This window comes from Heterodontus francisci, chromosome 10, assembly GCF_036365525.1.
Source record: "Heterodontus francisci isolate sHetFra1 chromosome 10, sHetFra1.hap1, whole genome shotgun sequence".
Taxonomy (NCBI): Eukaryota; Metazoa; Chordata; class Chondrichthyes; order Heterodontiformes; family Heterodontidae; genus Heterodontus; species Heterodontus francisci.
In genome coordinates, this window is record NC_090380.1 from 72,276,315 (window position 1) to 72,559,720 (window position 283,406).

The 283,406-nt window shown below is 43.2% G+C and overlaps 1 protein-coding gene across 1 annotated transcript; it reads left to right on the top strand.

The window, feature by feature from the left end:
- The first annotated feature begins 41,616 nt into the window (after positions 1-41,616).
- Positions 41,617-238,186, top strand: igsf3 (immunoglobulin superfamily, member 3). Its single transcript, XM_068040735.1, has 10 exons — positions 41,617-41,975; positions 127,701-128,078; positions 183,125-183,532; positions 185,078-185,467; positions 190,182-190,583; positions 192,092-192,493; positions 214,781-215,188; positions 224,838-225,248; positions 228,954-229,376; positions 237,067-238,186. The coding sequence occupies exons 1-10, from the start codon at positions 41,936-41,938 to the stop codon at positions 237,315-237,317; spliced, it is 3,513 nt and encodes a 1,170-aa protein (XP_067896836.1). The 5' UTR covers positions 41,617-41,935; the 3' UTR covers positions 237,318-238,186.
- Positions 238,187-283,406: the final 45,220 nt, after the last annotated feature.

Sequence of the window (283,406 nt, forward strand, 5' to 3'; positions counted from 1 at the left end):
TACTATGGCCAGTGCAGGAAAAGTTAATCGGATTCCTGTAGCTTATCAGGGTTTTGTGTTCGAAGGGAAAGTAACCCCATACCCCTCGCTTGGGGCAAGCAAGCCCATAGTAATTCTCAGGGATACAGGGGCCACCAGATCCCTTTTACTGGAAAAAGGCCTGACCTTTCCCCCAGAGAGTGCAGTGAACACCAGAATGGCGGTAAACGGTATTGGAGGGCCGTGGATGCCTGTACCTGTACAACGGGTGCACCTGGAGTGTGACCTAGTTTCGGGACCGGTGACCATAGGGATTGTCCCTAGTTTGCCTGTGGACGGGGTTGACCTGCTCCTAGGTAATGATCTGGCGGGGGTGAAGGTGGTTGCCGCCCCCAGTAGTGAAAGAAAGACTGCAGGAGGTCAGAGAGACAAGGCAGTGGCAGAAGATGGTCCCCTGCAGAGTCCCTGAATGTGTAGTGGATGATCAAACCAGCTTCCCCAGAGGAGAATGCATGGGCCTCTGCCCATCCGAGACTTTTTTTGGAAAGTTAGGAGACCCAGGGAATGATTTAAATGGATCTTCCCTAGATGAGTCTCAGCAAGCTGACCCACTGTTAAGAGAGTTAGCACAGGCTGCCCATTCTGAAAATGAAGCAGAGGGAGTCCCTGATTGCTACTATTTAAAAAATGAGGTACTGATGAGGAAATGGAGTCCTCCTCACAGACCTGAGGGCAAGGAGTGGGCAGTAATTCACCAGTTAGTGGTGCCACAGAGAAACCGGGGAAAAATATTAAGAAGGGCCCATGAGACTACAGTGGCTATACATGCCGGTATACGAAATACCAAAGCCTACATAAGACATGAGTTTGACTGGCCAAAACTCCACAAACATGTGGTGGAGTACTGCAGGAGTTGCCACATGTGCCAGCTTGAGGGGAAACCCCCAACCTACAGTGAAACCTGCACCCCCCTAAGTCCTGTACTGGTATTAGGAGGATCCTCCAGCACAGGGCTGGTGAACTGTACGGGACCCCCACCGTGAAGAAAAGGGGAAAGGCAGGTACATGGCTGGCCAAAGTTTAGAAAGGGAGGGGAAAAAAGTGACCAAGAGGGCAGGTTAAAGGAAGTCCGGGAAGAATCCCAGATGAAAACCCCTACTGTCCGGTCAACCAACCCCGAAAAATGTGAAGGTAGACCCCACATCCTCCTATGTAAATGCAGACTCTAGAAGCACCCCACCAGAGTTACTGACAACATTTACAGGAACCTGCAGAGACAAAGAGAGACCTGTAGGGGGGCACAGAAACCCTGAGGGTGATGCCTCACATAGTCGAAATGTCACAGGAGAGTGCAGTCATGTCTGCACAAATACCTGCTGGTAGGAGTGTCCCAGAGAACAAAGGGGAGAGTAACAAAGAATCCTGCCGCACAGTCAGAGGAAGTGGGAACTACACATCCCCTGAAGTCAAAAGTTTTTGTATGACTCAGAGAGTTTAGGATAGACCCACCCATACTAACTCTCCTGAGGAAAAAAAAGGGAAAATTAAAGCAGCACTGGCACCCGGAAAAAAACATTCTAATAGGCTTTAAGATTGATGAATGAATGGAAATGATTGAGAGAAATGCATTGTTTTTCTTTCTGCATCTTATATTTCTCTCAAACCTTGTAATGAAATGTGCCTTTTTTTCAAATCGCATTTCATTCCCCTGGGTGTGGAGGTGTCAGGCAAGCCCCTCACCTGCCAAGAATGAGGAAAATTAATTTTGCTACATGAACATTGATTTTGGACTGTTGGTGAAGAAAGAACTTGCTTAAAAAAAACAATTGGTGTCTTTGGCTGGAGAGACACATTAGCATATCAACAGACAGTACTTCAAAGGACAAAGGAGCTATTCCCTGCTCCAATTTAATCCACAGTGGACTTTTGAATACCAGATGCTGAAGGTGGAATGGCTAGCATTCCAGGTTAACTGCTAAAATGGCCGAATACACAAACAGACGTGGTCAGACCAGTTTGGGTCACATGACTGACTGTTGGAAATTTTTGAATTTGAACTTCCAACAAGGAATTTGAAATCAGAAAGCTGTTTGTTCCTGTACAGGAAAAGACCCCGCTCCTGTCTGCTCTCATTTCTTTCTCACAAGCTTCTGGACCCACTGAGGACACATGAACTTTAAGAGAGAAAAGTCTCCTACATCGAACAAGGTTTAAGAAGAATACTGCGTCCCAATGAAAAGCAAGACTACCTGCAACCAAGGACCCTACAGAGAGCTTGAAGCATAGTAAAAGAAAAACCCTCGTCAATACAACACAGTGAAAAACCCCTCTGCAATACAACACATCCATAGGACTAGATTTTATCAGGACCAGAACCAGATTTAAGGCACATCTGGGGCAGGTGCAGCTGGCTGCACATAATCCAGCAATGGCCAGCCAATTAAGCTCAATGAGGGGTGAGATCTGACCAATTGCACAGTGGGAATCGAGCCTGGAGATGGGCAGTGTGGCGTCACAGGTGCTGGCGCCCTTGTTAAACTTTTTAAGCCTTAAACATTTTTAACTCTGCAGTGGGAGAGGAGGTTATAGAAGATATTTAGAGATGGCTGAGACTAAACCCCAGTGGCCCCACGCTTCCCTGATGCCTCACTCCAGGTGCTTCAACAGGCTGCAAGGGAGGGGAAGGACATTCTATTCCCAAGGGATGGTTAGAGGAGACCTGGCAGCCTAACCAAACAGGCCTGCCTTCAGATAGCAAAGGAGGTCAGCAGCAGTGGGGTCATGTCAAGGACGTGAATCCAGTGCCACAAGTGGCTCATTGACATCATCAGGGTAGCAAAGTTGAGTACTTCTTACTGCCTTCATCCTCTTGAGTCTTATATCTGGAGAAGCAGGAGGATGCATTGGGAGGAGATAGATTAACCCCCAGGTGTGGGCAAAGGGTCAGGGGATGCAAGCTGACTGACAGTGGCATGGCAAAGTGGTCCTGAAAGGAAGCCCCTTGTCATGGCAAACCCTCGTAAGTTCCCTGGAAAAGAGCCGCATGCAGGAGGCATCTGTGTTCCTGTCTCTGTGGCAGCTGGACTACCACTAGCCTATGTCTTATGATTGTTATTGCTGGGAACTTCCTTCCCTCTGTCTGCAGGAGAAATTAGCACACAATCAGAGACAGCAGGCCAAGACTGGCGGTGGGTTGCCCATTCTCCATATCATAACCCCAATAGAAGAGGAGGAGGCCATGGAGCTGGCTGGATCTCCGGACTTAAAGGAGAGGCAGGGGCACCTTCTCAAGACAGTGAGTAAGGTTGCTGTAGGGTAGAAGGCTACATCTGCAGTGATGGAGCCATGTTGATCATCAGGCATCTGATACCCACAGGGGTCTGCAACATTGGGGTGTGTGCTATGGTGGGTGGGGAGGCCCTTGACCCTTCCATGTCTCTGTTCTCTCATGCAGGTCAAGCAGTGCCAAATCAGACAGCCTCCGAGACTGCGGGGGAGCCTGCCACCTCTGAGAGGGAGGAAGGAGTCTCAGAGGGTCCATCGTCACCTCAGAATCTCTCACCCTCCACCTGCGCAGATATTCACACCTGGGTGGGTTTGCACCCCCGGTTAGATCTGGGCACTGCAGGGCGTGAGAATCCCCTACACAGTCTCACTTAGGTTCGGAGCTGTACTCTAGACATAAAAGGAATGAGTGACTCAACACCAAATAATGTGTAAAATCAGTAATTTTATTGAGTAATTATTAAGTAATTATTAAACAATTATTAAGGGAGAAAAAAGGAAAGAAAGATAACTATTAAAAAGAAAGGAAGGAAAAGTGTATAGATAGACAAAAAAAACTTGCAGCACACTGCTATAACACAAAATTAGTCTGCTCGCGGCAGCTCCTTAAAATGGTACTGTTCCCCCTTGGTACATACATCACTAAGTCTCCGGAGAAACTTGCACGGGGGTGGACTCTCTGGTCAGTCACTCCGCCGACATCCCCTCCTCCATAGTCTTCAGTGGACGACTAGTCCACTCCGGCTGCAGCCTCAAACTTTAGATGCTGTGCCCCTTTAAGTCCAATTTCTGGCTCCATTCCAGCTCTCCGAGGCCTAACCTGCCATCAGATAGGTTATACTGTCCATCAGTTAAACTCCTTCTTCTGATACCACACTGTAGTGGACCACCCCATGTGCAAGGTTATCCACTGTCCTGGCTTGTAGTTCAAGCGTCATTGAATACCATAAGAACTGACTTCTGTTAAAAGAATAGGAAACAACTGTTATTTTCAAGAAAACAGTAGTAGTTTAGACAAAACAACAGCTGTGCATGGCCTACCCTGACCGGCATGGAAACAAAAGGAAAAAATCCTTGGGAAAAACAAGTTCATACTATTGATTGCCATCGATTACATAATTGATTAACTACTTAACTTGCTCAGAGTGCATTCACACACAGTTTTAAATCCATGTCTACAAAATAACCTTTAAAAATTCACTACAGGTTTTAATATAGTTTTTTTTAAAGGCAAAAGCAAGGCAGAAATAAAATGCAAAAACATTAAAAAAGTACAAAAAGTAGTGGCCTCAGGCCTACAGCACACAACCTGGTGAGCAGAGCACGTACGCACCCAAGCAGCAGACAGAGGCTGTGACAGCCCAGGCCTCTGAAATCGGAGAATTGTGGGAGGCCAGGTGCACACTGAGCCCCTGGTTCATGACATGCCTCTAGTGTCAGCAGCATGACGGGAAATGCTGCAGCTGCAGCGAGAGGTCCGGCAACATCTGGGGGAGATGATAGAGGCACGCATGCCCAAGCAAGAACAATGAAGGAGTCCATCCAGGCCTTGCGCTTGACATTGTCTCTGACTGGTGCACGAGTGGCCTCCTTTGTTGAGAGATTGGCAGCTCTGATGGACAGCCAAATCCAGCAGAGCACTCAGTGTTTCCAGAACATTGATGCAGATCTGCATACTCTCATCTTGGCCATGGGGGCAAGGCAGCAGTGGCGAGGTGAGAGGGGGAAGGGGACCTGGAGTCACTACCAGGTCCCCTGCACTTTCAGGTCAACAGGGAGGCAGGTCTGCCTTGCTAGGGAGGAGGAGCAGCTGTCTCCCACAGCTGGGGGCTCCTCTCAGGATGCTCCTGGTGTGGGCAGCTGCTCCTGTGCCTCTCTGCCAGTGTCGCCAGATCCTCCTTCCCTGTCAACAGAGGGTGGTACTGCTTCTGTGCAGGAGCCCTCAGCATGCTGTGGCCCTCCAGGCCTAAGGCATCCAGAGAATGACTGCCAAGGTTATCCCTAGCTAAGGGGCAGCAAGGTCAGCAGCCTGCCTCCACCTCAGCTGACAGTGCAGGGGGAGTCACTCCTATGCATCATGAGTTTCTTTGTTTTATCTTAAGCAACACAATGAGGTACATGGATTCCAGTTCCTTGAAAATCTCTAGAAGGTTTTTTAACAGCTAAACTAGTATATACAATATGGAGCAAACTATATACAGAACCTTTGTCTAGGGTGTTGCAGTGCAGAAAGACCATGGCTTCTCGTCACATTACTACATCCTGATACTTAGCTCATTAGCATACTGAGTTCTTAAAGGGACATCACTCTTAAAGCAATCATACAATATCCTATTTCTTTCCAAAGATAAGTCTTGTATGCTACGAGTAAAAACACATAAAATTGGATAATATCAAAATTAGTTATACGGGAATAGAGATGATAAAATTTACAGGTATAAAGATAGGGATTATGAAATTTATGAGTACAGAAGCTTAAGAGTCCATATATCGTTTTGGTGGTTTGACAACTCTTCCAGATCTTGCTATGGTATAACCTTCTGGGGATGTGGATTTCACCACTGGCTGTTTTTGGTTTGCAGACATGTTGTCACAGTGTTGGTTGTTGTTCTGTTGTTCCATCACACTCTCAACATCAGAGTGTGTTCTTTCGAGTCTGCTATGTGCAACTGGAGTACTGCACACTTCCCATAGTTGGCTTCAGTTCCTCCTCAACACTGCTCCATTAGATGTTGTAATCTCATAAGACCTAGGCTCACTACATACTTTGGATACCTCTGTGCGTAACCATGTTCTCATTGTGGGGTGTAAGACCCTGACCTTTTGTCCTACGTATAGTTGAGGTAGTTCCGCCCCTGCATGTCGGTCGTGCACCATCTTCATTCTCCCTTGTTTTTTGAGCAGTATCTCCTGCATCTCGGAGAATTTGGACAGATGATGGCTTGGCAGAATCATTCTCACTTGTCTGCCAAACATGTACTCTGCTGGTGATGGTAAGCCCATATCCATAGGGGTAGCTCTGAGGTGTAACATGGCAACACAAAAATCTTGTTCTGTTGTCCTAACTTCAGGATAAGTGATTTAACTGTGTGAGCCATTCGCTCGGCAAAACCATTAGATCCAGGGTAGTCTGGTGAGGACATCACATGTTTATGCCCCATTTGGCACACGTATCCCTGAAAGGTCTGCCCGTATACTGTGGCCTATTGTCAGAAATAATTTCTTCAGGTGCACCGAACAGACTGATTATGGCACTCAATGTGTCTGCGACAGCCATGCTTGAAGTGTCTTTTATCTGTCTGACAATTGGAAATTTGGAGAAATAATCAGTGACTAAGGTAAAGTCGTCTCCATTCACGGTAAATAGATCAGTGATGATTTTGGACCAAGGGACTGACAGAATCTCGTGAGGGTGTGGAGGTTCTTTACATTGTTGTGGCCAGTGGCTCTGGCATGCCTCACACATTCTCACTAACTTTTCGATGTCACCGTTGATCCCTGGCTAATAAACAGTGTCTCGTGCCAGTCATCTTGTTCGCTCTATACCCATATGGCCTTGGTGAAGTTGTGACATGGTGTCCTGTCGGAGAGCTTTGGGCACAATCACTTGTTTTCCATTGAAAGGTATGCCTCTCTAGATACCTAGTTCATTTCTATAAGGCCAAAAGCATCTGATAGTTTCTGGTAGCTCTTTTATCGTATCGAGCTAACCTTCTATGATGACTCTCACAGTGCCTTCAGTTGCAGGTCATTGGCTGTTTCTTATTGTAGTTGGTCATGTTTGTGCTGACCAAAATGCAATAAATTGATTTTGAGCACATCTTCCACCTCGATCTCCATGCTGTCTATTTGTAGATCCAGGGGAACTTTGTAATTCTTGCTTGGACTTGGACATCTGCTCAGCGTATCCAATCTGACCATTTTGGTACTCAGTTTGTAGCAGACGTCAAAGTCGTACCCCAGTACTTTTACTAAAAGTCATTGGAACCTTGTGATCCCAAACACCGGAGCAAGATTTCCACATCTATGTTTGAGTAATTGGATTATGCTAAGGATAAACATTTAGATCCGAATGCAATTGGTTTGCCATTCTGCAGGCTGTATGCACCTAGTCCTTTCTGTGAGACGTCAACTTCCAGGATTGTCTTCTTCCTTGGATCGTAGTACTGCAGGGTACAGGTTTCTGCTGACAATGCTTGTTTGAGGGACTCAGACATATGCTAATGGTCCTCCTGCCACACAAATGGCACGTCTTTCTGTAGGAGCTCTCTCAGTGATGATGCTTTGTCAAAAAAAAGTTGGAATGTATGCTGCCAAGAAATTAAAAAATCCAAAGCATTTCTGTAGATCCTTGTCTTGTGGAGTAGGCGTATACCTCACATCATCGACTTTACCTGGGTCAGGACAGATTCCGCAACCTGAATAGATGGAGCCAAAGAAGTTGATCTGACTTATGTTCACCTGGCAGTTCTTGCTGTTAAAAATGAGCCCTTCATGATGAACTACTGCCATTAGTGAATGAAGATTTCTATCATGCTCTTCTTTGGTTTTGCTCATTACTGGAATATCATCGGCAATGCATATACATCCAGGCACGTTTTCTATAATTCTATCCATATGCTGCTGAAACAGATCTTGACTGACAGATAAGCTGAAGCGTAGGCTCTGGAAGCAGCATCTTCCAAATGGTGTTCTGAAGGTGATGACTTCCTGACATTCCTTAGATAGCTGTACTGACCAATATCCATGTTTAGCATCCAACTTGGAGAAGGATTTGGCTCCTGTGAACTTGGAATTCAATTCCTCTAGTGTTGGAATCTTGTGAAGGCATCTTTTTAGGGAGAGGTTTAGAGACCTCAGATCTAGACATACCCTGATTGCACTATCTTTCTTCAGTACGCACGTAATTGAGCTGCACCAGTCTGTGTGATGATGTGTGCAAGGATGATGCAATTGCGTTCCATGTCATCTAACTCTCGCTTAAGCTTTTCTTGTTTGTGCACACTGCAATTTCTGGGAGGGTCGATTGACAGAATTGCATCCTCTCTCAGGTGCATTACGACATTGCCTTTGAAATCTCCTGTGGGGTCGAACCTGTCCGGGTACACTTGTTGTAGGTCATGCACTGACTCAATGTGGGTACCCTTGGTCTTTTCTGCTATAATGGGTACCTTGGTGATTTTGTGGATAGTCACAATGTTGAAGTCCTTACACACGGGTAGCTCTGCCACTGCTGGTCTGCTCATGTCTACCAGGTAAAATATTTGTGGTTCCCACGCTGACTTGTCATAACTGCACTGCATTGTTAGTGTGCCACTGCAAGGAATGGATAATTCATTGTATGCAGTTAACTTTGCAGCTGTCAGTTGTATCATTAATTTCCAACACTCCTAGTACATATCCTTCAGGATTTGGACTGATAGGATATTTGCACTAGCTCCCGTGTCAATCTTAGTCCTGAAAGTGTGTTTGCTAACTTTCTTTTGGCACATAATATTGATAGTAGCAAAAGCTTCCAGTTGTTTGACTTCATCAACATGATGTTTCAGGTTCACAATGTGAAACGCCTACTTGTCTTGTAGCTGAGAATCGCTCCACTCTGAGTCTTGTCTCAGGCCTGTTTCACTGTGGACTTGTGTATTGTCTTGCCTTTACACAGATCTCTGGCTCTCTCCTTTCTCTCTTTCAGCCTTTACCTGGTCTTAGCGTAATAGGGTTTAATTTTTAAACACACTGTGTTTTTCACTCTCCCTTGGTGTATTCTTTTGCACCACTTTTCAATTATAAGGCAAAGAAACCAACACAAACAGGTTTTCTTCGGTTTAAAGAAGGAAAATTGAAATATATTAAACTTGAACTTAAACTCTAATTCGGTTGCTACCTATGGATACAAGACGCGCCCACGTTAGCATGCATACACGATACACACATGAAAATAGACAGAAAAGAGCAGAAGAAAAATAAAGTGGAAAAGTTTGAGGCAATATCTGAAGAGTTTTTGTTACAGTTCTGCAAGCTCACTGCAGAATCATTGATTGTAGGTAAATCTTGTTTTTCATTGGGGCCCAGTATTCTTCTTAAATCTTGTTCACTATAGGAGACTTTTCTCTCTTGGGGTTCATGTATCTTCAGTGGATTCAGAGGCTTGTGAGAAAGAGATGGGAACAGATAGGAGCAAACAGACACTCTCAGTTCAAACTGTTTGTACAATTCAGAAAAACCCAGGTTGCCCAGCAGGTTAGCCGTGTGACTAACTAGTTTGACCACGTCTTGGATTGTATCACCTGAGCAGTCTCTGGAATACTCCTCTTACACACAATAACTGGTGATCAAGATCCATTGTGGGTTGAATATGTCAGGGAATGGTCCTTTGTCCTTCCAATCACGTCTGTTAATATGCAAATGTCTTTTTCAGCCACGGCTGATCCTTTCTTCACTCCAGTAACAGTTAAAAATCAATGTCAATAACAAAATTAATGTGCCTCATTCTTGGCAGGTGGGAGCCTAGCATGACAATGGCTTTCTAGTTCATGCTGGGAAATGTTATATCCAGACTTCTGCTGTTCTTTTGCTTTTAGCTCTATATTTAACTTTGTTCAGCACTGTGTGTGCCTTCAGCACTGTGTTTTCTATTTGTGGCTTAAAACCTGTTTTAAAACTTGTTTTATTTTCTCTGCACTGTTCCCCCTTTAAGAAATTCTGTTTTTAGTCTAGCTGCTTTGACAGAATGTAACAGATGCTTGACAGTGTTCTCAGTTTTTTCTCTTTCAGCACTTTGCTTGTATGTATACATAGCTGTTCGATAGGCATTTCCAGGGTTTTCCCCTTTGCTTTTTTTTGCTGGAGTTTATCTTCTTCATGCTTGACTGGTTTAATGATTTTTTTCAGCTTGACTGCTTTAATGGAGACTCTGCTTTGTTGAGGGTTTCTGCAGTTTTTTCACTATTGGACTTTTTAGTTTGCGCACTTTTCAGGGTTTTCCCCTTTTTTCTCTCTCGCTCAGACAGAGCCTTTAGAAAATGAATCTTTTAGAACACTTCAAAGGTTTTTTTTAAAACTGGGATATCTTGATTGTTGGCACAATGATACCCGATCGCCTGCTTGTCAGCCACGTTTCTGTTCTATGTAGCTTTTCTCAGCCTTCTCGGGTATGTAACTTTCTTTCATTCTTTTCAGGTACTTGTTTTAAAGTTTCTTCACTTGTTGCTTCAAATTTTCTCTTCTGTTTTCTGTACTGCTTTTCAATTTTGTTTGCTGTTTTACCCGTGGTCGTCAAGATTATATCTTATCTTTTCACCACTGCTGCCATCATGTCATGACTTTCTTTATGTTATCTTAAGCAACACAATGAGTTACGTGCATTCCAGTTCCTTGAAACCTAGAAGGTTTACTTACAGATAAACTAATACACACAATACAGAGCAAACTCTATACAGAATCTTTGTCCAGGGTGTTACAGTGCAGAGTGACTATGGCTTCCAGCTGCATCGCCACATCCTGGTACTTAGCTCATTAGCATACTGAGTTCTTAAAGGGACATCACTCTTAAAGCGATCATACAACAGCCACGACGTCATACTTCCTGTCAACATGTCCCATCCCGATTTTATGTTCCACCCCGCCCTCCGCCTCCATTCCTATTCCCTGAATCCACTTAAATTTTGGCCCACATTTTCCAGAATCATTGTCACTCTCTCAGTGCTACATAATATGGCAATGAAAAATGGATTGCTACTTCCAGCACTTGAAGGATATGGTGAAGTAGATGGTGGGCAAGGAGCTCCATTCCCACAGCTTCCCACAGTATGAGCAGTAATTTAAAGGTCTATGTAGTGATGAATGATACCAATCTGAAACTCCTTTAAGAATAATCTGTTAAGAGCGGAATTGAAGTTGTGGCAAGGTAGAAGTAATTTAAAAATGAGTTGGCTGTTTCATTGTGTTATGTTCTGATGTGTCCTACCACCTTCAGGACTATACATTGAAGTATGATCAATAAATATGCCTATCTAAAATTGATTGGTTAACACAAGATTTTGCAAGAAGCCAATCGATCAAGTGGTAATGTCTCATTGTTAAATTTGAAATGTTGAAATTTATATAAGTAAATAAACATTAATATTTAACAAATTATGAAGAATTGTTCTTATATATTGCTGGATTTTAACAGTTAACCAGTTATCAGTAGCATTTGCATCAATGAGCAGTCCTGAAATTGGAAGAAACAAATATTTCAACCTGTACCGGGGATATGTCACGGAAAAGCTGGATTCCTTTGCTGCTTTCTCTTAGGAGGTTAGGATATTTACTCTTGCAGAAAATTAAGTAAATGTGGCAAAGTTTAAAATGGACCAAATTCGCCTGTGGAAAGAATAATTGAAGCCAGTTTTTAACTCTGTGCAAGTAGGTGGGTTTTGAATAGGTTAAAATCAGGCCCATGAGTTTAATGGACCAAATGGCCTTTTATGTAGCATAATGTAACATTATGTTTTAGATTATTATTTTTATGGTGACTAATAATGGCATGAACATCTTGAAGACTATACTGGATGGCAATTGCAGCATTGTACATTGTTTTCAATATCCACTAAATTCTGCTGTCAGCTGCACACTTGGTAAACTGATGAATTCTAATCTTTGTGCTGCACCGTCACCTGTTTCTCCAACCTTTGCAAGTATTTTAAGAGATCAGAACCCTCAGTTTGTAGCAAGCTCAACAGAAGAACCCTAACATTGCATTATACAAGACGTTCAATTGAGGTGGAAGTTCATATATTTTATAATACAACAGCTGAATGAACAGGAACATGTGTTAATGCCCTTGACAATTAAATATGGCATCAATGTCAATGCATTATAAGCAAAATAGACAGAACTGGAGTAAGGCTGAATAAGCATTTTGAAGGAGGCATGTGCCAAGTGAATTCCAACTCTTCCTCCATTAGCCATGGTCTCTTTATAATACATGTACTGTAGTCAGTAACTCAAATGTACACAGAAAGAGAATTCATCAGACTGATCCCCAAGGAGATTGCAGTTGCTGCACAGCTTTTGGCAGATCAACTCCAAAGACATTTTGAGTCCATGCTCAAAGACAATAATTCTGTTTCTGTATCCTGTTTTGCCTTTCATAAAAAGACCTTTATTATCTCAGGGAATTTCCAGACACAGTACAAGGATAAAGTGTTGTTGGAGATGTGGGATATTCAAGGCCACTTCGTCATGTGCCATTTATCAGGAAGAACAGCAGACCTTTAGTAGCCATCACTTTGTTGTGGCATCAGCAGTTGCTAATAAATAAGATAGACAAGAGCCAATGGTCGTGAATTCCAATATGGCCCTGTTACGACCAGGTGAGAAGGGTCTAGGGGTTCCCTCTCAGCCTTTGCCTGGTTTAACCATAATAGGCTTTAATTTTAGAAACACAGTGTTTTTAGCTGCCCCTTAGTGAATCCTTGTTCACTGCTCCAATTGTAAGGCAAAGAAATCAAACAGGTTTCCTTAGATTTAACCAAGAAAGGTAGAAGTTTATTAATCTTAAACTCTAATCCGGTTAACAACTACGAATATGCAACATGACCACACTAGTATGTATACGCGATAAACACATGCAGATCTTCTTCTTTGGCCTCCTTATCTCGAGAGACAATGGGCAAGTGCCTGGAGGTGGTCAGTGGTATGTGGAGCAGCGCCTGGAGTGGCTATAAAGGCCAATTCTAGAGTGACAGGCTCTTCCACAGGTGCTGCAGAAAGATTTGTTTGTCGGGGCTGTTACACAGTTGGCTCTCCCCTTGCACTTCTTTCTTTTTTCCTGCCAACTGCTAAGTCTCTTCGAATCGCCACACTTTAGCCCCGCCTTTATGACTGCCTGCCAGCTCTGGTGAATGCTGGCAACTGACTCCCACGACTTGTGATCAATGTCACAGGACTTCATGTCGCGTTTGCAGACGTCTTTGAAGCGGAGACATGGACGGCCGATGGGTCTGATACCAGTGGTGAGCTCGCTGTCCAATGTGTCTTTGGGGATCCTGCCATCTTCCATGCGGCTCAAATGGCCAAGCCATCTCAAGCGCCGCTAACTCAGTAGTGTGTATAAGCTGGGGATGTTGGCCGCCTCAAGGACTTCTGTGTTGGAGATACGGTCCTGCCACCTGATGCCAAGTATTCTCCGGAGGCAGCGAAGATGGATTGAATTGAGACGTCGCTCTTGGCTGACATACGTTGTCCAGGCCTCGCTGCCATAGAGCAAGGTACTGAGGACACAGGCTTGATACACTCGGACTTTTGTGTTCCATGTCAGTGCGCCATTTTCCCACCCTCTCTTGGCCAGTCTGGACATAGCACTGGAAGCCTTTCCCATGCGCTTGTTGATTTCTGCATCCAGAGACAGGTTACTGGTGATAGTTGAGCCTTGGTAGGTGAACACTTGAACCACTTCCAGAGCGTGGTCGCCAATATTGATGGATGGAGCTTTTCTGACGTCCCACCCCATGATGTTCGTTTTCTTGAGGCTGATGGTTAGGCCAAATTCATTGCAGGCAGCCGCAAACCTGTCGATGAGACTCTGCAGGCACTCTTCAGTGTGAGATGTTAAAGCAGCATCGTCAGCAAAGAGGAGTTCCCTGATGAGGACTTTCCATACTTTGGACTTCGCTCTTAGACGGGCAACGTTGAACAACCTGTCCCCTGATCTTGTGTGGAGGAAAATTCCTTCTTCTGAAGACTTGAACACATGTGAAAGCAGCAGGGAGAAGAAAATCCCAAACAGTGTGGGTGCGAGAACACAGCCCTGTTTCACGCCACTCAGGATAGGAAAGGGGTCTGATGAGGTGCCGCCATGTTGTATTGTGCCTTTCATATTGTCATGGAATGAGGTGATGATACTTAGTAGCTTTGGTGGACATCCAATCTTTTCTAGTAGTCTGAAGAGACCACGTCTGCTGACGAGGTCAAAGGCTTTGGTGAGATCAATGAAAGCAATGTAGAGGGGCATCTGTTGTTTGCGGCATTTCTCCTGTATCTGGCGAAGGGAGAACAGCATGTCAACGGTCAATCTCTCTGCACGAAAGCCACACTGTCCCTCAGGGTAGATGCGCTTGGCCAGCTTCTGGAGCCTGTTTAGAGCGACTCGAGCAAAGACTTGCAGATAGAGACAGAAAAAGTAGAAGGAATAAAGGGGAAAAGTTTGAGGCAATATCTGGTAGTGAAAGTCCTTTAAGTTCAATGTGAAGCCTTTGGTTGCCGGTAAGTGTTGAAATTCATTGGGGCCCAGTTCACGCTTCAACTTGTTCCAATGTAGGAGTCTTTTCTCTCTTGAGGTTTACGTGTCTTCAGTGGGTCCAGTGGCTTGGGAGAAAGCAAGAGAGAGAGACAGCCAGGCGAGAGACTTGGTTGTTTCAGCTTCAGTTGCACACTGCCTCCTGGGTCTTTCTCTGTGGCACAATTCAAAAAGCCCCAGGTTGCCCAGCATGTTAGTCATGTGACTAGCTCCTTACTTGGAACAGTCCTGCGAGGTTTGTGGATTGGATTACCTTTTCACTCTCTGGAACGTGCTTCCTTACACTTTCAATATCTGGTGATCAAAATCCATTTGGGTTAATAGGAGCAGGGAATAGTCCTTTGTCTCCACAAGCAGCATCTCTTAGTATGCAAATGTCCTTCCAGCCCAATGTCTGGTGATCTTCAAACAAGTAATTTCTTCACTCCAGCAACAGTTTAAAATCAATGTTCATATGACAAAATTAATATGCCTCATTCTTGGCAGGTGGGGGTCTGCATGACAGGCCCTGATGTAGTCATTCCAAGATATCCAATCTAAGTGAACTGGGAATGATTAGTCTGTCATTATAAACTAGCAGATAGTCAATGATTGTGAAGTATTTCTATATTCGTAAAAAGTTTTCATTGTTTTCTCACTAGGGCGTTCTTGTGGCCACCCTTGTGTGCAATACTGCCTTATACGAATACATTCTTCATCACTTTTTTTGGGCGTGACGAATTTCTTGCAGTTTTTGTATACTTGCCAGCCATTGTTGTCGAACATATTGTGAAAATTCACATCCTGTTGTGTCGGATGGTCTATTGTCACTCTTGACAGCGCATTTACATCTTTCCCTGGACATATACAGTCTCATATGTATATATCATCAATCTTAAACGTAATCTTTGGATTCTTGGAGGCATTTTTGCAAACTCCTTTTCATCCAACAAAGTTACCAAAGGTTTATGGTCTGTCTCAATGACGACTCTCAATCCAGCGACATAATCAGAAAACTTCTCACATGCCCATATGACAGCAAGTGCTTCTTTTTCAATCATCGCATACCTTGTCTCTGTGTTGAACAAAGCTCTAGATGCATAGTATATCGGTCTGCGAGAACCATTAGTTGCTCCTGGAAAAGAACTGCCCCTAACTCCATGGAAGAGGCGTCTACAGCTATCATTGTTAGTAGTGTAGGATTATAATGTGCCAAGACGTCTGGTGATATGAGCATATCTTTAATCTTCCAGAATATTTGTTCTTGGTGTGAACTCCAACTTGATCTTTTTTGAGAAGTTGTCTTAGCGGTTCTGTTGCCTGTGTTAAATGAGGTAGAAATTTGGCTAATTGATTCACCATTCTGAGGAATCTTTGCAGCTGTTGAATGGAGTAGGAGTAGGGAATTCTGTAATGGCTCATTTCTTCTGTGGGTCTGGCATTATACCCTTACTACTTACTATGTGTCCCAAAAAACGAATTGATGTCTTGGAGAATTCACACTTCTTGTTCAGTGTTAGCCCTGCCTCTTGATGTTGTTGTAGATCGGCTTGAACTCTTTGGTCATGTTCCTCTACTGACTGCCCATGTATCAGGATGTCATCCATGTGACAAATAACTCCCTTGAGCCCTTGTAAGATGTTAGACTTAGACCTTTGGAAGATCTCTCGTGCGGAGGTTATTCCAGACAGATTGAAACAAGACCTCCCAAATGGTGTTATAAATGTGGTTAGCAATCTTGAGGTCGCATCTAAGGGTCCCTGCCAAAACCTACTAATGGCGTCAAGTTTGGTAAACATGATACTCTGAGACAATTTCGCCAAGCTGTCATCCACTGTGGTCAATTTCATGTGCCACTGCTTTGTTAAGCTGCGTTAAATCCACGCAGATACAAAGAGCACCATTTTGTTTTGGGACTGGAACCATTGCCAAACAACTCTCTACTGGTGTCGTAACAGGAAAAATTACTCCCATACTGGTCATCCCTTCCAGCTGATCTTGAACTTGGTTCATCAACGAGTGAGGTATCTTTCTGGCCTGGCATCTTCATTAAGTGTGATTCTATACTCTGTCTTGAGTCTTCCGCGAGCTTGAAAGCAACAGTTTACCTGTGGCTGTTTGACTTCATCAGTCTTCTTGATCAGATGCAGTTCTAAGCATGCTTTTCTGTTCAGGAGGGAAAATTCTTGGTTTTGCAAGGTTTCCATAATATATCCCTCTATATTGGAGAGTTGCTTGAAGCTTACCCTTTACTTTTAGTTGGGTCCTGCCTGGACCATGCAACTGTGTGTCTGCCAGTTTTAGGTATTGTCTCACCAAGCATGGCTCTTGGTCTGACAGAACTGTGACACTAGCACCTGTGTCCAATTTGATATTCACTAGGTGTCCATTTACATAAATGTACGACATCCAAAATCCTTGATTTGAATCATTAATTTCTCCTAGGAAATCTCCTGGTTCCTTTCCTGCTGGCAGTTGATGCACTTTATTCACCACTCTTTGTGTGATGGTACTTTGCTTTGTGACTTTGAGCAAAGAGGTCTTGCTCTGGCACATTTTCCCATAATTGCTTGTCTTATTAGTTGAAACATTCTGCTTTACTAGCAGGACATTGGTCCCATCTGTGGGTCTTCTTGGCTCCATAACACTGGCACAGTTTCCCGGTGTCATGCACCTTCTCACCTTTGTGTGTCTTCTTCTCAATAGATTGCCTCTCCGTCTTTGGCTTCAAGAATTGGATTTCGTCTAATCTAAGGTAGAGCATGGCTACCCAACCCAAACCCAATGGGACCCGACGTCGTGTGTTGGGTTTAGGTCGTGTCGGGTCACACTTCCGGGTCCGGCATTCAGGCTCGGGTCAGGTTGGACATACGCTATCACCACCTCCGGTACATGACTCCAATCTTAATGTACTTTTTAAACAACCTTTCAAGTCCAGTTACAGTTTTTGTTGCTTATCTGCACCCAAGCTTAAAAAGTGAAAAATGGAAGCTAGGTTAACTGAACATTTCGATGGTCGGGTTGGGTCGGGCACGGGAAAAAATGAAAGGACGCAGGCCGGGTCGGGCTCAGGTCGGATGTGGTTCTGTCGGGTTCAGGTCAGGTTTCATTTGCAGACCCGAACCGGCCTTTATTCCAAGGCTTCTCTTCAGGTTGCAGAACAGCTCAGTTCTGTCTTTGGACTTCCACCTGTCGTACGATCTGAATTGCCTTCTCAAGTGTAAGGTCATCTTCTGCCTGTAAGAGATCTAACAAAGACTCGTCAGCTATTCTGACAACTATTAAGGTCCCTTATTAGTTCCGCCTCTAATGCTCCATAGTCACATCCCTCTGCCAATCTGTACAGAACATTTATAAAAGAATTTACGGATTTGCCTACCTTTTGGACTCACTTGTTAAATTTTGCTCTTTCCAGAATTTTGTTACTGCATAAATTGAAATATTTGTTGAAGGCTTGTAGCACATCCTCGAATTTAGCAGCTGCCTCATACATCCCTTGCCTCACAATCACGTCATCACAATTGCACCCATAAAATATAAGAGGGTATTAACTTGTTCTGCTTCTGATTTAGAATGCAGCTGGGAAGCTGTCCCAAATCGTAGGAATCTTTTTCTCCATAAGGACCAACTTTGTACCTGATTGGGTCCTTCCTGATCATGGAAGCTTTCAGGCATTCTGAATTTTGAATGTAATTCTGTTTTCTTGGCTTTGTTGGGCTTTTTAGGGTGTTCCCCTTTCTTTTTAAAATGTTTTGGCTTTAATGGAGGTGTTCATGCTCTTTCTGGGGGTTTCCCATGCTTTCCGGAAGTTCCCACACTTTCTCTCCGTGGTGTGGCGGAGTAATGGCTGCTGACTCCACCCAACTCCCGACTCACCTGTTCACTTGAGATTGACCTCACTCCCCACTTTTTTCAACCTAGCGCACATTATTCACAATGGCCTCTTATAAAAACTCTCTCATCCGATCCTGGACTATTGCCCAGCACTGTGACTGAGAACCCGATCGCTAGACCTGGATGTTTCATTGCAGACCACCACGGCTGCTGTGATGCAGTCTGAATGTCTGCATGGCTGACTCACCAACTGTCCACGACTTCTTCGACTTCGTTCAGCTCAGGAGCTCGTTACAGTCCCCCAACAAGATCTGCTGTTCTCTTGGTGCTACTTCACGAGGTAACGTGTTCTCAGTACTTTCTGTTCATTTTAACCATTGCCACCATGTGACTGTTACATCATTATCACTAGTGGGAGGGGCTGCTCTCACTGTTTCCAACATTAACCCTTTCAAACCCTTATACTACATACAGTGTCATAGATTCAGACCCCTCCTCCTCCACTCACACCCCACCCAGCCCCTACAAATCTGTATCCAACAAAAGGGGCAGGAAAAAGAGATTGGAAGTATGAATTTGTCATGACTTAGTTGTAATCATAGGGCTTGGTATCTGTCTGGACACTGAGCTGACAGATTGGTCCAATCTTAGCAACAGGGTGATGTCATTTTCTGTGGAAAAACAAACTTGACGCTAGGCTGTCTCATGTGGTTCTATATAAATACACAGTGTTAGGAGACATTTCATCATCCAACAAAGTGCAGAAGTGTGCTGTGGACTGATATCAACACTACTAAACTTTTGCCTCTGTGTCTAATTGTTCACTGCGCCTTCTTTATGTTTGTACATTAAACTTTTACCATAATATACTCGCACATTAACACACTGTACACATCCTTTTGCTGTCACAACCCTAAGTGAAGGAATGAAAATTCTTGCAGAGCACTTCACAACAAATTATTTACTTTATGAAGACCAATGACTTGTTCTTAAATAGGCAGCCAAGTTGCATACTCTAATGTCCCACAAACAGCAACTGAGATGAATGACCATTTAACTGACAGATAAAATAGATAGAAAAGGCAGAATTGGAGTGAAGCTAATTAAACACTGCTGCATGTGACAAAGGAAATCTATAAGCATGTACGAAGGGATCAAGAGGGCACTTGACCCTGCCATCACCAAATTTGCTCCCCTGAAGTCGGCAGATGGTGAAGTACTCATCGACTGAAGTAAATAGATGTCCCACTGAGCTGCAGATTATTGTGATCTGTACTCCTGTAAGTCAGACATCTCCTAATCTGCACTTGACGTTCTCCCACAATGTCCTGTCATGGATGAGTTAGATGAAGAACCCTCATCACTGGAGCTTGAGATGGCCATAAACTGCCTAGCGAGCAGAAGCGCACTCGGCAAGGACAGAATCCCAGCTGAACTGCTCAAGCACGGAAAGTCCGATCTGTTGCCATACCTTTATCATCTTCTCCTTCTCTGCTGGAAAGTAGTGTTATGATCAGGTGAAGAGGGCTCGAAGGGCTCCCCTCTTTTCCCTCCCCTTGTTTGACCACAACAGGTTTATTTCTTTTTTTAAGTGGATATACTTGCCAATTCAGTGAGTGTTTAACTGTTTACGTGCCGGGATCATAAAAAGAACCAATCAGACACGTTTTCTCGAGTTTAACAAAGAACGAGGTTAACTTTATTGTACTTAAACTGTTCTAAGTAAAAATAATAAAATACACTCCAACTTTCTCACACATACACACACACAAATAGGTTACAGAGTGGGGAAGGATAGATTGATCGAATTAGAGTCCAGAGAAATAAAAGGGGTATGACTCAGCTGGCTTCAGGCTGACGGTGGTTGTGCGCCTTTCCTTTGGTAGTCCTGAAGCTTCCAGTTTGAAGATGTGGATGCTGATTTGGTGGTTCTCCAGGAGGCAGCAATGCTTACTTTGAGGAGATCTCTGTCTGTTTTTTTTCCGGAAACTTCTCTACTCTCAGTAGCTCCCCCCTCAGGCTTAAGTAATTAAGCACAGTGAGCATCGATTGGTGAACAGACTAACAAAATCAAACACAGATCAATTAAACCACTGAACATTACAGTCTGAAGCAGGAGATATGCCTCAGTGGTCACGGCCAGCAGGCAGAGTTCAAAGCTTCAAGGTTTGAGCAGTTCATCTCCACCAGTTTAATATTCAGGTTTCCAGCCGGTGGATTAAAAATCATCATTCAATCTAGCACGTTTTCGTGACCTTAGTCTCTGTTCCACATGAGATGCGTGACACCAAAATCATCACACTACACAAAAACAAAGGCGACAGAGGAGACTGCAACAACTACAGGGGCATCTCACTCCTTTGCTAGGTCATACTTAACTCCATTAAGTTGCAGACTGAGTGTACCTGGAAGCACAGTGCGGTTTCTGTGCCAACAGATCTACTGTGGACATGATCTTCTCCATATGTCAGCTTCAAGGTTAGTGTAGGGAATTGAGTATGTCCCTTTACCTTACTTTCACAGATCTCACTAAGGCATTTGACATAGACAGCAGAGCAGGGTTCTACAAGATTTTGGGAAACATTGGTTGTCTACCAAAGTTCCTCAGTCTCATTTGTTCGTTCCATTTCAACATGCACTGCACTGTACAGTTTGATGGCTCCACTTCTAACAATTTTGGAGTGAAGAATGGATTGAAACAGGGTTGTGCCCTGGCCCCCACTCTGTTTGGCAACTTCTTCTCCATGCTCCTGACCTTCACCTTTCCTGCAGATATGGAAGGAGTCTACTTGCACACGAGGTCAGATAGCAAGCTGTACAATCTATCAAAGCTGAAAGCGAAGGCGAAAACACATCATGTCCTGATCACAGAACTCCTCTACGCTGATGATACTGTGTTAGTCTCTCACATGGAAACTCAGCTACAAAGACTCATGAACTGTCTCTCCCATGCCTGTAACATGCTCTCCTTGACTATAAGCATCAAGAAAACTGTAGTCATGGGACAAGACCCCGAGGCATTGCTCACCTGGTCGTAACATTATTCTACATGTGTAACTTTAGCATGACCAGGTTGAAAAATTAACTACCACCACCACTGAGAATTCATGAGAGGCCCAACATTTTCTCACCACCTCAGAAACCACAAAGGGTACACAATGCAATAGCAGTGTTTACAAGCTTAAGCAAGTTGGTCACATTCATTTACAGATGAAATAATGTGCAGAAGCAAAAGTGCACAGCAAGATACCAATATGGTATAATAATCAAACTTATAAAGTATATGAATTTTTGGTAAACAAAAAAGGTCCAAGTCAGAAACCCTCTAGTTCTTTCAGTAAGTTTATAGCACAAGGCACAATGGTAGGATACTGAGAAGTGTGGAGGAACAGAGGGACCTTGGGGTGCATGTCCACAAATCCTTGAAGGTGACTGCGCAGGTAGATAAGATGGTCAAGAAGGCATTGGGGATATTTGTCTTTATTCACTAAGGCGTAGAACGTAAGAGCTGGGAGGTTATGCTGAAACTGTATAAAACACTAATTAGGCCATAGCTTTATTACTGCATGCCGTTCTGGACACCACACCATTAAAGGCCTGCTACCCGACCCGAACCCGACGGGACCCAACAACATGTGTTGGGTTCGGGTCGGGTAGCAGGTTGCACTTCCGGGTCCAGCATTCGGGCTTGGGTCGGGTCGGACACGCTCTATCACAGGTGAGTGGTTCCACTGTTAATTTAATTTTTGGCGTAGAAAAGTGGTTTTATTACAGTTATTTTAAGTTTGTGCAGATCAGCAGCAAAGTGAAAAACAGAAGGTAAGTTAACTGATGGTCGGGTCGGGTCGGGCGCAGGAAAAAATGGAAGGACTCAAGTCAGATCAAGCTCAGCTCGGATGTGGTTCTGTCGGGCTCGCATCGGGTTCTTTTGCAGACCCGAGCAGGCCTTTACACACTTTCGGAAAGATGTGATTGCAATAGAGAGGATACAGAAGAGATTTACAAGGATGTTGCATGGACTGGGAAATTTTAGTTACGAGGAAAGATTGTTTAGGCTAGAGTTATTTTCTTTGGAACAGAGGAAGCTGAGGGGAGACCTAATTGAACTGTATAAAACTTTGAGGGATCTAGAAAGAGTAATAGGAAGGTCCTATTCCCCTTGGTTGAGGGGTCCTTAACCAGGGAGCATAGATTTAGGACAAGAGGTAGAAGGTTTAGAGGGGATTCGAGGAGAGATTCCTTTCACTCAGAGGTTGGTAGGGATCTGAAACTCACTACCAGTAAGGGTGGTGGGAGAGAAACCCTCATAACATTTTAAAAGTATGCACTTGAATTACCGTACCCTATAAGGCGACGGACCATGAGCTGGAAAGTGGGATTAGGTTGGATGGCTACTTGTTGGCCAGTGCAAGCACGATGGGCTGAATGGCCTCCTTCCGTGCTGTAAATTTCTATAATTCACTAACAGAGATCATGGGAGGGGACCTCTTTTGCTGTTCATATTTATACACCAAATAAAGGCTTCACAACATTGAAGATGTGAAGAATAATGAGAGCGTATTTGGGTTATAAAATGTATTTTCCTTTGAAGATAAATAATTAATAGGCAATCAAAACGTAACCAATTTTTAACACTCCCATGTACAATGCATAAACTGTAACAGTGCTTTGTGGCTGAAATAGAATCAGCATGTTGTTACAACCTCAGTAGAGACTGCTAACATTAAAACAAGCAATATGAACTGCCCAGTGACCGATTTAAGAATTATACAAGATTTCACATTTTAAGACTTATAAAACAACTAAACTAAAAATCATCATTAACTAAACAGTACTTAGTAGGTAGCTAATACACTAAATTACAGAGAAAGGTATTTCGCATTAACTTATTAATACACTTAAAAACCCCACACCAAATTTATACATTACACAGTGTTCTCAGCAAAAAGATATCCTTGCAGTTAAAAGTCCCAACGTCCTCTCAGCTGCAATGGGTTGGATCTCCCATTGTCCTTCTCAAAGCCAACGTCCTTTTCACTCACTTCTTCCAAGCAAGTTCGATTGGACTTCCATTAATAACAAAATCTCTGGTGACCCCATTGGTCTTTTCTCTTTCACAAGCCTCGAGCCTTCGAACCGTTTTCAAATCTTTTGCTGTATCCGTAATCCGAAAGCTGTTGTTTCCCCAAAAACAGCCCACTGGTCACTTTCTCTCTCAAGGCTGCACAGTTGACTGCTGGTGTGTTTCTTCCTTTTCAGACCCCAGACCTGGGCAAACCTCTCAAATTTATCCAGATCAAAAGTCAATAGTCATTTGCCTTTGACAATTCTCAGAGACCATGGGCCGATCTTGTTTTCCTCCCGATATCGGGTTCTGTGGCGGGGGAGGGGGCCGGAAAATCAGAGTGGCAGCGGCCTGCCATGGAACCCAACGCCAGGATTACCGGGCCCAATCTTCCCGGTGGTGGGAAAGCCCTGTGAATGGCTCTGTGACAGGACCCGAGTTTGTATATTTAAATTACATATTTGCATTAATTTAAATGTAACCCGCAGCGATCTTACCTTCACTTCCCAATCTTCAGCGTGACATGTGGCACTCACATGCCTTCATTTTCCTGTCCAGGGAGACTTGGCACCATCGAGGTGGGGAAGCGATCAACTCTGCATTATGTGGTGCATAGTGGGGGAATGGGTCAACTCTGCATTATGTGGTGCATAGTGGGGGAAGGGGTCAACTCTGCATTATGTGGTGCATAGTGGGGGAAGGGGTCAACTCTGCATTATGTTGTGCTATTTGCAGGGCTGGCAGCCTTTCAAAATTGGTGGCAGCACCTGCTCCTTCAACAGGTGACACCATGACGTCATTGTTGAGGCCACCCCTGCCATGTGATTTGGGGGGGCAGCTGCTGTGCATATGCTAAGTAGCCACTGGACACAAGATCATGGCAGCGCGACGGCATGGGGCACATGTGTGGTACCCACCATTTTCTGCACCCACCGCTGCTCCCAGCAGCAGGAGAACAAGATCCAGCCCCATAAGTCTGATCATACACAAACCACCTGAGCCTTCTTTATTTCCAAGTATTAAAAACAGCAACTTAAATCTGCATTTTAGAGTCCCTGTCTCCCTGTTTACAATTTGTGAGTCTGTGAGAGTGAAACCCATTGTCCTTTAGGTGTTACAACCTTGCCCCGGCATTCAAATGGGTCTTTGATCTGGGTTCCTTGTTCTCATGTAAACCATGATCTCTGGCTTGTCTTTGGGCAAGATTTTGTATGTGGTCACATTTCCTCCAAATGTCCATTTTACACTGCTTTAATGATCAATTTTTAAAACATAACCATACTACAAAGTCCAGCATTCATAACAATATGAAATACCCTTTTTGTTATAATTTGGGAACAAAGACTTACAGGTTACAACCAGACACACTGGGCTAAACTTTATTCTGCCATTCTGCTTGAAATGGTGAGAAAATGGAGTGGTAATACCTACCACTGTCTCTTCTCCTCAACCTTGATTTCCCTCCCCGAGACTCCACTAGGACCACAGCTGGCTGCCACTTTCTGCCCACTGAACTTATATTGGCTGTTTTAATATAACCAATATGAAATAAGCATCACAGTGGACCAATTCTGAACTTGGATAAGTTTGCTTATCTCATAGCTAATATTTGAAGGGTAAAATATTTCAGTAATTGGAGAATGTTGCAGTCAAGTGAGGAGGCCTTCCCTCTTTTCCCTTTCCTTGTTAGACCACAACAGGTTTAATTCTTTCTTAAAGTGGATGTACTGGCCAATTCAGTAGGTGTTTGATTACTTACTTGCTATAATCATGACAAGAACCAATCGGACAGGTTTTCTTGAGTTAACAAAGAAAGAGGTTAACTTTATTGTACCTAAACCGAACTAATAAAATAATAAACAATACATAAACTTTCACTCTCACACACACACTAGCGGTTTACACTCACACAAATAGGTTACAGAGTGGTTAAAGGTAGATTGGTTGAGATTGATGTAAATAAAAAAGGTATACAGTCTGTGAAGTTTGGTGATTTGGCTGGCTTCTGGCTGAATTCAGTGGTCCTGAGGCTTTTAGTTTGAAGAGGTAGATGATTGGTTCAGTGGATTTCTTGGAGATAGCGATGCGGATTATTTCCTCCAACTGGGTTTCTGATTGTAGCTGGAGTATGCAAAGGTGGTCAGTCAACAAGCAGGATTTGAAAGCTTTCGAGTTGGAATGGAGAGAGAGAGGGACCCCCATTTAAGATCTTCTCATGTGAGAGTCCAGTTGCTTTTCCTCTGCTGCAGAGAAAACACCAGCTTAAATCACAGATGGGGAGGCTTGTCACATGACAGCCAGTCAAACATAGCAGTTAGCAGTACTTCTTCTTCTTCTTGCTAAAAGAAAGAGAACAGTTCCTTTAAACTTCCTGTGTTCTTGCTGGGAAATGCACAGACATTTCATCTCCCTTTCCATGGGGTTGCAAATTAGGTGATCATCTTAAGCTGAAAGGATGACTTTGCTGGCAGCTTGTCTTTTTAAAACATCTTTAAACAAAATATAAATTCTCCAGTCAATGGACCAAAGAAAATTATCATTCAACAAAATACATTGGCTTAGCAAGAAGTTCAGAAAATGCAAGGATAAAGTTTCAGAAAGTAGTGAGAAGTCAGAGCTGACTTCATCAGATGAACCATTTACTCAATTAATCACTATATACTTCCAAAGGTAGTAATCATCAAACCAGGTACTATACTATTAGGAAGAAATGCACAATTATACCAACATTCAAAATAATAATCACATAATTGTACTCCTAAGGGAATTGGGAGATGGCTAAATTTTCCAACTGTTGACTGTAAGTGGGCAGAAAATGTAGCCCCATTCTGTCTGGCAATGTGTCATACTTCATATTATATAAAGAAAATTACAAATATGGCAACACTCAAATACCATGACAAGTAAATTGTACTGAAGATGAAAACAGATCCTTACCACCATGTATTGCAATACAAATATAACAGCATAAATGTTCTGATAGAATCACCAGAAGGGTGGTGATGTCAGAAGTGTACAGCACTAACCCTGCATATATTTCTGAGGTTATTTGCATATTCTCAAGAAGCTTCTGGCATGGAAGATCTATGATCAGGAGTGCAGCCACCTTTGGGCAAGAAATCGCATGCTGCTGCAGAATTTAAAGACTTGCAGCATCTTAAAGGGGCAGAACAGTGCTTTGCAAGAACGTAGCTTCTTTTTGCAAATAGCTCTCCAAGCAGTTCAGCAGGACACAGAAAGCTCTATTTCTCTGATGAGGCTGTGAAAATTCACAGTGGAACACCACAGAAGCCTAGAAAATGTACCCAACAAGAATGCTATGGGCAACATAACGCATATCTAGATGCAATATAGGAAGGTGTTTAATGACCTTATCAAATCAGCTAAGGTAAGAGAACTCACTGCTGCCTTCCCTTAATTTAGTGTATTAAGCACCATTCATACTTAACAATTATGTGCCGTCACACACAGTCTTAAGTTACTTTCGGTCTTTGCTGTGAGTGTCCATTAAGTACAGGCTGCATATCAGCAACACATCCTTCCTCCGGAAGTGCTCCTTCATTTATATGGTTGCTTGCATTCAGACCAAAGTAATCATACCATTAAATGTGACTGCATGCTGACGTCTTATCTGATCATAATAATTGCAACCATTCACTTTGACTCTAATTACAGAAGAAGACATATCATAACAAAAGAGAAAAGACATGCAAGATGAGGAGTCCCTAACATTTATGCCCTTAACCTGCATGAAGAGGAAGCTCTGCAAGTCCTGGAGAGAGAGAGTAAGATGAAAATAAAAGGACTGGTACACGTGCTAATCATTTTCTTCTCTTTTTATATATATAAAAAAAACTTCTTCTCATAGAAATGGTATATGAAGGCTTCTCATAAGATATCTTTGTAAATCTGTTCCTCCTTTCCTTCTGTAGGTGTGCCAGCAGAAGCCAAACCAGACCCAGTGACACTGGACCAGCTGGCAATTCATTGTACATAATGTCACACATCCTATCCCTCTCAAGGACCAGCCCATCATGTAAAATTTAGATGGCAAGAGAGGGGGAATGTACTGGTTGAGACATACAGCAAAATTGATCAGGAACAGTTGGCGGTGGCAGAGGAGGAGCAATTATCTGTTCCTCAAGAGTCTTCATCATTGGCTTATTGTCTGTAAACTGCTGCACTAACACACCACCTCCTCACATTCCCACCACCCATTCACTTCCATCCCCTCCATTCCCTTATTATGCCACTGCATCCTTCTCCTCTTTACCCTCTGCTTTCTACTTGCTTCACTCATTCCATTTTGCCCGTCTCACTCTGATCCCATTCCCCTCATGCTGTATACTGTCATGCTCACCCAATCCCCTCATGCTTGATCTCATCATATTCCCTGTCCCTTCTACTTCCACTCCAACATATTTCCATAGCGCTATGACCAGGTGAGGAAGGGGTCTAGGGCTCCTCTCTCAGCCATTTCCTAGTTTGGCCATAACAGGGTTTAACTTTTAAAACAGTGTTTTTAGCTTCCCGTCAGTGAGTCCTTGCTCACTGCTCTCTAATTGTAATTGTAAAGAAATCAACCAGACAGATTTTCACAGATTTAAACAAGAAAGGTGTAAGTTTATTAACCTTAAAACGCTAACTCAGTTAAAACTACTAAGAATACATGATACAACCAAGCTAGCATGGATACGCGACAAACACTTACACACAAATAGATACAAAGGAGGAGAAAGAATTAAAGGGGGGAAGGTTTGAAGTAGTAGATGGAATTCAGTTACTTGTTTTGGGTAGGATGTAAAGTCTTTGATTTGAAGTAAAGTCTTGCCGTTCTTGTTGGGACCCAGTGCACACTTTCAAACTTGTTTAGCTGGTACCAGAAGGCTGCAGGGGACTTCTATCTTGAGGCTTAAGTTACTTCCGTGGGTCCCTGGAACTTTGTGTGTGTGAGAGAGAAAAAGAGCGAGAGAGAGAGAGACTTTGCTTCTCTTTGGTCTTCAAAAAGCAGTCTCTCTCCTTTCTGTGTCAGGCACAATTCAAAAAGCCCCGTCTTAACAGCAGGTCGGTCATGTGACCATCTGTTTGTTTGCAACAACAGCTTCTTGAGGGTTGATAGTTGCAAAGCTTTGCCGACACACTCAGTGGGGGAGTGGAGCTCTGGCTCTCACACATTCAATGACTCTCAATGTCTCTTGATCATCACGATTGATGAAACACATCTGGCTATTGAATCCGGGAGTACTTCCATTGTCTCGCTGGACAACTGTCTCTCAGAATGCAAATATGCAGCCATGTTTTCAGCCACTGCTCTGTGGTCTTTTTAACAAGTTATTTCAATGTCCAGTAAACATTCAAATTATGTTCCATATGATGAAATTAATATATTTCCATTTGGCACGTGTGGTTTCCGTCACACCTCCACATCCGGTCGAATGAAATGAGACATTATGGGGAGCATTTCATTATAAAATAGAAAGAAGAGAAAGTACAGGAAAACACACATGCAATTCTCTAATTCATTCTCATTCATTCAGAAATCTTAAGACTGTTACAGTCTGTCTTTCCTCTGTAGCAGTGCTGCTTTAAACTGCCCCTTTTCTTGTGGTGGGTTTGAGATAGTTGTGAGTTGCCCAAGGGATTTAAAGTTTCTTCGTTATCAGCCTGTAATATGTTGGGAATGGGCATCCCAATAAACATATGATTTTTGGGGAGGTTTGCAGTTTGCACATTTCCATGATGTCTAGGGTGATTTTGTTCCTGTTGAGGTCTGCAAGTGGGGGTGGTTAGATTAAATTCGCCATGGTTTGGAGTTCTGGTCATTGAGTCGGCAGTGGGTGTATCCACTCTGACTTCTCTTTCATTCTCTGATGAGTCATGCAAGCTCTTTTCACTTTAGGGTATTTTTGGTTCCCTTTTCTCCTGACTGTGGGGGTGGATTCTTTGCTAATCTTCCCTTTGTATTCTGGGACATTCCTGCTTGCAGGTATTTGTCCAAATTCTATTGTATACCCCTGTGGCACTTCGACGAGGTGAGTCATCATCCTCACAGTTTCTCTGCACTCTTGAGGACTCTATTTGTCCCTGCAGGTTTCTGTAAATGCTGTTAATAACCCTGGTGGGGTGCTTCTGGTGTCTGCATTTACATAGGAAAATGTAGGGTCTACTTTTTCCAACATTTCGGTTGACCGGATGGTAGGGGTTTCCATTTGGAAATCTTCCCAGACTTCCTTCAACCTGTCCTCTTTGACCCTTTTTTCCCTTTCCTGTCTAACTTTTTGCCAGCCCTGTGCCTGCCTGTCCCCTTTGTTCTCGGCAGGGGTCCCTCTGCTGGAGGGATTTCCCAAAAGTTGATACATGAATGAGGGGTGCATATTTCACTGCAGTTTGGGGGTTCCCCTCAACCTGGCACATGTGGCAACTCCTACATTACTCCACCACATCTTTGTGGAGTTTTGGCCAGTCAAACTGCTGCCTTATGCAGGCTTTGGTTTTTCGTATACCGACATGTACAGCAATTGTAATCTCATGGGCCATTCTTAATATTTCTCTCCGGTACCTCTGTGGCACCACTAACTGGTGAACTACTGTCCGCTCTTTGCTCTCAGGTCTCTGAGGAGAACTCCACTTCCTCATCAATACCTCATTCTTTAAATAGGAGCAATCAGGGACTCCCTCTGCTTCAATTTACATCTGGGCAGCTTGCGCTAACTCTCTCAATACTGGGTTGTCTCACTGAGCCTCAGCTAGGGAAGCTCCATTTAATCTATTCCCTGAGTCCTCTAACTTTCCAAAGAAAGTTTCAGACAGACAGACCACACGGTCATCTGCCTACAGTGCCAATTCAGTCTCCTTTGGGGAAGCTGGTTTGGTCATTACCCGATTCACTACATATTCAGGGAAACTGCAGGGGACCGTCTCCTGCCACTGACCTGTCTCTCTGACCTCCTGCGGTCTCTCTATCACTACTGGTGAAGTTACCACCTTCATCCCCGCCAGATCATTAACTAGGAGAAGGTCAACCCCTTCCACAGGCAAACTAGGGACAATCCCTACGGTCACCGGTCGCGAAGCTAGGTCACACTCCAAGTGCACCTGGCCTAAAGGTACAGGTATACACTGCTCTCCAATATCATTTACCACCATTCTAGTAGTTACTGCACTTTCTGGGGCAAAGGTCAGACCTTTTCCCAGTAAAAGGGATCTAGTGGCTCCTGTCTCTCTAAGGATTACTACGGGCTTGTTTGCCCCACTTGAGGGGTATGGAGTGACTCTCCCTTCAGATACAAAACCCTGATAGCCTTCAGGAATCCTATTAAATTTTCCTGCACCCACGCAGTATGTTTTCTGGGCCTTACTACAGCTGCAGTTAAAGCCACAGCTTGCTCAGCTGTGCTTTCCATCAGAGTCCTTTCTCCTTCACTGAGCGGGTGTGCCCTGATTAACACCACAGGCTTTCCCCGTAGTTTCCAGCAGTCAGCTCTTAGATGACCTGGTTTATTACAATGGAAGCACACAGGTCTCCGGGTCTCACTCCTACTTACAGCACTATCCTTTTTGGCTGGAGGAGGGCCCCCTGTGTTACCTGCTTTTCTTTCTCTGCCAGGACTGCTTGGGCTTCTATCACCTTCCGACCCTTTGTCCTCTTTGGATTTGTGGGGGTGACTAGGAAAGGTTTTCCCCTGGGGAACCAATCTATATATTAGAGCAAACTCATCTGCCAGAACTGCAGCTTGCCTCGCTCTATGTACTTTATTTTCCTCTACATGTTCCTCTTTATGGAGCGGGGGAGAACGTTTTTAAGTTCCTCTAACAAAATCACCTAAGGTTTTCATAGCTGGACTGCACTTTATGTCCCCTCAACCACTGGTCAAAAGCCAGCTGCTTTCTTTTTAGTTTTTTTTTAGTTTTTGAGATACAGCACTGAAACAGGCCCTTCGGCCCACCGAGTCTGTGCCGACCATCAACCACCCATTTATACTAATCCTACACTAATCCCATATTCCTACCACATCCCCACCTGTCCCTATTTTTCCCTACCACCTACCTATACTAGGGGCAATTTATAATGGCCAATTTACCTACCAACCTGCAAGTCTTTTGGCTTGTGGGAGGAAACCGGAGCACCCGGAAGAAACCCACGCAGACACAGGGAGAACTTGCAAACTCCACACAGGCAGTACCCAGAATTGAACCCGGGTCGCTGGAGCTGTGAGGCTGCGGTGCTAACCACTGCGCCACTGTGCCGCCCTCTCAAACTCCAAGTAAGTTTGATCAGCTTGCTTCCTGAGGGTTCGAAACTTCTGACAGTAGGCTTCTGGTACTAGCTCATATGCCCCGAAGATAGCATTTTTTGTCAGTTCATAATTTGGTGAACTCTCATCTGGCAACAGGGAATAAACCTCATGGGCTTTTCCAGTTAGCTTACTTTGCAACAGAAAGGTCCAACTCTCAGCTGGCCATTTTAACTGCCTTGCAAGTTTCTCAAAAAATACAAAAATGCTTCCACATCTCCCTCATTGAATTTTGGAATCAATTGGGAAAATTTTAAAAATTCCATGCGCAGCCCCGCACCACTTGTATTTTCCATGCTTTCACTGGGATTACTCTGTTGCCCCCTAGTTAACTCAAGCTGCCTCAGCTCTCTTTCCTCCCATTCCTTCTGGAAGTTTCGTTCTCTCTCACTATCTTTCAATTCAAGTTTCCTCTGTTCCAGTTGTATCTTTTCTAGCAATACTTGTCGGAGTCTATTTCTAACCCTGTCTCTGATTCTTCAGATTCAAGGGAAAAGTGGTTGGCCACTAGTCTTAGGAGTTTGGACTTCCTAGCCTTGGCATCCAAAGTGATCCCACACTGCTCAACTCCTCCATAGACAGTGCCTTTAACTTATCCCAAGATACTTCACCCTGGCCTGGGTAGTTACTGGCTTCAGTCACGCATATGTTAGTATTCTAGCACACACAACCACAAGAAAATCTGTATTGAAATCTTTTCTCTTTTTGATTGGGATGAATTTGACTTCCCACTTCCAATTTCTCGTTTGTCTGTGGGTCCAATCCTGGATGAGCCCCCAAATTTCTGTTATGACCAGGTGAGGAAGGGGTCTAGGGCTCCCCTCTCGGCCTTTTCTTGGTTTAGCCATAACAGGGTTTAACTTTTAAAACACAATGTTATTTAGCTTCCCCTAAGTGAGTCCTTGCTCACTGCTCTCTAATTGTAATTGTAAAGAAATCAACCAGACAGGTTTTCACAGATTTAAACAAGAAAGGTGTAAGTTTATTAACCTTAAAACTTTAACTCAGTTAAACTACTAAGAATACATGACGCAACTATGCTAGCATGCATACACGATAAACACATACACAAATAGATACAGAGGAGGAGAAAGAACTAAAAGGGGAAGGTTTGAAATAGTAGATGGAATTCAGTTACTGGTTTTGGGTTGGATGTAAATTCTTTGATTGAAGTTAAGTCTTGCAGTTTTCATTGGGGCCCAGTGCACACTTTCAAACTTGTTTAGCTGGTACCAGAAGGCTGCAGGGTCTTCTGCCTTGAGGCTTAAGTTACTTTTGTGGGTCCCTGGAACTTTGCGTGAGAGAGCAAGAGAGACCTTGCTTGCCTTTGGTCTTCAAAAAGCAGTCTATTCCTTTCTGTGTCAGGCACAGTTTAAAAAGCCTCAGTCTTACCAACAGATTGCTCATGTGACCATCTCTTTGTTTGCAACAGCAGCTTCTTGAGGGTTGATGGATTTCAAAGCTTTGCAGACACACTCAGTTGGTGGGGGGGGGGGGGGGGGGTGCAGTTCTGTCTCTTACACATTCAATGACTCTCAATGTCTTTTGATCATCACTATTGGCAAAACCCATTTGGCTAATAGAATCCGGGAGTACTTCCATTGTCTCTCTGGACAACTGTCTCTCTGAATGCAAATCTGCAGTCATGTTTTCAGCCACTGCTCTGTGGTCTTTTTAAACAAGTTATTTCAATGTCCAGTAAACATTCAAATAATGTTCCATATGACAAAATTAATATATTTCCATTTGGCAGGTGTGGTTTCCATCACAAAAGCATTCCTTTCACCTTACCCCGTCATTTGTACTGCTTCTCCATTCCCAATACTCAACCATCTTTCACCATCATTTCTTCAACTCCTCTAATGCAATATCTTCACCATCCCTTGTCCATACATTCCATTCCCCAATACACCAATCCTCCTCCCAATTACCTCACTGCAAGATAAAGAGAGACAAATACAGGGTGGCTCAGTTTTCTTCACCCAAAGATTCATCCAAGTAGGCATTTGTGGCAGAATCACAATTAACTTCATTCCTACTTATTACCATTGCAATAATTAAAAAACCTCAAACTCTTTGAAAGGCTAAAATAAATACCTAAATAACAAAAGGTATAATGAAGACAATTTCAGTAACTGGACTATCTTGAGTTATTTAGCTATTTATTTTATTACTGTGCATTTGTGTTTATTAGCTAAACACAACTTTAACAGATTTCTAAATGTTATGTAGCAAATTATTATGAAATTCAAAGCGATGAGTAGTAGCAGTATGAACAATGATGTACTAAACACTCCTGTAATATAAAGCATTAAAAGAAGAAAGAACATGCATTTGTATAGTACCTTTACAACCTAAGGACATCTCAAAATGAATCACAGCTAATGGGGTACTTTTGAAATGTACTGTAGGGAAATACAGCAACTGATTTCTGCACAACAAAGTCCCACAAATAGCATTGAGATAAATGATCCAGTTTCTCTGTTTTTGGTTAATGAATTAATACTAGCCTGAACACCTGCTTTTTTTAAAATAGTGCCATGGGTTTTACTGTACATACCTAGGAGGGTAGATGGAGCTGTGGTTTAATGTCCTGCTAAAAGATAGCACCTCCTATAGTGCAGTGCTCCCTCAGTATTCTATTGAAGAGTTAGCCTAGGTTATAAGCTGAAGTTTGTGGAGTGGGGCTTGAAACCAAGACTTTCAGATTAACACATAAGAGTGCTACCACTAAGCCAAGGCTGACGGTTTATTAGATAGCCTTCCTGTACTCGATATAGCCATTTTTCTCCTGTTTTTTCTCCTTCTCCTATAGCTGATGACTGATGTTGGGGTATGGTGCCAAGGGTACATGCAGACTTGTAATTCATCCAAACACCCATTCTTCTTTTTAATTGAAATGAACTTAAATTTAATTTAATAAATTTAAACAGTGAGTTTTTCAGCCAAGTCTAAGTCTGCCCTAACCTAAGGTATATTTTCCAGCAAGGATCAATGGGCAGCAATGAGGAAATTTAAACCACTCAGAGCATGGGGCACTGAAGCCACTTTTACTACCTCATCACCATCCTGAAATCAATTAATTCAATACTAAGATGGATTGATTCTAGGATCTTCACGATGTCGTATTCAGTTCCAAAGTCGGCAATGCTTTATATCAATTAAGCTATTGAAGGCTTTATAATGAAATGAAACAACATGTCACAGCAATAAAAAAAATATTGTAAGCATTAGAATATTAAGGGCATCAATTTTGGCAAAATTGAAAAATGGTATCAGATGCAAACAGTTATACATTGATTAATTATATGAACTTCATGTTGAATCTCAATCATCTAGTTGACAACATACATATAGCCTGGTAATAATTCTAAAAAATGCTTGTTAAGTGATACATAAATCTGTACAATATGTAAAAACCTGCAGGCTTCTCTCTAACATCTCAGTGATATTCAAAATGGATCGATAGGATTCATGTCCTACATTTATACTTGCTGTCAGCAAAGAACCATCTATTTTTAAAAATTTTGAAAGACTGACAATCTCTGTACGCCTCTGTCTCTGTCATTCTCTTTCTTCTGCTGCCTTTTGTCTTTGCTCTTTCAAGTCTGTATCTTTTTGCCCTGGACTGTTTTACTGAAGCATTTTCTTTATTCTATTTCCCTTTCTCTTTGTTTCAATTCTTTTGTTTGCTGCCCTGCTTAGGTAAAAGGACTCCTTAATTTCCAATCAGGTTCATTAGAAGTGATTGCAGTATTGCAATTAACATTGAAATTCATCTCAACCCATTTTTTGAGCCTCAAATAATATCAGATACCCAATTAAATATTCATATTATGAAGACACATTTCTTGTAAATGTGCATCCCAGTCAAAGCAGAAGTGGCAATTTCAGAGTGAAAATTCACACCTGTTTCTCTCAAGTTCTTAGAGCTGCAGAGCAGGAGTTCTGTATTAGAGATTATTTGAATCTGCCAAGAATTTAAAGTAGCCAGCCCAAAAATTCCCTGGATTGTGATTGTGAGGATTATTCTGGGATTGCGCCTGCTGGTATCCTCCATGATTGGCAACCCTCCCTCCCCACAACTCCGCCCTCCCCACCTCCCCCACATCAGAGTTCTCGGGTAAGAGGGAGAATATTTCATTTATATAAGACAAGCAGGCAGGCATATGCATCACTTCACTGGGCTCTCTGGTGCCCACTTGCCCATGACTGCAGTAACTGCAGTGCCTGTATTCTCTTCAGCAATGGAATTGAGTTCAGGCCCCTTCTCCCAACTCCTGCCATGGTCCCCATTAGCCCCTGGATCAAGACGGCTGATCTGTAAAACCCCTATGTCTCAGAGGCCATGTGAAGTCAGTGAAAATAAAAAGTTTTATTGTATTGCACAAAGTCAAATTCTAGACCAAAGAGATTACATTTTCCTAAACTGTCCTTATATCTTGGGCCTCTGGCTTTAGAGTTCAGCTTCATGGGCCTTCCCTGCCCCACTTCCAGGGCTTGAATATTTACCTTATAGCTCCATGACCAGAACCGAACACAGTATTCAAGCTGCAGCCTAACTAGAACACTAAGCCACTTCAGCATTATGGCATCTTGTGATGATGATCAGGAATATATTGTAGGCTGCCATACTATTTTTTATATTGTATATATCCCAGCAGGACAACTGGGTTGTTAATCCTGAGGTATGTTTTTTCCCAGCTAAGTAATATACGAATTTGAGTTTTGTTTTTTGCAGTGAGCATAAAGAATGTTGAAAAAAGCCTATTATGATAGTTAACAAATGATTCAGAAGCATATTGCAGGTAGGTTCTGATTGACTGTTCAGTTGTGCATTAGTTGTAAACCATATGGCCTCCAAAAATGCTTCTCCTAAATATCCTCCTTCCCCTAACTATTTAAGTTCCTTGGAAGCTGTCTTTTTTTTCAGAATTCAGAGGTGGTTCTACCAATATTTCAGGCATGTTCCCTCAATAACAAAAGCTTCTAGTTTAGATCCCCAAATTTGTTTTGATTTGGAAACTGCAGATGAAAACAATACTAATTTGGCATTTAACAGAGATTAAATCCTTCTTCATGTTGTATATTCTAAAATTGAATAAATTGTTGCAACCAATTCTTTCTAAATTATGATAAAAAATAGTCACTGTAGAATGCGGATGTGAAACACCAGAAAGGACCTTTGTTTCTTTGCTACACTGACACATGCCACAATTAAATTTGACATAGTTCACGGTTAAAAGCTCAACCATAATCTTCGATTATATTCATAATTTCAGGTTACTCCATCTTTTTAAACAACAGAAACAACAATTTGTATTCATAAAGTGGTTTTAAAATAGTAACCATTCCCAGATTCTTTACAAGAGAGAAAATAACAAATGTCATGTATTAGTAGAAAAACTAGGGGACGTTGTCAAAGACATGGTGAAAAAGAAAGGATTTTAGGAGGCTTTTAACAGTAATGGAGATAGCAAGGCAAAGCAATTTAGGGAGCAAGTTCAAGAGTGTAGGGCAAGATGGGGAAAGAGAGGGTTGGTAGAGTGGAGGGCTCACGTTGGATTGGAGAAAATTACTTGTGAGGAAACAGGAACTCATTATGGGTCTAAAACATGGGCACAAATATGTTATATTGAACAAGCAAAGTTATGTTTTCATATTCAGTGGGGACCTATAGGTATAATTGTCATGGTTGTATTTATCTGGCAGAATTAAACACAGGATAAATTAAAATAAATACATTTAATTCTGGATGAATACCAGAAATAAAAGGAGTAAAAATTATTTTAAGAACTGGAAGCCCATAAATTCTTTATCTGTGATCTATTTCATTAATGATGTTTCTGCATTTTCTACTATTGAAAACCACATATAATAGGATCCTATGACACGTGTGAGTTTTTGCATCAGAGGACCTATGTGAATTGTCAAATTATCATTGGAATTAAAGGGAAGTGAGTATGCAAAGAGCTTCCAGGCATTGTGAGTTAATTGTTTTGTGGTTATCCACATTTCCCACATCACTTACATTTATGCTGAATGGTAATATACTGAAATAAGGCAAGCAATGATCCTTTGGGCTTGGTATTGCACTGACCAGAATTAGTTTTAGATTAACATTTTCTAAACTTGAGTGATTCTACAGCTGAACACTGACTGGCTTGAATTAGGCTTTAGCCAAAATCAAGAATGATTTTGTCATAAATGATGAAATCCTCCTGCATGACTTAACTCTCATTGAAAAGAATTGATACACTTGATTCCAACAATTAAAATAGCAATTGCTGGGAAATTTCTTTAGATGTTTTTTTGTGTTGCAGTAGAATGTGGAACAATGAGGAATGGACTGTGCTTAGATATAGCAGCAGGGTGTCTTTTTCATCAGTTTCTAATTTCCTCCTCTTTCTCTCCCCTATCTTCAGTGACAACTTATGTTGGGTTATGGTTCCACATTTGCTGGTCACACTCTGGTACCTCACTTTAAATGTGATCCTAGTTGGTGAGCTGTAGCAAACTATTTACACTGCTGACTTTATAGCTCAGTGCATTCCTACTCCTCCCTGGCATTTTCACATGTGCATTTTCCAGCATTAGGAGTGGGTACACTTGCTGATTTTTCAGGGACAAAGTTGGTGCCTTAATGCTGCTCTGGCCAAACACTAATTACTTCTGGCCAAACACTAACTAGAGACCAAATCTCTGTCTTCTTCACTCTGTATGGATCAATGCCACTCAGTCTTTGGCAGAGCAGGAGTATCAAATGGGGAGCTACAGGTATCCAAATATGTATAGTATTGACCTCAAAGCTTGAATGTGTGATGGGAAGCATAAATGTCAGTTCAAGGTAGTTGAAGTCATTATTAAGGATTTTTTTTCTTCTTTCTCCTACAATTTTCTTCACTGCCAGACACCCTCTGGTTTAAATGACCACTAGTTATTTTTAAACCTTGTTATGTATAAACCTTGAGGTTGAGATTCACCTGACTACTCAATGCAGAGTGCGTCGTAGTCAAGCCCAAATTCATCCTCACCCCATATCCACACACCCGCACCTCTGCAGGGATTAATGGGAAAATGATCAGAAGCAAGACCCCTCTTTTGATTTTCCCTCACTAATGTAGGTGCACTAAGGTTAATTGTAACATCCTTAACTGCTACCCTAGCTGACTGCAGCTAATTCAGCGCACAGTAACCTGGTAATCAAACCTGCAAACTTCCTGATCTGTCTGGCTTTGGTACCCATTTGAGAAACCTACTCAGTCATGAAAGAAGCCTATACCAGTAGATATGTAATAGCTGATATACATTGAAGGTGCTACAAGTGCATGTAGTGTGCTGGGGTGCCTCAGTAGTATTTCTGCTTTTTAAGCTGCTTTGCAAGATTGTTAAAACTACAGAATGGCGGGCCTCATTCATATTGGGAATAATATGTAAATTACATGGAATCTACCAGATGATATTTTTATTTCCTTGGCAACCAGTGTTTTGCAATATTATTTGGTTTATGTTGCATTTTTCTGCTCAGCGAGGTGAAGGATGTTTCGTGCTAAGAGCAGAATACTTGGCTATTTTCCTCCCCTAATATTAGCATAAAATAAAAAAGGTCACTGAAGAGATGTAGGTAAACCTTCCTTCAATCTACCCAATACTGTGTCTTTAAAAAACATCTCCTACTGTCTCAATGTGAATTTCTGTTCTCCACATCACTGATACTGTAGCTTGTTAGAATAACATTGCTGAGTTAGGGCCATTTTTGCAAAGTTTACAGGAAGTTTATGCTGTGCATTTATGAGTGGTCGATGCTGGATCAAGGCAGCTGAAATGTATAGCTGTTGGAGACCACAGCTTTTCAGTCTGGGTTGGATTCAAGGTTTGCAGGGATGAAAGTGCCAACTTATTGTACTGCTCTGTCCCTTTGTGCAATTGTTCTCTAATTTTTCTCCTTTTCTCTCATTACAGCATCAGTTCACACAGGGGCAAGTTTCCACAGGTGCCAATTGCTGTGTTAACTTGTCCCAGTGGCCACTCATCATGTGCAAGCTAGCATTATGTGAATTAGCTGCCTGTTCAAGCAGTGAGGATATCGTGGATGAAACCATTCCTTTTCTCATTCAACAACTGCACATACGGCCTTTTCTGCAGAATTCTGGTTGAGGCCACTGACTTGTGATTAGCAATGGAGTCTTGACTGTTTTCTTAAATCCCCGGCATATATGGCTCAGTACCATACCACGTTGTACAGTTTCTCACCAAGCCAGCAGGAAGCTCTACTAATCTCTAAGGCTATGTAAAACAAGTGAAGGTAGACTGATAGCAATCTATCTATTCAGCTTAATTTTAAGCTGTTTTTGAAATATCTCTCCTACTGCTTTTTGGGTGATAGGCAGAAGATTTCAATGATCTGTCAGGAATATGTGTAAAATTTGAGACTAACAGAAAGAATGGATACTTTCACTTTCGGTGACCCATATACCCAATCCTTCCAGATACAAAAAAGCCACTTGTGCAAGCTGAGTGTGGAATGAGATCTTTAAATCAAGTTTTAGAAAAGTTCAACTGCAACTTACCCAATCAAATGACCTGAATACTACCCAAAACTTTCGATGACAGATAAATACAGAACATAAATCCCCTGAACGTTGGTTTAGTGGAGAATGTACAGATGGATATGCACCATAAAGTGATCGAGCTTTCTCCCCAGAGGACTAGCAGGGATCAATCAGGTGTACTCTTGCGATGCTGTTAATCTTTTGCCACATCCAAAACCAGACAGGGATAAGAATGGACATGGAGGGGATTGTGGTTTTCTTTGCTGCTGATGAAAGTTTGTCAAACACCTTTTAGTAACCTCCATAATGACTGTCTCCAAATCATGAGGTAGAAAAGTGAGAGAACAAAATGTACCATTTTTAAGTTGTAAAAAAAAAGACTGCTCAGTTTACATTTTAGAGATTTCCAGTTAGCCCGCTCAAAAACCAGATTGTCTCGTCCAAAACCAGAAGAATGACCTTACTTATTGCCCTCCACTCCCACCAAAATATGAGGGATCAATCCAGTAAACACACACCCACTGAAAAATGGTACATCATTTAAAAGGACTGACCTGGAGAAAATATATCCACACAAGGGACTTAGTTAGGAGTTCGGCAGTTTCGGGTATTATCCAAATTTGATTAAGATGTATTGGGAGTCAGGCCCTTCTACAGTTTTGTAAGTTATGGGAAAAATAAGAGTTAGGCAGAAGGGATCAATTCATCCGTCTCTCAACTAAGGCCGCATGTTCACTCGAAAACCATCAGTCTGTAATCCGCAGTACTTTCAGGATAGTAAGGTTTCACATGGTTTATTATTTTAACAGGTTTGAAACATAAGGACTAAATGAAATTCACATTTAATTCCGATTCAAGTAAGTAGTGCCAGCAAATGTGTTATCACTTTCTCAGTCTTTATTTTCATTTCCTTGTCCCTATTAGCAATCGGTTGCATTTTGAAAGCAGTACACAGCACATTGCATGACCCTGTCTATATTCCCTTTGTCAGTCTGTGCGTTTAGAAATCTGCTTCTCGCTCCCTTCTACCTTTCCCTTCGGGATTGTTTCACGGCTTCTCCATGACTCTTTGTTCTGTTTCTGTCCGTTCCCCCCTTACTCTCCTAACGTTCATCGATCTCTGATCCCTTTCTCTCTCCCATTTTCTTAAGGTTTGTTGCAGTCCACATTTCCACCCACTCTTTGACGTCAAGATCCAGCCCATTCTCCTCCACTGAGGCTGTGTAATTGGATCCTGATCTACCAGCTCCAGGGCGGATCCCATCATTCAAACCATTCCACTCCAGCCTATAGCTACAGTGCTTCTGTGTTCCCAGCCCAGCTCAGCAGCTGCTCGAATGAAGTGAGGAGCTGAGGGCTGGAAAGAAGGTGTGAGGAGCCCTGAACACACCTGGCTGCAACCTTGGCCAAATCCAGCCCTCACCTGGACAGCAGACCATCACTTACTGCAGAAACACTGGTGCTTAGCATCACCTACTTTCAACTCCCGCGATTTCCCTTTCTACACCACCAACGCACACCATGGAGGCACTCGAGGGTCAAGTCTGAAGCCGGAATCTTCGGTGATTTAGGATTAGAAGCAAAGAGCACTTGCGAGAGAGACCGAGCTGTAACCTGATTGTAAACAGAGGCTTTGCTTAAACAATTGAAAAGCAAACCTTCGGCAAAAATGAACTACCTTCCTATTCACTTGATCGTATTGTTACTGGGTGAGTTTTTAAAAATTAATAACGAGCTCTACGATTCAGCATTTTGAATTGTTCTTAATGTATCTGTAATAATGGTAGCGTGCTTTCATCAAAAAGTACATTTCTAACAGGATCCTAGTTTTCGGTTGACTATGATTTTTGCATTGTAAATCAAATATTCACTGTTAGCCAAACAAATCCTTTGGTGTACTTGTGGCATTATAGAAGCTCTGGATTGTACAAATCTCTTCTTTAAATCACATGTGTTTAGAAATTCAGAGAATCTCATAAATGCAGTCTCTGGTGAAATGTATACATTTTAAAAGTGCAAAGAGAAACTCAGCATTTTTCAATATCAGTTCACAATTGTGCTTTATTTTGAGTAGTATAAACTAACAATTTTGGACCTGAAAATAACAGTGAAGCCCACAAATAGACTCACTCTCTTCAACTAACATCACCTTTTTTTGTTCACTGACAGTCTAGAAGAACCTAGTGGGGTTCATGATCAATCAGTTATTGCTGGGTTTCAGTACTGAAAGCCCATGCTTGCTTACATGGTCGATCTGGATTGACTTCTGATCGTGTTGATCTTTTTTGAGTCCAAATGCCCTTTGCAGTGGAAGATTATTGAATTATGATCATTATTCTGATGGTTTTAGATTTCACTGCTGATGTACAACTTGTGATAATGCCACAGGCATAAGGTTGTTTGAATATCACTCCATGTGTAAAATTAGAATTGAGGGAACAGAGTAATTCCAGTCAATAGCATCTGGCCATTTATATACTTTGATCTGAATTTAGCTTGTATATTTTGAATTATGTACAGCTTAGGAAATAAGAATTCTTTGAATTGTTAGAAATTATATGATTTCTTTGTCACATTTTCCTTTTGATTAAAATCTGTGAATTCAGATCAGAGTGCACTTCCCACTCTGTGAAACAGCACGAAACTGAGTTGTGTCTCAAGGTACAATGATTCTGGAAGTGTAAAATGCACTCATTCAGAATGTCAATTTAAAAAAGTAAATATTTCTGCTTGAAGTGAGAAACGTCTATTGGGAATGGAACACTTGTGTTTTGCACCCAGCAATCACATCAAGCATTCCTGAGTTAGGCATATCATGGACTAGATGCAAAGTAAAGCACACCCGCTCCAATCATATGTCTTAACATCAATCTTAGAAAAACAAAGTCTATGTTAGCAATGTGAATTTTTCATATCCTACCGTAGTCCAAACGCTGAATTAAAATTTTTAACTGGTATGAACACACAAATAAAAGGATGACAACAAAAATGTAAAATCTGCTCCATCAAATCATAGTACACCCATGTATACCATACTCCTAACCATGGTACCTTAAGGAAGGGGCTGAAAAAGGGAAAACGAGCCTGTGACCGATTGAATAAAAACTCTTTAACTCGCTAAAGCAATTCAGGGAGATCATGGTGGCCCATGCACATCATAATTGCAATTAACTAGTAACATATCCCATAACTGGAAATTTAAATTGTGAAGTTCCCAGTTAAAGAATTGTAATGACTCCTTATCACATGTTACACTTCATCGCAGAGAGTAATGATTCTGCAAACTCTTTATCTATGAATATAATAGGCACTGGTTTTGTCCTATTTTTCCCATTTCATTTTAAGTAACCTATCTATCTGGACTGTACCCCTTTGCTTCATTTTAAAGACCTCTATCATCTCCTTTCCAAGCCTAGGTTTCTCCAAAGTAGTTAACCCTAATTCTTGGAGCCTGTTCTTTTTTAGCTAAGTGTTCGAAGGATGAGTGACATTCTGGTCACCCTCCTCTGCATCTTCTCCAGAGTTGCAATATCCTTCAGCATGTGCAGCAATCTAAACTGGACACAATATTTCATAACAGAGCCTTATAAAGCCCAAGTATGGTTCTTTCTGTTTTGTCTGCTCTGGTCCTAGAAATACAATCTAAATTCTATTTGCTTTCCAATGACCACTTCACACTGCTTCTACAAGCCTTTACATCCAACAATGGAAAAAAAACTGTCAGCAGGTAAAGGGCTAGAAATATGTCCAGGACAGTGGCATAAAACAGTGGTATCAGATTGACCACCTGTTATATGCAACACCTGATAATCAGTTCCATTGACTGCAATGGAATTGAATTTCAGGCACTGCGTATAGTGGGCGGCTGATCTGACACCACCCAAGACAACTTTCTAACCTAAGGACATTCAAAACTGAACATGAAAATGAAATGAGAGCAAGAATTATGAACTAAAGTAGTATTCATTGTCCCTTTTAGAACAGCTGGTGACATACATGCAAGTTGAATAGACACAATGCCATATTTACCGTTCTATCATAAAAGCTGCCAATACATGGGCAAAATTTCGATTTGACATGAATATATGATGCTCAGTTTGCTAGCCTGAGTGCACTGCTGTGCAGAGGGACTGGCCCAAGCATTTATGGATTATCACTTAAATTGTTTTTGCAGTAATTGCTATCTTGTTGAGGTGAGATTATTCAATTTGTTACAGACTACGGATTACGTAATTATGGTGGTCTTGTGGTGGGTGGCTGTCTATCTATTTGTCTGCCTATGCCTGCCTTCGGGAGGAGGGCTGTGAGCTTGATATTTTGCTAATCAGTAGAAAGATATGAATTTGACCCCTTTCAGTCTAGTGCTCCCAATCTAGAGACGCGATGGTTTTGGGCTGTCCATTGTATAATCTGAATGATTCTGAAGACCAACTTACAAAAGCCTCTGCAACAGTATTTTGTGCTTTCAGATATTAAGTTTTAAAGAAATATGAAGATAATATATGATCAAAGGAAGAAGTGTTTTCAATTTTGTTTTTTTGTTCAAATACAATGTTCTATATTAAGAAAGACTTGCAATTATGTAGCATCTCTCACATCCCCAGGGTGTGCCAAACTGCTTCACAGCCAATGGTGTATATTTGAGGTATAGTCACTTGTTATGTAGGATATTTGGAAATTTACAGACTTTTATTTTTACAAGTGAAAATGTAATGAAAATTACAAAAATAATTTGAGACTCTTGGTTAAAATTAGATAAACAATGATAAACCTGTGCTTGTGTGACACTGACACAGAGCCTTCATTTAAAGCTGTAGCAATTATAGCCACTTCATGACTTCAGCTGTATAATATTGTAAACAACTTTATGCTATATTATTCAGTAAACAAATCAACAGCATAGACTTTCCTCCCATTTACTGCTCTTAGTATGGAATTGTGGCCAGGAGAGGAAAATTGGGGAATTCTGTTACCCCACATGCCACTTCTGGGACCTTACTGCAGAAGTCATATTTAGGTGGGTGTAAACAAATCTGATGTTAATGAATAAAATCCATCTTCACATGCATTTTCTTTCATTACGCCTAAGCAATTATTACATTCCAGGATTCAAGGTTGCTGAGGAGGTGGATAATTTTTAAATTTACAAGTAGTGCAATTCATTGCACTTGACTGGTATACCAAATTTAAAATGTTTGAAAAAAGTGTCCACCTTCTTCAGTTACCCAGAGGCAGCTGTACATGGAAGTGGTAAAGGCTTGCATTGCAACGTACCTCGCTTCCCTCACTCCCAGGCAGATTCCCAGATTCAGCCAGAAATCCCACCATGAGCCCACCCTTAAATTGGTACTTAAATTGGTTCACCCAGAATAATCTACCCTGGTCAGCAACAGAGGCCACAGAGGCAAGTGCAAAATTCACCCTGTCATAGTTATTGTTACCAGGGAAGATGCCGACCTATTGACTAAATCGTGTTTCTGATGAAACCATGACAATAATGGAAAGAAAGGGCTCTGCAGATGAGCTTTTATTTACCATATAGTTACATGCAAGCCCACCTGCATGTACGATGATAAACCTTCACCATCCCCTCACACCTTCCAGGTGAAAGACCCGAATAAAACCTTTGGTCCGTGTTTAAGGCATAGGTCAACATTATAACAGTATAGCATTTTTACTGCTTTCAATGACTGAAGTCGCAATCATTTCCAACACCAGGGCATTCCAATTTGTTTTGGAAAACAACACTTCAGTCACAGTGGCTCCTCGGAATGTGGGAACTTTGATTTTAATTTGCAAGGTCGCTGTTCCATGCACTTTACAAAAACCATGGAGGTCGAGAGAAGGGAGTACAAAACAATCGATGAAAGGGGAACGGGAGACTGGGTACTGAAAGGATGGGAGTGGGAAACCCTCTGGAGAATGGAGACTAACAAGTTCTAAAAAGTCATCCCAGAGTGAGCTATGTATTGTTGATGGCATGAATGACTTATAAGAACCCATTCCCCTCAGTGTCAATTCACAAATGGTGACTTTAAATTCGAACAAAAGCAAAATACCACAGTTTGCTGGAAATCTGAAATAAAAATCAGAAGATGTTGGAAATATTCAGCAGGTCAGGTAGCATCTGTGGAGAGAGAAACAGAGTTAACAGATATGACCTTTCATCAGAATTGTGACTTTAAGTTTTTGATATATATATATATATGTATATATATAAAATATTTATTTGGATTTTTGGATTGCAATTCTCTATTTCTACAGTATGTTCTTGTGAAAAAATAAATTTCTGATGCAAGTAAAAATTTTCTTTGCTTTATATTTTCTTTTGCATTCTAAAAATTACCAATCACAATATTTCACAAAGATGTGAGATGTGACTTTGCCAACTATTCCTGTAACAGGGTGTGATGTACTGCCTTGCAAAGTGTTATGATTAGATTTCCTTGCATAATCTTGTTACACAGGCTGCACAACACCTATAGTGAGATAGGAATCTGCTAATGTTTCATCTACTTTGCTCTTGTTGGTTTCCTTCAAATAAGGAAGCTTGTAAGAAATTATCCAACTATCCAACCAGCCTGCCAACAGCAGTCTATCTAGAGCACAATTAACACCAGTGGGCTAGTATTGTAATATGCTGTGGCTTTTCAGAACATTCCCTTCTGGACCAGCATGAATTTATTCATTTCTCAAACTACCTATATTTGTGGCTTCTTTATTTATTTATTTAGAGATACAGCACTGAAACAGGCCCTTCAGCCCATCGAACCTGTGCCAACCAACAACCACCCATTTCTACTAATCCTACATTAATCCCATGTTCCCTACCACATCCCCATCATTCTCCTACCTACACTGGGGGCAATTTACAATGGCCAATTTACCTATCAACCTGCAAGTCTTTGGCTGTGGGAGGAAACCGGAGCACCTAGCGGAAACCCACGTAGTCACAGGGAGAACTTGCAAACTCCACACAGGCAATACCCAGAACTGAACCTGGGTCGCTGGAGCTGTGAGGCTGCAGTGCTAACCACTGCGCCACTGTGCCACCCTAAAGTGAGATTGTCAATTTATGTTCATTTATGCTTAGTTATATGATGTTGACTAGTACCAATGAGCAGCTGGGGTGATATTGCCCCAGTCTGTTTCTTAGAGGATCTTTATAGCCAGCAGAGTGAGCAGACTTTCATCGTATTATTCTAGACTGGATTTGAACTCTGCTTTGTGCCAGTTACCACTCTGTCCAGTTGCATTTTAGTTACATATGCAGCACCTACAAACATTACAGAAGATAATTACTGATAGAGCTGCCCGCTGTTGAAACCCAAGGGCTCAGTTTGTGCAGTAGTACAAAGAACAAACAAAGAACAAAGAAAATCACAGCACAGGAACAGGCCCTTCGGCCCTCCAAGCCTACGCCGATCCAAATCCTCTATCTAAACCTGTCGCCTATTTTCTAAGGGTCTGTATCTCTTTACTTCCTGCCCATTCATGTATCTGTCTAGATACATCTTAAAAGACGCTATCGTGCCCGCGTCTATCACCTCCACTGGCAACGCGTTCCAGGCACCCACCACCCTCTGCGTAAAGAACTTTCCACGCATATCCCCCCTAAACTTTTCCCCTTTCACTTTGAACTCGTGTCCCCTTGTAATTGAATCCCCCACTCTGGGAAAAAGCTTCTTGCTATCCACCCTGTCTATACCTCTCATGATTTTGTACACCTCAATCAGGTCCCCCCTCAACCTCCGTCTTGCTAATGAAAATAATCCTAATCTACTCAACCTCTCTTCATAGCTAGTGCCCTCCATACCAGGCAACATCCTGGTGAACCTCCTCTGCACCCTCTCCAAAGCATCCACATCCTTTTGGTAATGTGGCGACCAGAACTGCACGCAGTATTCCAAATGTGGCCGAACCAAAATCCTATACAACTGTAACATGACCTGCCAGCTCTTGTACTCAATACCCCGTCCGATGAAGGAAAGCATGCCGTATGCCTTCTTGACCACTCTATTGACCTGCGTTGCCACCTTCAGGGAACAATGGACCTGAACACCCAAATCTCTCTGTACATCAATTTTCCCCAGGACTTTTCCATTTACTGTATAGTTCACTCTTGAATTAGATCTTCCAAAATGCATCACCTCGCATTTGCCCTGATTGAACTCCATCTGCCATTTCTCTGCCCAACTCTCCAGTCTATCTATATTCTGCTGTATTCTCTGACAGTCCCCTTCACTATCTGCTACTCCACCAATCTTAGTGTCGTCTGCAAACTTGCTAATCAGACCACCTATACTTTCCTCCAAATCATTTATGTATATCACAAACAACAGTGGTCCCAGCACGGATCCCTGTGGAACACCACTGGTCACACGTCTCCATTTTGAGAAACTCCCTTCCACTTCTACTCTCTGTCTCCTGTTGCCCAGCCAGTTCTTTATCCATCTAGCTAGTACACCTTGGACCCCATGCGCCTTCACTTTCTCCATCAGCCTACCATAGGGAACCTCATCAAACGCCTTACTGAAGTCCATGTATACGACATCTACAGCCCTTCCCTCATCAACCAACTTTGTCACTTCCTCAAAGAATTCTATTAAATTGGTAAGACATGACCTTCCCTGCACAAAACCATGTTGCCTATCACTGATAAGCCCATTTTCTTCCAGATGGGAATAGATCCTATCCCTCAGTATCTTCTCCAGAAGCTTCCCTACCACTGACGTCAGGCTCACCGGTCTATAATTACCTGGATTACCCCTGCTATCCTTCTTAAACAAGGGGACAACATTAGCAATTCTCCAGTCCTCCGGGACCTCACCCGTGTTTAAGGAAGTTGCAAAGATATCTGTTAAGGCCCCAACTATTTCCTCTCTCGCTTCTCACAGTAACCTGGGATAGATCCCATCCGGACCTGGGGACTTGTCCACCTTAATGCCTTTTAGAATACCCAACACTTCCTCCCTCCTTATGCCGACTTGACCTAGAGTAATCAAACATCTATCCCTAACCTCAACATCCATCATGTCCCTCTCCTCAGTGAATACCGATGCAAAGTACTCGTTTAGAATCTCACCCATTTTCTCTGACTCCACGCATAACTTTCCTCCTTTGTCCTTGAGTGGGCCAATCCTTTCTCTAGCTACCCTCTTGCTCCTTATATATGAGTAAAAGGCTTTGGGATTTTCCTTAACCCTGTATTGATGGCGAGGCTGCCATTACTCCTGTGAAACTGATGGCACCTTCTGGTGTCCGCACGTGCGCAGTTAAATGTGTAAATTCAGAAGCTGCTGTCAGTGATTCTACACTTCCCTATAGGGTGCACTGCTGAAGTCCCTCCAGCCTCCAATCCATTAGAAATCACTGAACTGACATAAACTTGCCCTTTTACACTATTAGTTGCACAGTAAAATACTTTGAAAGAATTTTATTTTGTTCAATGAAGTGTAACTGGCTTTTTAACAGCATACTAAGTTCATAATTACTCCTGAACAGCCTCACTGTCGCTGAAAAAACTGCTTTTATATTTGTGGAATGTCAACTTTCTCCATTATGATAATTCACATTTAATTTTTTTAAACTTTGTTTGATATTTCAGCATCTACCGCAATCCCATGTGTATGTCCCAATCATTTATTTCACTTTCTGTAAAAAATTAAATTAAAAGTGAACAATTCAGCACATTTTAATTCCCAGTTTGCTGTCTGTGAGAATGCTTCAATCTGATTGGCTGCTTACCCTGCTAGATGACATCACTATTGCTGGACAGTTGGCAATCCCCTTGAATTGGTGCTAGATTCAACTGACATTGGGAAAGGGGAAATACATCTTTGTGGGAAGCTTATTTTGAGGTTAGTGGCGAGCGCTGTCTCTTCACTACTGACAGTGAAATTCAGGACAACTATTGCAACTCCTTTCACCTTCCTTCAGTGGTTCTATTTAACTGAGCCTGGATTATAGTGCTGAGCCTCAATGCAAGAAAATAAATAGCGTTGGCACAATATCTTCTTTTCAACCTGAGTAGTCGGGAGCTGCCATCAGGGTTCAAGATTTGCAACCTGCAGACCTCTGCCTAATTTGCTTTATAGTTCTCTGGTGAAAGTAAAACCAAATTAAAGATAATCTTGTCTCTATCATGATATGTTCTGGCTCCTTTTGGAATTGATTAACTGCCATAGTGTCCTTAGCAGCACCAACTCAGTAACTGTATTTTGTACTGTCTGTACTGACAGAAAAGTGTTTTTTTAACAGATATATGTAAATTCTGAGTAAAAATGATTTCAATCCTACCCAAATAAAAAGAGCTGTCAGATTTTCAGATCAGAATGACACTACTATTGTGTTTTTTTTTTTGCATCTGTCTTCTGTTAGTCATCATCAACTCTGTATGCTGCTGCCAGATGTCCTATAGGGCTGCCCATCACCGCTTAGCTTGTACAAACTATTGTCAATTAATCTTATAAGAAAACCAGTCACACATATCTTGCTTGTGCTGTTAATGGTCTGTCCTGTCTGTAAAGCTGAGCCACTGGTTTTGCATAGCATTGCTGCTGTCTTGCTCTCTGTTTGGGAACCAGTCACCATTTTATAAAAATCCTCCTACTGTTGTATATTATGCCACTTGCTTGTTCTATATGCGTGACCAATCATTTTTCTTGTACTGTATGCTGTTACCTATTCTGGACGCTCTACCATATGCTAATTCCATGTCTATGGATTAATCACTTTTTTTTGTACCATATTCTTTTGGGGTCATTTGTTAATCATGGCTTACAAAAACAGTCAACACGAGCACAAAGTGCAGAAGCTAAATTTGTACTTATGCTGCTTGTTTTCTAATAGGAGCTGGGGAAAGAAAATAGGCAGCATAACACCAGGAGGCAGCCAGCAGCAACTATAGGAAGAACAGATGGCCCATAATTTTGATTCTCGTAGTTGATGGGAGCACAAAAACATTTGTTCTCTGCTGTCTATAATGTTTCAAATACAAGGGACAGAGATAATCTGGAGACCCCTTAGAGAGAGAGATCCACAAGCCAGAGAAATGATCAGTGGCTTTCTTGTTTGATACAGAATATTGAGATGCAGTAACATTTGAACTCCTGGTATAAATATGGAGACCTGGTTTGGATTTTCTCTACCACCAGAGTTGTGATAAATAGGTCATTTTCAGGTTGGCAAACTGTAAATAGTGGGGTGCCAGATGCATCAGTGCTGGGGCCTCAACTATTTACAATCTATAATAATAAATAATACATAATAATAGTTTTCTGACTGTCTACACTGTTCTGATAGTTCAGTAGGTTAATATGGTGGCGGGGGCGCGTGGAGCACTGGAGCGTGTGACACATGTGTGGCTGCCAGTGGTTGGTGATGACGGTGGGGAGGGGGTGTTGATGGAGAAAATAACAGTGGAAGGTAAGGGGAGCCCAACAAACAAAATTACCCTGGCTTAAGAGATTGGGGAAGTGGGTAGGACGGCCTGGTGAGTGGGGAAATGGCTGGGGGTAGGGGAAGACATGGGAGGGATGAGGGAAGCCATGGTGGGGTGTGATGGGGGAATAGTATTGGAGGGAGGGTGAATAGTACGGGGGATGGAATAGCATTGGAGGTATGGAATGGGGGATGGGGATAAAATGGCATGGGTGGGATGAATTGGGGATGGGGATGGATTATGAGGAAGAGATGGGATAGGGATGATATGAGAGAGATGAAAGGAATGGGATGGGTATGGCATGAGAGGAATGGTATGGGATGGGGATTTAATGAAGTACTGTTGCCATAAAAATACTAATTTCACTGCCAATGTTTTTCAGGTCTCTGCTAGTCTATATTAATGACTTGGATGAAGGGACCGAGTGTATTGTAGCCAGATTTGCTGACAATACAAAAATAGGTGGGAAAGCGCGTTGTGAGGAGGCCACAGAGAATCTGCAAAGGGATATGGATAGGTTAAGTGAGTGGGCAAAAATTTGGCAGTTGGAGTATAATGTGGGAAAACGTGAGATTATCCACTTTGGTAGGAAGAATAGAAAAGCAAAGTATCATTTAAATGGAGAGTGGGTCTGTGGAATTCATTACCCCAGAGTGGGGTGGATGTCGGGACATTGAGTAAATTTAAGGAGGAGATAGACAGATTTTTAATTCGTAAAGGGTTGAAGGCTTATGGAGAATGGGCAGGAAAGTGGAGTTGAGGCCGAGATGAGATCAGCCATGATCGTATTGAATGGCAGAGCAGGCTCGAAGGGCTGAATTGCCTACTCCTGCTCCTATTTCTTATGTTCTTATGAGAGAGACTACAGAATACTGCAGTACAGAGGGATCTGGGTGTCCTTGTACATGAAACACAAAAAGTTAATATGCAGGTACAGTAATTAGGAAGACAAATGGAATGTTGGCCTTTATTGCAAGGGAGATGGGATATAAAAGTAGGGAAGTCTTGTTATAACTTTACAGGGTGTTGGTGAGACTGCACCTAGAGTACTGCATACAGTTTTGGTCTCCTTGTTTAAGGAGAGATATAGTTGCATTGGAAGCAGTTCAGAGAAGGTTCACTAGGTTGATTCCAGGGATGAAGGGGTTGTCTTATGAGGAATGATTGAGCAGGTTGGGCCTATACTAATTGGAGTTTAGAAGAATAAGAAGTGATCTTATTGAAATATATAAGATTCGGAGCGGGCGTGACAGGGTGGATGCTGAGAGGATGGTCCTCTCATGGGTGAATCTGGAACTAGGGGCATAGTTTCAGAATAAGCAGTTGCCCATTCAAACAGAGATGAGGAGGAATTTCCTCACTGAGGGTCCAGAATCTTTGGAATTCTGTTCCTCAGACAGCAGTATGTTATCATAGTGTGTCTTGACTAATCAATGGCTTGCTTATTCTGTCTGTATTAGTCACTGCTGTTCTTGTACATTAAACTTGTTCACTGTATATGGAACAGTGATTGCTTTTCCTGTACTTTCTGCAGTTACGACTAGTTCTTTGTGTGGAGGAGTCACTCTTGCCTGTGCAGCACGCTACTGACTTGTACTATTCAGATTACATATTTCATTGAAAGCAAATGAATTAACACTATATTTAACTAAATTTACTACCAGTCAGGAACAAAGATGACCTTTTATGTTGCCTGTAAACACAATAGTAGCACAGCTAGACATGCAAAGCTTTGATAAATGTACAAAAGGGCTTTGTCAATCCTTAGAAGGCCAGTCTTATCTCCCATTGTTGCATTGAAAAGTAACACAATCACAATACAATATTCTTGAAGTCAGAGTGCATGCGTTATTGTTTATGGTTGTTGACATAAAGCTTTGTCTGCCCTCACTTGACAGAATTTGATCCTGCCCAACAGTGAACGCAGGTGAAATTCAGAGCTCCAGAGGCCTCATCACATACTGACTTAAATTTTACTTTTGTGGTTTTGGAATAGAAAGTGAAACATATCTGAAAGCAAAAGATTAGACGTAATATAGGTGGAGCTAAAATCAGAACATATATTTGTGAGGAAGCTTTCTAAATTGGGGAATGTTAAATAAGGGGATCAAGGCCCACACTGCAGAACCCCACCAACATTGTAAAGGGGAGAGAAAATCAAGTTAATTAAGAATCAACATTCTTAATTAAGAGTGACACCAACATTGGGTTTTGAAGTGTAGGATGCTGGGAAGACTGAGGGAGATAAGGCGAGATGATTGGTTTAGGATAGGAAACAGTGTAGTGAGTCTTGATTGCAGCTCAGTGAGGAAGAATACAAAAGGCACTGTATTTGTAGTGAAGGATAAGAGGAAGATTCATAGAAGCATTGACCACTGTAGCATATTAATAAAGTTAAAGGGAGGAAAGTGGCAGGGAAAGGCAAAGACAGCATTATTTATCAGACGGTTATTAATCCTGTCCAGGAAAATGAGAGAGGTGTTAGCATGGCAAATTATCTTTTTTTATTATTAGCAAGGTACAGAAAATAATCCAAAAGGCTAATGGAATGCTGATCTTTATCTCAAGGGGGTTGGAATACAAATGTGAGGAAATGATGAGGTTTGGAGGGTGTACAGTGTAGAGCCACCAGAATGATACCGGGACTTACAGGGTTAACTTATGAGGATAGATTGTATTAACTTGGTTTTTATTCCCTTCAGTTTAGATGGTTGAGGGGTGATAGACAGAAATACTTTCCTCTGGTGGAGGAATCCAAAGTGAGGGAGCATTATCTTAACATTAGAGCTAGGCCATTTATGAGTGAAATCAGGCATAATTTCGTTAAGAGATATGGAGCAACAAATATCAAGTGGAGATACAGATCCACCACGTGTAGTTCAGCAGTGGAACAATCCAAGGGGCTGAATGGCTTACTCCTGTTCCTGTGGCTCCTCAGACACAAACACAATATTGCAATCTTGGACGAGCATGGTCTTGAAAGAGTTGCAGTGAGAAGAGAAGTATTTGTCATGAATAAGGATATTGGCCTCCTTGGAGACAGCTTTACAATGAGGGAGATCCATTTAAGATCAAAGACAGTGAGGCAAAGGTGAAGGTCTAGAGGTGGAGCCTAAAGAGATGGTAGCTAGTCATTCAGCTTACGTAAATATGAAGGAATCATGGCTGAGATCTTCCGATTAATGTTACTTTAACACCAGAAGTAATGCTGATTTGAAAATATAGATTTATATCAAAAGAACGTAGAAACCATATTTACACTGGTATATAATAAGTCTTGGGGGAGATTAAAAGTCCACAAACTCATGTGAGTTACAATCAGTACTTGCTGTTCTACTTCATCTGGGCATTCCCAGAGCTTATTTGGCATATTTCTGCACACCTTGAGGTTGGAGAAGTTTTTAAGAATACAATTGGTAATGACAACCTCATTGATTTGAATCTTATCAAGTTCTGTCACATGTAAGTAATCAAACTGTTACAGTGGTGCATCGAGCCACGGAGTTTCATTGTTGATAGTTTCAATCAGAGTGTTAATTTACCATAATGACTTCCATGAGTGATTTACCTTGCATTACACTATTCCGTGCATGCAATATTCAGATATAGGTTGGATTTTTAGCCCCTGCTGGGGCGGGAAGTTTGGGCTGATTTAGTTCCAACATATATTTAAGATACACCGTTTGGACTATGAGGCAGAAAGGACACAATATATTTATAAGCTGACAAAGGGATCATGTATTCTATTTCATTACAAATTAATATTTCAAATATATGCTTACTCATATTTGTGAAACGTAATCTTGTTTTGAATCAGTCTGGCACTATGTCTGATTGTTTTATATTTTATGTAGATTAGAAATGTACTATGCAAAAGAAAATTAAGAGTCACTATGATTGCATTAATTTAATAACAGGCTGTTTTGCAGCAGCCGCCTTCACAAAATCAGTAAGTTGAACATCAGACCCATGTGAAAATCAAAGTGGGAAGTGAAGATTACTGATACACAAAGCAGCTGAAACATCAAGAGATAGATTGGTAACTGGAAGTTGGCCTTGTATTGTTTGCTGTTTCAGTTCTCTCTGTAGATGATTCAACAGCTGCATTGGCAGCAACCAGAGATAGACCTTCAACATTGAGATGTAGTACAATGTCAGTGCTGCAATCCTGATTAAATTATGGACTGTGTCTCTTCTACATTAGATCATTTATCATCTTAAATCAAACCTTCCCCTTGTATTTAATTGCTTTCTTGCTTTAACTCCCCTGATGTGCCTAGTACCTTCTGCTTTATGGAATTGTGTTTGTCATCAACCAACCAACATTGCGTCTTGTTTATGAGAGGATTTGAATTCAGTTGTGAGCAAAGGGAGACCAGCTAAATCCAGTGTTTCTGGCATATTTACGCAGCAGGATTCTCGGAACAGGGAATGTATATCCAATGGTATCAAATTCCAAATTTGACATGTTGTAAATGATCCTGCAGTCCACAATACAAGGGAGGAACAATCAATGCCTGAATTTCCTGTTTACAAAACTGAATTTGCTACTTTGTTCAGCTTAGTGAGCAGCCAAAGGTTTTTAATATCGAAGATGGTGGGAGAAGATCAGTGCAGTTCACTGCATTTCTTAACTGTTTGTCTGACATTTGCACAAAGCAAGATTCTGAGCAGAAGTGTCAACGTGTATGTTTTTTTGTATTGAGTTTGAGGCTTGCATGAAACAGAGTTTCAAAGATACATAGGCCTAGAAACTTGATCGGGTTGTGCCGTTTGACAGGTGTAAAACTGGTACATAAGGGTCCAATATATCACCCTTCCCATGCCAGTAAGACACATTCTTTTATTCGTTGATGGGATATGACCATTGCTGTCAAGACCAACATTTGTTGGCCATCCCTAATTGCCCTTGAGAAGATGGTGGTGAGCCACCTTTTTCAACTGCTGCAATGTGGTGTAGGTACACCCACAGTGGTTTTAGGGATGGAGTTCCAGGATTTTGACCCAGCAGCAGTGAGGGAATGGTGTTATATTTCCAAGTCAGGATGGTATGTGACTTGCAGGGGAACTTGTTAGTGTCCCCATGTAGCTGCTGCCTTTGTCCTTCTAGGTGGTAGAGGTTGCGGGTTTGGAAAGGTGTCGTCGAAAAAGCCTTGGCAAGATGCAGCAATGCATCTTGTATGTGGTACACACCGCTACAACTGTGTGCTAGTGGTGGAGGGAGTGAATGTTTAAGGTGCTAGATGGGGTGCTGATTAAACGGGTTGCTTTGTCTTGGTTTCGAGCTTTAGTGTTGCTGGAGCTGCACTCATCCAGGCAAGTGGAGAGTATTCTATCACACTGCTGACTTGTGCTTTGTAAATGATGGACAGTCTTTGAGGAGTCAAGAGGTGAGTTACTTCTCACAGAATTCCCAGCACCTGATGTGCTCTTGTAGCCACAGTATGGCTGGTCCTGTTACGTTTCTGGTCAATGGTAACCTCTAGGATGTTGCTGGGGGATTCAGCGATGGTAATGCTGTTGAATGTCAAGGGGAGATGGTTAGATTCACTCTTGTTTGAGATGGTCATTGCCTGGCACTTGTGTGACACGAATGTTACTTGTCACTTATGAGCCCAACAACCACCAACATCTTCCTTTGTGCTAAGTATGATTCCACCCAGCGGAGAGTTTTCCCTCTGATTCCCACTGACTTTAATTTTGCTAGGGCTCCTTGATGCCACACTCAGCCAAATGCTGCCCTGATGTCAAAGGCAGTCACTCTCACCTCACCTCTTGAATTCAACTCTTTTGTCCATGTTTGGACCAAGGCTGTAATGGGGTCTGGAGCTGAGTGGCCCTGGCGGAACCCAACTGAGCATCGATGGGTAGGTTGTTGCTGACTTAACTGATGATCGTGAGTCGACAGATGAGGTGGTAATTAGCAGGATTGGATTTGTCGTGCAGGACATACCTGGGCAATTTTCCACATTGTCGGGTAGATGCCAGTATTGTAGCTGTACTTAAACAGCTTGGCTGGGATGGAGCTAGTTCTAGAGCACGTCTTCAGCACTACAACAGGGATGTTGTCCTATTTCTTCTGTTTTTATTTACAGGGGGCAGGCAGGAAAGTGGAGTTGAGGCCACAATCAGATCAGCCATGATCTTATTGAATGGCAGAGCAGCCTTGAGAGGCTCAATGACCTACTCCTGCTCCTATTCGGGGAGGCGGCCTAAACTCTCTACTTCAGGGGGAATACACACTTCACAGACCTTGTGGACAGAGTGAAAAATTGCAGGCTTCCCTATGATTCAAGGTGTCATAGACTGTACGCACATGGCCTTGTTACTCCCAGTACCATCCTGGCATCTTTCTCAATAGAAACATACCACTCCCAGAAGCAGCACACAATGTAGTTCTGTGCTGTGTTTTGTGGCAGCAGTCATGGTTCATTCATCCTGCACCAGTTCTCTGCAATGCATTTATTTCAGCCAGGCTGTCAGGTTGCAGATTGGCCACAGGATGACCAGGGATATCCCGCTCGGTACATGTGTATGACTTCTCTCAGGAATCCGGGCACAGCTGCAGAGATGGCTTACAACAAGAACCATGCTGGAACCAGAAATACCATTCAGCAGACCGTTGACATCCTCAAGCAATACTCCCACTGTCTTGACCATTTGTTAGGAGCCCTGACTGTGTTTCCAGATTTGTGGTAGGGTGCTGTAGGACTATGCCATTCTGAGGGACCAACCCTTAATCAACACTGGGGCAGCATGAATTGAAGCAGGAGGAAGTGAAGGGCGAAGAGCACTAAGAGCAGAAGCAGTATTGATACCAGTGCCGTGGCTATAGCCTGCAGCATGTTAATGTAGATTGGGGCACTTTGGCCTAACTGGCTGTATAACACTAACAAGGGCACTGACAGAGCGAGTAGCAGAGACTCGGGCATGTTGCCATCCTGAGAGAGGACAGTGGATACCATTCCTAGGGTTTTGCCTCTGCACTCCTACCACTCTGCATGAGAACAGAGTGTAGGATTGGTGTGATGCTCCGACCTCTCAGCAATGGCTTCCTGAGGCAAGATGGCAGCCGTCTAAGCTTTTGTGCAGCTGCAAGCTAAACTTCTCACATTGACTTCTTTAGTCACGTCTTCCCACTAGCAGCGAAGTATTGCCTGGAAAGCTTTCTGCTCCCTGGGGTGGGAGTTATATCTCCTTCCTTCTGCCCATCACCTTGACCAGGCCCTCCAGTGCTACATCAGAGAATTTGGTTACCCCCTTGGGACCTCCTGCAGCCACTTGCACCTTCAGAGCTTCCTGCTGCCTACAGTCAGAATGCAGCTGTGCTTTGAGTTGCTGGCTGCAGGCCTGATACATGAAAATGATTTCACATAGTCCCTGTGCACATATGATTCGGTGAGTCAGCAAGTGTACCGCCCTCTGCCCACCCCTTTCTAGGTGTGATCAAGTTTCCAGGCCCTAGTGCATTTAAACTGCCTATAACTACCTGGCAAATCCAGCTACTACAGATGTGGCACTGGCAAATGGTAGGATCCAATTTAATTCTTTTAATCCAATTTACATACATCCATCCCTTAGATGGAAACCTTTCCTGTGAACAGTTACAAATCTTACAATCAGTGTGCAATTTGCTTATATGTATAAATGTACTGCAGTTCAAAACTAATTTATTGTGTGAAGTGGTTGAGATATTTAAACATATTACACTATATAAATGCAAGTGTTATTATAATTTCAGTTTCTGGGCAATTGGGGTTTAGTTCTATAAAATAATCTTAAAGCAGTAATGACTTCATGCTTCTTGAATTGGATATAAGTAAACCTTCTGATTCGTTCTTTGAGATATGGGACAAAATAGTTTTTGGCTTGCAAAAGGTATTTACTTGAGTGTGAAGTCATTATTATGCATTTTTGATCTTTAAAAACTGGAAAATGGTTGATAGATATTTGGGATGGGGATTCTTTTTGTGTCCCTTCAGCTTTCTTATCTCCTATCCTGAAGGGCTTTACTCATATTGGTTCCTCAGGTATGATTCACCCTCCAATACAGTATCCATTCTTCATGTTTGAACTGCCCATAAACTATTCAACTCTGGGCACACCATTCTGTCCTCTGACAACATTTACACAACATATTTTCCAATAGGTGCCATTGTATAGTGATCGGAAGCAAGAATCCTGGCTGTTTCTCGATGTCAGGGACATTGAAGCCAATTGTAATCTCATGAGCCCATGATCTAGGTTGCCACACTAGTGCACTACTGAGAGAGTGCTGCATTGTTGGAGGTGCCGTATTTTGGATGAGACATTAAACCAGGGCCCTGACTGCCCTCTCGGGCAGATGTAAAAGATTCCACAGCACAATACGAAGAAGACCAGGGGAGTTATCCTCGGTGTCCTGGCCAATATTTATCCCTCAATTAGCAACATGAAAACAGATCATTTATCTCAATGCTGTTTGAGGGACCTTGTGCATAAATTGACTGCTGCATTTCCCTATATTACAGTAGCCTCTACACTTCGAAAGTACTTTATTGTTGTAAAACACTTTGGGAGGTCATGAAGTAGTGAAAGGTGTTATATAAATGCAAGTTTGTTCATTCCTTATCTCACCCTTTCAGTTCTGTGTGGCTAAGTTTCACACCATGCAGTACTAATCCTCATGGAAGTCAAGGTAGTGGTTCATGACCTCAGCTGCACCTGAGGTTGCCTCTTACTGGATGATAGAGTTGCAAAATAGTCCTGGCTGACCTGTTACTCAATAAGTCTTGATTGTCATGAGTTCACAGACCACATGTGTGGTAACAGCATCTTGCATGTTCCTGTAGTCAGGCACTTGTTAATGGAAAAGTAGTACTAGGAGTAGCCCAACTGCATTTTACAAAGCTTTGCAAAAAATCTGTGCAACTCAACAATTGGTTACTCATTCAGTAGGAAAGTGTTTCTGCCTGTGTATAGCCATGGGGCTAATAGTGCACTGGGAGGTAGATTGGGGAGGATTGGGGAAGACCTTCCACGTGAATGCTGCTGACATGCCAGGAGTGTATACAAGAACTTGTACACTCCGACTGTGAATAATTCTTCCATTAATCACTGAAAATCATGGAGTGCACAATTTCACAATAGCTGCCAGGAATACCAAAGCAAATAATTTCCCCCTATTGTCCCAAGGCATTTGTTTTACCTATTACTCTTTTGTGATTAGTTGCTTGGGATAATTACTGTTATGGGCAGAATTGATCATACTTTGCTATTTCAGAAAGGTGGTGATACCAGCAGCACAGTATTTGCCTTTAAATGCATTGGGGTGCCCTTTTTTAGGAATGAATTTACATTCTCCAAAGTGGAAAACTGATTGGGCAGTTCAAGAGCAATCAAAGACATTGACCAGGCAGTGTTGTTAATTGAAAGAAGGACATGTGAAAGCTTCATATTGTGTTCTCTTTAACTGAAAGTAGTCAGCAGCATAGTTATAGATTTTTGTCCTTCAAAACTTGAGTTGTGTCCTGAGAGGTTATTTTAAATTATATAATAGGGTAAAATACTGGTGGGCACGTTACAAGCAATTTGAGTAAATTTATTATATCACATAAGCTATGTATAGGTGTAGTATTAAAGCATATTAGATTGCATGAACATTTTTTGCTTCCCATATCAGTAGATAAGGTTATTGATAACAATACCAGGGCAGCTAAGGACAAATATAGCGTCCCTCCTGGTATTTATGCTGAGATCACCTAACTCTGCAAAGAGAAGGGATTGTATCATGATCCTTTTTACTCGATGACGATACCACATTATATGGCTTTATTAAAAATGTAATAATCTATGAATAGAAAAATCCAGCTGTAGAGTTAAATAGCTCTAGCATCTATTGACATCCATAGTGATCTTTACAGAGCAGAATTCTGATGCTACTAAACTTACAAGTATAGTATCTTGATTTTTCTTCAGCTAAAGGTTGAATTAACAATACAGTACAAAGTCAAGAAACACACCAAAAGAGTCCAATAAATGCATAACTATTCAGATAGCAAGGACAAATGATGAATAATTCTCAGCACCTAAGATTATTCAGGGTCAAGGACTCCATAAATTAATTTGTTTTTAGCACTGGAATTACCTGCTGGCACCATTTTCTGAAATGAATAAAATACAGTGTTGGCAGCATCAATAAAATCATGTGACTAATGGGTGGGCTGTTCCATGTACATGAAAAGATTTTCGCACAGTACTTTTTGATGTACAGATAACTGAGTTGCAACACAATTCAAGGTTGGTGTGCAAATTATGATGGGCATATTTTTATACCTAAATTCAAGTTTTCAGCATTAGTCAATGTGGAAAGCCAGGCAAGTAGTAAGCATGGTCTGATAAGTATGGCAGACATAGATTGGACCAATTCAGCCAGTAATGTCGGTGTTGAATCGGCAGACAGATTCCACCTGTATTCTTCCCGCAGTACCTGCCAAAGCTACATCTGTGACATAGGAACATAGGAAATTGGAGCAGGTGTAGGACATTCGATCCCTCTAGCCTGCTCTGCCATTCAACTAGATCATGGCTGATCTTCCACCTCAACGTCATTTTCCTGCACTATCCTCATATCCCTTGATGCCTTTAATATCTCGAAATCTATCGATCTCAGTCTTGAACATACTCAATGACAGAGCCTCCACCGTCCTCTGGGGTAGAGAATTCCAAATGTTCACCAGCCTCTGAGTGAAGAAATACCTCCTCATCTCAGTCCTAAATGGCCGACACCTTATTCTGAGACTGTGTCCCCTGTTTCTAGACCACCCCCCCCTCCGCCCTGCCCAGCCAGGGGAAACATCCTTCCTGCATCTACCCTGCTGAGCCCTGTAAGAATTTTGTATGTTTCAATGAGATTACCTCTCATTCTTCTAAACTCTAGAGAATACAGGCCCGGTCTCCTCCATCTCTCCTCATAGGACAATCCCAGGAATTAGTCTGGTGAACCTTTGTTGCACTCCCTCTATGACAAGTATATCCTTTCTTAGGTAAGGAGACCAAAACTGTACACATTACTCCAGTTACAGTCTCACCAAGGCTCTATACAATTGCAGCAAGACATCTTTACTCTTCTGACACTCCCCTTATCACTTAAAAAAATTCCAGTATTCTGGTGCTAACCATCCTTGTTCCACCTCCATCCCTCAGCAGGACAGCCGCCACTCCTTCCTCGAACAGCAACCCAATCAATCTCCATCCACAAGACCCTCCTTTGGTTGGTTGAACTTTTTCTCACTTTGAAGAACTTTTCCTTTAACTTTACTCATTCCCTTGGGATAAAACGTGCTGCTATGGGAACCTGCAAAGGTCCTAGCTATGTCTGCATTCATAGGATATGTTGAACACTCACTGCTCCTTCCCACCTCAGGTCCTACCCTGACCTTTCCTTTTTATTACATTGGTGACTGTACAGAGCTCCTTGCACCCTGATCTGGACAATTTCATTAAGTTGGCTTCAAATTTCCATCTCTTCCTTCCCTTTTACATGGTCCATCTCTAATTTTCCCTTCCTTTCCTGGACAAACGCACACACACACACACACACACACACACACACACACACAGACACACACACTCCCTCTGCGCCCTCTCTCTTTCTCTCTCTCTCTCTCTCTGGGTGGGCTTTCCACTCGCATCTATTATAAACCTACTGACTCAAATACCTACTAGGATTATACTTCCTCCCACCCCACTTCCTCTAAGGACGCCATTCTCTTCTTGCAGTTTTTCCATCTTCATTGCTCTTTCTCTGATTATACTACTTTCCACACCAGAGCTTTAAAAATGTCCTCCTTTCTTCTCAGATGAGAATTATCACCTCTGTGACAAACAGGATCCTGCACCGAATCTGTCCCATTTCCCATACAGCTGTCCTTCCTTCCCCTTTTCTCTGCTTTCTCTTGTTCACATCTTCCACCCCAGCAGCCTTCACATTCGACAGATCATCTTCCATTATTTCTGCCACCTCAAATATGATCCAACCACAAAACACATTTTCCCTTCTCCATCCCAGTTTCTAAAGGGATTCTTCTCTCCAAAGCATTCTGGTTCACCACACTAATATCTGCTGTCCTTCCACTAGCACTTTCCTACACAAATACAGGAGATGCAACACTTAGATATTCATTTCTTCCCACACCACTGTCCAGAGCCTCAGATATTCCTTCAAGTGAGACAGCATTTTAGTTATATTTCTTCCAACCTATTATATGGTATTTGTTGCTCACGAAGCAGTCTCCTCTACATCAAGATAACTAAACACAGGTTAGATGGCCGTTTTCCTGAAAACCTACATTCCAGCCACAAGTATGATCATGAGGTCTGAGTCACTTGCCACTTCAGTTCCCAGTCCCACTCCCACTCTGCCCTCTGTCTTTGACTATCTACAGTACTCTAATGAAGCTCAACACAACTGGACAAATAGCACCTCATCTCTCTGCAAGGCACTTCCCCTCTGTCCTTAAGGTCTGAACTTATTAAAATTAGTATTAACTATAATTTCTTGTTGGCAATGTGAGGTGTGTCTGCTGGAATTTGCAGAATGGGGAAAGAAACAGATTGCTCCTTGGAATGAGGAACACTGTGTTGTCAAAGTGATCTGCACCTTTCGTGTCAACCAGTTTTTTCCTTCCATCAGGCTACTGCACTGCTGGCACCTGCTGTTGTTTTGCCAGTTTTTCATGATAAAAACATATGAACATACGAATTAGGAGCACTCAACCCTTCAAGCCTGCTCCGCCATTCAATAACTTCATGGCTGAATCATTACTCCACATTTCCACCTACCCCCGATAACCTTTCACCCCCTTGCTTACCAAGAATCTATCTACCTCTGACTTAAAAATATTCAAAGACTCTGCTTCCACTATCTTTTGAGGAAGAGAATTCCAAAGACTCATGAACCTCTGAGAGAAAAAATTTCACTTCATCTCTATCTTAAATGGGCGACCTCTTACTTTTAAACAGTGACCCTTAGTTCTAGATTCTCCCACAAGGGGAAACATCCTTTCCACATCCACCCTGTCAAGACCCCTTGGGATCTTATATGTTTCAATCAAGTCGCCTCTTACTCTGCTAAATTCCAGCAGTTACAAGCGTAGCCTGTCCAATCTTTTCTCGTAAGACAGCCTGTCCATTCCAGGTATTAGTCCAGTAAACCTTCTCTGTACTGCCACCAAAGCATTTATATCCTTCCTTAAATAAGGAGACCAGTACTGTACACAGTACTCCAGATGTGGTCTCGCCAATGCCCTGTATAGCTGAAGCATAACCTCCCTACTTTTGTATACAATTCCCCTCACAATAAATGATAACATTCTATTAGCTTTCCTAATTGCATGCTGTACCTGCATACTAACCTTTTGCGATTAATGCACTAGGACACCCAGATCCCTCTACATCTCAGAGCTCTGCACTCTCTCACCATTTAGATAATGTGCTTCTATTTTATTCTTCCTGCCAAAGTGGACAATTTCACGCTTTCCCACATTATACTCCACTTGCCAGGTCTTTGCCCACTCACTTAACCTATCTATATCCCTTTGTAGCCTCCTTATGTCCTCTTCACAAGTTACTTTTCTACCTATCTTTGTGTCATCAGCAAATTTAGCAATCATACCTTCCGTCCTTTCACTTAAGTCATTTATATAAATTGTAAAAAGTTGAGGCCCCAGAACTGATCCCTGTGGCACACCATTCGTTATGTCTTGCCAACCAGGGCGGCACAGTGGCGCAGTGGTTAGCACCGCAGCCTCACAGCTCCAGCGACCCGGGTTCAATTCTGGGTACTGCCTGTGTGGAGTTTGCAAGTTCTCCCTGTGTCTGCGTGGGTTTCCTCCGGGTGCTCCGGTTTCCTCCCACAAGCCAAAAGACTTGCAGGTTGGTAGGTAAATTGGCCATTATAAATTGCCCCTAGTATAGGTAGGTGGTAGGGAAATATAGGGACAGGTGGGGATGTGGTAGGAATATGGGATTAGTGTAGGATTAGTATAAATGGGTGGTTGATGGTCGGCACAGACTTGGTGGGCTGAAGGGCCTGTTTCAGTGCTGTATCTCTAAATTAAACCAGAAAATGACCCATTTATGCCTACTCTCTGTTTCCTGTTAGCTAGCCAATCTTCTATCCATGCCAACATGTTACTCCCTACACCATGAACTTTTATTTTCTGAAATAACCTTTGATGTGGCACCTTCTGGAAATCTAAGTACAATACGTCCACTGGTTCCTCTTTATCCACAGCACATGTAATGCCCTCAAAGAACTCCAATGAATTGGTTAAACATGATTTCCCTTTCACAAAACCATGTTGACTCTGCATGATTACCTTCGATTTTTCTAAATGCCCTCCTATAACGTCTTTAATAATAGCTTCTAACATTTTCTCTAAGACAGATGTTAAGCCAATTGGCCTGTAGTTTCCTGCTTCCTGTCTCCCTCCCATTTCTACCTGCCTATCTCCCACTTCTCTAGCTATTCACATGCTCCATATATCTCATTTACATATGAGGCTGATACAATCGAAAACATATGATAAGGGTACATCTACTCATCACTCTCCAGTGACTCCTGCTGGAAAGTTCATGGGTGGAATCAGGATTGAGTTCTGCTCCCATGGTCAAATAGACTGCTAACACATACCTTTTCAATCCACGTGTGAACTGTTGATTGTTAGGTGAGGTACTGCAGGGCTGGTGATCTTCACAACATGAGTTAGCTCCTTCAGGAAGAAGGGGAGAAAATTGGAGAAGTGGAAAAAAAATCACATGAACAGACCAGTCACTCTACGTCAACATCACCCTGTTTATTTTAAGACATGTCCTGCACAGTGCCAAGCTGGTTGTCTTTGGTGACTAACTTGTGGACGTTGATGTGATTCAAAAAGAAGTGAACTGATCTGATAGCAGTCTACAGCAAAATCTTTGTGATTGTTCACTTTTCGGTATCAAATTCCTGATGCTGTGAACGATGTCAGTAAGGAGTTTTATTAGCTGGACTGCTGAAAATTTTACACTGATAAGTGTAATAATACACTTAGGTAGAATACCCATTACCAGCCCCAAGGTGCTCATTACCTATTGCATTTTAGTCAAGCAAAAAATGGGGACCTCAGGGCTGAAAATGGCTGTCATGCATAAAACAAAAACATGACGTAAAGCTGGTGAGAGTAGGAGGAAATATACTGATTAAAAGTAGCCACGATTTAAAGGAAAATGTAAACGCAAATTAATTTAATGCCTTGAAGCTTATTTGTGCATTTAAATGACTTTTCCGACTGCTTTGGTTTAAGCTAAAATTAATCTACAGCTTGACACCCACCAAATGTTTGCCTGCTTTGGAACAACTGGGTCATCTGCTGATTTGTTTGGTTGCTTTACTGACGTGAATTTGTCGGATTTATAAGGAGCTAGATTGTGGCAAAGGAGATTACTCGCCACCCGAATTTCAATGATGTAAATTGAATAATGTAGAAAACTGTTTGTCTGTTATCCACACTGACAATTATCTGAAGTGTCCATCATATTTTGAACACTAGGATGTAGGCTCTTGCTGTGGTGCAAGAGATGTGATTGGAGTGAATGGGACAATATTAAGGTTAGTTTTTATTTCCCTTTCTCTTGAGAGAGAACACCATTTGTATTATACTTCTGTCCAGCCTAGCAGCAGAGAGCTGGCAAAATGCAAGCAACTACAATGAGACAATTTTGGTAAGAAGTTCTTTTCGGGTGTCAAGTGATTGACTTTTTCAGTTTCTATAGCCTCAATTTTTCTGATCTAGGAACAGTTTAGACCTGAATGGCTAAAGGGAGGATCTAAACAGACTCAAGTGGAAGCGTGCTGTTTACACACAGATTTCAATGAGTGTCGAGAACAGATAAGCAATGAAAGCAGAAAATTGCAAGCAAATAAAATTTAAAGGGAAAAGGACAATTAAAAGGGAGTGTCAGTTTAGGGGGGGCAAACATTTTGAAGGCCTCTGGAAAGGTCCATTGGCATACATTACAACAGTGACTACACTTCAACAACAACTTGCATTTATATAGTGCCTTTAACATAGTAATGTCCCAAGACACTTCACAGGAGTGTTATTGAACAAAGATCAAAAACAAAAAGTACTTTATTGACTGTAAAGCACTTTGGGGCGTTCTGAGGTTGTGAAAGGCGCTATATCGATGCACGTCTTTCTTTCTTAATTGCCTCTGCTAAGGGAAGGAGGAAAGAGGAACCACATGCAAGCAAATGATGGAGCAGTCCTGTATCTAACCCCCTGCTTGATGATACTGAAGTGGAGGTGGTGCTGCATGAAGTGTTTGTGACAAGAGTAGCCCTTCATGCCACTCCATAGCACCATTGCCATGGATTGGCATTGCAGTATCTCTGCAAGGAGGTGGAACCAGGTTTTAGGCCACTGCTGACTGTTACTGTCACTGGGCGTGCCAGTTCTATGCTTCATGGTAGTAGCAGCAGATGGCACAGCTCTACATCTGAGATAAGTTGCCCATGGTCATGCCAACTAGGTGCAACAATACTTTCAGATATTGATGGCATCCTGGCAAGAGAAGCCAATCAGGGTAAGCTGGCTGTTAATTACCATGGCAAACTTCTCGTACAATGCCACTGAAAGTGTGGCATACTTAACTGGAGCCTTTCCAATGGAAGCATCTAACATTACAATTACTCTGGAATTCACATATCAATGCTGAGACTCCAGAGGAATGGAACTTCCACCCATTTTCTGATGGCTGATTTACATTGGTGGTACAGGTGGTCTGGGGTGGAAAATCCAGGCTTGTGTCTGGTTTATTTTTTAAAATTATATTTGTATCTTTATTGGAACAAAGAACAAACATAGAAACCTGCACCCATTCTGATAATGATATTTGAGTAGATGGGAAGGAGAACCTGTTCATTTGGAAAAACGTCTTGAGTTAAAAATTCATTTCAGGCGGTGGCGCAAAACGGGCAGTATTGGATTGGTCACCCATTTTAAGGAGCTCCTGATATTCAGTTCCATTGCAGTCAATGGGATTAACAAGGAGAGTCGCACAGACACAATGGGCCAAGTGGCCTCCTGTGCTGCAACCATTCCATGATTCAATGAATTCAAGTTTCTTCCAGTACTTTACTCATATTCACAGGAACATGGCAGATATTCTACACATGCCCACACCTTCAGTGATCTGCTAAGACCTCAGCACATTGTCCTTTAACATCCTGCAACATGCAAATACCAGTGGGGCCCAGATTCTTAGCCACTTTCCCTCCTGTTTGCCCTGCTTATCGATGTTCCAGGAGATTATCAGGTGAAGCCAAATGGTCGGCTGTGCATTGTGCCCAGCAGGCCCTGGACTTTGAGAATGGAGGTGGTGGAGAGAGGCTTTGTAGTGGGCTCTTTTCCCTCCAATTTTCCCACTTATCTTGGTAGGCCTCGGTTAACTGCTTCTTGGGGAGGGAATCTGCCTTTTTAAATGCCCTCTCATTTCTTTGGGTCCAGAAGCGGCAGTTGTGCTGCAGCACCGTCTAGACCTTCTTGGGTGACAGTAGTGGGCTCTGACATGCTGGTGGCAACCTCATCAAGAGCCCATGCTACAAAATGATTCCTGACCCAGGAAAATGGCCTGGGCTCATGGCGGGATTAGACTGGCGGGTAGAAGTCCCACCTAACTCTGTAAGGCAGAAAAAGGAAAATCTAGCCCTGTATATTTCAGGATAATTTGTAAGATGTATATTCACTGAGAAAGAAAATAAATCAACAGAAAAAAGCAATACAGTTATCTAATTTTCATGATACTTAAAACAGTTTTATGAAGCCAAAATAACAAAGTGCTTCAGAATTCTTAGTTCTTTTTCAGAGCCTTTAACTGGCTATTGGATTGATGCTACATCTGCACTTCAGTTACATAGAATTCTGTTTTGTTATCATGACATAACTCAGTTCCAGTAAATGAGCTAAAAATATTCTTAACAGCTACAAGTGTCAGCATTGGCTCAGTGGTAGCACTCTGACCTCTAAGTCAGAATGTTGTAGGTTTAAGCCCACAACCCTCAGTCTACAACCCCGGCTTATACTTCAGTGTAGCCTGAGGGAGTGCTGTCTTTTGGTGGATGTAATAAATCCAATGGCACTATTTGAAAAAGAGCAGGGGAGTTCTGTCTGGTGTCCCTCAACCAACATCACTAAAACTGGTTATTTTATCTCATTGCTGTTGCTTGCATCTTGCTATGCGCAAGTTGGCTGCAACGTTTCTCCACGTTACAACAGTGACTACACTTCAAAAATACTTCATTGGCTATAAAGTGGTTTGGGATGTCCTGCAGTTGTGAAAGGTGCTATATAAGTGCAAGTTCTTTCTTTTTGTTTATCCGTGGACCATCCATAGCTGCTGACGCCTCAAAAAATCAAAGGAAATTTGTCACAATAAGCTAGTGCCTTTGAAGTAAATCCAAACTCTTTCTCAACAGGCAGGTGATCAATACTTCTGATGGAAGGTCACAGACCTGAAATGTTAACTCTGCTTCTCTCTCACAGATGCTGCCTGACATGTTGTGTGTTTCCAGCAATTTCTGTTTTTATTATTGGTAATCAATACTAATTATTTCTATCACTGAGAATTGAAAAGGAAGTCTACTGGCTGGCTAATAAGTTATTTATTACATCAGATTCCAGACAAAGCCAATTGGAATTTTTTGTTTGGGCAGGCCACTCACTCCCTTTCCCATTGCGAAACATTATGATCAACATGCTATCAAATATTACATGTACAGGAGAGAATTTCTGTGCTACGAATGCATTATGCTTCCAGACAGAATTATAGATTTTGCAGCGTGTACACAGAGTCTCGAACTCCTTAGCAGAAAGAGCAGCTATGGCTTTCATTGTTAAAAATCCCAGTGCCCTGGCCTAGTCCAATTTAATGAAAATATATGATGTAGAGATAGTAACATGATGCAGAATGGAGCATGAGTTCATTTGTGAACTGTTTGTTTTCTTCAGTTTAATACACAGCATCCAATAGGCATTCACACCAATACGGTATGAGGTGAGCTGTTGATAAATATTTTGAAAGCTGTCCAACAGTTTTCATCTTAATGCTTCATGTTTGCATTACTTTTGTTTCCAGATTAGATATATTCATTGTTAATCAGAACTCCCATGAAATTGCTCTTAGGAGAGCTCCGTGCCATTTGGGTTGGCTGCATGCTTTTAACTGTCCTCTCCTTTTCACTAATGAGAAAGCCTAATTATAAATTTGATGTTGGATGGTTGTCAGCTATGGTTTACTGTATAGTGCAGTGTTAGGAAGATAGAGTCATTTTCAGGCAGCAGCTGTCATACAGCTGTTCGAAGCAATATCAAAGGCTCTTTTATCTGTTTCATTTGGAACTTGCACACTTCATTAAACAAGACAACTGCCATCAAACTGCTGCCTTTTTTAGTTATATGATGTGAAAGACCTACGGCTCGTGACCTGTCTTTTGTTAATAAAGGTGTTGTTTTGAGGGGTCATCACACAGCAGATGGGCAAGTTCATCATTGGTGCTGTTGACTTACAGCTGCCTTACTCAAGATGATCGCGTTTGTTTATACTTTCTACCATGATAGTGTAACAGCACATAAAAAGGGTTTCTGAGGATCAGAAGTAAATGATAAGCATGTTGTGAAGTGAAACATCTCTTTATCTTTAAGTTAGAATGGCTTCTGAGTTAAGGTGTCATGAATAGTGTTGATGGTACTGCTCTAAATTACCAGTATTTCAAGTGAATATGGGTAACTGGGCCAACTGTGTAACAGCCCCGACAACCAATCTTATCTGTAGCACCTGTGGAAGAGTCTGTCACTCTAAAATTGGCCTTTATAGCCACTCCAGGCGCTGCTTTACAAACCACTCTCCACCTCCAGGCGCTTACCCATTGTCTCTCGAGACAAGGAGGCCAAAGAAAGAAGAAGATGGGTCACTGGGTGACACTAATTCAAGCCCTGATTTTAACTCAGGCTGAGAATCAAGTGTGCAGCGGCTGAAGTGGGTGGTGATCTTTCCATTTCCCTTGGAGTGTAAGGCCCGGGCAATTTGAGCACCCAGACCCCTTACTGAATCCCACCTGAAGCTGGCAGGGGTGATGAAAATGGTCCCCTGCCAACTAGGTCCTAGTCAGGGTTATCATCCTTACTTTGAGTTTTTATTTTCATCATGTAATCAAATATGCTGCTGATTCAGTCCGAGGGTTTTGGAAAGAAGCACTTTGTAGGGATTATATCACAGATTGATCTTATTAAATGTTTTAGTATCAATATCAGCATGCAATTGAAGAACAGAACCTGCACATCTATTACTTTCATCCCCCCCCCCTCTTCCTGAAATGCCAGCCTGTTCTACTGTAGCAAATGATTGCATTGATGGCAAGGAAGATGAAAGATGAGGTAGGCTCTGAACTCATCAATTTTTGGGTTTGGAGTGCAACAACTTTTTTTGAAGCTATTGGTAACCCTCTTGCCTCTGAGTCAGAAGGTTGTATGTAATCTAGGTTGACACTTGAGTGCAGTACTGAGGGAGTTCTGCACTGTCAAACGTGCTATCTTTTGGGTGGGATATTAGACCAAGGTTTCATCTGCCCTCTGCACACCAAGCTTAAATGATCAGTGGGATCCAGATTTCATGAGCTTCTGATACAATTTTCTGTGCAGACACTCCTTTTTAATATGACATTTAAAGATTATCAAGCAGAATGTGCTTTTATATATTAGATTAAAAAGCAATGGTAACAGATTATTTCTATACCTAAAAGTTATTGATCTAGGTTTCAATTTTGTTTGTCAAAAATTGCAGATGTAAGTTATAATGTAATCAAATGTAAGTTACAATGAAAAGCCTAAAGTGAGTGAGTAATAATATCAGAATGTGATCAGTGTCCTGTTTTTGGCTGAGTATGGATATGTGATAGCCTGGAGCTCTGTCGACCAGCCACCCAGTTAAAGCATGTAAATGTGGCTCACTTATCCACAGTGCTAAATTGATGAAACCTATAGGGAGACAAGAGCACTTGAGGGCGAGGCTTTGCGTTTAACACATTACGGGCATGAAATTCGGATGTGTAACACTGCTGGAGACAGCACATGGAATCTGATTGTCCTCCTGGGGGAGCACACTATGCCACTAGCCGCTTCGCGTCTGGCGCACCATCCTGATAAGGGTACTCGTGTAGGCGTCCCCCATGGTGCTGGAAGCTTCTGAACTGATCCTGTCATGGCATCACACAGCCCTACTGGCTGGTGTGACACCCAAATGTCAAATTTGGATCAGGCAAGTCCATTGAAGAAATTTATTTGTCACTGTGCAAAGATCAAGTATTCAGCTGCAAGTATTCGGCGGCACAGTGGCGCAGTGGTTAGCACCGCAGCCTCACAGCTCCAGGGACCCGGGTTCGATTCTGGGTACTGCCTGTGCGGAGTTTGCAAGTTCTCCCTGTATCTGCGTGGGTTTTCGCCGGGTGCTCTGGTTTCCTCCCACATCCAAAAGACTTGCAGGTGATAGGTAAATTGGCCATTGTAAATTGCCCCTAGTGTAGGGAGGTGATAGGGAATATGGGATTACTATAGGGTTAGTATAAATGGGTGGTTGTTGGTCGGCACAGACTTGGTGGGCCGAACGGCCTGTTTCAGTGCTGTATCTCTAAATAAAAATAAAATAAAAAAATAAAAGATGAGCCCAGCACTAGTGTTACAAAAAGGGTCGGGCACCCAGCTTACAAATAAGGTAATTTTGAATAACCTCTGCTGTTGCAAGTTGTCTGGAAGTACTCTAGAGTGTTTCTGGAGGCGATGTGGTGGGTTCCTGGATTTGGCAGGGAGTGTTCCTGCATTCTCACAGGGAGGGAAGACTATTTGGTGACCTGTCCATACAAAGGCTGCAAAAGGCATGGGAGCAGCAGTTGCAGTGTCTCTGGGTCTACTGCACAATTGAGAGAGAGCAGAAGCAATGGTGAGGGCAAACTCTACGTCATGCCCTCTGCCTCTGGAACCAGACTCCTTCGTGCTCCTAAACAGTGACAGGAGGCTGTCTGGCAGGCCAGCCAGTGAACCCAGCATCTCTGTGTGCATGCCCATCAGCATTCTCCAATGTGCCACCACATTGAGGTTTTCACCTGAGACCCCTGTAGCAGAACTCGTCTGTGACCTCGCCCTCTGGTGAGCTGGCACATGAACTTACTTGCCCCCTGGCCTGGCTGCAGCCCATTCGTGCCTGATGACTCATCATGCACTAATCCCAATTCAATACTAGCTTTTAAAGTATGTGCAGTGCCTGTATCTGAGCTGGTGGCTGTGAGTGTCAGATCAAGTGATGGGGCTTCCTCATCAGTGCTGTGCTGTTGCTCTCATCCTTCCCCCTGAGGCTGCAGCTGGGCAGTTGGCATTTCTTTGGTATCTGAAAGCAGAAAATCAGAAAGGAGAAGATTGGGGTGAGGGATGGGTGGTAGGGTAGAAAGCAAGAGGTCCATGGTCACACCATCTGCAGCTTGCTCATCATGCTAGATGGCAGGATGAGGGTGAGCTGGGAGTTTGGAAGGGGCAAAAGGCTGGAACATACCGTAATCCTGAATGCTCTCAGTGATATCAATGCCCTGTCACAGGTGCAGAGGCTCTGTCACAGCTATAGAGAACCATCTCCTCTGTAGAGCTCAGGAGATGTAGGCATCCTTGTCCACCACTGGCTCTACTCTTCTCCCTTCTGTTGTGTGCCACTTTGTCCTGCAATAGTGAGAGAATAATGTCAGGTACTTTGTTGCACTGTGTTTGCGTGACGTGCCTGCCATAGCTGAATAGCTGAAGTTATGTGGAATCAGCAAGAGGTGGTGTGAGGCTGGCAGCATTGGTAGGTGTGTGAGGGTGAAGTGGAGTAAATGGATGTTATGCGTGAGTCCTGAGTGCCAGGGATTGGTGCTGGGTGAGTGATGTGGGTGTGGTGCATTGAGTAGCATGAGAGACTGGAAGAGCAGTGGGTAGGAGATGTCATGTGAAGATACATTCACTTACCTTGGCCAGCCACGAGAGGTCATTAGGCTTCCTGTGGCACTGCTGCCACGTCGTCAGGTCCAGACTCCGGGAATTGATCTCCCTGGCCATCTGTTCCCAAGCCCTTCTGACCTTCTGAGGGTTGTTGCTCAGGAACTCCTGGCCCCTCAGGAATCCAGCAACATCTCTCCTCCTGTCCACCTCCACTACTAAGGCCTCCAGTGGCAATCCGTGACCCTGATGCCCTTTCTCCGCCCTGGTGTTCTATTTCCCTCATTTAGAATTGCAGCAATAGTATTCAGCAGTAGCCTCCTGTCATTCAGTGCAGCTTCCCTTTAAGAAGGACAGACTGTCTTTAAGAACAGAAGATTAGCTGCGCCACATCCTATTAGCACACACTGCTCTGCTCCCTATTGAGTACAGAGGCAGCCAGCAGCACAGCAGATGCTACAATCAGTTATGTGATGGCAGCACCAAATTTGCATGCTGCCTACCACCACTGGAACCACCGCAGACAGTCACACATCATCACCCCCACACCCAAGAGATAACATATACTCATGTTTTCTGCAGATCCAGCATGCAAAGTGTGTAGTCCCCCAGGTAGTTTAGTTACTGCATTCAAACAATGTGTTTCATGGTTATTATTTCTCCATGAGGACATTTGTCATCATCACAAAGGCCTCATTGGCGAATATTTGAGGCACACTTCCCTGGCTAGTTCCAAAGTGGTTGAGAAGTGCCCAACTACAACATGGCTAGTTGAATCTTGACCTGTAGGGCTGGAGGCAACATGATGATTTATAGGAGCATCTGTCGTCCTCTCTTCATGCCAATGAGTTGATGAGGAAAAATCAAAGGAATAAGGAAAGATTTGACCCTACTGAGTGTTTGAAAGAGAGCCCACACTGTTGGTGAACAGAATGATATGAAGCATGGTAGAGTTATATGATATTGATGTAGTGACCCATCACTGTCTTATTGCTTATTCCTATAATTGTCATCTCATTCTGTATAGGCTATTACTCATTTTTTATTATATTTTTCCCCTCTGAAAGACCTCAGAGTAGAAACTCTAATGCATTGCACCCATTTTTTAAGGACCCCATAAAGAAACTTCTCAGAAAAGAGCAGGGCAAGTGTTGGGGTAGCGTCCCTGCCTTCTGTAGCACATTCCAAGCACCCTCCTGGGGCTTACCTGAGGGCCACTGCTGATGAGGCAGGTGGCCTGACATTGATATCTTTGCTTGAGCAAGCTGCCTGTGGTGGCAGCTCGGGCTGAGTATGCCATTGAGGACCCTTTCCCACTGATCCAGGGTTCAGGCACACACATGAATGTACAGTGCCAAGTCTGGGCACTGGAACAGAGCTAATCAAAATCTACCTCCTTGAATGTATCTGTGACAAAACCCATTTTTTGCCATTCGCTCTACCCCTAAATAATTTTCCCTTCCAAAAAGAGCTCTGATTTAATGTCAGTTGATTCACAAAACTAGGGTGGACTTTAATTGTTCCCCTTTAGCTTCTCACCTAAGTTTTTTTGAGAGTCATATTCACAATGTGTCTCAGTGTTGTGTCTCAGTGTTGATATTTTCCATTTGCCATTGCCTGATGAGCCATCTGTTTCATTCTGATTAACGCTTGCTTGTCATGCTGAAAATATATAGCACCGTTCAAGCTCTGCACTTGGAAGCACTGTTCAAATTTCAACTTTCAAAATATATGAGTGCACTAGTGGACTTCACGTGGTGTAATTCGTAGTGAGTCCATATATATATTGTTTTGTAACTGGGCCAGTCAAGCTCCATTTCCAGTAGAGGTACAGATGAATGAGTGGATTGCTATTAATGGAAAACTGCTCATCTCTGGAAACATAGCATCAAAACAGCTGATATGCCAGTGGGGAATGAAAGAAATAGAGAGCACTGTTTCCAGTCTCTATAGGCAGTGTTTTAAGTGTATCGTTTTCTCAGGGACTGTACACCTTCACTGTCAGTTAAATTTTTTATTTAGATTGCTACTAAGATGGATCTTCAAGCTGTGGCCATTGTCGAAGATTGGCATTAAGGCTTAGTTAAGCAGGGTGGTGTGATGCAAGTGTATGAGGGAGAATTTTGTATTGTAAAATGTTACTCTGTTTTTCTTTTGTAGAGCGTGACTGCTTAAGTGTTAACCAATGAAAGAGAAGAAAAATTATGCTATTAGCTTTAGAGACATAAAATGTTATATAGATTTAACCCACGCAGAGTGTCTTTCTGTACATGTCCAATGTTGCAAATCATAATTATTCTTTGAAAAAGCTTTAATTTTTAAAAATTATGCCTGTTACTTCAATCCTCCAAGGATCAGTTTTAGGATTTCACCACATATTTTCCACCTATATTTGGTAATGAATATTCCATGATAGGAATGGAATATTCTCATATCCTCCCTTAATCTATCCCTCCATGTGAACTCCCCAACCCATATACACAGCCATCCCCTTGACTTTGCCATCTCATGTGGCCTCGCTACTCCTAAATTATCTATCACAGGTAAGGCCATCTCTGATCACTTCCTTGTATTGCTCCCCACCAACATCCCCTTTCCATGTCCCAACCCTACTTCCTTCTATGTCCACCCTGGAAAGATTTCTCTCCCAGTTCACTTACAACTGCACTTTCAAAATCCCAACTGTCCAGATTTTGTACACCATTCACCACAACATTTCTACAGTTACTGATCTGCTCAAGCTTACCCACACCCCGACATTCAATGCCCTCGTTCTCATTAAAGCCATTATGGTCTTTCACCCTAGCAGTTCCCCGGTATGGCCCTCATCTCTGCTCCCGTAAGTCCAAGGTTTAGCCATTCACTACCAGAACTAATTGGACCATATGAAGCATTATTGGGTCCTGTTCTCCTCTGCCAAAACTGCTTATTATTCCAGGATCATCCTGAAATGCAAAGATAATCCCAGGCTCCTTTTCTCCACTGTAAGCCATCTCCTTAAACCTTACCTTCTGCACCCTCACCTCCAACAATGTGCGAAGATCTCATGGATTGATTTGATGGACTCGATCTCAGTGATAGTTGCTTCTGCACTTCCCTCCCTCCCCTAACCCACTGGGCAAACTTCCTCTAAGGTTTCCCCCACCCCGGTCCTAGCCCTGAACATGCATCTTTCTGTAGTTTCTCTCCTATCGCCCCTCAGGCCTCTCCAAGTTCATCTTATCCATGAGACCCATTTCTTTCTCCACCCTATTTCCATGAAACTGCTAACAACACCCACTCGACCTCACCCGCACCTCTTTCAACCCCTCCACTGTCTGTCAATTGTTAGACATCCAGTACTGGATGAGCAGAACTTTCCTCCAGTTAATTATTGTGAAGACTGAAGCCATTGTCTTCAGTCCCCATCACAAACTTTGCTCCCTAGCCACGGTCTTCATCCCTCTCCCTGGAAACTGACTGAGGCTGAACCAGAATGTTCGCAACATTGGTGTTATATTTGACCCTGAGATGAGCTTTCAACCACATATCCGTGCCATCACCAAGATTGTTTCATTCCACCTCTGTAACATTGCCCTACTCAGTCCCTGCCTCAGCTCATTTGCTGCTAAAATCTTCATTCATGCCTTTGTTACCTCTAGACTTGACAATTGTAATGCACTCCTGGCTGAGCCCAATATTGTACCTTCCGTAAACTAGACGTCATCCAAAACTCTGCTGCCTATGTCCTAACTTGCACCAAGTCCTGTTCACCCATCACTCCCGTGCTCACTGGCGTACACTGGCTCCTGGTTAGGCAACACCTCCATTACTTTCAGATGGCAATTAATTTTTGTGAAGTAGTTGTCATAACATTAATTTTCTTCCAACATAGTTACTTATTTGGATGAATATTAGTTCTTTCTGCCAGACACATTGCAGAGGAGGTGTGATGGAACTAGGTTTCCTTCCCATTTCCAGAAAAGGTTTGGTAGCAGAATGGGAGAGCTCAGAAGAAGTTCTGGGTCTGGTCTTTTTTTAAATTATTTTTTCCCTCCAGTTCTCTTCCTGTTGCCCTACTTCTCCTGAAAGTGCTAGCTTTTCATGGACACTTGTGGTCCTCTGATCCCTCACCCAGGGGACCAGGCATAAGCCTGGGTCAGTAGGGTGTGGAAAGAAAAGCTTTTCCAATGGCTGTTAGTGTATATGGGTGGATGATCTATTGCAATGTATACCAAACTGATGGAAGTATCTCCTGAAATAGCCCTCCTCTCGACAGTGTAGAACCTCACCTGTCTCACGATCCATTTCAAACATTCTTGTTAGCTTTATTTATTCTGTTCAAATGTGCACTGAATAGATGATGATTTCCAGGAAAACAGTAGAGCAAGCAATGGCAGACATTTAAGAGATATTTCGTAACTCGACATAGATATATTCCATTGAGAAGGAAGACTCTATGAGAAGGATGCACCATCTGTGGTTAACTAAGGAAGTGAAAGATGGTATCAGATTGAAAGAAAGACGTACAATGCTGCAAAGATTAATGGTAGGCCAGAAAATTGGGAAAATTTTAGAAACCAATAGAGGATGACTAAAAAAAAAGTCAAAAATACAGTATGAGAGTAAACTAACAAGAAGTATAAAGACAGACAGTAAAAGCTCCTACAAATATATAAAAAAGAAGAGAGTAGCTAAAGTAAGTGTTGGTCCCTTAAAGGATGAGACTGGGGAATTAATAATGGGGAACAAGGAAATGGCAGAGACTTGAACAAATATTTTCTATCTATCTTTCCAGTAGAAGACACAGACCGGCACAGACACGATGGGCCAAGTGACCTCTTTCTGTGCCTTAAACTTTCTATGATTCTAAGACACAAAAAAGCCTCCCAAGAATTGAAGAAAATCAAGAGGCAAAAGGGAGGGAGGAACTTAAAACAATCACAATCACTAGAGGAAAAAGGCCCCTGGACCTGATGGCCTGCATCCTACAACCTTAAAAGAAGTGGCTACATTGGTTCTATTCCTCCAAAATTCCCTGGATTCTGGAAGGGTCCCAGAGGATTGGAAAACTGCAAATGTAACGCCTCTATTCAAGAAAGGAGGGAGAGAAAGCAAGAAACTATACACGAGTTAGCAAAACATCTCATTGGGAAAATGCTAGAATCCATTATTAAGGAAGTAGTAACAGGACATTTAGAAAATCATAATGCAAGCAAGTGGTGTCAACATGGTTTTATGAAAGGGAAATTGTGTTTGACAAATTTATTAGAGTTCTTTGAGGATTTAACAAGCAAGATGGACAAAGGGAAGCACTGCATGTGTATTTGGATTTCCAAAAGGCATTCAACAAGGTGCCACATAAAAGGTTACTACATAAGATAAGAGCGCATGCATAGAGGACTGGCTAACTGAAAGGAAACAGAGAGTCGGGATAAATGGGGCATTTTCAGGTTGGCAAACTATAACTAGTGGAGTGCCACAGGGATCAGTGCTGGAGCCTCAACGACTTACAACCTATATTAATGCCTTGGATGAAGGGACCGAGTGTACCGTAGCCAAATTTGCAGTTAATACAAAGATAGGTAGGAAAGCATGTTTTGAGGAAGACGCAAAGGGGCAACTTTATTCTGGTGGCGGGGGTCTTGACATCCGGAAAAAGCGACGCCGATATCTCCGATCTCCGGAAGATCCTTTGCATCTATCAATCATGCACTTAAGTGGAGAGTGGTGGGCCTTCCACAGGATCAAGGACCCCGTTGCTGGAAGTCCCGCCTTTGGAGTGCTGACCTCCGTGGTGGCGCTTGCAGCTGCCAGCCCACCTACCAGAGGCCTAGGAGTGTTGCTGGACCCAGGCCACAGGTAGGTCAGGGTGGGAGGGGTCCATGGGGTTGGGGTGCGGGGCAGGGGGGGTCAGCAGCAAGGGCGGAGGATGACTGTCATCGGGTCCCCCCCTTCCCAGTGCTGGGGCCCTTGTTCAGGCACTGTGCCTTTTAACGAGGGACCCACCCCACCAAACCCCCAACACCCAGAACTGGGAAGCATCCCGCACGGTTTTCTGTGCCGTGCTTTCCATGCAGCAACAGGGCTGCATGAGTAACTGCAGCTACGGCGGGAAGAGGCCCTTATTTGGGGGTTGATTGTCCAGTTAAGGGCCTCAATTGGCAGTGGGGCAGTAAGACAGATCTGGCCAAAGTGGACTAGGAGCAGCTATTTGTAGGAAAGTCTACATCAGACCAGGGGGAGTCATTCAAAAAGGAAATAGTGGGGGTTCAGGGCCAACATGTTCCCATAAAAGTGAATGGTAAGACCAAAAAGTCCAGGGAACCCTGGATATGAAGGGACATAGAGAATTGGATAAGGAAAAAAGGAGACTTATGGTAGATGTAGAGGGCTGAAAACAGTGGAGGCCCTAGAGGAATTTAGAAAGTGTAGGGGGGTACTTAAAAAAGTAATTAGGAGATCGAAGAGGGGACATAAGAAAACACTGGCAGACCAGATAAAGGAAAATCCTAAGGCATTTTATAAGTATATTAAGGGCAAGAGGATAACCAGGAAAAGGGTAGGGTCCATTAAGGACCAAAGTGGCAATCTGTGTGTGGAGCCAGATGTAGGTGAGGTTTTAAATGATTATTTTTCATCTGTGTTCACTACGGAGAAGGATGATTTAGGTGTCAAGATCAGGGAGGGGGATTGTGATATACTTGAACACAATAGCATTGAAAAGGGAGGAGGTATTGGCAGTTTTAGCAGGCTTAAAAGCAGATAAATCCCCAGGCCCAGATGAGATGTATCCCAGGCTGTTATGTGAGGCAAGGGAAGAGATTGCAGGGGCTCTGACACAAATTTTCAAATCCTGTCTGGCCACAGGAGAAGTGCCAGAGGACTGAAGGACAGCGAATGTGGTACCATTATTCAGGAAGGGTAGTAGGGATAAACCAGGCCAGTGAATCTAACATCAGTGGTAGGGAAGCTATTGGAAAAAATTCTGAGGGACAGGATTAATCTCCACTTGGAGAGGCAGGGATTAATCAAGGATAGTCAGCATGGCTTTGTCAAGCAGAGATCATGTCTAACAAATTTGATTGAATTTTCCAAGGAGGTGACTGGATGTGTAGATGAGGGTAAAGCAGTTGATGTAGTCTACATGTACTTCAGTAAGGCTTTTGATAAGGTCCCACATGGGAAATTGGTCAAGAAGGTAAGAGCCCATGGGATCCAGGACAATTTGGCAGATTGGATCCAAAGTTGGCTTAGTGGCAGGAGGCAGAGGGTGATGGTCGAGGGTTGATTTTGTGATTGGAAGCCTGTGACCAGTGGTGTACCGCAGCAATCGATGCTGGGACCCTTGCTGTTTGTAGTGTGCATTAATGATTTGAATATAGGAGATATGATCAATAATGTCGCAGATGTCACGAAGATTGGTGGTGTCATAAATTGTGAGGAGGAAAGTCTTAGATTACAGGATGATATAGATGGACTGGTAAGATGGGCAAAGCAGTGGCAAATGGAATTTAATCCTGACAAGTGTGAGGTGATGCATTTTGGGAGGACTAACAAGGCAAGGGGATATACAATGGATGGTAGGACCCTAGGAAGTGCAGACGGTCAGAGACTGAAGCCAGCAGCACAGGTAGATAAGGTGGTTAGGAAGGCATATGGGATACTTGCCTTTATTAGCTGAGGCATAGAATAGAAGAGCAGGGAGGTTATGCTGGAGCTGTATAAAATGCTAATTAGGCCACAGCTGGAGTACTGTGTACAGTTCTGGTTGCCACACTATAAGAAGGATGTGATTGCACCGGAGAGGGTGCAGAGGATATTCACCAGGATGTTACCTGAGCTGGAGCATTTCAGCTATGAAGAGAGACTGGATAGGCTAGTGTTGTTTTCCTTAGAGCAGAGAAGGCTGAGGGTGGACCTGATTGAGGTATACAAAATTATGAGGGGCATAGATAGGGTAGATAGGAAGAAACGTTTTCCCTTAGCAGAGGTGTCAATAACCAGGGGGCATAGATTTAAGGTAAGGGGCAGGAGGTTTAGAGGGGATTTGAGGAAAAATCTTTTCACCCATAGGGTGGTTGGAATCTGGAACACACTGCCTGAGGGGTGGTAGAGGCAGGAACTCTCACAACATTTAAGAAGTATTTAGATGAGCACTTGAAACGCCATAGCATACAAGGCTACGGGCCAAGTGCTGGAAAATGGGATTCGAATAGATAGGCTTGATGGCGGGCGGGAACATGGTGGGCCGAAGGGCCTGTTTCTGTGCTGTATAACTCTATAACTCTATAAGACCATTCACAGGCCTTCCCACCCCAGACTAAATTTTGGCAGAGGCGGAATGGTAGCAGGAACCCCCCCACCCGCCCCCACTCCCTGTCACCATCCAACCCAATTTTATGATCTCCCCGCCTCCAAACCCACTGTGGTGGAGAGCATAAAATTCCCCCAAAGTGTCTCCAAAGAGATGTAGATAGGTTACATGAGTGGGCAAAAATTTGCCAGATGGAGTATAATGTGGCAAAATGTGAGGTTGTCCATTTTGGCAGGAAGAATAGAAAAGCACAATATTATTTACAAAGAGAGAGACTGCAGAATGCTGCAGGCCTCGGGAGCCAAAGTTAGCCACGACAAGAGTGAGGCCATGTTCTTTATTAACTGGGCCGACCGATCCTTTGTCCCCTTCACTGTCAGGTCAGACTAACTGAAGGTGCTGGGGATATGGTTCGGAAGGGCTGGGGCATGCACCAGAACCAGGAAGGAGCGCGTAGCAAGGGTACACCATAAACTGAGCATGTGGGAGCAGTGATCTCTCTCCATTGTGGGTAAGAACCTGGTCATCAGTTGCGAGGCGCTCACGTTGTTGCTGTTTGTGGCGCAAATCTGGCCCATACCCCACTCCTGCGCTGTGGCGGTCACCTGAGCCATTTTCCGCTTTATCTGGAGATCCAAAATGGACCGGGTCAAGATGTTCAAACCTCTGGATAAGGGCGGGAAAATGTACCCAACGCCACCCGCATCCTGATGACCACTTTCGTGTGCGGCTGCATCAAGCTGTGCGTAGATCCCCAGTATGCAAACTCCAAGTGTCACTACGTGCTGCGGTTCTATCTGTCCCCGGTGTTACGAAAGATGGGTCTGGTCACATTGCCGCGGAACACTCCAACCAGTTGGACCATGCCGTATCACCTATCCTTCATGGGATAGTTTCTGTGGGAGAACACCTTTGACCACCAATCCATCAGGCAGTGGTCCACACAGAATGTCCTCAAGGCCCTACGGAAAAAGATGGTGGATCTGGTTGGATGGTTCCCCGAGCTGACTGCCAAAGTCATTTGGCAGAATGCCTCATCACCAGAACTTTCAAACAAACACCAAGATGTAGCTTGGCTGGTGGTGAGAAGAGCCCTCCCTGTCAGATCCTTCCTGCATGCCCGGAGTCTTGTCCCCTCCACACTGCCCTCAAGGTGGCTGCGGTGGGGAAGAGACAGTTGCCCACCTCCTTCTGGAATGTGACTTTGTGAAGTAGGTGTGTAAAGAGATTCAGTGTTTTTTTTCGATGTTCATCCCAAGCAGCTCTGTAACACAGGAATCTGTGCTGTACGGGTTGTTCCCAGGGAAGCACACCGAGATAAACATCAACTGCAGCTGGAGGACCATCAATTCGGTGAAAGCGGCTCTTTGGTCTGCCCGAAACTCGTTGGTCTTCTAGCGCAAAGAGTTGTCCACAACCGAGTGTTGCAGACTGGCACATTCCAAGGTCCAGGACTACGTGCTGAGGGACACACGAAAGCTCAGGGCAGCCAATGCAAAGGCTCAATGGGGAAAGACTGCTGTGTAAGGTCCTCCCACCAAAGTGAACTGAGGGGCTGGACCCATGGGAAACCCCTTGGGCTGTATACACCAAATATGGTTTTGCTGTAAATTGTACATGGCAGGTAAAATGGAATGGAAGGGTTGTGAGGCAACTCACTCCTGTATTGAAGAAAACTGCTTTCCTTTGCACTTTTTGGAATGCCAACTTGGTGCTGTTTTGAACTCTTTTGTAATGTATTTTTTACAGATCTTTGTGAATAAAGTATATTTTGGGAAAAAAAGCTGTAGTACAGAGGGATCTGGGTGTCCTTGTACTAAAAGTCAATATGCAGATACAGCAAGTAATTAGGAAGGCAAATGGAATGTTGGCATTTATTGCAAGGGGGATGGAGTGTAAAAGTAGGGAGGTCTTGCTACAGCTGTACAGGGCATTGGTGAGAACGCACCTAGAGAACTTCATACAGCTTTGGTCTCCTTACTTAAGGAGTGACATACTTGCATTAGAAGCAGTTCAGAGACTGTTCACTAGGCTGATTCCTGGGATGAAGGGGTTGTCCTCTAAGGAAAGGTTGAGCAGGTTGGGCCTGTACCCATTGGAGTTTTGAAGAATGAGTGGTGATCTTATTGAAACATATAAAATTTTGAGGGGGCTTGACAGGACTGATACTGAGAGGATGTTTCCCTTCATGGGGGAATCTAGAACTGGGGGCACAGTTTTAAAATAAGGGGTCTCCCTTTTAAGATGGAAATGAGGAGGAATTTCTTCTCTCAGAGGGTCGTTAATTTTCAGAATTCTGTACCCCAGAGAGCTGTGGAGGCTGGAGCATTGAATATATTCGCTGAGTTTTTGACCTACAAGGGAGTCAAGGGTTATGGGGGGGGAGGGTGGGGGGGCAAGCAGGAAAATGAAGTTAAGACCATAATCAGATCAGCTACGATCGTATTAAATGGCGGAACAGGCTTGAGGGGCTGAATGGCCAACTCTGGCTCCTATTTCTTATGTTCTTTTGCCCCATTTCTAGCTGTTTTTTTTCCCAGATGGGTTTCACTGATTTGTACCGATTGCAACAGAACACTGTTTTCCACTAAATACTGTTTGCCAGTAATTTGCTATTCTATTTTCCATTTCATTAACACAACTTTTTTATAGCTCCATCTACTCCTTGGTAATCTCTATCATGACACCCTGCCAAGAGAGTTGTTTTAGTAAAGAGCATTTTTGATCGACTATCTCATTGTTGATAGAGAAAAAATGTTCAAACAAATCCCACTCGTACTACTTTCATAGAAAATAGTTCTATTTTATTTTGTGTTGAAATCGGCAGAGTAACAGACTGTTCACCTCCTGCTTATCCTTGTAGGTTATTTGCTAATTGATAATTATTAAAGATACATTCTATTAAATCCCCAGGGCAGCTGAATAAATGAGTATTAGATGATATGAAAACGATGTTGCAATTAATTGTGATGAGTAATTTTAGTTTCTGAGTTAACACATTTTGTGTACACGGAGAGATCCATTACTGATGTTGGTTTTAAGTACGTGTAGCACAGCAGGAGAAGATTTTCTATTAGTCTGTCTGGCTGTTCCATGCACATCCTTGTCTGTAAACTAAATATTCTGCCTTTGTGTTCATAGAACGCTTGTTCCAGTTTCCAACCTAGCAGCAGGCCACCCTCTTCAGCATGCAGTGACTGTGTTGTTAGCACTGTGAAAGATTAGTTAGTGGGGGAGGGGTGGGATTTTTGTAACGTCCTAAGCAAAATGATTACATCTCAACAATCTCTGTTATTGTAGATGAATTAATCACGCAAATAGATGTAAATGGGTATGATATAGTCGGGATTATGTAGACATGGCTGCAAGGTGACCATGGATGGGAAATGAACATCCAGGGCTATTTAGTATTTAGAAAGGACAGACAAAAAGCAAAAGGCAGTGGAGTTGCATTGCTGGTTAAAGAGGAAATTAACGCAATAGTGAAGAAGGATATTAGCTCTGACGATGTGGAATCTGTCTGGGTAGAGCTGAGAAACACTAAGGGGCAAAAAACGCGAGTGGGGGTTGTATATAGACCCCCAAACTGTAGTGGTGTTGTTGGGAATGGTATTAAACAGGAAATTAGAGACGCATGCGATAAAGGAACACCTATAATTATGGCTGACTTTAATCTGCATATAGATTGGGAAAATCAAATTAGTCACAATACCGTAGAGGAGGAATTCTTGGAGTGTATACGGGATGGTTTTCTGGGCCAAAACGTTGAGGAACCAACAAGAGAACAGGCCATCCTAGACTGGGTATTGTGTAATGAGAGAGGAATAATTGACAATCTAGTTGTGCGAGACCCCTTGGGGATGAGCAACCATAATATGATAGAATTCTTTATCAAGATGGAGAGTGATGTAGTTGATTCTGAGACGAGGGTCCTGAATCTTAGTAAAGGAAACTACGAAGGTATGAGGCGCGAGTTGGCTATGACGAATTGGGAAACGTTACTGAAAGGGATGACGGTGGAAATGCAATGGCAAACATTCAAAGAGCGCATGGATAAACTGCAACAATTGTTTATCCCTGTCTGGTGCAAAAGTGAAACGGGAAAGGTAGCCAAACCATGACTTACAAGTGAAATTAGAGATAGCATTGGAATTGTGATATAGTAGCCATCACAGAGACATGGTTGATGGAGGGACAGGATTGGCAGCTCAATATCCCGGGATATAGAATCTTCCGGCGAGACAGAGGAGGGCGTAAAAGAGGAGGGGGCATTGCAATATTAGTTAAGAAGTCAGTTACTGCAGAAAGGAGAGATGATATCTTGGAGGGGGCATCAAATGAAGCTTTATGGGTAGAGTTTAGGAATAAAAAAGGGACAGCCATATTGCTAGTTGTTTATTATAGACCCTCAGATAGTCAGCGGGAAATTGACGAGCAAATATGTGCGCAATTTGCAGAGGTGTATAAAAATAATAGGATAATTATATTAGGTGATTTCAACTTTCCCAATATTAATTGGGATAGTCATCGTGTTAAGGGCTTAGATGGAGTGGAGTTCTTAAAATGTATACAGGAGAACTTTTTAGCTCAATATGTAGAGGATTCAACAAGGGAGGGTGCAGTGCTGGACCTAATTCTGGAGAATGAAGCCGGACAGGTGGTTGATGTGTTGGTGGGGGTGCTCTTAGGTGATAGCGACCTCAACATGGTACAATTTAAGCTTGTTATGGAGAAAGAAATAGACATGTTGCAAAAAAAGGTTTTGGATTGGGGGAGAGCGAACTTCAGTAAAATAAGGCAGGATCTGGCCAAGGTAGACTGGAAAGAGTTACTTGTCGGGAAATCTACAGAAGAGCAGTGGGGGGCATTCAAAAAGGAAATGGGGAGGGTACAGGCCCAATATGTTCCCTCTCGGGTAATAGGTAGGAGTAACAAGCCCAGATAACCATGGATGACCAGAAACATTCAGGGTATGATAAGAAGGAAAAGAGAGGCTTTTAGCAAATACAAGGAGATTAAATCAATGGAAGCATTAGTGGAGTACAGAAAGTGTAGGATGGAGCTTAAGAAAGCAATTAGGAGAGCAAAGAGGGGATATGAGAAAGCTCTGGCTGGTAAAAGTAGGGAAAATCCCAAGATATTCTTTAAGTATATCAATGGGAAGAGGATAACCGGGGAAAGAGTCGGACCCATTAGGGACCAAGGGGGAAATCTGTGGGTGGAGCCAGAGGACATTGGTAGGGTGTTGAACGAATACTTCACATCTGTCTTCACCCAAGAGAATGAGGATGTAGATATGGAACTTAGAGAGAGACTGTGAGGTTCTTGAGCAAATTGTCATAGGGAGTGACAAGGTATTGGAGGTTTTGGAAGGCTTAAAAGTGGACAAATCACCAGGTCCCGACAATTTGTGTCCCAGGATGCTGTGGGAGGCAAGGGTGGAGATTGCAGGGGCTCTGACCCTAATTTTTAATTCCTCTCTGGCCACGGGAGAGGTGTCAGAAGACTGGAGAACAGCTAATGTGATCCCACTATTTAACAAAGGTTGTAGAGATAAGCCAGGGAACTACAGACCAGCGAGTCTCACGTCAGTGGTAGGGAAACTATTGGAGAAAGTTCTGAAGGAGAGAATCTATCACCACTTGGAGAGACAAAATTTGATTAGTAATATTCAGCATGGCTTTGTCAGAGGCAGGTCATGCCTAACAAATTTGATTGAATTTTTTGAGCATGTGACCAGGTGTGTAGATGAGGGTAGTGCAGTTGATGTAGTTTACATGGATTTCAGCAAAGCCTTTGACAAGGTCCCACATGGGAGATTTATCAAGAAAGCAAATGCACATGGGATACAAGGTAACTTGATAAGGTGGATTCAAAATTGGCTTAGCTGTAGGAGACAGAGAGTGATGACAGACGGCTGTTTTAGTGACTGAAAGCCAGTGTCCAGTGGCGTACCACAGGGATCTGTGCTGGGTCCCCTATTGTTTGTCATTTATATAAACGACATAGATGACTATGTGGGCGGTAGGATCAGTAAGTTTGCGGATGACTCAAAGATTCGCCGAGTGTTTAACAGTGAGGTGGAGTGTCTTAGGTTATAGGAAGATATAGGATGGTTAGATGGGCAGAAAAGTGGCAGATGGAATTTAACGCTGAAAAGTGTGAGGTGATACACTTTGGAAGGAGTAATGTGACACGGAAGTATTCAATGAATGGCCTGACACTGGGAAGTTCCGAGGAACAAAGGGACCTTGGCGTGTTTGTCCATATATTTCTGAAGGCAGAAGGGCAGGTTAATAGGGTGGTGAAAAAGGCATATGGGACACTTGCCTTTATCAATCGAGGCATAGATTACAAAAGCAGGGAGGTCATGTTGGAGTTGTACAGAACTTTGGTAAGGCCACAGCTGGAGTACTGTGTGCAATTCTGGTCGCCACATTATAGGAAGGATGTGATTGCATTGGAGGGGGTGCAGAGGCGATTCACCAGGTTGTTGCCTGGGATGGAACATTTAAGCTATGAAGAGAGGTTGGATAGGCTTGGGTTGTTATCGCTGGAGCAGAGAAGACTGAGGGGTGGCCTGATCGAGGTGTACAAGATTATGAGGGGCATGGACAGGGTGGATAGGGAGCAGCTGTTCCCCTCAGTTGAAGGGTCAATTACGAGGGGTCACAAGTTTAAAGTGAGGGGCGGGAGGTTTAAGGGGGATTTGAGGAAGAACTTTTTTACCCAGAGGGTGGTGACGGTCTGGAATGCACTGCCTGGGAGGGTGGTAGAGGCGGGTTGCCTCACATCCTTTAAAAAGTACCGGGATGAGCACTTGGCACGTCATAACATTCAAGGCTATGGGCCAAGTGCTGGCAAATGGGATTAGGTAGACAGGTCAGGTGTCTCTAATGCATTGGTGCAGACTCGATGGAACGAAGGACCTCTCCTGCACTGTATTATTCTGTGATTAGATCCAAGGAAGAGGCATATAAATTTGCCAGGAAAAACAACAGACCTGAGGATTGGGAGCAGTTTAGAATTCAACAAAGGAGGACCAAGGGATTGATTAAGAAGGGGAAAATAGAGTACGAGAGCAAGCTTGCAGGGAACATAAAAACTGACTGTAAATGTTTCTATAGGTATGTGAAGAGAAAAAGATTGGTGAAGACAATTGGTGTAGGCCCCTACAGTCAGAAACAGGGGATTTTATTATGGGGAACAAAGAAATAGTTGACCAACTAAATGCATACTTTGGTTCTGTCTTCACAAAGGAGGACACAAATATCATACCAGAAATTGGGCTTAGTGAGAGAGAGGAACTGAAGGAAATCAGTTGGGGTGGCACAGTGGTGCAGTTAGCACCACAGCTCCAGCGACCCGGGTTCAATTCTGGGTACTGCTTGTGCGGCGTTTGCAAGTTCTCCCTGTGACCGCGTGGGTTTCGGCTGGGTGCTCCGGTTTCCTCCCACAGCCAAAGACTTGCAGGTTGATGGGTAAATTGGCCATTATAAATTGCTCCGAGTGTAGGTAGGTGGTAGGATAATTGGGGGAAGGTGGGGATGTGGTAGGGAATTAATGTAGGATTAGTATAAATCGGTGGGCCAAAGGGCCTGTTTCAGTGCTGTATCACTCTATGATCTATGATATTAGTAGAGAAATTGATGGGATTAAAGGCTGATAGATCTCCAGGGCCTGATGGTATGCATCCCAGAGTACTTAAGGAAGTGGCCTTAGAAATAGTGGATGCATCGGTGGTCATCTTCCAAGATTCTATCGACTCTGGAACAAAGAACAAGAACAAAGAACAGTACAGCACAGGAACAGGCCATTCGGCCCTCCAAGCCTGCGCCGATCTTGATGCCTGCCTAAACTAAAACCTTCTGCACTTCCGGGACCGTATCCCTCTATTCCCATCCTATTCATGTATTTGTCAAGATGCCTCTGAAACGTCATTATCGTACCTGCTTCCACCACCTCCCTCGGCAGCAAGTTCCAGGCATTCACCACCCTCTGTGTAAAGAACTTGCCTCGCACATCCCCTCTAAACTTTGCCACTCTCACCTTAAACCTATGTCCCCTAGTAACTGACTCTTCCACCCTGGGAAAAAGCTTCTGACTATCCACTTTGTCCATGCCGCTCATAACTTTGTAAAACTCTATCATGTCACCCCTCCACCTCCGTCGTTCCAGTGAAAACAATCTGAGTTTATCCAACCTCTCCTCATAGCTAATGCCCTCCAGACCAGGCAACATCCTGGTAAACCTCTTCTGTACCCTCTCCAAAGCCTCCACGTCCTTTTGGTAGGGTGGCGACCAGAATTGCACGCAATATTCTAAGTGTGGCCGAACTAAGGTTCTGTGCAGCTGCAACATGACTTGCCTACTTGTATACTCTATGCCCTGACCGATGAAGGCAAGCATGCCGTATGCCTTCTTGACTACCTTATCCGCCTGCGTTGCCACTTTCAGTGACCTGTGGACCTGTACGTCCAGATCTCTCTGCCTGTCAATACTCCAAAGTGTTCTGCCATTTACTGTATACTTCCCACCTGTATTAGATGTATTAGATCAATGTTCAGCACCATTCGCGACTCCTCAGATACTGAAGCAGTCTGTGTAGAAATGTAGCAAGACCCGGCAAGTAACATTCGCGCCACACAAGTGCCAGGCAATGACCATCTCCAACAAGAGAGAATGTAACCATTTCCCCTTGACATTCAACGGCATTACCATCGCTGAATCCCCCACTATCAACATCCTAGGGGCTACCATTGACCGAAAACTGAACTGGAGTAGCCATATAAATACCGTGGCTACAAGAGGTCAGAGGCTAGGAATCCTGAAGCGAGTAGCTCACCTCCTGACTCCCCAAAGCCTGTCCACAATCTACAAGGCACAAGTCAGGAGTGTGATGGAATACTCTCCACTTGCCTGGATGGGTGCAGCTCCAACAACACTCAAGAAGCTCGACACCATCCAGGACAAAGCAGCCCGCTTGATTGGCACCCCATCCATAAACATTCACTCTCTCCACCACCGACAGTGGCAGCAGTGTGTACCATCTACAAGATGTACTGCAGCAATGCACCAAGGCTCCTTAGACAGCACCTTCCAAACCCGCGACCTCTGCCAACTAGAAGGACAAGGGCAGCAAATACATGGGAACACCACCATCTGCAAGTTCCCCTCCAAGTCACACACCATCCTGACTTGGAACTACATCGCCGTTCCTTCACTGTTGCTGGGTCAAAATCCTGGAACTCCCTTCCTAACAGCACTGTGGGTGTCCCTACCCCACATGGACTGCAGCGGTTCAAGAAGGCAGCTCACCACCACCCTCTCAAGGGTAATTAGGGATGGGCAATAAATGCTGGCCTGGCCAGCGACGCCCACATCCCGTGAATAAATAAAAAAAAAAGATCTTCCAAAATGTATTACCTCACATTTGTCTGGATTAAACTCCATCTGCCATTTCTCCACCCAAGTCTCCAACCGATCTATATCCTGCTGTATCCTCTGACAATCCTCATCACTATCCGCAACTCCACCAACCTTTGTGTCATCCGCAAACTTACTAATCAGACCAGCTACATTTTCCTCCAAGTCATTTATATATACTACAAAGAGCAAAGGTCCCAGCACTGATCCTTGCGGAACACCACTAGTCACATCCCTCCATTCAGAAAAGCACCCTTCCACTGCTACCCTCTGTCTTCTGTGACAGAGCCAGTTCTGTATCCATCTTGCCAGCTCACCTCTGATCCCGTGTGACTTCACCTTTTGTACCAGTCTGCCATGAAGGACCTTGTCAAAGACTTTACTGAAGTCCATATAGATAACATCCACTGCCCTTCCTTCATCAATCATCTTCGTTAGTTCCTCAAAAAACTCAATCAAATTAGTGAGACACGACCTCCCTTCACAAAACCATGCTGCCTCTCGCTAATCAGTTTGTTTGTTTCCAAATGGGAGTAAATCCTGTCCCGAATAATCCTCTCTAATAATTTCCCTACCACTGATGTAAGGCTCAACGGCCTATAATTTCCTGGATTATCCTTGCTACTCTTCTTAAACAAAGGAACAACATTGGCCATTCTCCAGTCCTCTGGGACCTCACCTGTAGCCAATGAGGATGCAAAGATTTCTGTCAAGGCCCCAGCAATTTCTTCCCTTGCCTCCCTTAGTATTCTGGGGTGGATCCCATCAGGCCCTGGGGACTTATCTACCTTAATGCTTTGCAAGACACCCAACACCTCCTCCTTTTTGATAATGAGATGACTGAGACTATCTACACTCCCTTCCCTCGGCTCATCATCCACCAAGTCCTCTTTGGTGAATACTGATGCAAAGTACTCATTTAGTACCTCACCCATTTCCTCTGGCTCCACATGTAGATTCCCTTCTCTGTCCTTGAGCGGGCCAACCCTTTCCCTGGTTACCCTCTTGCTCTTTATATATGTATAAAAAGCCTTGGGATTATCCTTAATCCTGTTTGCCAATGACTTTTCATGACCCCTTTTAGCCCTCTTGACTCCTTGCTTAAGTTCCTTTCTACTGTCTTTATATTCCTCAAGGGATTCGTCTGTTCCGAGCCTTCCAGCCCTTATGAATGCTTCCTTTTTCTTTTTGACTGGGCTCACAATATCCCGCGTTATCCAAGCTTCCTGAAACTTGCCAAACTTATCCTTCTGCCTCACAGGAACATGCTGGTCCTGGATTCTAATCAACTGACATTTGAAAGACTCCCACATGTCAGATGTTGATTTACCCTCAAACAGCCGCCCCCAATCTAAATTCTTCAGTTCCTGCCTAATATTGTTATAATTAGCCTTCCCCCAATTTAGCACCTTCACCCGAGGACTACTCTTATCCTTATCCACAAGTACCTTAAAACTTATGGAATTATGGTCACTGCTCCAGAAATGCTCCCCTACTGAAACTTTGACCACCTGGCCGGGCTCATTCCCCAATACCAGGTCCAGTACGGCCCCATCCCTAGTTGGACTATCTACATATTGTTTCAAGAAGCCCTCCTGGATGCTCCTTACAAATTCTGCCCCATCTAAGCCCCTAGCACTAAGTGAGTCCCAGTCAATATAGGGGAAGTTAAAATCACCCCCCACGACAACCCTGTTACCGTTACATCTTTCCAAAATCTGTCTACATATCTGCTCCTCTACCTCCCACTGGCTGTTGGGAGGCCTGTTGAAAACAGTTCCGACAGATTTGAGGGCAGCTAATGAAACCCCACTATTTAAAAAGGGAGGTAGAGAGAAAGCAGGAAATTATAGACCAGTCAGCCTGACGTCATTAGTGGGGAAAATTTTAGAGTCCATTATCAAAGATTTTATAGTAGAGCACTTAGAGAACAGTGGTAGAATCGGGCAGAGTCAGCATGGATTTACGAAAGGGAAGTCAGGCTTGACAAATCTACCAGAATTCTTCGAGGATGTAACCAGTAGAGTTGATGAGGGACAGCCAGTGGATGTGGTTTATTTGGACTTTCAGAAGGCTTTCGACAAAGTCCCACATGAGAGATTAGCGTGTAAAATTAAAGCACATGGGATTGGGGGTAGTGTATTGCGATGGATAGAAAATTGGTTGGCAGGCAGGAAACAAAGAGTAGGGATAAATGGGTCTTTTTCTGAATGGCAGGCAGTTGGGTACTGCAGGGATCGGTGCTAGGACCCCAGCTATTCACAATATATATTAATGATTTAGATGAGGGAACTAAACGTAATATCTCCAAATTTGCAGATGACACAAAACTGGGTGGGAGGGTGAGTTGTGAGGAGGATGCAGAGAGGCTTCAGGGTGATTTGGACAAATTGAGTGAGTGGGCTAATGCATGGCAGATGCAGTAGAATGTGGATAAATGTGAGGTTATCCACTTTGGTAGTAAAAACAGGAAGGCAGATTATTATCTGAACGGCTATAAACTGAGAGAGGGGAATATGCAGCGAGACCTGGGTGTTCCCGTACACCAGTTGCTGAAGGTAAGCATGCAGGTGCAACAGGCGGTAAAAAAGGCAAATGGTATGTTGGCCTTCACAGCCAGAGGATTCGAGTACAGGAGCAGGGATGCCTTGCTGCAATTATACAGGGCCTTGGTGAGGCCACACTGGGAATATTGTGTGCAGTTTTGGTCTCCTTGTCTGAGGAAGGATGCTCTTGCTATAGAGGGAGTGCAGCGAAGGTTTACCAGACTGATTCCTAGGATGGTGGGACTGACGTATGAGGAGAGATTGAGTTGGTTAGGATTATATTCGCTGGAGTTCAGAAGAGTGAGGGGGGAATCTCATAGAAACCGATAAAATTCTAACAGGACTTGACAGCGTAGATGCAGGAAGGATGTTCCTGATGGTGGGAGAGTCCAGAACCAGGGGTCATAGTCTAAGGATACGGGGTAAACCTTTCAGGACTGAGATGAGGAGAAATGTCTTCACCCAGAGAGTGGTGAGCCTGTGGAATTTGCTACCACAGAAAGCAGTTGAGGCCAGAACATTGTATGTTTTCAAAAAGGAGTTATATATAGCTCTTGGGTCTAAAGGGATCAAAGGGTATGGGGCGAAAGCGGGAACAGGTTACTGAGTTGGATGATCAGCCATGATCATAATGAATGGCGGAGCAGTCTCAAAGAGCTGAATGGCCTACTCCTGCTCCTGTTTTCTATGTTTCTATGTTTCTATTTTAAATAATTTTTAAAGGAACAGGCCTCCCTTGGTGAACCTTATAAGAACATATTATCTTTTGTAAGTGTGGATTGTTGTAGAGATTTTAAAAAGTGAGATCACCAATACTGGAAATCCGAAATAAAAACATTACAGGAAATATGCACCAGTTCTCTTACCATCTGAAAGAGAATTGGATTAATGTTTCAGATGATGCAGGGGGGATTCTGGTTGGCATTGTGTGGCATGGCTCATATAGATCAGGAAAATCCAAATAATATCCTGTGATTCATTACATCCCCCTGAAATTGGTTGGCTATGATCCTGTTTGCATATTTAAAGGGCCTACTGCCTGACTCAGGTGGGCAGTCTGGCCGCCCAGTGGTTGGCCCTTGGAAAGTTAGTATCTCCAGCATCATCAGCAGAAACACTAATCTGACCCTCCCAAAACCAGCCTCTAGCACCTCTTTCGGCAGTGCATTCCAGATTCCAACCACCCTCTGAGAGAAAAAAAAAATTCCTCAAATCCCCTGTAAACTTCCAGCCCCTTACCTTAAATCTGTGCCCTTGGTTATTGACCCCTCCGCTAAGGGAAAAAGTTTCTTCCTATCTAACCTATCAATGCCCCTCATAATTTTGTATACTTCAATCATGTCCTTCTCTGCTCTAAGGAAAACAACCCTAGCCTTTTCAGTCTCTCTTCATAGCTGAATTGCTCCAGCCCAGGTAACATCCTGGTGAATCTCCTCTGCACCCTCTCCAGTGCAATCGCATCCTTCCAATAGTGTGGTGCCCAGAACCGTACACAGTACTCCAGCTGTGGCCTAACTAGCGTTTTATACAGCTCCATCATAATCTTCCTGCTCTTATATTCTGTGCCTCGGCTGATAAAGGGAAGTAACCCATATGCCTTCCTAACCACCTTATCTACCTGTGCTGCTGCCTTCAGTGATCTATGGACAAGTACACCAAGATCCCTCTCACCTTCTGTACTTCCTGGGGTCCTACCATCCATTGTATATTCCCTTGCCTTGTTAGTCCTCCCAAAATGCGTAACCTCACAGTTCTCAGGATTAAATTCCATTTGCCACTGCTCTGCCCATCTTACCAGCCCATCTATATTGTCCTGTAATCTAAGGCTTTCCTCCTCACTATTTATGACACCACCAATTTTTGTGTCATCTGCGAACTTACTGATCATACCTCCTATATTCACGTATAAATCATTAATGTACACTCCAAATAGCAAGGGTCCCAGCACCGATCCCTGCGGTATACCATTGGTCAAAAACAACCCTGGACCATTACCCTCTGCCTCCTGCCACTAAGCCAAATTTGGATCCACTTTGCCAAATTGCCCTGGATCCCATGGGCTCTTACCTACTGAACCAATCTCCCATGCGGGACCTTATCAAAAGCCTTGCTGAAGTCTATGTAGACGACATCAAATGCTTTACCTTCATCTACACATCTAGTCACTTCCTCGGAAAATTCAATCGTTAGTTCGACATGATCTCCCCCTGACAAAGCCATGCAGACTATACCTGATTAATCCCTGCCTCTCCAAGCGGAGATTAATCCTGCCCCTCAGAATTTTTTCTCATATTTTCCCAACCACTGATGTTAGATTCACCGGCCTGTAATTACCTGGTTTATCCCTACTACCCTTCTTGAATATTGGTACCACATTCGCTGTCCTCCAATCCTCTGTTACCTCTCCTTTGGCCAGAGAGGATTTGAAAATTTGTGTCAGAGCCCCTGCTATCTCCTCCCTTGCCTCACATAACAGCCTGGGATACATCTCATCTGGGCCTGGGGATTTATCCACTTTTAAGCCTGCCAAAACAGCTAATACTTCCTCCCTTTCAATGCTAATATGTTCAAGTACATCATAATCCCCCTCCCTGATCTCTACACCTACATTGTACTTCTCCATAGTGAACACAGATGCAAAGTAATCATTTAAAACCTCACCTATGTCCTCTGGCTCCACACACAGATTGCCACTTTGGTCCCTAATGGGCCACACTCTTTCCCTGGTTATCCTCTTGCCCTTAATATACTTATAAAATGCCTTAGGATTTTCCTTTATCTTGCTCGCCAGTGTTTTTTTATGTCCCCTCTTTGCTCTTCTAATTACTTTTTTTAGTACCCCCTACACTTTCTATACTCCTCTAGGGCCTCCACTGTTTTCAGCGCTCCGAATCTGCCATAAGCCTCCTTTTTTTCCTGATCCAATCGTCTATATCCCCTGACATCCAAGGTTACCTGGACCTGTTGGTCCTACCCTTCACCTTAACAGGTACATGTTGGCTCTGAACTCTCACTATTTCCTCTTTGAATGACTCCCACTGGTCTGATGTAGACTTTCCTAGAAGTAGCTGCTCCCAGTCCACTCTGGCCAGATCCTGTTTTATCATATTGAAATCAGCCTTCCCCCAATTCAGTACCTTTATTTCCGGCCCGTCTTTGTCCTTTTCCATAACTACCTTGAATCTTACAAAGTTATGGTCTCTATCCCTGAAATGCTCCCCCACTGACACTTCTACCACTTGTCCAGCTTCATTCGCTAGGATTAGGTCTAGTACTGCCCCTTCTCTTGTAGGCCTTTCTACGTCCTGGCTCAAAAAGCTCTCCTTTATGCATTTTAAGAATTCCGCCCACTTTTAGCCTTTTACACTTAAGACTTCTTTGACCTCCTTGTCTTGAGAGACAATGGGTAAGTGCCTAGAGGTGGTCAATGGTTTGTGAAGCAGCGCCTGGAGTGGCTATAAAGGCCAATTCGAGAGTGACAGACTCTTCCACAGGTGCTGCAGATAAAATTGGTTGTCGGGGCTGTTACACGGTTGGCTCTCTCCTTGCGCTTCTGTCTTTTTTCCTGCCAACAGCTAAGTCTCTTCGACTCGCCACTCTTTAGCCCCGCCTTTATGGCTGTCCACCAGCTCTGGCGATCATTGGCAACTGACTCCCACGACTTGTGGCCAGTCTCATAGGACTTCATGTCACGTTTGCAGACGTCTTTAAAGCGGAGACATGGGTGGCTGATGGGACTGATACCAGTGATGAGCTCGCTGTACAATGTTTCCTTGGGGATCCTGCCATCTTCCATGCGGTTCACATGGCCAAGCCATCTCAAGCGCCGCTGGCTCAGTAGGGTGTATATGCTGGGGATGTTGGCTGCCTCGAGGACTTCTGCGTTGGAGATACAGTCCTGCCACCTGATGCCAAGGATTCTCCGGAGGCAGCGAAGATGGAATGAATTGAGACGTCGCTCTCGGCTGACATACGTTGTCCAGGTCTCGCTGCACTTGAGCAAGATACTGAGGATACAGGCTTGATACACTCAGACTTTCGTGTTCCGTATCAGTGCGCCATTTTCCCACACTCTCTTGGCCAGTCTGGACATAGCAGCGGACGCCTTTCCCATGCGCTTGTTGATTTCTGCTTCAAGAGACAGGTTACTGGTAATAGTTGAGCCTAGGTAGGTGAACTCTTGAACCACTTCCAGAGCATGATCGCCGATCCTGATGGATGGAGCATTTCTGACATCATGATGTTCGTTTTCTTGAGGCTGATGGTTAGGCCAAATTCGTTGCAGGCAGCCGCAATCCTGTCGATGAGTCTCTGCAGACACTCTTCTGTGTGGGATGTTAATGCAGCATTGTCAACAAAGAGGAGTTCCCTGATGAGGACCTTCCGTACTTTGGTCTTCGCTCTAAGACGGGCAAGTTTGAACAACCTGCCATCTGATCTTGTGTGGAGGAAAATTCCTTCTTCTGAAGACTTGAATGCATGTGAAAGCAGCAGGGAGAAGAAGATCCCAAACAGTGTAGATGCGAGAACACAGCCCTGTTTCACGCCACTCAGGATAGGAAAGGGGTCTGATGAGGCACCGCTATGCTGAATTGTGCCTTTCATATTGTCATGGAATGAAGTGATGATACTTAGTAGCTATGGTAGACATCCAATCTTTGCTAGTAGTCTGAAGAGACCATGTCTGCTGATGAGGTCAAAGGCTTTGGTGAGATTTGATGAGATTGGTGAGAATTCCGCCCCCTTTAAGCATTTTACACTAAGACTATCCCAGTTGATATTAGGTAAGTTTAAATCCCCTACTATTATTACCCTATTATTTTTATACCTGTCTGAGATTTGCCTACATATCTGCTCCTCTATCTCTCCCTGACTGTTTGGAGGTCTGTAGTACACTCCCAGCCAAGTGATTGCCCACTTTATGTTTTTAAGTTCTACCCATATGGCCTCATTTGAATAACCTTCTAAGATATTATCCCTCCTTACTGCAGTAATTGACTCCTTGATCAACAGTGCAATGCCACCTCCTCTTTTATCTCCTCCCCTGTCACGCCTGGAATAGCGAGCTGGCAGTTCTGCCCCTCCCTCAACCATGTCTCTGTGATAGCAATAATATCATAATCCCATGTGCCAATCAACGCCCTCAATTCATCTGCCTTACTCGTAAGACTCCTTGCATTAAAATAGATGCAAACCAGCCTTGCATTTTTCCCTTGTGCCTTAACAGGTCTATATTTGCTCTGCCTTCCAGACTGACTCATTTTCTCTTCTATATTTGACCTCCACTCTGTGTCCCATTCCCCTGCCAAATTAGTTTAAACGCCCCCCACCCCCAACAGCACTAGCAAACCTCCTGGCAAGGATCTTGGTCCCATTCCGATTTAGGTGCAACCCATCCAACTTGTACAGGTCCCACCTTTGCCAGAAACAGACCTGATGATCCAGGAAACTAAAGCCCTCCCTCCTGCACCATCTCTTCAGCCACACATTCATCTGCTCTATCCTCCTATTCCTATACTCACTAGGACGTTGCACCGGGAGTAATCCAGAGATTACAAACCTTTGATGTCCTGCTTTTTAATCTGTTACCTAGCTCCCTAAATTCTTGTTGCAGGACCTCATCCCTCTTTTTACCGATGTCGTTGGTACCAATGTGAACCACGATCTCTGCCTGTTCACCCTCCCCCTTCAGAATTTCCTGCAGCCGCTCCGAGACATCCTTGATCCCAGCACCAGGGAGGCAAGATACCATCCTGAAGTCACGTTTGCGGCCACAGAAACGTCTATCTGTACCCCTTACGATAGAATCCCCTATCATTATAGCATTTCCACTCCTTTTCCTTCCCTGCTGTGCAGCAGAGCCATCCGTGGTGCCACAAACCTGGCTGTTGCTGCTTTCCCCTGGGAGACCATCCCCCCCAACAGTATCCAAAACGGTAGCTCTGTTTGAGAGGGGGATGGCCACAGGGGACTCCTGCACTATCTGCCTGCGGCTACTACTGTGCCTGGTGGTCACCCATCCCTTTTCTGCCTGTGCAGCCATTACCTGCGGTGTGACCACCTCGCTAAACGTGCTATCCACGATGTCTTCAGCTTTTTTTTTAATACCAAAATATACTTTATTCATAACAATCTGTAAAAAATACATTACAAAACAGTTCAAAACAGTACCCAGTCAACAATACAAAGAGTGCAAAGGAGATCAGTTTCCTTCAATACAGGAGTGAGTTGCCTCACAACCCTTCCATTTCATTTTACATGCCATGTACATTTTGCAGCTAACCCATATTTTCTGGATACCGCCCGAGGGGTTTTCCATAGATCCAGCCCCTCAGTTCAGCTTGGTGGGAGGACCTTACACTGTGGTCTTTCCCCATTGAGCCTTTGCTGCAGCTGCCCCAAGCTTTAGTGCATCCCTCAGCACGTAGTCCTGGACCTTGGAATGTGCCAGTCTGCAACACTCGGTCGTGGACAACTCTTTGTGCTAGAAGACCAGCAAGTTTCGGGCAGACCAAAGAGCGTCTTTCACCGAATTGATGGTCCTCCAGCAGCAGTTGATGTTTATCTCGGTGTGCTTCCCTGGGAACAGCCCATAGAGCACAGACTCCTGTGTTACAGAGCTGCTTTGGATGAACCTCGACAAAAACCACTGCATCTCTTTCCACACCTGCTTTGCAAAGACACATTCCAGAAGGAGGTGGGCAACAGTCTCTTCCTCACCACAGCCACCTTGAGGGCATTGTGCGGAGGGGGTGAGACTCCGGGCGTACAGGAAGGATCTGACAGGGAGGGCTCTTCTCACCACCAGCCAAGCTACATCTTGGTGTTTGTTTGAAAGTTCTGGTGATGAGGCATTCTGCCAAATAACTTTGGCAGTCTGCTCGGGGAACCATCCAACCGGATCCACCATCTCCTTTTCCCGTAAGGCCTTGAGAACATTCCGTGCAGACCACTGCCTGATGGATTGGTGGTCAAAGGTGTTTTTCTGCAGAAACTTTTCCACGAATGATAGGTGGTACGGCACAGTCCAACTGGGTGGAGCATTCCGCGGCAATGTGACCAAGCCCACCGGGGACAGATAGAACCTCAGCACATAGTGACACTTGGTGTTTGTGTACTGGGGATCTAAGCACAGCTTGATGCAGCCACGAAGGTGGTCATCAGGATGAGGGTGACATTGGGCACATTTTTCCCGCCCTAATCCAGAGGTTTGAACATCGTGTCCCTCCGGACCCGGTCCATTTTGGATCCCCATATGAAGCGTAAAGTGGCTTGGGTGACCGCCACAGTGCAGGAGTGGGGTATGGGCCAGACCTGCGCCACATACAGCAACAATGTGAGCGCCTCGCATCTGATGACCAGCTTCTTACCCACATCGGAGAGTGATCGCTGCTCCCATATGCTCAGCTTATGGTGTATCCTGGCTACTCGCGCCTTCCAGGTTTTGGTGCACGCCCCAGCCCTTCCGAACCATATCCCCAACACCTTCAGGTAGTCTGACCTGACGGTGAAGGGGACAAAAGATCGGTCAGCCCTGTTCCCAAAGAACATGGCCTCGCTCTTGCTGTGGTTAACTTTGGCTCCTGAGGCCGGTTCGAACTGGTCGCAGATGCTCATCGGTCTGCTAACGGACAGCGGATCTGAACAGAAAACAGCGACGTCATCCATGTACAGGGAGGTTTTAACCTGAGTGCCTCCACTGCCTGGGATTGTCACCCCTCTTATGCTCGTATCCTTCCTAATAGACTCAGCAAAGGGTTCAATACAGCAAACAAAACAAGACAGGGGAGAGAGGACAGCCCTGTCTGACTCCAGATTGGAGCGGGAAACTTTCTGATTCCCACCCACTGATTGAGACTGCACTACTGATGTTTGTGTAGAGCAGTTTGATCCAATTACAGATTTCCTCCCCAAATCCCATTTTGGAAAACACAATGTCCTCAACATCGCGAATGCTCCATGGCGAATCCACCCGCAGCTCCAGCTCCATAATGCGGGTAGCCAGTAGCTGCAGCTGGATACACTTCCTGCACACGCTGTACTACTCTGCTTCTGTGTTTCTCAGATTCTGGTAAATTATATCTCTTCAGACTACTAGAAAAGATCGGGTGTCCACCAAAGCTACTAAGTATCATCACCTCATTCCATGACAATATGAAAGGCACAATTCAACATGGTGGCTCCTCATCAGAGCCCTTTCCTATCCTGAGTGGCGTGAAACAGGGCTGTGTTCTCGCACCCACACTTTTTGGGATTTTCTTCTCCCTGCTGCTTTCACATTCGTTCAAGTCCTCTGAAGAAGGAATTTCCCTCCACACAAGATCAGGGGACAGGTTGTTCAACCTTGCCCGTCTAAGAGCGAAGTCAAAAGTACGGAAAGTCCTCATCAGGGAACTCCTCTTTGCTGACGATGCTGCTTTAACATCTCACACTGAAGAGTGGCTGCAGAGTCTCATCGACAGGTTTGCGGCTGCTTGCAATAAATTTGGCCTAACCATCAGCCTCAAAAAAACGAACATCATGGGGCAGGACGTCAGAAATGCTCCATCCATCAATATTGGTGACCACGCTCTGGAAGTGGTTCAAGAGTTCACCTACCTAGGCTCAACTATCACCAGTAACCTGTCTCTTGATGCAGAAATCAACAAGCGCATGGGTAAGGCTTCCACTGCTATGTCCAGACTGGCCAAGAGAGTGTGGAAAAATGGCACACTGACACGGAACACAAAAGTCCGAGTGTATCAGGCCTGTGTCCTCAGTACCTTGCTCTATGGCAGCGAGGCCTGGACAACGTATGTCAGCCAAGAGCGACGTCTCAATTCATTCCATCTTCGCTGCCTCCGGAGAATACTTAGCATCAGGTGGCAGGACCGTATCTCCAACACAGAAGTCCTCGCGGCGGCCAACATCCCCAGCTTGTACACACTACTGGGTCAGCGGCACTTGAGATGGCTTGGCCATGTGAGCCGCATGGAAGATGGCAGGATCCCCAAAGACACATTGTACAGCGAGCTCGCCACTGGTATCAGACCCACCGGCCGTCCACGTCTCCGCTTTAAAGACGTCTGCAAACGCGACATGAAATCCTGTGACATTGATCACAAGTCGTGGGAGTCAGTTGCCAGCGTTCGCCAGAGCTGGCGGGCAGCCATAAAGACAGGGCTAAAATGTGGCGCGTCGAAGAGACTTAGTAGTTGGCAGGAAAAAAGACAGAGGCGCAAGGGGAGAGCCAACTGTGCAACAGCCCCGACAAACAAATTTCTCTGCAGCACCTGTGGAACAGCCTGTCACTCTAGAATTGGCCTTTATAGCCACTCCAGGCACTGCTTCACAAACCACTGACCACCTCCATTGGTGGTCAATGCATTGAGACAATCCATTGTCTCTCGAGATAAGGAGGCCCAAAAGAAAAGAAGAATATCTCACATTTTCTTTACAGCAGTGTGTGCTTGAGATGTGTTGGGCGAGGTAGGAGAAAGGAGATGGTATGCCCAGTGCATTTTGCCTACTTTTTCAGTTTTAGGTTCAGATCTGTTGCATTTCAGTTGGCCTGCTTTCTCTATCTCTCTGTCTCTCTCTTGCCCCGCCAACCCCCCCACCCTATTTTTTTGCTTTGTTTCTTTTTTGAACCACTGGCAAGTCTTTTCAGCCTCCACTATTGACTCAGTCTTTTGTCATTTATATGTTTCTGCCTCACCTCAATGATGACCTTTTAAATCATCTAACAGGCAGCTGTTAAGCAATTTGCAGGTGATCCCACTCATCTGTTATCGACAAATCTGTTGATTCTCTTCCTTTACTGTCTTCTGTTTTCTTTTTCTCTTTTATCCCAATTTAGTAAATTGCCTTTTTATCTTTCAGTCTTCAGTTCTGATGAAAGGCTACACACACAAAATATCAATAAAACAAAAGCAAAATACTGCAAATGCTGGAAATCTGAAACAAAAACAGAAAATGCTGGAAATGCTCAGCAGGTCAAGCACCAGCTGTGGAGAGAGAAACAAAATTAACATTCCAGGTCTGTGATCTTTCATCAGAATTCAACACTAATGAGAAAAAACAAAATTAACATTTTCGGTCTGTGACCTTTCATCAGAATTCAACACTAATTAGTAACTTGTCTTTTCTCTTTGCAGATGCTGACTGATTTGTGTGTTTCCAGTATTTTTTGTTTTCTATTTCAGATTTTCCTCATTTTACAGTGATTTATTTTTCGTTTTCTCCCATATATCTTCTAATTGCAGGATACTTTAAATGTTTAAAATGATCTCAGAAAAATCAAGATACATCAGAAAGTAGTCATTAAGTGTGGATGTTAAAAACCTGAAAATTGTAAGAGGGAGGAACGATTGAGGAATGCAATCAGTTCCAATTTTGGAGTCCTGGGAAAGAAAGAGTGGGCACTTATTGAAAGATAAAGGGGCAGGGCAGCATATCATTGGAGCCCAAATGTGCTCCATCCCGACTTGTGTTTGTGCAACAGTGGGGGCTGCTGCTCTTTTTTTTAAAATCCGTTCATAGGATGTGGGTGTCCCTAGCTAGGCCAGCATTTATTGCCCCTCCCTAATTGCCCTTGAGAAGGTGGTGGTGAGCTGCCTTCTTGAACCACTGCAGTCCTTGCGGTGTAGGTACACCAAAAGTGCTGTTAGGAAGGGAGTTCCAAGATTTTGACCCAGCGACAGTGAAGGAACAGCGATATAGTTCCAAGTCAGGATGGTGTGTGGCTTGGAGGGGAACCTTCGGTGGTGGTGTTCCCATGCATCTGCTCCCCTTGTCCTTCTAGGTGGGAGAGGTCACGGGTTTGTAAGGTGCTGTCGAAGGAGCCTTGGTGAGCTGCTGCAGTGCATCTTGTAGATGGTACACACTGCTGCCATTGTGCGTTGGTGGTGCAGGGAGTGATTGTTTGTGGATGGGGTGTCAATCAAGCAGGCTGCTTTGTCCTGGATTGTGTCGAGCTTCTTGAGTGTTATTGGAACTGCACCCATCGAGGCAAGTGGAGAGTATTCCATCATAGTCCTGACTTGTGCCTTTGTAGATGGTGGACAGGCAATGGGGAGTCAGGAGGTGAGTTACTTGCTGCAGAATTCCCAGCCTCTGACCTGCTCTTGTGGCCACATTATTTATATGTCTGGTCCAGTTCATTTTCTGTTCAATGCTAACCCCCAGGATGTTGATAATGGGGAATTCAGCTATAGTAATGCTATTGAATGTCATGGGGAGATGGTTAGATTCTTTCTTGTTAGAGATGGTCATTGTCTGGTACTTGTGTGGCACGAATGTTCTTGCCACTTATCAGCTCAAGCCTGGATTTTGTCCAGGTCTTGCTGCATTTGGACAGGGGCTGCTTCAGTATCTGAGGAGTCGCAATTGGTGCTGTACATTGCAATTATCCCACTTCTGACCTTGTGTTGGAGGGAAGGTCATTGATGAAGCAGCTCAAGTTGGTTGGGCCGAGGACACTACCCTGAGGAACTCCTGCAGTGATGTCTTGGGGCTGGGATGATTGACTTCCAACAGCCACAACCATCATCCTTTATGTTAGGTATGACTCCAACCAGCAGAGGGAATGTCACTGCAATTCATTCTAATGTTAATCATTCAAAGGACTGCCAAATACCCAGGCTGCAATCATAATGCCGTCATTCTGTGGCAGTCATCAATTCCAACCATGCTAACAGATTGGCACTTGATAACAGACAGCACTGCCTTTCTCTTGTGGACTTCCTGTAGCTGCAGCTTAATATAGCAATCGCCTTGAAAACAGGGTGTCCACTTCTTCCTCAACTAATGCCAAACATAACCAGCTACTTCACCTAACAGAGAAGGAACTTACACTTGTAAAATGTCTTTCACGATCTCAAGATGCCCCAAAGCACTTTGCGGCCAGTGAAGTATTCTTGATATGTAGTGACTTCTTATATGAAGAAATGCAGTGGCTAATTTGCACACAGCAACAACCAAAGTGGCAACTGGAACCAGACAATGCAAATTAAAAGGTCAAATGCTGCAAGACAATAAAATGAGAGATCAGATATAGCTAGCCAGAAACAGACGTGAAGATATTGCAGCTAGCCCATCATAACAGCAGTCAGGGACAACAGCAATGTGCCTTTAATCTGCTGCCATTCTTTAAGGTCTCCTAAAGCAATTCCTGGCACTGAATTTGGTTCCTCTGGAGAATGGGCTTGTGCCCAGTAGCAAGACACCATGTGCACCAGGCACACAGCCGTTCCACTCAGCTGTGACCCTAAAGAGGAACTGCATATGCATTGAGGAATGGTCTGTGTGATGAGAAACTTTTTATGCAACATAAATGAGATGCGTGGAGTCCAGGTTGGTAAAGATCTCAGACAGATTTATTAAACAGCTAAACTATTATACAGTACTGAGCTCACTATTTACAGGATCTGCCTATTGGTGTTACAGTTACAGAGTGAGATTGGCATGTAGTCACATGACTGCATCCTGGCACGTAGCTCATTAGCATACTAAGATCTTAAAGGGAAATCACTCTTAAAGGTAATCACACAACATCCCCCTTCTTTCCAAAGATCAGTTTCATATGCTAAAAGCAAAAATGTATGAAATGAGATAACATCAAAATTATTTACACATGGATAAAGATTATGAACTTTACCAATATAGAGGCTCAAAAGTTCATATATCATCTCAGTGATTTGACAACTCTTGCTCGGGGAATTTGTGTCTCATCCCTTGCTGTACTTTCTGAAATTGCTTCCTCCCTGCATTTGGCTTCTGTTGCTCTGCCTTCAGGCTGCTAATATACTGTGTTGCTTTTCTGAAGATGACCACCTTTGCGGCCTTGGAAAGCTCTGGCACCTCATCTCGAAGAGCTAACCAACAGTTCTCCAACTCATTCCTCCTCTGCCTCTTCAGGGCATTGCGTGTCCTTCACCTCTCCTCATCCTCCGGGTCTGAGGGCTTGGGGCTCAAGGTCGAGGAATTGTTGGGGGAGGTGTATTTGGTCTCATGGTGGTACCTGTCTGTTCTGGCTTGTTGTGGTGGTTCTCTAGAGAGTAGAAGTGAAGGCGCAGCATAGTTGTGCTCTTGCTGGATTTCCAGACTGCACTGTTTGATGCTGGTCAGAGTCTGCGAGCGGGTTTCAGTCCTATTTCCCTTTGGCAATGCTCTCGTGGATGGTTATGATGTTGAGATCCTTACATACTGGTAGCCCTGCCACTGTTGGTCCGCTCGTGTCTACCAGGTAGAACGTTTGTGGTTTCCATGCTGACTTGCCATAGCTGCATTGCATTGTTAGAGTGTCACTGCAAGGGATGGGTGAGCCATTGTATACAGATAATTTTGCAGTTGTTGGTTTTATCATTGTCTTCTAACGACTCCGATACATATATTTGAGGATTCATACTGGTAGAATATTTGCACTAGCGCCCATGTCAATCTTGACCTTGAGTGTATGTTTGCCAGCTTTCTTTAGGCCCTTGATGTTGATAGTGGCAAAAGCTTCCAGTTGTTTTGACTTCATCAACGTGATGTGTCAGGTTCACAATGTGGAATGCTTGTTCATCTTCTGTCTGAGAACGGCTTCTCTCTGGGTCTTGTCTCAGGTCTGTTTTGCCATGGATTTCATGTATTGGCTTGCGTTTACGCCATTCTCTGGCACTTAACGTGTTACTGTTGCCCTGTTGTCTGTTTGTTTGCATCCGATCGTCTCTTCAGGCTGCATCTTTGGAGATAGAATTCCTGCATATGTGGGCCAGTGTCCTTTTGCACTGCACACCTTGCACAAGTCACGAAATGTAGGACAGCTTCACCGTGAGTGGGACAGAACGCACTTACCACACAGGTGGCTGCTCTTTTTGACCTGGTTATTGTTCTGATACCGTTGGCTGCACTTATTGCTTGCAGGTGCTGTTGTCCAGCTACAATGGCTTCGCATTTCCTGCCATCTTCCAGCAGTGCATGAATGCCGTGACCTTTCTTTTTCCCCCGAAAGGTCTTTCTGAAATGCTCCATTATTCGGTCTGACAGCTCAGCTTCTGAGAAATCACATTCGTTGCTCTTACTACAGCATCTGCTGATGAACTGGTCAATTGATTCCCGTGGCTGTTGCCTGTAGGACATCAGTTCCAGGCGGTGAATTCTAAAATTCAGTCTCAATCGGAGCTGAACTTCCAGCACTTTCCATATCTTTGCAGGATCTTTCTGGTCCTGTTCAGATAATCCAGAGGTATTGATTCTGTGCAATCCTTCATTTCCAATCAGCCTGTTTTTCTGGTTCTCTAATTACTTGGTCTGTAAAGCATAATTGCATTCTTTGTTTGAACAATGGGAACTCAGGTAGGATATCCATGACCTTTCAGTTCATGCTGGGAAGTTTGGTATCCATTTTCCTGCTGTTCGGTTACTTTAAAACATGCTTTAAGACTTTGCTTTATGACTTGCTTTATACTGCTTTCCCTTTCAAGGAACTCTCGGCTGCTTTGATTGACAGCAGCAGGTGTTTAGCAGTGCTTGTCTGTTTATCTAGCTTCCAACCTCTAGTCTGGCTGTTTATGCAGCTGTGCAATAGGCACTTCAAGTGCTTTTTAAAAAAGGGTTTGTTTATACAGCCGTTCAAGAGGCAATTCTTTGTGCTTGAGTGGTTTTAATGTTTTTTAAACTGTGACTGCTGAATGGAAGTTCTTCACGCTAGAGTGATTTAATGGTTTGTTTTTAGCTTTAGCACCGAACTGCTTGAATGGAGGATTCCCACGCTTTCATTGTTGGGCGCCTCCTGTAATGGTGGTGATCTGATCAGCCTGGGGGAGGAATCGGGTCTTCCCCACTTTTCTTCTCCTACTGAACCTTTGAAAAGAATTGATTTTTTTTCCCAAGCACTTCGCAGCTTGTTTTTCTTTAACTGGGGTTCCTATAATGACGGCACACTGACTCACCTGCTCACAGTGACTGATTTGCAGCGTGTCATTTAGCTCTGTCTTCTACAGCTGGAGGTGAGTTTTCTTATCTTGTTTACACTGTTTGGGGCAGTGTTCCTTTTAACTTTCTTTTAGCTGTCGGTAGTTTTTAAAGCTATTTTCCTGTGTTCTTCAATCTTGGATTCTGTCTTCTCACCACGGCTGCCACCATGTAATGAGAAGCTTTTTATGTTGTCTGATGCAACATAAATGAGATGCATGGAGTCCAGGTTGTTGAAGCTCTCAACAGGTTTATTAAACAGCTAAACTATTATACAGTGCAGAGCTCACTATTTACAGGACCTGCATCTTGGTGTTACAGTTAGAGTGAGACTGGCATGTAGTCACATTAGCTCATTAGCATACTAAGATCTTAAAGGGACATCATCCTTAAAGGCAATTACACAACATTCTGATAGAACACACATTCACTGCTCTGTTTGCTATGAGCTTGGGCACACGCCACTAAAGAAAAGCAGTCCTGTAATGTTCTGAGTGGTGCATCTTTTTTTTATGGATAAATATATAAATGAGCAGCAGGCTTCCATATAAAGCTCCCTCTTCTCAAAATAATCCTTTTGGTATTTGCGCTTGGCCTGCTGACAATTGGCAGTTCTGCAGCCTCAGCGAGCTTATATAAGTTGCATACCATAAAGCGTTTATATTGAAACAATAACTTAATTTTAATGTAGAGCTTCCCTTACATTAGACTGACTAAAGAGTACACTTTTCAATATCCAAGTTGATTATCATTAACAATGCAGTGAATTTGGAAAATTAATAGTGACGTGTTGAATTTGAGAGCATTCCTTTAGGTTCCAATTTCAGCATCCTTCATATCAGCAATGGCAAGGATGGGTTTCTCTTGATAAATGAGCTCTGTAGCACTTTGTTCACAATGAGATTAAAGTTATTCAATTCACCCATCCAAAAATAGTGCCATCACTCCTGCTACCTGCTGCTGCCACCATTGGAGGTATCAGCAGAGCTTTTAATTGGTTTTTGGCTCACAAGTCAGATTTTGAAATGTGCTGGACCTTATCCTCAAACTCTGTCTATTCAGCTTGAGGCTCTGACTAGGTTCTCGGGTCTACAGTCAGTTGTGCCAGTGCTCAAAATTAATTACTCTATTCACGCCAACTTTGAACAGATGGTCTGATTAAAAATAAAGTGTGCAAATGAGCCATCTTATTCTAATGAGCTTTTACATTTCATCAATCTTTAGCAGGCTTCAGAAGTTTTACACAAATATTATTTTGTTCTCAGTTTTTGAACCTTGTCAACTGGTGAAGATTGTCAGGGGGTTGGGCTGGATCCTTTTGAAGATTCATAACATGCATATTTTCTAACCTACAACATTTTTAAAATGGATTTTCGATAATTTTTTAATGCAGATTATTAAGTTTAAAGACTGAAGTGATATTCTTTTTGCAGCATCTCTGAATATAAAAGATACACATTATCTGAAGAATTACCACTTTGTGACTGAACGTCCTGCTCTTCCCCTCTCCCCCTTGACATATGCCTCTCACAATCTCAATGCATTATTAGTTGAGAATTTTGAGAAAGTCCCAAAATTTTCAAAGGAAAGTTATATTCCATGAGCCCTAGAAATATTATTATTGATGCAAATCACTTGCATCTCCTCCTCTATGTATGATTTTTCAAGTAAGAATTTTGCCCCGCATATCACAGATTACCGCCTAGCACAGTAAGGACTTGTTTAATGGAACGAGTGGCTCGCTGTGTAAATTGGATGGAATCATAGGCCCTTTGTTGTTCCATATTTTTATATTCTTTATCTGTTTCATTCATTTTGTTCTCTTGTGGCTGTAAAACACCAAGGAACATTTTATGTATTAAAGGCTCTTTATAAATGCAAATTGCTGTTCTTCTGGCTTGTATGAAAACATCATGGGGTTGCAATTGTACAATACCATGAATAATACTGACTTGCATTGGGCACAGGGAATGATTCCTGCAGCAGAATGGGTCAGCCCAAGGCTCTTAAGTTAGACTGGTGAGCGGCAGATGCCTGCTATGTCTCCCGAGGCAGCCGCTGGCAAGATGCATTTAAACAATTTTTTGGTTTTTAATATATAATTTATTTATAAATTTTGTAAAAGTACAGAACAGTTCAAATGTGACATTACATAAAGTGGTTCACGTATTTTGCTTTCACAACAATTTGCATTTACGCTTCATTTCAAACATTCACTGATGAATATGACTGTCAAGCAGGCCCCCACCTGCCAAGAATGAGGCATATTAATTTTGTCATATGAACATTGATTTTACATTGTTGCTGGGAAGAGGAGAAGGCCTGTGACAAGAGCTGCCAGACACTTGGCTGAAAAACATTTGCATACTAACAGACAGTGTTTGTGGAGACAAAGGACCATTCCCTGACACATTCAACCCACAATGGATTTTGATCACCAGACCTTGGAGGTGTAAGGAAGGGCATTCCAAAGATTGCTAAGGTGATACAATCCACAAAAGCCAGGAGTGGTTAAACCAGCTGGTCACATGACTAACTGACTGGTCCAGAACTTTTTTGAACTGGCCACAGAGTTTTTGAACTGAATAAGACTGTTAGCTGCTGGAGTGAGAAGACCTCTCCTGTCTGCTCCCATCTCTTTCTCACAAGCCTCTGAACCCACTGAGGACACATGAACTTCAAGAGAGAAGAGTCTCCTACATCGAACAAGGTTTAAGAAGAATACTGGGCCCCAACCAAAAGCAAGGCCGACCTACAATCAAGGACGTTACTGCGAACTGAAAGAACAGTAACCAAAACCATCTTCAGATATTGCCTCAAACTTTTCCACTTTATTTCGTCTGCTCTTTTCTGTCTCTTTCTGCATGTGCGTATCGCATATGCATGCTAGCGTCGGCGTGTCGCACATCCTCAGAGAGTTGCGGAGGCTAGATCACTAAATATATTTAAGGAAGAGGTAGATAGATTTTTGAAATCTTGGGAGTCGAGGGTTAATGGGAGCTGGCCCGAAAGAGGAGTTGAGGCCTGGGACAGATCAGCCATGATCTTAATGAATGGTGGGGCAGGCTTGAGGGGCTGAATGGCCTACTCCTGCTCCTATTTCTTATGTTCTTATGTTCTTAACCATAGGTGTTAACTGAATTAGAGTTTAAGTTTAATAAAGTTCAACCATTTTTCTTTAAACCTAAGAAAACCTGTTTGACTAGTTTCTTTGCCTTATAATTGGAAGTTAGTGAACAAGGATTCACTAAGGGGGGAGTTAAAAAAAACAGTGTGTGTAAAATTATACCCTGTTAGGGTACGACCAGGTGAAGGCTGAGAGGGAACCCCAGACCCCTTTCTCACCAGGTCGTAACAGAAACTTGGGGCTACCGTCCTGGATTTTACCCACAGACAAACGAGAAAAATTGGAAGTGGGAAGCCAAATTGTTCCCAATCAAAAAGAGCAATATTTCAATACAGGTTTTCTTGTGGTTGTGTGTGATTGAATACTAACATTTCTGCAACTGACATTTCAGGGCGGCACAGTGGCGCAGTGGTTAGCACCACAGCCTCACAGCTCCAGCGACCCGGGTTCAATTCTGGGTACTGCCTGTGTGGAGTTTGCAAGTTCTCCCTGTGTCTGCGTGGATTTTCTCTGAGTGCTCCGGTTTCCTCCCACAAGCCAAAAGACTTGCAGGTTGGTAGGTAAATTGGCCATTATAAATTGCCCCTAGTATAGGTAGGTGATAGGGACAGGTGGGGATATGGTAGGAATATGGGATTAGTGTAGGATTAGTATAAATGGGTGGTTGATGGTCGGCACAGACTCGGCGGGCCGAAGGGCCTGTTTCAGTGCTGTATCTCTAAACTAAACTAAAAACTGAAGCTAGTAGCTCCCGAAGACAGGGTGAAGTAACTTGGGATAAGTTAAAAGCACTGTCCATGGAGGAGTTGAGGAAAATGGCTGAACAGTGTGGGATCACTGTACGTGGCAAGGCTAAGAAGTCTGAATTCCTAAGGCTAGTGGCCAACCATTTTTCCCTTGAATATGAAGAAGCAGAAATAGGGTTAGAAGTAGACTCCAACAGGGTATTGCTAGCAAAGATACAATTGGAACAGAGGAAACTTGAATTAGAAGACATGGAAAGAGAAAGAGAGAGACAGGAGAGAGAGAAAAAAAGAGCCTTCCAGAAGGAACACGAAGACAAAAGAGAGGCAGGAGAAAGAGAGAGAGAGTACCTTCCAGAACGAATGAGAAGAAAGAGAGCTGAAGCGGCTTGAGTTAACTAGGGGGCGACAGAGTACCCCCAGTGAAAGCATGGCCAAGAAGGAGAAGCATAATTCAGGGTTGTGTACAGAATTGTTAAAACTATCTCAATGTTAAAACTAAAATTTAATGAGGAAGATGTGGAAGAATTTTTTTGTGTCTTTTGAGAAACTGGCAAGGCAGCTAAAATGCCAGCCTGAGACCTGGCCTCGTTGATTCTAAAGCAAGCTAACCAGAAAAACCCATGAGGTTTATACACTGTTTTCAGGTGAGAGTTCATCATATTATGAACTGACAAAAAATGCTATCCTCGGGGCATATGAATTAGTACTTGAAGCCTATCGCCAAAAGTTTAGAACCTTTAGGAACATAGGAAGATAGGAACAGGAGTAGGCCATTCAGCCCCTCGAGCCTTTCCCGCCATTCAATGAGATCATGGCTGATCCGTGGCCGAACTCCATATACCTGCCTTTGGCCCATATCCCCTAATATTTTTGCTTAACAAAAATCTATCTATCTCAGATTTAAAATTAACAACTGTTCTAGCTTCAACTACTGTTTGTGGGAGAGAGTTCCAAACCTCTACCACCCTTTGCATGAAGAAGTGCTTCCTAACATCTCTCCTGAATGGTCTGGCCCTAATTTTTAGACTATGCCCCTAGTTTTAGAATCACCAACCAGTGGAAATAGTTTATCTTTATCTAGCCTGTTTTCTCCTGTTAATATCTTGAAGACTTCGATCAGATCACCCCTTAACCTTCTAAATTCTAGCAAAAACAGGCCTAATTTGTGTAATCTCACCTTGTAACTTAACCCCTGTAGTCCAGGTATCATTCTTGTAAACCTACATTGTACTCCCTCCAAGGCCAATATACCCTTCCTAAGGTGTGGTGCCCAGAACTGCTCACAGTACTCCAAGTGGGGTCTAACCAGGGTTTTGTACAGCTGCAGCATAACCTCTGTGTCTTTATACTCCAATCCTCTAGATATAAAGGCTAGCATTCCATTAGCCTTTTTGATTATTTTCTGCACTTGCTCATGGCATTTTAAAGATCTATGCACCTGAACCCCAAGAAGCAAGCTAATCAAAGTTATCTGGAGTTTGAAAGAAATAAGCAGCTGGCTTTTGACCAGTGGCTGAGGGCTCTTAAATTACAGCTCAGCTATGAGAATCTCACGGAAGTAATTCTGTTAGAGGAATTTAAACACTCACCAAAAGCAAGACCTACTTACAATCAATGACTTTACAGCGAGCATGAAGAACAGTAACTAAAACCATCTTCAGATAGAGTCTCAAATTTTCCACTTTATTTCTTCTGCTCTTTTTGTCTCTAGCTGCATGTGTGTATCGTGTATGCATGCTAGCTTGGGTGCGTCACGTATTCGTAGGCGTTAACCGAATTAGAGTTTATGTTCTTTTTTCTTTAAACTTAAGAAAACCTGTTTGGCTAGTTTCTTTGCCTTATAATTGGAAGTTAGGGGACGAGGATTTGCTAAGGGGGAGCTAAAAAAAGTGTGTTTAAAATTAAACCCTGTTACGGTAAGATCAGGTGAAGGCTGAGAGGGAACCCTCGACCCCTTTCTCCTCTGGTCATAACAATGACCCAAGGGGTTTTACACAGGTTCTAACCCCTCACTGTGCTATGGCTGGTGAGGTGGATTTAAACAGTTAAATCTTTGATTTGATTGTGGCAAACAAGTATGTAACAGTAAGATTTCTGGTAAGGGGCACGGGCACCAGGAAACACCAAATTTCTTGGCCTCACAATGGCATGGATCAGCAACCGGCAAGGTCCTGTCATACTATATGAGGATATCCTTGATCTTCTTCTTGGAAGCTTCTTCTACATATTTCTGGTGGTATGCCACCAAAGCTTTAGAAATGGATTGATGAACAGCATAGATTTGAGCTACATGAGCACTGCCCTTCACACAAACTCCAATGTCGACTCAAGGATCGGTGGATTTAAACAATCTTGCTGGAGGGGAAGGTGATTGGGAGAGCGCTAACTGTAGGCCCGCAGTGCTATGTAATGAGTTCTTTTCTGTTGTCTGATGCAATATAAATGAAATGCATGGAGCCCAGCTGAAGATCTCAAACAGGTTTATTTACAGCTAGCCTATCTTACAGTACAGAGCTAACTATTTACAGAACCTTACTCTGGGTGTTACAGTTGCAGAGTAACTCTGGCTTGTAGTCACATGATTACTTATTAGCACACTAAAGGGACATCACTCTTAAAGGCAATCATACAACATCCTCCTTCTTTCCAAAGATAAGTCTCATATGCTAAAACTAAAAATACATAAAATTAGATAACACCAAAATTATTTACATAGGTATAGATATTGTGAAATTTACAAATATAGAGGCTCAAAAGTGCATATATCATTTTGGTGCTTTGACAACTTTTGCTCAGAGAATCTGCATCTCATCTGTTGCTGTTCTTTCTGAAGTTTCTCCCTCTCTGCATTCAGTTTCTGTTGCTCTGCCTTCAGCCTGCTAACATACCCTGTTGTTTTCTTAAGATAACTATTTTTGAGGCTTCCTCATTCTTGGAGAGTTCTGGCACCTCATCTCAAAGAGCCAACAGATAATACTTCAACACATTCCTCCTCTGTGTCTTTAGGACATTGTGTGTCCTTCGCCTTTACTCATCCGCCTGGTCTGAAGGCCTGGGGCTCAGGGTGAAGGACTTGTTGGGGGAGGAGTACTTGGTCTCATGGAGGTACCTGTCTGTTCTGGCTCGTTGTGGTGCTGGCGGTTCTCTCGAGAGCAGAAGTGAAGGCACGGCATAGTTCTGCTGTTGGTGGGTTTCCAGACTGCACTGTTTGATGTTGATCAGAGTCTGCGAGTGGGTTCTGGTCCTTGGAGATTTCCCCTTGGCAATGCTCTCATGGATAGTTATGATGTTGAGGTCCTTACACGCTGGTAGTCCTGCCACCGCTGCTCCGCTCATGTCTACTAGGTAGAATACTTGTGGTTTCCATACTGACTTGCCATAGCTGCATTGCATTGTTAGAGTGTCACTGCAAGAGATGGGTGACCCATTGTATGCAGATAACTTTGCATTTGTTGGTTGTATCATTGATTTCCAACAACTCTGGTACTTATCCTTCAGGATTCGGACTGGTAGGATATTTGCACTAACGCCAGTGTCATTCTTGACCCTTACTGTACGTTTGCCAGTTTTCTTCGGGCACGTGATGTTAATGATAGCAAGCTTCCATCAGCGTGTATTAGCTTGCATTTCCGCAGGTCTCTGGCGCTTTCCTTGCTGCTGTTGCCCTCTGCTGCCCCTGCCTTCTGTTTGTCTGTGTCGTGCTGCAGCTTCAGGCCGTGTCTTTGGAGACAGATTTCTTGCATAGGCGGGCCCAGTGTCCTTTTGCACTGCATGCCTTGCACAGGTCACGAAATGCAGGGCAATTTTGCCATGAGTGGGACAGACCCAGACCACACTTAGCACACAGCTTGCTTGCTCATCTTGACCTGGTTATGGTGCAGATACTGTTGACTGCATCTAGTGTTTGCAGGTGCTGTTGTCCAGCTACAATGGCTTCATACTTCCTGCCATCTTCCAGCAGCACATCATTGCTGTGACCTTTCTTTTTCCCCCAAAAGGTTTATCAGAAACACTTCAGTGGGCGTCGATACAGTCACTAGCTCCATTATTCTATCTGACAACTCAGTTTCTGAGAAGTCACATTTGTTGCCCTTACTACTGCATTTACTGATGAACTGGTCTATTCATTCCTGTGGCTGTTGCCTGTAGGACATCAATTCCAGGTGGTGATTTCTAAAATTCACTCGTTATCGGAGCTGATCTTCCTGCACTTTCCATATTTGGTCTTCGTCAGGTATTCCAGAGGTGCTGACTCTGTGTAATTTCACATTTTCAACTGCTATCAGAATTTTTACAGCCTGTTTTTCTGGTTCTGCAATCACTTGGTTTGTAAAGCGTAACTGAATTCTTTATTTGAACAACTGGAACTCAGATGGGTTATCAATGACCTTCCAGTTCATGCTGGGAAATTTGGTATCCATCTTCCTGCTGTTCTTTTGCTTAAAACTTGCTGTAGGACTGGTTCTATGACTCTGCACTGTTTCCCCTTTAAAAGAACTCTCTGTTATTTAGACTAGCTGCTTTGATTGACAGAAGCAGGTGTTTACTAGTGCTGTGTGTTTATCTTGCTTCCAGCACTTAAGCCTGTTCTGTTTACATCACTGTTCAATAGGTAGCTTAATGCATTTTTTTAGAGTTTTTTAAGGTCTTCACTCGAGAGTGGTTTTAATGTTTTTTTTCCTGTGGCTTCATGAATGGAAGCTCTTATTCACGCTTGAGTAGTTTCATGTTTTTTTAAACTTTGGCTGTGTAGATGAAGGCTGTGCCATGTTCTGGGTTTTCCCACCTTTTTTCTAATGGACGCTTCCTGTAATCGTGCTGACCTCAATCAGCCTGGGAAAGGGGTTGGGTCTTCCCATGTTTTTTTCCTACATGGAACTTTTGAAAAAAAAAACAATCTTTTGAAGGTCTTCAAAGCTTTTTTTTAAAGCAGTATCCCTCGCTCATCCGCACAAAGACTCACCTGATTTATTCGCAACCTGCTGCTCTGTGCTCTGTCTTATACAGCTTGAGGTAAGTTCTTTTTTCAATATTTGAGCCAGTATTTTTCTTGAACTTTCTCCCTGCTGGCTATAGGAAAGGTAGTTTTCAGAGCTGTTTTAACTGTGGTTTTCAATCTCAGACTGTGTCTTTTCACCACAGCTGCCACCATGTAATGAGTTCTTTTATGTTGTCTGATACAACGTAAATGAGGGCTGGAATTTTATGGCCCCCCAACGAATGGGCTGGTGGTGGGGGGTGCCGAAAAATTGCGTGCAGCGCGGTAGGTGGGGGGAGCCATTCCCAACGCCTTCCCACCTCCACTGCAATTTTATACGTGGTGGGTGTGGCGAGAAACGGCCCGCCCACTCTGGACCAATGAAGGCCCTTATGTGGCCAATTAACTGCCACTTAAGGGCCTCCTCCCACCGCTGCTGGTATTTTACCCACAGCTGGATGGCAAAGGCCCCAAGAACCCCGCCTGATAAAACCAGGCGGCCTTCTTGTGGGCTGGGGATGGGCCCACCTGATCAGACCCCATGTGCCCCACGGGGGAGGGGGGGGGCCAGTCGCAAAGCCCCAACCGCCCCATCACACAACATTCCCCACCAAGTACCCCCCCCCCCTCCCCCGACTTTGCCTCACTGGGGCCCGGCCAATTATTCCCGGCAAGGCTCCAAAAACTTACCTGTCTTCCGGGGCCGTCCTTCACCTTCTGATGGCTGGGTGTAGTCCCAGCAGTGACCACAGCACCCGATGGCACTGCTGGGACAAAGATCTGCCGGCCGCTGATTGGCTGGCAGCCCCATTAGGCGGGACTTCCTGCCTCAAGGAGTTGGGTCCCACCCAAGACCAATTAAAGGCCTGGGGAGCAAAAAATCCCGGCATGGCTCCCCAGGCCCGGCAGAGGCGGGCTCACCACCGACTTTTCAGCTGGTGGGCAGGGTTTCCCGCCCAATGTAAAATTCCAGCCGAGTTGCCTGGAGTCCAGTTGGTTGAAGATCTCAAACAGGTTTATTTACAGCCAGACTATTATACAGTACAGAGCTAACTATTTACAGAACCTTAGTCTGGGTATTACAGCTGCAGAGTGATGCTGGCTTGGAGTCACATGACCACGTCCTGGTACTTAGCTCATTAGCATACTAAGATCTTAAAGGGACATCACTCTTAAAGGCAATCATATGACATGGTCTTCGAACTCCTTTTTAAAAAGTACCTTTTTTGTGATGGCGCCAGACATTTTTTAAAGATTTCGTGTTAGGCCACTCATGACATTGTTATCATGATGCAAAATACCCATTCTGCACAGTGCAGCCCAATTTCAGGAAGTGATCCTGAAACAGGCATTAGGCACTCTAGCTGCATATGCAAAAAACCCTAATGCTTATTTCTGCCTTTAGCCCTGAACACCGATATTTCAGTCTTTACCAGTGTGGTGGCCAGCTCACTTTCACCCGCCATATTGGACACTTAGGAACCAGTTTTACATCTGTAAAATGGGTGCACCCTCAACAGTTTCTAGGCCCATGAGTTGTCTAACACAAGAAAACGTGAACATGAAAAATACATTTGGTCCATCAAGTTTGTTCCTCACTCAGAACATGTACAAATTCCGTATCTTGGGCATTAACCAGCCCAGCATATATCCCTCAAAAGTAAATCTCAAAACATAACACACAGCATTTGCATAGGCTGGTGGAATTATATTCTATATAACGCTGTGGGTGAAATTTTACAACTTAGCGCCACTGGCGCGGTTTAGCGCATGCTGAAAAATGGTCCATGTTGCGATTGGATGTTGTGAATACCATGTCCACACTCCTATGAAGCCATGCATTAGACCATTGATCACTATTGGTCGAAAGCTGAATTGAATACATTCAGGGAGACTTTGAAGTGTATGATCTGATGATGCAAGGCTTGCATACAGAGAGCAAGCATGTGCTTTGCTGATCATCCAAGCTTGACTGGATTCAGTGTGAAATCAAAGTTGCCATTAATCTGAAGGTTTATGAGGCAGTATCATCCCCAGCATATACACCCTACTGAGCCAGCAGCGCTTGAGATGGCTTGGCCATGTGAGCTGCATGGAAGATGGCAGGATCCCCAAGGACGCATAGTACAGCGAGCTTGTCACTGGTATCAGACCCACCGGCCGTCCATGTCTCCGCTTTAAAGACGTCTGCAAACGCAACATGAAGTCCTGTGGAGATCCGGGAAGGTCCTTGATTTGACTGATCTCAGCCGGGAAGCTGTAAAGGGGACCTCAGTGGTGGCCTCACTTTTCCCAATCTAGTAAGCAGCCAAGATTCCCACTCTTGATCACAATCCACTACTGCTGGAATGTGCAGGATAGGATCAAGCTCTGCTGTCATGTCAGTAATCTCTATCTGCTATAAGAAGAATGTTCACATGGGTGAGATACTGCAGTCCTGTGAGTCACTTTGGAACTAGACCCCCCACCCCACTCACCCAGCATGAGACAAGTGGAGACAACTGCAGGAAAAACAAAACTCAAGTTCAAGGAAAATGTTTGCTTTCATCGCTTCTATCAAGAGAGCTCAGTTGATGCAAACAGTTTTCCTTACTAACTCAACTTTTGGGGGCACGGGCCAGGAATATTTTTAATTCTTGCTGGCTGTTTTATTTGTTTATTTCAACAGTAATTTCAAATAATGAGCTTGATGTGTTTCTTAAATCAATCCTGTGATGAATTTTTCACTCTCTCTTGCTTTGGAAAATGCAGGATGAATAATGACTTCAGTGTTTATTAAAGCAATAGCAAGTCACCAAGGATTGACTGCACATTGCAATAAATGTTTACATGCAGTGAAAGGATGCTCCATGCATTCTTTGGGTATTGTGCTTTGTATGGTCAAGCAGTTGTAATCATATTTGTAGCTTAGAAAAAGAGCGAATAAACTGAGTGCCAATATTAACAAGCTGCACGGGCATGGAAATATATTCATGGTTTTCAGTCAGTTTTTTGATTAAGATTTCTACATATGATTCTTATAGAACATCACATCAAGTTAACTCTCTCCTTTTGAAATTCAAGTTAAGCAAATGACTAAAACTTCTAACAGAAATTTTAACTAGAAACTTGAGTGAACCACTATCAGTGTCTTCTCTTCCTGCTCCTGTGCCACGACCTCTGGCAACCCCCAAGGATCTATCCTATTTCTCATCTACATGCTGACACTCAGTGACATCATCCGAAAGCACAGCGTTAGTTTACATATGTACACTGACGACACCTAACTCTACCTAACCACTACCACTTTCAACTCCTCCACTGTTGCTAAACTATCAGACTGCATATCCAACATGTGGTACTGGATGAGCAGAAATTTCCTCCTATTAAATATTGGGAGGATTAAAGCCATCATTTTTGGTCCCCACTCCAAACTCCCTTGCCACTGTCTCCATCCCTCTCCCTGGCAACAGTTTGAGATTACGCCAGTCTGTTCACAACCTTGGGTGTCACATTTGACCCTGAGATGACTTCCAACCTCATATTCACTAACACCGCCTATTTCCATGTGTGTAACATTGCCTCACTTCACCCCTGTCTCAGCTCATCTGCTGCTCAAACCCTCATTCATGCCTTCCTTGCCTCCAGACTTCACTATTCCAACGCACTCCTGGCTGGTCTCTCACATTCTACCTTTCGTAAACTTGAGGTCCTCCAAAACTCTGCTGCCTGTGTCTTACACCAAGTTCTGTTCACCTATCACCCCTGTGCTCACTGACCTACATTGGCTTTCAGTCAAGCAATGTCTTGATTTTAAAATTCTCATCCTTGTTTTCCAATCTCTCCATGGCCTTGCCCCTGGCTGTTATCTCCTCCAGCCCCACAATCAGGAGGCGGGAGCTGCATGCTGAGCACAGTTGTCAAAGGCAGACAGCAGCCATAATGGGGCCTTCCGCTGCATTGCAGAAGAGAGGAGGCAGGACATCAGAGGGCAGCAACCTCACTGCGCGGAGAAATGGCCAAATGGCCAAATAAAAGGAACTGCGACTGATCTCACACAAAAAGCCCTAGTGGCAAAAATTATTCCTCATAAAAAAAATTACTTAATTGCTCCCTGCATTGAACCTGAACCTGTGCACTAACATGCACCAGACTGTTCGGGTTTGGAGATTTGCTAATTGAAAATTGCCTCTGGTCCTCCCCAGCCAGTTAACAAGCTCCCCCTCCCCCTCAACCCTCACTTTGAAAATACCAGTGCATCCCAAAGGTTTTGGGACAAGGAAATGCCATCTGGGAGTGCTGTTTTCTAAGCGGGCCCACTCCTGTTCTTGCCCCCATGGTAATTGAAAATCCCAGCTCATATGTCCTTACGTGGTTCGGTGTCATATTTTGTTTTATAATGCTCCTGTGAAGTGCCTTGTGACATTATATTAGGTTAAAGGTGTTACATAAATATTTGTATTAGTAGGAGTATATACCTTGCTTGGGCTCACCCTGACACTTTGATTTGCATCTCCTCAGTCCCCAGACCCTGTGTGAGTTCACCCTGACTCTCTTGGGAGGTATTTTATCCTGGCGGCGGGGGTCTTGACGTCCAGAGATCCCCGTGTTGCCTCTTCTCCAGAAGGCCCGCTGAATTTAGTGCCAATCAGGCACTTAAGTAGACAGTATCGGGCCTTCCACAGGATCTAGGACCCTGTCGTCGGAAGTCCTGCCCTTGCAGAGCTGCCAGGCAATCTGCAGTGCCACCATGGAGGCGGTGGCTTACAGCAGGTGCACCTTCTGGAGGCCAAGGAGCAGGGTTGGAGCCAGGCCTCAGATAGGTCAGGACAGGAGGGGTCTCACGGAGAGGGGGTGGGCAGCAAGGGCAGGGGGTAGCCCTCAGTGGGCCCCGCTTCCCGATGCCAGGTCTCTCGTTCAGGCATTAAGTGCCTTTTAATGAGGGACCCCCCCCCACCACCCCCCAGAGCCGGGAAGCAGCCTGCACAGTTTATCGTGCAGTGCTTCCAGTGCGGTGACAGGGCTGCCCAATGCACGGCTAATTGCAGCTGCGGCTGAAAGAGGCACTTAATTTGGGGTTAATTACCCAGTTAAGAGCCTCAATTGGCAGCAGGCGGGAAGGCCATTCACAGGTCTTCCTGCCCCAGACTAAATTTTGGCGGCTACGGGATGGTGGCGGCAACCCCTCCCCCCCGCCACCATTCCACCTGATTTTATGCTCTCCCCGCCTCCAAACCAGCCATGGGGGAGGGCATAAAATTCCACCCCGCTGTTTCACATCGCCTCAAGCCCAGACCAGTTCAGTTTTTAAATTCAGGGTACCACTTATTTTTAATAATATTTTTTTTCATTTTTCCTTTTCCTTGTAATCACCACACCACATAGATCATCACCAAAGAATCAGTGAGCCAACATGAATTGTGAATAGCTGGAATTTCAATGTTATTTGAAAGGGGGATTAACATTTATGTTTCCAGAATTAGAGTTTGAAGCCATTAGTTCTTTTTTCCATTCCTCTCATTTTTAGGTTTGCCTTATGAGGTTTATTTACAATACTTCACTTGAATAAAGTTATCTTCTGATATTCTCGCTCCATGTGGAGAGCTATTTCTATTTACACTCATGCAATTGCAGCACAGCTCTCAGAATTGTTTTTGTCACGTGCAAACATGTAGTTCCTGAAATCACACTTTAATTGCTGTCTGTATAGCCCTGTTATTTTCCAGTTGTGAAGTTGATTGAGACAGAAGAGTAAGAGTCAGACATTTGTGATGGCTATCATGCATTCAATGATTCATTGATCTCACCAAAGCCTTTGACCTCGTCAGCAGACGTGGTCTCTTCAGACTACTAGAAAAGATCGGATGTCCACCAAAGCTACTAAGTATCATCACTTCATTCCATGACAATATGAAAGGCACAATTCAACATGGTGGCTCCTCATCAGAGCCCTTTCCTATCCTGAGTGGCGTGAAACATGGCTGTGTTCTCGCACCCACACTTTTTGGGATTTTCTTCTCCCTGCTGCTTTCACATGCGTTCAAGTCCTCTGAAGAAGGAATTTCCCTCCACGCAAGATCAGGGGGCAGGTTGTTCAACCTTGCCCGTCTAAGAGCGAAGTCCAAAATACGGAAAGTCCTCATCAGGGAACTCCTCTTTGCTGACGATGCTGCTTTAACATCTCACACTGAAGAGTGCCTGCAGGGTCTCATCGACAGGTTTGCGGCTGCCTGCAATGAATTTGGCCTAACCATCAGCCTCAAGAAAATGAACATCATGGGGCAGGACGTCAGAAATGTTCCATCCATCAATATTGGCGACCACGCTCTGGAAGTGGTTCAAGAGTTCACCTACCTAGGCTCAACTATCACCAGTAACCTGTCTCTAGATGCAGAAATCAACAAGCGCATGGGAAAGGCTTCCACTGCTATGTCCAGACTGGCCAAGAGAGTGTGGGAAAATGGCACACTGACACGGAACACAAAAGTCCGAGTGTATCAGGCCTGTGTCCTCAGTACCTTGCTCTATGGCAGCGAGGCCTGGACAACGTATGCCAGCCAAGAGCGACGTCTCAATTCATTCCATCTTCGCTGCCTCCGGAGAATCCTTGGCATCAGGTGGCAGGACCGTATCTCCAACACAGAAGTCCTCGAGGCGGCCAACATCCCCAGCTTGTACACACTACTGAGTCAGCGGCACTTGAGATGGCTTGGCCATGTGAGCCGCATGGAAGATGGCAGGATCCCCAAAGACACATTGTACAGCGAGCTCGCCACTGGTATCAGACCCACCGGCCGTCCACGTCTCCGCTTTAAAGACGTCTGCAAACGCGACATGAAATCCTGTGACATTGATCACAAGTCGTGGGAGTCAGTTGCCAGCGTTCGCCAGAGCTGGCGGGCAGCCATAAAGACAGGGATAAAATGTGGCGAGTCGAAGAGACTTAGTAGTTGGCAGGAAAAAAGACAGAGGCGCAAGGGGAGAGCCAACTGTGCAACAGCCCCGACAAACAAATTTCTCTGCAGCACCTGTGGAAGAGCCTGTCACTCTAGAATTGGCCTTTATAGCCACTCCAGGCGCTGCTTCACAAACCACTGACCACCTCCAGGCGCGTATCCATTGTGTCTCAATATAACGAGGCCCAAAAGAATCATGCATTCCTCAATAAAGCTCCTGTGATTGCTCAGTGAGTTTGACCAAGAGGAGCAGGCCAATTTGCTCTTCATCCAAACTAATTTATGATGCATTTACAACATATGTTTTCACACTGACTCTAAACTTCTGCATTGTAAATTAGCTATCAAGGTCCAAATTGACCCAAATGCAAAATGGAATGAGACTTCCTTCTCACAGAGACTCAAATTGCTCAGTCCTGACTTTGAGTTCAAGCTGCATTTCTAATTGCAGTGTCAGTGCCAAGCGAAACCAGTCATAACTAGAATTCAGACAGTTGTGGTGTGAATGTACCCAAGGCAGATTTCAACCAGGCATGTAGTAAGGATATCACAACTGGCCTTAACACCCCTTATTTTCAAATGGGAAGTCAGTTATGGTTTATCCAGTGACTCTTGCTGCGAAGTGCGTGCGCATGCACATGTGTGTGTGAGAGAGAGACACACAGGTAGGTTTGGACAGGATTGAACTTGGCTGCATTGCTACCCACAGTAAAGTAGCTGTCAATATTCACAGCAAGGGTTTACACATGAAGAACAATCACTTGCTTGTGGGTGCCAGCAGCAACTGTTCTCCAGCAAGGTGTTAGGCATCTTCAGGAGGAGAGACAAGAACATTGGCCAGAGGAAGAAAGTGTATTCCTTACTACCTTTAGGTCAACCACTTGAAGACAGAACCTTATGTTAGATTGAAGTGGTATTTACATCAGGGAGAAACCTGTGCACCACTCACAAAGTTTGATCGAGCAGAATTTGGCATCTATTTTATTTTTTAAAAAGCCAGCATCAAAATTGCATTTATATGGGTTGAATTTCTGAAAGCATTTTTCTAATCGTCTGCTGTAACTTTGCAAAAGACCCAGGGAAACCCCAGAGAAACAGTGTAAACCCACACAGAAATTCAGCCACAGTGTTCTTCACATCATCACAAAGTTGATTGTCACGCAATAGGATACTTCCTCCTCTAAGCAACATAACAGCTACCCCAATCCAATTGCCAGTGAGCTCAGATCCATGGCACGAAGTTACACAAAATGGCACATTAGTTATCAACAAATTGGAAGTCAATCTTTTATAGCAGCACTTCATATATTTCTATTAATTTATCAACTGTTGTAATAAAATACTCTTAATTCCTCAAATAAACCCATCTTAAAAGGATTATGCTAGCTGTTTTCTAATTATGATCAATCCTTCGTACTTGTTACAAATTGTAATCCTATTCTGTCTAAAAGCTTAATGGTAAGTGCACTCTGGGTATGGTGTCAGAGCAGAAAGTCCCAGGTTCCTAGTCTGTGCAGTTAGATGACCTCAGCCAGGACTCCATACAAAGCACTAAAGATAGTATTATGCCCCTGGACAATAGAGGAAAAATTCTAATTGTTGTGTAGTGACTGCTGGCAAGTGCAATAGTGTGGGCCTTGGGTAAGGACAGTGTCTCGCTGTCCTATAACTGCCCATTGTGTTTAAATAGTACACCAATACTTGCTGCCTAGATTGACATGTGAAGAATGCCTTGTTGGGTGAGGTCTCAGATGGTGGTTGGTGTTGATGGAATCCTATCCCAACGAGAGTTCCTACCATCAGAAGAGAAGAGAAACTTGGGGTGGGCAGGGGATGGGGGATGGGAGATTGTGGGTAGGAAAGAGGGAGGGAAGCAAAATTCAGATTTAAGTGCTTTGCATGTGTGGATTGCATTTGGGAAATATCCTATCTTCTAACTATATACATATATAAATTCATCTTTTCAGGCATGTGCGCTGCTCAAAGACATGTCGAGGTACAGGAAGGTCCCCTGATCAGAGCAGCAGGATACCACATAACCATTTGGTGTAATGTGTCCGGATACTCAGGTTCCACACTGCAGAACTTTGAGTGGTCCATCTACCTGCCTTCTGCACCTGAAAGACAAATCCAGATTGTCAGCACGAATGATCCCGACTATCCCTACGCCGTTTATGGAAGCAGAGTACGGAATAAGGAGGTCTACGTTGAGAGAATTGATGGAGACTCAGCGCTGTTACACATTACCAATCTACAACTGGGAGATGCAGGGGAATATGAATGTCACACTCCTAACACAGAATCAACCTACTGGGGATCCTACAATGCCAAGGGGAATCTGACAGGTAAGTGATACTTGCCTTTGCAGTGATTATCTTTGTTAATGTGATGCACAGCAGGTAATAACAGGGCAACATCACAAATGTGCAACATTCCCTTTGAAGAAGCAACAGGTTTTTAATAACATTGTCAGGCTGTATTTATTTCACAGAAGTTTCAGATATATATAGATGGAAGTTTCTACATTGAGGGTAGTTTAAAATTGCATTTAATAGGCTGGCAAACTTGTTTCCATTAGTTCTATGGATATAATATTGTAGTATCTCATTAATGAACCTTTCAATGACTATTAAAGTAGGTTTCTGTTTATTTACAGTGTCTGTACTCCAGCTTCAGTAAAATAGAACTTATGTGCTGGTCTCTCTTTAAAATTGATCCCAGGTGTGATACATTATTCAAAACAATTGGTTTCAGTAGTATTTCGCGTGCCAGGACTCTGAATAATGTGGTTCATCTGGGACCATTTTTACAGGAGAAGGTGTCACTAATGTGAAAAACATGTAAAGATGCAAAAAAGATGCCACTACTTATGTTGAAGAAAATGTATTGTTTGAAAAATGCATTTCAGTATTACACAGCTGCACACTTGAGAAACTTCAGTTTGTGTACAATTAACCATGAGTTTACTTTGGTATGAATAATGTTTGATTATGTCTAGATTGAATGAATTTTCACTCCCATTCTATACCATTGCTTTCTTTCCCATTTGTGAGTTTGAAGCTTCACATATTTGGATAATTCTCTTCCATCTATCCTTCAGAGCTCTTAAATTTCAGTCCAGGAGAGAAATCTGGTCTTAGAAACATAAAGATTTATGGCACAGTAGGAGGCCATTCGGCCCATTGTGTCTGTGTCTGTCTGTGATCAGGCTTCCCTAAACTACCAAGGTATCTAAGCTACAAATGACTTTGCAGTTCCAGCTAGTACAGTGGAACCAGGAGAAGAACCAACTGTAACGTGACCTTGTGGCTTGATACCTCAGCAAAGCCTCTTAAAAAAGCACTAGTTTCTGGAAGTCCAGGACTCTATATGCTTGCAGCGTGAGAGCAAACAGACTTGATTCCCAACTTTACTGTTCCCTCCCCTCCATATACACCGTAAAACAAGATTACTAATTCTATATGGTATATGTAGCGCAGACACAGCAGACCTTTGCCCGTGTGTATCTGAATTCAATATTGCTGTTGCTCAGCTGGCATTGCACCCTGATTTTTAAGGAACCTTAACACCTGTTTCAAATGGACACTCTGGATAGCTAAATGTTGCCTCAGCCAATGTGGTGTCCGGCACAATTCAAAAAATAATGGACAGGTAATGATCAACTGGCCAATCCAACCTGTCCACACAGTTGTGATGCTTTGTGTGATCTTTCATATGGGAAATTGTCAAAGACTTTGTGGAAGTTGAAATAAACTATAACATAGGAACTTCCGTTGTCGTATTTTGTTTATAATGTCTTAAATATGTCAACATCATTTGTCAAGCAAGATGTTCCCCTCCTAAATCCATGCTTATTGTCACTTATTAAACTACTTCTATACAGGTCTTATCCTACCTGTTCCTTAGTATATTTTCCATTATTTAACCCAATATTGATATATGGAATATATAGCACTCTTTTTAAGTACAACTGCTTGTTTATGGGGAGATAGCTTATTAAAATGCTATTAGAAATTGTTCCCCTAAGAGTTATTTCTGCCATCGGTGGGCTTTCTTCCTTTGTGCTCCATCAGAAATGAATTCTTATGCATGTAAAAGCACCAGAAGTCACATTGATGCTGCATTTTAATTGTTGTGCTGATGCCAGAAGCAGCCCAGACTTTACCAGTAGTGCTGCGATATAAATGAGGCAACTCTAATGTTTCCAGCAAGTAGGAGGTATTTTTTTTCCTTGTACTGCTGATGGTTTGCACAACCTGCCAACACTAACAGTGCCATGGGCTGCTATTTTCTTCTGGTTCCAGTCAACTTCTCATGGAGGTTATTAACGTGCTTTTTTTTTTGCATTGCTGGTGTGGGGAAAGTACATGACCAGAAAGTCGGCGATCGCTCTTTGCATGCTGTGCATTGTCAGGAGTCAATCTGGAACATTAAAGTCATGAGCCTGGAGTTTCTGCCAGGTTGCACTGTTTTTCCAGCACAATTCATCCAAAATTGGCCAAACCAGCGCAAGAGATCAAATCAAAAGATTTCAGAAATGTAAGCACAAATTCCATCTAGCACTGATCAAGTCTATCTTAAAAAAAGGACTAGAAGCTGGCCCCACCCCAGACTGAATTAATCACCATTGGAAGTTTCTGCTAATTTGTGCCCTTTTGCATGCCTTTGAAGATGCTCTTAAAATTAAACTGGTTCTTTTGCAAGGACACCAACTACTGTGCAATATAACTGGTAATTGGTTCAATGTAGTTTTTAAAATTAATTTTCAGTTATTTAAAACGCTGCCCAGCGTGATGGTTCGGCATGCAAATGAGTTGGAGCAGAAAATTGAGGGAAAAAAACACTTCTCAAAACTGGCACAATTTTTGTATGTAGTTTTTCTATTACCTTCGGTGCTGTGAATTGTACTCCAATGTGTAATTGTGATGTAGTGCAAAATATTAGCAGGGTCAACATATTGCAGAACCACTTCTGTGGTATAAATGTAGAGGAAGGACTATCAATGCTGACATAGTTACCTTTTATAAATGAGGTCTATAAAGTGACAGATGAACCATTTCCTGTAAATTGCACTCGGTCAGAAGCAGCTGTCCACTGCTTTTGTCTGTACAGTTGCAGGCACTGTAGTAATGAGCTTTCTTTGAATAGATCAGTGTCTTGGCTGTCGTACTGTACATAAAAGATCACTTTTCCCACTCAATTTTGCAAAATAAAAATTAAAAATGTAGTCACAGAAAATTCTATATAATTTAATAATTTGTCAACTGCCAAACACTGCTCGAGGCAGGCTACATTTCACACAAAATAGCAAGTATCAAATGTTAGCTGTAGAGCATGTTTTTGTTGTGTTTGTGCAATCAATAATGCATCTATGCCTGAGTGTGCAGCGCGAACACTGCAGTGTCCTGCCAGCCCCATTATCTGTGATGTGGGTCCTCCAACCCATACTACTACTAACTTTACTTCTTTTCTCAATTTTCTTCTCTCTTCTGTGTGATGATTCCTGCCACTGTTTCGATGACACCATCAAGCCTCTGCTACCTTAGTCAAGTGGCAATTCTACATGAAAGGGAGTGTCAGGAGACTATTCAACTGCAGGTGGCATCACAACTAAGCCCAGTCTTGTCCTTAGCCAATTCCACATAAAAGCACTTTCCAGTATCCAGTAGTCTTTGGCTGGAAATTGGGAGAAAAATTCCTTTGTTTAAAGAAAATTTCCCTCCTCAGCCTAGGGTCAATGAGGTCATGCTTCCATATCTGAATGGGTTATGATCAACTAACAATTCACAGTGGAGTTAGAACCTGAGAACAAAGATCCCTTGACAGCTTAGTCGATTTTCACTGAGCAGCTGAGTCATAGAGACCAGGATCAGGATTTAGTGAAGCCCACTGAGGCAGGGTTGGAGGTGGTGGGGTACGGAGTTTCATAACCGGTGGCGGGGAGTGCCCATTGCCTTCCCGTTGCCCAGTGATCTTTCCAGGGCCAAGATAGGCCGATGATGGCCTTCCTGCCCAGAGGCTAATTGAGGCCCTGAGGTGGCGTATTAAGGGTCTCTTCCCACCGCCACTGGGATTTTACCTGCAATGGAGGGGCCTCTGTTGTGCAGGGAGAATGCCTTGTAAAATGAGGTGCCCTCCTTGCAGGCAGGTGGGGGATGTTCCTTTCTTTGTGAGCAATTTGTGGCCCATGGAGGACCTCCCACCGGGAATAACATTACCCGCCTGGGGCCACCCTCCCCCTAAATTGCACGACCAAACCCCCCACCTCCATCCCCAAACCAGCCCCCCCTCCCCTTGTGGACTGGCCCCGGCTGTCCTACCTCACCTACCTCTGTTCGGTGGTTCCAGCGCTGGCCCCGGATCTGCAGCCTCTGTAGTACCTACAGTGGCCACTGCACCCAGTGGCACTGCCGATACTGCTGAGCTGCTGGCCCTCTGATTGGCCAGCAGCTCTTGGAGGCGCGATCCCCATCCCTTTACAGACTTTAAAGGGACAGGGATCCCATCTCCTGAAACTTTGATTTAAGAAGATCAGAGGATGGCTCCAGGGTGGGGTCACAAAAAGGTAGAAGCGGGATTCCCTCTGCCTTTTCAGCCCGATGCTGGGATACCAGCCTCCAGCATAAAATCCAGCCCCAGGAAAATTCTAGGTAAAGTAATATAAAATAAATGGAGGATACTGAGAGATGTAGAGGCAGTGAGGGACCTTGGAGCATATGTCCACAGATCCCTGAAGGTAGCAGGACAGCTCAATATTGGTTAGGAAGGCCGAAGCATAGAATATAAGAGTAGGAAGGTTAAGCTGGAACTGTATAAAACATTAGTTAGGCCACAACTTTAGTACTGTGTCAGTTCTGATCACCTCATTACAGAAAGCATGTAATTGCTTTTGAGAGGATATAGAGGAGATTTACAAGGATGTTGCCAAGACTGGAAAATTGCAGCTAATAGGAAAGATTGGATAGGCTGGGGTTGTCCTCCTTGGAACAGAGGAGGCCGAGGGGAGATTTGATTGAGATGGGAAGGGCCTATTTACTTTAGCAGAGAGGTCAGTGACCAGGGGGCATTGATTTAAAGTGCTTGGTAGAAGGATTAGAGGGGAGATGAGGAAAAGTTTTTTCACTCAGAGGGTGGTGGGGGTCTGGAACATACTGCCTGAAAGGATGGTAGAGGCAGAAAACCTCATCTCATTTAATAGGTGCCTGGATGAGCGCCTGAAGTGCCGTAACCTGCAGGGCTGTGGACCAAATGCTGGAAAGTGGGATGAGGCTGGGTGGCTTTTCTTTGGCCAGTGCAGACACGGGGGGCCAGGTGGCCTCTTTCTGTGCCATAAAATTTCTATGATTCTACGATCCCCGTTCTGTGCTGAATCTGATAGAGATTAGCCTCCGTGAGCCTGAGCTATAGAGGGAATGCCTGGATACCTGATCATCAGCTAGCAACCCCTGCTGGAGGTGCATATGGATCAAAGTCAAGTGAGGACAAGATCAGGCTCAGCTGTGATACCTTTAAAGTTAACAGCCTGTTGGCTTTCATTGTCAAGTGTCACACATGAAGTATAGGAAAGCAACCAGCAGCTTTCTAACTGTCCCAAAAAAGAGTCAAATACCTTCATGAGGGGAAACATTAATAGAGAAGAAAGACCTGAAATTTTCTTTGTTTTACAGCTCAGTTTACTGTATTTACCCACAGAAGCATCAAAGGCATGTCTTCGACTGTATTAGCATCATCTTTTCCAATATTCAGAGCATTCGCACATCAATCAGTGTTAGCAGCCCTGACACACAGGCCACATTTCTCCTCTATCCAGTCACTTTTTTTTCTTTTTTTAGCTCTTATTCTGACCCTTGGAAGGTTATTCTTGTACTGGTACAACAAAATGTTTAAATCAACATTTCAGTGTTTATCAGGTGGCAAACAATTGTCCAAATAAATCTTTGCTTAGCACTACAAATTTCTGAATTTTGCATTCTGAGCAGATAGAGTGGAAGCTCAATCTTGCTGTTGATAGTGAAAATTGAGTAGCCATTGGAATACAGCAGGAAATCTAATCCTTATGACTAGAATTGAATCACGGGCTTAGTTTTAATTCAAACCCATCTGTCCTTAAAGGCAGAAGAAGCCTAGATTTTCCAGTTAACATTATTTGAATCCCAACAGTGATCCATTTAAAATAAATGGGCAGTCAGTTCTGATGAAGGAAACACACCAAAAAGATATTAACCTATCTCTCTACAGATGCTGAGTGCTGTACATTTCGTCATTTTATGTTTTATTTCAAATCTGCAGTTTTTCTATTTATTTAAAATATTTCCAATCTGGGGTAGTCTCAACCTCGGTGCCCTTTCAAAGATATAACTTGATCATCCTTCTGTTTTTCTTTTTCTTACTATTGATTTAATAAAAAATGTCTGAGCCTGATTGTGAGGGAGCAGAATTAATGGGCTGATTTTGATGGAGTGAGCGGGGTCTCCCGATGCTAGGCCCAAAAAACAAGGGAAACCCCACCCCAACTCTATTTAACGGCACTCGGGCAATTAACTGCTAGATGCAGTTGGCCCTGTCGCTTTAGGGATAGGGTTCCTGCCTCTGGCTAGAAACTCTGTAGTATCAGCAGCATCAAGGGGAGTGATGGCCATTGCTGGTACTACAAGAGGCCTGGGACCAGGATCATCGCTGGAGCCCCGGACCCAAGGTAATTGTGGCAGGGTTTCCAGGGCCAATCCAGCAGGCCCCAGAGTGGGGAGCAGAGTCATTGAGGACGAGGATGGGGGGATGGGTTGGCCTGTGCTGTCAGGGGCTCTCCATGGGCCAGAGATTGCCCACGGAGGAGGCAACCCCTGCCACATCCTCAGGGAGGCCACCTTGTTTTTTCTGAGTGACCGCCCTCCACCCCCCCACCCCATCCCCCCCACATTTCAGAGGCACCCGCCGCTGGTAAAATGCCAGTGGCAGCATAACGAGCTCCTTAAGTGGCCAATCAATAGCCACTTAAGTGCCTCAGTGGGCTCTGGGTGGGACGTCCGTCTTTGGCCAAAATCACACGGCGATGGGAAGGCAACTGGCATTCCACCCACTGCATACCTTCGTTATTTTGTGGGCTCCCATCCCATCTCCCAGGAGCCCATAAAATTCTGGCCAATATGGGGAGTTGAACAGATCTGATCCCTATGGCACCCTAGATATAGGAATACAAGATTAGAAGTAGGTCATTCTGCTCCTCGAGCCTGTTGAGCCAATCCATTAAATCTTGGCTCAACTCCATTTACCTGCCTTTGATCCATCAGGATGGGATTTTCCAATTGAGGGGTGGTAGGAGGTTACTACATGTGAAAAATTGTTATGGCAACTGCCACAGCTGCTTTCCTTGGCGAATATGTAAAAATGTATTTCTGAATTTGTCTTTGGGATGTACGAGATGTTTAGACAACTGATGTGTTTGTGGGATATCACTGGCAGATTGGGAAAGGACATGTGGGTCTGCAGCAAAGTGCTGAAAAGAGGTCAGGGTGTCTCCCCATGGTCTGTAGTGGCAAATTGAGAAGATGCTTCTGCAGAACCCATTAAGGAGGTGGCTGCAGCTATGTAAAAATGCAGAACTTTTATTTAAGGATGCTAATCAACTTCGCTCATACTGTTCTATCATGATAATGATGAAATGACAAAACCAGTTAGTGTGTTGAAACATTTCTTTCTGTTGGGTCAGCATGCAGCATTGTAGAGAGGAGGCATGTAGACAACTTACAATTGTATAATTCCGTCTCCCAGTACCTCACGCTATTAACTGTTCCTCATCGATGACCCAGGACAGTAAGGCTTTGAAATTAATGTGGAGATGGGAAGGATGCACAGGAGCCCAGTAAAATTGAAGAAGCTGGAAAGGCCAGGACGTGGAGACCTTGCAAATCTTAGCAGCACAGCTTTATTTATTAAAGATGTCCAGACTCTTGTCCAACACCCAACCCTGAATATGATCGGAAGGGATGGGTGCGGGGGAGGAAAAATCCTCTGGGTGTGATGGCAGTGGAGTGAGAGGGAGGAGGGCTCTGGGCATGATTGCAAAGGAGGGGAAGGAAGGCTCCAGGCATGCTGGAGGGGAGGTGATAGATGAAAAGAAGGACACGATTGTGTTAGTTGAGGAGGAGGAAGAAAGCTCTGGGTGTGATTGTGAAGGGGAGGAGGGAGGCTCTGGGCATCATGGAATGGGATGGGCAGCATGGTTCTGGGCACGATCATGAGGCGGAGAAGGAGGAGGAAGGCTCTGGGTACAACTGCGATTGATTGGGCTGAAAAGTCTGGGCAGCGTTGGCTGAAGGCCGGGGTGAGGGAGGACAAAGGCTTCCTTGTCAAGGTTGGGGAGAGCACTCCTGCTTCTCCTGACTTACAAGGAGCTTTATAGCAGGAAAAGTTATAAAACGTACATGGGCCTCTTCTAGTCAGTCAGCTCTCCCCACCATGTTCCTGCTCCTGGGCAACAGACAGTGCGGACTCTCCATGTGATGAGGTTAATTGCTGAACCGGATCATGTCCTCACCTAGCACTCACATGGTGGATGTAAAATGTCGCATGACACGATTAGAAGAAGAGCAGGGATTTCTCCCAGTGCTCTGGCCAACTTAGTTTCTTCAATCAAAATGCTTAATTCAGTACACATCTCATTTGCTGTTTAGAATCATAGAATAATTTACGACACAGAAAGAGGCCACTTGGCCCATCGTGTTTGTGCCAGCCGAAAAACATTCCACCCATTCTAATCCTACCTTCCAGCATTTGGTTCGTAGTCCTGCAGATTATGGCACTTGTTTGGAGAGTCTTGCTGTGTACAAAATTAGCTGCTGTGCTTACACACGTAACAGTGACTGTTACGCTCATTGGATATGAGGTTGGTACATTTTGAGAGAATGATGAAGCATTACATAAATGAAAGTTCTTTCTTCTCTAGCATAAGGATGTTTACTTACCAATTAAGAGGTGAACTTGGAGAGTGCCCCCTCACCTCCCCACCCAACACCACCCCCCCCCACCCCCCCACCGCCCCCCCCCCACCCCCCCCCACCCCCCACTGTCCACACACACACAACTCAGCTGGTAAAATAATCTACTTGTGTGGAACTGAATTGTCCAGACCAGGAAGGTCTCAAGTATGATCCTTGGCCTGTGCTGAGCTAGGTGATCTCGTATGATAGGATGTTGGAATTAGCCCCAGTGCCCACTTACAATGGGGTATGTTTCCCAATCCAGTGAGACTAGCTGGAAAGTGAGCAATGGGGTGCAAGGGCATGGCCAGGCTTAGCTGCAGTCAAACAGCAGGCCAGCATTCATTATCTAAGCTCACACTCGATAAGTGGTCATGTGAGTGAGGTATACAGAATAGTTGGTACAGGTAAACCCTTTAGCCTCGCATGAAGTTGATGGGGAGAGGGTGCGGATAGAATAATGGAGAGGAGAAAGAAATCAGGAATTGGGACCACTGGCATAAAGAGTTTGAGGTTGTTTATTACCATCACCTTTGCAGATACAAAGACGGATTGCACATTTTAGAGCCGTATAAAACTGCTGTTTATCTCCACTTGACTAAATTGATTTGAAAATCCATTGAAATTTGTAACCAGCTGGAATGTATACAACAGAATAAATCCTCTGTGGACACTTTACAAGTATTTTGAAATCCAGCTTTTCTAAGCTCATTAAAGCTGTGTTTGGGTTTGAACTAGAGTTGGGCCAGCCCAATGTTGTTTCATAGGATGATTTGAAACCTTTTTAATTTATTTGTTATTCAGATTGCTAAATAAATAGGTCAAGGAATCAGTGCCATTGCCAGTGTATGTAGAGATTAACTGTAATATATGAGAATTTATTTGATATGATCAACCCAATTGGTAGCATTTCACATGGTGATTTGTACAATATACCTGATGTGGACAGAAAAAGTTCTGCTGCTCAATTGCCAATTCTAATCTCGCTGTATTGGATGAAGTGTTGAAATACACCAAAATCCAGAGTTAGCTGGGCATTTCCACTAGCATTACCAAAGTCATTTGAAGAGGCTTTGGCCTTGTATAGGTCCATCTTTTAATCCCTCCAATCAGGTTTCTGCCCCTGACACAGTAACTGAAATGACTGTTATCAAAGTTACAAATGATATCCTATGTGACTGTGATAAACTATCCCTCCTAATCCTTCTCTACCCGTCAGCAGCATTTGCCATCCTCTTCTGCTGATGATTGTACAGTGTTCACCACCATTCGCAACTCCTCAGATAATGATGCGGTCCATGCCCATGTGTAGCAAGATCTGGACAACATTCAGCCTTGGTCTGATAAGTAAGTAATATTCGTGCCACACAAGTACCATCTCCAACAAGAGAGAAACTAACCATCTCCCCTTGATGTTCAATGGCATTATCATCACTGAATCCCCCATCATCAACATCCTGGCAGGTCACCATTGACCAGAAACTAAACTGGAACAGCCATATAAATACTGTAGCTGCAAGAACAGGTCAGAGGCTGGGAATTCTTCAGTGAGTAACTTGCCTCCTGACTCCCCAAAGCCTGTTCACTATCTACAAAGCACAAGTGAGGAGTGTGATGGATTACTCTCCACTTGCCTGGATGAGTGCATCTCCAACAACACTCAAGAACACTCCAGGACAAAGCAGACTGCTTGAGTGGTACCCCATTCACCACCTTAAACATTCACTCCCTCCGGTGGCAGCAGGGCATACCATCTACAAGAAAAGCACTGCAGAAACTCGTGAGCAAAATTATACCTCATGGAATAAAAGGGACAGCAGCAACATGGATACAAAATTGGCTGAGTGATAGGAAACAAAGACCAGTGATTAATGGATGTTTTTCAGACTGGAGGAAGGTTTGGGATCCTTGCTTTTCCTGATATATGTTAATGACCTAGACCTTGGTTTACAGGGCACAATTTCAAAACTTGCGGATGGTACGAAACGTGGAAGCATTGTGAACTGCGAGGAGGATAGTGCAGAACTTCAAAAGGACATAGACAAGTTGGTGGAATGCGTGGACAAATGGCAGATGAAGTTCAGTGCAGAGAAGTGTGAGGGGATTCATTTTGGTAGGAAGAACACAGAGAGACAATATAAAATAAAGGGGGTGCAAGAGCAGAGGGACCTGGGGGTATATGTGTATGAGTCACTGAAGGTGGCAGGACAGGTTGAGAGAGCAGTTAATAGGCTTTATTAATAGGGGCATAAAGTACAAGAGCAAGGAGGTTATGTTAAACTTGTATAAAACACTGATTGGGCCTCAACTGTAGTATTGCATCCAGTTCCGGGCACTGCACTTTAGGAAAGATGTGAAGGTATTGGAGTGGGTGCAGAAAAGATTCGCGAGAATGCTTCCAGGGATAAGGAACTTCAGTTATGAAGATAGATCGGAGAAGTTGGGACTGTTTTCCTTGGAGAAGAGAAGGCTGAGAGGAGATTTGATGGAGGTATTCAAAATTATGAGGGGTCTGGACAGAGAAGACAGGGGAAGCTGTTCCCACTTGTGAAAGAATCAAGATTGAGAGGGCACAGATTTAAGGTAATTGATAAAAGAAGCAATGGCGACATGAGGAAAACTTTTTCACACAGCAAGTGGTTAGGATCTGGAAGGCACTGCCATTGTGGTGGAGGCAGGTTCAATCAAGGCATTCAAAATGGAATTAGATAGTTATTTGAAAAGGAAGAGTGTGCAGGGTTATGGGGAGAAGGTGGGGAAATGGCACTGAGTGAATTGCTCATTTGGAGAACTAGTGCAGACACAATGGGCTGAATGGCCTCCTTCTGTGCTGTAGTAGTTCTGTGATTCTGTGAACTCGCCAAGACAGCACCTTCCAAATCCATAATCTCTACCACCGACAAAAAAAACAAGGGTAATTAGGAATGGGCAATAAATGCTGGCCTTGCCAGTGGTGCTCACATCCCATGAAAGAACAAAAAAAAACTCTACTCCATCATCCAGCTGGTGGGGCTGCTCTCACCTCTTACCTATCCAGTCATAGCCACAGAATCACATGCAGTGGTTTCTCTTCCTCCTCCTGTTCCATTACCTCTGGAGTCCTCGAAGGATTTATTCTTGGTCCCCTCCTATTTCTCTACCCGTCACCACATCATCCGAAAACACATCAGGTTCTACATGTACCCTGACAACCCCCTGCTCTACCTCACCACCGCATCTCCCAATTCCTCCACTATATCTGATGTGGCAGACTGCTTGTCTGATCTACGATAGCGGATGAGCAGAAATTCCATTCAGCTAAATATAGGGAGGACTGAATCTATTGCCTTTGGTCCCTGCCACACAGTCCATTCCCTGGTAACTCACTCCATCCCTCTGCCTGGCAACTATCTGAGAACGAACCAGACCATTTGCAACCTTGGTGACATATTTTTGTAACATTGCTTGGTTCTGCTCTTGCTTGAGTTTATTTGCTGAAACCCTCATCCGTGCCTTTGGTACCTCTACACTTGATTCCAATGCACTCCTGGCTGGCCTTCCATCTTCTACCCTACATAAACTTGAGGTCATCCAAAACTTTGTTTGTATCCTAATTTGTACCAAGTCATGTTCACCCACCACCCCTGTGCCAGCTGATCTATGTTGGCTCCTGAACTGACGAGGCCTCAATTTTAAAATTCCCATCCTTGTTTTCAAATCCCTCCACAGCTTTGAATCTCCCTATCTATATAACCTCCTCTAGCCCTATAACCCTTGAGATCTCTGTGCTCCTCCAATTCTGGACTCCTGTGGATCCTCGATTTTAATGGCTCCACCATTGGCAGCTGTGCCCTCAGCTGCCTCGGCTGTAATCTCTGGTATGTGCTATGCGCAAAAAGCAGCACAAATCCAACCTGGTCAATTACCACCCTATCAGTCTACTCCCAATCATCAGCAAAGTGATGGAAGAGGTTGTCAGCAGTGCTATCAAGCGGCACTTGCTCAGCAATAACCTGCTCACTGATGTTCAGTTTGGGTTCCACCAGGGCCACTCAGTTCCTGACCTCATTACAGCCTTGGTCCAAACATGGACAAAACAGCTGAACTCCAGAGGTGAGGTGAGAGTGACTGCACTTGACGTCAAGGCAGCATTTGACTGAGTATGGCATCAAGGAGCCCTGGCAAAACTGGAGTCAATGGGAATCAAGGGGAAAACTCTTCGCTGGTTGGAGTCATACCTAGCATAAAGGAAGATGGTTGTGTTGTTAGAGGTCAATTATCTAATTGCCAGGACATGACTGCAGGAGTTCCTCAGGGTAGTGTCCTAGGCCCAACCATCTTCAACTGCTTCATCAATGACCTTCCTTCCATCATAAGGTCAAAAGTGGGGATGTTGGCTGATGATTGCATAATGTTCAGCATCATTCGCGACTTCTCAGACACTGAAGCAGCCCATGTCCATGTGCAGCAAGACCGAGAAAACATCCAGGCGTAGGCTGATAAGAGGCAAGTAACATCCATGTCACACAAGTGCCAGGCAATGACCATCTCAAGCAAGAGAGAATCTAACGATCTCCCCTTGATGTTCAATGGTATTACCATCACTGAATCCCCCACTATCAACATCCTAAGGGTCACCGTTGACCAGAAACTGAACTGAACCAGCCACATATATGCCTTGGCTACAAGAGCAGGTCAGAGGCTAGGAATTCTGCGGTGACTAGCTGTCTCCACAATGCTTGTCCACCATCTACAAGGCACAAGTTAGAAGGAATACTCTCCACTTGCCTGGATACGTGCAGTTCTAACAACACACAAGAAGCTCGACACCATCCAGGACAAAGCAGCTTGCCTGATTGGCACCCCATCCACCACCTTCACTCACTCCCTCCACCATAATCGCACAGTGGCAGCAATGTGTACCATCTACAAGGCACAGGTACCAAATTTTGTTTGATAATGCTCCTGTCAAGTGCCTTGGGATGTTTTACTACATTAAAGGCACTACATAAATGCAACTTGTTGGTTGTTGTTATTATCATTATTATTATTAGAGTTGTAGTGCAACACTATCTGTGTAGCCATGTCTTTTTTCAAACCAATTCAGAGGCACAGATAGAGATATACAATATGACCCCCATTCAGCAAGATCAAAGCTCATTTGTAGTTTCAAGGCTATAAAGCACACAGTGAATCCATTTCCATTATCATAGTGGGTGCAGAAGCACCATTTTATCTTTTAAGCTTGTTATTAGCAGCATCAACCAACTAGAGGAATAGAAGGTAATGGCCAAGGATACTGCTTTCACTGCTGCACTCTTGGTTTCTCTCTCACAAACATTGGCTTGATTCTTTCTGGGCTCTCAGTAACTCACTGGGAAATTGTGCATTTTATTCACTTATTAAAATCATGCTGTCAAAAGTATTCTTGCTATTGGCTGTTTTCAGTGGAGCATTCTGAATACCAATTTCATTAAGGGAAAAGGATCCATCTCCTTCACAATTATAGGGCAAACATTTAAAATGAGGTGCAGTAATGCATTGTGCCTGGTGCAGGTGTCACAGACTAAGGGATCCTGGACCTGACATTCATGCTTGGGAATCCTCCAAGGCATGAAGTTTCTGCACTTCCAGGTATACTGTTTGGGCAGAAACAGCACAATTATGATGAGAGCTTTTCTGCTTCAGGTAGTGTGAATTTACCTCTCCTGGGATATAACATAGGTTTGTCAAGGATCCAACATCCATTACCATAAACATTAAAAATACTATCAGTTCTTTGTTAAATGCATGAGGAAAAATGTACATCCTTGATTTAAAATTTATACCTTTTCCAAATAACAACTTAGGTTAATTAACCTTTCGATCATTGAATGATGTTTCCAGTATCAAAATGCTATAATTGTGTGTGAATCTGAACGCTTTTCAAACTATTGGCTCTCATATTGGAAATGGCGATGCATGGTTTTATCTCACAGCTTCCCCCTGCACTTAAGCAGTTCCAGTGATCAGCCTTGTAATTGACAGTAAATTATTTCTCTCTTGCTGGTCTGATGCAAACACATACAAACACCCTCGGGCTTGGGAAACAGGCACAAACCACAACTCCCAGAAAACCAGTTCCAAGTAAAAGATTCATGAAGAGACTAATCCTTAAAAATGGTGCTTAGAATTTAAAGGTTTGGTAGATTCCCACCCCACCTTCACCCATTCCAGACAATGCTGTGTGTTTGCAGAAATGTAAAATCTTTTTCAGACCATAGCAAACGATACTTAATTATTAACTGAATTGGCAGCTTCTGAACTGGAAGGTTTTCCAAAGATTTGTAAATTTTATTTAGAGCTTGAGCTGATTTGCAGCTCTGGATCGCAGGATTCTTCAATTTTTGCATGATTATTTTAACAAGAGGAAGCATTGATCCTTCAAGCACTGAGTCCTCTGAAGTAAGAATGCCCCAGTTTATTTCGGAGAAGTCCTCCTGTGAGTTCTCAGCCATGTAGACTCTTGAACATTCAAAGTGATACTTGAGAATTTGGGACAAGGGTTTCAAACACTTGTAAATTTAAAGCTACCAAGAAGCTCTGTTATCTACAGTTTGATAAACAGGGTTTAACAGGAACATGTTAGAACAAACACAAAAACAGAAATAAGATACAGACCAATTTTGTATCGCTGGAATAAAAGTAAGATTTTGCCATGTCATCTCTCTCTTTGGCCTCCTTATCTCGAGCGACAATGGATAAGCACCTGGAGGTGGTCAGTGGTTTGTGAAGCAGCGCCTGGAGTGGCTATAAAGGCCAATTCTAGAGTGACAGGCTCTTCCACAGGTGCTGCAGAGAAATTTGTTTGTCGGGGCTGTTACACAGTTGGCTCTCCCCTTGTGCTTCTGTCTTTTTTCCTGCCAACTACTAAGTCTTTTCGACACGCCACACTTTGGCCCCGCCTTTATGGCTGCCCGCCAACTCTGGTGGACGCTGGCAACTGACTCCCACGACTTGTGATCAATGTCACAGGATTTCATGTCGCGTTTGCAGACGTCTTTAAAGCGGAGACATGGACGGCCGGTGGGTCTGATACCAATGACGAGCTCGCTGTACAATGTGTCTTTGGGGATCCTGCCATCTTCCATGCGGCTCACATGGCCAAGCCATCTCAAGCGCCGCTGACTCAGTAGTGTGTATAAGCTGGGGATGTTGGCCGCCTCGAGGACTTCTGTGTTGGAGATACGGTCCTGCCACCTGATGCCAAGTATTCTCCGGAGGCAGCGAAGATGGAATGAATTGAGACGTCGCTCTTGGCTGACATACGTTGTCCAGGCCTCGCTGCCACAGAGCAAGGTACTGAGGACACAGGCCTGATACACTCGGACTTTTGTGTTCCGTGTCAGTGTGCCATTTTCCCACACTCTTTTGGCCAGTCTGGACATAGCAGTGGAAGCCTTTCCCATGCGCTTGTTGATTTCTGCATCTAGAGACAGGTTACTGGTGATAGTTGAGCCTAGGTAGGTGAACTCTTGAACCACTTCCAGAGCGTGGTCGCCAATATTGATGGATGGAGCATTTCTGACGTCCTGCCCCATGATGTTGCCATGTCATAGCCTTATGTTATGTATACAAGCGGTGCAGATAATTGTTTCCAGTACAGTTCCTTCCCTAGGAAAAGACAAGCTTGAAGAGATCAGATTGACGACCATTCGCAATGATCATTAGTCCACTGTACTAACAATTTGAAGGAACATTCCACGATAGAGCTGCAAACTGGAATTACCTGAAATTTGTTTCTTAGTCATACTACAGGGGGAAAACCCCATCTTTTCTTTGTTTGTATTGGTATGAAGGGGAAGTGCAACAGTGTTGATGGCCATTAGAAATCATTACTTTATAATTCAATTATTTTCTCCACATTTGAGTCATGCCTCATCATAGCATTCTATAAATAAAAAATATCTGTTGTCATTTCCATATACCTACCATGGGTGTTACTGTCAGTTTTCCCTCCAATTTAACCCAGATATTCTCTCCTTACTGTGGATATTGGAGGGCTTCAGTTTGGATTTGAAAAGGGCCTTAAACAGCTGCTATTGAAAATTGGAGTGGTTTTATTATCATTCTCTCTGATGACAGACACGTCCTGAGAGAGCTAAATCCTTCCATTATCTTCAAGTGCATCAACTAAAGGCAACTGAGGACCTTTTGCTTTTCCTGAATGTCAGGAAAGTAAACTTTATTTCCATGTTATTATATTATTTCATTATTTATGCATCAAGAGAGATCTGGCTACTGAGAGATATTTAGGATACAGTTTGGAATAAGAGGGTACTGGGGGTGGGGGGTGGGGGGGTGTGGTCTTCTGTTGAGGGAATGTATGCAAGATTAACATCAGCAATAACAAAGGCATAATTAAAAATCTTTCACAGAACAATGTACATAAATGGAATATGCAGGTGCCGTAGGAACATTGAAGTGGATCTAGAGAGGCTGACCCTTCCTATTATAGTCCTGGATACGCCCAGAAGCTGGTACAGTACATGTATTTAAGAGAGTTTGAGGGATTTATATAAATGTTAAACATAGCCATTGCCTGTTGATACTACCAGTGAAAGACACTGGAACCGTCTTGGGGAAGACATCCAGATATTCTCTATTAAAAAGCGTATCGTTCACAGTTGTTCACTTTGTAATCTTGTTCTTGGTTTTCAGTAAAGTGTAATAATAGGTATGTGAAATGTTTGTAGTATATCCTCTACATTGTGAAAAACATCCAGAAATTCAGTTATAGATTTTGTCCTTTCTGAAATTGGGTTGTGTCCCAAGCGAGTATTTTGAGCTGCATAACACCAGGGTAAAGTAATGATGATTACAGAATTACACTAGAAGTATTGGCACAATAGTAAATTGTATTGGCTTGAAAGCAATTTTCATATAGCATATTGATATCAAAGTCACACACTGGTATGACAACTCAAGTGAAGTTAACCCTTCATGTGGGCTAATTAGGAATGCTGTAGAAGGTGATCCCTTCAGAGAGCACAATGCACTCTCTAGACTCTGCCTGCAGTACTTTTAATAAAAGGTTGTTGCATAAAAAAAAAAGTCTCTTACTCTAACACATAGAGATATCAATTGAAGGATTTGGTTCAGTAACAATTTTTGTCTTGATTACACTCCTGGGAAGCACCTTGGGACATTTTACTATGGTAAAGGCACTATATAGTTGCAAGTTTTTGTAACACTTACTAATATAAATAGTGTATATCTATAAATTCATAATTATATTTCAAGCTTGTTATTTACTTAATGTAAATAAAATCTTTGTTCAATTTGAACAAAGATTTTATTTACATTAAGTAAATAACAAGCTTGAAATATAATTATGAATTTATAGATATACACTATTTATATTAGTAAGTGTTACAAAAATTTGCAACTATATAGTGCCTTTACCTTGTAATATATGTAATTATTTACAGTTAAATATATAATTATCAAAATATTTTACATATACAATTGCATTCAGTGGCATTTATATATAATTAAATACGTGTCATCTGGTTTAATGTCAGCAATGACACTGAAGATCCACTAGTATTAATAATATTTTCATGACTAATCAAGAGCCATAAAGTGATATTCTAATAGGTTTGTGGGAACTTTTTGCTTGTTTCCACCTACTCTGCTCACCACTATGCAGAATGAAGACAACCCACAGAAGAAATAAGAGGGGAAAGAACTTTCATACACTCATAAAACAGTGAAATACTAAGGTGATATAATTAGACTTTTCTTGGTTACAATACATTTTCACACACTACGTTGTTGCCTACAGTATGCAAGATGCAACATTGTAGATAGTGAACGTTCCTTGGCTTATGAATAAGCTTTGTGATTGGCTCTGGGGAGCAGTGTCACTGTTTGTGTTCAACACCACACTTATTTGCAGAGTCAATAAACAGTGGGTTTCATTTTTGATACCAAAGCTTTATGAGGTACGCAAGTCAGTTGGAGTAAGGTATATGCGTGGTGCTTATATTATGTGGGGAATAATTCTGGCATGTTGACCAGCTGTTGGCAGTAGGCTAGAGATGTGGGCCCGATTTTTTTAAATCCCCAGATTTAGCTTGAATGAATACAATTGATTTTCTAATACTGGAATAGTTTGCATAATGCATCAAACCACGTTGATTGGGTGGGAATTGGATATTCATGCTACTACTTCAGTGCCTTGCACCGACTGGTTCAGCAGGTCTTAGAATTAACTCAGGCTCTTAGAAATGCTACATACTACAAATGATTTCTGCCGTGGGAATTAGAATCAGTTAAATGTTCATTGCATGAAATTGAGTTGACTGGTTGCTCTGATATACAACATCTGGCTGTAACTGTGAGGATAACCAGGAATCTACATATGTTTGGGTACGGGCGAATATTGGTGGGGGGGGGGGGGGGGGTCCCATTATAGTCAACAGTGTATTGTGTCTGGTTCAGTTTTGTACTTGGTGATCTTTTTGATGTTCTGCAGTTTCTTTTTACTAGTTGCATTGGATTTCTGAACAAGGCCAGAAAATGAGAGGAGTTCGGATCCTCTCCGCCACATTCTCAAACATTCCAGTGTTCCTCTTGGCTCATTTTAAAAGGCAGCTATACCATTTTTGACAAGTGCTAGTTCACTTCAGATATTGACTATTTCCATTCTCACCACAAGAATGTCAGGTGACTCATTTAGCAGTAAAGACCCTTCTGTTGCCATTGTCCTTAATCCACAATGCTTTTTTGGGCCTGGTTAGATTAGAAAAAGATTAACAAATGGTTAATTTATTGTTGATGTACCTATTGTGCTGTGACTATGTTATTTTGGCTATTTTCCACCTTCACATTTCCCATATCTCAAATGGTGGTCAGTATAAAGAGAGCTGTGGCTCATGCTGCAGACAAATGCAGAGTGTCCAGCTTTCTAAAGTACAGAGACCAAATATAAATTTGTGAGCTTGGATGTAGAAATATTAACTAAGGTTGACCAAGGTTTCTCCCATAGCACTTTTTTTTTTGCAAAGTGCACCTTGCAGCAGAAGTTGAAAGTAAGATATATGAGTTCAATAAAAAAAGTAATATAAGAATCTTATTTTATTACGATGAACTGTATGAAGCATATCTAGACCTAATCACTAACAGAACTGATTAGTATTATTAATCTTGCCAAAGACTGCAGTTGTAATTCTGCTCTGAAATTATTTTTAAACAATATGTATTATTTCTCTATGATTCTGTTTCTCCTGGTTCCCATACTGTGTCTCTTACTGTTAGAAGAGGTTACAAGCACTTAGACATTCAGTGGGAATACTGCACATGCTGCTATTAGATTCAGCCCTCCTTCCTCAGGTTGCCGTCTTATATATTGTGCCAGTAATTCCTGGCTTCTCAGTGTGACATCTTCCTTCCTGTCTTGTGTTGTTCAGCAAAAGAAAGCAAGAAGGTTTTATGGAACTATCCCAGCCAAAGATTAATGCTATCCCTAGAGTAATGGTCTTTCATTTGTGCTGTGAATATTAGAATGGTTCTTATTACCAAATAGAGTTTTGCAAGAGAAAACGCACCTGCAAATTCCAAAGCCAGGTGGACTCTGAAGAAAAAATAGAGGGATAAAGAAAAAAGTGGAGATACAGAGGAAAAATACACTGATGTTGTTATACTGCACCGAAGGACAGTGTTGTCTCCATTTTTACACTGATGCAAATGATTTACATTCTCTGTTCAGTCAGTAAATTGGAAAAGGGAGTACTTCATACATATTATTCAAATGCATCCATAGTGTGCTAGTCAGTAGCCTCCCACTGGAATGTGAATTTAATGGTTTCAAAATAGCTGACTTGAGAGGACTTTTGGTCATTTAGATGTGAATAGTGATACAGTGAACCATCCAAATTTGTTTTCACTTTTATAAGCCTGCATTTCTTTTCATTAAGGCTTCATACCAGTTGCTTTTATACTGCAGCCAATATGCAAACCTCATTGGCTGAGATTTTATCCTGGCAACGGGGGTCTCAACGTCCAGGAAAAGCGACACTGAGAACCCCGCGTCATCTATTCTGTGGGAGGCCTGTTGAACCTAGTGCCAATTAGGCACTTAAGTGGACAGCAGCAGGCTGTCCACAGGATCAAGGACTCCAGCAACCGAAGACCTGCCCTTGGCGAGCTGCCAGCCAATCAGAAGCTGGCAGCTCTTTCACTAAGCAGTGCCACCGTGGAGGTGGCGGTTGCTGCCAGTGGAGCAACTACCTGAGGACCAGGAGCATCGCTAGACCCAGGTCACAGGTAGGTCAGGGCAAGAGGGATCTCACTGGGGAGGGTGGATTTAGGGGGGGTCATTAGCAAGGGCAGGGGGGTAACTCTCCGTGGGCCTGCCTCTTCCCAATGCCAGGTCCCTTGTTTTAATGAGGGAACCTCCGCGGAGCCGGAAAGCAGCCCGCATGGTTTTTTGTGCCATGCTTCCCGTGCAGCGACTGGGCCACCTACTGCATGGCTAATTGCAGTGGGATGAGGCCCTTAATTGGGCATTAATTGCCCAGTTAAGGGCCTCAATTGGCGGCAGGGCGGGAAGGCTGTTCACAGGCCTTCCCACCCCGGACTTAATTCTGGTGGAGGCAGGAAGGTGGCGGCGAACTTCCCACCCGATTTTATGCTCTCCTTGCCTCCAAACTCACAATAGGGGAGAGCATAAAATTCCACCCATAGTGTTTTTTATGGCTAGAAAGTTGATTGACAGACAGGAAATAACGACCAAGGAAAATTAGGTCAAAAGCAACATACCAGTCATTGAGTATGTTTAAAGCAGGGATTGACAGATTTCTAAATACAAATGACTTAAGGGGATGTGAGGATAGTGTGGGAAAAAGGCATTGAAGTGGAAGATCAACCATGATTGTATTGAATGGCGGGGCAGGCTTGATGGGCTGAGTGGTCTACTCCTGCTCCTACATTCCTACACCAAGGATTCTGGAAATCTGAAATACAAACAGAAAATGCTGGAAATACTCAGGTCAGGCAGCATCTGTGGAAAGAGAAACAGAATTAATGTTTCAGGTCAGTGACCTTTCATCAGAATCTGGCGAATTTAATGTGGAACCTGCTCCTCCCAGCTTCAGAATAAGGTAGGTAGAAAAATAAAACTTATGTTTTGGGTGGCAGTCTCCTGTGTGCTCTTTAAGAACCACTGGTTTAGCTACCAAGCACCTTAGAATACTTTCCGCAGCGTGCATGGGTAATGTTGCTCTCAGTTGCTAACAAATTTCAGAAAGGCAACCTGAAACATGCGTTAAGCGCCCAATTTGCACATGCCTGATGCCTGCTTCCTGCTTCAGGCATGGAACTGGATGTCTATGCAAGAGCCTTTACCAATGTGGAGGGTGGGGCACTGCTGTCACATACTGCCCACGAGGTGGCATACTTAAGCACCTGTTTTATGACTGTAAGATGGGCACAGCTCCAATGAATTACAAGGTCAGTGGGCCAAATAGGATCCTTTTTATAATTCCGATTGGTGATTGGATGGTTTCTTCCTTTAGTTACCATGTGATGCGACTCAATCACTGTACAATAATTGAAAAAATCAGTGTGTCGGAGCAACTATATTAGCAGAAACAGGATAATGAATGCAATTTAAAGCAGTTCTGAGAGGTGTGTGATAGATACAGCTTGCCACTTTTATCCATGTCTCTGTTTCTGACATGAGGTGATGCCTCAGATATGTGACTAACACATGACTGACAATAGGACAGGCAAGCAACCTGTTTCCAGCTGTCTGCAGTGGGGCTCTAAACGTGCCCACTATGAAGTGAGCAAGATCATATGGCAGTGACCTTTCTCATCCTGTTTCCATGGAGAAACCCCATCTTTGTGCTGCACTTTGACAAGTGATATGACTAGGATTTTGGAACTTATGTATGACAATTCATTAGCGTGACTCCACATCCTACTCCACTCCATAACACAGCCTATGCTGTCTAGCTTTTATTTTTTTAAAGTTTATTGCAATATATACAGGGTTTGGCAAGTGAGTTGAGATCAGCCGTGACCTTACTCAATGGTGGAGCAGGCTCAAGGGGCTGTATGGCCTACTATTTCTTAGGTTCTTATGAATGCTGCATGATGATAAGCACATTGTGACTCTCTGCATTTTGTCTTACTGTGTTTTAGAATTATTTATTGAAATTATGCTGGTGGTGCTATAAATGAAAAGGATGGTATATTGAAAGCGAAAGTTGATCTTCAATAAGATTCATCCAGCACTTTCCATTCTAATCAATGATGTTGTTTACATTGTTTTCCATTCATTCATGGGATGTGGGCGTCACTGGCCAGGCCAGCATTTATTGCCCATCCCTAATTGCCCTTGAGAAGGTGGTGGTGAGCTGCCTTCTTGAACCGCTGCAGTCCATGTGGGGTAGGTACACCCACAGTGCTGTTAGGAAGGGAGTTCCAGGATTTTGACCCAGCGACAGTGAAGGAACGGCGATATAGTTCCAAGTCAGGATGGTGTGGACTTGGAGGGGAACTTGCAGGTGGTGGTGTTCCCATGCATTTGCTGCCCTTGTCCTTCTAGTTGGTAGAGGTTGCGGGTTTGGAAGGTGCTGTCTAAGGAGCACTCAGTGCGTTGTTGCAGTGCATCTTGTACACACAGCTGCCACTGTGTGTTGGTGGTGGAGGGAGTGAATGTTTGTGGCTGGGGTGCCAATCAGGTGGGCTGCTTTGTTCTGGATGGTGTCGAGCTTCTTGAATGTTGTTGGAGCTGCACCCATCCAGGCAAGTGGAGAGTATTCCATCACACTCCTGACTTGTGCCTTGTAGATGGTGGACAGGCTTTGGGGAATCAGGAGGTGAGTTACTCGCCGCAGGAATACCAGCCTCTGACCTGCTCTTGTAGCCACGGTATTTATATGGCTACTCCAGTTCAAGTTCTGGTCAGTGGTAGCTCCTAGGATGTTGATAGTGGGGGATTCAGCGATGGTAATGCCATTGAATGTCAAGGGGAGATGGTTAGATTCTCTCTTGTTGGAGATGGTCATTGCCTGGCATTTGTGTGGCACGAATGTTACTTCTACTTATCAGCCCAAGCCTGGTTATTGTCCAGGTCTTGCTGCATTTCTACACGGACTGCTTCAGTATCTGAGCAGTCACGAATGGTGCTGAACACTGTGCAATCATCAGGGAACAGCCCCACTTCTGATGTTATGATTGAAGGAAGGTGGTTGATGAAGCAGCTGAAGATGGTTGGGCCTAGGACACTACCCTAAGGAACTCCTGCAGTGATGTCCTGGAGCTCAGATGATTGACCTCCAACAACCACAACCATCTTCCTTTGCGCTAGGTGTGACACCAACCAGCGGACAGTTTTCCCCCTGATACCCATTGACTTCAGTTTTGCTAGGGCTCCTTGATGCCATACTCGGTCAAATGCTGCCTCGATGTCAAGGGCAGTTACTCTCACCTCACCTCTTGAGTTCAGCTCTTTTGTCCATGTTTGAACCAAGGCTGTAATGAGGTCATGGACTTCCGGAAGGCATTTGATAAAATCCTTCATAAGAGACTGTTAGCTAAATTTGAAACCGATGGAATTGAAGCCAAATTATTGACCTGGTTATGAAATTGGCTGAGCTAATGGACAGTTACTCTAATTGGCAGGATGTAACTAGTGGTCTCCCACAAGGATCTGTGTTGGGGCCTCAACTATTCACTGTATTTATTAACAACTTAGATGATAGGATGGAACGCTGCATACCAAAATGGCCAATGAAACAAAGATAAGCAGCATTGTAAACAGGGTAGATGGAAGCATAAAATTACAATGAGATATTAACAGATCAAGAACATGGACAAAACTGGAGCAAACTAATTTCAGTGTAGGCAAATGTGAGGTCTTCACTTTGGGCCTGAGAAGTATAGAACAGTGTACTTTCTAAATGGTGAAAAGCTAGAAACCTTAGAGGTCCAAAGAGACTTGGGGGTCCAGATACATAGATCATTAAAATGTCATGCCAGGTACAGAAAAGAATCAAAAGGATAATGGAATGTTGGGCTTTATATCTAGAGGACTAGAATACAAGGGGGTAGAAGTCATTCTTTAGCTACGTAGAGTCCTGGTTAGATCACATCTGGAGAACTATGAGCAGTTCTAGAAACCACACCTTAGGAAAGATATATTGATCTTGGAGGGAGCACAGTGTAGGTTTACCAGAATGACACCTAAACTCAAAGGGTTAAATTATGAGGCGAGACAAACTCGGGTTGTATTCCCTGGAATTTAGAAGGTTGAGGAGTGATTTGATCGAAGTTTTCAAGATATTAAGGGGAACAGATAAGGTAGATAGAGAGAAACTATTTCCACTAGCTGGGAATCTGGGACTAGGGGACATAGTCTAAAAATTAGAGCCAGACCTTTCAGGAGTGAAACTAGGAAACACTTGTACACACAAAAGGTGGTTGAAGTTTGGAACTCTTCTCCACAAATGGCAATTAATGTTAAATCAGTTGTAAATTTTAAAACTGAGATTGATAGGTTTTGTTATCCAAAGGTATTAAGGGATTTGGGGAAAAGGCGGGTTCTTGGAGTTAGGTTTCAGATTATCCATGATTTCATTGAATGGTTGAACAGGCTCAACAGGCTAAATTGCCTACTCCTGTTCCTATGTAATGTTAAGTACTCATTCATGCCTTTTGTTATCTCCAGACTTGACAATTCCAATGCAGTCCTAGCTGGCTTCCCACATTCTACCTTCTGCAATCTTGAGGCCTTCCAAAACTCTGCTGCCCGAACTCTTACTTGCACCAAGTCCCATTCAGCTGTCATCCCTGTGCTCACTGGCATATACATTGGCTCCCAGTTGAGCAGCGCCTTGATTTTAAAATTCTCATCCTTGTTTCTCGCCCCTCCCTATCTCTGTAATCTCCTTCAGCCCCACAATCTATGAGATATCTGCACTCATCTAATTCTGGCCTCTTGACCATCCCGGTTTTCATTGTTCCACCATTATTGGCTGTGCCTTCAACTACCGAGGCTCTGAGCTCTGGAATTCCCTCCCTAAACCTCTGACTCTCCACCTCTCTTTCTTCCTTTAAAACACTCCTTAAAACCTAATTCTTTGACCAAGTGTTTGGCTATATGCCCTACTATCACCTTATGTGGCCTGGTGTCTAATTTTGCTTTTGTTTTATTAAGTTAAACGTGGGGGTAAGTAAGCATGTTAGGCTTTTTTGCTTTAACAGTAAATTATTTTTTAGAAGTAACATTAAAATAAGACAAAATCAGCAAAATATTCTTTGTGGTTATGTCTAATGTATATCATATCGAAATGTATATTAATAATTAAAAAGCTGAGACTTGACCTTCACTGTGACATTTTTATCATTTTATCAATAGTCTAAAATTATGCAATTATTTGAAGTTGACTGAGCATAAAAGTTTTTTGAAAAAAAAATTCTGCTCACTCAAAGTGCGCAGTGTGCATCTTTTTGCTGCATGTACAATGTATTATATAACCGTTTTGTCCTCACTCAGAATAAATGTTTTGTCCAAAGGAAATGTGAGGTCAAAGGGTTGTTAAAATTCTAGAGGCCTTCATGTGGTTGGATTCATTTCTGTGAAAATTATTTGTATAGAGGTATGGCCTTCCTGAAAGCATTATGCATTTAGGTAGCAGAGTCCATTCTCCTAGTGCCTCGGTGTTGTAAAGGTGTTCATGGCAACTTCTCACCTCAAAATTGATTTGGTTATTTTATCAACACTGTTTGAGTACACATAATAATTGCAAAGAACCAAGGTACAATTTACTCATCACATTGAAGTGCTTATTTCAGTTAAGTTCACAATATAACAATAGAAAATGGCAAAAATTAAGCAGAATGATTCATGTCGTTGTGTAAAATGAGGACACATGGAAAGTATGGTAATCATAAATAACACATCACAATATGTATCTTACTCCCATTTCAATTTGTTTTATTTGCTGTGGTTGCCCTTACCTAGATGCCAAGGCCAAAACATTGAGGGATTCTGAATTATAAATTTCATTTAGCCCCACCATCTAATATTCTGTTAAATATAATACCAGAATCTCTGATATAATGCACGACATATTCTTCATACTAGAATAGTCACTCTTTATTGTAGACCTTTTAAAGTGCTCCTATATTGGACCTTGCTCAGTGTGGATCTTACATGGTGCCAGGTTTCTGAGTTTACTTTTTATAACTGGCTTCCTTATCCCAAAAACAAAATTGTAGACCTGTTTTTGTGGATTAGAATAAGGGGGCTGGTTTTAGCAGTGTAAATAGTTGGGGGGGTTGGGGATAGGGGGATGGGTGGCAGTAGGACAAGACAAATGTATGAATACTATTTTTCACACAGTCCAACCAAAAACCTTCTGTATAATGGCAGGTTCACTGCAACATGGTAGAGCTCAACTAGCAAGGCACAATAGTCATGTCTGCAGATATCATTAAAATAATTTGGCACTCAATTTCCTTAGACTTTCTGCTGCTTTGTTGCACTTTTGACAAAGTTACCATGGAGCAGCAGCAGAATATCCAAGGAAATTCAGAGCCTGTGGGCTCAGAATTTAACCACGGTGCCTCGCAGAAACTCTTCCATCGTACAAGTGTGGGAAGCGTCATGGACCACGTGGCTTCGGGCAACTGGAGTGCCACATGCAGATATGTCCCCTATGTGCGCCCAAAGAGGCTGAATGAGTCAGATCATGATGTCACACACATCAACGGGTTGATGCAAAGCATGAATACTAAAATTGGCCAATGAATATGAAGGGGACCCCTTCCTTATTCACTCCCAAAACAACAAGTGGTAATGCCAGAACAGGGACCATCTTGCTTGCTATTTAAAGGCTACCCAACAAGTTGCAGCTGAGGTGCTCTTGACTTATACGTGCTCAGGCAAAGTTGGTGGAAGCACTGTGGTGGATTGCTGAAGGAATTTGAAGGTTTCTCCTGACCACAGAAAGGCTGAGAGAATTACATACCCTTGCATGAGTATGGGAACAGCAGTTGCCATGCCGCTTGGTTTGGAGCATGAGCAGGACTTGCAGAGGAGGAGACAGAAAGGGAAAGCTCTGTGAGGAGGGAGGAGAAGGAGGACACTCCTTCAAAGGCTGTACTCCGAGAGGGTCTTCTGGGAGCATCGCTGCTACATTGCGATGAGCCAACAACAGTGCCTCGGGTGGCTTCGCTTTACTGAGGAGGTAATGACAGACTTGTGTCACCTCCTTCACAACGACCCAGAGCCTCAAACCAGGGTGAGAACTGCCCTCCCAATGGAAATCACTGTTCCCCTTTTGTTTTCACAATTGGTTCCTTTCAGGTGGCAGCTGGCGACATCAACCATATATCACAATTTGCTGTCTACAGAAGCAAGCATCTGAGAGGCAGAGAGGTGCGCTACAGTATGAAAGGGGGCTTCATCACTTCTCCCTGTGGTCGGAAGACCAGGATGAAAGGGCATGTGGGTTCCCAGGATAGTGGACTTCCTGATGTTCCAGGGTGCCATCCACTGCATCCACTGCTCTGTGGACTCTCCACATAACGGGGAACAATACAGGAAGCGTTAGGGCTACAATTCAGTCAATGTGCAGATGGTTCATGGCCACACCAGGAAATTCATCTCAGTGAATGCCTGCTATCCTGGAAGCACCAACCTTCATCCTGCAACAATCTGCAATACCCACTGTCTTTGGGCCACCAAGACAGACAACAGGATAGCTGCTCGGAGATGAGGGATACCTCCTCCACACATAGCTCCTGATTTCCCCTTCCATCATCCCACCAAATGAGTTCCGAGGTACAAGAAGAGCCATGATGCCACATGTAACACCTTTGGTCTACTAAGTTTTGCTGCTTAGATCGCTCGGGGGAGATCCCTGCAGTACAAGTCCGAGAGGGTCTTCATGTTTGTGGTGGTGTGCTGTGTTCTCCCCAACCTCATGATTATGAGGGCCCAGCTACTACCCCCTGTGATCCGGAGGCCACTTCCAGGGACAGGAGGAGGAGGAGGGGGAAGAGAGGACACTACATGCATCAGCTGGACGGAGCAAGATGGACTGCGTAAGTTGAAAGGAACTTCCTCACCCCCAAGAGGGGGAGATGGTGGGGTAGTGGTAATGTCACTGGGCTAGTAATCCAGAGACCCGGGCTAAGGCCCTGTGGACACGGGTTCAATCCCACCATGGCAGCTGGTGGAATTTAAATTCAATTAATTAATAATCTGGAATAGAAAGCGAGTCTCAGTAATGGTGCCATGAAACTATCAGCGATTGTTATAAAAATCCAACTGGTTCACTGATGTCCTTTAGGGAAGGAAATCTGCCATCCTTACCTGGTCTGGCCTATATGTGACTCCAGACCCACAGCAATGTGGTTGACTTGTAACTGCCCTCTGAAATGACCTAGAAAGCCACTCAGTTATCAAAGGCAATTAGGGATAGGCAACAAATGCTGATGGAAGGCTGTTGATTTTCAGTAGTGGAGACTGCAGGGTAACCTCGAGCAGCTCCAGACCTTCAGACTGCACAACTTCGGCATGGGCGACAGCAGTCTGAGCTGGCTGGCTGAGAGGCACAGTAAGGTCACTGACCAAGTGGCAGTGGTGGGAGCGCAGATACTATCCGCCTGAGACAGGACAGTAAGTTCAAGCTCTGCGGTGTCACTGCCACTGGTACAGGACGTCACCTCAGCATCCACAATGACAGCTCTCTGTGCCTGGATGGCAGCAGTCTGAGTCTGCATATCAGCAGCCAGAGATCTGAAGACCTCTGTCTGAGTTTCCACTGCAGCACTGATACATCAGAATGACTCCACTTGTGCTGCAGTGGAAGCTGAGACTGCAGCCAGTAGAAACTCCATCATGGATCAGTCTGGCAGTGCAGCCATGGAAGTGCCTACCACTTGCACAGTGGAAAGGATGGGCTACAAGCTCTGCATGATGCCATGTGCCATGGTGGAGTCAGACTCCTCCATGTTCCAAGCCAGTGACTGTAGGTTATCTAGCAGATTCGCCAATGCACTGAACATCTCTGCCTGCACATTTATCACTGTTTTCCTGTAGTCTGAGGGCTCCTCATCTGAGTCCACTGTAACAGAACTGATGTGTGAACTCGCCCTCTGACGAGTTCACACACAAACTGACCTATACCCTTGGGCCTGGCTGCAGCCCACTCGTGCCCAGTGGCTCACCACTTGCATATCCCGACTCTCTCATGCTCCCGCTGGGCTGGTGGCTGTGAGTGTTAGTCATTCTGCGTGAGGCTACAGGGGCTGAGCAGCTGGCAGTTCTTAGCTATCTGAAAACACAAAAGCATAAGGGGAGAGTAGGGATAGGAGAAGGGCAAGTGGGGAGGAAATCAGCAGTTCCGCAGTCGCTCCGTCTGCAGTTTCTGTTTAATGGGACCTTTAAGGATGAGGGTGAGGAGTGAGTGGAGACAGTGCATGTGGCAGCAACTTATCATCATTCTGGCTGGCCTCCGCTCCACCGGATGCCACTGGAACCACAGCACTGCAGCACATGATCCTCAGGACCTCCAGAGGATTGTGGGGATGTATTCATCCTGTTCCTCCTCCAGTCCTCTGGCTTTCCCACCTGTTGTGAGCCATCTTGTCCTGCAAGAGAGAGCCCAGAATGTCAGTGACTTTGTGTAAATGTGTTTGGGTGATGCTTTCTATAGCTGAATAGCTGAAGGTGTGTGGAGGCAGTGAGAGGTGTGTGTGCAGCTGCTATGCTTTGAAGGTGTGTGTGAGTGTGAGGTGTAGTGTAAGGATCTTAGGGGTGAGTCCTGAGTGTCAGGGTGTGCTGCTGGGTGAGTGATAGGGATGGTGCATTGAGCATTGTGAGGGGTGTGTGGTGTGGTTGGGGTGGTTGGTGTGAGATGTGATGTGCAGATACATGTACTCACCTTGACCACCTGAGTGAGGTCATTAAACAGTTTTGGCACTGCTGCTAGGTCCGTGGTGCTACACTCTGGGCATTTACTACCCTCGCGACATGTTCCTTCTCCCTTCTCAGAGCCAATCCGGAGGGCTTCTTGTCCCCTGCCAGAAACATGGCCTCCCTCCTGGTTTCAGCTTCTCAGCAGAATGCGTCCAGGGCAGCATCACAGAATGTGGGAACCTTCCCCTTCCCTTGGTGTGACATGACTTCTCTGTGAGTGGCCAAAAGCAATTATCCAGCAGTTTGTAGTGCATTGCTGCAACTTCCCTTTTATATGGATTCCGCCTTTGAAAAGGGGAGGCTGCCTCCAGCATGTGTTGCCTCACGAACACTACTTGGTCCCCTGGTGTGTACAAAGGAAGCCTGCATAAAATGGAGACTGGGACTACGCAGGGTCCGTACCTTCCCACACCACAATCATGGAAATGAGGCCGATAGACGAATTTTAGGTCTAACCCACTCCATTTCCATTGGGTGCAGGCACATCACCAACTATGGGCCCCCAAGTCCAAAAATCAGGGTGAATGTATTTTGCGCCACTTATCAGTTAACTTTTCTGTGCCTTTTAGGTCCCCCGCCCACATTTGTGACATTTGCTTAGCAATAACCTGCTTAGTGACGCTCAGGTTGGGTTCCGCCAGGGCCACTCAGATCCTGACCTCATTACAGCCTTGGTTCAAACATGGACAAAAGAGCTGAACTCAAGAGCTGAGGTGAGAGTGACTCCCCTTGACATCAAGGCAGCATTTGACCAAGTATGGCATCAAGGAGCCCTGGCAAAACTGGAGTCAATGGGAATCAGGGGGAAAACTCTCCGCTGGTTGGTGTCATACCTAGCGCAAAGGAAGATGGTTGTGGTTGTTGGAGGTCAATCATCTCAGCTCCAGGACATCGCTGCAGGAGTTTCTCAGGGTAGTGTCCTAGGTCCAACCATCTTCAGCTGCTTCATCAATGGCCTTCCTTCAATCATAAGGTGAGAAGTGGGGATGTTCCTTGATGATTTCACAACATTCAGCACCATTCGCAAATCCTCAGAGACTGAAACAGTCCGTGTAAAAATGCAGCAAGAGCGGGACAATATCCAGGCTTGGGCTGATAAGTGACAAGCAACATTTGCGCCACACAAGTGCCAGGCAACGTATCTCAAACAGGAGAGAATCTAACCATCTCCTCTTGACATTCAATGGCATTGCGATCGCTGAATCCCCCTGCAGGTCAGAGCCTAGGAATCCTGCAGCGAGTAACTCATCTTCTGACTCCCCAAAGCCTGTCCACCACCTACAAGGCACAAGTCAGGAGTGTGATAGAAGACTCTCCACTTGCCTGGATGGGTGCAGCTCCAATAACACTCAAGAAGCTCGACACCATCCAGGACAAAGCAGCCCACTTGATTGACACCACATCCACAAGCATTCACTCCCTCCATTATCGATGCACAGTGGCAGCAATGTGTACCATCTATAATATGCACTGCAGCAACTCAACAAGGCTCCTTAGACAACATCTTCCAATCCCACGTTCTCTACCAGCTAGAAGGTCAAGGGCAGCAGATGCACAGGAGCACCACCACTTGCAAGTTCCTCTCCAAGCCACACACCACCCTGACTTGGAACCATATCATCGTTCCTTCAGTTTCGCTGGGTCAAATTCCTGGTACTTCCTTCCTAACAGCACTGCAGGTGTACCTACCCCACACAGACTGCAGCGGTTCAAGAAGGCAGCTCACCACCACCTTCTCAAGGGCAATTAGGGATGGGCAATAAATGCTGTCCTAGCCAGCGACACCCACAACCCATGAACGAATAAAAATAAAATTCTTCAATGTTCTTTGGAACTGGCTCTTAGGAAGGGTGTGAGCATGATATGGGTTGACTTGCTAATTATCCACCCCCTCTTCCTCTGACTAACGGCCTCGCCTCTACTTGTATCCTTCCCAATGACAAGGTCTGAAACCACATCCAAGCCGTTCATGATGAAGCATGTTTGTGCAGCAAGATGATGCACAGTTGGGCGCCTCTATCATGATTTACATCCTGGATCATCTCTATCCCAAGAATGAATTTTACTCCAGCCATTACTAAGTTGTTCTAATTTGTTAACATCTGATGAGGAAAGTAATCATTACATTTCGTTTACTAATGAATTGAGATCTGTATAACACATGCGATAGTGACCTTAGACATTTTCAGAACTCATTGATCTGCAGTGACTTTTCTCATGGCCTTGCTTGACAGCAACTTACTTTCTTTCTCTTTCTTTTGACTCAGCAATTTTGTCTCTGAGTCAGAACTTTGTGGGTTCAAGCCCCGCACTTTAGTACAATACACAGGGAGTGCTACATTCTCAAAGAGGCAAAGATCTTTTTAACCAAACTCATATCGCAGGAAAGTGACAGGACCAGATTGGCCGCCCATTTTACACCTCACCAGATTTTACATTCAATGGATTTTGGGCAAAGTGTAAAATGAGCAGCTTGATCCAATCCTGTAACTTATTCACTTTGGTGGGGGGGTTAGGTTAAAATTTCTTTCAAATGAGAGTTTAAATCCAGGTTTAATCTGCCTGTTCGCGTAGACATAAAGGATCCCATCATGTTATTTGAAGAAGAGCATGGAGTTAACTGAGCGAGTGTCCTAGCTAATATTCATCCTTCAACCAGCCTCATGAAAATGAATTGGTCATTCATTGAATTTACTTTGTGATTTTGCTATGTCTAAGTTGACTGCCACCTTTATCTGCATAAAAGCAATGACTGCACTTCAAGCCAAAAGCACATCACAGAGTGAAATGTTTACAGAATGAGACAGGAACAGGGTGAGACTAAAATCTTTTAAAATGGGAATTTATTAAGAGTGAGATGGTGAGTCAGAGATGAGCTGTGGGAAAGTAGTACAGAAATTTGCTTTTTAGTCAACTGAAAATTAAGCTTAGATTTTAATTTGTGCAATCACAAGTCAGTTGGCAGTTAACTGTCAAGTCAACTGCAAGTAGGTCAATGGCAAAATATTAATTAAATTCTGTGTTTGGAGGCCATAGATACAATATTATTGTAAGATTTCAAACAGAAGGCAGAAGAAACTTGTTTACAGAGTTCTGAGGCAGTGGCATATTTTTCAGGCTTAGTAGTTGAGGCAGAAATGATGGTCCACATTAGGGATTAGATTGTTTTGGTAAGTCTCTTGTTTTCCCCCTCCAAGCAGCAATACTTCTGAAATTGGGAGTTAATTTATCAGTGTTAGATTTCTTTACATATGTATATCTGTGCTTTTCAATTTTCAATTTTTGTTTCGCTCTCTCTTCACTTCCAGTTTCTCCTCTTTCACCTCTGATCTTTTTCTTTTACTTTTGTTTTCCTCTGCATTTTTTTCTCTCTACCTCATCCATTATTTAGGGCGGCACAGTGGCGCAGTGGTTAGCACCGCAGCCTCACAGCTCCAGCGACCCGGGTTCAATTCTGGGTACTGCCTGTGTGGAGTTTGCAAGTTCTCCCTGTGTTTGCGTGGGTTTCCTCCGGGTGCTGCGGTTTCCTCCCACATGCCAAAGACTTGCAGGTTGGTAGGTAAATTGGCCATTATAAATTGCCCCTAGTATAGGTAGGTGGTAGGGAAATATAGGGACAGGTGGGGATGTGATAGAAATATGGAATTAGTGTATGATTAGTATAAATGGGTGGTTGATGGTCGGCACAGACTCGGTGGGACGAAGGGCCTGTTTCAGTGCTGTATCTCTAAACTCTTCTCTTTGGCCTCCTTATCTCGAGAGACAATGGATAAGCGCCTGGAGGTGGTCAGTGGTGTGTGGAGCAGCGCCTGGAGTGGCTATAAAGGCCAATTCTAGAGTGACAGGCTCTTCCACAGGTGCTGCAGAGAAATTTGTTTGTCGGGGCTGTTACACAGTTGGCTCTCCCCTTGCGCCTCTGTCTTTTTTCCTGCCAACTGCTAAGTCTCTTCGACTCGCCACATTTTAGCCCCGTCTTTATGGCTGCCCGCCAGCTCTGGCGAATGCTGGCAACTGACTCCCACGACTTGTGATCAATGTCACAGGATTTCATGTCGCGTTTGCAGATGTCTTTAAAGGGGAGACATGGACGGCCGGTGGGTCTGATACCAGTGGCGAGCTCGCTGTACAATGTGTCTTTGGGGATCCTGCCATCTTCCATGCGGCTCACATGGCCAAGCCATCTCAAGCACCGCTGACTCAGTAGTGTGTATAAGCTGGGGATGTTGGCCGCCTCGAGGACTTCTGTGTTGGAGATACGGTCCTGCCACCTGATGCCAAGTATTCTCTGGAGGCAGCGAAGATGGAATGAATTGAGATGTCGCTCTTGGCTGACATACGTTGTCCAGGCCTCGCTGCCATAGAGCAAGGTACTGAGGACACAGGCCTGATACACTCGGACCTTTGTGTTCCGTGTCAGTGCGCCATTTTCCCACACTCTCTTGGCCAGTCTGGACATAGCAGTGGAAGCCTTTCCCATGCGCTTGTTGATTTCTGCATCTAGAGACAGGTTACTGGTGGTAGTTGAGCCTAGGTAGGTGAACTCTTGAACCACTTCCAGAGCGTGGTCGCCAATATTGATGGATGGAGCATTTCTGACGTCCTGCCCCATGATGTTTGTTTTCTTGAGGCTGATGGTTAGGCCAAATTCATTGCAGGCAGCCGCAAACCTGTCAGTGAGACTCTGCAGGCACTCTGCAGTGTGAGATGTTAAAGCAGCATCGTCAGCAAAGAGGAGTTCCCTGATGAGGACTTTCCGTACTTTGGACTTCGCTCTTAGACGGGCAAGGTTGAACAACCTGCCCCCTGATCTTGTGTGGAGGAAAATTCCTTCTTCTGAGGACTTGAACACATGTGAAAGCAGCAGGGATCTCTAAACTAAACTAAACTAAACCACAAAGAACAGAGAAAACTAAGTAAAAAATACGAAGAGGAACTGAGGGAAACTTCATGAATAAGAATAAAGGATTAAGGAAAGTGATGAATAACATTATCGAAACAATTTGGTGTTGGCTGAAATTAAATATAAATAAACCTTCACATTATCATGTTTTCCCTAAATTTTCATTAAAAATTTTTATTTTTTATATTTTGTGTAAACCATTCCTATGTTCCTGATTTTTACCCAATTCTTTCTTTTGGCATATTATTATCTTTCATTTAATATCTAGTTTTTCCATCTATTTGGTGTTGTAAATATTGCATCTGCAGAAAAAAATGAGACTTACCCAGTGAAGAAAAGAGACTTCACCAAGTAAGAAGAAAATTGACAGGAATATTGGTTGGTGAACAAACAGATTCTGTGCATTCAGCAATCAGAAGAAATTTTATTATAATATTATAAACACACACACTGAAAAATATTTAATATTTCTTGATTATCATCTTTCATCCAATTGCACTAATTTTTAATCATTATTGGAAATGTGTGACTTGAAATATCACCAGGTGAAATTGGGTATTATGTTAATGGCAAGAACTAAGGCACTGTCCTGAGTGGGACATAAAGGCTGAATATGATTGGGACAGAAATGGAGCAACTGTCTATTCTAATCATGCTGGATGCCTACCAATGACCGCAGCTTGAAAGACATACAGGATCTCAGCAGATGACTTTCAATTTATGTTTAAAATAAACGAATGGTTCTCTTGACAGTTTTGTACATTTGTCCTGTGAGTGGCTGTGCCACACAGGCCAGTCTTGTGCTGTCAGCTGATCTTCATTGGGGCAGCAGTAAGGGGCTTGGAGCACCCCTGAGTTACCACTCCTTGCAGTGCCACATGTTCTAAGAAGACCTGCTAGGTTGCAGAGTTGTCCTGCATATGCTGCTAAGTGGACTCCACCTGCAGCACCTTGTTTGTCATGGCTGCCAGTGCCAGCACCAGTGCTTGAAACTTTGGAAATAAAGGGCCTGATTTTAACCCATTCAAAACCCACCCACTTGCACAGAGGTAAAATTGGGCTCAAAGTGCTTTTAAAAACTGGACTCGAAATCCTGATCTCCTTACTGGAAGCACGGGTTTCAGAGCTGGAGCGGCGGCTTGGGATACTGTGGAGCATCCGCGAGGCAGAGAGTATCGTGGATAACATGTATAGAGAGGTGGTCACGACGCAGGCTCAGACTCCACAGGCAGGAAGGGAATGGGTGACCACCAGGTAGAAAAAGAGGACTAGGCAGGCAGTGCAGAATTCTCCCGTGCCTATTCCCCTGCAAAACAGATATACTGCTTTGGATACTGTTGGGAGGAATAGTGTCTCAGGGGAAAGCAACAGCAGCAACAGCCCAATTCGTTGCACCACGGTTGGCTCTGCTGCACAGGGAAAGAGTAAAAAGTGCGGGAATTCAATAGTTATAGGGGATTCAATTGTAAGGGGAATAGATAGGTGTTTCTGTGGCCACAAACGAAACTCCAGGATGGTATGTTGCCTCCCTGGTGCTAGGGTGAAGGATGTCTCAGAGCGGTTACAGGACATTCTGAAGGGGGAGGGTGAACAGTCCGTGGTCGTGGTATACATAGGTACAAACGACGTAGGTAAAAAAAAGGATGAGGTCCTAAAAGCAGAATATAGGGAATTAGGAAGTAAGTTGAAAAGTAGGACCTCAAAGGTAGTGATCTCAGGATTACTACCAGTGCCACATGCTCTAGTCAGAGTAGAAATAGCAAGATATATCAAATGAATACGTGGCTGAAGAGATGGTGTGAGGGGGAGGGTTTTAGATTCCTGGGACATTGGGACCAGTTCTGGGGGAGGTGGGACCAGTACAAACTGGACGGGTTACACCTGGGCAGGACCGGGACTGATGTCGTAGGGGGAGTATTTGCCAGAGTGGCTGGGGAGGGTTTAAACTAAAATAGCAGGGGGATGGGAACCTTTGCAAGGAGTCAGAGGAGGGGGGGGATCAAGGACAAGAACAAAAGACAGTAAGGGGAATAAGAAAAGTGATAGGCAGAGAAATCAAGGGCCAGAATCAAACAGGGTCACAGTGAAAAATAGTGGAAAGGGGAGAAGTAATGTTAAAAAGACACGCCTTAAGGCTTTGTGCCTTAACGCGTGGAGCATTCGCAATAAAGTGGATGAATTAATCGCGCAAATACATGTAAATGGGTATGATATACTCAGGATTACAGAGATATGGCTGCAGGGTGACCAGGGATGGGAAATGAACATCTAGGGGTATTTAGAAAGGACAGACAAAAAGCAAAAGGCGGTGGAGTTGCATTTCTGGTTTAAGAGGAAATTAACACAATAGTGAGGAAAGACATCACTGCAGGAGTTCCTCAGGGTCGTGTCCTAGGCCCAACCATCTTCAGCTGCTTCATCAATGACCTTCCTTCAATCATAAGGTCAGAAGTGGGGATGTTCGCTGATGATTGCACAATGTTCAGCACCATTCGTGACTCCTCAGATACTGAAGCTGTCCGTGTAGAAATGCAGCAAGACCTGGACAATATCCAGGCTTGGGCTTATAGATGGCAAGTAACATTTGCGCCACACAAGTGCCAGGCAATGACCATCTCCAACAAGAGAGAATCTAACCATCTCCCCTTGACATTCAACAGCATTACCATCGCTGAATCCCCCACTATCAACATCCTAGGGGCTACCATTGACCAGAAATTGAACTGGAGTAGCCATATAAATACCGTGGCTACAAGAGCAGGTCAGAGGCTAGGAATCCTGTGGCGAGTAACTCACCTCCTGACTCCCCAAAGCCTGTCCACCATCTACAAGGCACATGTCAGGAGTGTGATGGAATACTCTCCACTTGCCTGGATGGGTGCAGCTCCAACAACACTCAAGAAGCTCGACACCATCCAGGACAAAGCAGCCCGCTTGATTGGCACCCCATCTACAAACATTCACTCCCTCCACCACCGACGCACAGTGGCAGCAGTGTGTACCATCTACAAAATGCACTGCAGCAATGCACCAAGGCTCCTTTGAGAGCAACTTCCAAACCCGCGACCTCTACCAACTAGAAGGACAAGGGCAGCAAATACATGGGAACACCACCACCTGCAAGTTCTCCTCCAAGTCACACACCATCCTGACTTGGAACTATATCGCCGTCCCTTCACTGTCGCTGGGTCAAAATCCTGGAACTCCCTTCCTAACAGCACTGTGGGTATACCTACCCCAAATGGACTGCAGCGGTTCAAGAAGGCAGCCCACCACCACCTTCTCAAGGGCAATTAGGGATGGGTAATAAATGCTGGCCTGGCCAGCGTCGCCCACATCCCATGAATGAACAAAAAATAAATATTAGCTCTGACAATGTGGAATCTGTTTGGGTAGAGCTGAGAAACACTAAGAGGCAAAAAACATTAGTGGGGGTTGGATATAGACCCACAAACTGCAGTGGTGATGTTGAGAATGGCATTAAACAGGAAATTAGAGACGCATGCGATAAAGGAACATCTGTAATTATGGGTGACATTAATCTGCATATAGATTGGGCAAATCAAATTCGTCACAATACCATAGAGGAGGAATTCATGGAGTGTATACGGGATGGTTTTCTGGAATAATACGTTGAGGAACCAACAAGTGAACAGGCCATCCTAGACTGGGTATTGTGTAATGAGAGAAGAATAATTGACAATCTAGATGTGCAAGACTGCTTGGGGATAAGCGACCATAATATGATAGAATTCTTCATCAAGATGGAGAGTGACATATTTGATTCTGAGACAAGGATCCTGAATCTTAATAAAGGAAACTACGAAGGTATGAAGCGTGAGTTGGCCATGATGGATAGGGAAACGTTACTTCAAGGGATGACGGTGGATAGGCAATGGCAAACATTTAAAGAGCACATGGATGAACTGCAACAATTGTTTATTCCTGTCTGGTGCAAAAGTAAAATGGGAAAGGTAGCCAAACCATGGCTCACAAGGGAAATTAGAGATAGCATTAGATCCAAGGAAGAGGCATACAAATTCACCGGAAAAAACAACAGACCTGAGGATGGGGAGCGGTTTAGAATTCAGCAAAGGAGGACCAAGGGTTTGATTAAGAAGGGGAAAATAGAGTACGAGAGTAAACATGCGGGGAACATAAAAACTGACTGTAAACTTTTCAATTGGTATGTGAAGAGAAAAAGATTGGTGAAGACAAATGTAAATCCCTTACAGTCAGAAACAGGGGAATTTATTATGGGGAACAAAGAAATGGTTGACCAACTAAATGCATACTTTGGTTCTGTCTTCACAAAGGAGGACACAAATATCATACCAGAAATGTTGGGGAACACAGGGTTTAGTGAGAGGGAGGAACTGAAGGAAATCAGTATTAGTAGAGAAATGGTGTTGGGGAAATTGATGGGATTGAAGGCCGATAAATCTCCAGGGCCTGATAATCTACATCCCAGAGTACTTAAGGAAGTGGCCCTAGAAATAGTGGATGCATTGGTGGTCATCTTCCAAGATTCTATAGACTCTGGAACAGTTCCTACAGATTGGAGGGTAGCTAATGTAACCCCAGTACTCAAAAAGGGAGGTAGAGAGAAAGCAGGGAATTATAGACCAGTCAGCCTGACGTCGGTAGTGGGTAAAATTCTAGAGTCCATTATAGGTTTTATAGCAGAGCACTTGGAGAACAGTGGTAGAATCGGGCAGAGTCAGCATGGATTGATGAAAGGGAAATCATGCTGGACAAATATACTAGAATTCTTGGAGGATGTACTAATAGAGTTGATGAGGGGAAGCCAGTGGATGTGGTTTATTTGAACTTTCAGAAGGCTTTCGACAAAGTCCCACATAAGAGATTAGTGGGTAAATTAAAGCACATGGGATTGGGGGTAGTGTATTGCAATGGATAGAAAATTGGTTGGCAGACAGGAAAGAAAGAGTAGGAATAAACAGGTCTTCTTCCGAATGGCAGGCAGTGACTAGTGGGTACCGCTAGGACTCCAGCTATTCACAATATATATTAATGATTTAGATGAGGGAACTAAATGTAATATCTCCAAATTTGCAGATGACACAAAGCTGGGTGGGAGGGTGAGTTGTGAGGAGGATGCAGAGAGCCTTCAGGGTGATTTGGACGAGTTAAGTGAGTGGGTAAATGCATGGCAGATGCAGTAGAATGTGGATAAATGTGAGGCTATCCACTTTGGTAGCAAAAACAGAAAGGCAGATTATTATCTGAACGGCTATAAACTGGGAGAGGGGAATATGCAGCGAGACCTGGGTGTTCTCGTACACCAGTCGCTGAAGGTAAGCATGCAGGTGCAACAGGCGGTAAAAATGGCAAATGGTTTGTTGGCCTTCATAGCCAGAGGATTCGAGTACAGGAGCAGGGATGTCTTGCTGCAATTATACAGGGCCTTGGTGAGGCCACACCTGGAGTATTGTGTGCAGTTTTGGTCTCTTTATCTGAGGAAGGATGTTCTTGCTAAATAGGGAGAGCAGCGAAGGTTTACCAGACTGATTCCTGGGATGGCGGGACTGACGTATGAGGAGAGATTGAGTCGGTTAGGATTATATTCGCTGGAGTTCAGAAGAGTGAGGGGGGATCTCATAGAAACCTATAAAATTCTAACAGGACTTGACAGGGTAGATGCAGGAAAGATGTTCCCGATGGTGGGAGAGTCCAGAACCAGGGGTCATATTCTAAGGATACGAGGTAAACCTTTCAGGACTGAGATGAGGAGAAATTACTTCACCCAGAGAGTGGTGAACCTGTGGAATTTGCTACCACGGAAAGCAGTTGAGGCCAAAACATTGTATGTTTTCAAGAAGGAGTTAGATATAGCTCTTGGGTTTAAAGGGATCAAAGGATATGGGGTGAATGCGGGAACAGGTGACTGAGTTGGATGATCAGCCATGATTATAATGAATGGCGGAGCAGGCTCAAAGGGCCGAATGGCCTACTCCTGCTCCTATTTTCTATGTTTCTATGTTGACTCTTCAGCCAAGAAGCAATGCAACCTGACCTTCCTTCTAGGAATGTTGTCTTCCTAGTGCCATTAGCTGCTTCTCCTGCCCTTTCACATTCTTTGTGTCTCCCAGCACACTATCCTTTTTCTCACTTTAACTTCCTCGGCATAGACCTCTCTGAGCTTGGATCAGTTGGTTAAAACAGTGCGTGCTTTGAAGCGCTGCCAAGGCCATATGTGTTGGAACTCGTATGCTGTTTCTCAGCAACGTTAAGAGACAGAAAAGAAATAATGAGGCATGAGGTTGGAATGGTTTCTTGATGAACAGTATTCCCTTGTGACCTGAGCCTCTCATGATATGGTTGCTGACAGTTATAGTGGGACACAATTGAATGAGAAGGAAGAGAAGCAGATGTTTATCATAAACCTGCAGCAGTTACATCTCCTATTACTTCCCAGGTTTTGACACCCTTACGGGCTCGCTTATAAGGAATTGCTGCACTTTTTGCTCACAAGATATTATAGGTTGTTTGTGAGGTTGCCACCTATTGCAGCTCTCTCTAGCATTATGGGCTCTCTTCATCTTGGAAAAAGAATGCAAAAGGTCTGAATTCTGTTTTATTCTTATAACATGCAGTAAAACACAGGTGTTGTAATTTGAAAATAAGTGCACACAACATGCCGTCCAAGGCTTTTGCAGGGTGTATGGATGTAAAGATTGAATGATAACACTTGTGGGTTATATTGGGGCTGTCACATACTGTTTAGCCCCATGGGCATTGATGTTAATTTATGAAAGCACTTAATACAGTGAGATGGAGAAATCGTTGTAAATGATAGGCATGCTTATTATGATACATTCTTGGAAGGTATTGGTGGCTTCTCTTATTTGGCTGTTGTCTTAAGGTTATCAAACTTCTGGAAAGGCCTAGCTAAGCAGCAGGCTGTAGAGTTGACACTCATTGTCTTTATAATCTTCTATCATTGCCTCTGGGAAGCTATCCTGGGAACCTGCAGCACTCAGCGCCAAAGATTATTGCCTAACTTTGCCTTACTTTCTGTAACAGTATTTTCCCTGTTTGCCCTCCTGAAAATCTGGCAACCATTCTATAATGGCAGACCCTTAACTGAACAGACAAAGTAATGATGATCCCTACTCCTTTAAGCTGCAGTAAACCTTTAAATCCTACATCAGCATGCTATTTCTTGCTCTGAAATGTGTGGACTCACACAAAAAGGTGTTTCTGATGCGAGACCTTTCCTGAAATTCTAGCAGGGTTGGCACTTATCTCTTTAGTCAGGTGGAATCTCACCCCACCCTACTTTCAGTTAGGCATAAGCCCAATTGGAAAATCCAGACTGGCATGTCTGTTACACGGAAATGTTTCACAGCTGTTAAATTCTATGCAATCAACCGTGCGTCGCCGAAATTTGGCAAGCCAGCTTGATTTGGATGTTCAGTTCATCTGCATTTTTCTTAAGCAAATTAAGTCAGCTGCACTGAAAGTTAAATGAAAAGACACCAAAATCAGCAATTTCTTGGGAAGGGAAAATTAGAAAAAGTTTCAGGATCGCAGCTGTGCACAACTTAATATGTGTTTTTACTGCAATGCTGTACCAGGATTATCATTAGCAATTGAAGATGATGTCTAACTCTCTGTAGTACTTACACAATCTAATTTGTTAGGCAATGTAAGATGCATTCTGTGATGTTATTTGTGGACGAAGGTGTTTGTATTGTGTATATATGTATTAAAGAATTTGTGATCATAATTTGCAATATCAGGTAATTTGTTCTTTTTAATTCACTGAACTGTTTTGTTTAATAAAAGGTTTTGTAGCATTCCTGAAAAAAAAAACAAATAAATGGAAGTAACAAATATTTGTCAGAATCTAAAATTGACCTTTTCATTTTATGCAACTAAATAACTGTCATTTCAAATACCTTCATGCAAACATCATTTGCTTCACTTCCTTGTCATCTAATTATACACAGTATTTACGACAGATTTTGTCCTGAGTAGAATAACAGCTCCAATTAACTCTGTGACGGTAGTGTTTTTATTAGGATGGGACAGCATGGAGTGGGCTTCGCCATCAGAAACTCTTTGCTCAGCTTGATAGAGCCACCTTCAAATGGCTCAGAACGCATACTGTCCATCCGACTGTTCACTGCCTCTGGTCCAGTACACCTACTCAGCATCTATGCTCCAACACTCTGCTCCCCACCTGAAGCTAAAGACCAGTTCTACGATGAACTCCATAATATCATTAGTAGCATCCCCAATACCGAACATCTGTTCCTGCTGGGGGACTTTAATGCCAGGGTTGGGGCCAACCATGACTCATGGCCTTCCTGCCTTGGGCGCTATGGCATTGGAAGGATGAATGAGAATGGACAGAGACTGCTTGAGTTGTGTAGCTATCATAACCTCTGCATCACCAACTCGTTCTTTCACACTAAACCCTGTCACCAGGTTTCTTGGAGGCACCCAAGATCACGTCGTTGGCACCAGCTGGACCTCATCGTCACAAGGCGAACCTCTTTAAACAGCGTTCAAACCACACGCAGCTTCCACAATGTGGACTGCGACACCGACCACTCCCTGGTGTGCAGCAAGGTTAGACTCAAACCAAAGAAGATGCATCACTCCAAGCAGAAGGGCCACCCGAGCATCAACACGAGCAGAATTTCTTATTCACAGTTGTTACAAAAATTTCTAAATTCACTTGAAAAAGCCCTTCAAAACACTCCCACAGGGGATGCAGAGACCAAGTGGGCCCACATCAGAGACGCCATCTATGAGTCAGCTATGACCACCTATGGCAAATGCGTGAAGCGGAATGCAGACTGGTTTCAATCTCACTTTGAAGAGCTGGAACCTTTCTTAGCCGCTAAGCACATTGCACTACTGAATTACAAGAAAGCCCCCAGTGAGTTAACATCCGTAGCACTTAAAACAGCCAGAAGCGCTGCACAAAGAACAGCCAGGCGCTGCGCAAATGACTACTGGCAACACCAATGCAGTCACATTCAGCTGGCCTTTGACACCGGAAACATCAGAGGAATGTATGATGGCATTAAGAGAGCTTTTGGGCCAACCATCAAGAAGATCGCCCCCCTCAAATCTAAATCAGGGGACACAATCACTAACCAATGTAAGCAAATGGACCGCTGGGTTGAGCACTACTTAGAACTGTACTCCAGGGAGAATGTTGTCACTGAGACCACCCTCAATGCAGCCCAGCCTCTACCAGTCATGGATGAGCTGGACGTACAGCCAACAAAATTGGAACTCGTGATGCCATTGATTCTCTAGCCAGCGGAAAAGCCCCTGGGAAGGATGGCATTACCCCTGAAATAATTAAGACTGCTAAGCCTGCTATACTCTCAGCACTCTACGAAATACTTTGCCTGTGCTGGAATGAGGGAGCAGTACCACAGGACATGTGCGATGCAATATCATCACCCTCGATAAAAACAAAGGTGACCGCGGTGACTGCAACAACTACCGTGGAATCTCCCTGCTCAGCATAGTGGGGAAAGTCTTCACTCGAGTCACTTTAAACAGGCTCCAGAAGCTGGCCAAGCGTGTCTACCCTGAGGCACAGTGTGGCTTTCGAGCAGAGAGATCCACCATTGACATGCAGTTCTCCCTTCATCAGCTACAGGAGAAATGCCGTGAACAACAGATGCCCTTCTACATTGCTTTCATTGATCTCACCAAAGCCTTTGACCTCGTCAGCAGACGTGGTCTCTTCAGATTACTAGAAAAGATTGGATGTCACCTCATTATCATCACCTCATTCCATGACAATATGAAAGGCACAATTCAGCTTAGCGGCGCCTCATCAGACTCCTTTCCTATCCTGAGTGGCGTGAAACAGGGCTGTGTTCTCACACCTACTCTGTTTGGGATTTTCTTCTCCCTGCAGCTCTCACATGCGTTCAAGTCATCAGAAGAAGGAATTTTCCTCCACGCAAGATCAGGTGGCAGGTTGTTCAACCTTGCCCGTCTAAGAGCGAAGACCAAAGTACGGAAAGTCCTCATCAGGGAACTTCTCTTTGCTGACGATGCTGCATTAACATCTCACACTGAAGAGTGTCTGCAGAATCTCATCGACAGGTTTGCGGCTGCCTGCAACGAAATTGGCCTAACCATCAGCCTCAAGAAAACGAACATCATGGGACAGGACGTCAGAAATGCTCCATCCATCAATATCGGCAACCACGCTCTGGAAGTGGTTCAAGAGTTCACCTACCAAGGCTCAACTATCACCAGTAACCTGTCTCTCGATGCAGAAATCAACAAGCGCATGGGAAAGTCTTCCACTGCTATGTCCAGACTGGCCAAGAGAGTGTGGGAAAAAGACGCACTGACACGGAACACAAAAGTCCGCGTGTATCAAGCCTGTGTCCTCACTACCTTGCTCTACAGCAGCGAGGGCTGGACAACGTATGTCAGCCAAGAGCGATATCTCAATTCATTCCATCTTCGCTGCCTCCGGAGAATCCTTGGCATCAGGTGGCAGGACTGTATCTCCAACACAGAAGTCCTCGAGGCGGCAAACATCCCCAGCTTATACACCCTACTGAGTCAGCGGTGCTTGAGATAGCTTGGCCATGTGAGCCACATGGAAGATGGCAGGATCCCCAAGGACACATTGTACAGCGAGCTCGCCACTGGTATCAGACCCACCGGCCGTCCATGTCTCTGCTTTAAAGACGTCTGCAAATGCGACATGAAGTCCTGTGACATTGATCACAAGTCGTGGGAGTCAGTTGCCAGCGATCGCCAGAGCTGGTGGGCAGCCATAAAGGCGGGGCTAAAGTGTGGCGAGTCGAAGAGACTTCGCAGTTGGCAGGAAAAAAGACAGAGGCGCAAGGGGAGAGCCATCTGTGAAACAGCCCTTTTCAACCAATTTTATCTGCAGCACCTGTGGAAGAGTCTGTCACTCTTTATAGCCACTCCAGGCGTTGCTCCACAAACCACTGACCACCTCCAGGCGCTTACCCATTGTCTCCCGAGACAAGGAGGCCAAAGAAGATTTACTTCAGATTTTGTCCTGAGTAGAATAACAGCTCCAATAACTCTGTGACGGTAGTGTTTTTATTCGGATGGGTCCTTGAGACAAATTCTACCTATTCTTGCCATGGCTCATGTTGTCACTCCAGAGGGCCCCCAAAGCAGCAGAAGAGAGATATAGTGAAGCTTACATGAGTACAAGAATTCCCATTGAGCAAATATAGGAATGCTCAAAGAAAAGTTCAGAAGCCTATCGAGTTAATAGAAGTCCCTTCATTATGCTCCTCACGTGGTATCACAGATTTTGATAGCCTGTTGTGTCTTGCGACTGTTACAGCCACATGGTGAGTGGTTTGGGTGGTTCCCAATGTTCACCTTAGAGGTGTGCAAAGGAAAACTGACACGAGCCTGAATTCTGGACCCGGAGGTCCGACCCGACCCGAACCCGACACGTCATCGGGACCCGTTGGGGTCGGGTCGGGTGGCAGGCCTTTACATCAGTACGTGGGTAAAGGCCTGCTACCCGACCTGACCCCTGACGGGATCCGACGGCATGTGTCGGGTTTGGGTCGGTCGGGTCGGGCTTCCGGGTCCCGCATTCGGACTTGGGTCGGGTTTCCTTTGCACACCTCTAGTTCACCTCCCTCATCGGAACATAGGAGCAGGAGTAGACCACTCAGCCCATTGAGCCTGCTCCGCCATTCAATTAGATCATGGCCGATCATCTACCTCAACACGCTATCCCCATATCCCTGACTGCAGTAGCAGGAGTAGGCCATTCAGCCCTTCGGGCCTGCCTCGCCATTCAAAAAAGATCATGGTTGATCATCTAATTCAGTACCCTGTTCCTGCTTTCTCTCCATATCCCTTGGTCCCTTTGGCATTCAGAAATATATTTATTTCCTTCTTGAATATATTTAATGACTTGGCCTCCACTGCCTTCTGCGGTAGAGAATTCCACAGGTTCACCACCCTGAGTGAAGAAATTTCTCCTCATCTCGGTTCTAAATGGCTTACCCCGTATCCTGAGACTGTGACCCAGGTTCTGGACACCCCAGCCATCAAGAACATCCTCCCTGCATCTAGCCTGTCTAGTCCTATTAGAATTTTATAGGTTTCTATGAGATCCCCTCTCATTCTTCTAAACTCTAGTGAATAAAGGCCTAGTCAACCCAATCTCTCCTCATACGTCAAGCCTGCCACCCCAGGAATCAGCCTAGTAAATGTTCTTTGCACTCCCTCCATGGCAAGAACATCCTTCCTCAGATAAGGAGAGCAAAACTGCACACAATACTCCAGATGTGGTCTCACCAAGGCCCTGTATAACTGCAGTAAGACATCCTTGCTCCTGTACTCAAATCCTCTTGCAATGAAGGCCAACATACCATTCGCCTTCCTAACTGCTTGCTGCACCTGAATGCTTGCTTTCAGCGACTGGTGTACAAGGACACCCAGGTCTCGTTGCACCTCCCCCTTTCCCAATCTATCACCATTCAGATAATAATCTGCTTTTCTGTTTTTACAACCAAAGTGGATAACCTTACATTGATCCACGTTATACTGCATCTGTAATGCATTTGCCCACTCACCCAACTTGTCCAAATCGTAATGGAGCCTCTTGCATCCTCCCAACAGCTCACATTCCACCACCACCACCCACTCCCACCCCCCCCCCCCCCCCCCAGCTTTGTGTCGTCTGCAAACTTGGAAATGTTACATTTAGTTCCCTCACCCAAGTCATTAATATATATTGTGAATAGCTGGGGCCCAAGCACTGATCCCTGCCCAAGCACTGATACCCCCCTAGTCACTGCCTGCCACCCAGAAAAAGACCCGTTTATTTCTACTCTCTGGTTCCTGTCTGTCAACCAATTCTCAATCCATGCCACTATATTACCCCCAATCCCATGTGCTTTAATTTTGCCCACTAACCTCTTATGTGGGACCTTATCAAAAGCCTTCTGAAAATCCAAATACACCATATCCACTGGTTCTCCCTTATCTATTCTACTAGTTACATCCTCAAAAATCTCCAATAGATTTGTTAAGCATGACTTCCCTTTCGTAAACCCATGCTGACTTTATCCAATCCCGTTTATGCTTTCCAGATGTTCTGCTATCACATCCTTTATAATAGACTCTAGCATTTTTCCCACTACTGATGTAAGGCTAACTGATCCGTAATTCAGTTTTTCTCCCTCCTGTTTTAAATTGTGGGGTTACATTTGACACCCTCCAATCTGTAGAAACTCTCCAGAGTCAGTAGAATTTTGAAAGATGACCACCAATGCATCCGCTATTTCCAGGGCCACTTCCTTTATTACTCTGGGGTGTAGATTATCAGGCCCTGGGGATTTATCAGCCTTTAACCCCATTAATTTCCCGAGCACTTTTTTTTACTAATACTGATTTCCTTCAGTTCCTCCCTCTCATTGGACCCTTGGTTCCCTAACATTTTTTTAGATTAGATTAGAGATTAGAGATACAGCACTGAAACAGGCCCTTCAGCCCACCGAGTCTGTGCCGAACATCAACCACCCATTTATACTAATCCTACACTAATCCCATATTCCCCACAAACATCCCCACCTGTCCCTATATTTCCCTACCACCTACCTATACTGGTGACAATTTATAATGGCCAATTTACCTGTCAACCTGCAAGTCTTTTGGCTTGTGGGAGGAAACCGGAGCACCCGGAGAAAACCCACGCAGACACAGGGAGAACTTGCAAACTCCACACAGGCAGTACCCAGAATCGAACCCGGGTCCCTGGAGCTGTGAGGCTGCGGTGCTAACCACTGCGCCACTGTGCCGCCCTAACGTGTATTTCTGGAAGGTTATTTGTGTCCTCCTTTGTGAAAACAGAACCAAAGTATCTGTTTAATTGTTCTGCCATTTATTTGTTCCCCATTATAATTTCCCCTGTTTCTGACTGTAAGGGACCTACATTTGTCTTCACTAATTTTTTTTCTTCACATATTTATAGAAGTTTTTACAGTCAGTTTTTATTTCCCCGCAAGTTTACTCTCATACTCTATTATCCCTTGCTTAATCAACCTCTTTATCCTCCTTTGCTGGATTCTAAACTGCTCCCAATCCTCAGACTTGCTGCCTTTTCTGGCAATTTTATTGGTTGAGCTACCTTTCCGGTTTTATTTTTGCACCAGAGAGGAATGAATAATTGTTGTAATTCATGCACATGTTCTTTAAATAGTATCCATTGCCTATCCACCGTCAACCCTTTTAGTAAAGTTCCCCAATCTACCATAGCCAACTCGCGCCTCATACCGTCGTAGTTTCCTTTCTTTAGATTCATGACCCTAGTTTCTGATTCAACTACTTCACCAAGTTTTTTTTTGTTATTAGGGTTTAACCCTTCTGTGTATTATTTATCAAATAAACAGACAGTGACAGGTTTTCTTGTCGGTTTAAAAACAGAAAATCAATTATTTATTGATCAATACAACTTATCCCGAAATTGTCGCAACTGCATCCACTCACGCACTCACTCTCGTGCATGCGCGCACACACATACATACACACACAAGAGGAGACAGAGAGGACAAGGGATAAGTAGATTTAAGTGGGGTAGGTTTCAGGGGTTCATGGTAAACCTGTTCAATTCTCTCAGAAGTCAAGTTCTCGTTGGTTGCAGGCCTGAGGTGTTTGTAGATTTCTCTCTTGGTTGAAAATTCAGTTGAAGACAGTGGATAACTCTAATTCACTGTGTAAGTAAAAACATAGAATTCTACAGCAGGGTTTTTCCATTCTGGCTTGCTGGATTACTCCCAACCTTGTTAGCTGGAAATAAGCTTCCTGAATGCTTTTTTCTTGGTCTCTCGTTCTCTAGGGCTGCCTTTTAAAGTAAAAGTTTGTTACGTCTCGCCTCTGCTGGGCCACAGGGATCACCCTCCCTGTGGTGACCCACAATTGCCCAAGATGTGGCTACTTCACACCTTTTTTTGTTGCAGAAGAACCCATTCAATTCAGGAATGTTTTAGGATGGGTGCAATTGACACCTCTATTTTAAAGGTATTCTTTGTTCTAAACAGACTGTGTGGCAATATTCGAATACGCATGAGACTATCTTTTGAAGCATTGTCCATTTTCCTGAAAAGACAAAGTCAATTTTTATAATTCTTCAATTTTAGTCTTTTTTTAAATGTCGCACTTCTCTTAAGCATGACACAATGGGTTGAATTTTATAATGCCGATTTCAGCGGTGGGCGATTGAAAATGGCGGCCTGACTGCGTGGGCCACTCAGCAAAGAGCCGACGCGGTTCCAAGTGCAGTGGCTCATTTAAATAGCCAGGGCGGGTCACCTGTCTGCCTCACTCCCTCGATCACGTGGAGGGGGTGGGCTGTCCATCTCCAGTAATGCATCAGCTGTTAGTGCGCAGGCGCTGACATCATTCTTAAAGGGCTTTTAGCCCTTCCAGCATATTTAAATATTTCAAGAAAGATTTGATGAAATTAAATAAACACATTCTCTCTCATACCCCAAGAACAATTAAATTAATTATTTGCCCTTCCCCCCCCAAACACTTACCTTTACCGCCTGACTGTCCCCCCCCACCAAACTTGCACAAACTTTAAACTACAACCCTTCCCACCATCCCCTACACATATGATGTTAATTTGACCACCCCCTCCCTCACTGATAAACTTACCTCCTACCCCCTCCGAACGGTGTTGTCCCTTGTTTCCCTGGATGGGGATCCGAAGGCGCGGGAGTGCCGGCCGCCGGGCTGAAGATCGCAGCAGGACATCAAGACTAATGATAGGCACATGCAAATCTATTAATATACTTTATTTGCATATGGTGATTGTGCTCCCATCGCCAAGCACCAGGGGGGCTGCCACGGTGACCCGCTGCCCCTGGAAGGATCGGGCTGGACACTGCCGGAGTCTAGGTCCGTGGTGGGCCTCCTCCGGGGCTATCTTCAGGATCCCCCCCAACGCCACAGATCCCAACATCAAGGGCTCCTTAAAATCCAGCCCAACGTTTTACAATCCAGAAAGGCATCCAATTTGTGATGCTGGAGGAAGACTGAGAATACAGATGGTGACACCACCAAGAGTGAATATCAGGCATAAGAGGAAGCAGATGAACCAACTGGAGAGATGTGGCTGGTTTATTCAAGACTCCTTCACTTAAGCGTAAAGCACTGTTTGTCAACACACACCTATAAAGAGAATCTCTGTGCTGCTCAACCTGCTTTCATATTAATTCCATTCAATTAATTTAGGACCAAAGATGCAGATGTTACTGCTGCTGCCACTCTCTCCAGCAAGCACTGTATGAAAGTAAAGCCCTCTCAGATGGGGCTACAGGGGACAACATTGGGCTTCATTGCTATGCCAGTCAACAGCTGCATGTCTGAGAGGTTGTCCAAATGGGTCTGATATTCTACTAGCATCCTTCTTTCTGTGGCAGGAACTCTTGAGATCATCATTCACTTGCTTAGCAGTGATCTTTCTTTGGCTTCTACTCAGCTGTAGTTCCAAACATTAAGCCTCTTGGATTGCTTGTGCTCTGTGACTAACCCAGTGACATTTCTTCATCTATACTATTTCGCTGATTGACAGTCACTTTATTTGAGCCAGTGAGATGGAAATGATTGGGTGACTGAGAGTCTAAGCCTGCTGCCAGCTATGGAAGGGTCAGGAATTCCTTTCTGCAATGCCTGACTTGTTGCCTCTTTGCTTCATGATTCTGAAGAAACAAAAGAAAAGCTTTTGTTACCAGATTTCTGCTGTCGCTTACTACTATCCTTATCTTTTAGTTATAAGTTCTGTTTATGCTTGTGTCTCTTTCCATAACTAGAGCCTCCAATATAATGATGATCCTTCACAAACTGACTGAGAGCTCATGGCCTCCAGGTTTTCCAGCTCATGAGGAGTTATTCCTAGGGTAGGAACGGCTTCTTCCTCTAACTGGGTCAATTGCTTGGCGTGTGAGAGACCTCTACCTATGGCGAGCTGCCTTATGGCATTGTGTGCCAACTTCTCCTGAAAGAATTCATAAATGTTAAATAGCACCAGCACTCTTTGATGTTTATCTCATTTGACTGTCAGCATGTAGTGAGATAGAAGGATGTATTAGATGTTTGGATATTGGAGATGAACTTCAAAGGGCAGGATTGCATTGCAAGATGTGTGGGAATTTTAAACAGGAGGGTCTATGACAGATAAGCTGACATGTACATATGTGTTCTTTGTAATCCCAATGATGCTGAACCTCAACATTGAGCACAGAGTGTTGAATTTTCTCTGAGGCCATCAGCAAGTTGGCAGGGTACTTAATTGGCAGGTCACATTCCCTTGCTACCTTGGTGAGCTAATTAAATTTTCTCCTACATTGCGGGGGCATGATACTTGGCATTATGTAGATGCTGTTGCTTGCTTTGCCACCTCCTTCCACATGACATGCGCTACTGATGGCAAGACTCCATCCCTTTTCTGCCTTATTTCAGTCAGCACCACCTCCGCATTGTAGTCTGCAAAGTTTGAAACCATTATTTCTCCCTTGTCAGGTGCTATCCTCCTCCCTCCTCCAGGAACCTTGCCTCTTTAACGATACACAGGCTTTAAAATTATGCTCTGTCTCTGCTTCTGACCTTCCCACACCCTGCTGGCATCTACCCACACCGCCCTCCTCTCCCACCCTGGGTTTTCAAGGCTTCCCAATTATGTCCTGATTTTGGCAAGACTCACATTCACATCCTAATCTATTATTAAAATGAACTGACTCCAGGACATCTGACAAGGTTAACATTCTGTGGTACCAGCAGCTAAACGTCCAACGGAACAAGGCGAAGCACATTTCAGGTCCTGTGTCTTGAGTTCTGTATTGAGAGACCATTTTGAGCTGTGTAGGGTAAAGAATTTATAATTACAGATTACTGGTGGTGGTTGTTAGAACAATTTGAGGTACTGAATTTAATATCATGTAAAAATATATAACATAACTGAAGCCTCTTGCCTTAAATACAATATTTCTTCTAACATATTAGTAGAAATAAATGAAATAATCCCAGTGACATTCTAGGACCTTGAGCTTTCTCAAACAGTTATACCCTATCCTAGATTTCAAGACAGTTAAAAAAAAATCTAATCAAATTTATTTGGTACAGATGGAGATAATGGTCCCAAATTTCCTCAAGGAATGGGTAAATTCAGCAACAATCCAGCAGAAGTAATCAAAATATGGCAGTGTCTCCGTTGTGTCAGGTCCTTGCTAATTGTGGGATTTTCCCAGTCGGCTTTGTTTGGGACAGAACCTCTGCCTGTTCCTTACAAGGCCAATATTGTCAGTGCCTTTGCAGAGAGATCCTACTTCTCTGGCTCAGCAGGGATTTGTTGAATTCCTGGAGGACGGTACACTGAGTGAGATGCAGCACACTGGACCCCAATGGCTCAAGTGTACCTCAACCTGGGGGAGAGGCATCCATGCATGTAGAACAGCCTTGATCTCTACAGAAAGGGTAAGTTTGTTTTTAAATTGGACAGGGGAGCGAGGGGAGCATTATTGAGACTTCTGGGGTGGTTGGTGGGGGTGGGAGGGTAGAAAGCTCCTGGGCAACCACACCCTCTCTCCAGTGGTGATTGGTTTTCCAGCTGCATGGGGCAAGCAGGTACCAGAGCTGTGCCACTAGTGGCTTTAGATGTCTTCCGTTGCTTCTGCAAACTCCTGTGGGGTCAGCAAAGGAGGGCATCGGAATTACAATGATGTACTTGGAACTGATGTCCATCCTGTCAGGAAAGCATTTGGGTTAGGCCCAGGGCTTGGAATTTTGAGAATCCTGCTGGGCCCCAATGATTCATTTCTCTCTGTGCAGTTGGACATCAGATAGCAAAATGTTCTGAAAAGCTACTGTGGAAGTATGGATGTTAATACTTGTTTTTTTTAGACTTGGACATTGGAATTACAGCATGGGATATGAGTGCATGAATGCTTATTGCATTTGTCTGAAATTCCTTTCTCTAATTTTAAAAAATGATAGAGTTTCTGACAAATGCATTCAGAGGTTAGTAGACACAATGTAATTCTTAGAATTTGAAAGACAAAAAGATTAAAATACTACTGATAAAGCAGTTCCATCGGTTGATTTTTTCCTCTTGAATAATGCAAACCTCCACCTCTTCCCAATTTTCCATATGTTTTTCTCACTCGCTTTTCATATCCAGTTGCAACACACCTTTAACCCTTAAGAACAGTATTAACCTGTGAGCATCTCCATGCTGAGGATCAGTGGTGCCCTGTAACCAGCCTCCAAGGGTTCAGAATTCAACATATTTTAAGAGTTAAGTGAGACAGACAGTTCCTGCTTTTTCTCCCCCCCCCTCCTGTTTCCCCCCCCCTCCCAAAAAAAAGCAGGCAAAGTGTACCAGCATTGCTCATCCAAGAAATTAACAAACTGTACCCAATTTCTTTGGAGTCAAATTCTCAATCACCCCTGCATGAACTTAACTGTTCAAAGACATTTTTGAGATGTCTGCCCCCACCCACCTCATTAATCACTTTTGTCTCTTCCTCTTAGTCATTCCAGACACGCTCAGTGCAACATCAGTACCCCAGACCCTGGATAAAGTAGAAGGTGACTCCCTGGAACTGCTCTGTGACGTATCCAAACAAACATCACAGCACACACACGTGGCTGTCACATGGTACCTACAGAAGAGAGATCAGAATCTCAAGGTCATCTCTCTAACACGAGATTTCATCCTACGTTCTGGAGAGTCATATAAGCAGCGACAGGCATCAGGAGATGTACGACTGGATAAGATTGGAGTCACTTCATTCAAACTAACCATCTATAAACTGCAGGCGTTTGATCAGGGCGAGTTCTACTGTGAGGCTAGAGAGTGGATCCAAGACCCAGACAGGTCTTGGTACACCATAGCTACCAAGCGCACTGACAAAACGTCTGTGAATATAAAAGCTACTGGTAAGTGGTTATCATTCAAAAGCAGTGATCAAAATAAGCATAGCCATTATAGGAATAAGCAGAGAATTATGTGTTGTCGGCACATAAGATGTGAAAAAGGTAATGCTAAAACGATCATAATCAGGGTTCCAGAGCAGCTAAGGATGGTTATGCCTGGTGATCTCCTGACTGTTGTGTTCTGAAAGTCAGGCCATGTCAGCCGTTGATGCCATGTAGACGTCATGTAAGTATGGGGAAGAAATATTGGAGGATGAGCCACGCTCAGCTGCTTAGTCAAACGCTTGGTTTAGATGGTACCACTCTTGCCTATTTAGGAGTCCCTTACAGCTGCACACAACTGGTGTACTCCACTGTTGTGAGGCACTCCACTTAGCAGCTCAGGGAAAATGACAAACTCCTCACTGTGCGGAGGGTTCCTATTCCTTCTTGCTGTCTCAGTGATTCTTGCTGATAGTATGCACATATGGACACCAGGTGAGAACAGGATCAAGAAGCCCATTGAGAAGTATCAAAAGCAAAATGGTACGGATGCTGGAAATCTGAAAGAAACAGAAAACAGCACGTCAGGCAGCATCTATGGAGAGAGAAGCAGTTAAAATTTCAGGTCGATGATCTTTCAGGAAAACTGAGTTGACAGTCACTGCCTGGCTGATTAAACAAGAATGGCCACCTCAATAGCAAAGCATATTGCAAAGCGTATGGGATCTTGGGTTTCGTAAATAGAGGTATTGAGTACAAAAGCAAGGAAGTTATGCTGAGCCTTTATAAAGCTCTGGTTAGGCCACAACTAGAGTATTATGTTCAGTTCTGGTCACCACACTTTAGGATGGATGTGAGGGTCGTTGAGAGGGTGCAAAGGAGATTTATCAGAATGGTTCCAGGGATGGGGAATTTTAACTACAAGGTTAGATTGGGAAAGCTGAGATTGTTCTCCTTGGAGCATTGGTGATTTGATAGATATGTACAAGATTATGACAGGTTTAGATAAGGTGGACAAAGAAAAGCTGTTCCCATTAGCCGATGGTACAAGGATTAGGGGACACAGATTTAAGGTTTTGGGCAGGAGATGCATGATGTGAGGAAGAACTTTTTTATGCAGCGAGTGGTAATGGCCTGGAAGTCACTGCCTATGAGGGTGGTGAAAGCAGAGATGAGTAATGATTTCAAAAAGAAGTTGGGTGGGCGCTTGATGGAAATATACTTGCAGGGCTACGGGGATAGAGCAGGGGAATGAGACTAACTGGATTGCTCTACCGGAGAGCAGGCATGGGCTCAATGAGCCGAAAGGCCTCCCTCTGTGCTGTTATGACTCTGTGACAATAATACAGCAGAGAGCAAGGTGAAATATCCCAGCAAGTGTCAGAATTCTTAGGAGAGAGGCAGCGAATCTTTGAAGTTTGGGAGGACAAACTGCAGTAGGCAGATACGGGTAACAATCTCAGACAGTCATAGGACTTGAAAAACAAGCTTTTGGTTGTAATTCTTTACTGCTGGATTCCCAAGCTCTAATTTTATCTGCATGTTCTTGTTCATGTTCTGTTACAGATAAGAACTTCAACGTTCAATTGGAGAATGAAAGGAGAGTTTTCATAGCTGGAGATACCATGGAATTAAGATGTGTCATTGAAGCTCAAAATATACAGGATCGATATTTCTCTGTTTTGTGGATTTTTAATGGTACACAGATTGCCAACATTGGCCGTAATGCTGTACCAACAGTCAATGTTGCTTACACAACCAGAGAGCGTCTGGGATATGTAAGGTTTGCAAAAGAGACTGATACAACATACCTGCTGAAAATCTACCATGTTCAACTGGAGGATAGTGGCAAATACCATTGTCGGGCCACTGAATATGAGAAAACAGTGACAGGAGAATTTATTGCCAGAGACACTAATAAATCTACTAAAATATTAATCAATGTCCAGCCTGTCAGTAAGTAACTGTCTAAAAATATTTTTGTACCTTGAAGTATCAACTATATAATCTTTTGATAGCTGCAGAGCGATTCCCTTTCAGGCAGACAAAGAAGTTGATTTATTGCAGAAGTGCCTCTAGTTAGTGTGCTTTTTGTCACAAGTAGTCTTTCTCTGCAACTAATGTCTCGTACTTTGAATTCAAAGAATCTAATCAGAGTTAAGTTGCTGTTTTCATACTGTCAAGGTTGCTCTAGGCTGTGTGGAAATATTGTTGCTTAGTGACACAGCTCTTATCAGTATACAAGGAAACGTAAAATAAAAACTTTCCCATGGTTACATAAGGGTCTGTTTGTTTCTACTAACGCTTCCTAAAGGAATCTGGGTTTAATGTGGCCTAGTTTTCAGACCCAGAACATATTTGAAAAAAAGATGTAGAATAAAATGAAGGGGAATTAGAGTAATGAAACCCAAACAATGTCATGGGGTCTAAAAGCTCACCAACTAACTTTTATAACTAGGGTTTTGCTGTTGTGCAGTAAAGTTATTGCAAAGCATGTGTTTGCAACAAGAACTTTTGATTTGGAGTGAGATAGTTTTTGCTATCAAAAAGATGCTGTAGTGACAATTCAGTGTACAAGATCTCAGTGATCCGCCTGCAACTTCTGCTGTCAGTTGTATTACTCAGGCAGACACAAACAAAACCTGACCAGAACAGTTGACTGAAAATCACTATCCAATGTTAGCATTGAGAGCATTTCCTTTTGATGTTTTTGCCTTTCATCTTTCCCCCAAAAGTGCTAGTGGCTTTACTTACACAAAAGCAGCAATACATTATGGCATTAATGTCAGATTTTTAATTTCTTCACATGAAATTATGTGAATCTTCTGTGAAGTAAAGAAAACAATCATGAAAGTGCTTCACACTGACACTCATTTATTGGAAATGCTCTGACTTCTGGTTTTCAAAAAGATTAGATGGACGATCAAGGGAATAACATTAACGCAATGTAGTTTCCAAATTTACCATTTATGCTGACAATTGAGGTGCAGATCAAAACCAAAACCTAGTGATATCCAATCTTATCTTTAAAGAGCTAACTTCACAAATTCACAATTTTAAATTCAGAGGCAATGTGGCAACAACTGCATTTATGATCATATTTACTCTTATTTGCCTCTGCCATCCACCCTTTTTGCGAGTTAATCCCTCTAGTAACATAGAATTTGGTATGAACATGTTACAGTAACATTGCTCATAGTAGCTTCCAGGCTTGTATCCTCTCTTTGCTTCAAAGTAGGAATTGGAAATGAAAAGCCTCTGTGAAGCAGCAAGCTCAATGAAAACAGTTCACTCATTTGTAATGTTAATATATTCTTTGTTATTCACGATCACTGCTGAAGTCAGCTTCCATAGGTAACTCTACATTTCCTATGAACTGAAGCTTGATCTCATCTAGAAAATAATCTGCATGGAAAAAAATTAACTTGTCTACTATTGGGATATGCTTTGGAAATAAATTGGCCTGGCCATTATATGATCTCTCTAAACCAATGAAATGCACAATACTGTCAGACTGTGTAGTTCAGGCTAAAAATTTAAAACAATGTTTTCTGAAATAACATTATACAGAACCACAATTGAAACAGCATTTTTTTTAAAAGTAGCATTATTGGGCTGAATTTTACCAGCCCCCTGATGGCAGGCAGAGGCCCATAAAATACCTCTGGGAGAGGCCCCCCAATGGGCCTCGCGCCGGGAAGCCCCACCCCATTTTACCGGTGACGCGAGGCCTCGGGGTAGACCCCCCACCGCCACTCAGCAACGGAACCTTAATTTCAATATTCTTTGGCCTCCTTATCTCGAGAGACAATGGATAAGCGCCTGGAGGTGGTCAGTGGTTTGTGGAGCAGCGCCTTGAGTGGCTATGAAGGCCAATTCTAGAGTGACAGGCTCTTCCACAGGTGCTGCAGAGAAATTTGTTTGTCGGGGCTGTTACACAGTTGGCTCTCCCCTTGCGTCTTTTTTCCTGCCAACTACTAAGTCTCTTTGACTCGCCACACTTTAGCCCCGCCTTTATGGCTGTCCGCCAGCTCTGGCGGACGCTGGCAACTGACTCCCACGACTTGTGATCAATGTCACAGGATTTCATGTTGCGTTTGCAGACGTCTTTAAAGCGGAGATATGGATGGCCGGTGGGTCTGATACCAGTGGCGAGCTCGCTGTACAATGTGTCTTTGGGGATCCTGCCATCTTCCATGCGGCTCACATGGCCAAGCCAACTCAAGCGTCGCTGACTCAGTAGTGTGTATAAGCTTGGGATTTTGGCCGCCTCGAGGACTTCTGTGTTGGAGATACGGTCCTGCCACCTGATGCCAAGTATTCTCCGGAGGCAGCGAAGATGGAATGAATTGAGACGTGGCTCTTGGCTGACATACGTTGTCCAGGCCGCGCTGCCATAGAGCAAGGTACTGAGGACACAGGCCTGATACACTCGGACTTTTGTGTTCCGTGTCAATGCGCCATTTTCCCACACTCTCTTGGCCAGTCTGGACATAGCAGTGGAAGCCTTTCCCATGCGCTTGTTGATTTCTGCATCTAGAGACAGGTTACTGGTGATAGTTGAGCCTAGGTAGGTGAACTCTTGAACCACTTCCAGAGCGTGGTCGCCAATATTGATGGATGGAGCATTTCTGACACACTGCCCCATGATGTTCGTTTTCTTGAGGCTGATGGTTAGGCCAAATTCATTGCAGGCAGCCGCAAACCTGTCGATGAGACTCTGCAGGCACTCTTCAGTGTGAGATGTTAAAGCAGCATCGTCAGCAAAGAGGAGTTCCCTGATGAGGACTTTCCGTACTTTGGACTTCGCTCTTAGACGGGCAAGGTTGAACAACCTTCCCCCTGATCTTGTGTGGAGGAAAATTCCTTCTTCAGAGGACTTGAACGCAGCAGGGAGAAGAAAATCCCAAAAAGTGTGGGTGCGAGAACACAGCCCTGTTTCACGCCAATCAGGATAGGAAAGGGCTCTGTTGAGGAGCCACCATGTTGAATTGTGCCTTTCATATTGTCATGGAATGAGGTGATGATACTTAGTAGCTTTGGTGGGCATCCAATCTTTTCTAGTAGTCTGAAGAGACCACGTCTGCTGACGAGGTCAAAGGCTTTGGTGAGATCAATGAAAGCAATGTAGAGGGGCATCTGTTGTTCATGGCATTTCTCCTGTATCTGACGAAGGGAGAACAGCATGTCAACGGTCGATCTCTCTGCATGAAAGACACAATATTAAAATCTATGTTAATCACTGAATAGTTACCTACCCTTTCACGATGGGCGTCCTGCACCGATATTCTGGCTGGTTGCCGGATGTCTCGCGACTTCGAATCTCCGTTTGGTGATCCGAGGCGGAACACTGCTGGGGAGGGGAGAGGAGTGAAGTTTACAGGTGTTGGGAGGAATGGGTGGGGGGAGGTGTGTGAGCGGGGAAAACTCTTCCTTTTGGTTGTGGGGATGGTGGGAAGGGGTTGAGGGTCAAAGGTAATGAAGTTCAGAGGGGAAGTTCGAGACCTGTAAAAAAAAAATGCTTCTTTTGTGGGGGGGAGAGTAACTTACATATTTATTACATTGGAGGTGAGGGAGAGGGAATTGAGAATGTGAATAAATGTCTATCTTTATTTTTCAGGATTCTGTCACTTTAAACATTTTAATGAGGTCCGAAGGGCCTGAAGCCGTTTAAAAATGGCGCCCACACCGGCACCTGCAGAGTGGCACCGGACGCTGTTGCCAGGGACAGAGTGCCTGCCCCCTCTATGTCATTGGGAGCAGGCGGTCTGCCCCCTCCATGTAAATGAGCCGCTGCACGAAATATTGTGGTGGATCAGCGGCGCATAACTCAAGCGCGCGCCGCGCTTTTTTTTATGCTCGCCACCAGGATCGGCGGCGAGCTTTCAAAATTCAGGCCATTGTCTTCAAAGCAACAAACTCTTTTGTGTTTTTTTTACTTAAATGCACAGAATTGCACACACTGGGCCCTGCCTCACTGCAGCCACTGCATGAACTCAACAGAAGAACTCAGGAAACAATGTCATATATATCCCCAGATTTAGGCAGCTTCTAGCTAAATCAGAATGAAAGGAGTTATCTTGGATATCATGTTGATTTAACAACAACACACAGCATATTCTTTATGCAAGAGATGCTAATTTTGACACAATATGAAGCTTTTGAAACTATAGATCTTACTTTTGATGGTTCAACCATTAGGGAAAATAATTCTCACATTGGCAATATTACATGTATTGACATTGGTATCTGTCAAACCAATCTAGACCTAATCATCGATCACATATGGACAAAGACAAAAATAACCAGTAAACTAACCTTTCCCCCACTGCCCCCCCTCCTTCCTCTGCTACATTTGCATGTTAATCCCAAGCAGTTTACCCTAGATTTATAGCAATAAAATAAATAGATCACTGCCAGTATTAAAATAACATCTAATCAAAAAATCTACACTATTACTTGTTCTGTCACAAAGAGAACAGAAATCTTACCCAGAAAACATTCATAAAAGCCATTTTTAAAAAGTTAAATCATTGGTATTGCTACAAACTCCAATAAAGCATAAAATATATATTTTTTTATGATCTAAAACAAGATGAATCCTCACTTCTGTTTCTAATATCTTTATACATAACTATAAATTGAACTAAAAGCATTTTGTTTTCTGCAGAAAGTTCTCTGAGTACAACTGTTACCAGTAACACTACCAAGGTCTTGGAGGGTAACTTGCTGCAGTTCAGCTGTGATGTTCATTCAGCAATCGGAAACTACAGTCGCCTTTCTGTCACCTGGCAGTTATTAAACAAACAGGGGCAGGTCACTGATATCATCAGCTTGGACCAGGACGGTACTCAGGTTATTGGTCCACTCTACCATAAGCGTGGTGCTAATGGAGACCTCAGGCTGACCAAACAGCGGCCAGGTTCTTTTGTGCTGCAACTACATAATGCGGTGATATTAGATGATGGAGAGTATGTTTGTACAGTGGCTGAATGGATCATGAACGTGGGTGGAGATTGGCAGCGAATAGGAAAACAGTCTGCTCATGTTGTCGCAGTGGTAACTCGTCTTGGTAAGTACTCACATCAAAAAAGCCTGAGAGCTGAAAATTTTCTCTGCACTAGTCTAGTTATTGTCTCATTATCTAAAAGAAGCATTTTTATGTAGATTATATTAATATTGGATATGTTGTGGCAGTGGAAGTATTGACGAAATAACCTATTTCAGTTGTAATGCTAGAATCTCAACTTATGAAGTATGTAATTGATGAGTTAAAAATGAGTGCAGCATAATATTTTCAGTGTAAAGCCATTGGATTGGATCACGATTGAGTTGTAGAGAGAAAAGCGTGCATTTGCTGAAACCCTGCACTTCCAGCGATTGGTTGTTGGGGTACGCTGTGTGTCCAAGCTGGAATAAGGAATAAGGAAGACAGTACCAATGCACTCGCACACATTTTATAGTGGATTGAGTTACTCACTGTCACTTGAGGTGTTGGTGCTACACACTTTGCCTAGCCCATGCTTGTCAGTTGTTTCATGACTAACTAGTGACTATCCAAGGAGATTGGAGGACAAGAATAAAGAGGTCTTGCTACAATTGTTCAGGGCTTTGGTGAGACCATACCTGGAGTAGCTTTGATCTCGTATTTAAGGAAGGATATACTTGCCTTGGAGGCGGTACAGCGAAGGTTCACTAGATTGGTTTCTTGAATGAGAGAGTTGTCCTATGATGAGAGGCTGAATAAATTGGGTTTATATTCTCTGGAGCTTAGAAGAATGAAAGGTGATCGCATTGAAACATACAAGATTCTGAAAGGGCTTGACAGGATAGACACTGAGAGGTTGTTTCATCTGGCTGAGGATTCTAGAACACGGGGACACAGGCTCAGTATAAGGGGACAATCATTTAGGACTGAGATAAGGAGAAATTTCTTCACGCAAATGGTTGTGAATCTTAGGCATTCTGTACCCAGAGGGTTGTGAATGCTCCAATGTTGAATATAGTCAAGGCTGAACTGGACAGATTTTTATTCTCTCAGGAAATCAAGGGGAGCAGGTTGGAAAGTGGAGTTGAGACCAAGGATCAGCCATGATCGTACTGCATGATGGAGCAGGCTCGATGGGCCGTATGGTCTATTCCTGCTCCTATTTCTTATATTCTTATCCTTCATGAAGTTGGGAAGCGGATGATGGAGGGATTTGTTCGTGGGGCAGAAGGTAAATATGATCTTTCTGAGGCAGCTCCAGGGTATCATGTCTGGAGATGGAAGGTTATATAACCAAGTCAAAACACTGTTTAAGTCTTGACAATCCAAAATCTAACTTGGCTGAGCTGAGATATCCCCGTGGTCAAATAACATTCACTGGCTGAGTTTACACACAAAGAATGGTCATACTGTTAAGATGTTATAAGATGCCCAACACCTGTGGAATGATACCCCAGTACAAGTGGGTGCCTTCCGGAAGGAAAGGAGGGAGAGGGAAAAGATCTTGGTATCCTTCTGTGACATAAAGTATTTTGAGAAGTTTTTAGATTATAGAAGTTGATGCTAACATCTTGTTTTTGATTACTTGACAGAAACCGGCTTCAGCGTTACTGCAATAACACGAACGCCATCTGTGTTCTACGACAATGAATTTGAACTCCAGTGTTTCATCAGACCCACCTATCCTTCCCGAGTGTCAGTATCTGTAACGTGGAAATTCCAGCCCGCTGGATCAAGCAACAGCTATGACATAATCACCTTTGCGCATGACACATCCATTGCATGGGGGGACAAGGCAACAAATTTTACAAATAAAACAATGATAATAAAAACATTGTCCAATAATGTCCGTCTGGTTGTCTCTAAAGCCAGTGACTTAGAGGCTGGGAAATACCAGTGCATTGCTGAACTTTGGCACCAAAACCAGATGGACCAATGGGTGAGGAAAACCAGTAAATCTTCAAATATACTGGAGGTAAAGGTTAAACCCCCAGGTAAGTGCATGGCTTTCTTGATCAACTAGAGTAAACAAAGCTGTCAGCCTGTATAACCACTTATTTGTCTTTTGTTCAATACATCAATACGTCTGTCTACCTATAGTCTCGTCTTGCAGTCGCCCTGCCTATTTTCAATTCTGTAGTACAGAAGAAGCTACTTAAACTCCTAATTAATCTGTTTACCGCCTTATTAATATGCTACCGTGCTGAATACTTTGGTTTACAATAGTTGGATAAACTAATATGAAACCCAAGAATTCTTATTAAACTTTAAGCTGCAAATCTCCAAGTGATTACTGAGAAGCACAGTGCTCCAAAATTTAATTCCAAGAAATTCAGCAATATGGTCTTCTTACTTTTCACATACACATATGTTTACTGAAGTGACGCATTTTGTTTGGCAATATACATATTAAAAAGGCATAGTTTTCTTCTGCCAAATTTTCCCCCTCTTCTCTCTTGAAGGCATCAATTACTTGCTGAAGTAGTTTCACAGGTGTTGGATTACCCTATGGTACCTTGCCAAGGGAGGCCAGTAAGCATGTGCAAATCTTGACGGTGCATGTTGGCAGGTTGTTGTATGTGACACCAGGCTGATCCTTTACTTACCTGATATGAACACACATGCCCTGATATGAACACACATGCTTCCAGCAGGGTTGGATAATGGTAGGCAGTTATTATCACCCGCCCTCCTTAATCCAGGAACATTGAGACCAGTTATAAAGAAAGAAAAGAAAGACTTGGATTTATAGAGCACCTTTCAGAACCTCCCAAAGTACATTACAGCCAGTGATGTACTTTTAAAGTGTGGTCATTGTTGTAATGTAGGAAACGTAGCAACCAATTTCTGCACACCTAGCTCCCACAGACAACAATGAAAATCTGTTTCTTCCAGTGGATTGAGGGATAAATATTGGCCAGGATGGTAGCATTGTGGTAACATTACTGTACGAGTAATCCAGAGGCCTGGACTAATGCACCAGAGACATGAGTTCAAATCCCACTTCGGCAGCTGGGGGAATTTAAATTCACTTAATAAATCTGAAATAAATGGTAGTCTCATTAATAATGATCCTGAAACTACCGGCTTGTTATACAAACCCATCAGGTTCACTAATGTCCTCCAGGGAAGAAATCTGTCCTTAGCTGGTCTGGCCTACACGTAAATCCAGATCCACAACAATGTGGTTGACTCTTAAATGCCCTCTGAAATGGCATAGCAAGCCACTTAGTTGTATCAAAGCACTACAGAATAGCACAATGGGTGTACCTACATCACATAGACCACAGCGGCTCAAGAAGGTGGCTCACCACCACCTTCTCAAGTGCAATTAGGGATAGGCAATAAATGCTGGCCTAGCCAATGACATTCATGTCCCATGAACGAATAAAGAAAAACAAAAAAAAACACCAGGGATAAGTCCCCTGCTCTTCTTTTACATTCACCTGAGAGGGTAGACAGGGCCTTGGTATAATGTCTCATCTGAAAGAAGGCACCTTCGACAGTGCAGCACTCCTTCAGTACCATAACGCAGTGTCAGCCTCGGACTCAAACCCACAGCCCTCTGACTCAGAAGTAGAGTGCTACAAACTGAACCATAGCTGACACATAGAGATCCAACCACACTGGCTCAGATCAGCTAACTCCACACAACTGGAGGTCAAATCTATTCCCTCTATGGCTCAATTGCTTAGTAGGCAAACTTGCTGAGCTATCTGAAAGTCAAGACACTTTGATTATTGAACAGTATTTGGCAAGAGCCTGTAGTTGTTTTCAAAGGCACAATTTGTTTCAGAACATTACTACATCAGACAGATGTCACTTCTGTTTGCATGTGATTTCATTGCATCAGTAAATGCCATCCAGCTATCCTCCCTTCATTACTATAAACAAGCTTCTTCAAAAGCTCCAAAGAACATAATAACCTTAATCTTTAGCTCATAGTCAGTCAGATTCTCTCCCTTCCCTTACACTCCATTATTTAGACTTCATCTCTCTAAACCCCTTCCTTCCGATCTCCATCATCTACTTCAGTCTTAAATGTAGCTGTCCCTTGAGGTCCTAAAGTCAGTTTTGCATCAAAGCTTATTTCCTGCAAGTAGGTTTGAATGGAGCCAGTGGCCATTAATGTTCTCACTGTTCCTTTGCAGAAGTAATTAGAGTCACTGCACATTAGTAGTAGTGTTCATCTCTGTTCATCTCTGAGCCATTCACCAGAATCACTAGGAATGGAAAATTTATTCTTTTAACTCTTTGGCTGCCTAAAATATTTTCAAATCATCTTTATTATAGCATATGTTTAGTTATGATGCTGGATGGGTCTTATTTCTGATTTGAAGGCATTTTCCTCAGAAACGTTCCTGGGCAACAGAAATAATGCAAAAGTTCAGTGTTCCGGAAAAACCGCGAGAAGGAGAAAGGGGATGAGAGACATCACAGGGGAATTTACTATAGAACATATAGGCTTAGAAATTTGATGATTCTGCATCCATTTAACAGATTTAAAATTGGTACCAAAGCATCCTATGTAACAGGTAGCACAAGTACATTCTCAGCTGGAAACATGCTGTCCACCATGATGGTATTGGTAGTGAAAGAGGCAGCCAGGTCCCACACTGGAAGCTGATTTTATGCCCTTGGCATTTACAAGTAAGGAGCATGAAGATATTCGATGACCCCTTTACCAAATGTGTTTGCCATGAACACAACTGGTGCTGGGCCAACGTTGTTCAGAAAACCAGGTCTACATGCGGTCAAACTAGCTAAAGGGAATGATTTCAGGCCACTGCCAGAAAGGTGCGTTCCTAAAAAGAAAATAGTTACTTGAATATGGAACCAGCAGGTGTAAGAGTGCTCCTGCTAGCCCCATACTAAAAGCATGGGCTGCCATCAGCGCCACTTGCTCACACATCCCCCCGAATGCAACCTTGACTGCCCCCCCAATCCCAACCACTGTCTCAACCCTCCCATTCTGGCTGCTACTTCATCCACCCACCCCCCCCCCCAACATCCTGACAACTACCGCTACCCTCCCACCCTGACCGCTGCCTCGACCCCTCCTCCCCATCCTGACTGCTGCCTTGACCCCCCCACTCCCCACCCTGACCGCTGACTTGACCCCCCCTCCCCATCCTGACCGCTATCCCGACACCCCCTCCCCATCCTGACCACTACCTCGGCCCCCCCTCCCCATCCTGACTTCTACCCCGAACCCCCCTCCCCATCCTGACTGCTATCCCGAACCCCCCTCCCCATCCTGGCCGCTACCCCGACCCCCCTCCCCATCCTGACTGCTATCCCGAAACCCCCTCCCCATCCTGGCCGCTACCCCGATCCCCCTCCCCATCCTGACCGCTACCCTGACCCCCCCCCCCATCCTGACCGCTACCCCGACCCCCCTCCCCATCCTGACTGCTACCTCGACCCCACCCCATACTGACCGCTACCCCCAAACTCCCCTCCCCATCCTGACCGCTACCCCAGACCCCCCTCCCCATCCTGAACGCTACCTCGACCCCTCCCCCATACTGCGCTACCCCCGACCCCCTTCCCCATCCTGACTGCTACCCCGACCCCCACTCCTCCCCATCCTGACTGCTGTCTCGAACCCCCCCATCCTGAACGCTGCCTAAACTTACCCCCCCAACCCCCACCGCTACTTTCCCCGCCCCCAAATTCCAACAGCCACTTTGTTCCCGCCCCCATTCTGACTGCTACCTCAACCTCTCCCCCAACATCCTGACAGCTACCTCTACCCTCCCAACCTGAGCACTGTCTCGACCCCCCTCCCCATCTTGACTGCTACCTGGACTCCCCCCGACAACCCCATCCTGACCGTTGCCTCGGTCCGTTGCCCCCGTCCCCCCCCAACGGCATCCTGACAGCTACTGCGACCCCTCCCCCACATTCCGACAGCCACTTCGTTCCCCCACCACATCCTGATGGCTTCTTCGACCCGCCCCCCCCCCTCCCCCATTTCAATCGCTGCCGTTGTTCCAACATTCCTCCATATGTTGATTTAAAGCAAGACATCTTCTTCTAAAAGTGACAGAAAATATTTTACCAGTTTTACAATTATTTAATTTAATTATTTCATTTTTAAATTTATAAAAAATTTTTGCTGGTCTAGTGAGGAGTAAAAATAACACAACAGCTGAAGCTATCCTCATGAGTGGGGGAAAGAGGGTCATAAATCTATTGGAATCCGCAAGAACCATGACAATTTCGAATCCGTGACTTAGGAAATCTGTTTTTAGGTGAAAATCTTTAAAAACTAATCAGAAGGCAGTTCAGCATTTGAAAAATTATCAGTGAAAGTTAGGACAATAACTGAAAAAGTTAATAAAGTTACAGAAATTCTGTTGAGTGAACTAGTCCTTTTCTAGCGCTCTCACTCCTGTCATGAAGGCCCTGATTTTTGCAGAAGTACGGTCCATGGGGACTGGTAATCCTTTGTTTCTCACCAATGTCCTATTATACGTCTCTACACCAATAAAGTGAATACCAGCAGATTATTCCAACATGGAGGAAATTATGGTTCAGCATGAACTTGTTCTTATTCAAGAGCAACAAATTCATATGCATACTTACCAGTAGAGATCATAGGATTATAATCGGGAGCAGGAACTAAAAACAGATTTTCCCTTTCCCAACACAAAGGTGCTGAGGCTAAATGTGATTCCGCGTTTGTTGCAGTTACATTAGCACAGACTAGGGATGAAATTGGGATCTTTTTGTTTTATATGGTCAATTATCACAGGCACAAGTCAGGAGTGTGATGGAATATTTTCCACTTGCCTGGATGGGTGCAGCCCCAACAACACACAGGAAGCTCGACGCCATCCAGGACAAAGCAACCCGCTTGATTGGCACCCCAACCACCACCTTAAACACTCACTCCCTCCACCACTGATGCACAGTGGCAGCTGTGTGTACCATCTACAAAATGCACTGCAGCAACTCACCAAGGATCCTTCGACAGCACCTTCCAAACCCTTCACCTCTACCAACTAGAAGGACAAGGGCTTCAGATGCATGGGAACACCACCACCTACAAGTTCCCCTCCAAGCCACACACCATCCTGACTTGAAAATATATCACTGTTCCTTCACTGTCGCTGGGTCATAATCCTGGAACGCACTTCCTAACAGCATTGTTGGTGCACCAGATGGACTGCAGCAGTTCAAGAAGGCGGCTCACCACCACCTTCTCAAGAGCAATTAGGGATGGGCATTAAATGCTGGCCTGGCCAGTGACACTCACATCCCATGAAAAAATTTTTTAAAAGCCATGGAGGGACAGGATGGTGGTGGTTATTATGTACTAGTCTTCCTTGCTTTTATATATGATTGTTCTGTGATCAAAAGGTAAACATCATAGAATCTTACAGTACAGAAGGCCATTCGGCCCATCATGCCCCTGCTGGTTCCTTGAAAGAGCTATACAATTAGTTCCCTCCCCTGCTATTTCCTCATGGCCCTGTAATAATAAAGCTCATCTTGAAGAGATATAAAAGTAAATGTTACTGTTTGCTGTGCCTGGAGTGGTGAGGAAGAGGAAATTGGGCTAGAAAGCCTACGGGCTGAATTTTCCCCCACAGAGGTGGTAAGTAGGAGCTGGGTTTGTTTTTGGACCAGAAACCCATCTCTAGTGGGAAACTGATTAAAGTTCAGATTTTCACAGGAATGAGCCCTTATCTGATATGGAGACAGGTTTCCTGTCCACTTAGAGCAAGTGGGAGTGGGAATGGAGGTGGGTCAGATGAAATGTGAGGCTCGTTTAGACACCCCTGGCAGCCATCATTGAGACTGTTGGTTGTCCTGAGGGAGAGATCTGTGTTTTGTGCCATAGCCTTCCACTGCACCAGAGGGAAGCGAGATGTCACAGGGGAGCTCGCGGCCTGGTACCTGGGGCAGGGCTACCCCTCGCTTCATCGATGCCAAATGCTGGAGGCCATAAGGGAGAGGAGGGAGGTTCTCTTCCTGGAAGATGGCAGGAGGAGGCCACCTTGTCGTGCAGCAGGGGCATCTCTCTGTTCAGCGTCATCTCCCTCCACCTCCAAATCCTCCTCCTTTTACTTCTTGCTCCTCCCCCAATGAGCTGTTTCCTTCCAGGGCCTCACCATCCTCAAGGTCCACAAATCTCTGGAAGGCCATGTAATGAAGAGTGCAGAAGACCACCACAATGAACAAGACCCTTGCAGAGACATATTCGAGGGCACCATCCAACCGGTCCAGGGACTGAAATCACATCTTCAGAAGCCAGGTTACCTGCTCAATGGTTGTCCTGCTGAGCAGGTGGCATTGGTTGTATCGCCTCTGTGCCTCTGTCTGAGGCTCCCATTGAGACATCAGTAGCCATCTCTTCAAGGGACTTCTTCAAGTGGATCCATCCACACACTTTGAGGGTTGGAGTGAAGGTCTGAGGTAGCCTAGACTGCCGGAGGAAGAAGTCATCATGGCAGCTACCAGGAAAGGGAGCGCACATATTGCAGTAGCTCTTGTGGTCGCAGTCCAGTTGGACGTTGAGGGAGTGGAAGCCCTTCCTGTTGATTAATCTGTGTGGCCGGTCACTGGGTGCCTTGATGCCCACATGGGTGCAATTGATGATGCCCTGCACCTGGGGGAATCCAGCAATGCAAGTAAAACCCACTGCCCTCTGTTCCTGCAAGGTCGTGTCTGTCATTAAATGAATGTGCTGTTCAGCTCTGGCAAAGAGGGCATCAGTGACCAGTGAGACGCAGTGGTGGGTAGCCATTTTCAAGATGCCACTCAGATCTGTAGCTGATCTTTGGAAGGAGCAAGAAGCAAAGAATTTCAAGGTCACAGTGACTTTGATGGCCTCTGGCAGGGCGTGCTGATCAGTGCTGTAAAGTGTAAGCTCTTTGGTGACGAGGTTACAGCTGTCTGTGACCATCTGCCTGGAGAGTTACAGTCTCCTGTGGCACTGGTTCTTGGCCATCTCCAGGGAACTCCATCTTCGGTTGTCGATCCTGTGTTAAGGGTTCGGCTTCCTTTGCCTTCTTGTCCTTCTTTCATCTTCTGTGCCCTCCTGATGCCTAGGGCTCTGCTCTTCGTGCAAAGGGTGTTGCCCGTTATTGCCACTGGCCCCAAAATCTGACAGTCATGCTCCCCTTACCAGCTGGAGCCTTTCTTCTGGGCAGGTGGCCACCCAATTGTCCTTGACAGCCTTACCACCTGCTCTTCTGCTGCCGCAATGCTCTTTCAAAGCCCAGGCTCTAAGTGCCACATGTGCAGGGCCAAGGGCACCCCCTTACCAACTGTCCCGTCCCCCTTTACCTTGCTGACCCTCTTGTGGGGCTGGGGTAATGTCGGGGGTGGGGGGGCGGCACAGTGGCGCAGTGGTTAACACCACAGCCTCACAGCTCCAGTGACCCGGGTTCAATTCTGGGTACTGCCTGTGTGGAGTTTGCAAGTTCTGCCTGTGTTTGCGTGGGTTTCCTCCGGGTGCTCCGGTTTCCTCCCACATGCCAAACACTTGCAGGTTGGTAGGTAAATTGGCCATTATAAATTGCCCCTAGTATAGGTAGGTGGTAGGGAAATATAGGGACAGGTGGGGATGTGGTAGGAATATGGGATTAGTGTAGCATTAGTATAAATGGGTGGTTGATGGTTGGCACAGACTCGGTGGGCCGTAGGGCCTGTTTCAGTGCTGTATCTCTAAACTAAATGAGCCGTGGCTGGCGCCTACTCTGTTCCTGCCTCCCCTCAGCTGTTTTGAAACTGATAGCTTCTAAAACCGCTGTACCCCTTTAAAATCCCACTCTCCCCTTCAGCAATCTCTAAACAAGATTTTTAATCAGTTTAATTAGCCTGAATTGAGGGAGAGCAGGATTCCTGGCCCGCCCTCCCCCATGCTGGTCATTATTGCCGGCACCGGGATCGCGCCTTGAAATTGACACATTGCCCAGCACCGGTATTTTTGGGGACACCTCCTCCCCACCTCTGTTCCTGTCTTGGGGGGCCATGAAAATTCAGCCTTTAGATCTGCTCTTTGTGCTGACAGCATGAGCCTGAATTACCTGGTGTCCTCTCAGTAGGCAGTACTGAACCAGAATCTGCTGTAAGCATAAGCCCATCATTAACATTTAGATAAGGCAGGAGGAATTATTCCCGCCCATCTGATCTCACTTTACTGCAAGTCTGCCTCGGATGCTCAAATTGAGGGACACCCCAAAATGCTGGAAGTAGGGTTTGCCTGAGGCTCCTCACAGACTATAAGGTGTGCAGGATTTCCAAGAGCACTCCAAAGATTCAAGTTGGGCTTAGATAGGTGGATCAGAATCAGGTAGAAGCCCCAGTAGGGTTTTTGGATCTTGGGGCCTTCTGACTGCTGCTCTTTAGCAAGTGTTTCCTATGCTTCCCTTTCCACCAGGCTAACCCCACCCCTTCAGTTATTCACACACTCCCTGTGTCTTATATATGCCTTTTATTTCTTCGATTTCTCTCGTACTTATATTACTTCAACTATTTTATCATCTCCAGTTCTCAACTTCAACTCTGCAGCTTATTTTATTTCTTTTCCTATTTGTGTGGTCTCATTATGGTTTTATCCCTTTTCTCTTTCCCTTATTTTGTTCTTTTTTACTATTGTAATATGTAGGAAATGCCTCTGTGCCTGTGTCTGGGGCTCCCATTGAGCGGTCATTAGCCATCCCTTCAAGGGACTTCTCTTGTCCCCTTGGATCCATCAACGGACTTTGGGCATTGGAGTGAAGCCAATTTGCACACAGCAAGCTCCCACAAACAGAAATAAGATAACCACCTATTTTGGGTGTTGTTTGAGGGATTAATATTGGACAGGGCACCAGGAGAAGTCCCCTGTTCTGTGAATAGTACCGTGGGATCCTTTACACCCGCTTGAGAGGATATTACAGGACCTCAGTTTAACCTTCTGTCCAGAAGGCAGCATCTCCAACGGTGCAGCACTCCCTCAGTATTGGAGTAGAGTGTCAGCCTAACTTTCTGGAACAGGACATGAACCCACAAACTTCTGATTCAAAGTCAAGACTGCTATCACTGAGTTAAGTGTTGCTTATCGGTAATATCTTGCAACTCTGACAAAGGATCCATACCTGAAATATTAACTTGTCTACTCTTTCCACAGTTACAGTCTGGCCTGCTGTGAGAGTCTCGCACTTTCTGTTCTAAATTAAAATGAGACTTTTTAGAATCTGAATTGCACAATTAATTAAAAATATTCTTTTCATGCTTACGAATTATTTATAAACTCTATTAATATTAAATTTGCAATTTCCATACACATCATCATTCTGCCTAAGATCAGTTTACTTGACACTTATTAACAGATATCATTTTCCCCAGTTACGTTGAACAGATTAATGGATGCAATGTTTTATTTAATCCCTCCCTCACTCCGGGGCAAGATCTTGCTTTGGTCTTGACACTACAAGTCGCTAGTGTTTCCAGTACATTCTGTTTGTTGATTTTTGGTTTTGATCCCTAAAGACTGTGCAGAAAGGCACTTAAGCTGAACACTAATGGAGTCTGAGCAATGGTGTGCAAGCAGCAGGAAATAGTGGCAAGTTATTATTTCAACTTTTACAATCCGTTGTGTATATGGATTAACTTAATATCACTCCCAAAGGGATATTGTGACATTGCCTTTCACTTCTAGTGTATAATCATTTCTTTCAATGAGTAGAGTTGAAAATTGTTATGAAAGTCTTTTTTTTATATATTTCAAATAAATCAGAAACATTTTTGCACATAGAAACTGTATAAGACTCAGTGCTGCCTCTGTCACTTCCCTACCTTCCACTAGCCCACCAGACCAAACTTCCTCTAAAGATCCCCCTGTGTCCTCGCACTTAACTCACATCTTTCTCTAGTTTCTCTCCTATCCAAGCTCATCTTGTCTATGAGACCCATCTCCAGCTCTCTCGACCCTCTTCCAACTATACTGCTGACCACCCAAATACCCTTTCTGGTTCCCATGTTAGCTGATATTGTTAATGGTTCTCTCTTTTCAGATACTGTCGCTCTCTCCTTCAAATCTGCCGTCATTACCCCTCTCCTAAAAAAAAATCCTTGACCCCTCCGCCCTTGCAAACTACCGCCTCATCTCCAACCTCCCTTTTCTCCCCAAAGTCCTTGAATGTGTTATCGCCTCCCAAATCCATGCTCATCTTTCCTGGAACTCTATGTTTGAATCCTTCCAATCAGGTTTCTATCCTGCCACAGTACTGAAATGGCTGTTATCAAAGTCACAAATGACATCTATTGATCTTTTGTGATTGTGACAAAGGTAAACTACCCTTCTTCTTTCTCAACCTGTCTACAGCCTTTGACAGGGCTGATCACACCATCCTCCTCCAACGCCTTTCCACCATCAGCCAGCTGGGTGGGATTGCACTCGCCTGGTTCCGTTCTTAGCTATCTAATCATAACCAGAGTTTCACTTGCAATATCTTCTGTTTCTGCTTCAGCAGTTAACTCTGGTGCTCCCTCAAGGATCTATCCTTGGCCCTCTTCTATTATCTACAAGCTGCCCCTCAGCAACATCGCCTGAAAACACAATGTCAATTTCCACTTGTACGTTGACAACACCCAGCTCTACCTCACCACCACCTCTCTCATATCTCTGCTGTTGCTAAATTATCAGATTGCTTGTCTGACATCCAGTACTGGATGAGCAGAAATTTCCTCCAATTAAATCTTGGGAAGACTGAAGCCATCGTCTTTGATCCCCGGCGCAAACTCTGTTCCCTAGCTACCAACTCCATTCCTCTCCCTGGCAACCATCTCAGGCTGAACCAGACTGTTCTCAACCTTGGTGTCATATTTGACTCTGAGATGAGCTTCTGACCACATATCCGCACAATCACTAAAACCACTTATTTCCAAATCTGTAAAATTATCTGACTCTGTCCTGTCTCTGCACATCTGCTGCTGAAACTCCCATTCATGCCTTTGTTACCGTTAGACTATTCCAATGCACTCTTGACCAGTCTTTCACACTCTACCCTCCATAAACTTGAGGTCATCCAAAACTCTGGTGTCCGTGTCTTTACTCGCACCAAGTCCCATTCATCCATCAGCCCTGTGCTTGCTGACCTGCATTTGCTCCCAGGTAAGCAAAGTCTCGATGTTAAAATTCTCATCCTGGTTTTCAGAAGCCTCCATGGCCTTGTCCCTATCTATCTCTGTAATCTCCTCCAGCTGCACAACCCTCTGAGATATCTATGTTCCTCTATTTCTGGCCTTGTGAGCTTCCCGGATTTTAATTACCCAACCATTGTTAGCTGTGCCTTTAGCTGCCTTAGCTCTAAACTCCCTCTCTAAACCTCTCCAACTCTCTCACCTCCTTTTAGACACTCTTTAAAACCTACCTCTTTGACAAGCCTTTGTGCATCTGCCCTAACATCTCCATATGTTGCTCGGTTTCAAATTTTGCTTTATAATGCTCTTGTGAAACACAGGATGTTTTATTATGTTAAAAGTACTACATCAATACAAGTTGTTGCTCTTTTTTTCACACTGTGCTTTGGCCATTGGGATTACATTTGAACTGAGCCTAGACTGGTGACACCATAAGTCCTAGAACTCACAATAATAGCTCTGGGTAATGTAGTGTTCCAGTTTATACGGAAATTCGTGTGTTTACGGGATTCTCAACACAAATGCAGATGTGGAATTCCCAAAACCTACTGTTTTTTTTTCTACTTTAAAATTACCTGCTAATGTTCTCGCTGTGGGCATTGACTCTTTCTTGTGCTGCAGTTTCAAAGGCTGTCTTTAGTACTTTGCCCATTTACCCATTATTCATGTGCGAGCTTGCACAGTGAATGTTGATGATCTGTTTGACCTTAGACAGTCAAGTAGGCTCTCTAACTGGTTTTCCACCTTCCTACCCCAGTGACACTAGGGCCAATTTTAAGATGACAACTGCAACCCCTACTGACCTAATTCAGCACTGACTGACGATTCAGCTTGGAACCTTCTTGTTCTGTATGGCACAACTACTCATTGGATAAACTTATTGAACCCTTAAGGATGAACTTTTCAACCTGTATTCCTGCAGTTTTCTAATAGCCATATAAATGACCTTGTCTTGCCTGCAAATGGAGGTTTGAGAGGAGACAGGGTGGGGGCATGGTCCTTGGCAGAGCTTGGGCTGAAGGGAGTGGCGGGCAGTACCTGAGCTAGAATGCATCTCCATTCCAAATCATATGGACTTTCTGTTGCTCGTTGTATTCAGTGTTGTTGCCTGGCACATCCATAGGTAGCTGCAAAACATGCGAGTGAGAGACAAACCGGGAAGCTGTAGTCTAGAAGAGAGTGGGGGCTGAGTTCAGGAGTGGAAAGCTTGGAGGAAGCATGAAGGTCAGCAGGGAGACAATGGGCTGGAACCAGGAGGGAACTGGAATCCAAGGTTTGGGACCTGAGAGAGCGCAGAAAAACTAGAAATAGGATCTGGAAGGAAGCTTGCAATAACAATTGTACTTTGTGAAATAACTATTGAGGAAACCTGTTAACTGTATCATCAACTGGAAACTGTCTATTAATTCCCCATGAGCAAATGGAAGCACTTCATTTGCAAACTTATTTTTGTAAAATGTATGAAAAAGTGATTTTATTTGTATTACTTTTGTGAGATCATTTTCTTTTCTTTCCGGAGTTAGCAGTAATTTACAGGTAAGCCAGGGAATGTAGTATGAGGTTGGTGTGGAGTATGAAAGACTGGGCAGGAAGATTGCATTGGTAGGCAAGGGACCAGGGCAGGAATAACCTGGAGAGGAGTGCACTTTGAACTTGGGAACTGAAGCACAAGCTGGCCAGAGAATGGTCTAGTGTGGAGTGGAACACAGTTGGGGCAGAAGCTGAGACTGGATATATACTTCTCGCATCTAAATGGCAGCCATCAGAGTGATAATACATCAATGCTCTCCTGCTTCTCAAAGACTAATCAGAATGCTCGAAATGCAGTAGGATAAATCTGCAATTTATTAATTGATCTACTGTGGCATTGCTAATTGAAGCAATTTGTTGAAAAAATGGAACAGTGCTGCTGATCCACTAATGACTCCTTACTAATCTCAGGGTGGGTTTCCTCCTAGTCTCATTGAATGACCAGAATTATGTGGCTCTATAAATAATTCCCCTTTCAGATTACCATGTGACTACCATCAAATGGATGAGAGATAGGGCTGCATCTGATTTTTTTTTATTCGTTCATGAGATTTACAAACCGACATCCGATGGCAGATTAATCAATAAGACAAAGGAGATAGAGAAGTAATAACCCACAGACCTATAAGGAAGTGCAGGGGAAGTCTATAGACAATCATACACTAAACCTCTTCTCAGGTGGAGAGATCAACCTGACCTGAGCACATTGACGTGCAAGAACGTGTGACAGTTCATCACTGGGAAATTAAGCACGTTTCCACTCCTAATTCTGGTATTTTATTACAGATCAGTTCTGCAGTTGTAATCCTGGCCAGTTAATCATGACTGCCTGCCCTGAGTTAATAAAAGTTTAATAAAAGGGCAGTGTTGTGAGGGGGAAAGAATGAATTCACTTCAATGCTGCTTGGAATGCTACATCAGGATTTATCACTTCAGCGTAAAAACTGAGGATCATTAATTGTCAAATTGATTTTCCTGTTTGACTGCCCTGGATCCCTAGAAAAGTTCAAAGCAGTTCACGTGATTGACAAATATCGATTCAATAAAAACCTGATGATCTAATTTTACTTCTCTCCCAGATATTTATTTGCTCACTTGGTGCACCCCAACATTACTGATAACCTGACTTCATGATAAAGAAAAATCACTTCTAGCATATTTCAAAGGGCCATAATTCGCTGTCAAAACAACAGTGAGGCTACCAGCGTTCACTGTTATAAGCAAATGCTACAGCAACTTCAAGTGGAAATTCAAAATTTGCTGTCTGAGTTGTGCCACTCCACTGTTAGCTTCATGAAAGCAACATCTCGCTGTCAACCTCACCATTTCAAATGCATTGAATGGCGTGAGATTGCTGTACTTGCACGGTAGGTACAAACCAAACACCACAGAAAGTTGAGTCTTGTCCATGTCAGTCTAATTATCCCTTTAACAACATGAAAAGTCTTAATTACTGCCAAACAACCTCTCTGGCACTGAAAATTAAACTATTACAAGCATGTAATCTAATTCCTTCAAGTTTTAAATGTAGTTAGAGATTTAAAAAATGCAAAATTTAAAATTAAACTTTTTTTTTGCTTTTCTTTTCTGTCTTGCTTTTTTCTCTATCTCAATCCAGTCTTCTCTTTTTATTTCTCTTTCAGTACCCGATTTGGCATTGAATTCACCCACTGTTAATTTACACTTCCCTCTCAGTCCTTGTGTTTTCACAATCCTTCAATCTGATGGGTTATGGAGATACACAGTTGCTTGCCCTGTTCACTGAGGTCCCAGATGTTATCAGCACATATTTCGCCAACGTGCAGTGCCAAAGATCATTACAGGTAAATAGGCAGAGGCAAGTCTAACAGCAAATTATGGCTCATTATTTTAAAATTTAGCCGATACAGGCCCAATTCGCCGAATGTCCTCCTTCTGTGCTGCATCATACGATAACCAAGCTTTGATTTACAGTGAACTGACCTGAATTAGAACTGCTGTAAAACTGTTTCCTTTAGAGGAGGAAAGTAACGAGACATACAAAAGTCACCTCAGGAAACAATGGGTCCTTTTCAGTCCATTTGGAGTTTGGAAAGTTAAATATTGTGATTGTACTGAGATCCTGTTGATATGTTGCAAGCTTGGCATTTCAAATCCAAGCAGGCGAAGGAGTCCATTGAGTACTGCTGCCCTATTGTGCTATATGTAGTCGTGGTGATAACCATGGCCTAGATTTCCAGCCTGGAAGTACAAATTGGGCGCAGCAAATACTCTCTGCGTCTGAAAAGGTAGCTCTGAGCACACCTGATATTGGGCCTTGTTTCTCATTTGAATGAAATCAGTGAGATGTGAACACAGTCTGGTCATCCCCAGGCAGCCCACCCAGCGAACAAACTAGGGTTTTAGGCTGCAAGAAGATATGGTGAGTGGTATGGGAATATTCACCAGTTTACAATGATCATATTACTTCTTCGGTCTGTTGCCCAGTCGTGTTTTAAGACAGTCCAGTGTGAATGTGGGACGATAAAGCAACAAGACCATTTAAGTTTCAGAGAGGGCTTTTAAATTAATTTTAAACAAAAGAATCCAAACAAAAAGTATCTCTAAGAAAGTCAAGCTGTTGAGCTGAGAGGAAACCAAAATGAAAATACCATGTGCAAACAGTTAAAGAAGTCATTTAATAAGTCAGCAGACACTGCATGTTGATGTTCAAAGGTCACCTAGGCATGAACTATAGCTTAAGAGATGGATTTTATTTTCAAAAAATATACTTTATTGATAAAATTTGTTTAAGTGCGTTAGCTAACATTTCAAATTTGGCATTACATAAAGTGCAATATAGTTCAGTTTCTTTCCATACAGTATGTGACACTCTGAGGTGCCTCACTAAACTTAGAATTACAGGTCATATTTACAATATACATTTCCCGTCAAACATGCTCTGATGTATACAGCCCAAGGGGTTTTACACAGGTTCCAACCCTCAGTGTACCATGGTGGGCAGGCCTTAAACTGTGGCCTCTCCCCAAGTAGTCCAGGGAAACCTGACCAGTACTTCTCTGCATCTGTTACGAGCTCACAGGACACCAGTCTGGTGTGGACTCTGCCTTTATTGAAACTGACTGTATTGGCTGCCCCCAGTCAGAGTGCCTCATGGTCGTGGTCACGTGACTACAGCAAGCCAGGAGGCACATTGGTACAGTATTGCATTTCTGTCCCAAACAGCATCCTAGACTGTAGATGACAGACTTGCCCGGGACCAGGGGGTTCCAATTCCAGGTTATCTAGGTGCAAAACAAGAATTAGTACCAGTGTTAACTGAAATTGGTCTGAAGTACTGATTTTCAACATATTAATTGCCTCAAATTTTATTGTTTATGAAGTTAGATTTTGGCCTATTGTAGCTTGCAACAACCACAGCGAACAAGCACTGACTCTTTAGTTTCAGTTCAGATAGTTTACTGGTCTTCAGTAAAACAGACTAAAGAGAGGAGGCATGGTCTCAAATTAAGAAGCTCTAATAAATCTCTCTTGCTATTGTTAACAGTTATGAACTGGGTTGAGGTTTAGCTTCTGGTCAGTTTAATTTTGTAGAATATGTTGATTTTCATATAATAATAATCCTCTCAGCACCTTCACAAGCACTGTTCAGAGAAATTTTGAGAAGTTGCACAGCATCCACCCACTTCTGGGCTAAGGCAACCAATTAATTGAGTAATCGAGTACTCAATCAGTAACTGAAATGTTCAGTGAGGAATTTAAACATGAAGACCACAAAATTCGGTTGCACAGCACCTGTATTTTCAGTGTTATGGATCTTTCAGGTCCAAAATAGCATTTGCAGCTCATGCGCACACTGGCATGGATCGCACCGGTCGGCATTTTGGGAGGTCATTAGGGTGGGCGCTGGAAATATGTGGTGGAAGTATGCAGAGTTGACAGATCATGACGCCAGTCAGTGTGTAATGCAGATTTGACTCTAGAGGTGCCATTTTCAACCTCAATATTCCAACCAATGCACTCTCTTAACCTTGCATAGCTGAACATGCATTAAGCAGCAGGGAGGCTCCCTCACCATTGTTATTTAAAGACATCATCATCACTTTCAGGTCAGTTGTCGATTGATTTCTGCTGGTTGTTCTGAATTAGGGGAAGTGTTTGGAGTTTGTACTGCTACTTAAATTTGGTTGTCTGCAGGGAGTGGTATGGCATGTGGTGATGTCCTTGGTTCTCACTTCAAATGTATTGAAGGTAAAAAACACCCTTAATTTTGTCTGGACAAGACTTAACCAATTAAGGCAACAGGATACTCGATTAGCAAGTCCAGAAAGTTTATTAAAAGTAAAATTATTCTTAACAAACTTTAGGAAGATAACTTTATAGCTCTCGCAGGTGCGCTTCCTGGTCGAGTATTGATCGCAGAACGACGCAAGGGTCTTCTCTGCAATGTATTCCCCTCTCTTTGCATACATTTCCTCTTCCCACAGGGAAACACGTGGAGTGAGCACCTAGCTTCGTCAGGATAATGGGTTTCCCCATGGTGCAGGGAAGCATTTACTACACACGTCACTTTTCAGGCACCAGATGTAAATTCAGAGATATACCGCAATCACAAAGTGTTCCTCTCTTTCACTGTGCAGATGAGTCATGGTTGATAGAGGTTTTAGGTAGGTGAGTGAAGGGGGTGTTGGTTCATTGAGCAGTGTCTGAGGCTAGTGGTTCATTTGTAGGGATTTGGCATTGAAGATGCATTCACTGACCTTGACCATTCATGTGAGGTCATTGAACTTCTTGTGGCACAGCATCCTGATCCCCGGAGCTACAGTGCTGGCATTAACCTCGACAGTTATCTGCTCCCATTGCCTTCATAATGTCTGTTTGGAGGGTCCCCTGTGTTTAGAGGATATCGCTCCTCCTGTCGACCTCCTGCACCAAGGCCTCCAGTACTGCTTCAGAGAACCTTGGAGATGCTTTCTGCCCTGAAGTGCCATTTTTCAGTGTTTTTCCTACTCAGGCATTTCTCCAGCCACCCCCAGGACATGCTGCAGCTGGAATGCATCTGCCCTTTAAAAGCTGAAAACTAGCTTTAAGTAGTGTTGGCAGGTTTTAAGCTGTGCTAGTATCTCATGCATTTGTGCACCCTGCTCAGGTGTGCAGCCACTTAACAGTGCTGACTGCATTACAACCATTGTAATAAGTAGGCAGCACAAAATTTGCTCGCTGCCTGTATCAGAAACAATAGGCACGGGTTAATCGCAAATCACGATCCACACGTCCATTACGGGACTTATTGAATTTCGAAGCCCAAACTTTTGTAAAATAAGAGCTGTTTTTCTCCTTAAAATGTGCATTTGACTTCTCGCACAATAAGCTGCTGTTGTCACCCTAAATCAGCCCCTTATCACTTATCGTACATTTCTTATTCATTGTCCAGGCTATTGTACATTAGCTTCAATAATTGTCCAGCTAAAATGCTGAAACAAATAAAGTAACATTTCAACTTTTGTTCTGTTACTAAAATGGTGCCAGCAGAATTCTGTCGAGCAGCATTTGAATGACTACATCTAATGTGTTTTACCCAGCACAGATTGTCTTGTTTGAACTAAAAAAAACTTTTATTTAGTTTTCCCTTGATAATGTAATTGATGTATTTAATCTGTTGCTATGTTACTAGCCAACATGAAGTTGTAATTAGGAATACAGATTGGCCTATTAATAGTCTATTCTCAAAGATCATTAACCCTTTCATCTCCTAGTTCTGATAATTCCGGAGCTCTTGGGACACAACAAAGTTCTGGTTGTTACAAAATTATTGTTGAAAGTTGCTTTTGTCTCTTAAAAAAGTACACATACTTACTAAATTCAATTTGTTTAATTCACAAAATGACATACAATTGGGATACCATTAATGTTGGAACAAAAGATAAAGGGAGCAACAGAAACATAAATCTAGGTTTGTGCTGCCTGAGTACATTTTGGTTAAAGCTAAATAGAGAGATAGAAAATAGGAAAAGGGAGCCTAAAAAGAAGCAACTAAATAATAAGGTAGTTATGGTAAAAATACAAAGAAGTCTGCTCATTTTTTTAAAAATCTGTGAATGCATGCGTTCTGTCCATATCTATATATGTCTGTTTATGACTGTATTTATAGACATGTGTTTGCATATGTATCTGGATTTATGTGTTTGCTTATGTGTCTTTATGCATGTGTGTGCGTCTGCATCTTTGTGTCTGTGTGCCAATCTCTATATATGTACATCGGTGTGTCATTATCTTGTAACTGTTTTGGGTGTCTGAGTATGTATCTGAATGCTTGTGTGTGTGTGAGATGAATTCTCTGGTAATTTAGAAATGTTTAAAAACCTAATGGAGATGATGCCTATAAACATTCTCCCCTTTTTATGTCCTCACAACAAAAGCTGTTGTATATTTGCATATTTCACCTATAATTTTTCAATGTGCAGCAATAGGAATACAGAAGCAATGTTTTCTTGATACTTTTTATTTCCCTCCTTTGTTCCCTCCACTTCATTTTTCCAGCCATTATCCATAATTCCAAACTATTAATTTATCTAAATCTATTCATCGTGACAATACTAGCTTTTGTTTAAGAAATGAGGCATTAAATTAATGTTCTATGTAGTGAATGTATGGTAAACTAGATTGGCACCTTTGAGAGTTGTGCTCTATTCCAGATATCCATAATGATGCATTGCTGGAAACTGCAAACAGAGATGATGTCGTAGTGAGAAGATTAAAGGCATTGTTTTTAAAAGTTGGAAATAATTGATTCGCCTTATATTTCAAAATGATTTGAGGGCTGTTCCAGCAGTCCTTGGAGAGAAAGCAGTTGCTAGCTGAACACTACTGACATTTATTAGATGAACATCAATGTAGTGCGGTAACATATTATACATTAATGTATGCCTGATCCACTCAGCTCCATTAATCAATATGAATAGTAGATTCATTGTGCTACTCCAAAGCCTGAGAGTGCCAGACACAGCTCTCTAAATCCATTTGTCTGGGAGCTGTCGTCTGTGCCGTTTCAGTCTCCTTGCTTTAGTTGCCAGCTCATGCAATGTGTTCTACAATACTGGGGAATGTAGTCAGTACTCAGCTAGTTTAAAAGTGGGTGACATGCTGGTAGCATATCAGAAATGCAATGTTCATTTTTCAAAAATGGTAAATCAGCATTTTTTTAAAAAGCTGTTGCTTAGAGAAACTATTTTTTTGTCTTTTTTTTTTAACATAACAGGGCCAGGCCGGAGTGTCTCAAGGCACAATGGGTCTGAAAACCCATGGCCCAACAGCCCAGCATAAGTGGCGCGATTCACCTCTCTATGACCTCTGGCATTGAACCCACCAAAGTCTATAGGAGTTGAAGTCATTTAATTTAAATAATTACATAAAGTAGCTGTGCTAATAAGGGCACATCTCAGGTGCTGCCATAGGGAAGATGTTGCAAACTGCAGTTTATGTGTCCAGGTCCAAGCCCATCGATTGCCTTTATGGGGAGAAACTAAATGCTTAGAATTCTTCAGAGGTCCAGACCACGACTCAGGCCTGGATACCCCGATTGGGCCCCACTTGTGAGTTTTGACGAGCTGGAACACCTGCGCCCACCCAATCTTCCCACAGGACCAGGGGTGTGTGAACTCCTGTATGGGAGTTCCTGCTCCCATCCACACCCACTCTTAGACCACAAGCCTTGTTGGTGTTGGGCATAGACTCTCGCTCCAACAAGCTCCTGTAGAAACTGCCATGTCTGGGTCCTGGTCCTCAATGCAGAGCTTTCTTTGGACTTCTACTGAAGTTACAGTGGGAGTGTGCCAGAATGGCCATAGAATTTTGGCACCAGTGTCTGCAAAAGGTTCCTAGACCTACAGACATTATTTCTGCAGTGAAATTTTCAAAATACAGTATATATACTAAAAGGGAACTATTGTTCTTTTTAAACAATACATTATTCTAAAAGTTCTTATTCTGATTCGTTTCCCAGGAGCCAGTTTGCAAATGAGAATAGTTTCATTACATAGTTACTTTTCATGTTACAATGCAACCTGAGGAACTTGCAATCAGCAAGTTATTTTTAAATCACCAGAAGGACTAATATTACAATTGGCATGTTAATGTGTGAGCACTTTGATTAAATATTAATGTAGTACAGATTTGCACAATAAGGATGCAAGTGCAGCAGTTTTTTGGATATAATACCTGTTGTACATTACATTGATGACCTCAATGAATATTGCAAAGCAGAAGCGGCATCAATGATTAATTATTCCAGTGAACATTAAAAGCAGGAATGGGGGAGTTCTTTTTTCTGTTTCTCAGCCTATATTCCGCAGCTATCTTTGTTGCTGGCGTGATGGAGTCAAACTAAACCTCGGTATATTCTAAACTATCTTGCTCACCACCGAATAATCTCCTGAATTCTTCCATGACAAAACAGTTATTCATATGACTCATACTCCTCTCAATTGACTGGGGGGAAAGATGCACAATGCAGTTCTCGTAGTGGTGTGCTTAATCTGCCTGCTTTATAGGTCTGTGATTATGAATTTGAGTCACAATGCTGTCTGATGATCCAATGTAACCACAGTTATGAAGAACTTTATTTGATGTTGGCTAGTCTGCTATATGGGCTATCTCACTGCAACTCTGTAGCAGACATGGTGAGGAGAGTGAAGACGAGGTAGACAAGAAACTAGTGTCTTGCTTAGAAGTAAATTGCCCCAGCACACATTTTGTTGAAGTGCTTGCTCCAGCTGTAGAGGAAAATGGCTTGGATTTTGCAGCAGTAATGATAGCAAAACTGTCAGCATTCATCATCATTACTCCTCTGAAACTGACAGCAACTTTTGGAGTCCACACAAGCTTAGTTAAAGGTGAAAATCCAGAAGTTGCTGTCAGTGATTCTACATTTCTCTGTAGGGTATGCTGTTGAAGCACCCCCCGAGTGCAATCAATTAGGAATTACTGAACTGATGAGAACTTGCCCTTTTACATTATTAATCTCGCTGTAAAAAACTTGAAATGTTACACTTGTTGAATGAGGTGTAACTGGGTTTCAATGGCGAACTAAGTTCATAATTACTGCTGAACAATCTTTCTGGCCCTGAGTAAGTAATATATTTGTGGAATGCCAAATTTCTCCATAATGGTAAAAGAATTTCACATTTTAATTTTTTTTTAAAGCTTGTTTGATATTTCAGCTTCTACTTAAATCCTATGTGTATGTTCCAATCATTTATTTTTCTCTCTGTAAAATGATATTAAAAAGTGAAGGATAATTGCATTTTACTTCCACGTTTGCTGTCTGTAAGAATACTTCAGTGTGATTGGCTGCTAACCCTGCTTAATGAGATCACTGTTGCTGGACACCCAGAGATCCCCTTGACCTGGTGCCAGATTCAAACTCATTTTGGGAAAGGGGAAATCCATGCTACGGAGATTGCTGGATCTTTGTGGGGAGCTTTCTTTGAGGTCAAAGAGTGCTGTCACTTCAACACTGACTGCAAAATCTAGGCCATTATGGTTGCTAGAGTGTCTGAGAGAAAAAATGAGGAACGTTAACAAAATTCACCATTGTCCTGCATGTGACCAAATCATTTCTTCCCTTACAGATTGCAGATTAAAAGTAAACCAAATAAAAAAGAATATTGTAGTAACAGAAAATGACAATATTCATTTAAACTGTATCATCACAAATCAAACAAGACTGGACTCGCAATTCTCTATACAATGGTATGTTCAGAAATCACTGGAGAAAGATGACAAACTCATTCTGAAATCAAACCGTGACTGTATGATCGAGTATAAGGACTGGTTAAAAAGAGACAAGAGAAAAGAGAGACTGCAGACTGCAAAACCTTCAAGTGGGCATTACACTTTGGTCTTATTAAAAGCTGATATTGATGATAGTGGGAAATACTATTGTCACGTGGAGGAATGGCTGCTGAATCCCAACAACATCTGGTATAAAGTTGGAGAGAACACATCTGGACTGACCACTGTCACTGTCCAACGTCCAGGTATTGAATCTTTGTTTGTTCCTTTCAAGTATAGAATAAGCTTTCAATCCTTGCATGCTTACGAAGAACACACTGTGGAATGGAGGCTAGGTGCCTCATTAGCAGGGGAGGAGGGTAAATCTGAACATAAGCCATACACTTTTCTTGATAATTGCATTGACAGAGGGCTATGCCCTCCTCTTGGTCAAGGAGTGCTACAGAAGTTTAAAAAGAGATAGAAAATTGAGCAGAGTAGGGACTGAACTCATGTCTTCTTATTTTGTGATGTGTCATGGCCAATAATTAACCCTCTGAACATAGTAACTCATTTTAAAAATAAACTCAGGACCAAGAGAGAGTGATATTTTACAGATTCTCTTTCCCTGACAGAACCAATCTACCTAATTATATTTTAATGTCTAACTGATTCACATTTTCCAAAGGATTTCATGCTAGTGTTATATGCAGCACAAGTGCATTTGTGATATGCTACAAATTGTGCATTCAAACGCTGGTGTTGACTGTCATTTCATGGCTATAAACTAGGAGATGGAACTGATGTGAGCACTTGACACTTTTGATTTGTTTGACATTTTGCTGGAATGATTCAGCTTCAAGGTAAGTGCGCTATCATCTTAACTTCTGCCTCCCCAAAGCCAGCAAACCAATACCTAAAGCATGAACTTGTTGCACTGTATGTGACTTTAGTGCTGCGGTGAGGGAGGAGAACCAGGTGGAAATACACAGAAGAAGCAAACCCACCCTGCTCTTTACTAACATTCCACCCATTGCAGCCTCAGCACCAGTTTCCCAACAGTCCAGCTGTTAGTGGAAGAGAATTAATCTGGGCTGCAGTCATTACACAGTCACCATTTTCTATCTCTAGCTATGCCATAGCCAAAATCCACTTGCATTATTCCACCAAACTGAAAAATTTGAACATCAACTCCCTTTGGCACTTCATTAGCTCTAGCTGCAACCACTTCTGCTCAGTGCTGTACAAATGAGAACAGATGCCATTCGGTAGCTTTGCATTGCTCATTGACAGAAGCCACAGTATACAAGAACTTCTAGAAAAATAAATCAAACATTTTTTTCCCCCAGGTTCCATAAAGCAACAAAGACCAATTTCTTTAAAACAAGGGTTTCACTGCTGGTATCCCACACTCTCAAACTGGTTTTCCACTTATGTTACTACAATATCAAGAAGACACAGATAAACTGATTAACTAAACAGTTGTGCTACAGGGCATCTACTTATTCATTCCGAAGCATTCTATTTCTCAGTAACAAATAAAAGGAGCACATTAAATTTACACTGACCCTGGAAGTCACGTAATAAGGAGGTGTTCTAGGTGTTTCGCAAATTAGCATTTACAGAGGTGACAATGAGGGTCATGAGTCTCATTCTCAAATATGAATGTGTGTTTGAACTGCATGTTTACATTCTAAAATGTAAATGTATTTCATAGTTATAATATTTAATAAAAGCAGGATTTTATAGAAATCAATAGAAGATAACTGACCAAGGTTTTGCAAACATACATTTGATGCTAGAAAAAGACAATATTGCCACACTGTTCATATTCACATACATATGAGATTATTTACACCCTTAGAAAAGAAAATCAAAATATAAAGGCTCATTTGATAAAAGCAAGTTGTAAATGAACCATAAAGGTCCCTGTTTTAATCCTTGATTGCTCCTATGTTAATTACAAGCATACAAAACTATACATAGAAACATAGGAAAAAATAATTGGTTTATCCAATCTGGCCTATAGAATTGTGATATGCATCAAGATACAGACACTCCTTATACACGTGGAGCCAGGTAATCTCCTGGAAGAGGTGAAAAGCCAGATTTAAAACCTAAGCCAATTTGGGAAAAATCTGAAAAATTCCTCTTCCCATGCCTTCAGGTGATTAAAACTAGTTCAGGAGATCTCATTGGGCTGGGTTTTACCAACCCTCTGGGGACGGCCTGGGAGGTTGCATGGTTGTGGGGAGCCATGAAATGGTGAGGGAAGGTAGGGGTGGGGTGGAGTGTCTAGCATCCTCCCATCGCCATGCCATTTTACCAGTGGCGGGGAAGGTGGAGGGTGGCCCTCCCACCTCAGAGGCCAATTGAGCCACTTAATTGACCAATTAAAGGTCTCTTTCTGTCACCGTTGGCATCTTACCAGTGGTCGGTGTGCCCTCCGCCATGTGGTGAGACCGTCTGGTGAACCCTGCTGGCTCATTCGGGGAGAGTGGGGGATCCTCCAATTTGGGGATTCCGTGGCCCATGGAGTTCTCCCTGACAGCAATGGCTGCCACCGCAGCAAAATTCCCCCTCACCAACCCTCTTACATTGGCCAAAGAGGGGTTGACCCAAGCTTTCTGGCCCATTGCCTGGGCCCACGCTGTGCCAACAAAATTCCAGCTATTGACTCTGATTTATATTACGGGGGAGATACCTCTTTTACAAGGTGATCTCTGCCCTAGCAGGCAGCATGTCCTGCTTTCTCTTGAAGAAATTGGGAATCTGCATTCACCACACAATCTAGTCCCTTCAATATTTTATAAACTTCAATCAATTCGCCCAAGTATACTCTTCGCTACAGTATACAGGCCCAGTTCTTTGAGTTTATCTGGATAACAAAGGTGCTTTAAACTGGGAATCAAATCAGTTGACCTAAATAAAAGCAACAATTATATGCTATAATATGTTCAGCATTTCTGGGCTGGGGAAGGGAAAAATGAACTGAGTTCTGTCATATCTCAGGCTGAAATGTCTAGTGATGCTCACTGCCAGTGTGGCCGTCAGGTGAGGGTGTGAGCAGGCTCACCTCTCACAGCTTCAGTGATAAATTACTCCATGTATAAGCTTACACAGGAGGAACTGTCCACTTGGGCAAGATACTGGAAAGTGGTTGATGCCCACAAAACAATGCCTAGAACAAGCCAGTACCTTCAGGAAATTAGGGGAGAAAATGACTACAGGAATGGGAAAATTTTGTCATCCTCTGTGCTACTTTGCTTGCTCCTTTGCTTTTTTATTTCAGAGTTTTTGTTTCAGTAGTCATGCTGATGACCTAATATCTGGAAACTGACTAGAGTTATTACAGTGCATGACCTGAAGTATCTTGAATTTATAAACTTATCTGAACACACACTAATTCAACTGTAAGTCTCAGTAAATCCTCTCCGATAAGTCCCTCAATAATACTATATCATCATAAATTAAAATTGTGACGACCAGGTGAGAAATGGGTCTAGGGGTTCCTTCTCAGCCTTTTCCTGGTTTGACCATAACAGGGTTTAATTTTTAAAACACTGTGTTTTAGCTTCCCCTCAGTGAATCCTTGTTCACTGCTCTCCAATTGTAACGGCAAAGAAATCAACCAGACAGGTTTTCTTAGATTTAAACAAGAAAGGTGTAAGTTTATTAATAGTAAAACTCTAATTTGGTTAAAACCACTAAAATACGCAACACGACCACGCTAGCATGCACAAGCGATAAACACACACGCAGATAGAGACAGAAAAGGGGGAAGAATCAAGGAGAAAGGTTTGAAGCAATAGCTGGAGTTCATTTACTGCCTTTTATGTTCGATGTAAAGTCTTTGGTTGCAGTTAAATCTTGCCATCTCGTTAGGGCCCAGTACACAGTTTCAAAATAGTTTCGATGGTTTTCTGTCTTCTTGAAATCCAGTTGCAGTCTCTTTTCGTGAGAGAAAGAGCGAAAGCGAGACAGGGAGATGCTGTCTTCCTTCAAGTTCAGTTGCATTCTGACTTCAAACTGTTCTGTGAACCCAATTCGAACCAAACCTGGGCCAGCCGGCCAGTCATGTGACTAGCTTTTTTTTTAAACAATCTGTCCGGTAAGGTTTTGTGGATTCTTTCAATCTTATTAGACATCTTCAGTAGGGGACTGGAATGCTGACCTTCACACACTCAATATCTTGTGATCAAAATCCATTTGGTTAATTGAATCAGGGAGCAGTTCCATCGACTTCTCCAGGCAACTGTCTCTTAGATTGCAAATGTTTCCAGAAATTGTCCTGTTAGAAGGCAGGTGCAGCTATGTTTTCAGTCCAGTCAGAGTTTAAAATTAATGTTCCATATGATGAAATTAATATGCCTCATTCTTGGCAGATGTGGTTTTCCTCACAGAATTTAAATTAACACATTCAATAAGGTAAACTGAACCAACAAGAAAAAACCCTTTCAACTGCTTTGCTTGAAATGGGTATGGACACTTGTTAAGCACCATCTGTGGTTAGAATTGTCACAAATAGGAAGGTCATGGGAAGGGCCAGATTTAAATGATTAATTTTCCCACCTTTGCCAAACTGTAAGGGGTGCTGATGATGATGGAACTCCCGAAGAAGGGTCACTGACCCGAAACGTTAACTCTGCTTCTCTTTCCACAGATGCTGCCAGACCTGCTGAGTGGTTCCAGCATTTCTTATTTTTATTACAGGACGACCAAGACTGGGAACTGAATATTCAAGGATATTCGACATTTAGGAAGGACAGGCAAAAAGGAAAAGGAGTGGTGTTGAGCTAATAATAAGGGACGGGATCAGTACATTAGTAAGGGAGGATCAGATCGGAAGAACAAAATGTGGAATCTGTTTGGGTGGAGCTAAGAAACAGCAAGGGGCAGCAAACATTGGTAGGAGTTGTTTACAGGCCACCAAACAGTAGTGGTAGTGTGGGGCATGGTATTAATCAGGAGATTAGAGAGGCATGTAGCATGGGTAATGCAGTAATCATGGGTGACTTCAATTTTCATATAGACTGGGGAAACCTAATGAGCACTAATGCTGGGGAGGACGAGTTTCTGGAGTGTGTTAGGGATGGTTTTCTAGAGCAGTATGTTGAGGAACCGACTACAGAACAGGCTATTTTAGATCTAGTATTATGTAATGAGAAAGGGTTATTTAATAATCTTGTTGTAAAATAATCTTTAGGGATGAGTGACCATAATATGATAGAATTTTACATTATGTTTGAAAGTGAGGTCGTTCAATCTGAAACCAGGGTGTTAAATTTGAACAAAAGAAATTTTGAAGATATGAGCAGCAAATTGGCTGAGATGGATTAGGAAAATACATTAAAAGGTATGACAGTACATAGGCAATTATTACATAGTTTACAGCAACTATACATTCCTTCAAGGCACAAAAGCCCCAACAGAAAAGGCAGTCAACCATGGCTAACAAAGGAAGTTAAGGATTGTATAAGATTAAAAGAAAAGGCCTATAAAGTTGCCAGAAATAGTAGCAAACCTGAGGATTGGGAGGATTTTAGAATACAGCAAAGGCAGATCAAGAAACTGATAAAGAAAGGGAGAATAGAATATGAATGTAAACTAGCAAAAAACATAAAAATGGACTGTAAAAGCTTCTATAGGTACGTAAAAAGGAAATGTTTGGCTGAGACGAATGTGGATCCATTACAGGCAGTCAGGAGAATTTATAATGGGGAATAGAGAAATGACAGAGAAGCTAAATGATTACTTTGTGTCTGTTTTTACTGAGGAAAATACACGAAATCTCCCAGAATTAGAGATCCAAGGGACAAAGGAGAATGAGGAATTGAAGGAAATTAGTATTAGTAAGAAGGTTGTATTTGAGAAATTAATGGGGCTGAAGGTTGATAAGTCCCCAGGACCTGATATTCTACATCCCAGAGTGTTGAAAGAGGTAGCTATGGGGATAGTGGATGCATTGGTGATCATCTTCCAAAATTCTATAGATTCTGGAATGTTCCTACAGACTGGAAGGTCGCAAATGTCACCCCACTACTTAAGAAGGGAAGGATTGAGAAAACGGGAAACTACATATCTGTTAGCCTTACATGAGTAGTAGGGAAAATGCTAGAATCTGTTCTAAAGAATGTGATAAATGGATACTTGGATAATAATGATCTGATTGGGCATAGTCAACATGGATTTATGAATGGGAAATCATGTTTGATGAACCTGTTGGAGTTTTTTGAGGATGTTACTAACAGAATTGATAAAGGGGAGTCAGTGGACCTGGTATACTTGGATTTTCAGAAGGCTTTTGATAAAGTCCCCCACAGGAGGCTGGCTAGCAAAATTGAAGCACATGGGATAGGACGTAATATACTGGCATGGATTAAGGATTAGTTAACAGGCAGAAAACAGACAGTAGGAATAAACATTCTCAAGTTAGCAGGCTGTGACTAGTGGGGTACCGCAAAGATCAGTACTTTGGTCCCAGCCGTTCACAATATATATCAATGATTTGGATGTGGGGATCAATATAGTATTTCCAAGTTCGCAGATGACACAAAACGAGGTGGGAATGTGTGTTGTGAGGAAGATGCAAAGCAGCTCCTAGGGGATTTAGACAGTCTTAGTGAGTGGGCAAGAACATGGCAGATGGAATATAATGTGGAAAAATGTACGGTTATCCACTTTGGTAGGAGGAATAGATGTGCAGAGTATTTCTTAAATGGTAAGAGATTGGAAAGTGCAGATGTACAAAGGGACCTGGGTGTCCTTGACAATAGGTCACTGAAAGCTAACATGCAGGTGCTGCAAGCAATTAGGAAGGCTAATGGTATGTTAGCCTTTATCGCAAGAGGATTTGAGTACAGGAGTAGCGAGGTCTTGCTTCAATTGTATAGAATCTTGGTTAGACCACACCTGGAGTACTGTGTGTGGTTTTGGTCCCCTTACCATAGGAAGGATATTGCCATAGAGGGAGTGCAACGAAGATTCAAGTGACTTGTTCCCGGGATGGCGGGACTGTCCTATGAAGAGAGATTGGGGAAATTGAGCCTGTATTCTCTAGAGTTTCGAAGAATGAGAGATGATCTAATTGAAACCTACAAAATACCTAAAGGGATAGACAGGGTAGATGCAAGAAAGATGTTTCCCTGGTTGGGGACTCTAGAACCAGGGGACACAATTTCAAAATAAGGGGGAAGGCACTTAGGACAGAGATGAGGAGAAATTTCTTTACTCCTTGTGCATCTTTGGAATTCTCTACCCCAGAGGGCTGTGGAAGCTCAGTCATTGAGTATGTTTAAAGTAGAGATTGACAGATTTTTTTTTAGAGATACAAAGAACAAAGAACAAAGATAATTACAGCACAGGAACAGGCCCTTCGGCCCTCCAAGCCTGCGCCTATCCAGATCCTCTCTCTAAACATGTCGCCTATTTTCTAAGGTTCTGTCTCTCTTTTCTTCCTGCCCATTCATGTATCTGTCTAGATACATCTTAAAAGACTCCATCGTGCCCGCATCTACCACCTCCGCTGGCAATGCGTTCCAGGTGCCCACCACCCTCTGCGTAAAGAACTTTCCACGCATATCCCCCCTAAACTTTTCCCCTTTCACTTTGAACTCGTGTCCTCTAGTAATTGTAACCCCTACTCTGGGAAAAAGCCTCTTGCTATCCACCCTGTCTATACCTCTCATGATTTTGTACACCTCAATCAGGTCCCCCCTCAACCTCCGTCTTTCTAATGAAAATAATCCTAATCTGCTCAACCTCTCTTCATAGCTAGCGCCCTCCATACCAGGCAACATCCTGGTGAACCTCCTCTGCATCCTCTCCAAAGCATCCACATCCTTTTGATAATGTGGCGACCAGAACTGTACGCAGTATTCCAAATGTGGCCGAACCAAAGTCCTATACAACTGTAACATGACCTGCCAACTCTTGTACTCAATGCCCCGTCCGATGAAGGAAAGCATGCCGTATGCCTTCTTGACCACTCTATTTACCTGCGTTGCCACCTTCAGGGAACAGTGGACCTGAACACCCAAATCTCTCTGGACATCAATTTTCCCCAGGACTTTTCCATTTACTGTATAGTTCACTCTTGAATTGGATCTTCCAAAATGCATCACCTCGCATTTGCCCGTATTGAACTCCATCTGCCATTTCTCTGCCCAACTCTCCAATCTATCTATATTCTGCTGTATTCTCTGACAGTCCCCTTCACTATCTGCTACTCCACCAATCTTAGTGTCGTCTGCAAATTTGCTAATCAGTCCACCTATACTTTCCTCCAAATCATTAATGTATATCACAAACAACAGTGGTCCCAGCACGGATCCCTGTGGAACACCACTGGTCACACGTCTCCATTTTGAGAAACTCCCTTCTACTGCTACTCTCTGTCTCCTGTTGCCCAGCCAGTTCTTTATCCATCTAGCTAGTACACCTTGGACCCCAAGCGCCTTCACTTTCTCCATCAGCCTGCCATGGGGAACCTTATCAAACGCCTTACTGAAGTCCATGTATATGACATCGACAGCCCTTCCCTCATCAATCAACTTTGTCACTTCCTCAAAGAATTCTATTAAGTTGGTAAGACATGACCTTCCCTGCACAAAACCATGTTGCCTATCACTGATGAGCCCATTTTCTTCCCTTTGGCCCTTTGGCCCACCGAGTCTGTGCCGACCAACAACCACCCATTTATACTAACCCTATAGTAATCCTTTCTAAATACAAATGACATAAAGAGATATGGGGATAGTGTGGAAAAAAGGCATTGAAGTGGATGATCAGCTCTGATCGTATTGAATGGCGGAGCAGGCTCGATGGGCTGAATGACCTACTCCTGCTCCTGTCTTCCTAAATTACTATTTATAATTTCAGGCTGGTGGAAGGACAGACACGTGGCAGATGAAATTTAATGTTGAGAAGTGTGGAGAAATACATTTTGGTAGGAAGAACAAGGAAAGGCAATACAAAATGAAGGATACAATTCTAAAGTGGGTGTAGGAGTAGAGGGACCAGGGGTTATATGTGTACAAATCATTGAAGGTGGCAAGGCAGGTTGAGAAAGCAGTTAATAAGGCATACAGGATATTGGGCTTTTTAAATAGAGGTGTGGAGTACAAAAGCAAGCAAGTTATGGTGAACCTTTATAAAACATTGGTTTGGCCTCAACTGGAATATTGTGTCCAATTCTGGGCACCACACTTTAGGAAGGATGTAAAAGCAATGGAGAGGATGAGACACTTCAGTTATGTAGATAGATTGGCGAAGCTGGGGCCGTTCTCTTTAGAGAAGTGAAGGTTCAAAGGAGATTTTCTAGAGGTGCTCAAATTCATGAGCAGTCTGGACAGAGTACATAGGGAGAAACAGTTCTCATTGGCAGCAGGGTCGAGAACCAGAGGACACCGATGTAAGACAATTGGCAAAAGAATCAGAAGCAACATGAGGAAAATCTTTTTTATGCAGCGAGTGTTTAGGATCCGGAATGCACTGCCTGAGAGTGTGGTGGATTCAATCCTGGATTTAAAAAAGGAGTTAGATAATTATCTAAAGAGAAAACATTTGCAGGGCTACAGGGAAAAGGAAGGGGAATAGGACGAGCTGAGTAGCTCTTACAGAGAACCAGCACAGACACAATGCACTGAATGGCTTCCTTCTGTGCTGTAACCATTGTGCGATTCTATGATTTCCAGTAATTTCTGTTTTTATCGCATTTGATACAGAAAAACTTAAAAGCTCGAACTATTTTCCCATGCGTTCACAAGAATCACATTTGTTCACATCATTAAGTTAATGCATTTGAATGGAATATCTGATAAATCTGGGGAGTTATGAAACTATGCTTCAATGATATTTAAATTCATTGGCTGTCAAATGTTGTTTTAATGACATGAAAACTTTGTGTACCTACAGAAAGCAATTTGCAAACTGTCAAAACTGAGAAGAGTATTACTGTGCCAGAGGACAGTCAGATTCAACTGGATTGCAAGATCAGCAACCGTACCAACCTGGATTCTCAACTATCTGTGGTCTGGTATGCCCAGAGAACACTGGAGTCAGATAGAGATCCCATTCTCAGCCTGAATCGGAATTCTGTTTTTGAGTATGGCAGCTCAGGGAATAACAGTCTAAGACTGAGGGATAGGCTACAGTTTGAAAAAACTACCAGTGAACTGTATAGTTTGATACTACAGAAAGCAACTACATCTGACACTGGCAGTTACTTCTGTTATGTGGAAGAGTGGCTACTTGACCCTAATGATGTATGGTATAAACTGGGAGAGGATCAGTCTGGACTGACTACTGTCACTGTACAACAACCAGGTACGGTATAGCTATTAATTTCAGTTTAGGTAAAATGCTTTAATAAAGAGTGGTTTACAAAAGCTATTCCTCTTATTGGCATCAGACCACATGACTTCCGGTCACCTTATTGGAAATTTTAAGACATGGCTGCATGATGTTTAAGGAATTAAATTATACCAAAAATTAGCTGAAATCTGGCTTCTGAAATGCAATATCTTCCAGCTGACTAATGTGCACTGAGTTAGTCTCAGTTTTAAATTACAATGTTACTTACATCAATAATTTAGCAGAGAAGTCTTGCCTATTTTGGCACCAAATCCATAGCGTAACACTGCAAATACTATATCATGCTTAAACTTCACCAACAATTCCCATCAAAGCTGTGTTGTCTTGCCTCCATTCCAGATACGAGGCCAAAACACAGTGCATGTCATAGTACCACAATGTGCATGTACAAGTATCTTACATCCCATGTGAGTTTCCCCCACCCCCAAAAGCCCCACCCAGTCAACACAGATAATGTGGGACTAGTAAGATTTAAATGCATGCAGCTGGGTGAAGTGGGGGATATGTGCTCTGGCTTCCTGAAAAACTTGTGAGAGCCACTATTCTGTGTTAACATTTCAAAGGAGTTCAGTGACACTGTCAGGGGTTAGCACAATCTATCAGTTGGATGATGCAACATTGTTACTTTCAATTTTGTCAAGAATAAAGGCACCAGATTGACGAGTGAAACTCAATGCTATCCACTTTACCCAGGCTGTGGGCTTGTGACAAAATTAACCCCTATTTTGCCCATTATTTTGACAGGATTCTCATGAATTCTATCTTAATTGGCATTCCATTTTAAACAAAAGTTTAAAAGATATTCACATGTGGTGAACTTTGTAAAGTTTAACACATTCTGTAAGCTGTTCCTGGCCGGTAACTGAGCTCAGTTAATCCTGTTTGTAGCATTGCCTTGTCCAGTCATATACTACACCTTCCCAGCCTACAAGCATAGTGCACATTCCATATATGCATATATGCTTATCAGCAGTGGGGTGGGGGAGGGGAATATGATGCCCACAGGGCTATCGTTAAAGGGCCAGAAGTATAATCAGGCAGCTGTATTCAAACTTTTCAGCTTATAATTGTGACACTGGTTACATGTGAATCATTTTGCAAGGCACAGATGTTATTAAATGGACAAAAATGAAAAATAGCCAAGCTAACCTAATGATATAGTTATAGCTTGCCCGAGGCAATCTCTTTAAATCTCATTAGCACTGCTGGTGTTCATATTGACTTAATCACAGTGTGACTTATTTAAAAAAGAATCATTTAAATTGAAATACCACCTGGATATTCATCTCTGCTTCATTTAGTCATGATTAAGCTGGTGTGGTATGGTAGCTAGAGGCAAAAAAGGGTGCGAGACATATTCAGATGCGATGGTGGCACAAATTATATTGACTAGACAAGAATTTATTTGAATATGCTGACGAGCTTGTCCTCTAGGAAAAGGCAAATATTAATATATTGCTGTTTCAAAAGGAATAAACTAGCAAAGTTAAATATCAGAGACCTCCTATACAAAGGCCCATTATAGCTGCAGTGAAGCAGTGAAATAGGCCATTATGGATTGGGATTTTCCAGAATCTACTCCATATGACAGCCCACATTGTATAAGGATTAAATATAAGCCTCCAGCTATGGCTCTGATGATGCAGTTTCAATGTAGTGTAATCTTACTCCTGGTGTTAAACTGAAATTTGTTGTCATCTATAATGCATGTCTCTCGACCGCAGGCACTCTCTCTGCACAATGGTCCTGAATTTTCCCATGGGTGTTGTGAACCTGAATTTGAAATCATTTCCAGGTCCCGAACCCGTGTATTTGGCCAATTAACAGGCCGCCTCCACGTTTGCCATCCAATTAGGGACAGCAAGCAAATTCCCTAGGCGGGAACACAGGACATCACAGCCTTCTACAATGCAGATCAACAGCCTGCACTGTGAGACCAGTGGGAGCGCTGCTGAGAGCCAAATTGATGGAGTAGCAGGGAGGCACTGCAGCCGCCACCAATGTCAGTGGAGCAGCTGGAAAGTAACATGCTATGGTCATCAGAGCCATTCAATTCCACTATTTAAGAACTCAGCGGCAAGACTGTGATACGGGCAAACGGCAGCCTTGCCATTTGCTGCTGCTGAGCTCATCACCAGCCTTAGAAGCTGCAAGGCTCCGACCTCCCACTTTGAAGCCGCCGCCTCTTACCTGCCGGGAAGCAGACACAACTAGGGATCCCGGTGCCACTTGCAAAATCTACACTCTGTCAAAAAATAGGGCTTAATTGGCTACCCACTGTTGCCATGCAGGGAGCCACTGCTGCTGGGATCCCACCTCTGGGAAAAGTGCTAGGAGGTGGGAAGACATTGTGGTGCCGACCCGACACATGGCTCTCCAAATTTTCACGCCTCCCCCTTCTGCAAAGACACCTCCACAGGACTGGGAAATTCAGCCTATGATGACTACATGGCTGGATTAAATGACTGAAAATTTTCAGCAGAATAAAATTTATTGACCTTTGATGAAACCAAGGTTTGTGAGGCCATTTGAATAAATACCGCATTTCATACCATGAGCTAGTACACACATATCCCGGGATGAGTTATCAAATTTGGTATGGAAGAAAAAAATTGGAAAAAAGAAATTTGTGGAGGATCTACTTTATACTGGTGTTATTGTAGAAGCATATGATAGTTGCTCAGGTATAATAGTGTTTGGAATGTATGTACAGTGGCGCAGTGGTTAGCACCGCAGCCTCACAGCTCCAGCGACCCAGGTTCAATTCTGGGTACTGCCTGTGTGGAGTCTGCAAGTTCTCCCTGTGTCTGCGTGGGTTTCCTCCGGGTGCTCCGGTTTCCTCCCACAGCCAAAAGACTTGCAGGTTGATAGGTGAATTGGCCATTATAAATTGTCACTAGTATAGGTAGGTGGTAGGGAAATATAGGGACAGGTGAGGATATGGTAGGAATGTAGGATTAGTATAAATGGGTCGTTAATGGTCGGCACAGACTCGGTGGGCCGAAGGGCCTGTTTCAGTGCTGTATCTCTAAATCTAAAACTTCTTTGCTTTGAGTTGATTTGCATCTTTTTTCTGCCTCTAATTTGCCTTCCAATTTTTTACTCTTGCCTTTGCTAAAGGGGCTCACTCATGTAGCCCTTCAGCAACTCAGCGAGATTGTTATTTATTTCAATCTGTGGTCCTGGACAGCAAAGGGTCAGCAAACTGTTTGAACATGAGGAGCCATCACAGTTGAGCCCAATCCTGCCCTCATCTCAAGGTCACGTCTACTGTATGAATTAAAAGTCCCATCTGACTTTGCCAGGTACAGTAATTACACATAGGATCTGCAGCAACAGTCTGCTTAAGATGGGGCCCTTCCTGCATCATTCAATCTTTCCTCATGTTGGGTTGATCTGGGCAGAGATGTCTGAACGTGGGCTTGTTCCAACTCTTGGCTGAGGGAAATAGTGTGAATATAGGAGAAAATTCACTGATCTGCACTCCCAGTAGGGAGTAATGCTCAGGAGAGGTATGGATTGGAGATAGGACTGCAACACTGCAGCACTGATTTTCTGACCCACACTGCCTTCGAGAAAAATGGGTACATCAACTTTCTCAGGTTTTCAAAAATTAAACATTAAAACCTGTTATCTCTCTTTTTAATTTACAAACAGAATTTAAAATGCAAGTGGATAAAATGGAATTGAATATTAGCATACCCGAGAAGGGCCTGTTTCAGCTCAACTGCAATGTAACCCACCAAACACAAGATAATTCCCAGTTTGCCGTATCCTGGTTCGCGTGGAAAGTCAAGGAAGGTGCTGACCAAGGCATGAAGGAGACAATTTTAAAAGTTGATCACAATTCAGTGTTTGGGTTTGACGTCTCACCGGATGGAGCTGAGGGAATGAAGGACAGACTGCAGTTAGAAAGACCATCCAATGGATTGTACAGCTTGACGGTGCAGAACTCTGCCAGCAGTGACACGGGGAATTACTACTGTCACGTAGAGGAGTGGATTCAAAATGCCAACAGTATCTGGTATAAACTAGGAGAGGATGAATCTGGGCTGGTCATGGTCACTGTACAAGATAAAGGTAACTCAGTCATTGACAAAATGCTGCTTTTGCCTGAATCATATGCGGTCAGTTAAATTAAATAATTTCAGTGCATTCCTACTGCTCAGTGCACAATGCATTGGGAGTACTTCATGAAGGTGGCCAGATTTTGTAATGCAACCTGCCTTAAACGGGTCATTTTCAGGTTGGCAAGCTGTAACTAGTGGAGTGTCACAGGGATCAGTCCTGGGGCCTCAACTATTTGCAATCTATATCAATGACTTGGATGAAGGGACTGAATGTATGGTTGCAAAATTTGCTGATGACACAAAGATAGGTAGGAGAGTTAGTTGTGAAGAGGAAATAAGGAGTCTGTAAAGGGATATAGATAGGTTAAGTGAGTGGGCAAAGATTTGGCAGATGGAGTATAATGTGGGAAAGTGTGAACTTGTCCACTTTGGCTGGAAAAATAGAAAAGCAACCTATTATTTAAATGGAGAGAGATTGCAGGTCTGGGTGTCCTAGTACACGAAGCACAAAAAATTAGTATGCAGGGACAGCAAGTGATTAAGAAGGCAAATGCGATATTGTTGTTTATAGCAAGGGATATGAATATAAAAGTAGAGATATTTTGCTACAGTTGTACAGGGCATTGGTGAGACCACACCTAGAGTATTGTGTACAGTTTTGGTATCCTTACTTAAGAAAAGATATAATTGCATTAGAAGCAGTTCAGAGAAGGTTCATTTGACCGATTCCTGGGATGAGAGGGTTATCTTATGAGGAATGGTTGGATAGGTTGGGTCTGTATTCATTGGAGTTTAGAAGGGTGGGAGATTATCTTATTGAAACATAAGATCCTGAGGGGACTTGACAGGGTGGATGTTAAAAGGATGTTTTCCCCTTGTAAGAGAGACTAGACATGGTCACTGTTTAAAAATAAGGGAGAGATGAGGAGAAATTTTTTCTCTGAGGGTCACGTGTCTGTGGAACTCTCGTCCCCGGACAGCGGTGGAGGCAGGGTCATTGTTTTTAAGACAGAGGTAGACAGATTCTTGACAAACAAGGGAGTCAAAGGGTATCGGGATAGTCAGGAAAGTGGAGTTGAGCCCACAAACAGATTAGCCATGATCTTATAGAATGGCAGAGCAGGCTTGAGGGGCCGAATCGCCTAGTCCTGCTCCTAGTTCATGTGTTCGTATAGGTTGATGGGAAAAATAAAAGGGTTGCAGACACTTAAAAAGATCATTGAATGACCTGTTTTGATTCACGTGTGAGCAGTGCATCAGCTGATATTGTGATGCTAACTGGAAATGAGCCGCAAGCAAAACAGTACTCCCTTAGAACCACACTAAAGTGTCAGCTCACATGATGTTCTCAAGTCTCTGGAGAAAGACTTGAACTCATAACTGTCAGGCTCAGAGGCAAGTATGCTACCATTTAGCCACCACTAACATATTGACATTAGTTCTAAATTTGTCTTCTATTAATGTGAACTTGTGCTCTCTTGTCTCATTATCATGGCTTAGTCTGAAGTCATATATTGGATTTACCTTCTCTCTTCTGTTCACTGTGTTACATACCTCTGAGGTATAATAAATCCAAACAAGTGACTATTTTTTCTTATGTTATATGCAATTTTTAAAGTATATTCCATTTATATTGTATCTACAGTGGGTGACTGATGTTGGCTAAGTCCAGTAGCTTCCATATTCCTTAAAGCACTGTGAAAATCCATGAGAGTTTATTGTTAAAAATCCACAAAGTATCACAAAGAGTGTGCATGCAGGAGTTATATTGTAACATACTTAAAACAATACCAAAAAGAAAATGTGCATAGGAGTTTTATCATGTTATCCAAACATTTCAACACAACATGTATAAGATATTCCCAACAATGATGTTAAATATGGTATAGATCTGCCACAGCATTGCTCATGTAGTTTGAGGTGTGTGGTGCAGAATTCATATATGAGATTTTCAATGAGCTGATGCCGTCAGTGTGTTTCACCTTGAACCAGGTTGGATAAGTGGGCAGTGTATATTTGAGAAAAGGGCTGGGGGGTGGTGGGGCATTGCCATGAGGTTGAGGTGAGACTGATTCTACTTGTGGAATGTTTTATGTTTCCTGAATATCTGGGATGAGAGAAAACCTTGCTGGCATTGTGGCTTGTGTCCATGTTGGAGGGCCCCAGAATGCAGACATCCTGAGTAGCTTGGTTATTTTGATGGCTATCAGTACCTCGGCTCATTTGTTTTTCTTGTTGATAGTTTTTCATTTCTGTTCTGACCCTCCAACCGCCTTCTGGCCACTGCAAGACGTTTTTGGTTTTGTCTTTAGTCACTTAATCGCTCACCCACTGCTGCTTTGTGTCTATTTTATGTGAAGCAGTATAGGATCTTTTATTACGGCAAAGATAGTGCAAAATGCAAGTTAATGTTGTATCATATTCTCCTCATTTCTCTCTATTAATCGCTTTCTGAATCCCTTACTCTCAACATTTATCTCTGTTAATCTATTGCTATATCTCCTATTCGCTTTCTCGTGATCTGTTAATCTATTCCTGTGCCTTTGTTACTGTTTCTCTATTTCCTGTTGTTTTCTTCTCTGTTAAAGTCTTCCGGGGAACAGTGAAAGGCTGCAGGAGGGAGTGAGCAGGGAACGGCTGGAGATGGCACTGAGCAGAAAGTGGCGCAGCCATAGATGGAACTAGAGAGGGATTGAGTCGGGGGACGTGCATAGAGTTGGTCTGCTATGTTTGGGGGATTGGGGAGACAGCTGATTGAATGCAAAGTGCAGTGGATAAGTTCATGATTTTCCTTAACAATAATGTTTTTAATGTGATCTTTATGTAATAAAGTTAATTTTAAAGGTATATAGTAGAATGGGTGACCAGGCAGCAATACACCACATTATTTTTAATAGAATATGATTGGACATTTTTGGGACCAAACTGATCAGAACTATTACAGAGGTTATTTTGAGGTCTGATTAGTTTCTGGCAACATGGTTCCCAATTTAAAACCCTGCCCCTGGATGAGGGGTTGTGGGAGTGAAAGTTTAAAATATCAGGATTGGACAACCCTTTAAATTATAAAGTGCAGGAATTAGTTCATGAACAAGGCTCCTGCAAAAGGAAGATGGGGCCTAATTAACGTACTAAAGAGACAGCCCGCTGACATCAGTGGTGTCACAACTTAAATTTATTAATATGCGAGGGGGAATCTTGACCTATGGGATTCCTGGCAGCTGATCCGAGGCTGGAGCTGCTAGCTCCCCGAGCTAAGTGGCTTTTCTTGCATTCCTGTGGACCAGGAGGAGCAGGAGTGCTCATCCCCGGCTTCACAAGGAAGCCTTCGGCCTCCACCCAGCCCTCATAATCGCCAGGCTCCCCGCATCCCTCCCCATCGCCAGTCCTCCCGATTGCCAGCCTCCCCGCAGCCCTCCTGATCACCACCCTCCCCGATCGCCACCCTCCTCGCAGCCCTCCCGATCACCAGCCTCCCCGCAGCCCTTCCGATCGCCACCCTCCCCGCAGCCGTCACGATTGCCAGCCTCCCTGCAGCCCTCCCGATCGCCAAGCTCCCTCCAGCCCTCCCGATTGCCAGCCTCCCCGCAGCCCTCCCGATTGCCAGCCTCCCCGACTGCCAAACCCTCCAGCCCTCCTGAATGCCAGCCTCCCCGCAGTCCTCCTGATCGCCAGCCTCCCCGCAGCCCTCCCAATCGCCATCCTCCCGATCGCCAGCCTCCCCGCAGCCCTCCCACTCGCCAGCCTCCCCCCAGTCCTCACGATCGCCAGCCTCCCTGCAGCCCTCCCGATCGCCACCCTCCCTGCAGCCCTCCCGATCGCCAGCCTCCCCGACTGCCAAACCCTCCAGCCCTCCTGAATGCCAGCCTCCCCGCAGTCCCCTCCAGTCCCCTCCAAACCCTCCAGCCCCAACAACTGCAGCAAGAAGGATGCGGTAAATTTCTTTGGATTCTGTAATTAGAAGATTATCCACTCATTAGTATTGGATTACACATTAGGGAAATATATATTATATTTATTTAGAGATACAGCACTGAAACAGGCCCTTCGGCCCACTGAGTCTGTGCCGACCAACAACCACCCATTTATACTAACCCTACAGTAATCCCATATTCCCTATCACCTCCCTACACTAGGGGCAATTTACAACGGCCAATTTACCTATCACCTGCAAGTCTTTGGATGTGGGAGGAAACCGGAGCACCCGGTGAAAACCCACGCAGACACAGGGAGAACTTGCAAACTCCGCACAGGCAGTACCCAGAATCGAACCTGGGTCCCTGGAGCTGTGAGGCTGCAGTGCTAACCACTGCGCCACTGTGCCGCCCTATATATATAACCATCACAAAGGTTAACTAATTCCAATTCCTTAACCATCACTGCTGTTTCTACCTCAGCTCATCTGCTGCTAAAACTCGTATCCATGCCTTTGTCACCTTCATACTTGACTATTCCAAAGCTCTGCTAGCCAGCCTCTAATTCTTAACTCTCAATAAACTTCAGCTCATGCAAAACTCTGCTGCCATGTTCTGACCCACACCAAGTCCTGCTCACCCAACTCTCTGTCCTCACTGCCCTACATTGACTTCCAGTCCTCCAATGCTTCAAATTTGGCCATCTCTATAACCTCCACCTGCCTTACAAACCCTCCCCCCCATCAGTGGAAGCCTCCCTTCACCCACTTGAGCTCCATACTCTGGAATTCCCTCCCTAAACCCCTCTTCCCCTCCACCACTCTCTCTTCCTTTAAGATATTCCTTAAAGCCAACCTCTTTTACTAAGGTTCAGTCACCCATTGCAATGTTTCTCTTTTTGGCTCAGTGTCATTTTTCTATGTTAAAGGTAGTATTAATGCAAGGTGATGTTGTTGAATTATATAGAGTGACAGCAGGAATGACAACAGCTTGCATTTAAATTAAATATCTTTATGCAGCACTTTGGGACATTTTTCTACATTAAAGGCATTATATAAATGCAAGTTGTTGTTGAATTATGGGGCTGGATTTTATGGACCCCCTGAGGCAGGACCAGAGGTGGGGGCAAACATAAAATCGTGACAGGTGGTGAGGGACGGAGGGTCTATCGCCTCGCTATCGCCAAGTGATCTTACCAGGGACGGGATAGGCTGATGATGGCCTTCCCACCCAGAGACCAATTGAGGCCCTTATGCGGCCTATTAACAGCCAATTAATGGCCTCTTCCCACCGCTGCTGGGATCTTATGATGCACCCTTCCTGCAGGCTTGTGGGGGGGTCCCTCCTTCATGGGTACTCTGTTGCCCATGGAGGACCCCCGCCGGGAACCACTTCAACCCCCTGGACCACACAATCACCCCCATCGCCCCCCACTCCCTCACTGGGGTCTTCCGAACTGGCCCCGGCAACCTAGCCCCACCTACCTCTGGTCCAGGGTTCCACTGCTGGGCTGGGTCCTTTGCCTCCGTAGTACTGGCAGTGGCCACTGCTCCCGGTGGTGCTCAGATACTGCTGAGCTTCCGGTCCTGTGATTGGACAGCAGCCCATGAAGGCGGGATCCCATCTTTAAAGGGACAGCGTTCTCGGCTCGCAAACCTTTGATGTAAAAAGACCGGAGGACTGGGCCAAGAAAAGGCCGAGATGGGGCTCTCCCCACCTTTTCAGCCTGGTGCTGGGAGGCCTGCCTCCTACACAAAATCCAGCCCACAGAGTGTGACTAATGTGTGGGAGCAGCACGCATTTGCGTTTATAGCTTGCATCTATATAGTGCCTTTCATGTAGAAAAAGATTGCACAGCATTTCATAAAGGTGTGTTATTTAAAGGCTGCACTTTAGTTTCACGATCCTTTGATATTCAAACAACTAAAGCTGTATTCTTGTGGAATATGACATCAGTACTGTAGGAATCAATAACGGCCTCTTTTAACTCACTCTTAGCCATTTTCATTATAACACAGTGGTGTCAGTCAGCTTACACTCCCTCAACCACCCAGGAAGAAAAGATTTCAAAGCAGTTTGTCAGTGTATATGATAGGTGGCCCACACGCTGGATGCAAAATGCCTTGTGTATTAATCAGCTATGTCTCAACTTATCCAGTAATCTGCATAATGTGACTCAGACTCACTTTGGGAACATAATCAATATGCAAATTCTGGTGAAATACTAAATGTTGTGAAGATTGAAGCCATTATTTTTGATTCCCACTCCAAACTCTGTTCCCCAGCTACCAACTCCATCCCCCTCCCTGGCAACAGTCTGAGATTAAGCCAGTCTTTCATAACTTTGATGTTACATTGGACCCAGAGATGAGCTTCCAACCTCATATTTGTGCCATCACTAAGACTGCCTATTTCCACCTCTGTAACATCGGCAGACTTCACCCCTCCCTATGTCAGCTTGTCTGCTGCTGAAGCCCTCATTCAAGTCTTCGTTACCTCTGGACCTGACTATTCCAATGGACTCCTGGCTGATATCCCACATTTTACTTGTTGTAAACCTGGTCATCCAAAACTCTACTGCCCGTGTCTTAACTCGCACCAAGTCCCGTTCCCCTATCACCCGGTGCTCCCTGACCTATATTGGCTCCCGTCAAGCAACATCTTGATTTAAAAATTCTCATCCTTGTTTTCAAATCCCTTCATGGCCTTGCTCCTCCCTATCTCTATAATCTCCTCCAGCCCCACAACCCTCTGAGATATCTGCGCTCATCTAATTCTGGCCTCTATTGCATCCCTGATTTTAATTGCTCCACCATTGGTGGCTGTGCTTTTAGTTGCCTAGACCTGAAGCTCTGGAATACCCTCCTTACACCTCTCCACCTCACTTTCTTCCTTTAAGACACTCCTTAAAACCTACCTCTTTGACCAAGCTTTTGGTCATCTGACCTAATATCGCCTTTTGTGGCTCGGTATCATACTTGGTTTTATAATGCTTCTGTAAAGCACTTTGAGATATTTTATTATGTTAAAGGTGCTGTATAAATCTAAGTTGTCGCTGCTGTTGTTGAAAAAGCCTCTTATGTGTAGATAAAAAAAAACTCAAATACTGGAAATCTGAAACAAAAACAGAGAATGCTGAAAAAAAGGACATCCCATCAGAATCTGCAAAGAAAAAAGACAAGTGCATTTTTTTGGTGTTAAACCTTCCTCAGAACTGGAAAGGTTGTACATACAAAGGTGACATCAACCTCTTATGTATTTATAGTGACCGTTGAGCTATAGCAACAAGATTTCTGCCCACAAGTAGAAACTTAAGGCAATTCTACTTTGAAATTTGGCCAAATATCTCAAATAAAACTTTTGCCTTTATTAAATGCCTGTTGATTTCACAGACAATCTGCTAATCCGGGAGGAAATCCTAATTAAAAAGAACAAACTGTAATTTCAGTTATAAAAATTGGCAATTATATATTTTTCATATGGCCAAGTGCAGATGTTATTCAGGAACTATTCACTGATTTCAGGTTGACATAACTGCCTTCTTAATTTTCCCATTATGAGCACATGAAGTAATAGCAACAGATTCATCTCCAGAATAATCCAGGTGTCCTGGATGAAAGAAGTGATACAACACCAGGATGCTTTTGCCAAGGTACCTCCTTTAACTCGGAGGGTTGGATGGTTCACTACTCAGTGACATGGTATGAAGGAAGAAGATGAACCAGCCTAATAGAGGTAACAAAAAAGAAAGTGAGTTTCTGATCTTGCATTATTTCTTTCCTACAGGTTCTTCTCTTCAGGAAGCGATTTGTTCAAATGATGCCCTATTCTACTTTATATTTTTCTACCCTTTTCCAATTTTTGGAGTCCTCCTTATTGCAATTTTACTAACACGTTATAAAACGCTAAACTCGCAGAAGAAATCTGATGGCAAAAATGGTGTCCCATTGCTCTGGATTAAAGAACCAGCAGTGACCTATTCTCCAACAAGCCTTGAGCCACCGGATTTCAGAATAGGACCAGGAAGCCTCGCTTAACAGAGAAAGAGGGAAAGAGATTTCGGAGAAATAATAAGTGACATTCAACTGAAGGGATCAAGGTTATAATGAATTAAGGATGAATATTAACCCCTGAAAAATCCAAGTTTGGAAGCAATATCCTCCACCTCTTATATTAAGAATGTACATTCTGAGGATCATAGCAGAGAGATATGGGGGAGAAAGGGTACATTTATTCCAAGATGTTTGCCTCAGTTGGCCTCCTACCCATTACCCCCAACACAATTAGTTGATATAGTTGGAATGTTTAATTTTACACTAAAGTAGATGTGTAGTTTTCTGCCAATTGTTTTCACTGCATGAGCGTTCTGCTTGTCACATTAGTCCGCTATGTGTAATACGTCTAATCTCATTAAAATGCCAGATGATCTCTTGAATGCTAAAACTATTGTCACTCCTGAAGAACAGTGAGCTGTCGGAAATGCAGTATCGTGGAGAGTAATATTGATCTGTAATGATGTAAAATTGAGATGTTCTTTTCATGACACTTAACTGCCCCAGTGCTTGGTTAATAAGTCTAAGAAGAGCCAACACTAAATCAAAGGGAAGTCATGAGTAGAGGGATGGACATACACCCAGACCTTTTGTTCAATCACAGCACTGCTTAGAATATTTGAACAACAAACAATAAAAGGGGATTGGGAAGATCATGGAAGCTGAGGAGAAGCTGTAGCACTGAACACTCATAGACATTTCAGGCAAATTCAGTGTTTGACAAGTATCAAGTGGCTATGACATGTGCAATAGAAAAGCCACAAAGGACACATTGTGCAGGCAATGATCATCATTAATGCTATGACTGCATTATGACAGGATTACATGAGGATGATGTTACCTGATTACAGGAAGTGGACCAATGAAATTACATCCCTTCTTAATGAATATAGATAAGGATCAAGCAGATTATTAGCAAGTGCAGCCAATGTTTTTCACTTATGAATTTTTTGATACAGAAATCTGATTAAGCTGCAACTCTGTAGAATGGAAAGTAGTCATGCAGCTGGATAGTTTTTTTATACATTGTTTTTGCACTTTTTGAAATAACTTTTTATTCTGTGTTTGAACAAGAATCATTATAATTGCCTGTTTTGTTTTGATTGTGTTCTTTGACAGAGTGTAATTTGGTCAAAGGAAATGATTACAAGCCTGAGCAGATTCAATGCCCAAACAAGTTCAGTTGCAAACAGAATCCTGGGCTCTGCTGCAAGCCTGGTTAGCCTAAATCACATAACACTTGTCTCAACTTGAATATCTTAAGAGAATTTTCAAACATTCATTCATCTAGTTTTAAAACAAATCCATTTGTATTTACTAAACCACTTTTAAAATCTCTAATTATCTAACATATTGCTGTACACAGTGAAGATATGAAGTGGTGGGGTTAAATTATCCAAGACATTTTTAGGATAAAAATGTTTTGCGCTGAAGCAAAAATGTCTATTTCATTGGATCATGCTCTCAAAAATTACAATAGATTCCACACTGAGAAAAAAAACAATGATATTTGTGTGGGGAAACAGAAGTGGGCTTGGGAAGGGGAATGCCAGAGGTGCAAGTGATCTGAACAAGACAGTATCACTATCATGGGCATGAAGCTGGGTGCATGATGATGCATAGGAAGATTCAACATTTGGAAACTTTTTCTCCCAACACTGGTAACCATAGCCTAGTTTATCAGTTTTCATGTTGAATTGATATAATTTCATGCAATACAAAATTTGAACTGATAGGTGATTAATTGTCCAAATCTTTGATCTAACGGGTGTTCCCTGAGCTGTTCATGAGATGCTTATTGCCTTGATTATGTTCTTCCCCAACCTCACAAGTTCACATTGTTGTAATGTACCTCAGCACTGCACATCCTTATCTCCATAAGAAGATCAACATTAAACAAGATCATGGCTGATCTGATTGTAACCTCAACTCCACATTCCCACCTACCCCGCGAGAACCTTTCACCCCCTTGCTTATCAAGAATCTATCTACCTCTGCCTTAAAAATATTCAAAGACTCTGCTTTCACCACCTTTTGAGGAAGAGAGTTCCAACCCTCTGAGAGAAAAAAATTCTCCTCATCTCTGTCTTATATGGGTGATCCCTTATTTTTAAACAGTGATCCCTAGTTCTAGATTCTCCTGCAAGAGGAAACATCCTTTCCACATCCACCCTGTCAAGACCGCTCAGAATCTTATATGTTTTAATCAAGTCGCCTCTTCCTCTTCTAAATTCCAGCAGATACGAGTCTAGCCTGTCCAATCTTTCTTCATAAGGCAACCCACCCATTCCAGGTATTAGTCTAGTAAACCCTCTCTGAAGTGCTTCTAACGCATTTACATCCTTCCTTAAATAAGGAGACCAATACTGTATACAGTACTCCAGATGTGGTCTCACCAATGCCCTGTATAACTGAAGTATAACCTCCCTATTTTCGTATTCAATTCCCCTCACAATAACAATAACATTTTATTTGCTTACCTAATTACTTGCTAAACCTGCATACTAACCTTTTGCGATTAATGCACTGGGACACCCAGATTCCTCTGCATCTCAGAGCTCTGCAATCTCCTACCATTTAGATAATATGCTTCTATTTTATTCTTCCTGCCAAAATGGATAATTTCACATTTTCCCACATTATACTCCATTTGCTAGATCTTTGCCCACTCACTTAACCTATCGAGAACAAAGAACAGTACAGCACAAGAACAGGCCATTCGGCCCTCCAAGCCTGCGCCGGGGTCCGTATCCCTCTATTCCCATCCTATTCATGTATTTGTCAAGATGCCTCTTAAACGTCTCTATGGTACCTGCTTCCACCACCTCCCCCGGCAACAAGTTCCAGGCACTCACCACCCTCTGTGTAAAGAACTTGCCTCGCACATCCACTCTAAACTTTGCCCCTCTCACCTTAAAGCTATGTCCCCTAGTAACTGACTCTTCCACCCTGGGAAAAAGCTTCTGACTATCCACTCTGTCCATGCCACTTATAACTTTGTAATCCTCTATCATGTCGCCCCTTCACCTCCGTCGTTCCAGTGAAAACAATCCGAGTTTATCCAACCTCTCCTCATAGCTAATGCCCTCCAGACCAGGCAACATCCTGGTAAACCTCTTCTGTACCCTCTCCAAAGCCTCCACATCCTTCTGGTAGTGTGGCGACCAGAATTGCACGCAATATTCTAAGTGTGGCCTAACTAAAGTTCTGTACAGCTGCAGCATGACTTGCCAATTTTTATACTCTATGCCCCGACCGATGAAGGCAAGCATGCCGTATGCCTTCTAGACTACCTTATCCACCTGCGTTGCCACTTTCAGTGACCTGTGGACCTGTACGCCCAGATCTCTCTGCCTGTCAATACTCCTAAGGGTTCTGCCATTTACTGTATACTTCCCACATGCATTAGACCTTCCAGAATGCATTACCTCACATTTGTCCGGATTAAACTCCATCTGCCATTTCTCCGCCCAAGTCTCCAATCGATCTATATCCTGTTGTATCCTCTGACAATCCTCAGGCAAACAGGATTAAGGAAAATCCCAAGGCTTTTTATACGTATATAAAGAGCAAGAGGGTAACCAGGGAAAGGGTTGGCCCACTCAAGGACAGAGAAGGGAATCTAAGTGTGGAGCCAGAGGAAATGGGCGAGGCACTAAATGAGTACTTTGCATTAGTATTCGCCAAGGAGAAGGACTTGGTGGATGATGAGCCTAGGGAAGGGAGTGTAGATAGTCACAGTCATCTCATTATCAAAAAGGAGGAGGTGTTGGGTGTCTTGCAAAGCATTAAGGTCGATAAGTCCCCAGGGCCTGATGGAATCTACCCCAGAATACTGAGGGAGGCAAGGGAAGAAATTGCTGGGGCCTTGACAGAAATCTTTGCATCCTCATTGGCTACAGGTGAGGTCCCAGAGGACTGGAGAATAGCCAATGTTGTTCCTTTGTTTAAGAAGGGTAGCAAGGATAATCCAGGAAATTATAGGCCGGTGAGCCTTACGTCAGTGGTAGGGAAATTATTGGAGAGGATTCTTCGGGACAGGATTTACTCCCATTTGGAAACAAATGGACTTATTAGCAAGAGGCAGCATGGTTTTGTGAAGGGGAGGTCGTGTCTCACTAATCTGATTGAGTTTTTTGAGGAAGTGACAAAGATGATTGATGAAGGAAGGGCAGTGGATGTTATCTATATGGACTTCAGTAAAGCCTTTGACAAGGTCCCTCATGGCAGACTGATACAAAAGGTGAAGTCACATGAGATCAGAGGGGAGCTGGCAAGATTGGTATCTATATATATCTATATCCCTTTGTAGCCTCCTTATGTCCTCTTCACAACTTATTTTCCTACCTTTGTGTCATCAGCAAATTTAGTAACCGTACCTTCAGTCCCTTCATCCAAGTCATTTATATAAAATGTAAAAAGTTGAGGCCGCAGCACTGATCCCTGTGGCACACCACTCCTTATATCTTGCCAACCAGAAATTGACCCATTTACGCCTACTCTCTGTTTCCTGTTAGCTAGCCAAACTTCTATCCATGCCAATATGTTACCCCCTAGATCATGAGCTTTTATTTTCCACAACAACCTTTGATATGGCACCTTATCAAATTCCTTCTGGAAATCTAAGTACAATACATCCACCAGTTCCCCTTTACATGTTACTTCTTCAAAGAACGCCAATAAATTGGTTAAACATGATTTCCCTTTCACAAACCATGTTGACTCTGCCTGATTACCTTGAATTTTTCTAAGTGCCCTGCTATAACATTTTTAATAATAGCTTCTAATGTTTTCCCTATGACAGATACTAAGCGAACTGTCTGTAGTTTCCTGCTTTCTGTCTCCCTTTTTGAATAAAGAAGTTACTACATTCGTCATTTTCCAATCTAATGGAACCTTCCCCAAATCTAGCGTATTTTGGAAAATTAAAACCAACGCATCAGCTATCTCACTAGCCACTTCTTTTAAGATCCTAGGATGAAGTCCATTCGGATCCGGGACTTGTCAGCCTTCAGCTCCAACAATTCGCTCAGTACCACTTCCCTGATGATTTTAATTTTCTTGAGTTGCTCCCTCCCTTCCATTTCCTGATTTACAGCAATTTCTGGGATGTTACTTGTATCCTCTATAGTGAAGACCAATGAAAAATACCTGTTCAATTCATCTGCCATCTCCTTATTTTCTCTTATTAATTCCCCAGACTCACTTTCTATAGGACCAATGCTCACTCACTTTGTTAACCTTTTTCTTTTTTTAAATGTCTGTAGAAACTCTTACTATCTGTTTCTATATTTCTAGCTAGCTTTCGCTCGTACTCCAATTCTTCCCCCGTTATTAATCTTTTAGTCATTCTTTGCTGTTTTTTATATTCTGTCCAATCTTCTGATCCTGCCACCCATCTTTGTGCAATTATATGCTTTTTCTTGAAGTTTGATACTATCTTTAACTTTTTAAGTTAACCAAGGATGGTAGGTCCTCCCCTTGGAATTTTTCTGTCTCATTGGAATGTGTGTAATTCTGTGTATTCTGAAATATCCCTTAAATGTCTGCCACTGCATCTCTATTGACTTATCCCTTAACCTAATTTCCCAGTTCACTTTATCTAGCTCTGCTTTTGTGCCCTCATAATTGCCCTTATTTAAGTTTAAAATACTAGTCTTAGACCCACTCTTTTCTCCCTCAAACTGAATGTAAAATTCAATCATATTATGATCGCTGCTGCCTAGGGGCGCCTTCACTTTGAGGTCATTAATTAATCCTATCTCGGTGCACAATGCCAGGTCTAGATTAACCTGCTCTCTGGTTGGCTCCAGAATGTGCTATTCTGAAAAAGTTTTTGATTTCCTTCATTTATAAAACTTGGCCAGGCAGATCCTGCCTCTGAATTTGCTGTTTCTAGCCCTGGACTAGTACACTGGTTTGAATGAATTACTTCATCAAGCTTGAACATCTTGTACATTTACATTGGAGAGTGAGGCACTTGCTTACAGAATTCTAGCCTCTGAGTTGCGTGACAGCATTCAAAAAGGGGTAAAGAAAATAACTTGGGTTATGATATGTAGCAAAGATGCATTTTAGAGGGAGTTAGTAAACCAATGCAATTTAATGCAGCTAAGATTCTCAAATGTAGGTGAGATAATTGGATGGTCACTGTGCCCTCTCCATTCTAAAACAGGTCCTAGGAATAAAACTTAAGCAGTTTTTCTGATTATAAAATGGAATACATCAATCTCTACAAAAGCATAGAACTTCAATGATAAATTAGTAATCAAATATGTTAAATGTCTTAAATTTGAACGTCAGTATAGGTTAACGGCTGTCCTAACATCTTCTGTAGTAAGAGTGCACAATTATATTTTTGTGGAGGACACTAGACAAATAAAAAGGATCTAGCTGAGACCCATGACAATTCTGCAAAGGAGCAATGTAGTGACATCTCTTAATTAAAAACAATGCAAAGCTTAGTCCAGAAACAGATGAATTGGTTTGGGAACAATGTTATATCAGTTATCATAGGGCAGGATATGGAAGGCACCAATTTAGCTGATTTATCAAGAAAAAGTACTGGATATCTGTGTTCAAAACTTCGTATTGGCTGTGAGATTATTGGGTGAAACATTACACTGGATACTTTTATACATTGTTTTAATTCTGGAATATATCTGGAGCAGGTTCAGCTTTTGATAATGCTGGCTCTATAAATGGATCAAGGAAACAAATTCTCTTTTCACCAGTATGACTTGTAGAGTTGCCAAGCAGTGTGAAATGGCATCAGTGTTTTTAGGAATTGCAGCAATTGGCACCACCAAAGCCATGAGTGAGTAAAGTAGCAATATGGATATATAGCAATTAAGTCTTCGCTGAGTATGCCACAACAGACATAGCTGGTTCTGTGCCAGCCTTTACAAGTTGAAAGGTTATACTGCAACTCCCAAAAGCAACTGTAATTGGGTATGTGGAACTTCAGCAAATGCACATTCTACTTTGCAGACTGGATTGGATAATTGAGTTGAAATGTAAAAGTGTCAGTTTATAAAGTTGGTGCTTGGGGCTTCATTGCACACTGCAGGAAAATCCTATATTCAGCGATATTGCGGCAATACAAGTCATGCAAGCATAAGCTTTAATTAATATTTAAATGAAGGTATAATGACATGAATAGTGTACACTATTCATATTGTCCTCATAACCTGCAGGGAAACTGATAATGAATCACAAAGTGCAGATGCTGCAATTTTCCAAAAGTCAGATAAATTGGTATGCTTCCTATTATTTTCACTATCTATTTGTGCAAAGAGGATTTTTTTTAAATGGAAATGTAGACAGAGTAGATTGTTTATTGAAAAGGGTTCTGTAAATAGAAAACAAATGAGGAAATCTTGGTTTTGACTGTTGAGTCTGGCCAAGAAACAGCAAGGCTTTGTAAAAAGGAAATACAACATATACATACATTCATACGAACTAGGAGCAGGAGTAGACTATTTGACCCCTCGAGCCTACTCCGCCATTCTATAAGATCATGACTGATCTGTTTGTGGACTCAACTCCACTTTCCTGCCATCCCTGATATCCTTTGACTCCATTGTTTGTCAAGAGGCTGTCCATCTCTGCCTTAAAAATATTCAATGACCCTGCCTCCACCGCTCTCAGGGGAAGAGAGTTCTACAGACTCACAACCCTCTGAGAGAAAAAAGTTCTCTTCATCTCTGTTTAAATGAGAGACCCCTTATTTTTAAACTGTGCTCCCTAGTTTTAGTCTCTTCCACAAGGGGAAACATCCTTTCAACATCCACCCTGTCAAGTCCCCTCAGGATCTTATATGTTTCAATAAGATCACCTCTCCTCCTCCTAAACTCCAATGAATACATACCCAACCTGTCCAACCTTTCCTCATAAGATAACCCTCTCATCCAAGGAATAGGTCAAGTGAACCTTCTCTGAACTGCTTCCAGTGCAATTATATCCTTTCTTAAGGAAGGAGACCAAAACTGTATGCAATACTCTAGATATTCAACCCCCAAAACCTTTTTAAAAATCTGTAATGGAGAACAGCTCAAATTCTCACCATAATCCTCCCCTTAAACATGCAGTTAAATTGATGTGAGTAGTTTATATCTCTACAATTTGTTTTGATAGGTACAGAACAGAATTACAATGCAAGTATCAGTGAATAGAGATTGATGCACCAAAGATGTTGCACACTCGAATCATTCTAAAGCTATGTTGCTCTTTTTTTGCCTTGTTAATTTCCTATATTTCGTCCATCTCATCTGAAGATACTGAATTTTGTTGCAGTATAATTCTATGGACAGCCCTCCAGTACCTCGTCCCATCCAAATAGCCAGTCTTTAAGTATGACTCTAGATAGTGATTTCTGGTAGGCTATCTGATTGTGAGTGGGCACAAGAGCTGTGTCAGATCCTGTTCTCATTGAAAGTTTGCACGTACTTTACAACCTTATTCACTCTGGTTATTTTATCCACTTTGGGTCAGGGTCTCTGGATGCAATTGTAGTACCCAAAGGCTTGTCCTAGTGATCAACTAATTCATTCTGCACCATTAATCGAACCTGGGACCTTTCTTAAATAAAAGCAAATTACTGTGGATGCTGGAAATCTGAAATAAAAACAGAAAGTGCTGGAAATACACAGCAGGTCTGGCAGCATCTGTGGAGAGAGAAACAGAGTTAACATTTCGGGTCTGTGACCTTTCAGACCTGCCGGACCTCTGTATTTCCAGCACTTTCTCCTTTTTTTCTAGGATCTTTCTTGCCTGGTTCATTTCCATTTGAGGCATAGTTCACTTAGCACCTGAGGGAAGCTGTTTCATAGAATTATACAGCACAGAAGGTGGCCATCTTGCCTGTGCCAGCTTTTTGAAAGAGCTTTCCAAGTCATCCAACTACCCTGCTCTTGCCCCGTATCCCTGCAAATCTTTCCTTTTCATGTATATTTCCAGTTCACTTTGAAATTTGCTATCAAATCTGCTTCCACCACCCTTTTAGACAGTGCATTCCATTAATAACAGCTCACCATATTAAAAACAATCCTCATTTCCCCTCTGGTTGATTTGCCAATTATCTTAAATATGTGCCTTTTGGTAACTGACCCTTCTGCTGGTGGAAACAGTTTCTCTTTATTTATTCTATCAAAACCCCTCATTTTAAATGTCACATACATTTGGGAGGCTTGTGTGAAGGGAGGATAGTCATATCAAATGAACCAGTTGAGAGAGTTTAGCTATTTACTGTAGTTACAATCAGATCTTTAAAACTACTGTGATTCCATGATATGCCCAAATTCCTTTCTGTGCTAAATCAAATGTGCTTGCAAGGCAGATTGAAACAGGGCCATTTAAATGGTATTTATACCTTAGAGTCCATTTTATTATGATATTTTCAACTGATGCCTCAATCTCCAAGTTCTCAGATCATTTATCATTCTGGAATACAACCTGGAGGATTAGCCTGAGTCTGTTCAACTGGAGAGATGCAACAAATCTCACTTCAATGCTCTCCCTTCATCTGCATTTATTAGCAAATTTGAATTTCAAAGAGGAAATGGGTTTTATATGTCTATATGTTAAAACCCATGCAAAATAATAATTAACTGTATTAAAGTTAGTCAAATTCAAATTAAACAACGTGACATGTATTTGAATCAGACACCTGATAAATATATATTTTAGTGTTAGTTATCTATGGTAGTAAATGTGTTATTTTAAATTAAATAAGTCTGCATCTTTTATCTATTCATTAGGGTGCATTTACATTTTCATCAAACAATATTTTGTGGTTTAGATATTTCTGCTGAAAGTTAAATACCACAAAAATGAACATGAGTTATTACAGCATTTCAGTATAATTTACAATACAACTTAGTGATCAACTCGTTTTGTCCCCTTAGCAGAATATATAGTAATGTCAAACAGTAACTAGAGAGAGTCAGGCATGAATTTGATGTCTGAACAACCTGAATTATCCATACCATTTGTCATCAGATCGGGGGGTAAAAGTGGGTGTTGAGACAAAATGAAATAAATATCATTTTTCTTCAAATTTTTCAAAAATATTCTATTTCCAAAATGAAAGTTTCCAAATATGTATCAGTTAATGTTGGGAGAGTTGGCAAGGGACAAATGCAGGTTCGAGTAATGGGCCATGTTTACATGGATTAATTTGACCATTATATCTGGCTGAACACTATTTGTGAGGCTGTCTTATGCTATTCCACTTGCAAATGTTACTGAAATATTTTTGTGGAATTGTATCAGCATATTACTACTGATAAATAGGACAGGTTGTTGAGTAATACCAACTAGTTATTGCGCTTTCAAAAATTCACTAGCATCTTGAAACCTGTTTCTATTTAAAATTAGAGTTTAAATGTTTAAAATGCTATTGAGAAGAGCTTGTAGTGAATGCAGTTGGTTACCGCACATAGAACATGTTCCACTCACCAGATAGCAAAGCACCTTTTCCAAACTTTCTCAGTGGTCAGGTGGATGATCAGAACAGCAGCGGGTAAATTTTAATCTCCAACATGTGGGCAGTAATCTGATGGACTGGAATGTCCTCCCCCATTATAGAACCTGTCAATGGAATTAAATTCAAGCAGTTTGTACACTGAGCGGTGATCCACTCCATCAGTTTACTGCCCATGTGCATACCATGAATATGAAAATGTTACTCCATAGTTTTAAAGGGAAAACTGTGAGATTCTGAGTGTCATTAGAAGTACAATTAATCTCACCATATCCCAACACTACATTGGCCATTCTAAACATAGCCACACAGATGCATATGAGTTGTGGATTTGCAAAGATAGAACAAACATTACAGCTGAATGATCATTACAAGAATGATCATTTGTCACTAAAACTGAATCCACTGTACTTCAGGTGGTCATATGTTGGTACTCTAGCTTCTCCAGTGGAGTGTGTTTTAACTTATAGCTTGTGATGTAACTGAAGATGCTTCTTTGAAGAAAGTGTTGTGCATTAATTCTAATTCATTCTGCTTTATTCAGAATTTCTCAAAGCTTTGTAAGGGTGCCAGGTGGCCAGTCAAAAGTGTCAGCCTTTGGCACAACGACATCAAACCATTTGATTAATTTGGTAATTTTGTATTGTTTTCATCGAACAAGATTGTTGCACTTTGTAACTATAGTGATGACATTGTCTCACAATGATTTTAAAGGGTCCCTGCACTTCCTGCTGGTAGAGATGTTATACAGGAAGAGATTCTTCTGGTTTGAAGTCTTCCTGCTAACGGGAAAATTGTTGCGAGGTGAACGTATAATATGCTTTACAATATTAAAATGAATTAAAGAATAAAAATGTCATACAACTAGCCTGATCTATGAGCTTCTTGCTGGAGAGGCATTTCTTCTAGCATATCCTACTACACAGTTTACCTGATTTTTAATTTGATATTGCGAAGTGTGAGCCTTTACTCCAAACCATGATCACAGTAAACAATTCCATACTGTTAGCACTGTAATATTTATTGACAGTAATCTAGAACTCCTGTAATAAATGAACACTTCAATTGGAGCATAAATATAGCTTAAAGTGTTGGGATATTCCCAGTTTCTCATTGTTTGGACGGATGTCCTGTTTTAGGTATTTTCTATGTATCAATAGTGCATGATACTGCAAAATTTTATTTGTGGTGTAAGTATTTTAATGTAAATTTAAAAATGTGATGTGCTTTGTTTGAAATCTTTTGTCATTTTGTTGTTAATAAAATGATGGGTCTTGAAAAGATCTGTGTGTTACAGGCCAGTACTTGGTCCAGTCTGCTGTGATTAAGTACCTCTAAATTTTTCTCTTCAAGTTCAATTGAGATGGTTTATGAACACTAAACATTCTCTGCTCTCTCACCCAAATACACATTTTCCCTTGCACACAGCAAGGATCAACAAATAGCAATGAGATAAAGGACGAGATAATCTGTTTTGGTTGTGTCAGTTAGCCACGACACTGGGAGATCTCCCTGCTCCTCTTCAAATAGTCCCACACAATCCTTTTTGTCCACCTGAGAGAGCAGATAGGGCCTCAGTTTAACATCTCATCTGAAAGCTGGTACTTCTGACAGTGCAGCACTTCTTCAGTACTGCATTAAAGTGCCAAGTCTAGATTATATGCTTAAATCTCTTAAATGAGGCTTGAATCACAAACTTTTTAACATCTGTCCTGTTTCTGCCAGATAGTAGCAAAATAGCAACTTTAGGCAGAAGGCATTGGGTCCATCTCACCACCTATCCACAGAATTTCCTTTGTCCATTTCTAATAACCTTGAATCCCATTTGTTGACAAAAACCTGCTTACTTGCTTCTTAAAAACCCATTAAGTTTAATTAATTCATCGGATGTAGGCATTACTGGCAAATGAGGCATTTATTATGCATCCCCAGTTGCCCTTGAGAAGATGGTGGTGGGCATTCTTGAACTGCTGCATCCTTGTAGTAAAGATATTTCTACAATGCAGTTGGGTGGGAATTTCCAGGATTTGACCCAGTAATGATGGTGGCATAAAGATATATGTCCAAGTCGGAATTGCGTGTGGCTTGGAGGTGATGGTGTTCCAAGGCACCTACTGTCCTTGTCTATCTAGGTGGAGATCGGGGGGTTTGAGAGGTGCTGCCAAAGAGGTCATGGTGGCTTGCTGCAGTGCATCCTGTAGTTATTACACGCATCAGTAACAGTATGCTGATGGTGGAGGGTGTGGATGCTTACGTTGGTGAATGGGATGTCAATCAAGTGGACTGTTTTGTCCTGAATTGTGTCGAGTGTCTCAAATGTCGTTGCAGCTTCACATATCCAGGCAAGTGGAGACTGTTCCATAACACTCCTGACTTGCCTTTTAGGTAGTGGAGAGACTTTGAGGAGTCAGGTGAGCCATTTGCTGAAATATACCCAGTCTCTGACCTGTTCTAGTATTCACTGCATTTATGTGACTGCGCCAGCTGAGTCTCTGGTCATCCCAGGATGTTGATGGCGGGGTATTTGGTGATGGTAACGTTATTGAGGGGAGGCGGTTAGGCTCTCCTATGTTGGAGATGGTCATTGCCAGGCAATCTGTGGCATGAAAGTTACTTGCCACTTATTAGACCAAGCTTGGGATATTGTCCAGGTTTTCCTGCATGCAGCCTGGACTGTTTCGTTATCTGAGGAATTACAAATTGAGATGAACACTACAATCATCAGCAAATAGCCCCACTTCTGACCTTATCATGGCATAACATTTATGGCATAAATTTATGTCCATTCAGAACTGGCATAAAAAGCAGGAAATCTGAATTCTTTGATCTCTTGCAATGAACTAAGTTGGGTTTTGGCAGTGGTAATTAGGACCAATGCAGATAATCAAAGTAATTTGTGTGTAGCAATGATTCAGTGTAAAATTGGTGTAAATTACTGGTGCAAATTTCCTTGGGGAAAATAGTGCAGCTCAACTCTTACATTGTAGTTATGCTGAAACTTTCCAGGAAATTCCAGCACATAAGATCAAAAAAAAGGATGATTTTAAGACTGTAGAAGACAGGACATTTAACAATAACTAGCAAATCTTCAGTTTGAATAATGGAAATTAAAATTGTCTTTTATTTTGCTTTATATCAGTGATTTGCAAGTGAACTGTCACTTCAGAACAGCAGAAGGGTATCAAAAAAATTGTCTAGGCAGGATACCTACTGTTACTGCTTAAAACCTCTTTAAACTAGCTTCAAAGCCCAAGCTCTACTCTAAGGTTTTCCAATGAAAACATGTTGTAATTGCATAAAAATGCAAAACGCTCAGGTTTGAGTAAAAGTTTAGTAATCTGTACATATAATCTGTATATACTGAGGAAAATTAAAGTATATGAATCGTTCGTCTTGTACAAATACTTTATAATTTAAATTATCAACTTAATACCTTACTTTCATTACGATTTTGTAGGAGAGGGTTCAAAACTGATGTAATTTAATATATTCAGTGTTTAGTATGGAAGAGAAAGGATAGCAATACACTCTCTGCATGCATTGCTGAATATAAATGAGAGCTTTAAGCTGCTTTAATCCATTTTCTAGCTGCTAGCTCAAGAATGGCAGTAGCAGAGACCTAGGAGCAGGTCGGTGGTGAGGCAAGTTGGAAACTTAATCGCCGCTTCAGAAATGAGGCCCGGGCAGATTTAACCCCCGGGCCTCTTTTAAATCCCACCAGCTGATTGGTTACACAGAAACTAAAGGTAATGGACAACTGCAATTCTCATAATTAAACTAAATTAATATCCATTCAGCAATATTGAAGGCATTGCCAATCTTCTACAATGGCAAAGATATTTGTGATTAAATCCGATTGTTTTGGTCAATTAATCCAGTTTACACCTTACACAACCCGTTATGCTTATCACAGAACCATGGAATGCTGCAGTCTCCACAGCCAGCTTGTCTGTGTTCAGAGGTGATGGCTTTTCTGTCCAGAAATTGTTTCTGCAGCATCCATTTTAACACCATTGTATCAGCCAATATGTTTGAGGCAAGACAGGACTGAACGGAAGAACTTACAGCAAACAACATCTATTAACAGAATCTATTTAAAAAGAGTATCTACGAACTACAGCAAACTGAACCCAACAACTTCTCCCACTAAAAGCAGGTTGATTTCTCCAGCAAAATACAGTGAGTAAAGGATAGTTACATAATACAAATGTGCATAAAATCAAACCTCCAGGCACAAGTGACAGGGACATTACCCAATCATCCTTATTTTGGTCAGAAATAATGGGGTCACTATATAAGGCCTACTTTATGTGGCCTTCAATGTTAACTCCTGATCTGCTATTTCTAGTCACATAAAATACTAGTTAAAATTTAAACACAGATAAAAAGTACCATTTGTCACACTTAACTTCCTGGCTGCTGGCCTCAGAAAATGCACAATTTCCGTCACACAAGATTCACATGCATGGGACCAGCACCATTCAGACAGGTCCTGTGTAATATTAAAAACAGCCCCACACTCTGTCAAGTCCATACCACTCACTACCTCCCCTCCGCTGATTGCTTTTAAATCCTCCAGCCAAAATAACAGTCTGTGTCATTCATGTGTGATAAATTAATATCTAGATTGTCACGAATAGATGCGAACCTCCTTGTAAATTATGTTGTGCATTCGAGTATTAATGTTAACCGCCATTTTATACAGCATGTTTTAAGTTTTTGTACTTCTGTGTTCTGATTGTCAAAATGGAGGAGAGAGGTCAGGTGGGACAGCCACTTGAGAAGAGTCTAACTTTAGGACCCAGGAAATTCTTATCTAACCTGTGTGGACCCGAAACTGTAACCATTTGTGAGTACAGCCTGTCCTCTATTATACAGCTGCCGTGTGCTAGAGACACATCTCCCTGCCAGAAGCCACAGCCTGTCTTCAAGCTGCATTGACTTTTCTCTCTAAGGCCTTTTCAACAAGAAAAATTAAAGAGAAGCCACACTTTGAAAAATCCAGCAAGAAACAAACCAACCTGAAGACAAGCTGCAGTAATAGCAGAAAAGGTCTGATTTCTACCTGTTTCCTCTCCGACTAAAATAAGGTGACTTCAGCAATTTAGAGGTCTCCATATTACCTTTCAGAGTGCAAAGAAAAAGGAATTTGCAAGAGAAGAGAAATCTCCAACAGCTCCTCCTCTATTCGGCATTTCTAATCTGGGATCTACAATCTTTGGACTGTTTTTTTGATATTCATAGATACTAGTTTTAAATGAAATACATATTAGCTAGTAGCTAAGATAAGTTTCTATTTAATAAATGACCTTTCCTTATTTTTTATGCCTTTAACCTTTCCCTGAATGTAAGTGTGTGTGGTAAAGTTAAACCCCTTCCTGAGTTTAAGAGTGTGTTTTAAAATCCATGTTGTTGAAGCAGTCATTTATTATTAGGCTTTAAGGGAGGGAAAAAAATTCAATCACTAATCTAGTTATGGACAGGTGGTTGAAAAAACAGGGAAATTTGATCAAAGGGAAAAAAATTAAATTAACTGTCAGTTCTTAACAAGATAACAAAAATATTTACCAGTTTTTTTTATCATTAATCATTTTTCTGAACTTACCAATGCAAAACCTTGCATGCTGTCCTTTTTCCCCCATATATACTTTTTTCTGGCATACATTTTAATACAACAAAAGAGCTAAGGAAGTTAAGCTACCCTCTTCTACAAACTCTAACCTTCCTGGTTTGCGCAGTGTGTGAAAAGTAAGAGGGTCTCGATGAAAGAAAGTGTCAAAAAACCCTTAAAGCCTAATAATAAATGACTGCTTCAACAACATGGATTTTAAAACACACTCTTAAACTCAGGAAGGGCTGTTTCACTGCAGGAATCTGCAAAAATGAGATCAAATACAAACCTCTGCCTGTGAAACTTGAGGGATACTGCTGCTTTTGCAATCTCTGTCTCCCCCAGAGCATTGTTAAACATTATATTCAGGGTAATGATACTGGATACAAATGATACAAGCTGCCAAACACAAACGCAATGTCTTAACCACTTAGACCTCTACTTCCAAAATACTTTGGGCTGGATTTTCCTGGCCCTATGGAGGTGAGGGGCCCAGGAAATTGAGGGAGAGCCGTGTCGGGACAGCCCCCCGACACATTCTTGTCACTGGGGAATTTTCCCAGGGTGGTTTGAGAAGAGGATCAGCTGCTCACACCACAGAGGTAGGTAGCCAATTAAGGTGATTGAGACTCCAATGAGGGGCAATTTTGTGAGTGTGCCAGGATTTTGCTACCGGCGGAGTGGCCCCCTGCCATGTGCAGAGACCGCCAGCTCAATGGAGGAGGCCTCCCTGCAGCAGGCTGGGAGGCCAGTAGGAGCTGGAGGCTCCATGCCCAAATGGTGGGACCTCAAGCACAAAAGACCACAATTGCGGCCGATCCTGATTAAGCAGAGGGTTTCCCGATGGACCTGTCAGCTTCGATCTTGTTAATTTTTGCACTACAGTGCAGGCCAGTGGAGGGTGCCTCCATCTTGGGGGACCTTCACGGTCTTCAACCTGCTGTAGCTACGCCCAACTCTCCCGGTGGGGTTGCTGATGCTGCAGAGCTGCCGTCCCTCTTACAGGGCTGGCAATATCAAGAGCCTGCCCACCGTCTTTAATAGGACAGTGAGCCCAGAGGCAGCCAATTAGGAGGAGACCTCCTGGAAGATTGCTGAGCAGGTCTCGCTGTCGACTAGTGTGTGCTCGGGGCCGCCATTTGGTCCCAACATTGAGGACCCGATGCCCATGGGAAAATCCATTGTTTCGTTGAATTACTCCAAATGGTTCCTGAGGAGGTTTCAATGATAAAAATATTATTTTTATAATTTTATAAAATAAAGCACAACAGTTGCTAAATGTGGCAGTAAGCCACATGTATATTGATGAATGGGGATACTCCAGGTATGATGTCCGGTCTGCACTGAGTTAATTGATTTTAGCTACAATTGAAGCTAAAACACTGTAATTCTCTTCAATGTGCCCAAGCAAGGCTGGGAAAGAACATCGGATGATATTAACTGACTGTCCAGTAACTCCTGTGGGACAGGGATTTTGTGTGTGTTTGCTGAGAGATGACAGGATTGGATTTGGCATTGATGGTTTTAAGCTTGAATAGATGGACAATCTGGATGAGATACTGACGAAATATCAGTTTCCCACGGAACTAGACCCCAGCAAAGGCTGGTGCTTTCAAGAGAAACTTGACAATTTCTCATTTCTCAAAGTCGTAGAGTGGCAATATCAACCTTAGTACTTAGACCTGTGTCACTTTTCTTGCATCTATGTCAGGAATTTCCTCAGGGTGCTTCAATTTTCAGCTATTATAGCCAGTTTCCGGTGGCGAGAGAAACACTTGGAGGAAGAGAAGCAGCAGCAGCAGTCTCAACAACAAACAGCAGCAGCAGCAGCGGTTGCTTCTATTAGAAGATAGCAGCTGAGGGAGCTGCTGGTAGAAAGCCATACCCAGCACACAAGACTCCATTCCAGTACTGTTTAGTTTAGAGATACAGCACTGAAACAGGCCCTTCAGCCCACCGAGTCTGTGCCGCCCATCAACCACCCATACTAACGCTATACTAATTCCATATACCACATCCCCACCTGTCCCTATATTTCCCTACCACCTACCTATACTAGGGGCAATTTATAAAGGCCAATTAACCTATCAACCTGCAAGTCTTTGGCATGTGGGAGGAAACCGGAGCACCCGGAGGAAACCCACGCAAGCACAGGGAGAACTTGCACACTCCACACAGGCAGTACCCAGAATTGAACCCGGGTCGCTGGAGCTGTGAGGCTGTGGTGCTAACCACTGCGCCACTGTACTGCCAGGTCCTACAGCAACCACCCCCAGTGCTTCCCAGGTTCACCTGATACAAATAAGTCACGGTCCCTGATGATGCTAATTAGCATAACATCCTCATAACATTTCTGATTTACTGTGAGCAACACTCTGTGACATCTTCTAAGATCAAATGTGTCATTGATACTTGATGGTTTCGGATTGGATGTCTTGCTTTAAAGGTTGGGATAGACTGCCACCTAGTGGACAAAACCTGCTTTTCTCAATGCTTGATGAACACAGGCTGCCAGCAATGGAGCCTAATTTCCTAAATTTATCTATCCACTTACTCCATCGCATTCCTTTGCTCCAATTATATGAAATTCTTGCTTCAGAGATAACACATAAAAGTATCTGTTTGATCCAATTATATTATTGATTTTGCCCAATATTAATTTTTGCATGCTCACTCGAAACAAAGTTGTCAACTTTATGACCCAATCACACAGGATTTCAGCTTGATAAATGCTGTTAAGGTGACAAATTAATTTTCATTCGGACTAGCAGGCAAACTCAAACTATATAAGTAAATTGGTCAGGAATGTTTTAAAATGGAGGTTGCTACTACTTGTGCATACCTTGTACATTTGAAGTATGTATGTTATGTCGTGGGAGTTCTCTGGATTGTCCACCAACATTACTGCTTACAATTGGGAGAACTTCCTTGGAAATTTAACCGCTTGCTGTTGTTTTTGTGATTCTGTGGATACCAGATTAGGTAACCAATACAATTGATCTGAACTTGTTAAATAAAACATACATGGACTAGTTTCTAGCTCATGTTTATTGATATACGTTTCTTATAAGATTCTGAATTACACTGATGGATATGTTGTGCATTTCGGCAGTTCCGCTTTTTATTTCAGTTTTCCAGGATTTATAGGTTTAGTTTTCTTTACTTTGTGACACCTGATTGTCCAGAATATTTGATGTTTTGAGAGTTGTCAGTTACGTAGAATACACAGCATAGAAACAGGCTATTCAGTCCATCTGGTCCAAGCTGTTTTTTATGGTCTACATGAGCCTCCTCCCACCCCTACTTCATCAAAATCTCATCAGCATATCCTTCAGTCTTCTCTCCCTCATATACTTATCTAGTTTCCCCTTAAATGCATCTATACTATTCTCCTCAACTATTCCATGTGGTAGCATGTTCAGCTTTCTAATGACTCTGGCCAAACACATTTCTCCTGAATTCCTTATTCAATTTATTAGTGAATCCTATATTTATGACCCCAGTTCTGGATCACCCCTCAGATGAAAACATTAGGCTGAATTTTATGAGTGCCGCAAATTGTGGCGCGCTCTCTCATCTTGGCGGTCCGCTCACGCGGATGCGCCCTCGCGATATTTCACGCGGGGGCTCATTTATATAGAGGGGGGCGGAGCTGCCACCCCCGATGGCGTAGAGGGCGCGGCCGCTCCGCCCCCAACAACGGTACCATTTTTAAAGGGCTGCAAACCCTTACCTGCAATTTTAATTTTAAAGGGACATTGAGGGCAAATTAAAATTTTGAACTTCATTAACTGATCGAATCCCCTCTCTCACCACCCCCCACCCCCATGACCATTAAACATATTTAAGACACAAATGTTTCTTCCCATCACAAACTTTGCCCCCGAACTTTGCTATCTTTGCCCTTCAACCCCTTCCCAACATCCCCTCAGCCAATTCGAAGTGTCCCCCACCCCGATAAATTTGCTCCTCCCACCTCCCCACCAGCATCATGCCTAGGAGCTCTGAACGGAGTTCCGAAGGCACGCAAGTTCCGGCCGACAGCCGGAATACAGCATGGGACGGCCGCCGGGAAAAGGTAAGTTAATTTGCAAGTGTTTGACTTAATTTCAAACTGAAGGCCCCTTCGCCGAGCGGTGAGTGAGCTGCACCAAGGCCTCGCTGCCGCCGGTAAAACGCAAAGCGGTCTTCTCGGCGTCATGGATCGTGGCGGGCCTTTCCTAGAAGTATTTTCCTGGCCCCCGTCACAACCCCCAACGTCAGAGGGCTCATAAAATTCAGCCCACCATCTCTGTCTGCTCTATCAAACCTCAACAGAATTTTATTAAGTCACCCTCAGCTTTCCCGTTTCCAGAGAAAAGAGTCTCAGCCTGTTCAGACTTCCTTGATAATTATTTTAAGAATGTCAATATGTTTTTACATTATGTTTTGTCTTTGTCAGAAATAAAAGTAATGTAGACAGAATTAGTATAAAGTGTGTTCTCAAAAACTCTCTCCTTTCCCTTTAACAATGCTGATAATGTTATAGAAGGATCAATTTCAGGACCAAGGTTGTTGCACTGCAAAGATAGGCACATATAAATGAAGTAGGCGGAGAAATATTGAGTTAAAAGTATTAAGATTGAAACACGTAAGCTTTTGGCACACAGCCTTTTGATCAAAGCAGGGTAAGAGCATCAAAGGTTGTTTCCAACAAAACTATAGCTTGGGGAAAAGCAGTATGGTATGAAAAGGCTTGGGCATCTCTGTTTAGCAATTGATTTAAGCAACTGGGTGGTCATAAAACATCAGTTGCATTCAGCAGGAAGAGAAACAGAGAAGGAAATAGTATAAAGTTTTTATTTATTTAGAAAGAAACCATTCCTGCCTTCCAGACTTGGATGGTGTGAACAGGCTTGGAGAAACCAGTTTCATGGGTCCTCAATAAATCTACACACAGTAAGCTTTGGGTGTGGGGCTAATGTGTCCTACACTATATGGCTCGTTTGGGTGTTTAAGATTAATGTATTGTCAATAATAAGTTAAGTGACTCATCAAACATATTACTGTCACTAGCTTTATGAATGTGTTTAATGTGTAAAGGACTTACCCAGCAGTTTGGTAAGCCAGACAGGAGCCAAGACTAGTAGTTGTTTGAATGTTGAATTGTGGATCGGTCAGCTCTGTTGTGATAAGACTCATATAGCAGTAGAAGCGATAAAGTTGTTCCTCCCAGATATTTGAACAATTAGAAAATTAGAGGAGCATGTAGCCCAGTATCCCATAAGACGGTGGTGGTGGACCTCACCTTCATAGCATCCCCAAGGTTATGCTATATGGGGAGGTAGTCCATGCCAAGAGACCAGCAGGGTGCCCAAAGCTCCAGTTCAAGGATGCTGTCAAAAGAGACATGAAAGGCCTCAACATCAATTACGACAAGTGGGAAACTCCAGCTGACGATGGATACAAATGGTGACACCTGCTGTGGGCAGGAATTTGCCACCATGACAGCATGTGGGGGGGAATTTTATGCTCTTCCCTGCGCCGGGTTTGGAGGTGGGGAGAGCATATAATTGGGCAGGATGGTGGCAGGGGGGCCTCGCCACCTTCCCGCTTCCACCCAGATTAAGTCCTGTGAACGGGCTTCCTGCCCTGCCACCAATTGAGGCCCTTAAGTGGGCAGTTATTGCCCAACTGAGGGCTTCATCATGCCGCTGCCAGAATTAGCCCAACGGCAAGCGGGCCTTTCGCCGCACGAGGAACACGCCATGCAAACCCGTACAGGTTGCCTGCCAGCTCCAGAAGTGAGGGTGGGGGGGGCCCTCGTTAAAAGGCCCTGAAGGGAAGAGCCTGCTGACAGCCATCCCCCTGTCTTTGCTGCTGGGCCCCCCTACACCATCTCCCCCCTAACTCCCTTCCCACAAAACCCCTCCGGCTAAGACTTACCTGTGGCCTGGGTCCAGGGCCTTGGGTAGGTGCTCCATTGGCAGCAGCCGCCATCTCTGTGGTGGCATTGCTCAGTGAAAGAGCTGCTGGCCTCTGATTGGCCAGCAGCTCTCAGCAGACAGGACTTCCACTGCCAGGATCTTTGATCCCGGGGAAGGCCTGCCACTGTCCACTTAAATGGCTAATTGGCACTTGATCCGGCAGGTCTTCCCTAGAAGAGGCAACGCGAGGCTCTCGTCGGTGCTTCGCTGGTGTTCGTGACCCCTGCCACCCGGATAAAATCCCGGCTGTGGTTTCAGAAGCTCCAAAGCAGACACTAGCCCTGCAAACAAGGCATCAGCAGAGATCATCCTGCACCACCAAGGGACAACATCGTGTGTGGCACTTGTGGCAGACTGCCTTTCCAGAACTAGCTTGTTCATCCATGAAAAGAAGTGTAGCAGATGATCTCACCTGACCTTATCAAAGTTCTGAGGTTGCATTCCCATCATCTCTTGCAGATGGAAGGATGCCAATCATAGAGAAAATACTCAAGATGGATTTTTTGAGTGAACCCAAATAGGGCCTGCCTCAAAACTGAGAGTGAAAGGGAACAACGTGAGTAGAGTAAAAATGGTATGGAAGTTGCAGGAATGAGCATGATTCAGCATCTGAAAAATTTACCGAGAAATTTACTGGGATTATTGATGAATTTTTCAGTGTTCCCTTCCTTGTACATTCAATGCCATTACATCCCTCCCTTTGTTCGACAGAGAAGAAATCAAGAAGTTGTGCAAGAGGTTGAGGAGTTTGAGCCCTTTCACACCAAACAGATATTGTCAAGCAGTTATGTAAAAATTGTTAGATATGCAAACAATAAGCATGGATTTAGGAAGAAAAAGAAATTGAAGGCCCACAGCAAATATCAGAGATTAATTTTGTTGTGAGAAAATAGGATTGAAGTAAAAGAATAATAGATTTTCTTTTGTGTTGCATGTACTGTCTCTTTAAATATGTGTCCTTTTTGCTGTTTCATGTAGTGTTTCACAGAATTAAAAGGAGTTTAGCTTCCATCGTCTCTGTCGTAAGCATCTTGATCATTGTTTTTTCTATGTGCACATGCTGTTTTACAATTGTATATTATTTTATTAAATTATGAAAGAAAACGAGCGCAAAATATAAAAACAGATAGCAAAAGCTTCTATAAGTATATAAAACAGAAGAGAGTAGCTAAAGTGAATGTTGGTCCCTTGGAGGATGAGACTGGGGAGTTAATGGTGGGGAACACAGAAATGGCGGAGACACTAAATCAGTATTTTGCCTCAGTTTTCATGGTGGAGGACACTAGTACCATCCTAATAGTAACAGGTAATGCAGAGGTTATAGGAAGGAAGGAACTTAGAAAAATCAACATCACTAGGGAAAAAGTACTGAGCAAACTATTGAGATTGAAGGCAGACAAATCGCCAGGGCCTGATGGCCTACATACTAGGGTCTCAAAGGAAGTGGCAGCGGAGATAGTGGATCCACTGGTTATAATATTCCAAAATTCCCTGGATGCGGGAAAGGTTCCAGTGGATTGGAAGCTAATGTAACGCCCTTATTCAAAAAGGGAGGGAGACAGAAAGTAGGAAACTATAGACCAGTTAGTTTAACATCTGTTGTTGGGAAATTGTTAGAATCCATTATTAAGGAAGTAACAACAGGACATTTAGAAAGTCAAAATGCAATCCATCAGAGTCAGCATGGTTTTATGAAGGGTAAATTGTGTTTGACTAATTTGCTAGAGTTCTTCGAAGATGTAACAAGTAAAGTGGATAACGAGGATCCTGTAGATGTATATTGGCATTTGATAAGGTGCCACACAAAAGGTTAATACACAAGGTAAGATCACATGGGGTTAGGGCAATTTATTAGCTTAGATAGAGGATTGGCTAACCAACAGAAAACAGAGAGTCGGGATAAATGGGTCTTTTTCTGGTTGGCAAGATGTAACTAGTGGGGTGCCACAGGGTTCGGTCCTCGGGCTCCAACTATTTACAATCTATATTAATGACTTGGATGCAGGGATAGAAGGTACTATAGCTAAATTTGCAGATGACACTAAAGTAGGTGGGATAGTAAGTTGCAATAAAGAAATAAGAAATTTAGAAATGGAAATGGATAGATTAGGTGAATGGGCCAAAATTTGGCAGATGGAGTTTAACGTGGATAAGTGTGAGGTTATCCATTTTGGTCGGAAGAATAGAAAGGCAAATTATCTAAATGGAGAGAAACTTCAGAGTGCTTTGATGCAGAGGGATCTGGGTGTCCTCGTGCATGAATCGCAGAAAACTAGTATGCAGCTGCAGCAGGTAATAAGGAAGGCAAATGGAATTTTGGCATTTATTGCTAAAGGAATAGAATATAAAAGTAGGGAAGTGTTGCTGCAACTGTACTTAGTGAGACCACACCTGGATATTGTGTATACAGCTTTGGTCCCCTTACTTGAGGAGGGATGTAGTTGCATTGGAGGCAGTTCAGAGGAGGTTCACTAGATTGATTCCAGAGATTGAGCAGTTTAGGCCTTTACTCTCTGGAGTTTAGAAGAATTCGAGGAGATCTAATTGAGGTATATAAGATGATTAAGGGGATTGACAAAGTAGACGTAGAGAGGATGTTTCCTCTGGTGGGCAATCTAGAGCAAGAGGTCATAGTTTTAGGATAAGGGGTAGCAGATTTAAAACAGAAATGAGGAGAAATTACTTCTCTCAAAGGGTCGTGAGTCTGTGGAATTCACTACCCCAGAGTGTGGTGGATGCCGGGACATTGAGTAAATTTAAGGAGGAGATAGACAGATTTTTAATTAGTAAAGGGTTGAAGGGTTATTGAGAACGGGCAGGATAGTGGAGTTGAGGCCAAGATAAGATCAGCCATAGCAGAGCAGGCTCGAGGGGCTGAATTGCCTACTCTTGCTCCTATTTCTTATGTTTTCTATATATATATATATATATATATATAAATGTATAGGTATGTGAGATTTTTATGATATTGAGTTCCTCTGGAGAGTTCTAGGGTTTGAAAGCTGAAATCTATCAACCATGTATCTGACCAAATTATGAAATGACGAATACCGTGTTTTTATTCGTGACCACTTTAGAAAATTGCTTATGTCAATTGTATGAACAACCTTTTGCTCGTGACTTGGGGTTGTTACATAAACGCAAACGTGCAAAATGTTATCAACGTATAACAAGGAATCAATATTGTAAGGTGGATGAGAGCAAATAGGGCTTGAATAATTGAGTACGATTAAGATACCGGAGGTTAAAAATTCAATTAGCCCCGTTATCTGGCATGGGGATCGTGACACGAGGACCAGAAGTATACATGGCTAGCACAAAATACAGCTAGCCTGCAGATCTTAAAGGGTCTCTTAAAGGGGAGGTACACTCATGTAACAGAAGCTGCTGGCACTGTCAGAAAATGTTTGAGGGAGGGAGACTGTAAATGGAGCAACAGGGCAGAGAGAGGACTCCCAGGTTCTCTGATGCAGTGTTGATGGCCGAAGTCCAGAAGGTCAAGAGGAAAGAGGTGATATTTTCCTAGGGGCCAGGAGGGCCTCAAGGCATGCACAGCTAAGGAATGGGAGCAATGGCCATGGAGGTCAATTCCCGGAGTCTGGCCCCAAGAACCTGGCTGCAGTGCCAGAAAAATTTCAATGAATTCATATGGGTGGTCAAGGTCAGTGAATACATCTTCAAAGGCCATCTCCTTCCCACCCGCACCACCAACTTCTGTCATTGCTCAAAGCACCACAGAACACCCCATCATTCACACATTAGCAATCAGAACTCATGCCTAACATTCAGAAACCCCACTTCACCCTCATACACATACCAATGATACCAGCCTCACACCCACCTCTCACAGCTTCCACATACCTCTAGCTATTCAGCTATGGCATGCATGTCACCCAAACACATTGCAATATACTTACTAAGACTCTTCCCTGTCGCTTGCGGGACCATGTCACACGTATTCACAGGGAGATGCAGAGAGCCACTGGGAACAGGCATGCCTGTGTCTCCTCAGCCCTTTGGAGGAAATGGTGCTCCACATTATAGGGCTGACAGTCCATAGAACCATAGAAAAGTTACGGCACAGAAAAAGGCCATTCAGCCCATCGTGTTTTCACTGGCTGGCAAAACTAGCCACCAAATCAAATCCCACCTTCCAGCACCTGGTCCGTAGACTTGCAGGTTACAGCACTTCAGGTGCAGGCAAATCAGTCACTGAGGCCTTTGCATCCGGCGTCACTAAGAACATTCAGGATGAGGGCAAGTTCCTGCCTTATGCACCTTCTCAAATCCCACGTCACTCTCATCCTGCTATTTGGCATTGAATGCAAGCTGCAGATGGTGTGACCATGAACCTCATGCTTTGATTTAGATTTATGATTTTTTTTTTGATTTAGAGATACAGCACTGAAACAGGCCCTTCGGCCCGCCGAGTCTGTGCCGACCATTAACCACCCATTTATACTAATCCTACACTAATCCCATATTCCTATCACATCCTCACCTGTCCCTATATTTCCCTACCACCTACCTATACTCGGGGCAATTGTTAATGGCCAATTTACCTATCAACCTGCAAGTCTTTGGCATGTGGGAGGAAACCGGAGCACCCGGAGGAAACCCACGCAGACACAGGGAGAACGTGCAAACTCCACACAGGCAGTACCCAGAATTGAACCCGGGTCGCTGGAGCTGTGAGGCTGCGGTGCTAACCACTGCGCCGCCCAACCCTCCCCTTCTTCATTTTTGCCTTCAGATATGGAAGAGTTGCTGCTAGGCCAGATAGTGCAGCCTCACCATGAAGGACACAAACAACAGCAGTAGATATCTGAAGAAGCATTGTCACTTGATCTGACACTTGCAGCCACCCATTCAGACATTGGCACTCCATTTACTTTAGAGGGTATGATGGAGGCAGGATAAGGGGACAAAGGGCTGCAGCCAGGCCGGGGAAAGGACAAAAAAAAACTTGCATTTATATAGCACCTTTCGTGATCACAGGACACTTTACTGCCAATTAAGTACTTTTTTGGGGAAGTGCGGTTCCTGTTGTAATGCAGGAAATGCAGCAGCCAGTATGCACACAGCAACCACCCCCACCCCCCTCCCACCTCCACAAACAGTATTGAGATAATGATCAGATAATCTGTTTTTGTGATGTTGATTGAGGGATAAATATTGGTCAGGATACTGGGGATAACCCCCCGCCCCTCCCCCCACTCTTCTTTGAAATAGTGCCACTGGATCTTTTACAGCCACCTGAACAAGCAGATGGGGCCTTGATTTAATGTCTCATCTTAAAGATGGCACCTCCAACAGTGCAGTGCTCCTTAGTACTGCACGGGAGCGTCAACATTGAGTTTTGTGCTCAAGCCCTGGAGTTGGACTTGAACCCAGAACTTTGCGACTCAGAGGCAAGAGTGCTACCAACTGTGTGCCAGCTTCCTGGAGGGCGAGGTCTCATCTGAGGACTTTGATGGGGTGGCGTACAGGAAAAGGTTGATGGGCATGCACACAGAGATGCTTGGTGCATTGGCAGGCCTACCACAGAGCCTGTTGTTACTATCAATTAGAGTGGACAAGTCCGTTACATGGCATCAAGCAGAGTTTGGAGACCATTCTTTCCAGCGTGGCAGTGGTGGCCAGCTCCGTGATAACACTTGCGGATTCTGCCGTGATACAGCGTCTTGATGGCTGATGTCTCAGCTTCCACTGTAGCACAGGCAGAATCCACCCAACGTCTCCGTGCTGCAGAGGAAGCTCAGGCTGAGATCATGCGATCGATGCTTGTTGCTATCATGGTTACAGATACCAGTGCTCAAAGGGGCTTGCAGTCTTTCAGCATTCTGCCATCCAGCAGATTACAAGGATTGCTGAGGGGTCACCCCGAGGAGTGGCAGTGGCTGTGGAGCATGAACCTGCTGCCCTCTCTCACAATGACGGCATTCGTGCTCCCACCACTTCCACTCCACCAGTGCCCTTGTTGGTGCCTTTAATCCAGCCATCCCAGACTGCTGCCGTCCATGCCAAGGTGGACCTCAAGGACCATAGTGGCTTGAGGGCATCCTGCAAGGCCATCTGCAAATGCCCCCATTGAAAGCCTTCCACCATCCATGCTGCAGCTACTGGGCTAGCACTGTGTAGGAGCACTAGGCCAGGCAAAGGCACCTGCAAAACAGGCATTAAGAGAATGCACAAGGGTGAACAGTTCAGTTTTGTGTGTATTATTAGAAGTGTTGTTGGATAAAGTTTGATATTTTTTGTGGTGTCCTTTATTTCAGGAGTTTGGCCAAGAGAAAGCTGTGATGGTCCGCAGCAGAGGGATGGGGAGGTGGGGAATTGTAGAGCATTGGTGATGTGGGGAAGGAAGTTCCTTGGTGGGTATGTCCTTACCACTATGTCGTGCCACTTGGGCCATGCAGCAAGTGGCCAGTACAGCCGCCATTCAACGAGCTACTAGCATATGTAGCGCGGCACAAATGGAGCTACAGAGCCAAATTTTGCCATTCCTGGTGGTATGAGAGTGTGATTGTGGTTTTTAAAATTAAATTAATTTCTCTTTCAGATTAAGCCCTCAAAATCTGAGAGATTTAAGGAAAACCTTTGTGCTTTCATGAAAGTGTTTGCCTTTATACTTCTGTCAATTAAAGATATGTGGCATGGATTTCTTTTACTGTAATTTACAACACACCAAAGTGCACAGAGATTTTTCTTATAAAAGTTAAAAGTAGCTTTGAAGAATTACAAAGTTACGGTTTGAACTTTTTCACATCTTGAACTGCTATTGTGCTTACTGAATCCTTCTCAACCCCAAATGGTTTTTCACAGTGAGCAAGTCATTAATCTCTAACTTCTATTTGCTCCATTAGTTTTTTTAAGCATCAGCTTGAAGTGATATCACCACACTTACTACTGCAACAATTCTTATGGAATAGGTTCTTTCGAGGTGGGGAGATCCGGACCCCTAACTGTTTTAAAAATCCAGCACCATATATATGATTTGGCAAACAACAGTTTTCCTTACACCAACCATCAAAAACAACCTAAATTGGGGATAAAATACTGATTGGGGCTCACAATGTTACGGGAATTCCGGTAAATGCAACACTCAAGTCAGAAGAATTATGATCAGTTGTAAATTTAAACCATCCAGTTCCAACCTTTCTTGTGTTTTAAATCCATATTGCAATGCATCAACTCTTCTCTGGACAATATAACTGTTATGCAGCCACAGAATGATCTGGAACACTCTATTGCCATGTTGAGTAACCATGAATGACAGGAGGTGGTATATAGCAGAAATGGTTTGTTTATTTTCTGGTTTATTTATTGTAAAAAGAAAATCCTGAAACAAGTTAGGATAAAAGAAAATATGATAAAATTATTAGCTCTGACAGGAAAATAAGTTTACGAAGCAACAAATTTTCTAGCTTCGAAGTGAGGAATGTAAGAATATCAATAACTTTTTACATTCCTTTTATTCCAAATCGACAAAACAGTAATGTCAACAGAATTTGTATAAGTCATGTTCTTAAAAAGTTTGTCTTTTCCCTTCAATGATGCTGATAACATTATAGAAGGATCAATCTCGGGACTAAAGATGTTGTAATATAAAGATAAGCATATATAAATAAATAAGCTAGATGAAGAAATATTGAGTTTAAAGAAGTACTAAGATTGAAATATATAAACTTTTAGAACACAGTCTTTTGTTCACAGCAGGGTAAGAGCATCAAAAGTTTTTTTTTTACAACTAAGCTATAGCTTGAGGAAAAGCAATGATAGGAAGTAGCAGTAGGGTATGAAAAGGCACGGGGCCTCTCATCTCTGTTTGGCAATTGGTTCAAAAAATTGGTTTGTCATTAAACATCAGAAGGGGTTGCATTCAGCAGGAAAAGAACTATAAAAGAAAATAGTATAATGAAATGTTACGTTTTTATTCAGAATGAAAGAAACATTTTCTGTCTTCGAGACTCAGTGATGTGAACAGGCTTGGAGAAACCAACTTCATGGGTCTTCATTAAATTTTTGCACAGTAAGTTTTGGGCATAGAGCTATTGTACTGCATTGTATGGTTGGTTAGGAATTTTAAGATTAATGTTTTGTCATTAATAAATGAAGTAAATCATCAAACATATTACTATCTCTAGTTTTATGAATTTGTTTAATGGGTAAAAGAATTATCCAACAATTATAACCTCTCAGTTCTGGTACCATTCTTGTAAAGGTTGTACTTAGAAAGGCCTCCCAGACGGTAGGACCAGCTCTTCTTCCTGACACTAAATAGAGCATTAAACAATATGTCGGTTATTTATAGGTTATAATACAAGGAACAATAAATCAAATCAAGCTAATTTTTAAAAAGTCATGAATACAGAATACTTTAAATGGAAAGTGAGCCAGTCTCACTGTACTAAAGGTTTATGTTCATTCTTCTTCTGTCGCATTGCTATGGAATAAGTTGCCATTTTTTTCTAAAATCTTGACCGTGCTGTTCTGTTGGAATAATACTTCCAACTCTCCCAGAATGAAGTCCCCCAATCTGTCTTGTGCCTTGTCCACAACCCTGAAACAGCACTAGCATAAGTACTGATGGCAATCGATGTAATTGCAGTTTGCTGTCCATCCACCACACCAGAGACACTGAATCACATCCAGTGATTTAACTCTCTTCTGCCAAAACACTCCACTACTCCAGGACCATCCTGTAGAAAAAAAATGACGCCAGCTTCTTTTCTTCATTACTGACCATCTCCTTAATTACTTTTCTCCTACCCCAATACTCTTGCCTTTAACAATAAGTGCAAATCATGGACTACATTGCCACCTAAGAATCTCCCCTCATGCCCTCTCTGAGCTTATCTCAGCCATAACAGGTACCTCCTTCACACTTGACCCCATTTCCAATTAACTTTTGACCAATTAACTTTCCTTTTTAGCCCATGCTAGCTGACATTATGGTGTCCTCTCCTGAAGTACTACTATGTCTCATTCACAACTGCCATCATCATGTTCTCTTCAGAAAAGCCCAATGTCACACACATGAGAAGTGTAATGATAAAACAATTATGGACTAACTCTGAAGAGTTATGAAAAATGGACTAACTTTACAAAAAGATGAACCTTTATTTAAAGAAGTGTAGAATGGTCCAAAATGGCCTGAAGTGGCCACCAAAGAAAAAAGGGGATTGGCCCTTTGCATATTCAAAAAGTCTGACAAAAGCAAAGGACAAATGTTCAAAGTCAAAAGGTGTTAATGAAACCCATCTTACACCAATTGTTACAACTGAGGCGGGAGTAGTGCACTGTCGTTTCTAGTTCCACTTCTCCACAGGTCACAATATATATTTAAATGTTTACCCAGATACCGATGCGGTCAATCATATACTTTACTCTTCATCCCAGAATAAAATACACCAACCAGGTTTCTTTAATAAACAACAAAATTATCCATTTATTATCAAAACAAGACAAAAGTAGGGAGGTTATGCTTCAGCTATGCAGGGCATTGGTGAGACCACATCTGGAGTACTGTTGTCAGTATTGGTCTCCTTATTTAAGGAAGGATGTAAATGCACTGGAAGCAGTTCAAAGAAGGTTTACTAGACTGATACCTGGACTGGGCGGGCTATCTTATGAGGAAAGATTGGACAGGCTAGGCTTGTATCCGCTGGAATTTAGAAGAGTAAGAGGTGACTTGATTGAAACATATAAGATCCCGAGGGATCATGACATGGTGGATCTGGAAAGGATGTTTCGCCTTGTGGGAGAACCTAGAACCAGGCGCTATCACGGTTTAAAAATAAGGGGTCACCCATTTAAGACTGACAGAGATGAGGAGAATTTTTTTCCCTCAGAGGGTCGTGAGTCTTTGGAATTCTCTTCCTCAAAAGGGGTGGAAGCAGAGTCTTTGAATATGTTTAAGGCAGAAGTAGATAGATTCTTGATAATCAAGGGGGTGAAAGGTTATCGGGGGTAGGTGGTAATGTGGAGAACTCAGTTCAGTCATGAACTTACTGAATGGCGGAGCAGGCTCGAGCGGCTGAGTGGCCTATTCCTGCTCCTAATTTGTATGCTCGTAACACCTATCTAGTAATGAAGCAAAGCATGAACACACAGATTGAAATATGAAAGTTCCCTTTTTAAATTAACCCCTCACACACTCACATTCACTCTGAAAAAGATATAGAAATTCTCTCTCTGCAGAAGTTTGTTACAAAAAAAAAATACTTTGGCCAAATACTTGCTAATTCCTGAAGAAAAAAAAGATATGGAAAGGTGTTGGTTGTCCCTTTTTTGTCTGGCGTCCCACTTACGCATAGACAGCTGTCACTGGGATCTTCCTAGAACTGTTCTTTTCAGGCGACATTGAGGATCAGTTTGGCAGGCCTTTCAGGAGAAATACAGCAAAAGTTTCAGTCTGTTTCTTACACTTGCTTCTCAGGGCTTCTTAAAGAGATCGAAAAGTTGGCAGGCTTTTCAAAGAGGTGGAACGAGCTGAGTTGGGGTTTGCTCCCTTGGCAAGTTTTTTCCAACTTTTTTTAAACATTGTCTGTAAATCTGAGTTCTTCTTGCCTTCAGTCTGGTTCAGTAAATATACCGAGTCGGATGTGTAGGTAAAATCAATTACTTTATTAGCCGGCTGACTTACTCTAATACAACAACACTGACTCCACCCCGGAGTCTGTCGGATCCACCAGAGTAAGTGAAGCTTGTGATACAGGTACTACTGTTTATACATTAAGATTCATGCTACACCTCCTTGTTTAACCAATCAGTGCGGTACAATTCGACTTCACCCACGTGGTGACATGCAGTACATCTGTTGCTGAGGTTAACAATACACTCCATTCTCAATACATACTTGTTACTAACATAATATTGTTTTGCACCAGCAAGATGAAAGAAAGCGGACAAGCAAGCTAATTAGCAAGAGCATAGGAATCATCAATAAACACTCTGGTCTCACTCCTTACATTGATCATGAGTTCTGTCTCTACCTTGTGACAAGTAATTACGGCGCATCCTGCTATCTCTATTAGGTGTACATTCCTGAGTGTTTCGTGCAGTCTGCAGCTACAAGTAGTGGCAGCTCACAAAGATAAGAGGAGCCTAGCACTCCTTATCACTCACACAGGGATGGACATCATTTGATTCACAGGAGTCCATTTGTTCCAAACAAATCACACAATCAGGCCATAAAGAACAGATGTCCTTGCAATTACCAGTGTCGGCTAGTCTTTACAGTCTCACACGCTCTGCCTTTACTTTTATGTATTTCATTGTGGTTTCTGCCACTTAAAATCAAAGCTCAGCAAAGCTACTATTCCTAACTTGGCTATATTTCCCATTAAGCATAGTGCCATGCCTTTCTGCTCACTTCCACATTCCCCCCTTTTATCATTCTATGATAACCTTCTCTCTACTGATCAACTTATATATGATTATATGTATATATATTCACTAGGATGATGTGGATCTATTTATTCAAATAATACTTAAACACTACTATAGAATAAAAATGTTCAGCAACTGTTGAATCAGAAGGGTAGGCTGAGCCACCCTCTAACAAGGGGGCGTGTATTAGCCTGGTCAGTATGTTTTTCATTCCAGCTGTTCCCTAGGATTGTCATGTCTGGGTGATAAGAAGAGTGCTGTTGAAGCACAATGTCTCTCTCTCTCTCTCTCCCTCTCCCTCTCGCTGTACCAGCTGCAAGGCCAAGTTGCCTCTGCAGCCCTGAAGTTATGAAGTCATTTCTGATAAGCTGTCCCTCCCTGCAGCACTGAAGCGAGCTTGTTAGCAATACATGATTTATTAATTGTTTCATCTTAAATGTTCCCATGTAATTCTGTTCTTAAAAATTCTAAAATCTAAATTCTGTTCTCATGGTCCCCCCTTTGATTCTTCAAAACATTTTAAAAAATCAATCCCTTGATCCCACCTAGGTGCCTTTAATGGTCTCTATGTGTCTAAAAACAGCCTTCAACAACCGGAGGGGTCACACTCAATACGTTGCCCGCTTGTGCCACAAGAGGGGCCTGCGGGAACTCTGTAAAGGCATAAGTTTTGCAGGGGCTTCAGTTACTTGTCTAAGAAAAGGTGGTACACTTGTACAATTACAATTTCATTTGCAAAGCAAAAGCATAAGCAGTGTAATATTGAAGAAAGCACAATTTAAACATCACTATTACATAATCAATCAATTGTGCGAACATAATACAGTCGCAATTTCATTCTTAGAGTATACTGATCATTCACTAATTAATTTTAACAATATATGAATAGGTTATACATTTACCCTTGTGTGGCATAACTAATTGCCTATCCATTTATAGAGTAAGTTCGAATACTGATTGCCTTTTTGGGTAGCTGTCCAACCTGTGTTCATACATCCTCTTATATTGCCGAATTAATTTCTAAAGTTGCCAAATTAAGATGTCACATCTAACACCATGATACCCAAAACCACTATCAGGACATGGGAGATAATTCTAAACCAGGGGTGAATCTGCACGTCTGACCCCCCAGTTCCATAAGTCCCCCTGCCAGGTAGAATCATTTATCTCGTCAATCTCATCTTGTTGCATCTTTGACTGTTGTTCCAAATTGTAGTACACTACAGCAATGACTTCTAGCTGCTGTCTCTCTTTACCCAAGCGTGTGGGCAATGGCTGAATAGTCAAATCCTCCTTAATACTTTCTGTCACAGTTATTGTTTCTGTCTTTTGTTTATGTATCTCTACCAGCTCCATCTTCCCTACTCGGGTTGGTATTTGTGGGTTGAACCAAAATGTACTGTTGCTCACCGGCCAAGTCCGTTTATGTCCATACTGGCAGTCCTTCATTGTGGTGGTTAAGCAATATCTCCCCTTTCCCATATAGGCCACATGGGTTAGCCCTGACAATGCTTTCCTAGTCTTCATGGTGCAATTTACAGTGGCATTAAATCCACATTTTGATTCTGCCATTTTATCTATAGGATGAGGACATATGACCACCTGGTTTTCCAGACTACACTCAGACAATGGACAATGTTGTTCCAATGACCTCTTTTCCAATTTCCATAACATAGGATAAAATATCATTGTATTTTATGTAATCTTTTCCCCTCATCACCCCTATATTTTCTACTTTGTTCTATAAAGCTGATCCTGGCCTCTAAATCTAGTGGCACCCATGGCATTGGCAGCCTGCTGCATTACAATCTTACTTAATACACTATACATATTTCTTGCCTGTTCCGCACAATATCCTGGCATTTGCATCCCTGAGATATTGACCAGGACAGGCACAATCTCATGTTTAACATTATCATACAACGCTTCCCCTGGGCTCGATGTACCCACACACACCCATGTTCCTTTCAACTTTCCTTATCATCTGTTGCCCAATGGGAGGGGCACAAACAATTCCAAAGACACAGCTCTCAGTTACCCCTTCCCCTTTCTGTCTGATCACGCAGTTAGCACGGTCATCTGTGGAACACCGTACACACTTCCCATCCAACATGTTGTGCAATGCCCCGTAGTTCATATAGTCCATATTAATACTCTTTTCATTAATCCGTTGTGCATCCATTACCGGGTCTTTTGTTCTTCCTCTCCGGATATTAGCATCAGGCCCCACAGCCACTGCAGTCCGGTTCTTTCCCATTCACCACTAGTGGTTATATCTGTAATTTAAACACACTGCCCTGGTGGTCACCAGGTGTTAGTACTTATCCATGTTATGAGTATCCTCCGATGAGGGACACATGTCTACCTGTGTGGACCGAACATGTCCTGGGGAATCCAGCAGTTGATTTATATTCTTATCTCTACTCTTTTGAAATTATCTATATGGTCCCGTTGTGCTCGGGCTTTGTTCCCCACAATCCTTGCCCAGTTAGTAACCCATCTAATAATAATCCAAATACCTATCAATACTATTATTCCCTTGATTATATTTCTTTCAGTTGGGACCAGTGTTTCCACCGGCCCTTCCCTTTACCATTACTTTGTCTCCCACAACAGGCACCTTTGTCTGTTCCTCTATCATGTTTCTATAGAACCTCCTGCCTCACCTTGTGCAGTTGTCTGCACAACTCCTTCACAAATCTTTAACCCTTTCTCTTGCGGGTCCTATTTCCTCACTACCTGCTATGACATCCCCTGGCAACCTCATTGCCCTTCCTGTCACCATATTCATCAAGTCTTTTCCTACTTTAGTTACACCACTCAGTCCCTTTTGTTCCTTTTTCAAAATAACCTTTACTAACTGACTAAGTGTTCTAACATTCTGGTCCACATTTTCCAAATCTATAGTACTGACAATTGAAGTTTGCGTATTAAGGACTGTGGCTGCGTCATTCACTAAACTATGTTTATGTCTCTTTCCCTTTATTATTCCCTCATTACCAAATTCCTGTCTCAGCAATTGTTACAGTAATACCTTGTACAACTCTCGGGTCTTAGGGCACCAGCCAGGTAGCTGGATATCTGAGATATTCAATATTACCGGTACCAACTCAAGCTTTATGTTATCATATACAATTTTATTAGTTTTTATTATCGCAAGTCCATTTTCTGGTCCTGTAGTCAAGGCCGGGCAAGGGAGACCAGTCACTTGTGGCTGTTGGGTCGTAACCTTACTCGTTAGTAATTAAAATGTGGGGGTAATCGTGGTGATTGGAGCTTGTTGTCAGTTTAATAAATTTTGAATGCTGGTTTGATTGTTGGCTCCTTCCCCTGTACACCCCCTCAATGATTTTGACACAAAAGGTCCCTTGAGGGCCTTTGCTGTCAAAATCTGACACACCTGGTAGATTAAATTGTCCATTAAAATAAAAGCAAAATACTGCAGATGCTGAAAATTGTCTCATTGATAAAGATGCTGTGATATTTGATGTCTGCAATTAAGGTCTTAAATTCTCAAAGCTGCTGGATCTCTTGCTGTGGCATCAATTCTCACATGGCCTGTCGTCACCTGCTTAAAAACAACCCACAAAGAATCCATTGTGGCTCTGCCCCTGAGCCCAATGGGTTAATTTTTCCAATTCTATCTGTCAATTTAGAAATTTAAAATTTGACAATGTCCAATATGCATAAAGTTTACTCTCAGCAATGCAAAATTGTGTGGTGGGTTAAATGGAAAAACACAGCAGCTGCAGCGGGGTTTTTTTTTTCAAGGGGCGGAGCAAAATCGTCTCAGCTGCGTCACTTTACAAAACCTTTTTCTTCTCTGATCGGAAAAAAACCACACTCCATTTTAATCTATTTTTTTCAATCCTTTTGGTATCCTTAGGGTTGCTCGCCTTTGAAGTTGAAAATGCCACAAATGCTTCCGTTGCTTTCCAAATAACAAATCACATCTGCACACTTGCACTGGTATTCCACTGTCATGCCACATATTCTGAACTCTCAGGTGATGTTATCAAAAGATCAAATATCAGCAGTGAGGAAAAGGGGTGGGGTGGGGGGGTGATGCTGGTGGTGTCTATCTGAGATCTTTGCTTACCTCCCCCTGCAGGGTTCTGATATCTCAGGTTATGGCCAGACTTTCAACTGTAGCTCTCCTAAAAACTCACATCTCCAAGAGGAAACTCTCAATTGCTAGTCTTATCTACACTTTCCTGACTGTCACTGGAAAATTCGAGGCTTCTTGGAAATTAGCTGTTTATTTCACTATTTGTTTATCCCCAGAATTCCTTTATTAGCGCTTGCATCAGCCAGATCTGATTGCCAATTCCCATTAATTATAATTCTATTTCATTTTGAGCCCTGGAGAACCTTTACAATTAATATTCATAATTCCTTAAAACAGAAATCAAACATTTCCATTTGATTCCAGACATTAGTGTATATTGTTTATGTTTCTTTTTTTTTACCTTAGATGACATTTTAATTCCTTAAATAACTTGCCAAATTAAACTGGATTTTTGACATCCAGATTATTCCAAATTCAAATAACAGTAAATTTCCCTTTGAATACTTTAAATAACTACTCATATCAATTAAATTTTGTTTATTGATTCTAATTTTTTATGCCCAGACTTGGTTGTACTTTTTGTACGTTAAAGACAGAAGTGCTTGCAACTATCTCTCCTTCTCAAGCACTTTGTCTCATTGATAAGGATGGTTGCAGCAGGGTTAATTTCTTGCTTGTCTCCAAGGGGGCGGAGCAAAGCATTCTCCGCTGCGTTGCTTTACGTAACCCTTTTGTTTTAATGGAAAAGAACTAAACTCCTTTTTAAATGTTTTTTTTATCCTTAGGATTTTCAAACAACAAAATCTTCAGTAACATTATCAACTTCAAAGGAAACCATCTCCATCAGGAAAGCCAGCATTTTAGATTAAACTCCAATTGTTTCCAAACTTATTTTTTTGCATCTTTTATAAGAGGTTTCTAATCCAAGGATTATTTTTTTTTTAACAAAGATGACTCCAAATTCCAAGTCACTGCAATCAATATTTAAAAATCAAAACTGCCAATGTTATATGAGTGAGTCCTCTGTCCGGAACTGAAGACTCCTCCAAAACATGACATAATAAACTTGAAAGTTCATTGTGGCAAAAAATGAAATTTCCAGTTCTTCAACTTAACAGGTCAACTAACCTTAATAGTATTAATTCAATTCAGACTTATTAACTTATACTACTTATTAACTACACAGAACAGAATAGCACGTGCTTATTTTAAAAGATAGGTAAATTACGTCATTTTTCTTGTTCTTTCTTCAGGCGCCTTTTCAAATGACTGTAATAAAACCAAAACTAAAGGAAAAGTTATTTAACATTCTTAACACAAAATATTTAACACCAGCTTCTTAAACAAACTTTAAACAGACAGAATATTTCCTATATCTCCTTTGTTTATCCTTCTCTCCCTTAAAACAATATTCAATTCCTGACATTTGCTACTTAAAACGGTCAGTAAAACATGTCTTTAATTTAAACTCAAAAACTAGAACAGATTTTAAACTGGAACTCCAATTACAGCAGGAGTGGTAAACTTCAAATTGGATTTCTGCCAAACATCTTCAGACCTTCAAGGCTGAAGCTTATCTCTTAGAAAATTGTTCATTGCCTTTTCACAGTTGCAAACCAACTTTAAAAAAAAACATTTTTAACTTAAAATATAATTCAATTTTATATCCCATTCCTGGGTGAACAACACTAAATCGAAATGAACACACTCAACAACCACTTTTCACACTCATTCACTTCCAAACAACTTCGAAAATTGATTTCTGTAATGGGTTATGAATTCAAAATACCAAATCTCTTTCAAAATTCCCTGTCCCAATGTCAAGGAACACACACAGGTTCAACTAATTCACAACCAAAACATGACTCAGGGTTCCCACAAAATATACACTTGTAAAAATAGAAAAAGTAACAGACTCATTCTCTCATCATTAAGGCCAGACAACAAAGAGTTAACGACAGTCAGTTTTACAGAATACAAGCGGTACATCCCAGACATTCAATTCATTCGTGGAAGCTTCCAACATTGTCACATTCTAATCAAAGACACAGTAACTTGTTTTTACTCTAAAACATACCTATCTTTAAAACACATATTTACCGTGGCGCTTCTGCGTCCTCCTGGAGTGGGCAAACGGGACGTGGGTCGCCTTTCTCCAGAGGACATGATTTACTTGTCCCCGGGGGCAACCCTTCCTCCTTACAAGCCATCAAGCCCATTCTTCCTTCTACTTTCTCAAACCCTAGTTCTTTTCTATGAATCAAGCAACATTAAAACAAAGGAAAATGAACAAGACACAAGAAAACAAATAGACACATTAACACAAACAAAAGACGAACCACACACAAGGAGACGAACAGACGCAGTCAATGTTGGGATCAACAGAATTTTTTTTAGAGTCTTTTGGTTTCCCCCTTCACTAATCGGTATTCCTAATTTGAGGGCGTTTTCTTGCCAACTTGATAGGAGGATCTATCTTTTTCCTCCTGACAATATTGTCTCCATAATCCAATTAATTCTTTGGCCCTATTGCCTTTATTTTGTTTCCAGATTTTTTCTTGTTTTTTTTTGTTACTTCCAAGTCATTTGTCCCCCCGTAAGGGCCATTGGTCTCCAAATTTCTTATTTAAGGCTGCCGATAATTGTCTGAAGTCTTTCCCTTTATCCGAAAATTTATCACACAGTACTGGTAATGGACAGGATGGATCACTTGTATTATCTAAACAGTTACTCACAATTTATCTTATTTGAACCATAAAAATAAAACCTCAGTTCCCCAAAAAATAACTTTTACCTCAGGGTCGCCGCCCCAAAAAAATAAACTGTAACCACAGGGTCGCCGCCCCCCAAAAAATAAACTTAAATCACAGGGTCGCCGCCCCCAAAAAATAAACTTAAATCACAGGGTCGCCGCCCCAAAAAAATAAACTTAAATTTTAAACTCAGTCATTCTAAAACGACCTCAGTCGTACCTACATCGACTGACCCTTGTCTTTCTAATCCGCCAGACTGCTCGTTGATCTCATCCAGACAATCTTACCTGACCATCAGCGAGTGATCAAACTTTTATCGGACTACGGGACAGAGGAAAACCGACATGGTCATATATCAACTACTCACATCGGGGGCCCATTTCCTCTCTCTCCGTCCAAGACTAGCCTGATTCTGATTTCGCTGATGATCGGCGGTCGTCTGTTGAGATCCCACTTCTGACACCAAAATGTAAATCTGAGTTCTTTTTGCCTTCAGTCTGGTTCAGTAAATATACCGAGTCGGATGTGTAGGTAAAATCAATTACTTTATTAGCCGGCTGACTTACTCTAATACAACGACACTGACTCCACCCCGGAGTCTGTCGGATCCACCAGAGTAAGTGAAGTTTGTGATACAGGTACTACTGTTTATACATTAAGATTCATGCTACACCTCCTTGTTTAACCAATCAGTGCGGTACAATTCGACTTCACCCACGTGGTGACATGCAGTACATCTGTTGCTGAGGTTAATAATACACTCCATTCTCAATACATACTTGTTACTAACATAATATTGTTTTGCACCAGCAAGATAAAAGAAAGCGGACAAGCAAGCTAATTAGCAAGAGCATAGGAATCATCAATAAACACTCTGGTCTCACTCCTTACATTGATCATGAGTTCTGTCTCTACCTTGTGACAAGTAATTGCGGCGCATCCTGCTATCTCTATTAGGTGTACATTCCTGAGTGTTTCGTGCATTCTGCAGCTACAAGTAGTGGCAGCTCACGAAGATAAAAGGGGCCTAGCACTCCTTATCACTCACACAGGGATGGACATCATTTGATTCACAGGAGTCCATTTGTTCCTAACCACAGGGAGTCACACAATCAGGCCATAAAGAACAGATGTCCTTGCAATTACCAGTGTCGGCTAGTCTTTACAGTCTCACACGCTCTGCCTTTACTTTTAACTATTTCATTGTGGTTTCTGCCACTTAAAATCAAAGCTCAGCAAAGCTACTCTTCCTAACTTGGCTATATTTCCCATTAAGCATAGCGCCATGCCTTTCTGCTCACTTCCACATGTCCACACCCCCAACTCTGCCAAAACGAAACCAAAAACAATATCTCCAAAAGCGAAATTCCAAACAGCCAGTCAAAACCCCCTTGACCCTCATAAATCTTGCCTTGTAACTTCTCTGCAGACATCTCCCCTTAGTCCAAGGTTTCAGTTGTTTATCTATTTTAAATCACGATTTCCAGCAAAAGGTTGTTTACAACAATAACATCTCAAATGTGCCCTCCGTCAACTTTAAAAAGGAGTCTAGTAACTATGAAATCGTCAGCCTCCAAAAATTGAATCCATTTCCACAATTTAAATACAAGTCCTCAAAAATTTTACAAAAAGTGAAAGCACTATCGTAACACCATCCTAAAAACATTCCAGAATTCTTCTTCTGAAACAAAGGAGGTATGAAGTAGTCACGTCCTTGGTCATTGTGCAATCACCATGGGAAGAGAGGAGAATGTTTCCTACCGGGAGGTGAGAGGTGACACAGTTTTACCTTAAAAAAGACAGCCAGAGAGAGAGACTGATCCAGAAGGAAAAGCTACTTGTAACAGCTTGAATTCAGCCAAGACAGGAAGTACAGTGCCCTGCTGAAAAAATCCAACATTTATAGTATACAGCAGTGAGAGCTAGAAGTAACCCATCATCTTCAACAGAACCTTCAATCAAGAGAGAAATCTACATATTCTCAGATCTACATCCACCTCGATCTGGATTATCAAGAGAATTTAACTGGTTTATTTCCCCCCCCACTAGAAAGCACCTTCTTCCTTCCCTTCTCTATTTGTTTTTTCGTGCGTGTGTGTGCGTGTGTGTGCGTGTGTATGCATGCACGCGCGCAAGCAAATGCTTAAGTTGATGCGGTTGCAACAATTTTGGGATAAGGCGTATTGATCAATAAAGAATTGATTTTCTGTTTTTTTAAAACCTACAAGAAAACCTGTTGTTATCTGTTTATTTGAGAAATAAAACACCAAAGGAGCTAAACTCTAATACAAATACACGTGCTGTGGTCAGGTGGGGAGTTGAATAGTGGGAAACACCTACATTAGACCACGTGGAAGTTATACCCACACACACTCGACCCATCTGTCCTTGCAAACTACTGTCCCATTTCTACCTGTCAAGTCCTTGAAACTGTTGTCACCTCCCAAATCTGTATTCTTCTTTTCAACAACTCAGTTTGAATTTCTCCAATTAGACTTACAACCCTGTCACAGCATTGAAATGGCTCTGTCAAAGTTGCAAATAACATTGACTGCGACCGTGACCATGGTGCACTGCCGTCCTCTCTGCAGCTTTGACAGTTCACCAAATCATCTTTCAACAACTTTCCTCCCTCGTCATGTCCAATGGACTGACCTCACTTAGCTCCACTCTTGGTTTTCAAAGCATAGCTGGAGGATCTGTAGAATTATCTCTTCTTCCCACCTTTGCATCTTTACTTCAGGAGTTCCCCGCCTCTTGTTCATGAAATTTCTATCGATGAGACATCATCAACAGTTTCCACATGTATGCTGCACTTTTCTACCATTCTCAACCTCTCCACAGCCTCTGTTCTGCCAGACTGTTTCTCTAACATCCAGACTTGAATAAGCCACAATTCCCTTGTTAAACATTGGGAAAACTGAAACCTGTGCCACTGATTCCATCCTCCTTCCCAGCCACTATCTCTGATTGAATCAGACGGTTCACAACCTATTGAATTTACAGCCAAGCTTCTGACCCAATATCCTCCCATCACAAGGACAGCATACTACCACAACCACTTTCTCTCTGTCTCAGACAATCTGCTGCTGAACATCTCCTCCATGCTTTTATCACATCCAGACGCGACTATTCTCCTGGCTGTTTTCCCATCTTCCACACTTTGGTCATACCAGTGTGAATATTGCCTCCTAAATATCCTTTTATAATTTGTTCATGGGACTTGGATGTTACTGGCTAGGCCAGCATTTATTGCCCATCTCTAATTGCCGTTGAGAAGATGGTGGTGAACTGCTGCAGTCCTTGGGGTGTTGGTACACCCACAGTGCTTTTAGGAAGGGAGTTCCAGGATTTTGACCCAGCGACAGTGAAGGAACGGCGATATAGTTCCAAGTCAGGATGGTGTACGACTTGGAGGGGAACTTGCAGGTGGTGGTGTTCCCATACGTCTGCTGCCCTTGTCCTTCTAAGTGGTAGAGGTTGTGGGTTTGGAAGGTGCTGCCAAAGGAGCCTTGGTGAGTCACTGCAGTGCATATTGCAGATGGTACACACTGCTGCTACTGTGCATCAGTGGTGAAGGGAGTGAATGTTGAAGGTGGTGAATGGGGTGCCAATCAAGCAGGCTGCTTTGCTCTGGATGGTGTTGAGCTACTTGTGTGTTGTTGGAGCTGCACCCATCCAGGCAAGTGGAGAGTATTCCATCACACTCTTGACATGTGTCCTGTAGATGGTGGACAGGCATTGGGGAAAAAGGTGAATTACTCCTTCCTGACTGTATACCTCTGGTGGTTCTGTCCTGCCAGTAGGACAGGACATGCCCAGGAATGGTGATAGTGGTGTCTGGGACATTGTCTGTAAGGTGTGATTCCGTGAGTATGACTATGTCAGGCTGTTGCTTGACAAGTCTGTGGGACAGCTCTCCCAATTTTGGCACAAGCCCGCAGATGTTAGTAAGGAGGACTTTGCAGGGTCGACAGGGCTGTCTTTGCCATTGTCGTTTCCAGTGCCTAGGTTGATGCCAGGTGGTCCGTTCGGTTTCATTTACATTTAGAAGCGGTTTGATACAACTGAATGGCTTGCTAGGCCATTTCAGAGGGCATTTGAGAGTCAACCACATTGTTGTGGTCTGGAGTCACATGTAGGTCAGACCAGGTAAGGACAGCAGATTTCCTTCCCTAAAGGGCATTAGTGAACCGGATGGGTTTTTACAACAATTAACAATGGTTTCATGGTCACCATTAGCCTAGCTATTAATTACAGATTTATTAACTGAATTCAAATTTCACCATCTTCCATGGTGAGATTCAAACCCATGTCCCCAGAGTGTTAGCCTGGGCCTCTGGATTACTGGTCCAGTGGCATTACCACTACACCACTGCCTCCCCTATCCTATCCCATACCAAGTTCTGCTTACCATTGCTGCTGTCCTCACTAATCTCCAATGGCTCATGGGGTCCCCTAATGCCTACAGTACAAAACTTTCATCCTCATATTTAAATTATTTTATGTTTCTGCTTCTTCATCTCTCTGTAACCCACTCCAACCATATAACTCCATTAGAACTGTGCTCATCCAACGCAAGCCACTTGTGCATTGCTCCCTCCCATCAATGATGGTCATTACTTTAACCTCCTAAAACTGAATTCTGGAATTCCCTTCCTTAAACCCCTTCACCTCTCCACCTTCCTCTTCTCCTTTAAGACCCTCTTTAAAGCACACCAGACCAGGTTTCTTTAAACAACAACAACATTAACTATTTATTAGAAAAGAAATAATAAATCTTAACTACTAATGAGATAAATCTACATATATGAAAAGGGCGGCACAGTGGCGCAGTGGTTAGCACTGCAGCCTCTCAACTCCAGCAACCCAGGTTTGGTTCTGGGTACTGCCTGTGCAGAGTTTGCAAGTTCCCCCTGTGACTGCGTGGGTTTCCTCCCACGTGCCAAAGACTTGCAGGTTGATAGGTAAATTGGCCATTGTAAATTATCCCTAGTGTAGGTAGGTGGTAGGAGAATCGTGGGGATGTGAGAGGGAAATGGGATTAATGTAGGGTTAGTATAAATGGGTAGTTGATGGTCAGTACGGAATCAGTGGGCTGAAGGGCCTGTTTCAGTGCAGTATCTCTCTATAACTCTAAAAGTTCCTTAGCCCTCATTCAGACACACATACATTCAAAAAAAAACAGTTAACCAGGAAAAAGATTTTTGAGTTTACAACTGTTTCTTAGGAATAGAAGGAATAATTAAAAATAACTGAGTTTATCACATTCTGGTAGGATGTTTCAGTATGGTGAGGTGTCCCAGAGTTGAATAGTCGAATGCCACTCAGTCTCTCCAGATGAGTTTGATGAACAGCCTGTGATAGGTAAGCATTCATGACAATTTAACTGCAGCAGGCATCACATATGTCTTCCATCAGGGGTGTAGCAACAGGTCTGCTTGGGTTTTGAAGCATCAGTCTAGCGGTAGAAGAATTCTTCAGATTTCAGGACTTCTTAGTACACAGGAGGCAGCAGGAACCACACTGGATGCAGGGTTTCTTCTCAAGAGATGTAGGATTCCTTTACAGAAAGAGAGATAACACTTTTCTGGGTCTTCTTCACTTGCTCCAGGCAGGTCAAAACAAAGATTTTAAATGTCTCTGGCTTTTTAAAGGGTCCAAAATGAAAAAATCTTCCTGAACATGGTCACATGTCCAGACACAGTGTCTCTTGTCCATCAAAAAAAATACTGCTCTGAGGAAAGCCAAACCCCTGTGGTTTCCTTGAAATTGCCTGTTTTCCTGTCCTTGTACAC

Bases quoted from the DNA above. Each gene is read 5' to 3' on its own strand.
- igsf3 (XM_068040735.1), top strand. From the start codon at position 41,936: ATGAACTACCTTCCTATTCACTTGATCGTATTGTTACTGG. The intron at 185,468-190,181 runs GTAAGTAACTGT...TGTTTTCTGCAG, and splicing joins AATCAATGTCCAGCCTGTCA to AAAGTTCTCTGAGTACAACT. The intron at 229,377-237,066 runs GTAACTCAGTCA...TCTTTCCTACAG, and splicing joins GGTCACTGTACAAGATAAAG to GTTCTTCTCTTCAGGAAGCG.